At 45.9% G+C, this 288,358-nt stretch overlaps 1 protein-coding gene and 1 long non-coding RNA gene across 2 annotated transcripts in view; one reads left to right on the top strand and one right to left on the bottom strand.

The window, feature by feature from the left end:
- Window positions 1–64,717, bottom strand: part of LOC147710714 (uncharacterized) — a 230,154-nt gene extending 165,437 nt beyond the window's left edge. The window contains exon 1 of the long non-coding RNA XR_015295875.1: window positions 64,587–64,717. This is a non-coding gene — a long non-coding RNA (uncharacterized LOC147710714). The remainder of the gene's footprint in view (window positions 1–64,586) is intronic.
- A 28,603-nt stretch (window positions 64,718–93,320) lies between these two features.
- On the top strand, window positions 93,321–271,405 carry MXRA8 (matrix remodeling associated 8). The gene is made up of 10 exons (XM_086921439.1): window positions 93,321–93,605; window positions 189,941–190,237; window positions 201,926–202,027; window positions 220,579–221,037; window positions 245,940–246,098; window positions 249,535–249,565; window positions 251,336–251,412; window positions 253,806–253,883; window positions 266,584–269,161; window positions 269,422–271,405. Exons 1-9 carry the CDS (start codon window positions 93,557–93,559, stop codon window positions 266,607–266,609), a joined length of 1,278 nt encoding a protein of 425 aa, XP_086777565.1. The 5' UTR covers window positions 93,321–93,556; the 3' UTR covers window positions 266,610–269,161; window positions 269,422–271,405.
- Window positions 271,406–288,358: the final 16,953 nt, after the last annotated feature.

Below are 288,358 nucleotides of genomic sequence, written 5' to 3'. Positions count from 1 at the left end.
CATACCTTTATTGTCTCGCCATCCTCGATTCCCCCTTCTTCCTACAAGTCGACACGTTCCCCTGTTCTCTACTCACTGGCAGCAGAGAGGGGGGGCCTGTCCAGGTTCGACCATTCCTGGAGGACGAGACTGACCTGCAGCTGTGGTACTGGATCTAAGGGTGCCTCATCAACCTCCACTCTGGGCAGGCATTGGAGGCGCAGAGTAATGGCTCTGCTGTGCTTGCTCTCCTGCCCTGCCCCCTCGCTGTGCTTGCTCCTGTGTCCCCTCGCTGTGCTTGTTCCCCTGCCGCCTCGCTGTGCTTGCTCCCCTGCCCCCTCGTTGTGCTTGCTCCCCTGCCCCCTCGCTGTGCTTGCTCCCCTGCCCCCTCGGTGTGCTTGCTCTCCTGCCCCCTGGCTGTGCTTGCTCTCCTGCCCCCTGGCTGTGCTTGCTCTCCTGCCCCCTGGCTGTGCTTGCTCTCCTGCCCCCTGGCTGTGCTTGCTCTCCTGCCACCTGGCTGTGCTTGCTCTCCTGCCCTCTGGTTGTGCTTGCTCCCCTGCCCCCTCACTGTGCTTGCTCCCCTGCCCCTCGCTGTGCTTGCTCCCCTGCCCCCTGGTTGTGCTTGCTCCCCTGCCCCCTGGTTGTGCTTTCTCTCCTGCCCCCTGGCTGTGCTTTCTCTCCTGCCCCCTCGTTGCTGTGCTTGCTCTCCTGCCCCTGCCCCCTCGTTGCTTGTGCTTGCTCTCCTGCCCCCTTGTTGCTTGTGCTTGCTCTCCTGCCCCTGCCCCCTCGTTGCTTGCGCTTGCTCTCCTGCCCCTGCCCCTCGTTGCTTGGGCTTGCTCTCCTGCCACTGCCCCCTTGTTGCTTGTGCTTGCTCTCCTGCCCCCTCGTTGCTTGTGCTTGCTCTCCTGCCCCTGCCCCCTCGTTGCTTGCGCTTGCTCTCTTGCCCCTGCCCCTCGGTGCTTGGGCTTGCTCTCCTGCCACTGCCCCCTTGCTGTGCCTGCACAAAAACAATCTCCCCATGGCACAGGCATCCTTGCACCATGGTGCAAGGGTGCATGCGCCGGCGCATGGCAGCTGTTTGTGCACCAGCGCAGGGGAGAGCACAGGAATGCAACATATTTCGGTAAATATGTTGCGTTCCTGTGCTCTGAAAGTGCCGCAGCGTGGCACAGCCAAAGGACTTGTGGTGCCACGCTGCGGCACTTTCTTGAGGAACTGCCCCAGAATACCTAGGTGACCCTTCAGAACTGACTCCAATATTTAATGCAAAACATCCAGTAATGGGTACACAATCGCAGGCATTGCCTCTAAAATTGGCCACAATATTGAAGTTGATCCTTCCAGTTCTGACAATAATATACAAGGTTAGTTCTCAAAAACTAAACACAATTTTCAAAGTGAGCACTTCAAAAACAGCTATATTGTTCCAAGTAAGCTCGCTGGAAATGAATGCAACATTTCAGGTAGCCCTTTAAGAAGAAATCCAATACTTCTGATGCAGGTTCACTAGTGTTTAAAATAGTGGTAACACAACTTCCTCTCTTTTTGTGGTTATTCCCTCTCCACTGGCTCTCAACCTGATTCGTCACAATGTTTTGAAACATTGTTGTCCTGGGACAAAATGACAGCCATCTTCATAGGCATGGTCTCCAATGAAGCCGACTAGTCTTGTAATGTGCCCCAGTGCTCTGCACAAGCAGATGACTCTGGACTTAAAATTGTTTGGAAATGTGATTCTTGAGCTGCAATCCTTTGTAAAAGATACAACAGGTGGCACGAAAAAGAAGGGCAAAGGACTTTGGTAGTGAATAGATGAGATGAAGGTAATGTGCTTTATTTCCGCACAGCTCAGTATGGCTCTCTGAAATTATCTTGAGCCACCATCTCGAATCTCAATGGTAATCCTCGTCTATTTAGGCCTGGGCTCTGTTCGCGGAGTTTGTGGAGTTTTTCAGACTCCACGTAGAGCTTTGAGTTCTGAAAAACTCTGCGGAGTCGCGATGAGTTTTTCCTCTATTACCGCTCGCCAACTTTAAGTTGGTGAGCAAAAAAAATCCAACTCTAGACCACCTCACGGCGAGATTTCTCAATGCGGGTGGTTGTGGCAGGACACTACCGATCACATTGAGAAACCTGCAGCTCGTGTTGAGGAAGCTGCTGCTCGAGTAGAAAATCTACTTGAGCGACAGAAAGTAGCTGCGCCCTGTTAAGCTGGGCGTGGTGCCATGTGCGCTAATTTTAGAGTGAGAGACATACGCCCAACGCTAAAAATCAGTGTGAGCAGCGCGACTTACCTTACTCCGTCACTTACAGAACCCCGCGGAGGAGGTTTTACTCCACGGACTTCGCTCAGGCCTACTATCAATGTCCACTGCATACTTTCTACTGGAGGGCTGACATGGACTCTTGCCTTACTATTACTCCAATGTGTCAGCATCACTTTTCACTTTTTAAACAACTGTTTTCAGCAGAGTTAGCTGTTTCACTCATGGAAAATGTATATAATATATATATATATTCGTGGCGGTGAGGAGGAAAAAGGCATTGTACGGAGGGCGGTGTAATTGTATCGTCCTCGCGGCACTACATAAACGAAAGCATTTACGCTTAAGCAACAGAGACTGAACTCGAGATGTCGGATGACACAGTTAAGGGGCGGGAGGCGGCTTCGCTAATTTTATTCACCAACTTGCCGAAAATTCCTCAAAGAGGAGCTTCTAATATACCTGGCATAACGGGGGCTGCACAATTACAACCCCCATCGGATGAAATGAAAATAAAGGCATTAATGAAACGCCTGGAAAAAGTGATGAAGAATGAAGTCACCAAATGGTGGGAACACAAATCATTGACTATGTATATAGCAGAGGAACGTGTTCCACGAGGCTTACGCATATTATTGGCACCTAATTATGAGAAACCCCACCCAGAAATGCTAAAAAAATGAAAAAAAAAAAAAAAATGGGGGAAAAGCAACTTGGAGGCTTCAAAAAATTTAATTCTTATACTAATAGAATATGCTGAGATAGACCGTGATATTCTGCTTAAAGAGTTGGCAACCATTAATGAGGAATTACTCAAGTTTGAACCAAATGATTTAATCACCTCATTAAGAAAGGATATTCAGGAGAGAGTAAATGGACATGAGGAAAAAATCAAAACCCGTAAAGCGTGGAAATTTGCACGTGATAAAGATGATTACGAGCATGGAAAAATCTACACGTTTGCACGCAAGTTTGAGGATGCCAAACGCTTGAAAATCAATCAAAACAAGGCATTACGGCAAACTGACGGTGGAGCATCCTCAAGCCAACTAGGTACAAGAGAGCAACAAAGAGAGCATGTGCCTAGCACAAGTGATTCCAACTCTAATTTGAGCAGTTTTGATAGCGAGAATTCAATAACTGGTGAAGATGGGGATGAGCCTGTATTGGTTCTTGATGTGGGCGAAGAAATTGATTTTTTAGTCAACGCCCGACTGCAAACCTTGCGTCCACGCAATCAGCAACAAAAACAGCAGAAAAAAGGGCCAGAATCAATCGACGCAGGAAAGAGCGACGCCGAAAAAATAGATGCAAGAAACAACAACAAAAAGAAAAAATTCTGGAACAAGAAGAAAAATCAAACGCAAAAACAATAATCAATCTCTCATCCCAAACATTAACGATAGCGGAACAGCAATTACTCAGTCTTGGGTTAACATACTGTCCCTTGACGGACTTCAATTACTCAACCACGAGAATAGATATATTCCGCTATATTCGAAAGCTCAAGCTGTCTAAATTCTTCAAAATCAAGCAGAATTCAAGCACAATGGAACCAGACTCAGCGATGTCAACCACTTCTAATCTCCAAGCAAGTGACGTAAGAGGATTACTCACTCTGTGCCAGTTGGACCAAGATACAAATGACATGGATGATAATATATCGACTCAGGAAGAACTAAGATCTGCTGAAATCCCACAGATAGGAGCAGGATCGAGCCCATTCAAACCGTCATCCACATTTATGCCCATCATGCCTAAGGATGCAATAGATTCATTTCATGATGTGGTAATATCAGATTTGAAGAAATTACACCACCAGGTGAAACATCGTGGCAGGATTAAACATGACAAGGAAAAACAATACTGGGACTTTGTATCTAAACTAAAAAACGACCATCGCAACATAGTGTGCAGTTCCGACAAGGGCGGCAATATTGTTATATGGCCACAGGAACAGTATATTGCTGAAGCAATCAAACAGCTTTCGGATCCGTCATGCTACACAAAAGCAGATGTCAAAATGTACGACAAAGCAAGGGATAAATTGAGAAAACTTCTCCTTCAATACAAAAGGGAGGGTTTAATCTCTATTCAAGAATTCAAATTCCTGCATGTCGAATTACCCTGCATGGCTCGTTTTTATTTAATACCAAAAGTTCACAAGGAAGTAACACCCGTACCGGGAAGGCCAATCATCTCAGCTATAGACAGTATGGGTGAACACCTTGCTCAGTATATTGACTATTTCCTGCAACCTTTGGTGGTGAAACTGCCCACATATATCAAAGATACGGGACATTTTTTGAACAGAATCCATAACACCACCTGGACAGATAACTCTCTGCTAATTACGCTAGACATTGAGGCTCTATATACGAGCATAGAACATCAGAAAGGTTTGAAGGCCATGGAGTTTTTTTTGGGGACCAGGCCGGTTGATTGTTATAACCATAGCAAAATGCTCGTTGCATTAACAGCATGGAGCCTCAACAATAATTTCTTCATGTTTGGCAAAGAAATATATCTTCAGCAGAGAGGGGTGGCGATGGGGGCCTGCTTCTCCCCGAGCTACGCGTGTCTTCACGTGGGGTTTTGGGAGAGGCAGGTCCTCATGGGAACTTTACAAGAGATTTTTAAAGAACATGTCCAGATGTGGGTAAGATTCATAGATGACGTGTTTTTAATTTGGAGGGGAGATGTTTCCAGTGCACTTGCGTTCATTGATCAACTTAATGACAATGATTATAATCTAAAATTCACTCACCACATCAGTGAACAATCAGTTGATTTTTTAGATGTAAGGGTATATCACAAACTGGGCAAAATTGCAACCACCCTTCATAGAAAGATCACTGCAGGCAACGCAACTCTGCATGCCAGCAGTTCTCATCCGCAGCACACTATAGAAAACATCCCCTATGGAGAACTGCTCCGTCTAAAAAGAATTTGCAGCAGTGAGGATGAACTAGAGAGATGCACTAATGAAGCACTTAGCAGATTCAGGAGGAGAGGGTATCATGCAGACACCTTAAAGAGGGCAGTTCAAAAGGTCAATAGTAAATCTAGGGAATGCCTTCTTCAGCAGAACAGTGATAAACCAACCACCGAAACGAATTCTGCAGAATCTGAATTAAGATTCATCACACCGTACAGTTGCCAGAATAGGAAAATTAGATCAATCCTTACTAAGAGCTGGCCGATACTACAAACTGACAATGTGATAGCATTTGACCTCCCTGATAATCCTAAAATCACTTTCAGGAGAGGACCAACCCTCCGAAATCATGTTACCAATGCGTTTCCCGAAATCCTCAAACCGAAAAATTGGTTCCCGCAGGGCTTTTTTAAATGCTCTAGTTGCCGGGCATGCAAGTTTGGTGTAAACACCAGTACTTACATGACTCCCTTCAGTCCCACGCCTGTCAAAATCAAAGGCAAATATGATTGCAGAACGGAGTTTGCTGTGTATGTCCTGACGTGTACTTGCGGCCTGCGGTACGTTGGAAGTACTCGGCTTGCGGTGCACGCCAGGATTTTACAGCATCTCCGGGCAATTGTAAATAATGATAATGCCTACCCAGTGGCGAGACATTTCAAGAGTGTCCACAATAATAATTTGGAAAGTCTCAGCTACTTTGTCCTTACCTCTGTGCCTCGTCCTCGTAGAGGAGGAGACAGAGACAAACTACTCCGCCAACTGGAATCCAGAATGATATTAGAGTTAGACACTAAGGTCCCAAATGGGTTGAACACCACTGAGGACCTATATCATTTCCTATAAAGTCACTATACCTTATATACACAAGCCTCAACATAACATCTGGTATCAGGAGGCGTTGTGTATCTTTTTGCCCAAAGATTTATTAATGAAGTCCGCCTCCCCATGCAGACCACTATAATTAATTCACTAAAGTTAATTAATAATTGTATATACACCCCTTTTTCTGTTTTTTAGTAAGTTGTCTTACTTTCCTTCACCTCGCCCCTTGTATATATTTCACGTTTGAACTTTGAATCAAATTTACCATCACTGTATGGTGAAATATGATGCATGTACAACTACCATATTCAAAGTCAAACAATAATTCATGATTTTGTTTATTTATCTTTATATGTTGTTACTCACTAGATGTTGGGGACACAATCCCAGTAATTTTGTTGGGATAATTATACTATCAGACGTAGGAAAACTGTTTGGGAAAATAGAGGCTGCCATCAGTAGTTTGATGTCCTCTTAGCCAGCACAGTTAGGTGGGGTTGCCATCTTTTTCTAACGATGTCCCCATCTACTTATAAACAGGGTATGAATTATTTGATTTTTAGGTAGTTTTGTATATATTTGTACAGTATTTATTGAGTATCAAAATATGGTCCACTGCACATAGTTTCCCCAACACAGATGTACATATGAAATATGGTCGTTTGTATATAGAGTAAACTGACGACAATTATTTGTACATATATGAGTGACAATAATCTTTATAGGTGTATATGTATATTCCTGTACAGATTTTGAGTAATCAATAGTGTCAACATATTTAATTTAAAATTTGGGTTAGTTCGTGACATAATTATGATATTTGCTTTATTCAATCTATTTCTTTACTGTTGATATATATAAATGATAGAATCTGTACTACTTTTTTCCTTGAAAACTTTGAGAAATTTGTGACATTAGGCATTTATGCGGTTAGAATCTATGTCATTATTTTACTTAAAATGAATTTATTCAGAAATCAAATTTTTACTGTGTGTCAGGCAATTTTAAGTCACATTAATTTCATGTGTCTCCGTTTCCCTCTTTTCCCGAACAATTGCCAGAATATATGTAGTGATAGTATGTTGTCCATGTCTATAGGTGTCACATGGTTTGCACACGCAGTTTAAAAAGTTCAGGTGTGAGGGGTTTTAATTGACTGTGATCAAGGGCATCCCGCCCGAAACGCGTCAGTTTTCTTTCTCTGTTAAGCGTTGCTTAATAAAACTCTTGCCTGAATACTGGATTCGTGGAGTTGTCTGCTTTCCTGGGGATCCGGGACGGCAGTCTTGCTTCTTGTTTTCGAGATATATATATATATATACATATATATATTTCTCCCCACCACCGCTGGTTAGGAGAAGAGCTGACGTGGGCGGTCCCGTTGCAGCCACCAGCTGGCTGAGTCAATTCGCTCCAAAACGCATCAAAGATATTGATGAGAACGGGACACCCAGGGCTGCAGTTTACAAAAGTTTTATTAGGCAGATGAGAAAAGTTCCACGACGCGTTTCGCCATTACGGAGCATGACCAAGCCGTAATGGCGAAACGCGTCGTGGAACTTTTCTCATCTGCCTAATAAAACTTTTGTAAACTGCAGCCCTGGGTGTCCCGTTCTCATCAATATCTTTGATGCATTTTGGAGCGAATATATATATATATATATATGAAGAGAACTCCGTTTCACTCCACCCGTTCGTCGTCGGTTAGAAAAAGACACGGACCCAGTCAGGTACTTTGCTTTTAGTTTATTGCGTGTACAACAGAATCGCCGCCATGGCGCGTTTCGGGCCCTTGAGCCCTTGATCACATGACGCGAATGAAAAACCCCACCTTGTTATATTGTGCATGTGCTAGTCACCTGACTCCGGGCCTAAGGACATGAAAAAAAGCCTACCATTTCAGTCTTTCTATGCTTTTTTTCTCCATTCCATTTGTCTTGCACTAGTGCAAATATACAATCAATACAATATCAATTTTTAAAGATGCCTCAATTAATCCTTGCTTGACATGTTTAAATATTTACGTGCAAAATTCCGCTAATATTAACATTTATAAAGATTGCGGTAAAAAACATAAATATAAACAGTTACTTTTATGTACAAATTGTATAAATAAGTATAAATACATTTTGTTTAAAACCATTCAAAACTCCCCTCTTTATGCAGCATCAAGATGTGTGCAAAATCGCAACTTATTATAGTGCAATACAGAGTTTTACTTTAGTGCAAAGGTTGTGCATCAACAAGCTGTTTTGAAACATGTCGCATAAGCATTTGGCATACATAATACCGCCCCAGTGGGCAACTTTGATTGATTTGGCATTGTTGTTATAACCACAATTGGCATTGTTTCGACATATGGACTAATCATGACCCAATTGCCCCTACCTTAGGGCCAACTGGTGCTATGAATTCAAATGAATACCAATAAAAAGAAAAAGAAACAATAAATAAAAGAAAAAGGAACCAAAACCTTAGTGTGTAATCCCCTACGTGATAAAATGTTAACCAATCTACAAGGGCCTTCCTTACAGATGTTATTCTTTTTGTTTGTTTTCTTTTACCCTTCAAAAGAAGCTTTGTTTCAGATTCAACGAACATATCAGATTCAGTAACAGTAGCTATTCTCCCCTATACTATTGGGTCCCCTAGTTGTTACTTGGGTGCAGAAACTCTCTATATCAGCACTTATCCCAGGCAGGTATACATATCTTCCCCCATATTGAGCCCATTGGGGGTCTTAGTATTGAGTTCGATGATATAACGTGTTTCTAACGCTCTCAGCTGGGCTTCCCTGTCCCCTCCTCTGCGTGGTGGCAATATGGTGTCTATGGCATAATAAGATAGACAACTGATGTCGCTGTTGTCACAGGAGTTGATATGCCTCGCCACTGGATAAGACTCATCCCTATTGACAACCGCCCGCATGTGCTGGAGTATGCGTTTGTGGACCTGCAATTTCGTGCTACCCACGTATCGCAGGCCACACACACACTCCAGCACATATACAACAAAATCTGTTTTGCAGGTTATCTTTTTAGTTATTGGAATTGGGATATCACTGAAGGGGGTCAAATAAGATGTTTTATTTTTCCCTTGCTTACATGCCTTGCACACAGTGCATTTCTTGAAGCCTTTAGTGGTATTGAGCCATTGGGTTTTATTAACCACCTCTGGGCTACTCCTCACCAACATGTCGCTCATTGAGCGTGCTCGGCTAAATGTGATTTCCGGTTTGTTAGACAGGGTCATGCCGATGATAGGATCCCCCTTAACAATTGGCCAATTTCTACGGAAGATATTGTGTAGTTGTTTGTGTTGCCTGCTGTATGCCGTGATGAGTCTAGGCTGATCTGGGACTGTGAGCTGACTAGATTGACTTATCACCTTGCTCATCCCCTCCTGCATATACATATATATATATATATATATATATATATATATATATATATATATATATATATATATATATATATTATATAATTTAGGAGCCGACTAAAAACACACCTGTTTACTATGTAATGCCAAGCAGAAATTAGGGGCTTTCCTCAGTCTATGGGTAGGTCGATGCACTCCACAGCGCGGGGACACGCCGGGATGGCGTTACCATGCGCTCTACAAGCTTCTTTATTATTATTATTATTATAACATTGATTAAAACCTAAACTGTATGTTTCTCTTGCTTTGCCTAGCGTGCACCAACACCTGGGTTCCTCCTGTTGCATCTTTTCAGGCATCTAAGTTAAATTCTGCAGCCATATCTTTCGTGCACCAGCAGTTTCTTTTTTAAGGTGATGAGGAATGGTTCCGTTTTAATAAATTGAAGGAAAAAATGATTTTCAACGTGCAGTAGTCCGATATTAGTAATTAGAATCATCAGCATTTTCATTATTGTACCCATCTTAAGGATATAACTAATAATATTTTTATTGTCAAACGTTTCACAATTCTTTGTAAGGACTGACGTGGTGTATCAACTGTGAGAGAACCATGCTAAGGAGATATAGATTACTCAGTCTGCAGTTGGAGTCCTCACCCTCCATGACTCTATGGGTAGACATGAACATGCAGTCAAAACTTAGCTCCAATATTTGATGTGAGAGTGGGTCCAGGTATAGCACAACACAGTTGCAAAAAATATTGGAATGTCCAAACATAAGTATGTGTGATAGGATTTGTTGGTTCTTTAAAATGTAAATTTCTTGCATCATGAGGGTCCTAACATCCGTGGATCAGCAGTTACACACTTGTGGAACTAACCTTGGCGCTGAAGGGGGACAGGTGGCTCTCTGACCCACACTGAGAAATGAGGGGTGGCTCATGTCCTTCTTAGGTTTGCTCGATCCGGTTAGCTCACAGGCCATCTTGGGGCCTTGCACCTGCACAAAAGGGCATGGCGTGGGAGCACACATCACATTGCGTGGAGAGTGGCACACATTTGCATTACACCACTTTGGAGGGTGAATTGTTGTTTATTCTGCTAATTTCTTAACTTGGAACTAGTTAAAAGTTTTCAAAGTGAGGAGTCAGTGCTGCATTTCTTGAAGACTGCGATTATGCAGCTGGTCTAATTCTGGGCTCTATAGCACAGAACATTTCTTGGTGGGATTTCCCTGCCGATAACAGTTATCATTTCTACACAGCTACTCCTATGACAAGACTGTTGGAACGGCAGGTGTGCATCAAAAGTGACTAAAAGGTCCTGTATCTTGTGAGAAGAGTCAGAGGATGAACCATGGTTGATGGTCAAGTCTAATGTAGACAATTGAGATTTTCTAGATACTAGAGGAGAGCCTTTATCTCCACCGGTTTCTGTAGTTGGAGAAGGCAGTCAATATTGTTTAAGCAGGTGAGGTGGATCTAGATATGTGTTCTAAATATGGTAACACACAGTATAGATAGGGTTTTTTGAAGCTGCACTTCGTAAAATTGTGTGAAAAGGTTCTCTAATATTATCAAATTTGTGAGTATTTAAAAAAATGATAAGTGGAGAAGAAAATCAGCAAGAATAAAGTTGGAAAGGAAAAAAAGAGCAAATTGTCTTTTTGTAGCTCTTTTCATGAAGATGTGCGAAACACCCTCAAACGTGTTTTACTCGTTATTCTGGGGAAAAATCACCACATGTATAATAGAGGTATAACAGGCTAAAATAGCAAGACATTGTTTACTCTAAAGCTGTGAATTTTGCTCAGTGTGGCCAATGGAATGAGAGTTTTGCACACTATGGATTATAACTGTTGAACATGTTTGCTAGAAGTCCCATACAGATGTTAAAATGGATTGCCGATGAGGATGATCATTGTAGCATGGCATACGTTTTGTGGCTTGTGGGATTACCCGCAACATATAAAAATGTGTCAGATGGATATTGTTCAAGAGAGAAGAGACTCTGTCACAGGGATAAGCTGCCGCCTATATTTATCTTGATTTATACTGTTAATTATTTGGGAAGAATCCAAGTGATATAACCTATAGACCATGGGCGTGTTCGAGATGCCAGTGTGTGCAATAAATTCCTTTAATCCTAGCGTGATTGTCTGAAAATGACACTATTTTTTGCCAGCAAACTGACCAAAATCTGTCGAAATAAACAGAAAATGGTGCAAGACGGTATTGTACAAGGTCAGTAATCAGAGCATATTATCAGCATTGATGTGACATACCTATGCCATACTGCACATTTTATACCCCAGATTCCCAAGCGGGTTCTAGTTATGAATCCTTTTGCAGGAGTGCTCATTTGTTTAACAACTGCATTGCTGTGAAGACCTGCTAGTGTCCTGAGACCACCATATTTAGTGCCTGGTGCTAAATTCTGAGGAAGACCCAAATACCTTACCACACCTAGGCAAGGGGTGTAATAATACTCTTAAATGTAAGCAATACACCAAGAAACTGAAAGTGCAGTGAACATGCAGTAATGCTGCAGTGGTATCAACTCATATTTAAAAAAAAACATTAATTTGCTATTTCTATGATAAACTATGCTGACATTCAATGATAACAATGGCAAACCACCATGCCACTGCAGTGCCCAGATAACTAGAAGCTTAGTGGGAGGCTTTGCTGAGGCCTCCTTTTGGGACACTAGGTTATAAGAGTAACCAAAAACACTGTAGAGTATGGTCATCCATCTATACTACTATTATAAAGAGAGAACTTGCACCTTTAGGCAAGGTAAACTCGGAAACCACAGCGCCAATCACAACACCCAATACAGCGTTGGAAAGGGCAGATGCTGCAGAAGGACATCTATACTACTATTATAAAGAGAGAACTTGCACCTTTAGGCAAGGTAAACTCGGAAACCACAGCGCCAATCACAACACCCAATACAGCGTTGGAAAGGGCAGATGCTGGAGAAGGACATAGGCTATACAGACGCTCACCATATACATTTAAAAGGTAAAAGAACCGTGCCAGCAAAGTAGTCCCTTGTGGGCGTGTCTGCGTTGTGCTGTGGGTGTGTGCTGGAGGCGTGTGCTGGGGGCGTGACAAACACTGGGGGCGTGTGGCCATGCCTCATATTGTGTGCTAATCCCACCCTGCTCCCTTTAAATACCCCTGCACCCCATGATCATAACCCACCTTTACTCTTAAAATACCCCAACACCCTTAAACACTAATCCATCTTAACCCTATAAATACACAGTGTACCCCAAAACCCAAACCTATCCCTAAACCCTAGAAATACCCCTATACCCCAAAACCCAAACCTACCCCTGAACCCTAAAAATACCCCTGTACCCCAAAACCCAAACCTAGCCCTGAACCCTAAAAATACTACAGTACCCCAAAACCCAAACCTACCCCTGAACCCTAAAATACCCCTGTACCTCAAAACACAAACCTAGCCCTGAACCCTTAAAATACCCCTGTACCCCAAAACCCAAACCTACCCCTGAACCCTAAAAATACCCCTGTACCCCAAAACCCAAACCTAGCCCTGAACCCTAAAAATACTACTGTACCCAAAAACCCAAACCTACCCATGAACCCTAAAATACCCCTGAACCCCAAAACCCAAACCTAGCCCTGAACCCTTAAAATACCCCTGTACCCCAAAACCCAAACCTACCCCTGAACCCTAAAAATACCCCTGTACCCCAAACCTAGCCCTGAACCCTAAAAATACCCCTGTACCCCAAAACCCAAACCTAGCCCTGAACCCTAAAAATGCCCCTGTACCCCAAAACCCAAACCTAGCCCTGAACCCTAAAAATGCCCCTGTACCCCAAAACCCAAACCTAGCCCTGAACGCTAAAAATACCCCTGTACCCCAAAACCCAAACCTAGCCCTGAACCCTAAAATACCTCTGTACCCCAAAACTCAAACCTAGCCCTGAACCCTAAAAATACCCCTGTACCCCAAAACCCAAACCTACCCCTGAACCCTAAAAATGCCCCTGTACCCCAAAACCCAAACCTACCCCTGAACCCTAAAATACCTCTGTACCCCAAACCTAGCCCTGAAACCTAAAAATACCCCTGAACCCCAAAACCCAAACCTAGCCCTGAACCCTTAAAATACCCCTGTACCCCAAAACCCAAACCTACCCCTGAACCCTAAAAATACCCCTGTACCCCAAACCTAGCCCTGAACCCTAAAAATACCCCTGTACCCCAAAACCCAAACCTAGCCCTGAACCCTAAAAATACCCCTGTACCCCAAAACCCAAACCTACCCCTGAACCCTTAAAATACCCCTGTACCCCAAAACCCAAACATACCCCTGAACCCTAAAATACCTCTGTACCACAAAACTCAAACCTAGCCCTGAACCCTAAAATACCTCTGTACCCCAAAACTCAAACCTAGCCCTGAACCCTAAAAATACCCCTGTACCCCAAAACCCAAACCTACCCCTGAACCCTAAAAATACCCCTGTACCCCAAAACACAAACCTAGCCCTGAACCCTAAAAATACCCCTATACCCCAAAACCAGCCCTGAACCCTATAAATACCCCTGTACCTCAAAACACAAACCTACCCCTGAACCTTAAAAATACACCTGTACCCCAAAACCTAAACCTAGCCCTGAACCCTAAAAATACCACTGTACCCCAAAACCCAAACCTACCCCTGAACCCTAAAATACCCCATAACCCTAAAAAAATCCTGTACCCCCAAACCCAAACCTAGCCCTGAACCCTTAAAATACCCCTGTACCCCAAAACCCAAACCTAGCCCTGAACCCTAAAAATACCCCTGTACCCCAAAACCCAAACCTACCCCTGAACCCTAAAAATACCCCTGTACCCCAAAACCCAAACCTAGCCCTGAACCCTTAAAATACCCATGTACCCCAAAACCCAAACCTAGCCCTGAACCCTAAAAATACCCCTGTACCCCAAAACCCAAACCTAGCTCTGAACCCTAAAAAAAACCCCTGTACCCCAAAACCCAAACCTACCCCTGAACCCTAAAATACCTCTGTACCCCAAACCTAGCCCTGAAACCTAAAAATACCCCTGTACCCCAAAACCCAAACCTAGCCCTGAACCCTTAAAATACCCCTGTACCCCAAAACCCAAACCTACCCCTGAACCCTTAAAATACCCCTGTACCCCAAAACCCAAACCTACCCCTGAACCCTAAAAATACCCCTATACCCCAAAACTATATCTGAACCCTTAAAATACCCCTGTACCCCAAAACCCACACCTACCCCTGAACCCTAAAAATACCGCTATACCCCAAAACTATATCTGAACCCTTAAAATACCCCTGTACCCCAAAACCCAAACCTAGCCCTGAACCCTAAAAATACCCCTGTATCCCCAAACCTAGCCCTGAACCCTTAAAATACCCCTGTACCCCAAAACCCAAACCTACCCCTGAACCCTAAAAATACCCCTATACCCCAAAACCCAATCCTAGCCCTAAACCCTAAAAATACCCCTGTACCCCAAAACCCAAACCTAGCCCTGAACCCTAAAAATACCCTTGCACTACAAACCCCAAACCTACCCCTGAACCCAAAAATACCCCAGTACCCAAAAATACCCCTGTACCCCAAAACCCAAACCTAGCCCTGAACCCTTAAAATACCCCTGTGCCCCAAAACCCAAACCTACCCCTGAACCCCAAAAATACCCCTGTACCCCAAAACTATCCCTGAACCATAAAAATAACCCTGTACCCCAAAACCCAAACCTACCCCTGAACCCTAAAATACCCCTCTACCCCAAAACCCAAACCTAGCCCTGAACCCTAAAAATACCCCTGTACCCCAACACCCAAACCTAGCCCTGAACCCTTAAAATACCCCTGTACCCCAAAACCCAAACCTACATCTGAGCCAAAAAAATACCCCTATACCCCAAAACCCAAACCTAGCACTGAACCCTAAAAATACCCCTTTACCCCAAAACCCATACCTATCCCTAAACCCTAAAACTACCCCTGTACCCCATTACCCAAAACTATATCTGAACCCTTAAAATACCCAAACACCCCAAAACATATACCTCAGTACCCCAAAACATATACCCCTTTACCCATACTTACCTTATCCAAACATTAAAAAAATCATGCTTTTACCATTCATGCATTTACAACGATTTTTGTCGTAAATGTATGCGTGGTAAAAGCATATAAAATGTAATGCCATTTGGCATTGCGGAGTCATGGTACTTTCGTAATGAAAGTATGTGGAGTGATGGTATGCAGAAGGATAGTTGCGGAATAATTGGTGTTTACCCTCCCCGGTAAGTACATCGGTGACACGGCGGCCCACATCTCGAGCAACATACTCATATTTTTTCACCACCGATTTGAAAAATGCACAGGTCTCTCTCATTGATGGACAGCACCGACATACACTTTTAGACACACCTCCCGCCACACGTTCTAGAATTGCGAACTTTAGAGCTGGGGAGCTACATTCGAATCTCGGCATCAGCTCAACATCCTGTGATTCCAGGCAAATCACTTTGTCTCCCCGTGCCTACCACAAATGAATGTGTTCTTCTGTAATGTAAATTGTGCTCCTGCCATGTTGTCGAGTTTGCGCTATATAATATTGCAAGGAAAAATAAAGTAGGGAAACTCGAGTTCACACACTTGAACGCGCACTCTTAAGTGCATCAGCAGTGCACTGTGAATCGGAGCGTTTCACAAGCCTGTCACAGATGAGAAATGCTATCAAAACGAAATCCTACAAAACAATATACTACTGGCCGGCAGCAATTCATACCCGGACAACGTCGGGACGGGCTGCTAGTAGGCTATACAGACGCTCACCATATACATTTAAAAGGTAAAAGAACCGTGCCAGCAAAGTAGTCCCTTGTGGGCGTGTCTGCGTTGTGCTGTGGGTGTGTGCTGGAGGCGTGTGCTGGGGGCGTGACAAACACTGGGGGCGTGTGGCCATGCCTCATATTGTGTGCTAATCCCACCCTGCTCCCTTTAAATACCCCTGCACCCCATGATCATAACCCACCTTTACTCTTAAAATACCCCAACACCCTTAAACACTAATCCATCTTAACCCTATAAATACACAGTGTACCCCAAAACCCAAACCTATCCCTAAACCCTAGAAATACCCCTATACCCCAAAACCCAAACCTACCCCTGAACCCTAAAAATACCCCTGTACCCCAAAACCCAAACCTAGCCCTGAACCCTAAAAATACTACAGTACCCCAAAACCCAAACCTACCCCTGAACCCTAAAATACCCCTGTACCTCAAAACACAAACCTAGCCCTGAACCCTTAAAATACCCCTGTACCCCAAAACCCAAACCTACCCCTGAACCCTAAAAATACCCCTGTACCCCAAAACCCAAACCTAGCCCTGAACCCTAAAAATACTACTGTACCCAAAAACCCAAACCTACCCATGAACCCTAAAATACCCCTGAACCCCAAAACCCAAACCTAGCCCTGAACCCTTAAAATACCCCTGTACCCCAAAACCCAAACCTACCCCTGAACCCTAAAAATACCCCTGTACCCCAAACCTAGCCCTGAACCCTAAAAATACCCCTGTACCCCAAAACCCAAACCTAGCCCTGAACCCTAAAAATGCCCCTGTACCCCAAAACCCAAACCTAGCCCTGAACCCTAAAAATGCCCCTGTACCCCAAAACCCAAACCTAGCCCTGAACGCTAAAAATACCCCTGTACCCCAAAACCCAAACCTAGCCCTGAACCCTAAAATACCTCTGTACCCCAAAACTCAAACCTAGCCCTGAACCCTAAAAATACCCCTGTACCCCAAAACCCAAACCTACCCCTGAACCCTAAAAATGCCCCTGTACCCCAAAACCCAAACCTACCCCTGAACCCTAAAATACCTCTGTACCCCAAACCTAGCCCTGAAACCTAAAAATACCCCTGAACCCCAAAACCCAAACCTAGCCCTGAACCCTTAAAATACCCCTGTACCCCAAAACCCAAACCTACCCCTGAACCCTAAAAATACCCCTGTACCCCAAACCTAGCCCTGAACCCTAAAAATACCCCTGTACCCCAAAACCCAAACCTAGCCCTGAACCCTAAAAATACCCCTGTACGCCAAAATCCAAACCTACCCCTGAACCCTTAAAATACCCCTGTACCCCAAAACCCAAACATACCCCTGAACCCTAAAATACCTCTGTACCACAAAACTCAAACCTAGCCCTGAACCCTAAAATACCTCTGTACCCCAAAACTCAAACCTAGCCCTGAACCCTAAAAATACCCCTGTACCCCAAAACCCAAACCTACCCCTGAACCCTAAAAATACCCCTGTACCCCAAAACACAAACCTAGCCCTGAACCCTAAAAATACCCCTATACCCCAAAACCAGCCCTGAACCCTATAAATACCCCTGTACCTCAAAACACAAACCTACCCCTGAACCTTAAAAATACACCTGTACCCCAAAACCTAAACCTAGCCCTGAACCCTAAAAATACCACTGTACCCCAAAACCCAAACCTACCCCTGAACCCTAAAATACCCCATAACCCTAAAAAAATCCTGTACCCCCAAACCCAAACCTAGCCCTGAACCCTTAAAATACCCCTGTACCCCAAAACCCAAACCTAGCCCTGAACCCTAAAAATACCCCTGTACCCCAAAACCCAAACCTACCCCTGAACCCTAAAAATACCCCTGTACCCCAAAACCCAAACCTAGCCCTGAACCCTTAAAATACCCATGTACCCCAAAACCCAAACCTAGCCCTGAACCCTAAAAATACCCCTGTACCCCAAAACCCAAACCTAGCTCTGAACCCTAAAAAAAACCCCTGTACCCCAAAACCCAAACCTACCCCTGAACCCTAAAATACCTCTGTACCCCAAACCTAGCCCTGAAACCTAAAAATACCCCTGTACCCCAAAACCCAAACCTAGCCCTGAACCCTTAAAATACCCCTGTACCCCAAAACCCAAACCTACCCCTGAACCCTTAAAATACCCCTGTACCCCAAAACCCAAACCTACCCCTGAACCCTAAAAATACCCCTATACCCCAAAACTATATCTGAACCCTTAAAATACCCCTGTACCCCAAAACCCACACCTACCCCTGAACCCTAAAAATACCGCTATACCCCAAAACTATATCTGAACCCTTAAAATACCCCTGTACCCCAAAACCCAAACCTAGCCCTGAACCCTAAAAATACCCCTGTATCCCCAAACCTAGCCCTGAACCCTTAAAATACCCCTGTACCCCAAAACCCAAACCTACCCCTGAACCCTAAAAATACCCCTATACCCCAAAACCCAATCCTAGCCCTAAACCCTAAAAATACCCCTGTACCCCAAAACCCAAACCTAGCCCTGAACCCTAAAAATACCCTTGCACTACAAACCCCAAACCTACCCCTGAACCCAAAAATACCCCAGTACCCAAAAATACCCCTGTACCCCAAAACCCAAACCTAGCCCTGAACCCTTAAAATACCCCTGTGCCCCAAAACCCAAACCTACCCCTGAACCCCAAAAATACCCCTGTACCCCAAAACTATCCCTGAACCATAAAAATAACCCTGTACCCCAAAACCCAAACCTACCCCTGAACCCTAAAATACCCCTCTACCCCAAAACCCAAACCTAGCCCTGAACCCTAAAAATACCCCTGTACCCCAACACCCAAACCTAGCCCTGAACCCTTAAAATACCCCTGTACCCCAAAACCCAAACCTACATCTGAGCCAAAAAAATACCCCTATACCCCAAAACCCAAACCTAGCACTGAACCCTAAAAATACCCCTTTACCCCAAAACCCATACCTATCCCTAAACCCTAAAACTACCCCTGTACCCCATTACCCAAAACTATATCTGAACCCTTAAAATACCCAAACACCCCAAAACATATACCTCAGTACCCCAAAACATATACCCCTTTACCCATACTTACCTTATCCAAACATTAAAAAAAACATGCTTTTACCATTCATGCATTTACAACGATTTTTGTCGTAAATGTATGCGTGGTAAAAGCATATAAAATGTAATGCCATTTGGCATTGCGGAGTCATGGTACTTTCGTAATGAAAGTATGTGGAGTGATGGTATGCAGAAGGATAGTTGCGGAATAATTGGTGTTTACCCTCCCCGGTAAGTACATCGGTGACACGGCGGCCCACATCTCGAGCAACATACTCATATTTTTTCACCACCGATTTGAAAAATGCACAGGTCTCTCTCATTGATGGACAGCACCGACATACACTTTTAGACACACCTCCCGCCACACGTTCTAGAATTGCGAACTTTAGAGCTGGGGAGCTACATTCGAATCTCGGCATCAGCTCAACATCCTGTGATTCCAGGCAAATCACTTTGTCTCCCCGTGCCTACCACAAATGAATGTGTTCTTCTGTAATGTAAATTGTGCTCCTGCCATGTTGTCGAGTTTGCGCTATATAATATTGCAAGGAAAAATAAAGTAGGGAAACTCGAGTTCACACACTTGAACGCGCACTCTTAAGTGCATCAGCAGTGCACTGTGAATCGGAGCGTTTCACAAGCCTGTCACAGATGAGAAATGCTATCAAAACGAAATCCTACAAAACAATATACTACTGGCCGGCAGCAATTCATACCCGGACAACGTCGGGACGGGCTGCTAGTACTAATATAATAAAGAGAGAGCCCAAACCTTTGAGGCAGGTAATCTCAGGAACCACAGCACCAATCACAACACCCAATACAGCGTTGGAAAGGGCAGTTGCAGCAGAAGGACATAGGCTATGCAGACGCCCACCATATACATTTCAAAGGTAAAAGAACCGTGCCAGCAAAGTAGTTCCTTGTGGGAGTGTCTGCGTTGTGCTGTGGGCGTGTGCTGGGGGCGTGACAAACGCTGGGGGCGTGTGGTACGTTCCGCCCTTCATGCCATGTCTCATATTGTATTGTATTGTATTGTATTGTAATTGCATTTATATAGCGCTTACTACCCCTGACGAGGCGTCGAAGCGCTTTTTCGGCGGGTAGCACGCTACTCCGGGACCCACAGAGGATTAGTTTTGAATTAGTATAGTGAAACATGCAAGTACATTTTAAGTGGTGGATAGGTTAGTCAGTTATTTGGATTTGGAATGATAGCAGAAGGATAGAGTAGGACAAAGGTTAGCATTTATTTATCGCTCGCTTGTTGACGCATGCTATTCAGGGAGCCTATAAAGGATTAGTGGTGAATTAATATGGTGAAATATGAGGTAATTTCAGTGGTGGATATTAGTGTGTTACTTGGCGTGAGAAGGATAGAGGATGGATAAAAGGGAAGAAAGATTTGCATTCATATAGCACTTGTTACCCCCGATGGGTGTTGAAGCGCTTTTTTGGCGAGTAGCACGCCACTCCGGAACCCATAAAGGATTAGTGTTGAAAATTAGTTAGTATGAATATGAAGTAATTTGAGTAGTAGATATGTTATTCAGTTATTTGGGCAGTATATTAGTATAGTTGAATATGGAACATGGAATTTGAGAAGTGAACATGTTAGTCTGTGTGCTAATCCCACTCTGCTCCCTTTAAATACCCCTGCACCCCTTAATCATAACCCACCCTCACTCCTTAAAATACCCCAACACCCTTAAACACTAACCCATCTTAACCCTATAAATATACCCTGTACCCCAAAACCCAAACCTATCCCTACACCGTGTGCTGGGGGCGTGATAAACGCTGGAGTCGTGTGGTACGTTCCGCCCTTCATGCCATGTCTCATATCGTGTGCTAATCACACCCTGCTCCCTTTAAATACCCCTGCACCCCATAATCATAACCCACCCTTACTCCTTAAAATACACCAACACTCTTAAACACTAAGCCATCTTAACCCTATAAATATACCCTGTACCCCAAAACCCAAACCTATCCCTAAACCCTAAAAATACCCCTGTACCCCAAAACCCAAACCTAGCCCTGAACCCTATAAATACCCCAGTACCTCAAAATCCAAACCTACCCCTGAACCCTAAAAACACCCCTGTACCCCAAAACCCAAACCTAGCCCTGAACCCTAAAAATACCACTGTACCCCAAAACCCAAACCTACCCCTGAACCCTAAAATACCCCTGTACCCCCAAACCTAGCCCTGAACCCTTAAAATACTTTTGTACCCCAAAACCCAAACCTACCCCTAAACCCTAAAAATACCCCTGTACCCCAAAACCCAAACCTAGCTCTGAACCCTTAAAATACCCCTGTACCCCAAAACCCAAACCTACCCCTGAACCCTTAAAATACCCCTATACTCCAAAATCCAAACCTAGCCCTGAACCCTAAAAATACCCCTGTACCCCAAAACCCATACCTATCCCTAAACCCTAAAACTACCCCTGTACCCCACAACCCCAAAACTATATCTGAACCCTTAAAATACCCAAACACCTCAAAACATATACCTTAGTACCCCAAAATATATACCCCTATGCCCATACTTACCTTATCCAAACATAAAAAAACATGCTTTTACCATTCGTGCATTTACAACGAATTTCGTTGTAAATGTATGCCTGGTAAAAGCATATAAAATGTAATGCCATGCCTTATAATGGCATTGCGGAGTCATGGTACTTTCGTAATGAAAGTATGGGGAGTGATGGTATGCGGAAAGAAAGTTGCGGAATAATGGGTGTTTACCCTCCCCCGGTAAGTACATTGGTAGCACGGCGGCCCACATCTCCAGCAACATACTCATATTTTTTCACCACACACTTGAAAAATGCACAGGTCTCTCTCATTGATGGCCAGCACAACATACACTTTTAGACACACCTCCCGCCACAAGTTCTCGAATTGCGAACTTTAGAGCTGGGGGGCTACGTTCGAATCTCGGCATCAGCTCAACATCCTGTGATTCCAGGTAAATCGCCTTGTCTCCCCGTGCCTACCACAAATGAATGTGTTCTTCTGTAATGTAAATTGTGCTCATGCTATGCTGTTGAATTCGCGCTATATAATATTGCAAGGAAAAATAAAGTAGGGAAACTCGAGTTCACACACTACTGAACGCGCACTCTTAACCTCTTAAGTGCTGCGCCCATACCAACGGCCGACGGCACCACTACCTTGGGAGTGCTGCCGTCGGCCGTTGGACGTTCCAGCTGCACCTGCACAATGGAACGTTCAGCACTGGAGCTGGACGTTCCAAAGCAGCTAAGGTGTTAAGTGCATCAACAGTGCACTGTGAATCGGAGCGTTTCACAGGCCTGTCACAGATAAGAAATGCTATCAAAACGAAACCCTACAAAACAATATACTACTGGCCGGCAATAATTCATACCCGGACACCGTCGGGACGGGCTGCTAGTATTGCCATAAAAGAAAATGACACTAATAGATGCGTAAACAAGAACAGCAAAAGATTAAGGGCCTCATTTACGAGGTTTTGCCGTAGGGCAGTGCCACAGGCCTTCCTGCGGTGCTGCTGTACGGCAAAAGAAAAGGGCAGGAATGCGCTCTATCTATCAGATCTGATGCATTGCTGTCCTTTTCCCCTGCGCCGCTGTACCATGGGCTGTTGTGCGCCAATGTAGGCAACTTTGTACCATGATGCAAGAGTGCCTGCATTGCAGGGATGATTATTTTTGTGCAGGAAGGGAAAATTTCCTGCACAAAAACAGTCACAATAGGATTGGTCCTCTTTCGATGTGGGCTGCATTCTACAGCAAACATAGAAAAAAAGGAAAATCGAGCAAAAATAAAGATATTTCTCCTCGTTTTTCCTCCCTTGCGCAATCACCCACCCCCACCCCGGGGAGGTGTACGTTTTTGGTGCTGCCTCAGAGTTCCAATTTCTCGTAAATATGGGTCAGTGTCAAAAAGCCATGGATGTTGCTGAGAACACCCCCAGCAACACCCATTGCACGCCCCTTTGACTCAGACAACTGCGTTAAAGGGGACAATGTTCACGAGGCAGCATTAAGCCAAAAGAAGTGGCTTAGTGCTGCCTTGTAAATATGGAGCAGGCTTCTGTCCCACGGAAAGTCACTAAAAGTGACATTCTGGCGGCGCAAAGCGTCTCATAAATGAGGCCCTAAGTTACGTTGAATGTCAGTAGAATATTATTTTGAGTGATTTGGCTATTCTTGTTGACTTAACTGGTGGTGGCAAGTGCCTATCACATGGGAATTACTTAAGGCAGGTTAATATTGCTTGGAGCATCACAAGGGGCATAACAAAAGCCCCAAAGCCCCCATAGTGCGAGGGGCCTTCAGATTTCACAATCCGATAGGAGGCCCTCAGCCTGGTCTGCTGTTTTAATAGAATATGCCATGGTAAAAATACAATTAACAGATGCTGCCGAAAATAAATCTCTCTGCAGTGCTGGACTCCTACTCAAATATGGAAAGAAATAAAACAACATTTTTTTACTTTCATTTTCTGGAATCCTTGGTTTGTGTGTGGGAGTAGGCTCTTTGGGAGTAGGCTCTTTGGCAGACTTGGTGAGACACCTCATGAAATTGGTTTTTTTTCATAGAAATATGCTGCAATTGTGATTAAAATAAAGCGAGTGCCTAGTATTTTGTGCTTCACATTATTGAACTTCCTCTATTCCTTGCTCTCTTCCACGTCACAATCTTTCCGGCTCTTTCTCTGTATCTCCCCCCAGCTCTCATTTCCTTTCCTCAGCTCCTCTCTCTATCCATTTCCCTCTATCTGGATATCTCGCCACCTCTCCAATTTTTTTCTTTGCCTTCTCTGTCTCTTTTTTTTCTTACAGTTCTCTCTAAAACTTTCTACCTTTTCAGAAGTACTCTCTTACTTTTTTCTGCATGTATTCTTTCCTCTTTAATTCTTCCTTTATCACAGCTTGCTGTTTGTTGTCTGTCTATCCCAGATACATCTGTCCATCTATCTGAGCACCCATCAACCCATCCATCCAGCCAGCAATTCATCCACTTATTAATTCATCTGAAGTTAACTTTCATCACTGATACAAGAGGTAAAGGACAACTGCAGTGCATCTGGTGATGGTACGACAGGGCCGCTCCTCAATTTTTTATCACATACACAAGAACTCTTCCTGGGATGTAGTTCTCAATAGCATGGCACACACAGGCAGAAGCATGGGAGACCTCTTCACCCCAATGATGCTGGTAATAAGCACTAACCAATGGTGGGTAAAAATGTGATTTTCCTAACAGCATTAGGCCCCATGATTCACTTACTACACCTCTGCTTAGACCTCACAGCCTTAGGGGTGTCTTCCCCCAGCTCTGTGTGGGCCTTCCTCCATTTTTCTGTACCAATTTGTGCTGGCTCTAGAACTCTGCACACTTTAGCACTTCTAATCAGTGCTAAAGTGCTTGTGCTCTCTTCCCTAAAACAGGGTAACATTGGATCGTCCCCAATTGGCTTATTTAATTTGCTTATAATTCCCTAGTAATGTGCACTACAGGTGCCCATGGCCTGTAAATTAAATGCTACCAGTGAGCCAGCAACACCCCTAAGGATGGCCCTTGGCAACACAAAGGACAGGGTGCTATGTAAGCAAAGGAAAGAGCATGTGCTTGTTTGCTTTACATGTCCTGGTAGTGAAAAACAGCCCATTTCGTTTTTCACTACGGTGAGACCTACTCCCCTCACCGACAACCCTTGCTTATTCCCTTATGTGCTTCTAAGTGGAAATTCCTGATCCCAGGGGCTTTATCATGTTTGGTATGGGTGGAATAGTAGTGATAAACGCGCTTTGCTGGTAGGGTTGGTATTTAACACTACTAGTGCAGAAATGCCACTTTAATACAATGGACATTTTTCTGCTTTTAACTCTGCTCTATGTGGCCTTCAGCCTGTCTCCAATACAGATCTGAGCGGGGTGACGGTTCTTATTCGTGCATTCTTCCCCTACAGCCAAAAACCCAGGGAAGCCAGGGGTGGCTGAACACGCCTCTGCATCACGGCTGGACTGGCCCCTTGGAACAAAAGCGCACACAACAGCAGTGTTCCTAACCAGCCCCCAACTTCATCCCCCACGGGCCGGTTGGACCTAATTGCCAGGACAGGTTTGCGATCCCAGTTCGGCCCTGCTCCGCATAAATCTGCATTCCGATGGCCGGCCTGAGCAGATGGGAGGAAATGGGGCTCCCACCAGGTCATCAATGTGTAATGACCTGACCCCACCAAATGGCTGGTGATCCTCCTAGTTAACCTGCCAGACAGGACTAGCTTGAAAGGCTTGTGCACTTCAAAACCACTCTTTGAAGTTTCTCCTACATCAAAGGCATATTTGGGTACTGGGTCGGTGACCCTCACAAATCAGACAATTGTGGACCTACACCAAATCTCTGTCAGAAGAACTGGGGTGCTGCTCAAATGACTCAGCTGGACTGTTTCTGCTGCTCTCTGACTCTGCCTTCCCTCCAAACTGATCTCCAAGGGCTTGTTAGCTTGCCTCCTGTTTCTGAAGTCTCAGGGACACAAAATAATGTGTGCCGTTCCGCTCGTGCTGCTAGACTCTGCCTTCGGAAAGACATATCCGTGCCTGAGGTGCTCTCTCCAAGTTCTGGGCCTTAGAAGTGGGTTCTGCAGCTAAGTTTCTGCCAAATCTGACGTGAAGCAACGCGAAGCTTTGCAAAGCCTCACCACAAAGCTGGCAGCTCTCAGAATCGACGACGCAAAGCCTCACCGTGCAGATTGCGCCCTAGGATCCAAGGTATTGTCTTCAGCAGGCCCATAGTGGGTCCCTGTAGCCGTCCCCTGCTCCATCACGATCGACCTGAACTCTGGATTTGCGCTGGTCCCTCGTGACTGGAAGCAATCTTTTTAGTGCTACCTGCTTCTAAGTGCTTTATTGCATGTTATTATTTAACATTCAATATCTCGCCTTCTACTTGACGGATTTTTATCGTTTTGGTATTGTTTTACTCAAATCAATATTCCCTATTTTTCTAATCTTTTGTGGAGTCTTTTTGCAGTGTATTTACTGTGTTGTTGTATGAGTTATTGCATAAATACTTTACACATTTCCTTCTAAGTGAAGCCTGCCTGCTCGGTGCCAAGCTACCAGGGGGTGAACACAGGACAATTTGGGATTGTGTTGTGATTTACCCTGATTAGGGTTGTGGTCCCTACTTGGACATTGTGCATACCTCTGCCAACTAGAGACTCGATTCCTAACTGCCACTAAATAATAACAACTTGCATTTTACATAACTCTACATGTTACCAGGGCTTTCTATAGACTAGGTCTCTCCGGGTCTGAGACCAGTAGTAATTGAAAACGGACATTGAAACAGGTCCCTGTCAGGCTCAATATTCATGTCCTTAACCTTACTGCCAATAACACTGATAAATAGCTGAACAATGAACGTAAAAAAAAACGTTAAAGTAATCCATGTCAGCAGTTAGCTTCTGGATATATTTCACATGTTTAATTCTATAAGAGAAGGTAAGATCAAGTAAGCTATTACCGGGAAGTTGTGTTTCTGTATTTTTAGTGAAGCATGTATATTGCATACTTTGAACTAGTTCGCCTCCAAGTATTCATGATGACCATGACTGCTGTGGAGTGAGTTTCTTTCTTAGAGTACCTGCAGGCAGCCGCGGCAGAGCAGTGTTGGCGGTGGGGCCAGGTGAGGGGGGATTTTGAGAGACGACCATGAGGGGAAATTAAATAAATAATTAATTTTCCCACATGGTCGTCTCTCCAAATCCCCCACACCTGACCCCACTGCCCCACCGCTTTTTACCTGCAGAGTGGCTGCCTGTAGGGTGGGTTAAAAACAGGTGTTCAGCATACATGGCCATCCAGTCCTTGGCCTCTCGGCAGAGCGCACTGAGCAATGGTTACGTATTCCAGTTGTAGTGTGTTCCTCTGCAAACAATGCAGAAGGGGGTACACTGATGTTAAATATTGCAAGGTTAAAGTAAAAGATAATGTAGGGCTTACAGGTGAGAGTGTGGGTTGTATTTGTTAGGGGGGTGAAGTGAAGGTAATACTAGGAAGTGCATTGAGGACGGAGTGAAAAGAGGGTGCTGAAGAGGAAAGAGATGAGGTTAAGGATATGCAGATGGACGAGATGTGGAGAGAAAAAAGGTGTTAGTGTCTAACTGAACGAACATAACGAGAGAGATTGAGACCACTATCCAGGGGCAGTCCCTCCATTAGGGCGGAGGAGCATCGTCCCACTGCTTTCTCGCAGTGCGAGAAGCGGAAACATAAAATGGTATTTTAAATACCATTTTATGTTTCTGCTTCTCACACTGTGAGAAAGCAGAAGGGTATTCATGGTTGGGGGCGGGTTTTAGGAGTAGCTTGCCCAATGCTGTGGGCCCTGACTGTTTGGTTGGCCCTCTGGGGCCGACCAAACCAGTCATGCGCACTCTGGATTTTCTCTATATAGGCTGGGCACTGTCCTCACCAATCACAACGCTGCCATTGCAGCATTGTGATTGGCTTAGGTGAGGGAAGGGAGGCTGCCTTCTTCCGGTTCCTGCCGTAGGTAGGAGAGTTGGAAAGCAACCGGAAACCCAAGACCCGGCCAGGAGCGGAGGTGGCGCGGGACCCGATAAAGCAAGTTTTCATTTATTTTTATATCCCCCGGCGCGAAACCCCGCGCGAACCCCCACCCGGGAGTCATGCTGACCGCGACTGCCACTATCCCTTCCACAGGCCTCAGTAATGTTTAATTCACAGCCTCATATTTCTGAAACTAAACATGTTTAATATTATTCATAAAAAAGAATTGTACTCGTTCATCTTAAACAGTTGACAATCACTGACAAAGCCAGTAGTCCTGGCTAGTTTGAGATGCATGCCAGTAGTCTATTTCTAGATGCAAAAGCAAAAGCTCAGAGAGGCACCAAAATACCGTTTGGGGGTACACTTTGGGAATCTCTGAAATTGATTACCTGTTTAAAAAGCCACACCATTGATAACACATGCCCCACCCTTTTTGGTGGGCCTCCAAACTTCTTTTCAGACCATTTAAAGCCCTGCTAGTAACAACTTCTTTTAAGCGGGTATTTATGGTGCTACTCAATCGACCGACTTGAAAGAAAGAGTGGCTAAGTCTGCCTTGTAAGGATTCGAACTCATGACCTCTGCAGTCCACGTTTATTGTCAGAAGGCTTTCAGGTCACTCAGTCATCATCTTGGGTCGTCGTCATGCTACCTTTCGCACGTGATTTCACCGGATTTCACGTTGACCACCGTGCGCTGAGTGGGAGCCAGTGCGACTACAAACCATCTCCTTTCACGACCTTCATTTAAGGATAAAAGCCGCAGCCTGTCACTTCCGCTGCCCGCCCCTCTCCCGCAGCTCCGGAGAACGTTTGAAAGAACCTGCTGTGACGGCGAAAATGAAGGATATTTTCAGAAAGCAGATCTTTTTCCTCAACAGTCTGTCTCATACCATAATCCATCTTCTCCTTGCTTTGCCTCGGGCAAAATTCATAATTGTGAAGTGACAACTTGTCGCCTCAGGGGATGCGCGAGCGCAGTTGGCAGCACATAAAAGGGCGCCTTTTACGGCGTTCCACCGCTGACAGCGCTGACGCGCCGCGCTCTTCACACATGGAATTATACACGCTGGAGAGCAAGAAGGCGGCGAGGTAATTCAAGTTTAATTGTCATGTCTGTTTAAATAACACTTCCGTGCGCTTGTCTCGGCTGCTAGGAGGCCAGCAGGCAGCAGCATGCATTCTACGCACGGTGGTCACATTCTCAGTCTGGTGGCAGGGCATGGCACAGGAACCTGGCAAGTTGTGATCGCATTACAGCGAGGCACGTCCCTTTCTCACCCTATTCCGTGGTCATGCAGCACTCAGGCAGGAGTGAGTAGGTACAGACGAGTCCGCTTTCTACACTGTGAGTGATCATGTATACCCAGGCTGGTAGCATAACACTACAGCCCACTCCTCTCCCTACGTTATGCTGTGATTCCCACCCATGCTGGTTCTTCTAGGCCAACCTCCCTTATTGATTTGCCACAGTCCCTTTCTCCAGGCCACAGTAAGCTTCTAGGTGATGGTAGACCACCTTTCTTGCGACTGTAGGCCACAGTTCTCTTGCTGGTGAGATTACTCCACATTTCTTTTCCTTCTAGCAGGAGGCCACAGTCCGCTTCCTGGTGACAGTAGTCCACACTTCCTTTTCAGATGACAGTAAGCGGCAGTTCCCATACAATTGTGTGTAGTCTACAGTTCCAATCCCACCAACCTTACGCCCCAGTTCCTTTCCCGGTGATACTACACCACAGACCACAAGACCACTGACTCATTGTCAGTGAAATTGCTCTCCCTCCCTCGCAGCTCCACCATTGAGTGAGCCCTTCCCCGAGCCCCTGCACTCTCAAGTGTTGGTGTTCGAGGCCCTCCTCCACCCGCAGGTTTCACCTGCGCCTCATCCCTGGTGGTCCAGTGGACCTCTGTCTCCATTCTCTTGCTCCGCTTTTTCTCTCCTTTTTTACTCGTTTTTTCCCTCAATTCTATCTCTCCCCTTCACTCTCCTTCTGGGTCTTAACCTCCATTTTCTGTCGTTTTCCCCTCATTTCAAGCTCCCCCCCTTCATTCTCCTGTGTCATTCCTCTGTTTTTCACTCGTTGTTTACCCTCATCTCAATCTCCCCCTTTCACTCTCCAGTGCCCTCTGTGTCTTTCCTCCACTCTTTCTTGTACTTTTGCTGTCTTATTTGCACTTTTCTCTCTCTTTTTGCCTTTTTAGCCCTTTTTTCCCGGCCGCTGCTTCCCCTGTGGCCCCTCCCCCAGCACGACCAGTGCAACCGGCCTAATCCAGCTCCCCTCCCCACTCCCACCTCCCAGCTGTCCAGCCCTCCCCTACCCCTATTTAATGGCGGCCACTGCGAGGACAGGCGAGCAAGACCACGGACTCATTGTCAGTGAAATTGCTCTCCCTCCCTCGCAGCTCCACCATTAAGTGAGGCCTTCCCCCGAGCCCCTGCACTCTTGAGTGTTGGAGTTCGAGGCCTTCCTCCACCCGCAGGTTTCACCTGCGCCTCATCCCTGGTGGTCCAGTGGACCTCTGTCTCCATTCTCTTGCTCCTCTTTTTCTCCCCCTTTTTCTCGTGTTTTACCCTCACTTCTATTTCCCCCCTTCACTCTCCTTCTGGATCTTAACCTCCATTTTCTGTCGTTTTCCCCTCATTTCAAGCTCCCCCTTCACTCCTGTGTCTTTTCTCCATTTTTCACTCGTTTTTTACCCTCATCTCAATCTCCCCCTTTCACTCTCATGTGTCCTCTGTGTCTTTCCTCCACTTTTTCTTACATTTTTGCTGCCTTATTTGCACTTTTCTCTCTCTTTTTGCCTTTTTCCTTTTGCCTTTTTTAGCCTGTTTTTCCCCGCCGCTGCTGTCCACGTGGCCCCTCGCCCCCAGCACAACCAGTGCGACGGGCCCAATCCAGCTCCCCTCTCCGCTCCCGCCTCCCAGCTGTCCAGCCCTCCCCGACCCCTACTTAATGGCGGCCACTGTGGGGACAGGCGAGCAAGACCCTTCACTCATTGTCAGTGAAATTGCTCTCCCTCCCTTGCAGCTCCACCATTAAGTGAGCCCTTCCCCCGAGCCCCTGTACTCTCGAGTGTTGGTGTTCGAGGCCCTGGCCCTCCTTCACCTGCGCCTCATCCATGGTGGTCCAGTGGACCTCTGTCTCCATTCTCTTGCGCTGGTTTTTCTCTCCTTTTTTACCCGTTTTTTCCATCACTTCTATCTCCCCCTTCACTCTCCTTCTGGGTCTTAACCTCCTTTTTCTGTCCTTTACCCCTCATTTCAAGTTCCCCCTTTTACTCTCCTGTGTCTTTCCTCTGTTTTTCACTTGTTTTTTACCCTCATCTCAATCTGCCCCTTTCACTCTCCTCCCTTTCACTCTCCTGTGTCCTCTGTGTCTTTTCTCCACTCTTTCTTGGACTTTGCTGCCTTATTTGCACTTTTCTCTCTCTTTGTCTTTTTCCTGTTGCCTTTTTTAGCCTGTTTTCCCCCTCTGCTGCTGCCCCCGCGGCCCCTCCCTCCCAGCACGACCAGTGCGACGGGCCCAATCCAGCTCCCCTCCCCGCTCCCGTCTCCCAGCTGTCCAGCCCTCCCCGACCCCTACTTAATGGCGGCCACTGCGGGGACAGGCGAGCAAGACCACTGACTCATTGTCAGTGAAATTGCTCTCCCTCCCTCGCATGTCCACCATTAAGTGAGGCCTTCTCCCAAGCCTCTGCACTCTCACTCTCCTTCTGGGTCTTAACCTCCATTTTCTGTCGTTTTCCCCTCATTTCAAGCTCCCCCCTTCACTCTCCTGTGTCTTTTCTCTGTTTTTCACTCGTTTTTTACCCTCATATCAATCTCCCCCTTTCACTCATCTGTGTCCTCTGTGTCTTTCCTCCACTCTTTCTTGCACTTTGCTGCCTTATTTGCACTTTTCTCTCTCTTTTTGCCTTTTTCCTTTTGTCTTTTTTAGCCCATTTTTTCCCACCACTGCCCCCGCGGCCCCTCCCTCCCAGCACGACCAGTGCGACGGGCCCAATTCAGCTCCCCTCCCCGCTCCCGCCTCCCAGCTGTCCAGCTCTCCCCAACCCCTACTTAATGGCGGCCAATGTGCGGCCGCCAAAGGGAAGCCCGTCTGCGCCCGTCCGCGACCAGCGCCAGGAACCCTTGATCTCTGCACTGCCAACGCTATGACCCAGCGGCACTCCACGCTCTCAACCCAGGCCTCAACAACAACCGCAAGCTAGCATCACCAGCTGACACCCACGGACCCTTCAGCTGTCACCGCTGCCGGCCTACCTGCAGCCCCGCCAAGACCAATGACCCAGTGCAATCCGCCCGCAAGAACACAACCGAACTGAAGACCCTGCAATGCATCCTCCTCAACGTCCGATCCCTCCACAAACACACCACCGAAATCTGGGACCACCTCGACAGCACTACCCCAGACGTAGAATTCTTTACCGAAACCTGGACCAACACCACCTCGGGACCGGCCATCGCCATCGCCATTCCCCAAGGATACAAGATCTCCAGGAAGGACCGACCCACCCGCCCTGGAGGAGGAATCGCCATCGTCCACAAATCGACCCTCCACCTGAGCACACTCCCCGACGAGCCCACAGACCTGATGGAACACCTTCACTTCAAGATACTGACCAGCCCTACCTTCACCCTCCGTGGAACCCTCATCTACCGACCCCCTGGACCTTGCAGACTTTTCGCCAACTCCATCACGGACATCATCTCCCCGCATGCCATCGTGCCCACCAACTACACCCTACTGGGAGACCTCAACTTCCACCTCGACAACCAACTGGACCCCAGCATCACATCCCTCCTGGACAACCACCACAACATTGGACTCCGCCAGATCGTGACTGAACCCGCGTTCTCAGCAGGACACACCCTCGACCCCCTCTTCACAACAGGAAACTCCATCACCTTCAGCCACACCACCGAACTCCCATGGACTGACCATCGATGGGTCCACTTCACCTTCAGAACACCCACCATCCACAGACACCAGCACCTGCTCCCACGAAGAAACTGGACCAGAATCACCGGCAACCAGCTAACCTCATCACTCAGCAACTCTGACCCAACTATCGCGGAAAACGACGACGCCAACACCGCAGCCCGAACCCTACACAGATGGATCTCCGACAGCGCCAACACCATAGCCCCCCTTAAGAAAAACAACAACACCCACGCCAAGAAAGCTAGATGGCTCACCACCGAACTTCGAGAGTCCAGACGCACTTGCAGCCGCCTCAAAAAGGCCTGGAGAAACACTAAATCCACAGAAGCCCACAACAACTTCAGAACCGCCTCCAACGCCCACCACCAACTCATCAGAAAAACGAGGAAAAAAGTGTTTGAAGACAGAATCTCCACTCATGCACACAACAGCAAAGAACTCTTCAACATCATCAAGGAGTTCGCCCAACCCACCAGCGAGTACACCGACATCCCTCCCTCACAAGACCTCTGCGACAAGCTCAGCACCTTTTTTCACCACAAAATCAAGAGCATCTAAGACAACTTCGACGAAGACAACCAACACACTGAACCTTCACCAACCACCCCTGACACCCTGAAGCCAGCGATCGACAACTAGACAGCCCTCACCACCGAAGACACACTGAAGACAATGAAGTCAATCCACTCCATGGCCCCCACGGACCGCTGCCCCCACCACATTTTCAACAGAGCCGCCAACACCATCGCACCCATGCTCTGCCACACCATCAACCACTCCCTGGCAACCGCCTCGTTCCCTCATGACTGGAAACACGCTGAGATCAACCCCCTCCTGAAGAAACCCTGGGCGGACCCCACCGACCTCAAAAACTACAGACCCATCTCCCTGCTTCAGTTCCCAGCGAAAGTCATTGAGAAAACCATCAACAGCCAACTCGCCACATTCATGGAAGAGCACAACATCCTCGACTCCTCCCAATCCGGCTTTAGAAAAAACCATAGTACGGAAACCGCCATGCTTGCCGCAACAGACGACATCCGTACCTTACTGGACAAAGGAGAAACAGCAGCCCTCATCCTCCTCGACCTCTCATCGGCGTTCGACACAGTCTCTCACCGCACCCTAATACGCAGACTCCACAACGCAGGGATCCAAGACAAGGCCCTCGACTGCATCCGCTCCTTCCTCTTCGGCAGAACGCAGCGGGTCAGACTCCCCCCTTTCCTCTCAGACCCTACACCTACCACCTGCAGAGTCCCCCAGGGATCCTACCTCAGCCCTACGCTCTTCAACGTCTACATGGCTCCGCTCGCCCCCATCGTCAGAAGCTACGGACTCAACATTGTGTCATACGCAGACGACACCCAACTCATCCTCTCCCTATCCAACGAACCCAACACCGCCAGACACAACTTTCGAGAAGGCATGGAAGCCGTCGCTAAATGGATGAAAAACAGCTGCCTACAACTAAACACAAACAAAACGGAAGTACTCATCATGGGCCCAAACCCAGACGCCTGGAACGACACCTGGTGACCCGCCGCCCTCGGAAGCCTGCCCACTTCCACGGACCACATACGCAACTTGGGAGTCATCCTGGACTCAGAGCTCAAAATGGACCGCCAGATCAACTCCGTCTCGTCCTCCTGCTTCCACACCCTCCACCTCCTTTGTAAGACCTTCAAATGGATCCCCCTCGAATACAGAAAGACTGTCACTCACGCCCTGGTCACCAGCAGTCTCGACAACGGCAATGTACTCTATGCCGGAATAAACAAAAACCTCACCCGCAAGCTACAGAACATCCTAAACACCGCCGCAAGACTGGTCCTCTACCTGCCAAGCCACTGCCACATCTCCCAGCACCTGCGCACACTCCACTGGCTCCCCATCGAAGCTAGAGTCACCTTCAAGATGCTCACAAGGCCCTCCACGACACCGGACCAGCATACCTGAACAACCGACTCAAATTCCACGCACCCCAAAGGACCCTACGATCAGCCCAGCTCTCCTACACTGTGGTCTCTCGCACCAGAAAGACCAGATCGGGAGAACACTCCTTCTCCTTCCGCGCGGCCAGTGCCTAGAACGACCTTCCGCTCCACCTCAATTCAGATAACAACACTCCCCATCTTTGCAAGAAACCTCAAAACCTGGCTCTTCGACAGACCCCTTCTTGAACCGGCAAAACCCCCCACACCCCCAGCGCCTTAAGACCCTTACGGGTGAGTAGTCGCGCTTAACAAACACCTGCTTTGATTTGATCTCCTATCCTTCTGGGAGTAGGCTACAGTTCCTGTCCTTCTGACAGTACACTACAGTTGGCTTTGTGGTGACTGGAGACCCATACATGCCAACATTTTTGAAAAGGTAAGTGGGAGATTTTAATAAAATAGTCAGAAGAATGTATTTTTCCCATTGACTTCTTTTGAAGCCGGAATCGGGTCTATCTCATGTATGGGGCTTGCAAGTGTGCTGCTGCAGGATCGGCTAACTGAAATGCAAACATACGTCTTTTACCCTACCTGTCAGGAGCACAGAGAAAGCGCTATGGCAGGCAGAGAGAGCGTGACAACCATGTTGTGCACTGGCCTGCAGGAGCAGGTTCCTGACACTGCATCCTCCGAATCACACAAGACCAGTCCTTGTCGGCTGAAGACCACATAGGAATCAAGATTTTGCATGCAGTAATCAGGAGGTTGGAGACTAGCCTTGAAATTGGTAGTCTCCCGTCTGAATTGGGAGGGTTGGCATGTATTGGCATGTATGCTAGACCACAGTCCAATTCATTTTGGTAGTAGGGCACAGTTCTCTTCCCGGGGGCACTAGTCCACAGGCCCCTTTCAGGTAATAGTAGACCACAAATCTATAGTGGTGTCTGTGGGTTACAGTTCCCTTCCTGGTGACATGAGGCCAGAGTTCCCTCTCCTCCTACACTGTGATTGTGAGCACACAAGGCAGGTTCTGCATTGGGATCATAGGATGATACACAAGCTACTTGTATGATGATCATGCAGCACGAGAGCACCCCTTCCTGCTCTCTGCTGTTTCCACATACTACAGTGCCAAGCTTGGGCTCTGACCTTAGGACAACCAATGCATGGAAGTGAGATGTATCCAACTTCATGTGATATCACATCCATGCCAGTGACAGAGTGGCACAGCTAAATTGATGAAGTGTAATGTGACACCCACGATGGTGACAATAAGCCAGAGCATGTATTTCTCTGTGTGATGTAAATTCATATTAAGAGCAGCAGGCCAGTCTGCAAATCTGAAGTGTGAGGTAATATTCATGCTAGGTGCAGTAGGCCACTGCCTGTAATCCCTAAATGTGTTTTAACAATCATACTGTTGCAGTAGGCCACCATCTAGCATGATCTAATATTCAAAAAAGAGGCAATTGAGCCACCACCTGTAATCTTGAAATGTGATGTAATAAGAATGCTGGTGGCAGTAAGCCACAGCATAAAATCCTGAAGTGGTGATCTAATATTCATGCAAGGGGCATTGTATCACAACCTATATACCTGAAGTGCTATGTCACCCATTATGGAGACAGTAAACTATAGCCTATATTTCTAAAGTGTAAGGTAATATTCCTGCTACATGTACTAAGTTACAGTCTGTAATCCTGAAGTGTGATATAATAGCCATGATAGGGGCTTTTGTCACAGCCTTTATTCCTTTAATGTGATGAACATTTCATGCTAAGCCTCAGCTTGTAATCCTCAGCTGTAATAGTCAAGTTTAATTTATAGTCAGTTGGATTTTTGACAAACATGATAAAAAAATCATCCTCATATTACAAACTGGTAAATGCAATTTAAAAATAAAACAATAGCTATTAACCATTCAATTGTTTAAAAGCTTTCAAAACAAAATCCATATATTTTGTTATTCTGCACACCATCCTTACTTTATTACCACTCAGAGCACACATTATGACTTCTTTAAATGTTCTAACTCTACTCAATGAACAATTGTTTCACCAATGTTTCCACTGTTAGGACGTTTAAACAAATGCAAATAACGTGAAGTAACGTTCCTTAGCTATTTTACACAGTCTCCATCTCCGGTCATGTGATGCACTCATTGCCCAACTGCATCTTGGCACGTCCTCTAGGGCGCTGGGTCATTGGCCCCCTAATATTCTGGCCCCGGGCTCGCAACTAAAAGTAAGTAGTATTTCAATTATAGAGGAAATACACAGTCTTTCAGCTGCCGCAAGGCAGGTCCTGAAGAAGCAGGGCAACCGGGCCTAAGCGGGCGGAGTTTATATTGACAGACAGTATTAGTCAAATACAGGGGCCGTGCGCTGCGCAGACCTGGCCCCAAGTGCGCATATCAGGTTGGACGGCTGCCATTCGCCGGCCAGCTCAACATTTGCACCAGAGGCGTCTTCTCCTGCACATTATGAGCCGGGAGTGACAGAAAGCGGCATCTACAGGCTCAGTAGTGAGTCGTGAGGCCGCCTGTCCGGGCCGATGCTCATGCTGGAGTTGCTGTAACAGCAGGAGCAGCGCCGGGATTGGCTCAGAGAGAGACTCCGTGCAGGGGAGGCTCTAGGCTCATGGCGGCCCTGGGCAGGGAGCGTAGGTAGGGGGCCCCGGAAGAGGGGGTCCGGACGGGGCGGAGTGCAGAGGCCAGTGAAGGGGGGGTGGGGGGGGGTCAGGGTGTTTGGAAGTGGAACAGAGCCGGAGGCCGCCAAATCCCTGCCAGGGGCCACCACGCAAATATGTATCCATCCTCAGAGGATTATTATATAAAGGATATATATTGGCGTGGTGGCTCCTGGGGTTTGGTGGCCCTGTGCAGGTGCACAGCTTGCACATGCCTAAGGCCGCCCCTGCTCTGTGGTTTGATTTGGGGCCTCCTGGCGGTGTGTGCTCATCAGCGTCACATGAGGCAGTGCAGGGTATCAGGAGAGGCTCTCTCTGTTTCCCCCATTTTGGTGTGACTACAGGAGGATTCAAGAGATAGTCATAGTTGGTTGATAAGACCCTACAGCACAGCATGCATAAGACTGAGCCGCCCCTGCCTTAAGTTCTACAGCCTGGTGGTAAGTAAATAAGTTTGATTGGTGAGTTTGTCGTTCTGTGGATTCAAGTGGCTATCAATTATTGCACTGTAGGAGTGAGCCAGTGTAGCAGGCTTGCTGCTTTCGGCTGCCTGTCACGGTATCTATGCTATCTAAGTCTAAGCATAGGCTTATTTAATATTCCTGCTACCCGATGCTTATAAAACAGAAGGTGCATCTGTGCCTGAGGAGCGCATCCCGGTACTCCTTGCGTGACAGCACGCCTGGGACCAAGAAAGGCACTTCTGACTAACCATATTTAAATGATGCTGTGACAGGGCATAAAGTCAGAGTGACAAATGGCGCAATAAAAATTTAAGGTACATCATTGCTGCCATGTTGAATACTGTTCGATGAGCTATTTAGGCCACGGAAAAGAGAGAGGCCTCCTTTCATAGCTCGAAACAACCTTCCTCCAGGTGGCGAGGAGCTGGCTCGGCTCCAGTAAAGAGTAGCTTTTTTTAGGTCTCGCCTATTCCATCCCGTGGGGAAGGAATGGGCGAGATTATAGTGAGCGGTCCGAAAAGTCTACCTAGCTGCGGATCGCGTGCAGTTCATGTGAGCCAGGTGCGTGCACATCATCGCCAACCACATCACACATCACCATTTGTCTGTGCCTCGGCATCAGACTTAAAAGGCTGCCGCTCCTCCGCCCCCGTGTCAGACTTGAAAGGAATGCACGCTACCGCCACAGCAATGCCGAGAGCTTTTTTTTAGGTCGAGCTAAAACAACGCTTCTGCTTTTCCTGCATTCCTTTGTTGCCATCTGATTTTCCTGCCTCTCACAATTGCCCCCCCCACTCCCCCACCAAAGAGCAGCCTCAGGCTCAAAGTACGTCGCACACTGTGCTCGTAACCAGCAGACGTTTTGTGTATTCCCGATAAACAGACACATGGTTTACTGGGCTGTTTTGCAAGACCCTTCTCCTGGTGACAGATTTCCTACTGGCTTTGTTTTCACCCTCTCACCTATCGTTAATCTTTCCCTTTGCCTCTTTGTTTCCTCGTTTCTCTCTTAAAACGCCACAATATCATTTTCACCCTCCTTTTGAAGCCCTGCTCCCGCGATACTGATTTTCCGTCTCCTTCTTCTTCCACTCTTTCCCCTCTTTTGTTGCCTCCTATTCTCTGTCTCTTTTTCGCCCTGTCTCTTTTGTTCCCCTGCTTCCCGTCTCTCTCAGCCTTCTCACGTGTGCACATTTTCTGACAGTGACTGCAAGGAGGCTGCATGTTCTTTCTAGTAGCCTGGGTTGTTTGTGCATCAGTAATGTTTCTAAAACAGCGCTTCTGCTTTTCCTGTATTCCTTTGTGGCCATCTGCTTTTCCTGCCTCTCACACCTGCCACTCCCTCTTCCCCGCCACAGAGCAGCCTCAGGCTCAAAGTACATTGCATGCTATGCTCGTACCCAGCAGACATTTTGTGTATTCCAGATAAACAAACACATGGTTTACTGGGCTGTTTTGCGAGACCCTTCTCCTGGCGACAGATTTCCTACTGGCTTTGTTTTCACCCTCTCACCTACCGTTAATCTTTCCCTTTGCCTCCACCCATATTTTTTGTTTCCTCGTTTCTCTTTTAAAACACCACTATATCATTTTCACCCTCCTTTTGAAGCCCTGCTCCCGCGATACTGATTTTCCGTCTCCTTCTTCTTCCACTTTTTCCCCTCTTTCGTTGCCTCCTTTTCTCTGTCTTTTTTTCTCCCTGTCTCTTTTGTTCCCCTGCTTCCCTTCTCTCTCAGCCTTCTCATGTGTGCACATTTTCTGACAGTGACTGCAAGGATGCTGCATGTTCTTTGTAGTAGCCTCGGTTGTTTGTGCATCAGTAATGTTTGTCCTTTATGGCTCTTCGCTGTGCGAGTGAGTGATGCACATTATATGTGACGTCGTGGGCTCTGCATTGTAAATGCGTGTCCTGCCTGCCTGCATTGCTGTGCCTTGGAGATGTGTATTTTCATCAGCCGCCTAAGGGTGGGTAGTATAGAAATATGTTATTTGTTTCTGGCAGCGTGACCTTTGATGTGTGTGATCATTGGACGCCGGTTACATCGCAGACAGTATATCGGAGACCTATGATCTCCGGCAGCGCGAACTTGCACCAGAGATGGGTGCGCTGCGCTGTAACGACAGGTTTTCTTCTGCCACAGTGGCCATGTAATTCTCTGTCCATAGGGTCCCAACTCCTTGTGAGATCTGGTGGTGGTCGGGAGGTGACGTCACTCTTGACTTGAGCACCGCCAGAATTTGTTGTGTACTTCAAGCAGCGGCACATCGATTCTTTTTTACCATGCCGTCCCTGGTGCAGATTGCAGCTTACCCTCACACCCCCTCACCCTCACTCCCCCTCGCCCTCACACACCTTCACCCTCACACCCCCTCACACACCCCCTCACCCTCACACACCCTCACCTTCACACACCCTCACCCTCACACCCCCTCACCCTCACACTCCCTCACCCTCACATCCCCTCACTCTCACACACCCTCACACACCCTCACTTACCCTCATACCCTCACCCCCTCTCACCCTCACAATCCTCTCACCCTCACACATCCTCACACCCCCTCACCCTCACACCCCCTCACCCCCACACCCCTCACCCCCTCACCCCCACCCACCTTCACACTCCCTCACATACCCTCACACACCCTCACCCTCACTCACCCTCACACCCCCTCGCCCTCACACCCCCTCGCCCTCACACCCCCTCGCCCTCACACTCCCTCACCCACCCTCACTCACCCTCACTCACCCTCACACTCCCTCACCAGCATAGCATAACAAAACATAGCATAGGATAACAAGACAGAGCATAGCATAACAAAAAAGCATAGGATAGCAAAACATAGCATAGCATAACGAAACAAAACATAGCATAGAAAAACACATCAAAGCATAGCATAGCATAACAAAACACAACAGAACATAGCATAGCATAACAAAACATAGCATAACAAAACAAAGCATAGCAAAACATAACAAAGCAGAGCAAAACAAAACATAGCATAGTACAACAAAACATAGCATAGCATAACAAAACATAGCAGAACAAAACATAGCATAACCTAACAAAGCATAGCATAACATAACAAAACATAGCATAGCATAACAAAACATAGCATAACAAAACATAGCAAAACAAAACATAGCAAAACACAACAAAGCATAGCATAACAAAACACACCAAAACATAGAATACATAACGAAACATAGCATAGCAAAACATAGCATAGCATAACAAAACACAACAAAACATTGCATAGCATAACAAAGCATAGCATAGCAAAACACTTTAAAACATAGCATAGCATAACAAAACACAACAAAACATAGCATAGCATAACAAAACGTAGCATAACATAACAAAACATAGCATAACAAAAAACAACAACACATAGCATAACAAAACATAGCAAAACACAACAAAACATAGCATAGCTTAAAAAAACACAACAAAACATAGCATAGCAAAACAAAACATATAATAGCATAGCAAAACATAGCATAGCATACCAAACACAACAAAACATAGCATAGCATAGCATAACAAAACATAGCATAGCAAAACAAAGCATAGCATAATAAAACACAACAAAACATAGCATAACATAACAAAACATAGCATAGCATAACAAAGCATAGCATAGCAAAACATAGCATAGCAAAACAAAGCATAGCATGATAAAACACAACAAAACATAGCATAGCATAACAAAACATAGCATAGCAAAGCATAGCATAGCAAAACATAGCATAGCATAACAAAACATAGCATAGCATAACAAAACACAGCATAGCATAACAAATCAAAACATAGGATAGCAAAACATAGCATAGGATAACAAAACAAAACATAGGATAGCAAAACAAAACATAGCATAGCACACAGCATCACTCAGCACCACCACAGCATCACTCAGGGGCACCACAACATCACTCAGCGCCACCACAGCATCAATCTGTGCAACCATTCAACAACAACTGGTTCAAATATGTTCTCTCAATGTTTCAAGCTTTATTACAAATGTAACAACAAGATGTTAATATTTCACTTCTGTTCTTGGATTTTCGTTACAATAAAATACACTGAACATAATTTTCACAAAAGTTATTTACAAAAGTTTAAGCTATTGCCATTATAAATTACAATAACTTTTCTTTAAGTAATAATTATTAAAAGAAATTAAAAGCCATTGTTATTTGTAATATCAATACATGTAAGTCACGTAAATACAACACATATTGCATTACAAATGCTATAGGTGTCACATTTGCAAAAGTTATAACTATTGGCATTGTAAATGGCAAAGCTATTAATTTCGCTATTTTCAAAAACAAAACATAAATAAAAAATGTGTCATTTACAATACCAATAGCTCAAACTTTCCTAATGCGAGCCCTATTGCATTGCAAATGCTGTTTTTGTCCAAGGAGTTGTACTAAAATAGGTTTGCCAGGTCCGTCTAGTGGTGGAGAGTTTGTCTCTGCTGCGTGTGCCTATCTAGAAAGGAGTCACATGCAAACGATCACCAGAAACACTAATCTGAGAGGGGGGCATAAATGTTAAATTTTAAAAATGGCGATATTCTTGCAAATGCATGCGTGCAGCTCTTCAAATTCTGATGGGAAGCCTACAGACTTTTTTCGGGCGGACCTTTATTTAGTGCAGCAGGTGTGTTAGGGATCTACTATGCTACAAATGACAGAGACTATGCAGATGACAGAACAGTATTTTATGTGTATAGCTCTGTGGGATACTGCTTTTGTCACAGAGATTCTTTTGTTACTGTTCCGTTCATAAGTTGCAATCATAATCTAGGACAGTGAGCTATGAACTGCCATCAAAGAGCTGCATGCAAATCTCTTTATTGATGTCATAACTAAACTTCCACAATTGCATTATCACCTTCTTTCTTCAAATGTCTTGCAACTGCGCCATGTGCCCACTCTTTTTTCAAAAGTTTCTCGGGAGGAACACTTGCACTCCACAGGACACTTATCTCAAACATTTATGCCTCACCACTTTCAAATATCACCAGCTGCCACTGCTCAACTAATAAATGGAAAACAGAGTCGCAAGAACTTTCTCATATATTACCAAATGGACTAACTAAATATGGAAGGATGTCCCTATGACATGTTCATTAACTTCTCAGAGGAAATTTGGAAGTATCTTCCCCCCAAACTCAATTCTATCCGTTCCACAAGAGGTGAGAATGAATCGTCACAGATTATGGCAGAATGTTATCCATTGTGTCAAATTTGAAGTAAAAGCCAGTTTTATAATTGTAGTTGTAATTGGATTTTTATAGAGCTTACTAACCCTGAAGAGGCTTTGAAGCGGATTACAGCGAGTAGCACGCTATTCTGGAGCTCAAGGTTAGTGGTTCATCTAGTAGTTATTGTTGGTTATTGCAATTAGTCATGTGCTCTCAAGAAAAATTGCATACATTTATTCGAGTTACTTTGTGATATATTAATGTTAGTTACTTGGGATCATTAGTGGGGGCTATGTGGTTTCAGGAGAATGGTTGATGAGACAGGCTGGCAGAGATTAGGCAATGTTAGATTACAGGGAGAGGGTTTTAAAGATGATCTATTAAATTACGTATCAGCCTATTTCAGAATTATAAGAAGAAGTATTGAGCCAGGCTGGCATGAGTCTGAGATGAGGCTATACTCAGAAATAAAAGGCATGCAGAGATTGGAAGGTAAGATGGAAGGTAAGAAGAGGGTCACTCTAAAGAAAGAAAGTAGGTGAAGGTCAATTTTTCATGCTTGGTTTTAGGAGAAAAATTGGAGACAGCCTTCTGAGATAGCAAGTAATCATAGAATGTAAGCTGGAGAAAGAAACAATATTATACTTAGTGCACGATATCTGAGTCAGACCGCTTAAACATGTGATTCCAAGTGTACATATCATTTAAACATGAAGAGCCCTAGCCTCTTTTGTGCAAATCCTACAAGGGAGGTGGTGCAGAAAAAACAAAGGTCTCTTTTAAATATCTTCCCTCACTAATCTGAAAATTAAAGGCTTTTTTCCTCACTCACTTAAAATGATTTATTTGGCATTGGTTGAGATTGTCTCACCAAAGCATTGTCAGATGTATACCCTGTTTTGCAACCTAATCCCTTCCAAGTGTACGTTGTGCATTTGTGTATGTGGCTATTGTAGTATATGTGTGTATCTTTAGGCGAAACAGAGTGATGAAGGTCTGTAGGTTCCATTTTGGAAGTTACGGACCTGTTCCTGTCCTCAATTTGGAGGATTTGTTTTCCCAAACAGTTGTGGTGTATCAGAATGCATGAGGGAGGGGACCTAGACAATGAAATGAGGACCAAGGAGTCAATGATCCTATAGAAATTCCATTAGGTCATTCCTGTGGCACTGTCACTTAGTAGATGATGGGGATAAATGGGGCTGCAGTCTTATGTTTAGAGTAAGAGGGTCTATAGGTAAAATCACCCTTTAATCTCTTTCCTGATCACTGTCTTTGAGGGTTTTGATAGCCAGGAGCAGATAGATAGGTGACACCTCTTTGTGTCTCTGTTGCAGGTGCTCCAGGCTGGCAGGTGACCCTGCTGTGAGGAGCATCACCCCACACAAAGGCTGAGTCTGCAGAACTGCAGAGAGGTACTTGAAAATCAAGCCACCCCAAACCAGTTCTCCTGTCTGCAGTTCTTTTCATCGTAGGGAAGAAAACAAATCACACCAACAAGACTAAAAAGCAAAGCAGAGAATGTCAGGCCCACTCAACCCAACACTGCAAAGCATGAGAACCAAGGGACATGCACTCCAATAGGAAAATGAGGGCAAAATGCCCACTCGTAGCCACTCATCAGCATTCTCACCCCCTGCAACAAAATAACCTCACAAGGGACAGTTGTGCACAGTTTACAGCAAAAACACCATGCTAGGGGTCGAGCATCCCTCCACCTATAGAGCTGCAAAGTTTGAGCCTGCCGCGCTCTGCTGCGCTCATATCAGGGGTAGTAAGCGCTATATGAATACAATTACAGTTACACACGAACAACTACTACTTCCCTGTAAGTGTATGATGTGTATTATTTGGCTTTTAATTTTATATTTTGAAAATAAGTGTGTTTTTAACTTTTCATGTAAAGCATCACTAGGTGCATGAATTAGGATTGCAGATGATGATGATTAAGGTTCTCAAAATATTTGATGAGTAAACTTTAATATCATGGTTTTGGTCATTGATCAACCTAAAAAAAAATCCCTCTGGCTATCTCTATCTTTCAGACCTGCAATCGTGAATCTCGGCAAGGCTGTTGACAGACAGTGCTTCAGCTGGGAAAGGATGTAGATGGACATGCCTGAAACATGGATGGGTTGAAGCTGGGCACTGTAAGTGCCAGACAGGTTGGCTAGCAGCATGCTGGGGATGCATTTGGTGAGAGCTGGGAAAGGCTGGAATTTGGCAATGCTGGAGCTGGGCAGGACTAAAACTGGGCACTACTGGAGTTAGGGCACACTAGAAAGGGTAGGGCAAGGGATGGGGTGCAAGTAACTTTGGATCTTTGCAAAACAGGAGGGAAAGTGGGCAAGGGTTGGCTTGGGCAATTATGAAGCTAGGCAAGAGGGGTGCTGGGCTAGGCTGTAGCTGGGGCCGAGCAGGGCGCCTGGAGCTGTACGAAGCAATGGTGGCTGCCAGCTATGGAGGGGGACGGGCAACTGGGGACACAATATATAAACTACATTAATGCCCCCATACATTACATTATCATTTTAAAGTTAAAATGTTTAACTTTAAAACGGTAAGGTAATGCATGTTGGCAATTTAGGGCATAATAGGAGTAAAATAAATTTAAAAAAATGAAATAAAACACATCGCTATATCCTAGTCTTCTTCTCTCCTCGGGCCAGCAAATCCCCTAACCATTCTTGCGGCTCTCATGCTGTTACCCAGCATGAGAGCAGTTCCAGGATTGGATGGAGCGGGCTCTCGGAGGCTTTTGCTCGGTCTCTACCCAGCTGTCCAAGATAGCTGGGTTGAAAGATTAAAAGTGTGTATGTCTGGCTGGCCACAACAAGATGGCCGGCCAAAAAGAAATGCACAGTTTAAAGTGCCCAGCCCATTACTACGCTCTGCTGCTGCCGGTCAGCAGGGGCCCCACCCCTGTCCTGAGACTCAGCTCGGGATGGGGTTTTGCAGAGTTAATGAAAAATAAAATGGAAATAATGTCTATTACCATTCATCTGGGGCCATTTTAACTAGTGGGGCGATGCTCCTCTGCCTTAATAAGGGAGCCACCCTGGTAAGAAGTGTTATCAAGACAAAGCAAACACTGAACAGGGAGGGGCTGGACAGGACTTACACTGGCAGAGCTGTAGCTGGGCCACAGCAGAGCTAGTTGAGTCCAGAGCGGCCATTGATGAAGTATGACTGGGACAGAAATGGACAGAGCTGGGCTGGGGAAATGGCACCACTGAGGGGTGCACTGAGGAGCTCATACTCTATGCAGCGATGAAGCAGACATAGATCCAGTACTATGAACCAAGCAGCTATGAAGTCGGTCAGGAGTAGGTGCATAGGCAAGGAGGCTGTCACCATGCCAGCAGCGTGATACTCACCAAGGAAAATAGAGTGTGAGGGTAATTGTCTCAAGAAACATCCCCTTTTGTCCTCTTAATCAAACCTAGGGTACCTATCAATAAGGGTTTATAAATGTAGGTTTACCCCAGATTTTTATCTGGATTCCTGCTATTACCCAGGAATTATAATTTATCAAGAACTCCCTCATACTTATGAGGTAGAGTCTGCCCTGGTAGTACCATCTTACCAGGGTGAGGTGAGGACGCCTACGGTGAAGAAGGCCACTTTACATGAGTGAGGCTTCCTCATTCAGAAAAATTAGGTCTGGCTTTAAACCAAGAATACTGAATACTAAACACAAATGACTTCCATTTTTATTTTTGGTGCCCCGTGCCGATGGGGTTTAGAAGTGTGCATAAATGAATATGAGTTGGTGGGTGCTTCAGTAAAGTTGCTGTTGGTCGTTATTAGAGAAATATTTATGAGGTGTTTTTGAGTTGTACGTATTGCACAAATTCCATATTTACAGTAAGACATCATTGAATTTTTTTGCCAGATCCTCTAATGATTGGATTTAAATGTTACCCCCAAGACCATATTCTGCTTATATTTGATATTGATTATTGAACAGGCTATCATATTTTCCCATAAAATGAGAGTACATTTTAGAAGTTTTACGCCCTCATGGGTGCCTCAGTTTTCAAACTGAAGTTTTTAGATCTGGTTGTTGCAACAACCGAAAAGAAAACATTGTTCAGTTGTTTAACTTCCACTTCTATATTTTCATTCCAGTCAAAGAGCACATTTTTTCAATTACTCATTTGAACTGGGCCACCAACATTCAGCAGCCTGAGATACATCACTGATAAATGCAGACAAACCCTGGCCTGGTCTGAATATCCTCGATGAGTGGTTGACCTCAGTTTCAGATTTCAAGTAGTCTGCAGTTATCCGAAGCCACCTTCCAGACGAGAAGCCCTAACAAAATAAGTCAACCCACATAGTATTACATTAACTATTATTAATTTTAGCTGGGATATATGTATATATATATATATATATATATATATATATATATATATATATATATATATATATATATATATATATATATTATTTATATATATATATATATATATATATATATATTTATATATATATATATATATATATATATACATATATATATATATATATATATATATACTAGCAGCCCGTCCCGACGTTGTCTGGGTATGAATTGCTGCCGGCCAGTAGTATATTGTTTTGTAGGGTTTCGTTTTGATAGCATTTCTTATCTGTGACAGGCCTGTGAAACGCTCCGATTCACAGTGCACAGCTGATGCACTTTAGAGTGCGCGTTCAGTAGTGTGTGAACTCGAGTTTCCCTACTTTATTTTTCCTTGCAATATTATATAGCGCAAACTCGACAACATGGCATGAGCACAATTTACATTACAGAAGAACACATTCATTTGTGGTAGGCACGGGGAGACAAAGTGATTTGCCTGGAATCACAGGATGTTGAGCTGATGCCGAGATTTGAACGTAGCCCCCCAGCTCGTTCGCAATTCGAGAACTTGTGGCGGGAGGTGTGTCTAAAAGTGTATGTCGTGCTGGCCATCAATGAGAGAGACCTGTGCATTTTTCAAATGGGTGGTGAAAAAATATGAGTATGTTGCTGGAGATGTGGGCCGCAACTTTCTTTCCGCATACCATCACTCCGCATACTTTCATTACGAAAGTACCATGACTCCGCAATGCCATTATAACACATGGCATTACATTTTATATGCTTTTACCACGCATACATTTACAACGAAATTCGTTGTAAATGTATGAATGGTAAAAGCATGTTTTTTTTTATCTTTGGATAAGGTAAGTATGGGTATAGGGGTATATGTTTTGGGGTACTGAGGTATATGTTTTGGGGTGTTTGGGTATTTTAAGGGTTCAGATATAGTTTTGGGTTATGGGGTACAGGGGTAGTTTTAGGGTTTAGGGATAGGTATGGGTTTTGGGGTACAGGGGTATTTTTAGGGTTCAGGGCTAGGTTTGGGTTTTGGGGTATAAGGGTATTTTTAGGGTTCAGGGGTAGGTTTGGGTTTTGGGATACAGGGGTATTTTAAGGGTTCAGGGCTAGGTTTGGGTTTTGGGGTGCAGGGGTATTTTTAGGGTTCAGGGCTAGGTTTGGGTTTTGGGTAGAGGGGTATTTTAGGGTTCAGGGGTAGGTTTGGGTTTTGGGCTACAGGGTTATTTTTATGGTTCAGGGCTAGGTTTGGGTTTTGGGGTACAGGGGTATTTTTAGGGTTCAGGGCTAGGTTTGGGTTTTGGGGTGCAGGGGTATTTTTAGGGTTCAGGGCTAGGTTTGGGTTTTGGGTAGAGGGGTATTTTAGGGTTCAGGGGTAGGTTTGGGTTTTGGGCTACAGGGTTATTTTTATGGTTCAGGGCTAGGTTTGGGTTTTGGGGTACAGGGGTATTTTTAGGGTTCAGGGGTAGGTTTGGGTTTTGGGGTACAGGGGTATTTTAAGGGGTCAGGGCTAGGTTTGGGTTTTGGGGTACAGGGGTATTTTAGGGTTCATGGGTAGGTTTGGGTTTTGGGGTACAGTGGTATTTTAGGGTTCAGGGCTAGGTTTGGGTTTTGGGGTACAGGGATATTTTTAGGGTTTAGGGATAGGTTTGGGTCCTGGGGTACAGGGTATATTTATAGGGTTAAGATGGGTTAGTGTTTAAGGGTGTTGGAGTATTTTAAGGAGTAAGGGTGGGTTATGATTATGGGGTGCAGGGGTATTTAAAGGGAGCAGGGTGGGATTAGCACACAATATGAGACATGGCATGAAGTGCGGAACGTACCACATGCCCCCAGTGTTTGTCATGCCCCCAGCACACGCCCACAGCACAACGCAGACACGCCCACAAGGGACTACTTTGCTGGCACGGTTCTTTTACCTTTTAAATGTATATGGTGGGCGTCTGCATAGCCTATGTCCTTCTGGTGCAACTGCCCTTTCCAACGCTGTATTGGGTGTTGTGATTTGAGCTGTGGTTCCTGAGATTACCCGCCTCAAAGGTTTGGGCTCTCTCTTTATTATATTAGTATGGATATATACATATATATATATTTTTATCTCTGTACCACCATTTTCACATGCTGTTTATGTTCTTCTAAGCCACCTGATAACAGCCAAAAGAAACGCAATTACATCAAGCTAATCTCTGAAAATAAAATGCAACGGGTTGAAATGTCCTGGAGCATTAAATTGGCGATATGGCAACTTGCTCATCTTTATAATACATAGCCAGTTATATTCTGCATCTAGATCTAATTTGGATAGTCTCCAGCTCCTTTCATTTGTTCAACAATTCCAAAGTAATTTGTAGTATTCGTTCACGGAAATGCCATTTAATTATCTTTTTTTTTATCTAAAGGGGTACACATTACGGATTTTTGACTTCATGAAAGTAAGTGACGCTGCAGCTTGAGAAAATTGAAGTTTTGTGCACTCTTTGTTCAAACCTTTTCAGTGTCAATTTTTAGGTCTTCATGTTCACTTCAAATTAATCTTTGCCAAGAAAAACTCTCTCACTGGCATTAGCTCAAAGGCCCAGTCAGTTGATGATGATGAGGAAGCTCAAATATAAACTTGCCTCTTCCGCAAGGGCCCGAACCTTATGTCCTTTCATTGGCCCAGCTCTCCTTACACCATTCAGTGAATAATAAATAAATAACAAATATGAGAAAAACTTTTAGAAAATCATTGACCGACCCCATTCAGGGGGGCACACTGCAGACACGACTTTTGACTGGTGTTCTGGACACCACTCGACTATGGCTTTGCAGACTGGCCAAGTCACCGTTTCTGCACTTGACTCTCAAGGTTGCGAGAACAAGCAGTCTAAGGCTTCTCGGGAGATAGTGTAGGGTTCAGACTCAGAAGTCAAACATTCAATCAAAAGGCATGAAAACTTACTGTCCAGTTCTTGACTTACTAAACAAAATCGTACTTTACTATCACAGCAAAAACAGAGTACTACATAAAAAACTGGGGATACAGCTACAGTGATCTATAATCACATCTAAAGGGATCTAGCCATGTACAACACTCCTAATACCAGCTACAGTGGGCTAACTCAGCTCCTGTGGCAACAACATCTACAGTACTTTAGCAGCGATAAAAGTCATAGGCAAGAACCTGGCACAGATGCGATCTCCATCCTACGTAGTCCATAGATCAGTTTGTTCAGACCTTGAGCAGAAGAGTTCATGCTGGCAATCATTAGTCTCCTAAAAGCCAGACTCATCTAACCTTGTTTTTCAGGCCCTGTGTTACATACTGGCTGGGATGCCCCTTGGACTGAATATTGATGATAAGCTCATTGTTGTGGTACTGTGAATGTTTTCGTCAGTGAGTGAAGGTTTAGAGGCATCTGATCAGATCTTGCCACTGGGAATGAACAGTAAGGCAGTCTATAGCAGCGGGAGCTCGTCGTCCGCAGTGGCAGCCTCCAGGCCATTGGGAAGGTTATCCAGAGTGGCAGTGATGTTGCTGATCCTTGCAGGTCATGCATCATGTTGAGGTAACAGCAAGCAGGTACCTCTAGTCATGCTGGAAGGATGCTGAATGCCATACTGTGGTTAATCAATACTTCACTGAGTATGCGTAGCCACACAAACTAAACATGGAGGCAACGTCGCAACGTGGGTTGCGAGCGCCCTGGGCAAGGGCAGTATTACGCTCCTGAACCCGTGGGCTGTTAGCACTTCCTGAGTCCCTGCCACCACAAATGTTTCTTCTTTTAAAATTGTTCGCCCCTCAGGAATGTTACGCCTGGGGCAACCACCCCTGTGGCCCCGCCCCCACACTACACCACTGCATTGAGGCAAACTGAGCCCTCAGAGCTCAAGTCAACAACAGTACATTCCCTGTACAAGTTGATTCTTTTTGGTACTCCACACACTGGGAACATGGTATGTGACCTCTTTATAATATTCTTAAATGAAGCTGTTACAGATTTAACATTTGATATTATGCATACATAATGAATACTTTTATTGCCCTTGTGCGCCATACAGTAATCAAGTGAGTGCATTAACCAAGCACGCTGATACGCTCATGTAAGATTGGAACATTTGGTTTCAGCGTAAGAACAGAAAGTAATTCACCTGACATGTGTTTAAGTTCAGACACTTTGGCTGTCATCCAAGGTCACTGAAGCTGTGAAAGTCTGAGACTACAGTCAATGTTTTTGAAGACATACTTTCAAAAACAGGCGCTGAACGAGGAGCTTTAGTACAAAGAGCTTGGTCCGATTCTGGATGAACTCCAATTGTGTATATCATTAAGTTGTGAGATGAAGCCAAAATCCACCAGAACAGGAAAGGTATAATTGGCCATTCAGATTGAACTGGTTCCTGACCTGAGGATGAGCTTAGAAAGAAGTCTCTATCTGTTAGAGATACATTTGCAGACACATGTAGTTGGGATGCTCAGATCTGATTTGTTGAAATCTGAGTGTGATGACATTCAGTCGAATCATGTTCAAGTAGATGTTCATTTCAAACAGAGAGAGGCTCTTGGTTTTGGAGCCAGAGCAGAAAGATCGGAGGGCTACATGGGATGCCTGAAGATGCTTTTGGACTGATGCCAGAGGAAGATGAGAAAGGCAGCGTCCATCCCTGGCACATCTCTTTAGATCATTTGAGTGCCTTATCCAGCGGCAAGGATAAAGAGCGGGCAGTATACTGGAGAAGCGGGGGTGGGGGGAGGCGGGAGGTGAGAGGCACTAAGGGTCATGGGCGGGGTGAGGGGGAATACATTTTTATTTTTACCTTCAGACATCCGCGTCCCGTGCCGCGCTCCTCTTCAGGAAGGCACAGGCTCCCAGAATGCCCTGCGGCCAATCCTGACGCTGCTCTTGTACAGCCCCCTCCTTACACACTCCAGGACAGACTGTGAGTCTGCTCTGTCCAACCCAGCTGTGTTGCTGGGTTTTACTGCGCATCATGGTTTGGTCGGCTTGAGACGGCAGGCCAAACCATCATGCGCAGTGATGGGAGTGCACTACTACTCCCCTCAGTGCCTGTCACTGCCAGGCCCCACCCCATGATTCGCCAGTTAAGGAAAAATAAAACGTGTGTTGTTTTATTTTTCCTTTCCTGCCGTTTTTGGGGGGCGACGCTCTTCTGCCATAGCAGAGGAGCCGCCCCTGCAAATACTTGAAAGAACATGTGACATTTCCGGAGAGCAGTCATGGTCATCTCAAGAAAGCAGTCATGCTTCTCTCAACAGAGTCGAAAGATCTGGAATGCTAAACCTCAGACAGTCCTATCTGTACACCTGCAATTTCCAAGGAATGTGTAGGTGTGGGTGTCTGTTTAATAGTACTTCTTTTTTGTAAGCTGTGGGTAACATTACTAACTATTTAGAAATAGGAGAGGTCTAGTTAGAATAGGGATATAGTGTTTTGAGACACAAGGCAGACCAACAGCTTATCCAGCAAGTTAAGTAGACTTCAGATGACGCCCCCTCACTCCTGGAAGATTGGCTGCTATCAGTGCTTATATGGTAAAACAAAATAAATGCCAGTGCCCTCATCCAGAGGCCACTGCAGTTGCACCATCCGCTGCCCCTTTCAGTGTTACCAATACAGTATCAACACAACTACTAACCATCACACTCCTATAAGTGTGACAATTCAGACTATTCCAGGCCCCCAATGTTATAAGAATTGCTTGGGCGGCAGGTATTAGTCATTTGTAATGTCTATTGAATTAATAAGCAACTCTTGCTGTGCTCATCTCTAAATTAGACAGGCAGGGCCACCATGTGGCAGACTGCCATAAGTGCCAGTGTTGACAATTAAGTGGTGCTGGTGCTGGTGCTGGTGTAGAGCACCTGGAAACCCCCAATTTAAACTAAGCGCTGGGGGGCATATTTACAACTAAGTGGCGGAGTGCAGCCTTAGACTCCTTGGCTTTATGCTGCACTCCGCCACTTCAAAAACGCAGGCCTGCACCATATTTACAATATGGTGCAGCCCTGCATTTCCCCCTGCGCTGACGCTAAACTTAGCAGCCTAGTTCCAACGCAGGTACCCTTGCACCATAGTACAAGGGTGTCTGCGTTGAGGGGAAGACTGTTTATGTGCAGGAAGGTCTACCTTCCTACACATAAACAATCTGTAAATGACGTTTTGCAACTTTTATGTGTGCTGCTTAATGCAGCACACATAGAAGTAGCAAAACGTCATTTTTGTTTTGATTGTTATGTGCAGGAAAGTTTACCTTTCTGCACATAAACAATCAATGGCGATTTGCTGTTTCTATGTATGCTGCACAACGGGAGAGTAGCAGCCCACACGGTCCCAGCGTGAAGAGGGGACCCAATGATGAATCATGTCACCTTAACATAATAGTGCTCCCCAGTCCCTCCTTTTCTTCCTTTTTTTGATCACCCACCTACATAGTGTGAGTTTCTATTGCATTGGAACGCCCACCGCAACACCCATTGCCCTCCCCTCTCATGCTACGTACAGCATGAAAGGGTGCCTTATATACAAGGCAGCATTAAGCCACATTAAGTGGCTTAATATTGCTTTGTAAACAAGACAAATCCCACATCGCTAAAAGTGACGCTGTGGTGTCAATAGGGCAGAGTTCTTCAATCTGTGGGGCATGCCCCCCTGGGGGGTGCGACACCGTCTCAGGGGGGGCCGCACTCCTCCGTAAATCTCACCTTTGTCTTCTACTGATTGAAGAAACAAATGGCTGAGTGGAGCTGCAGGGGCCGAAGAAGGGGTGAAAACAATTAAAGCCTCATTAACAAGGAAAAGATCTTTTAAAGACCTGTGAAATACTTGCGGCTGTGTGCATGGGAAGCTGTCTCATCCAGGCTGCCACACACTGGGTTTGTGGGGGGAGGAGAGGTGGGGGGGGGGGGGGGCGGCTCTCCTGGTTAATTCCTACAGCTGAAATGCTTTAGCTGCAGTGGGAGGCAAGGAGCCCCCTTTTTAGGTTTTGCCTAGCAGAAGCTGCGCTCTGCGCAGCTTTTTCGCGCAGGCGAAATCCTGTTGAAAACTGTAGGGTGCTTTGGTTCGGCCCTCGTCGTTGATTGGCTGGCTCCGTAAACGGAGCCTTGCCATTGGACGAGGGGCCTGTCCGTCAATGCCGGACCAGACACGGGGGGCGTTCCCGACATTCTTTGGCTTTTGCCGACGTCACGGGACGCCGGGAACGCCCCCGTGTCTGGTCCGGCATTGCCGGCACTTCTGCGTCTCTCCTAACCCCGTGACTGGCCGGCCGGCCAATCCTAGCGAAAGTATCCTAGCGGAAGTGCCCGCCCCCCGCAGCCCGGGGGAAGAAGGAGAAGAAGACAGCAGCAGTATGGCGGCGCCCGCGGGGCTCCCGTGGCCTGGAGGGAACCCCGGGAGATGCGGAGGACGTTGCCTCAAAGGATCCCTGGAGGTAGTGTGTGGCTGCCTTCAATTGAAATCCCTGTTTCCTAAACCGGTTTTACCAGGAAAGCTGCCTGGTTAGCGGCAAACCAAAACAAATGAGGGATCCAGCAGGGCTGCGCAGTGTCACCATGCGAGTGTCCGGGCAGGGCGCTTTGCTGTCCACCGCCTCGCAGCATAGATGCGCCGGAGATTTCATGGAGAGTGGCAGAGCGCTGGTAAGATGGCGGCGGCTGGTGGGTCCTCCCGAGTGTAAGGGTCTTCGGCTGGAGTACTGCATGGCTGCGTAGTTAGCCGTGGTAGGCTGAGCCGTTCTGTGCGTCAGCAGGTTTATCTCTCGCCTGGGCCTCGACGGGAGTGGGTTGGGAAGGGCTATCTTAACTACCATCTTATATAATGATGACGGCTCCACTTGGGTTCTTAACTGTAAAGACCATGGTCTACTCGTATCAATTCATGTGAGTGACTGTCGGTTACGTAGTGGAGGGTCGCGTGACTAACGGCTCAGGGGTAGGGTGGTTACGGGAGGCTGTGTGTCGGGCGTGTATGGCTCGCGGGTATGGTGGGTCGTTTAACCGTGATTAAGCGGGGCAGAGGGCCGTACGACTGGCGGCTCCGTGGTATTTAGCGGTACGGAGAATCTTGTGACTACGGGTAGGGCTGGAACGGCAAGTGATGTGACTGGCGGGTTCGGAGGGTAGTGTGGGTATTGAAAGCCATGACTGGCTGCTCCGGAGTAGGGCGGGTACGGAGTCGTGTGGCTAGAGGCTCCGAAGTAGGGCCAGTAGGGAGGGTCGTGTGGCTGGAGGCTCCGGGGGATTGCGTCGGGTGCGGGGTCGTGTGACCGGGAGTGGAGTTGGAACGGAGGATGGTGAGCCCGGTGGGTATGGGGGTAATGTGACAGGGATGGGGCGAGTACGGGGGTGGTGTGACTGGCGGCTCCGGGGTTTTGCGGCCCGTCCGGTTAGTCGTGTGAATGGCGGGGGGGTAGGGCGGGTGATCATGATGTGGGCGGTGTTGTAAGATGGCGCCGCCGCCATCTTGTGCAGCCCTGGCTCGAAAGGAAGTGACTGGTACACCAGGGCGTTGAGTGTAGGCCGGGGCAACAATCCGAGCACGGACCGTCCGACCTCTGCCTTGGACCAGCGAACACACATGGAGACCGCACTGCAGACTGGATCCTTCTCAAGAGCCTCAAAGGCTCATTAGAACTCGTCGCTGATACCCTGGGCTGACAGAGCCCCTCTCCACCCCCGCCTTGACCCATGTGACTGATGGTGATGGACATGTTCAGGGAGGCCGCCCTTGAGGGTATTGTGGCACGTGTACTGATTCCATCAAATTCCGCCATTGACACTGAAAGGTTGGGTATCGCTCTCGAGAAATATGTTCACTTAACATTTGCCGTTTGCAGGACTCTTAACGTGATCAGGCAATGTTGGGAACTGACTGCATCATCGTAGTAGAAGGTTGCCGATAAGCACAGTGGTGAATCCCAGGCTAGCTACTAAAAAGTACAATTAAAACCAATGACGTGTTCGTTGCCTTCAGAGTCCGGATCCGATAAAACTCTTAAACAAGTTAAGTTCTCTTATGTAGCTTTCAGCACCCACAAAGCATGAATCTTTTCGAAAAATGCAATGTTTAGACGCAGTGTCTCACTTAGTTTGCCTTCCCTTTTGGCTATCTAGGGCGATTAAAGGGAATAGAAACAACGGATATGACTAAAGGTTACTCAATCTGCCATGTTGTATAAAATGTGCACACGCCTTTACTAATTTTTCATGTTTTAAGGACTGATTCTTTAACAATAAAGAAATAAAAACAAATTGGATTCTTGACCTATTAACTGTTTGCGTGTATTATGTAGCTGAATGTGGCTGTCAATGCCAGTTTAATAACAATTTTTTCTTTCTTGGTTCCAGCAGCTCTTGTTTTTCAGGTGTACCTGAAAAGCAGCGTGTAACAGGTCAGGTTGGACGCCATTTGAATCCTGTTGTGCACATAGGGGCAGGGGATTCTTCTGGGAGTATTTTCCATATGGATTATTAAAGGTAAAGCACTCTGCTTTCTCCCCCACTCCATCTCATTAGCACCGGCTCAAGTGTTAATTGCAACTTTTTTCTTTTTTGGTTTAATTAGTTGGAATGTATCGATCCACCATGAGTCGGTGCACAGGTGTGCCGTCATTAAACTACCACTCTGGTAATCTCGTTGAATAATTTAGTAGAAGTTGTCGAGTGCTATTGGAGACACCTTCCATGATTAACGAATTGAGACAGGTAAAAAGAAATCCTCTTTGACCATTCATACTACTGTACAAAAAAAGCTACTGCAAGCTTGCACTTTTCCCCCCCATTGTTTTTAGGCTTCAGTTCTTAAAAAGCAACATGTAAGGTAAGCACGCCCTTCAAAGGCTACATTTATCTGTAGATTAAATAAGCTGCTGGAAGCACGACAGGCTTGAATTAAAACTCCCGAAACCAGCTGAATGATTGAAACCTGCACAACCCCCTCAATTGAAACGATTACTGTCAAATTATGCAGGAATGCGTTCATCTCAGTTTATTATCATTTAAAAATGTCGGCTTTGGATGATCAACTGCATCTTATTTGATATTTTCACAATAAGTTTTTGCCAATTACCTGGCTGTAGAATTACCAATTTTTTCCCGTATAATTGATACTTATTTTAACCATAAAGTTTGTAGATCATAAGGAAAATTTCACCTGGTTATTCAGCCAAACGCTTTATTCGAAAATTAGCAGGTCTCCTTTAGGTCCTTACTAATTTTTTTAGGATATTAAACTGCCACGATGCGATTAACCCCTTTCCCGGACAAGTATGGGTTACATTTTATGAAGTTAGGCACGTCGTACATTTATCTTTTTATTACCATAACCCCTTGAATTGTGCCGCCCCCCTTCCATAATATCATTGGCAGTGCCAGTGTGCATATAGTATTAGGGCTGCCGTGTTTACCACTACTCCATGACCTGTAGTTAATGGTTTTCTAGCCCGGTCAAGTTGAACTCTCAGTTTAAGCTTTCATTTTGATGGTTGGATGGTCCCACAGTTACCTAGACCTAAATGGTAAGTGGTAATTTCAGTAGTGGGAAAGGCACCCAGTGGTAGGTGTCCGTTTGCAAAGAGCTGCCTGAAGTTACTGCCGATGGTAACCGTTCGAGGTCGGAATGACTTGTCAGGAGTTCATCAACAATATCATTGCTTCACACCAAATCCGCTTGCAAGTGGTAATCATTCTTTGTCAACAAGAAGCCCTGCTTCTAGAAACGTTCAAAGATGGGAGGGAAACCGGCCTGTTTTTGTAATTAACTTCTTCCTTTAAACTATGCAAATACAATGCAACCGCTCTAAACTCAAACCGAGATGCTTAACCATAAATCTTTTATGTGCATCAGCATGAAATAAGCGGTGCTTGACTTTTTGAAAAAATGTAGGTAATTTGACTAGTCCAAGTGAGGAAGTTTTAAAGCATCCACAAACACTGCTTGCGTTCAGTGCAGAAATCAAGACGGCATACGTGGCTATTTGAGGCGCTGGTATGATAATAAAGTAATCATTATACAGATCAATTTCCACAAAAATATAGCTGTTAATTAGGGGGATCTTTCAGTCAATACCGTACCTTTAACTAGCCACATGCATTTTGATCGAATTTAAAGATATTGGTATGGCATCAATGAACGATTAAACTCCAATTACTATCTGATAGCTGTGTTCTGGTACTGTGGCAGCAATTAATAAAAAATGCACATTTGTGAGCTTCAAAGGGACAAACCTCAAGCGCATGCAGGTTTGAATGTAATCATTTGCCTTGGACTATTCAAAACTGAAGCCATTCAATTGCAGCTGTCACGTCGTATTGGTCTTATCGGGGGGATTGAGTTGAATTTGAAAGTGCCTAGTTTTATAGATATTTTTGGGTTACTTGTATGATGCTCTACGCATACCGTTGCATCCAATCATGGCTGCTCCTGTTTTTTAACATCAGTGAACCAAGATGATGATGTTAGGTAGTGGAAACTGTCCAAACTGGGGTGCAGACAGCCCCTCTCACCTTTCAGCCTGGTACCACTGCACCAGCCGCACTACTTCCCTACTGACCGTTCTCCACTTCAGCCCCGTCTAAATTACAATTCCTGCTTGTGACCCTTTTGCCTGCTTGTGCATGTTTTCGTGACCCTGTTGCCTGCTTGTGCCTCCGTGTGCCCCTATTGCCTGCTTGTGCCTCCGTTTTCGTGCCCCTGTTGCCTGCTTGTGCTGTGTGGGTGTGTGTGGAAGGCTCTGTGTGGGTGTGTGGAGGGCTCTGTGTGGGGAGCTTTGTGTGGCTGTGTGTGTGGGGGGCTCTGTGTGGCTGTGTGTGTGGGGGGCTCTGTGTGGGTGTGTGTGGGGGGGCTCTGTGTGTGTTTGTGTGTGTCATTTGCGAGAGATAAAGCTAGTGGCATTGTAAATGACAATGCCATTTATTTATGTTAAAAAAAACATAAATAAAAATAATGTCAAGAGCAATGTCAATAGCTCTAACTTTAACAAAGGCAAAACCATTGCATTGTAAATGCTTGTCTAAAACTGAAAGCAACTATTTCAGAGCAGAGGATACTCCTTGCCTCACACTGCAGATGAAATGAATGTCTGTTACTTGCTTTCAGTTTTAGCAGAGAAGGCTTCCTTCCACCCACTGCAGCTGAAGCATTTCAGCTCTAGGAATTTAACCCCGTCCAGGGAGGGACAGCTCTTCCCAGAAAGGCGACAATGTTGCTTTTTAAATTACACTGGCAGGAGCACAGTGATCACAGGGTTAAAAGGGCCGTAAATTGCCAAAAGACAAATCCCAGATAGGTGTTTAAACAGCCTGCAAATTGCTTCTCTTGACACTAAATATGGGTTATTAAGAAGTATGTATTCATTTATGATGTGACTTTTCTGTCTTTATTCCCTTTTATTATCAGTCATATCATTCAGGCAGCCCTAAGACACAATTTAAAGTGCTCTCTATTTATATTTGCTGTTCAGAGTATGCACAGATAAGTGCTGAAAATAGAGCTTTAAGTGACTGCTTATTTTTGTACCACCTGGGACATCAAAATAATGAGCTGGCAACCTTAATCATAAAACTGGAAATTTGTTGCAAGATCAGCCCAGTATTTATTTCCTCCACCCTCGATCCCTGGTTAATGCCATAATACAATAGCAATAGTTTCACATATCTAAAACCCTGCGCTGCCGTCAATAGCCTGCTGAGTTACTGCAAGTGTCTGGTAATGCACCCTGCATTCAGACAACTTGCTCCTCATTCTCGCCCTTCACTTTCGTGCTCACCCTGAACTCACAGCGATCACAATTCCCTCATACTGACCCCCTGCACTCACACCATTCACTCTGCACTCACTGATCACTCTGCTCTCACAATGCACTTCCGCGGTTTTCCCTGTACCTCAACCTGTAGCCACACAAGCACACTATACACCCTGCACTCATGTGACACTTCACTCACCTGTCCCCCTCACTGCTCAATCTGCAATCTCACTTAAACAAGCCCATCACTAACCATGCATTTATTAGTCCTACTCTGCACTAACATGCACACCCAAATTCATATGGTCACCGCAGTCACTCCACTTGCCCTACTGTCACACTGTCGCATACCTCACTGTGCACTCACATGAGCACTCCTGCCACCCTCACAGCACAGAGGGTTAATGTGCCTGCAACAAAGAAGGTGTACCATGCAGATCAAAGAACTGAGGGGCATATTTTCAAGGAAGTTGCGGAGTGAGGCGTTAGCAGTCATGGGTTAAAACCTCTCTCCGCCACTTCAGAAACGGAAGGCTACACCATATTTACAACAATATGGTGCAGCCTTGTGTTTCCCCTGCGCTGGTGCTACACTTAGCAGTGTAGCGCCAATGCAGACACCATTGCGCCATAGTGCAAGGGTGTCTGGGTGCAGGGAAAATATTGTTTATGTTCAGGAGGGGGACCTTCCAGTACATAAACAATCTTTAAATGCCATTTGTCTCACTTCCATGGGTGCTGCTTAATGCAGCACACACAGAAATCACAAAATGGATTTTTTTTTAAAGAGTACAAATACAAGGTATTTTGCTTTTTCCATGTGTGCAGCACAAGCCTGCACACATGGATGAATCAAAAATGAGGAGAAATAATGCATTTCTCCTAGTTTCGCCAGCTTAAGACCAGGTTTTCCCTGTTCCTAATTTTAACGCTGCCTCACTGTTACGCTGCCCTTGTAAATAGGGTGCAACATCAAAATCAGTGCCTGTTGCAGTGGAATGCCCACTGCAACACCCACTGCCCACCCTTTCACGCTAAGCATAGTATGAAAGAAGGCCTTATTTACAAGGCAGCGTTAAGCATAGTTCAGTGGCTTAACCCTGCCGTGTAAATACGGCAATGCCCCTAGTGACGGTGTGGTGTCTATAGGGGCTTGTACATATGCCCCTGAGTATGATGAAACAATTAGTAGCACTATAAAAAAATATATATGTTTGCCAGAAAGGTGCTATAGAGAGATTAGGTGCATTGTTGGTGAGTGGTAGTGAGGGAATTCATGGAGAAGGAGGAAACACTCATTGTTTTGAACTTTATTTGTCGGATATGGCCAGGGATATGCGGGTGCCGGTCGTTTATGTAGTGTACCAGATTCCGGAAATTTCTGTCAGGTGGTGGGGGGGCCCGACATTTAAAAAAATTAAGCTGGGGGGCTCAACCTTCAAAAGTTTGAAGACCTCTGCAATAGGGACTTGTAAATATGCCTCTGGGTGTCATGCTCACTTAATCTATGGATCATAGTAGCTCTTTGAGTGCTCTGCCGAGCAATCCTTTCAATTTTTTCAAGAAGAATTGGAACTGGAACAAAGTGGGACGTTCTGAGTTCCACCTTTACTCTTTTTCTAGACAGGAAATGTTGACCCACTGTCTAAAGTCCACCAACTGGTTTATGGTGATTCTCTTTCAAATAAAATGTTCTGGCTCCCGTGCTGATACAGGGCTTGGGCAAGGTGACAGCTCTCGCAGCAAGGAGCAATGATGCTTGCTGTAAGAAGGAGTATCCATAATATGGGCACAGCCAAGTATGAAACCTCCGATCCAACATCAGCCTTTCAGAAGTAGCGATCAGGAAAAGAGCAGAGAAGAGTGACTACAAATCTCCTCACACTTAATAACAGAATCAGCCAACTCATTTGTTGTCATCTATCAAATATTAGCACCCAGAAAGGACTAAACAGCAATCCCCCTTTAAAAAATGCTCACAGAATTTAAAAGGGTATCCCTGTCTCTATTCTCCTACACTTCAGGATCGAGTGCTCCTCACTTCAGCTACAGGAATGCATGCAACACACATCCACTGTCTGGAGAATCTGTATTTCATCCTCCTTATTCCATGTTAAACCCGGAGATAACCAAAATGGATGCTGCAGGTCAGCTCAATCATATTCTCACCACAGTATGAAGTCTTGGGATGCTTTCAGGCTGTCCTGGGGCTCACTGTAGGACATGTCACCCCAGACTGCACCTTTTTGGAGAGAGGGTTACTACTAAAGGTGACCGCTAACCCTCTAATTAACACCATGGGCAATGGCTGGGCCAAGACGGGCCCGCCTGAGTCTGTCAGATCCCAAGAGATGCCGGCGTCGGCCATTCCTCTTTTATTTGTTATCTTGTTGGGAAATTGATTACGAGATGGGAAACAGAAAAGCAGCCATGACAACATTGGGAAAGGACTTGATTGCTTCTTCCACTATTGCATCTTTCCTAACTAATGCTAATGGGCCTAGCAATAAGGACATAAGCAATGTGGAGGAGACGCTAGTAACCACTCACTGGGCTGACTCTGAAACATGCTACTTCTGTGCTCTTCTCTCTTACCAAGATCATAGCACAAGTTCAACACCATCAAGCAACAGCTCCTCAGGAGTAACTAATTCATGTGTTTTAAAAAATACCCCAGAAGATTGAACCTATCTCACCAGCCGACCACACGGTGTTACCCAGAAAAGAAGCAAAAATCAGTGCCATAAGCTACATGATAAAACTGTTAAGCACAAGCACATGTTGCTGAGAAACCTAAATGTATCTGTAGGGCCGTAAACATCATTGTAGAAAAAAGGAGACATCAATTTCAATGAGATCCTTATTTGTACAACTGGACAATAATTACCGGTCCTTGGGGCATCTCATTAAAGAGATGTTTAATGTGGTCAAGAATAGGCTGGAATCATTAGAAACCACAGTTACCAACTACTTAAAGCTAGTGAAACCTACTCAGATTGGGTCAGCAAGAGATAATATAACTGTGCTGCCCAACAATCATGGGTCCATTTTGGGTAAGCACCTCTAGCCTTCTTATGACTCATGATGCGAATGTCCAGGTCCTAATATACCTCACATACTACACGCTCCAACAAAAGACAGCGGGAATAGTGGCTCTGCCCATGTACTTTCATCTATGGTCCTGCTACCCCTTTGCCCTGGTGATCTAAACATGGAACTTTTATCAACTATATTCAATTACCTTCCAAATCCACCCTGTTTGTAATTGTGCTAATGGACGTCCCTCCTCTAAGTATTAACCAGAAAGAGGGATGGAGAGAGTTTAGAAACAAGGTTACATATTGGCTGGGAACTAGGGTGGGTAGGGCAACTGATTTTTTGGATGTTATTAATATGGTACAAAGAGCACCTTGGGTGGGAGAGGGATTAAACCCAGTAATGCTGATTGCGAAGTTGTAAACATTAGACCAGGTCAGTTGCAGAGAGAGTTTGGTTTCTTCTGAATAATTGACTCTTGTCTTAGAGCAAAATAACTGCATTCCCCTTTAGTCACTTTTATAACCCAAATGACTATAGGACAGCCGGCCCATTTGGTATTTATGGTAATCTGGGTCACGCAGTAATCATATTACCAGGCATGTTCCTCCACCACAGATTTTTTATGTTCACACCTATAATCACATTTCACAGTTAGGTTCACTCAGTGTACAGGACTGACAAGGCTGTGCTGTGCTGGGTGGTCAACAGCAAAAAGAACAGTTGATTGACAGAATGTTGAACAATGCCAAACATTCAACTCAGTACAGAGATCTGGGCCATCGTTTTGTTGATCCCTATTCCATTCCAGTTTGAACCCAGCCATATTCAAATCAGTCTTGACCCTGCTTCCAATGGGAACAGTCCAGCCCGAACTGCCAGGCCAGGTCCTCCCTGGACTGGAAACAAGCATCCTAGGACCGGTTTAAGGGTTTCACACCTCATTCGCCAGGATTTTGTGCGTCTCCACACCTTCCATGAGAGCAGCAGTCGGGGGTATAGAAAAACACGTTAGCGCCAGTATTTGTAAGCTTCCCTTTCACCTCCGGGAGGCATAAACATACGGTGGTCGAGGGAATTTAAACCAGATAGATGTTCTTTTAAGACCTATTAGCCCGGTCCCTGCCCCCGCCCGGCCCGTCCTCTGCCTGCCCCGACCCCCGCCTGCCCCTGCAGCAGCCCGGCCCCCGCCCGGCACCCACCCGGGCCGTCCCCCGCCTGCCCTGACCCCCGCCTGCTCCGACATGGGTCCCCTTACCTCAGCCGCCGCTCCTCAGTTTACCGCTCCTCGCCGCTTCACCTGACCGTCGCTGGCCTGTCCGCTGCTCCTCACGTCACCGCTCCTCCCCCGCGCCATGTCCGCCGCTCCTCATCTGGCTCCTGGACGCTTCTCCTCCCCGCGCTCCTGGCGTGAGCATGCACGTCGCGGCCGGCGCTACTTTTTTTTACTATTTTTTTTTTTACTGTAAATTTTTGAAATAACGTTTTTAAAAAAAATTGATATAGCCTATAACCATCTACACACCCTGACGATTCCAACGGTCTATCGGGTGTGTGGATTGGCGCTGTGGTTCCCGAGTTTACCCGCCTCAAAGGCTGAAAGTTCTTCCTTTATTATAGTAGTATAGATGACAGGACAGCTGTCCCATTTGGTAATTATGGTAATCTGGGTCACGCCCGTAATCATATTACCAGGCATGTTTCCCCACCACAGATTTGTAATGTGCAGACCTATAATCACATTTCATCGTTAGGTTCACTAAATGTGCAGGATTGACAAGAGTCGGCTATTACTTCTGGTCAGGTACAACCTCTGGAGGACGGCTGTGCTGGGTAGTCAACAAGCCTTGTTTATTCTCCTTCCCCACCATCGCGGCCGCGCCTACCACAATTACTGAGCTTTAAAATTACATGTCTGTAACATAATACCTGTTTTGTCTCTCATTCTAAAGACTTTGTGACTGCTTTATTATGGAACTTAGCTGGTGTAGGTCTAAACTGGTACACCTAGCCCGGGTGTGTCTCAAATACAAGCATTATGTTAGACCTGTCAGCCCTAGGGTGGTCTTACCCCATTTTTTTGTTCTTTTCGCCTTGTTTATGCCACCATCTTTTGTTGGACCTAGGTCTCTGGGCGCCTTACCACTGCCAAACAGTGATGAGGTGCAGGTGCTCTCTCCCAATAACATGGCTGCCACAGGCCACTGCTACTGCGGAGTGGCCATTGAATACACGCATACATGCATAACTGGGTCTGTATGCAGATGATATTATTATTTACTCTTCTAATCTGCAGCATTCTCTGGAGAATTTGGTTAAAATAACGAAGGAATTTGGCAAGGTTTCAGGTTATCAGATAAATCAGGGTAAGACTGAGATAATGGCCTGGAATCTAAATACGGAGGGGGTAAATAACAAATCAGAAATGAGATATTTGGGAGTTAGGATAAAAATATTAAAGATCTGGCTAAAACTAATTTTGATAGGATTAAAAAAGAAGTGGTGGCCACTTTAAAAGGATGGATGAATCTCCCCCTCTCATTATATGGTCGGACTAACCTTGTGAATGGTGATTGTGCAAAAATCACGTTTTTGTTTGAAACTATCCCACTTGGATTTAGAAAAGAATGGCTGGTTAAACTACAGAGTGAGATAACATCATTTATTTGGGCATCTAAGGGCTCACGGATATCGTGGAAAAAGTTAAGGAGAAGAATCAATAAAGGTGGTCTGGCTACTCCAGATTTACAAATTTATGCATGGGCTTTTTGTTTAAAAAACTGCAGGATGTTGTTCCGTACCCTATCTAAATCTACGATTGGAGAAATATTTGGTGTATTGCTGAAAAGTTCTGGATATGATGATTTTGGTTTTTTATATAAGTTTGCAGATCCTAAATTTTTTTAAAAGGTGAGATTTAAGATTTTACGGGATTTGGCTGAGATATGGTACAAAATAAGAAGACTACTAAAATTGCCTTATTTTAGTGATATGGCCCCAATATGGGACTCTCCTGGTGCCCCACTCTGGACAAAAGATGCGTTGGCTCAGCATTTGAAAAAAGAAGATGCTCTGCAGAGATGGAAAGACTTGTTTCAGGATGGTAAACTTTTGCCTTGGGGCTTTTGCCAACAACTATGGGGTCAGGTCTTTTCGAGATACAAGTATTTACAGATTCAGAGTTGGGCAAATGACTTGGAAAATGTAATTGGGACTCAGAATGATTTTGAGTTGAAGCTTGGAATAGGGATCTTTAAGAAGGAAGTGGCTACATGGTATTGGACGATACTGGAAATGGAAGACGGACCATTTGTGCTACCGGAGGCCCTGTGGATGGAATGCTTGCCAAAGATCGCGACAGAGAACCAATGGCGAATAACAATGTCTATTCTTTATAGTATTGTTTAACCTGCAAATTTAAGGTGAAATCTTTTGTTTACAATCCATAGGGCATATTGGTCCCCCAGCAGACTATCCAAATTCAAAGCCGGCGGAGTTGTGGGGTGTCCGAAATGTAAGGCCCCAAATGTGGATGACCTTCATATGTTCGTCTCTTGTCCAAACATAAGGCAATTCTGGCTGGATGTAAGTAATTGTCTATCCAAATCTCTGAATCTGCGCATTGAGATAAGCCCTGAATTAACTATAACAGGAAGATATGATTTAGAAAACAAAAGCATGAATAATAATGTTAGACTTACCTTTTATGCTATGTTGTTAGCTCGTAGAGAGATATGCAAGTTATGGGTCTCACCACTTAGTCCTAATTTAATGGATTGGATTTCAGCCATGAGGTATATGGCCAAGCTCGATACTTCAGATCATACTAAGAGAAATCAAGGATTTTGGGTACCCTTCCTTATATGTTTTGGTTGAGTAATACTGACTATGATTTCCGATGATTAAGCCTGTGCCTATCTCGCTGGTATCCATTATATGGGACTCTAGGACGGAAAATAGAGTAAGAGGAGGACACACTTGATGAGTCAGATGGCCAATAAGGATAATTTAAAGAATGGCCAGACTCAAAATAGGTGGAGTCTATGCCTCACTACTCTAACTAGCTTATGAGATATAAAAGCCCAGTGGTGGATTAAGATAGAAGTTGTGGGTGGCGAGACGGCAAATGAGGAATAATTATTTTAAAAAAAAAGAGTCGGCTATTACTTCTGGTCCGGTACAACCTCTGGAGGACGGCTGTGCTGGGTAGTCAACAAGCATTGTTTATTCTCCTTCCCCACCATCGCGGCCGCGCCTACCACAATTAGTGAGCTGTAAAATTACATGTCTGTAACATAATACCTGTTTTGTCTCTCATTCTAAAGACTCTGTGACTGCTTTATTATGGAACTTAGCTGGTGTAGGTCTAAACTGGTACACCTAGCCCGGGTGTGTCTCAAATACAAGCATTATGTTAGACCTGTCAGCCCTAGGGTGGTCTTACCCCATTTTTTTGTTCTTTTCGCCTTTTTTTTGCCACCATCTTTTGTTGGACCTAGGTCTCTGGGCGCCTTACCACTGCCAAACAGTGATGAGGTGCAGGTGCTCTCTCCCAATAACATGGCTGCCACAGGCCACTGCTACTGCGGAGTGGCCATTGAATACACGCACTAGTAGTTAGGAGCAGGCTGGGACATCCTGATCCTGTATCAAGAACTGGGCCCCCTGCGCTGTGCTACTTCAGCGCTGTGTTATTCAAGCGCTATATCGCCTAGATTACCGCCGCAGTCCAGGACTTGGTTGCACTGCTGCTGGGCCCCTGCCTGCTGTGATTTGCTAAGCGCTGGAGTAGCACGTTATTACTGACCCCAGTATCTGCTCTCTAGTGCTGTGTCCTTAAAGCGCTCATCTGCCGAGGATCACCGCTGCGGCCCGGGGGCTGTGAGATCCGAGGAGCTGCCTGGGTCTCCAGCGTGTGTGTGTGCCTTGGTTGGGCGCTGCTGCGGAGTGCGCCTTGGGCCCGAGAATAACCGCCGCGGCCCCGGCGCCTGCTGACACGAAACTGCCTGCCACCCGAGTTCACGGCTGCGGCCCCCGAAGCCTGGGACCGGCTGCCGCTGTATTGCAAAAGGCCGAGCTAGGCCTGTGAGGGCAGAGAGGGCGTCATCACGTGGCTGGGGCACCGGCCACATCATCGGTCGCGTCCCCTGCCAGAAGCGCCCTCATTGGCTCTTGGCGCCGCGCCCCCTCAAGCCGCGTCCTCATTGGTCCCCGGGCCGGAGGAAGCATCTGAAGGCCTGGGACCGACTCTGAACACCGGCAGTGGGGCTCCCTGGAGAGCGAGAGCCCTCCGATCTGCCCCAGACCAGGACTGAGCAGTGAGGGCCTCGCCGAGGCCAAGAACAAAGGTAACACCCTCCCCCCCCAGGGAGGGCGAAGGTATCAGGGGATAGCGGGGCTGCCGAGGAGCCTCGCCACATCGGAGTGGCAGCCCCGTGACCACCCCTCCCCTCAGGAGACTACAACTGGGCCCTAAAGGCCCCGTTTAACTCTCTCTTGGACCTGCTGTGCCCGAGGCCTAAAGTAATCGCAGAACTGCCCGGATGGGTGTGTCGGGTTGCCCAGGGGAGCTCACCTTACATCGGAAGGGTATCCTGAATTAACCCTGGCCCAGGGACTGTTTGTTGTGCCTGTTACCCTGATGCCTTCCATGCCTGAGAAGTGGTACTATTAAGTGGTACTGATGCTGAAGTTATGCCTACAAAGTTCACTACTGTTACCTTGATGTCAACTGTTGTGGTACCATGTACTTGATCTCATAAGTGTTGCCTCTTTGCAGGAGTGTAGAGGGGAACGTTACTGATACCCCTGTTTGCATAGGAAATGTTGTTGCCTAGAATGCCCCTAAACAACAGCGAGTTATTTGCATTGAATTAGTATTTGAAAGATGTTGACCCCATTTGCCTGATACAAGAAGAGTTACTTACCTGCACTAAAGAGTCTAGATCAGGGGTCTTCAAAGTGTGGGGCGCGACCCCCGGGGGGGGGTGGAGTGATGGAAAGGGGGTCGCGCATTCCCGGTCACACTGCTGCCCAGCCCCACAGAACTACAGGGGATTCAGCCCCCCTCCTCCCCCATAGTGTGTCTCAGCTCGAGCTGCTGTGGGCTCCGCTGCGTCTGCAGTCTTATCTGAGTTGTTCACAGGTCATTAAAGATCATTTGCATGTCGTGGTCCAGGGCCGGCTTCAGACGGAGGGTTTGCTTTTAAAAATATGCTTCTCTGTACAGAGTCCTCCACTCCCGAGGATCGCAGTGGGCTGGCGAGAGACTGTTAATGAAACGAGCTCAACTCTAGCAGTATATGTCAACTCTAGTGAAATGAGTTATGTGTGTGGGGCAGCTGCGAGCACTGCAGAGAGAGCTGAAATGTGTCAACCTCTCAGGAGTTCCCTGAGGGGGTAGGAGGGTCAGCTGCAAGCCAGGGGCATAAGGCAAAATGGTAATCCCCCCTCCCCCCCTCGCCCGTCTTCAATATCTTACAGATATTCCTTGGCCTTGGGCTCAATGGGGGCATCGTGAAGGGTTGGGCCCCCTGCACTTACTGCATGATTTTAATGTTTGGTAATATATATATGGAGGGATCAAGCCAAATATCCAATTATGGTTTTCATTTGTACTGTGGCAGACATGCTAATAAATTCTCTTTGTGTGATGGAGGTCATAGGCGTACATAGTTCCTATATGGAACCTATGCAATGTGGATGGTCACCTATATCAGTAAGTGGCTGGAGAAAAAACGTTGCTGTGATTCGATTGTGGGGGCCTGATCAGTACAGGGGCTGAGATGATGTCTTCTGGCATCAAGGGATCTTCACCTGGCGGAACAGCTGAACTTGGCCTCTACACAGCTGGGAAGGCATGGGGGAGTTTAGGTACTGGACTCAATGAACTACTTCCCTTCCCAGTGCATCTATGAGAAGTGGCAGATGGAGGCTCTGAAAGTACTTGACCAATATGATTATAGAAGCATCTGGAGGCTGCATACTCTCTTCAGGGACTAACAAAAGAAGAAAACCACACTATACATCATTGGTTGCACATTTTACCGCTGGATGGCCACACAACACTGACATAAAGGGACAAACTTATGCTGTGAGATGTAACTATCTTTCATGCTACTTAAAGCGACCTGTGTCTTGTACATGGTTGAGTTCTTCTGATCAACTTACTTGATGAGTGTTTTTGCACTTTGGTGTGACAGAACGTTCACAATTCAGAGGCCAAGCGGTTGTATTCCATAGATACTCAAAACATTCATCATATACAGGTGTACTGGCAATAGGTCTCACCTTTTATTAAGTTAAAGCCATTTGCTTTGCTATACAATACCATTAGCAAAGCAAATGGCTTTAACTTAATTAAAGGCGCGACCTATTGCATTTTCAATGCTTGTTATTCTAGTTCCAGTACCCCCTGGGCCCCCACTCTGCCTATTCCTTACATTTATAATTTACATTGACTGCAGTCCTGTGAGAATGCTTTAAATGAAAAATAAATATAAAGTAGGGTTGCCATAAGAAAAATACCATCCATTTGATGTTTAAAGAGCCTCCTCTTGACACTAAATAGGATTGTAAATAAAATCATATGAATTTATTCCTAATGAGACTTTTCTGTCTTGTCCCCTTTAATTATCAGTCATGGATCATTGAGGCAGCCCTACAACACGATTAAAAGTGGCTTCTATTTATATTTGCTGTTCGAAGTATGCACAGATGAGTGCTGAAATATACAGCTTTAGGTGAATGTTTATTTTTGTACCGTCTGGGCCATCAAAATAATGAGCAAGCAACCCTAACCCTAGGACTGGAAGTGTGTTGCAGGATCAGCACATTATTTATTTTCTTCACCCTCGGTCCCTGATTAATGCCATAATAGCAATAGTTTAACTTATATCTGAAAACCTTCGCCCCGTCAATATTATGCTGAGTTACTTCATGTGTCTGGGAATACACCCAGCATTCAGACTACTCGCCCTTCACTTGCACACTCACCCTGCACTCATAATGCACTCACGCTGATCACCATGCACTCACACCATTCACCCGCTCACCCTGCACTCACAGCGATCACTCTGTACTCACAATGCACTTATGCTGTTCACCATGTACCTCAGCCTGCAGTCACACAAGCACACTACTCACCCTGCACTCATGTGACACTTCACCCACCTGTCCCCCTCACTGCTCCATCTGCAATCTCACTCAAACAAGCCCATCACTAACCATGCATTCATTCGTCCTATTCTGCACTTACATCTGCACCGAAATTAATATGGTCACCTCACTCACCCTGTAGTCACTCCTCATTCCCTACTCTCGTACTGTTGCATCACTCACTGTGCACTCACATGGGCACTCTTGTCATCCACAGAGTGCAGAGGGTTAATGTGCCTGCTACAAAGAATATGTACCATGCAGATCACAGAAATGGGTGTGAGTAAACTATGAGTAGCGCTATAAAAAAATGAAATGTTTGTCAGAAAGGTGTTATAGAGAGATGAAGTGCATTGTTGGTGAGTGGTTGTGAGGGAATTTATGGAGGAGGAGGAAACTGGGGAGGGGACACGAAAAAAGACTGTTGCACCATGTGTGACCAGTGCTAGGGCCAGCCCTGCCTGGGAGTGTAGGCCCCCCACGAAGTTTGGGTTTCGTGGCTCCCCTGTTTCTGCCTATTACTATTATTATTTACATTTGTAGTGCACTACTGTTTCCAAAAGATGTCCTGGGGCTAATAGCCATCTGCTGCCTGAAGGCAAATGAGAAAAAACGGTGATGGATCAAGCCCTGATCTCTTGACTGGGTAGGAGTATTCTGCATTATTCAGAAACTCTGTCCATCACCTTTTCCAAAATTGATTTTATCCACACTAAGTGTGGGAGGGTATACTCAGACGTGAGTCCCTAGCTCATTGCACCATCAAGATTCAATCAAGCCGGGCCGACAACGGCTGAAATGCCAGAAACCGGTATAAGAATTGGCTTGGTAGTTTGGTTTTCCCTGTTCCCATCATGCACTGGGACAGGAACAGACTAATTTGCATGTAGCCAGGTTCTGAGCTAGGATGGTGCAGTGAGCTAAAAAACGGTGATGGATCAAGCCCTGATCTCTTGACTGGGTAGGAGTATTCTGCATCATTCAGAAACTCTGTCCATCACCTTTTCCAAAATTGGCAAATGAGAAACACACAGAAGGGAGAGGAGAACCAGCCAAATGGGGTAACCTCCAGAGCATAGAGCCAGGTTTTGTGCAAAAAAATTCAAAATAATGAAGCAATTCTATCCCAAAATAACACAGCATTGCATAACATTATTTAAATGTTCTTCACACACAATTTAGTCAAGACTGTCTTGTAATTTGGTCCTCACCTGCCTCATGATTCCAGTAGCCCTGCCTACAGGTTTAGAAATGTTTGTCAGGAGGGGGTCCTTATGACTGAAATTTTTGACAGGGGGGTCTCAGCACCCAAAAGTTTGAAGACCTCTGGTCTAGATAAAGAGTCTTGAATTGAACAGCAACCTGGTGTGGTGTTGTTTTATTGAGTGTGCCTTCTTGAATCAGTGTGAGTGTGTGCTGCACCATTGCTTTACACATTGCCTTTGGGTGCCTTCCTGCCTCGTGCCAAGCTACCGTGTTGGAATTGGTGACCCCAGTTCTAACACATTATAATTTATATTTTCAATAAACATGGGTCACCAGTAGACCTTTGTGAAAAAAAATGTTTGCATAATTATATAGCGCAAACTCGACCCGAAGGTATTGGAGCGCTTTACCCGAGCGCAGAATTTACATTACACATTCAGGCACGGGAGATTACGTGATTTGCCCAGAGTCACAGGATGTGGACGCGAACCCGAGGCTCGAACTCTGGTTTCCAGCTCCAAAGTCGACAATCTAGCCCACGGACCAATTTGAATTACGCTGGAGTAATTTTGGTAATTTTGCATTACTCATTTGACACGAAATTATGCGATGATGACCATTCAAGTAACTATGAGTAATTTGGTACAAAAATCGTACCACAGAAGCACAGAACAATGAAATTTAGCGAGTGCGAGTGACTGTTGGCTGCTGCTGTTCATGTTCTGTTGCATTTTGCACTATTTTCTTAGTGCAAAATTCATTGTTGGGTCATTTTGGACGAGGCAGAGCTTTTTTTTGTTAGGAAAATAGCAGTACATGCTGGGTAATGCTCCTCACATAATTCTGCATAATCTTGTGTAATTTTACACTAATTATGCAAATTACGCTACCGCAAATTACACAAGTTACTCTCACCAGTACTTAAAAGCTCCTTGCATCTGGATGGTTATTCATCTTATTGCTCGCATGCAATTCCTTTAGATTTGGTAGTGCAAAGTTTGGCTTAGCGACTTTGATTTCAACAACCTTTCAAGTTACTTAAAAATATCTCAACTTCCCATATTAACGATTTTTGATCTTAGAGTTCAGAGGTGGCTGGGATCTCCTCATAATAAGTTCTTATAAAAAATGTACTTGATTACTTCAGTGCAAATGTTATCCTAGCTAGGTAAAGAGTTCTGATTTATTTTGCCCAAAAACCTGGAAAAGATTTATATACTATCTTGCTATGTGTATTTAACTCCCACACATGCATGTTAACAGGAAAGGATGTATGTGGTATGGTGAACTGAAATTACAAGGTTTTGTCTCACTTTATTCACAACTAGTAGCCCGTCCCGACGTTGTCCGGGTATGAATTGCTGCCGGCCAGTAGTATATTGTTTTGTAGGATTTCGTTTTGATAGCATTTCTTATCTGTGACAGGCCTGTGAAACGCTCCGATTCACAGTGCACTGCTGATGCACTTAAGAGTGCGCGTTCAGTAGTGTGTGAACTCGAGTTTCCCTACTTTATTTTTCCTTGCAATATTATATAGCGCAAACTCGACAACATGGCATGAGCACAATTTACATTACAGAAGAACACATTCATTTGTGGTAGGCACAGGGAGACAAAGCGATTTGCCTGGGATCACAGGATGTTGAGCTGATGCCGAGATTCGAACGTAGCTCCCCAGCTCTAAAGTTCGCAATTCTAGAACTTGTGGCGGGAGGTGTGTCTAAAAGTGTATGTCGGTGCTGGCCATTCATGAGAGAGACCTGTGCATTTTTTAAATGGGTGGTGAAAAAATATGAGTATGTTGCTGGAGATGTGGGCTGCCGTGCCACCAATGTACTTACCGGGGGAGGGTAATCACCCATTATTCCACAACTTTCTTTCCGCATACCATCACTCCGCATACTTTCATTACGAAAGTACCATGACTCCGCAATGCCATTCTAACACATGGCATTACATTTTATATGATTTTACCACGCATACATTTACAACGAAATTCGTTGTAAATGCATGAATGGTAAAAGCATGTTTCTTTTTTAATGTTTGGATAAGGTAAGTTTGGGTATAGGGGTATATGTTTTGGGGTACTGAGGTATATGTTTTGGGGTGTTTGGGTATTTTAAGGGTTCAGATATAGTTTTGGGTTATGGGGTACAGGGGTAGTTTTAGGGTTTAGGGATAGGTATTGGTTTTGGGGTACAGGGGCATTTTTAGAGTTCAGGGCTAGGTTTGGGTTTTGGGGTATAAGGGTATTTTTAGGGTTCAGGGGTAGGTTTGGGTTTTGGGATACAGGGGTATTTTAAGGGTTCAGGGCTAGGTTTGGGTTTTGGGGTACAGAGGTATTTTTAGGGTTCAGGGCTAGGTTTGGGTTTTGGGGTACAGGGGTATTTTAGGGTTCAGGGGTAGGTTTGGGGTACAGGGTTATTTTTATGGTTCAGGGCTAGGTTTGGGTTTTGGGGTACAGGGGTATTTTTAGGGTTCAGGGGTAGGTTTGGGTTTTGGTGTACAGGGGTATTTTAACGGTTCAGGGCTAGGTTTGAGTTTTGGGGTACAGGGGTATTTTAGGGTTCAGGGGTAGGTTTGGGTTTTGGGGTACAGTGGTATTTTAGGGTTCGGGTTAGGTTTGGGTTTTGGGGTATAGGGGTATTTTTAGGGTTGAGGGATAGGTTTGGGTTTTGAGGTACAGGGGTATTTATAGGGTTCAGGGCTAGGTTTGGGTTTTGGGGTACAGGGGTATTTTTAGGGTTTAGGGATAGGTTTGGGTTTTGGGGTACAGGGTATATTTATAGGGTTAAGATTGGTTAGTGTTTAAGGGTGTTCGGGTATTTTAAGGAGTAAGGGTGGGTTATGATTATGGGGTGCAGGGGTATTTAAAGGGAGCAGGGTGGGATTAGCACACAATATGAGACATGGCATGAAGGGCGGAACGTACCACAAGCCCCCAACGTTTGTCACGCCCCCAGCACACGCCCACAGCACAACGCAGACACGCCCACAAGGGACTACTTTGCTGGCACGGTTCTTTTACCTTTTAAATGTATATGGTGGGCGTCTGCATAGCCTATGTCCTTCTGCTGCAACTGCCCTTTCCAACGTTGTATTGGGTGTTGTGATTGGAGCTGTGGTTCCTGAGATTACCCGCCTCAAAGGTTTGGGCTCTCTCTTTATTATATTAGTATGGATGCACATGGTGAGCCTTAAAAAACTCTTGTTTAATTTTTTTTTAGGCCACCGATGTCTGTCCAGTCACAGCCAAGCAGTTATCTGCCTTTTCTGAGGTGTCCACTGTAGTACAATTGATTATATTCATGTGACTGAGAATTGAATATAGTAGTGGACAACTTTTTGATGTACCCAATATGCATGAGCGACCATTATCTCCTAACAATTGATATTAAGGCCCTCATTATGATGTCGGATGGTCGGAGGCTTTCCGCATAACAAAGTAGGTTTAAAATCCGACCGCCGTATTAGGATGATGGCGGTCGGAGTTAAACCTGCCGGGGGATTCCGTCGTGGTTCAGATGGGCTCAAGGAGCCCGTCGGTATGTCGGAAAGACAGCATAATCCCTCAATGACGGCGATTTCTGACAGCCATTCCATGTTGGCCTTACCGATATGGAATGGCTGTCGGAAAGTGACATTGGAGGGTCCTAGCAGGGCCACTTTACCCCCAGGCCCTCCACAATGGGGTCTGGGGGGCACTTATGGTGCCCCCCTAACCATCTCGTGTTCAAAGGAGAAAAGGACCACCCTACTCACATGGAACCAGGGTACATATTACAATACAGAACAAGCATTGGAAATGCAATAGGTCTCGCATTAGGAAAGTTTGAGCTATTGGTATTGTAAATGACACTTTTTTTATTTATGTGTTGGTTTTGAAAGTAGCAAAATTAATAGCTTTGTCAGTTACAATGTCAATGGTTTTAACTTTTGCAAATGTGACACCTATAGCATTTGTAATATAATGTGTGTTGTATTTACGTGACTTAGATGTATTGATATTACAAATAACAATGGCTTTTAATTTTGTAAATAATTAATACTTAAATAAAAGTTATTGTAATTTATAATGGCAATAGCTTAAACGTTTGTAAATAACTTTTGTGAAGATTATGTTCAGTGTATTTTATTGTGACGAAAATCCAAGAACATTGCATTTGCACCTAAACACACACAGAGCCACACACATAAAGATGTGGTGGTGGTGGATCTGGGGGATATGGTGGTGGTGGATGTGGTGGTGGATGTGGTGGTGGTGATGGTGGATGTGGGGGTGGATGTGGTGGTGGATGTGGTGGTGGTGGAGGTGGTGGATGTGGTGGTGATGTGGTGGATGTGGTGGTGGTGGATGTGGTGATGTGGTGGTGGTTGTGGATGTGGTGAAAGTGGTGGTGGATGTGGTGGTGGTGGTTGTGGATGTGGTGAAAGTAGTGGTGGATGTGGTGGTGGAAGTGATGGTGGTGGGTATGGTGGATGTGGTGGTGGTGGATGCGGTGGTGGATGAGGTGGTGAATGAGGTGGTGGATGTGGTGGTGGTGGTGAATGAGGTGGTGGATGTGGTGGTGGTGGTGGATGTGGTGGTGGATGTGGTGGTGGTGGATGCGGTGGAAGTGGTGGATGTGGTGGTGGTGGATGCAGTGGAAGTGGTGGATGCGGTGGAAGTGGTGGATGTGGATGCGGTGATGGTGGAAGTGGTGGTGGATGTGGTGGTGGTGGATGTGGTGGTGGTGGTGGATGTGGCGGTGGTGGATGTGGTGGTGGTGGATGTGGTGGTGGATGTGGCGGTGGATCTCATGGTGGATGTGGAGGTGATGGTGGATGTGGAGGTGGATGTGGTGGTGGTGGTGGATGTGATGATGGATGTGATGGTGGACGTGGTGGTGATGGTGGATGTGGTGGTGATGGTGGATGTGGTGGTGGATGTGGTGGTGGATGTGGTGGATGTGGTGGTGGTGGATGCGGTGGATGTGGTGGATGCGGAGGTGGTGGTGGATGCGGTGGTGGTGGTAGTGGTGGATGGGGTGGTGGTTGTATTGGATGTGGCGGTGGATGTAGTGGTGGTGGGTGTGGTGGTGGTGGTGGATGCGGTGGTGGTGGATGCGGTGGTGGTGGATGTGGTGGTGGTGGATGTCATGGTGGATGTGGAGGTGATGGTGGATGTGGTGGTGGTGGTGGTGGATGTGATGGTGGATGTGGTGGTGATGGTGGATGTGGTGGTGGATGCGGTGGTGGTGGATGCGGTGGATGTGGTGGTGGATGCGGTGGTGGTGGTGGATGAGGTGGTGATGGTGGATGTGGTGGTGGATGCGGTGGTGGTTGTGGTGGATGTGGTTGGATGTGGTGGTGGTGGTGGATGTGGCGGTGGTGGATGTGATGGTGGTGGATATGGTGGTGGATGTGGCGGTGGATGTCATGGTGGATGTGGAGGTGATGGTGGATGTGGTGGTGGATGTGGTGGTGGTGGTGGATGTGATGGTGGATGTGGTGGTGATGGTGGATGTGGTGGTGTATGCGGTGGATGTGGTGGTGGATGCGGTGGATGTGGTGGATGCGGTGGTGGATGCGGTGGTGGTGGTAGTGGTGGATGGGGTGGTGGTGGTAGTGGATGTGGTGGTGGATGTAGTGGTGGTGGGTGTGGTGGGGGTGGTGGATGCGGTGGTGGTGGATGTGGTGGTGGTGGATGTCATGGTGGATGTGGAGGTGATGGTGGATGTGGTGGTGGTGGATGTGATGGTGGATGTGGTGGTGATGGTGGATGTGGTGGTGGATGCGGTGGTGGTGGATGCGGTGGATGTGGTGATGGTGGATGCGGTGGTGGATGGGGTGGTTGTGCATATTGTCTAGAAGCCTTGTATCAGCAGAGCTGGGCATTATTGACATAACAGCAGAGGCACACAGGTGGGTAACATGCACGTGACCTGGTGACCCTGGAGGCGTGAGTGGTAGGACATTGTTACACCCCTACAGTGTGCGCCTGTGTGGTGTGTCCTGGTGCGTGTCTGTCCGTTTTCACGTGCATTTATTCTGGGAAGGTCTGTGTTTCTCTGTCAGTCTTTGTTAGAAAATGGTTGAAGGGACATCTGTTGTAGAAGTGTTTGTGTGTTTGCGACTGTTTCCATGTGAATGCGTGACTGCGGGTGTTTATCATCATCTGTGGGAGTCTCTTTGCAAAACGACATGTACGTTCGTGTGTATGTGTGCTCGCACGTGCCTGCGTTAATGTGAATGTGCGTGCTATTGTGTGTAGTGTGTGTGTCTATATGCGTGCGAGTGTGTTTCTCTGTATGTGTCTGTGCGCGCGCGTTTGCACCATTGTGTGCGTGTCCGTGGGCGTGTGTGCGCAGGTAACGGCTTGCTGTGCACACGGTACACACTAGAACAAGTGTTCCCCTGGAGTGTAAAATAAATATGTGTACACTCTTCTCAAATATCCGTCCCGTTTGTCCAAATGAAGCCCGCTATTCGGGTGTATTTTGGGAAAAGGCCGTTTCCTGGACACAGTCTGCAGACGTCTCCCAACAATAGCCCCTTTGCTTTAAAAGAAGACGATGACAGACGCAGGGCTCCCGGACACTTGAGGGCATTGCTGTGGGGAGGGGGAGGAGAAATGCGACACGGCGGGCAGGGGAGGGGGCGGAGCAGGGAGAGGGTGTGAAAGCAGCAGGGGCCTTTGAAGTGAAGCTAAGCTTCACTTCAAAGGTGTGGGAGGAGTGCGGCTGAGGGAACAGACGGCTATTTGGTGATGTGCACGCGCATTTTAGGTCAATGCGCTTGCGCATTGACCTAAAAGCCACGGGCACAGCACCAAATCGCCCAGCCCAAACACCCCTGCTTCCTTACCCTACATTGATTTTAAGCCTGCACTTCAGACAGAATTTTTCTAAAGTATGCACATTAGCCCACTGAGCTACATTTTTATCCACTGCATTGATGGGTCATGCTCAGGCAACTTGATGACTCACTGAGCAGTTTATGGTAAACTACTACTCGGCAAAGATGCATTCATGCCACTGATTAGGCTATGTACGAACTGAGTTGCAATCCGCCGCTTTAAGTTAACACATTCAGCTTTGTTCTTCTGAAGGACACGTGTTTAACTATCATCTTCCACAAACTCGGTTAACCAAGATAAAAACAAGAGATTAAAGCAGTTTGGCAGAACGTGAAAAGAGCAGCAGAGCTAAAACAACCGAACATCATCTGAATGAACACTTGCCGGTTGAATGGGCCTCTTGTTGTTTGGGTCTCTGCAAATGACTTCCTCCTTTCCTGGCACTTATTGTTTGCAATTATATATTTCACTTGTGACAGCAGCTCCTGTTGCTTCACCTGTGGCAGCAGCTCCTGTTCTAGAGACCGCCTCCAAATTGTCCAGGGTTGCCACTTTAGTGGTGGAAGAATGTTTTTCTGGGTTGCACATTTGCCAGAAACAGATAAAACAACAGGCTTTGGAGTTGTGCAGAGCAACAATGCTTTGATATTCACTTGTATTTTCAATAGGCGATGGTGATGCACATAACATGGACCCTCTTGACTGGTGCGTCTACAGTGAAGTGTTTAGAGAGAATTACTTCGCGAACGTTCTGTTCAAGCTCGGAACTCGTATTTCAAAAAATAGAAATACATTTTTGCTCGACAGAAAACCGTGTGCATTGTTTGCGAGTTGGTGCGGGTTGATTTCTGGGGGTGGGGCTGGTGCATGTAATTAAAGCTACATGGCACGGCACACTTGAAGTATTTAAGGCATGTCCTGTTCGCGCTCGGAACTTGTATTAGTGGGGTCAAAGTTATTTCAACATTTATTAGATAAGTGAAATGTTCACTCGGGAATCATGAAAACAATTAAAGGAAAATAATATAAAAATATACTCGTGGCTATGTACGTTGGCTATCACTATTATAAAAGCGTGTTAGTAACTTAAGACTTTGTGTCCATGTGGTCGCATGCCACGGCAATGCCACCATGACCATTTCTAAAATGTACATTTTGACGCTACAAGTCACAGAATGGAACATACGGTTTGGGGAAGAGGTCATGAAAGAGCCTGACGCAAGGTGAGGCCCATAACATGGGGCCTCTTGACCGGTGTGTTTACAGTGAAGTGTTTAGAGACAATTGAAAGAGTTCTCCATCACCAGCCTCGGCCAGACCCACACGGGAGGAGGAATGAGGGGCCATCACATGCCGGAATAGAAAGAAGCGCGAACGCCGATATGATAGCCCACAAAAATATTCAGTGAGTGAAATCACCTGGGAGAGAACCAGGTACCGAAAGGAGGGGCATTTACAACAAGCGCAGCAGCGAAGCCCCAAAAGTGAAACCATTTGTAACCTGACACAACACAGATGGCAGGCTGCGTGCGCTGCTGACTTAGGAGCTGGAGAACAGGGTTCCGATCCTCGGCGTGGGCTGCATTATTTACTTATTAAACAAGGATTGCCTTACAAGTAAAGGGACATGATAAAAACAAGCCAGCACTGGAAGGAAGGAGAAATGCGAGTCACGGCCGGAGGCCGGCCGTGAAAACAATGAGAATTTATATATGATAACGCGCATGCTTTGAAGTGAAGCTTCACTTGTGTGTGAGAGGTGTGGGAGGAGTGCGGCTCGGCTGAGCCAGAGCGCACGCTGGGGGAAGCTTGTGGGGCGGAGCTGCTGGGGAACAGATGGCAGATGGCTGGCGATTTGATGCTGTGCACGAGCATTTCACGGGCACAGCACCAAATCGCCAGCTAGTTAAACCTCTGTTTAAGCCCCTTTATATCTCGCTCCCGCTCAATGCGCATGCGCATTGAGATAGGTCGCTCGACCTAAAAACAATGGTACCTGTGGAATTGGTATGAAAATAAACTTTGTATTTATAATAATGATACAAATTAAGCACAATGGCAATAATCTAGGAGAAGGTTTTCGGATTTTCAAAAAAGCACAAATAAAGCCCTGTAGTTAAAATGCATTGTCATTTGTATTATGTTAAAAAAGTCCTAACAAGGGGTTTCAGAGAACCGTGTTCAGTGTCCCAAGTGAAAGGTGAAACCTATAAACTAATGTGACAAATAGTGACATAAATGAAGATTTCAAGAAGATACAGACAAGCAAAAAGCGACCAACTAATCAATTTACAATAAACATTCATAGGCTCCTGTAACAATGACGGGGGCTGTGTACAATAGTTCACTTTGCAATAGTGTTGACGATGTTTCAACCTCTTAAGTATTATGAGGTTTCATCAGGACCTATGATTTTGGGGGGACACCTGAAATCAAATTAGAAAAGGGGTGAATGAGTGACTTAAGTAAAAAAAATTGATGGATGTCCCCCATATTTTCTAAGAGACCTTGAACTGATGAAAAGATGTAGGCTTCTTTATAAAAACACCTTATCCAGGCAGGAAAAGATGATCAAAGAGGCAGCATGTGACGCATTCATCGAAGCTAGAAAGCAGACAGTCAATACCGCCTTTTGGAAAGTTATAAATGCCCCGACATTAGAGAGGCAACATGCTCTACTGATGAAGCTTTGATTCCTCCACACACTTGGGTTAACCGCTTTACCCATATGTATGCACTTCCCTCTGTTGAGGTTTTCTGTACCCTAATGGAAACGAGGCAGGGTGAGGCGACTGCATCCCCAACTCCTCTTGGGTTTGACTTTTCGGAGGTGAGTACAGCTAAGAGTAGGAAATGGAAAGCACCGGGCTCTGATGGGATTCCATTGGACATGTTTACTGAAAGATAGATATCTGGGTCCCAATACTGACAAATGTGCTGAGAGCAGTCTCTAGAAGTGGTCTGCTTTCTAAGCCGACTCATTCAGTGAATGTTATGATTTTTGAAAAAGGGGGTATATCAGGTCCAGTATGATACAGGCCCAGGATCCCTTCTAAATTCAATGTTTGAAGTGTAGGGGGAATACTGTAATCTAGATTGGAAATGTTGGTGGACGAGAATTATATTTTCACCATGTGCAATTTAGCTTTCTTAAAGGGTTTTGCAGCAACAAACAATGTCTGAATTTAAACCTTTTAATCAGTAAATACACATCGACAAAAAGGCCCAATTAATGTGGCCTTCCAGGACCTCTTGGGTGCCTTCAACTTTATTAGTCACATGGGGATCAATAATTCTATTGTCCAGTTCCATAGACAGCTGTACATGATAAAACAGCCAGTGTCCGTTATAGCTGAAATGGGGAATGTAGTGGACAGCTTAAAATTTGTAGGGGAGTAAGGCTGTTGTGTCTTGGCCCCTTTCCCTTTTACATTATACTTTAATAACATCGTGCAGTTTTTAGAGGCTAGAAGCAAGGCAGGGACAGGCTGCTAATAGGTTCACACCTTGTATCTGTTCTGCTATACGCAGATTATGCTGTTCTGCTTGGGCGTAGAGATTAGTCTGCAAAACTTTTTAAATAACTTTACAATTTGTATGGGTAATATTAGACCTTGTACCCATTTTATATACGGCACAAGCATAATTAATACTAACACCTTCTCCTATTTAGGTCTGTGTTTTGACTCTTCGTGTAATTGACGTCCTCTGAAGGAAATATGAAGTTACATTTTAAGAAATATATTGCTGTCATTTTTAGATTTGCAATTAGCTTGGCCTAAAACCACTATAAAATGGTAATTAAAGGATTTTATTACCATTTTTTTCGGCTTTCTGCCGAACCTAGGGGACAGGGCAGGGCCAATGCATCATTGCTGCTGATTGGCAGCCATAGCGAGTCACCCTTTCAGTGTGAATTAGACAAGTTGGTTTGGCCGGCTACATTATTATGGCCAAACAGACATGCGCAATTCAACCTCTCCAACCCGGGTGTCTACGACAGCCGGGTTGGAGAGCTAGCACAGGCCTTCAGTGCTCTTCGGAGCACCGAAGCAGCCTGCTCTAGCCAATCCAGACACTTTTTTCATGCAGCATGAGAGCAGTGTCTGGATTGGATAAGGTTTTTATTTTTACCAAAAAGGTGGTCCCTATGGGGAAAGTGTAGACCTTGACTTCCAATGAAAAGTGTCAAGAAGAGGATGCAAAAACCACTAACCCAAAAAACTTAGCATTAAATATTTATCTTTTTATTTTATTTTAGCAACTTTTTCTTTGATTGTTGACAGTGAGATGTACCGTAAAACTTATATTTGCTCTGTCGAACATAAGGTGCTCCAAGAAGGGGGGTGATGGTGCAGTGAAAGTGATACCGAAAGTGCATACGTGCTACATACATATATACATGTGACTGATAGGGATAATAGAATGTTAGAGATCAAGCCCCGCTAAGCGAGTGTTGATAGCCACCATCAGTTTCTTGAAAAACAGTCCACATATAATGTTTTTGTTGACGTTTCGACCCCTGAACTTAGATTATTTAAAACAGGTCATCATAAGGACACAGAAATATATAGGAGACACCGATAAGTAAGCTAACTAATTACATTAGTCACTCATTCGGGTGAGCATTCATCATAAAATTGTAGTGACTGAAAAAGTATGTGTCTGATACATACCAAATGATTGGTGCAATTAGTCCACCAGTCAAGAGAATCTTTAAACATCAGTCTTCAGTTTTCAAAATAGGTATTCATACATGCTGAAATAAGATAGCATAGGTAGCCATTAGGATGATGTGGTCAGCCTAACCAATAAAAACTCTCTTGAATAGAGCAGCATTTCTTATTAAACACTGAGGGGCAGATTTACAAGCCCCTCGTGCCACTTTTGCGTCACTTTTCCCATGTTAAAAGTGACGCAAAAGTGGCGCAAGGGGCTTGTAAATCTGCCCCTCAATACAACTTTTCAAATTGCTTCCAAAACAAGTATTTATCTTTGTTAATATAGCATAGGTAACATTGAGATAATATGGTCAGCCTAAGATGCCTTGCTAATGAAAACTTGCATGAATAGAAAAGCATTCTGTACTAACACTAAACACTGGTCTTCAAATTGCTTTCAAAGTAAGGCTTCTTCTATGTTGCGCCTAATGTGTTCTGTTGATGACAAAACATCCACATGTAGAATAGCATTTGTTGCTAGGCAAGTAAGATCAAAAAAATGGGAGGCAGATTAAACGCTAACCTATTTTAGATAGAATGTATATAGGCACTGTGAATTCATTTGTACATCACTGGGTCAGTGTGAAATGGACCTCAGTGAGGTTGCTCAAGTCAACAAACTCCCTGCAGAAAAGTGCACTATTGTACTGTATGGTAAAAAGTAAAAGAAACAAAGTTTTTTGAGAGGCAAAAGAATATCTTTTTGCCGAATCACTTAAAAACAAGTATTATTCAGTTATTTTGCTTAGATAATTATGAACAGGGCCTTTAAATTCAATCTGTGACTGGTAAGAAATACAGCTGAAACTCACTGTGAACGGAGGAGCTAAAGTTTGGAAAGGAGGCCTTTCGTCATCAAAATTAAATCTGTTTTCAAATGCACTTAAGTCTTGCACTGCAACTGGAAACAAAAATGATTCGTAGTTGCAGCTCCGAATGGCAAATGACAGATTAATGTCTTACGGTGCTGTGTTACTTACTTTCTGTTTCCTAACTCTCCAGAGTTGTCGGTGATTGTCTTAAGCTGGATGGTGTAGTAGATATGATACTTTGGATATAACATATTAAGAACATGTGCCACAATCTAGGTTTCCAGCACATTTTGAAGACCCAGGGGCTTATTTTCAAGCACTTCGTGCCACTTGTGGGTCACTTTTTGTGACGCACTGGCGGCGCAGCCTCCAGCCCCATATTTACAAGGACACGTAAAGCCACCCTGCATGGCTTTTTGTGTCCTCTTAAATATGGCCCCTTTACATGCAACATTTTGTGTGAAAGGGGCGTGCCATGGGTGTTGCTGTGGGTGTTCCCACGCAACACCCACGGCTTCTGCCTTAATTCCAAATTTACGAGAAACCGTAAACCTGGAAATGCGTAAGAATGCTACGCCTCACCAGGAAGCGTAGGGAGGCGTAATGGTAAGATACGTTTTTATTTCTCCTCGTTGGGTTTCGCCTGGCGTCGGAGCTCCTAGCTCCGCCCAGGAGAAATCCTATGTCCCTACAGTGTAGGGCTTAGTCCCGCCCGCTGTTCCATTGGCTAGCTCCATAAATGGAGGCTAGCCATTGGAACAGAGATCTGTCCGTCAAGGCCGGGCCAGATTCGGGGGCGTTCCCGCAATTTTTTCCCTCTCCACCCACTTCTGTTCGTCATCACAGCGGTGGGTGGGTGTTATTTTTTTTTTTCGAGTGGGCCTGTTTTGTTCCTTTTCAAAGTGTCTGTTGTTGGAGTTGGCTGCAAGATTCGAGTTCCCACGAGGTGATCAGGTAAGGAGCATTTTGTTTAGAAATGTGCGTGCTCCGTGATCCTTCCCCCCCTCCCGCTGTCCGTGCGCCGTTTCTGCCCCCCCTCACTGTCCTGTGCACGTTCCCGCCCCCCTCCCGCTGTCCGTTCCTTTCCCGCCTCCCTCCCGCCGTCCGTGTCCTCTCCCGCCGTTCGTGTCCTCTCCCGCCTCCCTCCCTATGCATGCTGCATTCTGCAGCACACATAGAACGAGGAAATCGTCTTTTGTGATTGTTCATGTGCAGGAAGGTGTCCATTCCTGCACATAAACAATCATTCCTCTAATGCAGGCACCCTTGCAGTATGATGCAAACGTGCCTGCGTCAGTGCTTGGCAGCAATTTGAGCGCCAGTGCAGGGGAGAGCATAGGGATCCCATATCGTTGTAGATGTGACGCATCCCTGTGCTTCGGAATTAACGCAGTGCGGCACAGCCAAATGGTGTGCGTCACCGCGCTGCGTTAATTCCTAGTAAATGAGGCCCAAAGAATCTTTGATGAGAGTGAGCAAAAGGGATCTTAAAATGCTTTTTTCTAGAGAAAATATAATGAGAAAGGATGGGCAAAAAGTCACAGTCATGTCACGTCACACTCACTGTTTTAACACATGATAGCATCCAACCATATATCACAGTGGTTGCAAAGGCACAACTTAGATTTGTTCTTACAGATTTTGCTTAATTACTGCACATTTATTGGTTGCTTTCTCTAAACAAGCATTTACAATGCAACGGTCTTGCCTTTGCAAAAATTAGAGCTATTGGCATTTTAAATGACAACATTTTTATTTATGTGTTGGTTTTGAAAACAGGTAAATAAATGGCATTGACATTTACAATGCCAATAGCTTAATCTCTCGCAAATGTGAGACCTATTGCATTTGCACCCACACACACACACACACATACAGCCACACACACACATAGAGCCACACACACACACACAGAGCCACACACACACAGAGCCACACAAACAGAGCCACACACACAGAGCCACACACACAGAGCCACACACACACACAGAGCCACACACACACACAGAGCCACACACACATACACAGAGCCACATAAACACAAAGCCACACACACAGAGCCACACTGTACAACATGGCTAAAACAATCACATTAACAAAGCCAATAGCTCTTATGTCGGTGAGGCCTACTGGCTTTGCCAATATTTTTTTCTGCTGGGACAAGAGGGTGGGGTGTTGCAAAAATGTGAGAGGAGTTGAGGAAACAATGCTAGAGGGTGGGATCGGGCAAGGCAACAACACGGAGGGACTTGCAAGCAACAACACAGAGGCTGCTTGCTGCCCTCCTGACTTTTACATGTGGCCCCAGGGCGGCAGTTTACGTTACTTGGTACTGACATTCAGAAAGCGGTTACATGGACCAGTATGTAAGTATTTATTTACACATTAACTAAAAGAAAAGAAAAAGAAAAGGTGTACTGTATCACTTTTCTTTAGAAACACTTTCATTTTAAAAAGCTAAACTACAATTCCCAGAATCCAAAGTGCTATTAGCCAAAAGTCAAGACTGGATGAAGGTGCCCAAGGTGAGACTTGTAATTAATTGTGAGTAGTATTTGTATAGCGCTTGCTGCCCTTGGCGAGGCTTTGAAGCGCTTTGCGTGATGTTGTCAGTTGAAAAAAAGTCAATTTTTGGACACTTAATTGTGTTTAAACTGGAGGAACGCATGTCGGTAATTGTTTTTGATAATTTGATATAAAGGAGGGTGGGGGGTACAGACGAAAATGGGTTTTAGGCGAGTGTGAAGTTTAAGATATGTACTGCACAAAACCAAAGGAGGAGGCTCGATTGTGGAAGAAAATGCGACGTTGGCACCTTTAGAACCATTCCATTGATGGTCTCCGAAGGGGTCAAACTCGCACGCACTTCCCTTTACAGCAAATAGTGAGGGGACTGGCGGGATGCGCGTGACGTCACTGATCTAACCTCTCATGGGTAGCACGGGGCGCAGCCTGGAGCTGAGCTCACGAGACATATGGTTCGTATTTGAAGCAAAAATGCAAAGAATTTAAAGAAGTCGGATTGTTCTATGGCACATCTTGCGCTTATGTTTTCAACTTCACTGAGTCAAGTCCGGATCTTTTTTTCTGTTTAATGATTTTAAAGTGGAGAGTTGCGTAGAGGTTGTCCTGTCTGCACGTGATACCAGCTCAACTCCTGAACTGTTTCCTCATGTCCCTGAATGGGGCTCTGATTGATATGACGTGAGCAGTGTGAGAAAAATCCCTCAGAGCCACGCGGCGCCAGTGAAGGAGGTAAAGGGAGGGAAAGTAGGCAAGATCAGTGAAAACATTCATATCTATTAATACAAAGCCAAATTAACTCAAACAGCGCAAGTTGACTATGTGTGAGGTGAGATCCTAACGCTAACTGAAACCAGACGCCATTTACAGGCAAGCAGAATGGTATGTGATAATCACTCATGTATGATGTGTGTTTGCGGCAAAGTTAGACATTTAATGCAAAAAAAAATGGCGCTACACAGCTCCCCTTAGCGCCTCAGCTCTGTACACGAGATGAGGAAGTAGGATTTGCGAAATGCCCCCTGTAAGCCGGCCCCGATACCAGACGCCTGTAATGGCGTGCAAGTGAGCTGGCCAACCCAGCTCCCAAATCAGCAGGACACGGCCCGCCGGCACCACTTCCCTCCGTAATGGTCTCAGGCGCCGATTCCGATTGCTTGATCTGACCGTTACCTGGGGTCACGAGGCTGGCATTGGAGTCCGGTGTTGGTGACTCGTAGGGGGAAGCTTTTCTCTCCGTAGATCTCTCCTGTCCTCTGGCGCAGCTCGGCTTAAACGGAGATGGGACTTCCATTCCTCTGCATATTGATGACGCGGTGGTGGGCGTCCTGGTTGCTAGGCAACCCTCCGGCTCTGCTGCAATGCGGCTCCTCTTTACAGCGAACCTGGCCTCAGGCAGTCAGCGTGGAATTTAAAGCATGCCCACCGCACTTCTGGAGATTGGGGGCCGGTGACAATACAATACCGGCCCTCAGGGCCTCACTTTGATCACGGGCCGGCCTTAATGTAAGACACCTCTAACTCACCCTTGCGCCATAGCGCAGCCCTTAGCATCGTGCTAAAACACCTTTTTTTGCACGAGAGCTGCTGACATCATGGGCATGTGATCCTAGTCACGGGTGCTTAAGAAGAAAAAAAAACTTCCCTGTGACAGTAAACAAGCGCTCGGAACAAGCGCCTGACTTCCTGCTAGCATAAAAGGTTCCTTATCTTCTTTATGGGGCCATCTGGACCCATAAAGAAGATAAGAAACCTTTTACGCCAGCAGTAAGTCAAGTAAGCCAGTCTGAAAAGGACGGGGCTTAAAAAGAAAGAAGAACGTCACTAGGACCTCTTCTCCAATGGCTGGCCACGGTTTTGAACGGTGACGCCAGCCAATGGAAAAGAGGGGCAGGGCTTAACTTTGCTAGTGAAAATCCCTCTGTCATTGAATCTCGCCAGCTTGACTGCGAATGTGCGCAGTCTTTCGCAGGCCAAGACCTAAAAAGAAGGCGTAAAAGAAAATCTCCCCCTGTGTATTTTTGATGAGTTTTCCACACAAAGCACCTTGCATTTCCAATTTTGTGAGGATTTTATATTGTTCCAAAGAAACGCGATACTATCCCGCTGCGAAAGAATTTCAATTTTAACCAATTCAGACCTGCTTTTATTTGTCTACAACAACTACCCACTCCATTTATTGGTTTATCTGTGGCTAACGTTATCAGTCAGGCGAGAAAGATTAGAAGGCCCTTAAATGCGGTATAGATCTATTTGTAAGTTATGTGTTTATCTGTAATTGACATTGTTTTATATTGGTGAGAAGGATGTATGCACTGATTTGACGTTTTCCCCATGTATTACTGTGTATCATGAATAATATAATTGATTGTTTTTACCAAATGTATCTATTGTGTTTTTATTCTGTCTTGGTTGGTTCCTTTGTGAACCGAATAAAGGTGATTGACTGACTGAGTCTTGCCACCATCTGTACTTTACATATGCACACTTGACACTCACGCAGGATGTCAGCTGAAAAGACAGGATGTCACATCTAAACACACTCCTGAACTAGGAGAAAGTTCTGTTTGGTATTAATAATCTACCAATATCAGTATGAAGCCACTACCTCTTCATGTCAACAACCCAAGACCTCTTCAGCGCAGCGTGAATTTTCGCGCTGTGCTGAAGATTCGATAAACGGGTGTGGTCATGACTGAACGGTTCCGTCATCAGCACAGCCCAACCGACGCTGATGACGGAACCGTTCCGTCATAAGCATCGCAGGGGTTAACACATAGGTGAGTCCTTCTAGGCCACACAATAGATTCTGAACATTGTAATCACAGTAGGCTGACCAAGTCCTCGATGCACTTGCGAGAGTGTTGAAGAAGTGCTTACAAGTGTGAGGAACCTTGTGGTGTGAGAGGTAGATGGTTACGAATCTGGTCCTTAGGTTAACTACTGCTTCTGCATGGTGGCTCCATAACGGAGGACAGGGTTTGCCTGTGCTTTTTGCTGGGTCTGAGGTCTTTGAGACGGGAGAGCACCTCATCTGGTGTCATTTGTTTGAAAATAAACGTGTTATTCTGTCCTCTGCAGAGAGTGTGAGGGAGTGGGATGTCTTCACTTTGTTGTTGATTTCTATCTCGATTTTTTGAAACTTTAATAATCAGGAATATGGTTCGTGAGTAACGGTTTCTGGGTTTGACCTAGAAATGAAAATAAGCCTGTTCTTCGCGAAAGTTATTGATTGTTTTCACTAACTTGACAAATTGCCGCGGCCTGTTCACTGACTCAATTATGTTGTTGGAGAAGTAGATTTTCTTTTCCTTAAAAATGGTTTTCTGTCATTTGGTGCATGCTATCTTAAGATGCACTAGTGAGTCTAAGGTTTTTTGTTCGTGGCATGCCATGTCATGTTTTAAACAGCTTTATATTGAAGATTTCTGTTTGTGATCAGTGAATCATGTTTTAGAAAGGAGCCTATTTTTCCATTTGAACAAAGGGGCGCATTTTTCCATGGCTTGATCTACTAGAAGATTATTGTGGAGTATGATTGAGTGATCGTGTGTAGGTTTTACCTCTAGTTTGGTTCTTCAGGCATTGGAGAGGAGAGGTTTGAAGCAAAAAAGGGATTGGAGGGCGTTGGGTTTGTTTGTGGGACTAACAGTTGGAAGAGTGATGTTAAATGGTACGGTAGAATGGCCAGACTATGGTTATTGGTGGACGGTAGGTTAGTTTGTGGGACTAACAGTGGAAAGAGTGATGTTAAGTGGTAAGTTAAAATGGCCATACCACGGTGATTGGTGGTCGGTAGGTTTGTTTGTGGAACTAACAGTGGGAAGAATGGTGTTAAATGGTAGGGTTGAATGACCAGACCATGGGTATTGGTGGGCAGTAGGTTTGTTTGTGGCACTAACAGTTGTAAGAGTGATGTTAAGTGGTAAGGTAGAATGGTCAGACCTCTGTGATTGCTCGGCGGTAGGTTTGTTTGTGGGACTAACAGTCCGAAGAGTGAAGTTAAATGGTAAAGTGGAATAGCCAGACCACGTGCTGGGTGGGATTAGCTGTCCATTTTGAAGTACAGCACCTTGACACTGGCCTCCTTGTGGAGTAGTAGTGTACAGACTGTTTCCAGCTGTAGACTTACACAGGGGTCGATGGACTATTTTGATGAGTGACATTTCCCTGAACAATGCTGATCTCTTTCCTTCAATAGCATGGGAGGGTGCGGGAGATTGCAGGAGGCTCTACCATGCGTGTTAGATGTCAGCATCAGAGGCGCAACTAGAGCCAAATTTCGGGGGGGGGGGGGGGGGGGCTGAACCTTTAATCAGTTTGCAGAGTGGAGCTGCAGGGGCTCGCAGAAGGGATGAAACAACTGCAAGGCCTAATTAACATTCAAATGGTCTTTTAAAGACCTGTGAAACGTTCGGGTGAGGCTCTGTGTGTGCCCGGGATCTGTCTCATCCATGCTGCCACACACGAGGGGGTGGGGGGGGGGGGGGGGGTGGGGGCTGAAGCCCGGTGAGTCCAATGGGTGTTTCGCGCCTGGTCAGTATCACGTACAGATGATGCCTGCAGACTTCAGTCTTCCTGCAGTGACATAGCACACCCAGGTTCTGACAGTAGCATAGACGCATCCGCCCCGGCACACACCTGGAGACCCAGTGATTCACCGTGCTCACATTTCCTGTGTATATCGCTAATTTGTACAGATGCAATGTGCCGCAAAGGTTCTGTAGTGTCTTCTTTGCTGTGAATTAAACTTGCTACGTCCTCGCCCAAGAAGTGAGTCTGTTGCGTTTGTGGTGAAGCTGCAGCTTGTAAGTGTATGCCATCACCACTGCAAGATCAGGGCCAGACTGGAAACTTAAAAAGCCCTGGCAAAAATGATAAATTCAGCCCCCGTGTGCAGATGGGCTAATGCGTGCTAGAACCAGAGCAACTCTTGTAAATTGCTCTTTGGATTGCGTAACTTGCACCACCACTCCTGGAGCTCGAAACTGGCCTCCACGTGTCAAAACCGGCCTGTTGGATCTCCAGCCTCCCGGGGAATTGCTCGCTTGGCCGGCTGGCCAGTCCGGCCATGTGCAAGATTGAAGGCACTCTGTGGCATCATCACACACAGGTAATGCCACTTCCCTCTTTCTGCACTGATCTGATGTAGCACACCGATGCTGTGACAGTAGCACACATGCATCCTGCCTGGTTCAAGCCACGAGACACAGTGGTCATTGCTGTCTCACTACCAGGCCATTTGAAGCTGTGCAAGTGGTGTGTGGTGCCCTTGTTTCAGTTCTTCACTGTGTCTTCCCAGAAGGCGGATGAATGTTTGGCCAGCTAAGCAAACCCTGCAGAGAAGAGCCCAAAGCAGCCCCTCCGCCCTCCCTTGAGTTGCAAAACAAACCCCAAGCAGGACCAGAAAACAGATTATAAACCCCTCCCCGTACCCAGTGTGTGTGTTTTGGTACATGTCCCAAGAGTTGACGACGACTTTACAGCTCGAGACAAATACACTGCGGGGACACACAGTCCCACATCTTGAGAGGCGCCTAAACAGAACCATGCGAGGAGGAAACGATCAAAGAAAGATAAAAGGCCAGAGAGAAAGAATGCACAGTTGGATGAGTGACAGCAGGGCCAGCAACAGCTGGATTAAGTAGAAAAGTGCTGGGACTCTGGTTGCCTGTAAAGAGAGGGGAGAGAGGGAGGGAGGGGCAGGCGGGGAGGGGGGTGTTTTTCGGAGCTCAGTGCTGCCGGAGGGCTTGACAGCCGGGCTCACAGGAGGCAGAGAGAGGGGAGCTCGGCACCACAGCAGGTCCAGGGGAACGCAGGAGCAGGAGGACGGCACACGGGAGGCGGAATCCGCGCGCACACGGCTGAGGGCTCTCTGTTCTGCATCTACAGCCGGCCGGGCCTCGCTGGCCTGAAACCAGCCACGCTCAACTTGTTTTCCAAAGAAGTGAGAACAGGACAGACCAGAGTCATGGAGAGAGCGGCGATGGTGCTCCTGTGGCCGCTGTTGCTCTTGCAAGGTGAGGGATGATGCTCGGCTGTCCGCCTGGTGTTCATGTCACGGTTTGGAAGCAGGTTCGAGGCTGTTCGATGCACAACGGCATATTCATGGCGCTGTATTGTATTGTATTGTAGTTGCATCTATGGAGCACTTCAGCGGCGTGACGTACAAAGATGCCTCCGACACCCGTGCAGCGTGTGATGAGGGGGGCTGGAGTCTCCCACAGCTCACAGATGTATTGGCCGTGGGCGCAATGCCCCCCCCCCCCCGCCACACAGGTTTGGCATGCCCTGGGGGTATGGGGGGGGGGGGGGCACTGCGGCTGCTGGGGTCTGAGTTACGCACCCCTGTCTCATACACCCCTACTGACCCCCGATTCGAAGCGCAGTCTTGCACAGGTAGCACTACGCCTCGGAAGCGTGCCAGGTTGGAAAGCTGTGCTTGCTCCGAGTCTGTGTCTGGGGTGTGTTTGATGCTGCCTGTGAGTGACTGGTGGGGAACCTTGTTTATTTACCCTTCTTCATCTAAGGGGCAGACAGGACATTTCCTTGCTAATATCTGAAAAATCCCAAAAGGTATATCTCACTGAAACATCATAAAAGCCTACAATCTCAATTGACTTGCATTGATCTACGGTATTTTTTTCAGAAAGTGTAAACATCTATTTAGAGAAAAACGCAGGGACACCTGAAAGAAACCACCCACCCCTAAGCACCTGGGAGAGCTCAGGAGAATGGGTAGGCTGGATGTTTGAGGAGCCTATAGTTGTATCTTTAATTCAGCCTTGCACTGTAATGCATGGAATTGTTTCTTTTAATCTGCACGCTGCCATGCCATTTTACACTTTTCGTGTAGTGCATCATAGACAAAGCCTTCTTGGCCTCTTGGTGCTACAAACATTGGTGGCATCTATGCATTCATGAATGCTTTCGACAAGTAAACCAAACAAAAGTATGGTACAGAAATGTTCTGTATTAATAATGACCACTTCGATAGCTCACAATTTGCCATCAATATGGCATCCCAGCGCATTTTGGCAGACCGCTGTTTGGCAGTCCAGATGTTTCCATCACAGAGCAGACTCGGATTCAGTTTTGCGGTGGTGAGCGGGGTCAGTGCATCAGATTCAATGCCTTGTAGGTTTTTGGTGGGTGCGACCGGAGGGCTGAACCAACATTGTTTCTCAGTTGATGCGGAAACCCCTTAGCTGCCAAAAGCTTATTATACCTTTGTAAACTTGCTGACTGTAGTACATGCTGTTAAAAAAAATGTACGTGGCCACACATATGTCCCTAGGAATCTGGATACATATATTATAAACGGGTCCTCTATAATTATGCAGCAACAGAAGATCAAAGAATGCAGAAAGGGTTGAATAAATTATGCTGAAAAAAATGAAGAATATGCAGCAAAAATGCAATACATTTTTTGGCTGTATTATTTCACTATTTTGTCATTTTAATCCACATTAATATTGCTTAGGCTAACGATTTGCCTCATTAGTCCTAATTTAACGCCAGACTGCAGCAGTCTGCTATTGAAAGGTGACCACTGACCAGTAGCTTTTCAAGGGCTCTGCCAATGTGCAGCTCCACAAGTGCATTTTTCGAGTAACATTTGATTGGTTGGAGCTAGAAACCTTTTTTTTTTGTTAAAATGTGCAAGCGATGCAAAAGATGGGTTCTGTGGCAAGCACAGTTAACCCACAAGTATGCAGAAAACACCACGCCAGCAGAATTGCATACATCCTGCGGATTTAATTATGATGTTGTTATTTAACAACTTTTAGCAGGTCATCAAGATTTGGTAAGGCCCTCTGTGATCGCTAAAATGCCTGTGTGGTATAAATAGTAGGTGATAAGAAAAGCAGATTTGAATTCATATATAAGGTTTTATTGCATATTGATCAGTGCATAGGCTTAGATTACGAATACAGTTTCAGCAACTTCCTGAAAGTTAGAAGTCACTGAAAGATGTAGAGAGGTAGTTTTACAAACGAACGACCCACATAGAAACCCTTTCATCACCTGCCAATCAAATCAGAAATATATAGGCATATTTAGCAAGTTTTCCGTAGTGCAAGTCAGCCTAACTCCTCAAATATTCATAATTTGGGCATCTGCAATTTACACGTGATACACAACGCTACAAATGTTTAAAAAATAAGCAAAGGAATGCATGACATCACACGAAGTGGTATAGCCCATTGCTCATGCAAATCGTCCCTGCACCCCAGGGCACAAGTCCTAAAAAAAGAAGTGGGGGGACGTTCCTAGTTAGGTGGTGTCACCGAAAGTGACGTCTCGACAGGAAGTGACGTCACGAAATTTGCCGGTCTCCGTCTGAAAATGCGTGAATACATACAAGATACAAGTAGAGGGATAATACTGCAATAAGTAGCAGTCACAGGCCCGGCTCCAGGAATTTTTGTTTGGGTGGGCCAAGGGCGCATTTGGGTGGGCCACTGCGGGCTCAATGTGTCGCTTCTGGAGGTAGCCTACAAATAAAAAAAACTGTACTCCTGCGTGTGATAGAAGGGGATAACAGGAGATTCAGGGCCCTCCATTATTTTCCAAATCTCTTTCTAATCGTTAACACTCTCAAAAAGTGTTTTGATCCCATGTAAGGACCTTTTGATGGGCAGAGGAGGTTTCTGAGGTGGGAGTATCAGGCAAGTAACACTACTCAGCCTGCCTCGTTGCCAGCCTTCAGAGAGAATCTCTCTTCATTATTATCTCCATCTGACCCCAGACTCTGCAGTACACTCCCTTCCAAGCCTGATCATCAATTTTCTACAATCTCTCTACCGTGCACCTTAACTCACAGCTAACCTTGGTCCCCAGCCCCATATCAGGCACCACCTGGTTTCATTCTCCATAATCCCACTAAAAAGATTTGTAAAATCACCTTCAAACTGAAAACCCTGAATATAAGAGTAAATATAATTAGCACACACTTTAAACTATGTTACACAGTGTCCCTAATGACCCAACTGCTAATTAAATAAGCAAAAACATTACAGGGTCTATTATAGCGCCGGTGCAAAAGTATTTATTGGTGTCCCACCACTGACCTCTTACTCGATAGACAACTTTACTACCACCCTCCAACAGTGCACGTCATCTCTCCTTAGCCCCTTTCAGTCATGACCTCCTCATCAGACTCCCTCCCTACCTGCCCCCCACCAGTGTCCCTCATCACTCCAAAGCCCCTCCCCATGACCACCTCCTCAGACTCCCACACAAATACCCTCCACCAGTGCCCCTCATCGCTCCATAACCCGTCCCCCCATTGACCTCCTCCTGAGTCCCTCACTGCCACCCTCCACCAGTGTCCCTCATCGCTCCAAAGCACCTCCCCCATGACCTCATCGGATTCCCTCATTGCCACCCTCCTCCCAGACTCCCCCACTACCACCCTCCACCAGTGCCCCTCATCTCTCCGTAGCTCCTCCCCATGACCTCCCCCTCCTCGGATTCCCTCATTGCCATCCTCCAACACTGACCTTCATCTCTCTGTAGCCTCTTCCCCTCATGACCTCCTCCTCAGACTCCCTCCCTACTACCCTCCACCAGTGCCCCTCAGCGCTCCATAGCCCCTCTCCATTACCTCCTCCTCAGACTCCCTCCCTACCACCCTTCACCAGTGCCCCTCATGACCTCCTCCTCAGACTCCCTCCCTACCACCCTCCACCAGTGCCCATCCCTCAAAAGCAACCCCCCTCATGACCGCCTCCTCGGAGTCCTTCCCTACCACCCTCCACCAGTGCCCCTCATCACTCCAAAGCAACTCCCCCTTATGACCTCCTCCTCAGAATCCCTTCCTACCACCCTCCACCAGTGCCTCTCATCACTCCAAAGCCCCTCCCCGATGACCTCTTTAGACTCCCTCACAAACAACCTCCACCAGTGCCTTCCATCTCTCCGTATCTCCACCCCTCATGATGCCCCCCTCGGATTCCCTCATTGCCACCCTCCAACAGAGCCCATCATCACTCCATAGCCCCTCTCTCATATGCATTTTATTTCTTGTATAGCGCTACTCGTAGTGTAAGGTATCACAGTACTGTACATCACACACACATTATGCAGACACAATGATTCATAAAAGTATCCAAATCAGCCTATAGGGAATGTCACATAAGCTAATGAAGATTACCAGGTGTAGGAATCACATCTCATCCATGCTGCTGGTGGCAATATGTATTAAGAGGGTTGGGTCTGGAGAACCACAAACACAGGATTTAAAGCATACCCCAGTGGTTGGCTGTACTGATTAGAAATTATATCTGCCCAAACTCTGTATTGCAACATTAGAATAATGAAATACTGGGAAAATTCGAACTAACTAGCAATACAAAAAAATCTAATTATACCATTCTGGTTTGTATACACGTCTTTGATCACACTGTCCTATGTATCAAAGGAGCTCTGTGACAAAAACAGTAACCCACTGAGCTATCCACGTTAACTACAGTTCTATTGCATTTAAATACTACAAACCAAAAAAAAGAACGCTCTCCAGCAAGATCAACAATCCCCAAGGTTATTTGGACATTTAGTTGTCGTGCATCCTTGCAGAAACACTCATGAATGATACGATTTAAACACACGATGTAAATGAAAATGAAATAAACACGGCGTTCTAAGTATGTCTTTCTCACAGATTTAAAAAACACAATAGCCACACATTCTCTTACCTGCTCCTTATGAACTCTGTCACAGCCAGATCGGGTAAACAAACAGCTCAAGGGGTCAGGAAGGTCAGGAAAACGAAACGCAAAACAAACTTCTTTTCCAGCAGAAAAGAATGAATTATCCACAAATCCAGTTCCAACGAAAGGCTTTGTCCCCTTCGCAGTGCCCCTAATGTACCTGCACGAGTCGGCGGGGACACAGCCCACCTGCCTAATAGGAGATGCGTGATTGGGGGTGCGAGCCCAGGCCCAATCACGCAACTACTAAAGAAAAATAACGTTCGAAGAACGTTTTAACTTGCAGTGGCCATATTCTGCTGGCCTTGCTGACGTCACTGCCAGGGCCAAGGGTTATGTTTGGGTGGGCCAGGCCAAAGTTTGGGTGGGCCCGGCCCACCCGGCCCACCCTCTAGAACCGGGCCTGAGCAGTCACTCGAAACCCAACACATTATACACAGAACCCATTCCTCGGATTACACGGTTATTACAGACTAGAGTCGGGCCGTAGGCACTACGGACATTGTCGGGGTCCCTGGAAGTGACATGCTCGCCGTGTGACAACGTAGCTCCTTGAAGCCTTGGTGCCTCGGCTGTGCTCTGAGAAAGGCTGGCAAGGGGAGGGCGCGAGGTGGAAGGGGAGATTAGTCTGAGCCTCTGATGCATGTGAAAGGCTAGCATTCGCGCGCAGGTGCAGACTCGGGTACCGGCTCCATCTTTTGGGCAGGGGGGACGGCGTCCAGCTGGTAAAAACCTGGTAAAATAAGTGGGGAACGCCGTCCTCCCCGACTCGAGTCCTGCTACACCCCCTGCTCCTGCTGCAATAGAATGGTTCATTATTTACCCAGGACAAGGACGAGAGACAATCAGAAAATACACTGACATGCTATTTGGTATTCTTTCCGGAGGTAGCTTTGATATACTTAAGGAGCAAGACGTAACACCTGTCAAACTAAAACATACATGTATTCATATACAGCAGAATAGCATAAAAAGATGCATCATTTGCAAATTTACATGGTTTCCCAGGCATGTACGAAGCACCACGGGTTACCTTGAAACTGTAAATGTTGACATTTTCCACAGCTCATCATCATGATATAAGATGCAGAATGAGAACCATGTTACCAAGATCCCAGGAACCACTACAGGGCTCAATCTTGCCTATAATGTCCATACCTCATAAGGAACAAAATCTTGAGTGTAAATCGAGGTTGAGCTTGGAGGGTCTGGACCACAATTGGATCAGCCCCCTCTAACCAGACCAGTGCCCAGCCTCAGCTAGGCGATCCCAACCACAAGCAGGTCAGACCCATGCTCAGCCTCAGCGAGAGTATCGGGACCCCCAACAAATCTGTCCTTCCCCAGACCTGTGCTCAGCCTCAGTGAGAGTATCTAGCCCACCTGCAGGTCTGTCCGTCCCTAGACCTGTGCTCAACCTCAGCTGGGCCATCTGGACCAACAGCAGGTCAGTCCTTCACAAGACCCGTGTTCAGCCTCAACTAGAGGATCTGTTCAGTCATTCCCAAGACCCATGCCCGGGCTTTGCAACAGTATCTGGACCAGCAGCAGGTCAGTCCTTCCCCAGACCTGTCCCCAGCCTCAGTTAGAGGTTCATGACCAGCAGCAGCTCAGCCCTTCCCCAGACCTGTCCCCAGCCTCAGTTAGAGGTTCATGACCAGCAGCAGCTCAGCCCTTCCCCAGACCTGTCCCCAGCCTCAGTTAGAGGTTCATGACCAGAAGCAGCTCAGCCCTTCCCCAGACCTGTCCCCAGCCTCAGTTAGAGGTTCATGACCAGCAGCAGCTCAGCCCTTCCCCAGACCTGTCCCCAGCCTCAGTTAGAGGTTCATGACCAGCAGCAGCTCAGCCCTTCCCCAGACCTGTCCCCAGCCTCAGTTAGAGGTTCATGACCAGCAGCAGCTCAGCCCTTCCCCAGACCTGTCCCCAGCCTCAGTTAGAGGTTCATGACCAGCAGCAGCTCAGCCCTTCCCCAGACCTGTCCCCAGCCTCAGTTAGAGGTTCATGACCAGAAGCAGGTCAGCCCTTCCCCATCTGGTGCATCTAAAGACCATGGGGGATATTTACTAAGGAATGGCTCTGTGAACAATTTTGCAGCACAGCGCTGCGTCATTTCAATATTGCCGGGATGCGTCGTATTTACAAGCGCATGGCGCACCCCTGTGTTTCCCCTTGCACTGGAGCTAAAAATAGCTACCTAGCGCCAACGCAGACACTCTTGTGCTAAAGTGCAGGGGTGCCTGCATTGCAGGGGAGATTTCCTGCAACACAGACACCCTTGCACCGTGGTGCAAGGGTGTCTGTGTAGTAGGGAATGATTGTTTATGTGCAGGAAGGTGCACCTTCCTGCACATATACAGTCTTTAAAGGCGAGTCGCTCTTTCTATCTGTGCTGCCCCACACAGAATGTGCAAAAACGGGTAGAAATAAAAGTATTTATTCTCGCTGTGCCAATCTAACACCTGCTTTTGGATGGGGTTACTTTCTGGCGCTGTATTAGATTTACACATCTTTGTAAATCTGGGGCAGAGTCAAAAAGCAATGTGTGTTGTTGTGGAAAGCAAACAAAACACCCACTGTATGCCCCTTTCACACAGTTATCTAAGTGAAAGGGGACAATATTAATAAAGCGGCATTAAGCCACACAAAATAGCTTAATGCAGCTTTGTAAATATGGAGCTGAGCATTGCACCACCGGAACGTCGGAAAAAGTGATGTTCCGGTGGCGCAATCAATCCCCTTGTAAATATGCCCTCATGTCCCTACTCCCATGCAGACAATAGCTGTACATAATGAAGAAGTATCTAGGTCAATAGACGTAATGCTCTGAATATTCCCGTTGGATGTCACTAGCAGTAAGTATGTAAAGGGGTTCGGGGAAGTGGTTGTTGGAATCTGGTGCCTCACAGCCAACAGACGTGCCATGAAGGAGGCAGAAAGGAGCTACAAGCAGGGAGGCTCTCAGTAGTCCGGGGTTTATAAACCCACTGCTCGCCCTAATACATAATGATGAATACATTTGTGGTCAAGGTCAATGTGATCGCCCCTAAGTCCCTGCTTCCTCACTCCATCTCTCCTTGTACCAGTTTATAAGTCGCTTGGGCGTGGCTATCAGCAGTCCAGCAGGTGCATTGGCACCGGGGCCCATGGACTTGACTGGCCCAGGTCAGCTCAGTTAATATCTGTTCTTTGCAAACAACCAGGGGATGGGGCAGTACTTCCTTGGGAATCGGAACAATCAAACAGAATTACTTAAACAACGACCACAATGGTGAGCTTAGTCGTTGTGGATAAAGCCTTGCCTTCGCTGATGCAGGCTTGTGGTTCCATTCATGTATGTGCCGGAAGATGCGGCGGGCAGGCACGACTCCTGCCTTCTAATTACCCAGACATGTGGTTTCACTGGTGGCCCACACCGGACGGTGGGATGAGAAAGCCTCGATCTAAGTGCTCTGCAGATCTGTGGTTCCAATCAGGACACATCAAGGTGGCATCCTTGCACCTCCCAGTAATTTGAACTAGTTGAACTAATGGTTGAGGGCGTAACATCAACACTGCTGCACTTTGTACCTTTACAATCGCCATAGGGTGGAATTGCAGATGGTTAAGGGGTTTGTACTTTTAAGGACAGAAGTATCCAAAGGTCCAATCAATCATACGTGAATTTACTCTAGAGGAAGTACGGAGAGGGTGAAGGTTACAGTAATAGAATTTCTGTTTTACGTAACCAAATATGTTTTTGATGGGCTCACTAAGGGGCCGATTCACAGAACTAACTTAAGACAAAATCCTAAACTTACTACTTTTGGTATTCATAGAAGGCATTTAGTAGTAGTAAAGTTAGGATTTTGTCTTAAGTTTGCCTTAAGATAAACTTAAGACAAACTTAAGACAAACTTAAGACAAACTTAAGACAGACTTAAGACAGACTTAAGACAGACTTAAGACCAAATCCTAACTTAAGTTTGTCTTAAGTCTGTCTTAAGTTTGTCTTAAGTCAATCCTAACTTTACTACTACTAAATGGCTTCTATGAATACCAACAGTAGTAAGTTTAGGATTTTGTCTTATGATAGTTCTGTGAATCAGGCCCTAAAACTTTCACCATTTTTGAACTATACTGATTTTCAGTGGCATTTCACGAGATCACGTTTAACATATAGATTTATTTTTTCTAGGACCAGACTAAACGAGTTGTGTCTCAGAGTTTAAAGTTAACACGTCAAATCTAGTTTTCAAATAAAGTTAGTAGAGCAGGAGACGGGTGCTGGGTGGCCGGGGTACTTCTCAAGAAGACGCATTGCAGTGACTCGGGTGCTACAATCTGCCAGCTCGAGGTTAAGATGTGCACAACCCACGTAATTAGCTTTTTCGTAATTACGTAAAATTCCAGAAAAAATCAGAACATTTCGCAAAATGTAACACCAGCATTTGTACCTCTATTTTGGAAGTGAGGATTCATTTCATGTGTAATAGAATAGTGCAAAAACACAAGTCCTGTGAAAATCAACTTCTTGCATTCTGGTAGTTTGCCTTGTTCCAATGTTACTGTGCTTAAAGTCACCCCACGTGTGCAACTGCGTAATTTTGGGAATTTTGGGTGACAAGCATAAGGCACAATCTGGTAAATTACACAAGATTACTCTGGTGTAAAATAAATTTCACCAGGGCCTACTTGTGGTTCCAATGAAGGCATTTGCCTGATGATGTAAGTGAGAAGTACAAATCTGGGAGTTTTACTCTGCAGCTCTGTGCTTCCAGGGGTACTTAATTTGTAAAAAAAGAAGAGCCGGCCCGCTCGTCAGGGGGCCACTGCAGGTTACACCACCCATTGCCACTGCTAGTGCTGCCAACGACAGTACTAACACAACTACTGCCATCAGGCCCGGACTGGCCGTAGCGGTTACTGGGCAATCCCCCGGTCCGCCACGCGGGTGGGGGCCGGTTTTGGGCCCCCGGGGGTTGTTTTTATTACAGGGCTATTTTTTCAGCATAGCTGCAAAATCGGCCCTGTACCAAAATCGTCCGAAAACCGGCCCTGGCAGAGAGCTCGGCGGCACCTCCAACCAGCCCCCTTAGTGGGGAGGGGGGGCCGGCCGAGCCATTTGCCAGGGCAGGTTGTGGTTCCCAGTCTGGCCCTGACTGCCATCGCACACCTACAATTGTGACAATGCAGATTATTCCAGGTCCCCAAACCTGTAAGAACGGCTTGGGCAGCAGGTATAAGTCATTTTTAATGCACAGTGAATTAAATAACAACTGTTGGTGTGCCAATCTCTAAATCAGACACACAAAGCCACCATATGGCCAACTGTCATAAGTGCCGGTGTTGACAATTAAGTGACGGTCCCTAACACCAGAAACCACCGGCTCAAATTAAGCACTGACAGAACAGATTCTCATGGTGATGAATTCAACCCAGGAGTTTTTCTAAGCTGACATCAAGTTCCAATCGGAAGGCATGTGCTTGCTGATGCTGTAGGACAGTGCTGGTCAAGGCTTACACACAGGAGAGTGTTGAGTGGGGACATGCGTATGGGATGATGTGAGGAGTCAATAATGCATGTATTATCGTATGCAGACTTGTGGTTTCAATCAGGGGGTTGGTGATGAGGGGGCAAGGAAGCAATTATCCAGCCTCATCCATATAGTCTTTTGGTCGCAGGGGGGGGCACAGTCTTGATGGCGCTCTGCGGAAACACTTTTCTAAGATTTTCTCCCCTGCAGACTTGTGGTTGTAATCACAGCCTTATGGAGAGGAGGAGGGGTCTGGGCCTCATTTCATGCAGACATGTTGTTAAAGTCAGAGGCTCGTGATGGTGGGTGGACCAGGCGTTTCATTCTGCCTGCTTTCCCTGCCATTTGAAAGCGCAGGCCCTCCAGTAATGACAGGTACAGACCAGGAGCCATTTGTGGCACTGTATCGCTTTCAGTAGGAGTGAACCTACTAATTGGGGGCATGTTTCACCCATGAAATATCCTATCCACTACTCACCTCAGTGAGTTCTCATACTTCAGCGAAGTCTCTAAATACATAGATGTAGGGTTTAGAACAGTAAATCTACACTTCTTCTATATGCGCTTAACTTTCGATAGTTTGGCCCTCGATATTCTTTCCATGATATTAGCAGTAGTGGCTTCCCGTTATGGCGGAGGAGCATTGCCCCGCCTGCTGTGAGCGCAGCAGGCACACACATTAATAAATTGGTAATAAATGCAATTTTATTTTGGCTGCAGGCTCGTTCTGTTACAGCATGTGGGTAGGGGGCAGGGCTCATTCCTGCAATTGCACTATTACTGCAGCCCCTGCCAGTGCGCATGTCAGATTGGTCGGTTGCCTACAGCCGGCCAATCTAATATGCACACTTCAGCATTCACAATCCTAGGTCTGAGAAACAGCAGAGGGTTTGCAGCCACAGGCCCCCAGCCTCAAAATGAGCATTGCGTTAGCCTACTCCAACCAATCCTGGAGCTGCAGAGCGGTTGGAACCATGTTGCACAAGGGAGGAAGTCCTTCCATTTCCTGCTGCCTGCTGGAGTCACAGCTGAGGAGAGAGACACCGGATGTGGCTCCATGCAACATATATGGTGAGTTTTTTGGGACTCGTGCCTCACCATATTTTTATGTTGTCAGCCACCACTAGATGTTAGAGTATCGCGATATTCCTTGCCTCGTATGCCGTAGTGCTGTGGACTCGAAAGGACCTTCCTATTTCCTCTTGTTGATCGTTTTTTCAACACTGTGGCAATATTGACACTCTTGTATCATGTTCACAAATAACAAATGTGGAGAATATAAAGCCAGTAACAACAATCAGTATCAATTCTTTGATCATGACAGATTTGGGGCAGAGCACTAGAATGGATTAAAAGTTATAAAGGGGTCCTAAAGCTTGTCACGGTTGCAGTTAATATAGCTTTTCTGTTATTCGGTACCTCTTCTTGGTTTGAACTACTCTGTGCAGCTCTTTTGAGATGTAAGACAAAAATATCACTGTCTTGTACCCATGCTCCAATGCATATATCCATCAATGTTTATGATCACCCTCCCTTTGGATAAGGTGAGGGTTCAAGCAATACCACCTGCCATTGGCCAAAGGAGGGTTATGCTTAGCATGAGCAGCATCAATGTTTTTCACCGATACTGAAGTTGTCTTGAAAGCAGAACATTTTCATTACAACGTTTATATAATTTTTCGAACACGTTTGTGTCACCGTGCTATTTAATTTTGCTCCTCAGTCTCCTGATCATTGCAAATGCTAGTTGCTGGATGATACAAGAAGATGAAAGGAAACCCAATCAGAGGTGAAATGGGATCCATGGGTGAAAAATGCACATATCCAAAGTATATCCTGAAATGAGTGGGGCCTGCACCCATAAACAGAGTACTTCATTTTCTACAGTAGCCACAATTTGTTTCATTAGGGAAGAGTGACAGCTGGTTAGGAACAGTGGCGGGGGGCGGGGGAATGTAGAGGGGGGTTCAGAAAAAAAAAACTTACCTTGACGTGGCCGGTCGCCAGCCGCCGCCTCTCCTACGACGCGGACACAGGAACAGGAAGCGCCCAGTCTCCCAAACTCCCTTAGCCAATCACGATGCTGCCTTACATTAGATTCATGATTGGTCTGAGCGCTGTGGCAAGGCGCTCTGACGGGGACTGAGAGCCTGGGCAGGTTTCCCACCTAGGCCGTACAATAAAGCCGGTGGAGAACACCCAATTCGGCCGGCCAGGCCGTCATGCGCACTTAAGGTGCAGCAGCAACCACTCCTTCTCCCTCAACCCCGGTGAGACAAGCCCAGCTCCACCTCGCTCCAACCTGGCTGCCTACTTACAGAAGAAGAAAATAATAATAACGTAACGTTAACAATGTTGCGTTATTTTAATTTTCTTTTTCTTTTTAAGCTTAGTGGAGCGACGCTCCACCGCCTTAGCGGAGGAGCCTCCCCTGTTAGGGAAGAACAGACTGACTGAACTACAATCCAAAGGTTGATATCATCTACTAAATTTACTTCGTTACATAATCATGAGTTTGGCACCATTCTTTAATAGCTTCTGCATCAGGCAGACCTAAAACTTGGCGAACCAGCTTTTTGTAATGGAAAGGAGTGAGATCACCACCCTCGATTCAATTTCAAAAACAAGAGTTTCTAAAAAGTGTGCAACCATCAGCATGACTGACTGTACATTGTCTTGGTTTTTCAGCTGGGGATACCTCCACAAGTAGGGTGACATGCCAACATCCTTTCAGGTGGTATTTCCAGTGCATGTGTGAGCCTAGGCTGACCTATGCGCGTATGACCACTAGGAAGTTATACCACATTGACCATTGTGCCCATTCTGTATGCAGAAAGCTTGCATTGAGCACACATTTATGATTACACTCCATGGGCCTGATTCACAAAGGTAAATTTACACTTTTGTGCAAGCTTGCTATTTGTTATTATTTTGGGGGAAACGTCCTGAATAACGCAGACAGAGCCACACGTGCCATTTAAACGCAAGCACAACCACACTTGCCTTAACCATGCATATGCCTGAGCCATGCATAAGCGTGGTTAAGGCAATTCGCAGTCTAGATGCTAAGATGAGCGGACCCAGGAGCAGGAAGGATCGAGAGTGGACGCAGTGAGGTAAGTGGGGCTGAGACCCAGTTTTGGTGAGTGGGGGGCAGTTTTTAAGGGTTGGGGTAGTTTTTATGGCTTAGGGGGATCTGGGTAGTTTGTAGGCCTCAGGGGGATCAGGGTAGTTTTTAGGGCTCGAGGGGTGGGTAGGGGTAGTTTTAAGGGCTCAGGGTAGTTTTGGGGGCTTTGGGGGTTTAGGGTAGATTTTAGGGCCCAGGGGGGTCTGGGAAGTTTTTTTAGGGCTCAGTTTGGGACAGGGGTACTTTTTAGAGCTCTGGGTAGTTGTTAGGGCTTAGGGGGGGTTTGGGATAATTTTAGGGCTTGGAGAGATCAGAGACGTTTTAGGGCTCGGGGTCGGAGAAGTTTTAAGAACTCATGGTGGGGTTGAGGTACATTTTAGGCCTGGGGGGAGGGGTACTTGTTAGGGCCAAGGGCAGGTGACATACGGTGTGATCTTTACCACACATCTTTACACCAGTCATGTCTTTACCACGAAATTGCGTTGTAAAGGCATGTGTGGTAGAGGAATGTGTTGTTCAGATGCATTCGTGATTTAGGCACAGAGTAGAGGCATGCGTTGTTTAACCTTGCGTGCCTCTGTCATACAACCTTTTTTTTGGTACTCACAAAGTAAGAATTTTATCATACCACTATTCACTTTACGACAGTGGAGACTCTGCACTGTGGCGGACACTGCATATAAAAAGTCTCTCCAGTCGTAAACCTACTATTAGTAAAATTTGCAGTCGTAAACTTACTATTAGTAAAATTAAACTCACAGTTTGTGAATACCAAACAAAAATAAGCTTAAACAAAAGTGCAAGTTTTCCTTTGAGAATCAGGCCTCACGTCATCAGAGACAACTCGTTCAACTTCCTTTTACAAATCGTGTTTTTTAGGTTTCTAAGTCCATTCGCTTCAGTTGAAATGAACTGAATCTACATCTCCCAGAATGCAATACGTTGTTAAAGGAATGACCAGGACTGGAAAATGGTGCCGTTGATATACTGGAGAAACCTGGTAACCGTATGCAAGTATGTGCACTGTGGCTGCCCGCTTTGTGGACTCCCCTTAAGCATCACTTTGAGGGGGTATCTCAGAGGGCAGCTGTTTTAATTATTTGCTTGAACTGTAGCTAAAGTCGTTGGACATAAGAATACTCACTGTTTGGGAATTTTAATAGTATACACTAGATGCTGGTATTGGAACTAAAGCACAGACAGTCATTTGGAAATAAATATTGCCCTGATTTTCAATACTTCGAGTTAACTTGAATGTTGTCTTCTTGGGTGCTCCCCTGCTGTGCATCATTATGCAGTGTCTTGCGTCAGGCACCTCCCTCGTGTAGACACACCACTTGTATTACGTTAATTACCCACCTCGCTGGTGCTTGTCTCCTAACCAGAAGGAAACAAGCTTTGGCAAAGCCAATATGTCTGACTGTAATTTATCAGCAAATTTAAACACAGACAAGTGGAACCCTTAGGGTCATCTTAGAAATTATGAGTAACTGAGAGAATCAGTCATTTGATTCACAATTCTGCCCGGTATTTTACAGTGAGGCTCCCACTGCTTTCAACTGGCAGAGTGCCCGAGTTACTGTTAAGGAATTTTAAGGGGTTTGTTTGGTTCAGGGAAGGGTAGCCTTAAGGGATTTGTAGGGTTCAGGGGAGGGTAGCGTTAAGTGTTAGGAAGAGGATTTTAGGGTTCAGTCAAATTTAGCTTAAAGGGGTAGTAATGACTTTTAAGGGCCATGCAAGGGTAGAATTAATGGGTAATAAGGGCTTTTTGGGGAACAGGAAAAGGTAGTGTTAAGTGGTAGTAAGGCGTTTTTAGCGGCAGGGAAGGGTTGCATTAAGAAATAGGTGGAACTTTTTAGGGTTCAAGGATGGGTTGCGCTAAGGAGTGGTAAGGAGCTTTTAGGGGTCAGGGATTGGTGGTGTTAATGGGTAACAAGTTTTTTTCTGTCAGGTAGGGTAGCGCTTAGAAGTAGCATGGAGTTTTTACGGTTTGGGGACGAGTAGCTGTAAGGGTTAGCAAGGGATTTTTTGGGTTCAGTAAAGTGAATTGTTAATGGGTAGTAGGGCTTTTAGGTTTCAGGGAAGGCTGGAGTTAAGGGGTAGTAGAGTTTTAAGGTGCAGTGATGGGTATCATTAAGGGGTAGTAAGGAGTTTGCAGGGTCCAATAAAGAGTTGCATCATGAGGTATTTAGGGTTAAAGTTCAGAGATGGGTGGTGTTAATGAGCAGTAAAGGGTTTGTATGCTTCAGGGAAATGTACTGTGAAGGGGTTTGTAGGGTTCAGGGAAGATTAACACTAAGCCGTAGCAAAGGGATTTTAGGGTTCAAGGAAGTGCAGGCAGTAGGGAGTTTTTAGCGTTCACTAAAGGTAGTGTTAAGGGGCATTAAGGTATAATTAGGATGCAGAGAAGGGTTAAGTTTGCGCTAATTAAAACTCCGTAAAAAAGAACAAAAGGGTAGCTTTAAGTGGCAGCAATCGCTTTTTATGGTTCAGGGAAGGGTAGCTTTAAGAGCTGGTTATTGATTATTTTGTTACAGAGATGGATTGCCTTAAGTGGCAGTAAAGGGGTTTCACGGTTCAGGGTATGGTATTGTTACTGGGTGATAAGGATGTTTTAGCATTCAGAGATGAGCAGCATTAAGTGGTCCACAGATTTGTAGCAAGGTGTTCTTAGCATTCTGGGAAGGGTGGCATTAATGGGTAGTAATGGTTTTTAAGGTTCAGGGATGCATACTGTTAAGGGTCATGGGTTCTCAGAGTTCAGGGAAGGTAGCATTAAGGGATAATGAGGGTTTTTGGGGTTCAAAGATTGATAGCATAAATGGATGGTAAGGGATGTGTAGGGTTCAGGTAAGGCTAGCATTAAAGAGTTTATAGGGTTCAGGGAAGGGTAGCTTAAATGGGTAGGAAAGGTTTTTAGGTTTCATAGAAAGGTAGCTTAAATGCAACAGGACACATACCTTGCATGCATTGTGGAGAGCGGAAAAATTATCCGAGAGATGGATACGAAGGCAGCGACAAACAGCACAGCTTCTAAACCGGCAGAGATTAGTCGGGCACGCGGGGGAATCGCGGTGCAGAAATCGCCAAATCAAGCGGAGCAGGCACCCGGTCGAGGGCGGCGCCTGCAGGTGCAGGCTCCCGGCAATGCACCTTCAGCAGTTAGGAAAGCAAGAGGCGGTGGTTCAGGGAAACAACCACCGGCCGGTCAGTTAGTGGTAGATCTGCTTCAACGCCCAAAGGAAGCACAGCTCGGAGCAGATAGCTGCAAGGGTAAGAAACAGCCGGAGCAGAGCCAGGATGAGAGACGTGGCATCCCTCCGATACAGCCAGCAGGGGAGGACATACCTGAAGTGGTCAATGAAGGTAGGCACCTGCAAATTGTAAACACTTAGTCCATTCCTGCAGAAGTTAAGAGTAAGGACACGGGCATCCGCAGAAATTTTTCGAGAGGGGGGGGGGAAATGTTAACGTCATCACCATCCTCCGACATGATGTGTGCCAGGTGGGGCACAAGAAACACTAGGGCACAGGAGGAGCCATGGGGGACAGGAAGCAGGCTGCATATGATCTCATACACCATAGGGTTGTTGTGCCACAGCCATCTCTTTCTTTTGTGGACTTTGGAAGCTATCATTCACAACTTCTAGCAGTTGGCAAAGAAAAAAGCAGAGCTCAGCTGCTGACAGGAGCGGCTCTTGGCCAAACGTGAAAAAGCACAGGCATGCAAAGGGTTTAGAAACCTGATGCAAACTAATAATGGAAGGATCAAGCTGCCATTGTCTGATTAGCAATTTCTAATCTGTTTTTATGTCACCTCTATTGAATATACCACATTATTCATACACACATGATCAAGGCAGTGAAGGCACTATAACTGCATTATAAAAAAAACATGTAAAGTCAGTCTGCATTTGGTGTTAACATGCACAAACAAATGAGAATTAAAAGGTATGACAAGTGTATTTATTTTGAAAATGTATTAACTTAAATACATTAAAATAAATAAAATCAAATATATTACCATAAATAAAATAACAGCTGTTCTCTTCCAAATTGGAAAAAAAACATATAAACAACGTGGAAAACTGTTACAGGAACTGCAAACATGTAGAGTCTTGCTGAAATGTAACAGTCACACTTCTCAATGAGTAGTAGTTTTATACAGTTTTTGTTCACGTGTACTGATCTCAAAAAAGGAACTGTAAATGTCTGTAGTCTTGTGCAAATGTATCAATTTCTTGATCGATCAGCTGTTGTTTGTTTCCATCAATTTTTGCTCGATGTATGCTCATCATGCACAAACCTGATAAGGGATCATCTGCCACTGTCGAACTCAACCAGGTTTTCACCCTTTTCATTGTGCTTATAGACATTTCCACTGTGCAAGTGGTCACTGGTAATGTGAGAGCAATGAGAATTGCTTGCTGGACTGATGCAAATAAATCTGTGTGGTTTAGCAAATCCAGAAATTCATTGTCTAACTGCTCATCCTTCGTTGACCAGATCTGAAACCATGTGACTGCTTCGGCTTCTAGGTTTTCAATGTCATAAATTTCTCTGATGTTTGTAATATGGCATTTGTATTGCTCAAGTGTCATTTTTGCCATATGTTTTGGGTAAAGTGAAAACAAACTCAAATTTTTCTTGTTTTCTTTGCCAAACCGGCTTTCTAATGATGCGATGATAGAGTCCATGTATGGCACATAGATAGTCTGGCGATAGTATTCTTCCACAGAAGAGGAACCAAAATTAGAACGAAATACTTGCCGGCCACACTGTCTGGGAAGACAAAGTTCGATGTTCAGTTTTTCTGCCAGTGTTTGAACGTTTGTAAAAATGTTCTTAAATTGCTCTTCTGCTTCTTGTCTGTGATCACGGAACACATTCAGAAGGTCTTGCACATGATTACACACCTCGAGGATATCAAGGTGAACCGCTTGGAGAGCCTGGCTTACAGATTCCAATCTTGATGAGTAATCTGAAATTATGGACTAGCAAAAGAGAAAGCTCACTGTGCTGGAGGAACATTGCAATTGATATGCATCCTGACGTGTTTTCCCTGATGCTGTTGAGACCAGTAAGCATAATTCATTAAAAATCTCTTCAAAGTGTGAGCTAAAAATTCGAATGCTCTTGTATTTAGCTGTCCATCGTGTTTCACTCAGCAATGTCAGATTAGGAATGAGAGATCTTCTTTTCGGACTCTCATGGAAAAACTTGATGATGGCTTTCACTGTGCCAATACAATTCCGTATCTCAGGAACCGCATTCAGGTCATTAAAAACCAAATTAAGTTTATGTGCAGCACAGTGAGCAAAAGCAGCTTTAGGATATTTTATCTTTATTATGGCTTGAACGCCACCTTCCTTTCCTGCCATTGTAGAGCATCCATCATATCCTTGGCCATGGAGTTTTTATAAGTTTAATCCAAATTTAGAACATGTATCCATAATCATATTTGCAATTGAGATAGCATCCGTTTCTTTTAAGGTTGCAAATCCAAGGAATTCTTCTCTGATGCCAGCTACGGTACTACTTGTCGTGTCTACAAAACGTACTCCAAGTGATATCTGTTCTTTTCCAGATATGTCAGCACTTTCATCAGCAATGATTGAAAATACATTTGACCTATTGACTAAGGATACTAGATCTTCTCTTAATGTTTCTTCACATAATCTAATCAATTCATGTTCAACTCGAACAGATGTATAACGTGCATTAACTGGTGCATTTTCCAGATGGTTCTTTAAGGTGACATTTCCTGCTTCAATGCGAAATTGGTACAGACTTTGTACATTTCCGGATGTACTTTTTTTCCCCACGTAATGCAATGTCATGTGTGCCACAAAATAAGATAGATGACAAAATTGGAAATACATTTTTCCGATTTTCTTCAACACGCCTTTTCACAGCGTTGTCTATTTGGCAAACAATACTTGCTTCCGGTTTCTTTCTAATTGCCAAAAAGTGAGTTGCATCCACGTGTGCGTTTTTATGCCAAGACGATAAGACATGCTTGCGTGCACTTTCATGGAAGTCTTCATATTTAATGAAAGGCTTAGTTTTAGATGCTCCTTATATCCCACGATGAACGGGCTGTGGAAAAACTGTGCAAAACTTGCAAATTGTACCTTTCAGTTGTGGAGAGTAGCTAAGCCATGGTGAATATTGTTTAATCCACACATGTCCGAAACAGCGTGTTCCACCTGAATCTTTCTTGAAGTCATACGTTTCCGGTGGAGTACACTTATTTTTTAGAAGATTGCATTTGACATTGTCTGTTAGTTTGTTTGCTAAATTAAAATACAATCCAATATCATTTACCGAAGCATCAACATCATGGCTAGATTCTGTTGGATCTGAAAGTGGACCTGCAGAACTGCTTGTGCTTAGTTCGTCTGCCTCCTCCTGTTCACCATGTCTAGATCTTTTTCTTGCTTCTGTAATATCAGATTCTACATCATCCAATTTTTGTTTTGAAAAAAAGTTTTGGATGTCCATTCCTAAAAAGAAATGGGAACCATTAACTACTCTGCTCCTCACCAGGCAGGCTGCATTGAATAAAGTGGGTTTTAGATGGCCCCTGCCCCCTTAGAACTCATACATTCCCTGAACCCTAAAATGACCCCCTGGTACCCCAAAACCCATTTACCCCCTGGCACCCCAAAACCCATACCACCCCTGAACCCTAAAATGATCCCTGTCACCCCAAAACCAATACCCACCCTGAACCCTAAGATTACCCCTGGCACACCAAAACCCATATCCACCCTGAACCCTAACACTACCCCTGACACCCGAAAACCCCTACCTACCCTGAACCCTAAAATTACCCCCGGCACCCCAAAACCCATTCCCACCCTGAGCCCTAAAATGACCCCTGCACACCAAAACTCATTACCACCCTGCACCCTAAAATTACCCCTGGCACCCCAAAACCCATATCCACCCTGAACCCTAAGATTACCCCTGGCACACCAAAACCCATATCCACCCTGAACCCTAAAATTACTCCTGACACCCCAAAACCCATATCCACCCTGAACCCTAAAATTACCCCTGGCACACCAAAACCCATATCCACCCTGAACCCTAAAATAACCCCTGGCACCCCAAAACCCATATCCACCCTGAACCCTAAAATTGCCCCTGGCACCCCAAAACCCATATCCACCCTGAACCCTAACATTACCCCTGGCACCCCAAAACCCATACCTACCCTAAACCCCAAAATTACCCCTGGCACCCCAAAACCCATATCCACCCTGAACCCTAAAATCACCCCTGGCACCCCAAAACCCATATCCACCCTGAACCCTAACATTACCCCTGGCACCCCAAAACCCATACCTACCCTGAACCCTAACAATACCCATGGAACCCCAAAACCATACCTACCCTGAACCCTAAAATTACCCCCTGGCACCCCAAAACCCATTCCCACCCTGAACCCCAACATTACCCCTGGCACACCAAAACCCATATCCACCCTGAACGCTAACATTAACCCTGGCACCCGAATACCCCTGCCTACCCTGAACCCTAAAATTACCCCGGCCCCCCAAAACCTATTCCCACCCTGAACCCTAAAATTACCCCTGCACACCAAAACCCATATCCACCCTAAACCCTAAGATTACCCCTGGCACACCAAAACCCATATCCATCCTGAACCCTAAAATTACCCCTGGCACCCCAAAGCCCATACCCATCCTGAACCCTAAAATTACCCCTGGCACACCAAAACCCATATCCACCATGAACCCTAAAATTACTCCTGGCACCCCAAAACCCATACCTACCATGAACCCTAAAATTATCCCTGGCACCCCAAAACCCATATCCACCCTGAACCCTAACATTGCCCTTGGCACCCCAAAACCCATACCTACCCTGAACCCTAAAAGTACCCCTGGCATCCCAAAACCATTATCCACCCTGAACCCTAAAATTACCCCTGGCACCCCAAAAGCCATATCCACCCTGAACCCTAACATTGCCCCTGGCACCCCAAAACCCATACCTACCCTGAAACCTAAAATTACCCCTGGCACCCCAAAACCCATACCTACCCTGAACCCTAACATTAACCCTGGCACCCCAAAACCCATACCTGCGCTGAACCCTAAAATTACCCCCTGGCATCCCAAAACCCATATCCACCCTGAACCTTAAAATTACCCCTGGCACACCAAAACCCATATCCACCCTGTACCCCAAAATTACCCCTGGCACCCCAAAGCCAATATGAACCCTGAACCCTAACATTACCTCTGGCACCCCAAAACCCATACCCACCCTGAAAAGTTACTGGAACTTACTTCAAAACTGCTGCCTGCTCTTCTGATACTATTCAGTGGAGTCAGGCTGGTCAGCAGCACTGTCGTCCTGGAATTCAGCCCTCCCGAAGGTCTCACTGTGTAGATCGATGTGGGTCAATTGTCCCCTGGTTTCTCCTTGCCTGGGCCTCCTCTGCTTCTTTGTGGGTGCCCTTGGAGGCAAAAAGAGACAGATCCATGGCCCTGTTCACCATTTATCTGGTGTGCAGTGCCGTGAATTTGTATTCCATACAAGTGCACAGAAAGCAGGGGGAAAGGGATGGCAGTGCAGGTGACCTTTTCCTTTCTAAAGTAATTCCTGCTGGCGTCATAGCCCAGGGTTTGCTTTCTGTGCACCTGTATGGAATACACGTCTATACAAGTGCACAGACAGCAAACCCTGGGCTATGATGCCAGCAGAAATTCCTATACTAAAGAAAAGCGTCACCTGTTTTGGCCATCCCTTTCCCCCTGCTGTGCACATCTTAACACTCCCACCCCATGAGGAGGCAGCTAGAAGTGGTATTTATTATTCTGAGGGGTGTGAATGTTATCAGAATGTGTGTGCCCGGCTAAGACAGCTTCCCGGGGCACACACACAGCAGCACCAGAGTACTTCACACAGGTCTTTAAAAGACCATTTACTTGGTAATGAGGCTTTGTTTTGTTTTCACCCCTACTTGGAGCCTCTGCATCTCCACTATGAATATGTCTTTGGCTGGATGAATTAGCCTCCCCCACACACACACATTTTTAGCAGCCCCGTGCAAGTCTGTCAAAGTAGATTTCTCCCAACTTCAGGAGCTGAGCTAACCGAGTTCTTTTCCCAGCACTGGCCTCTTCCTTCATGTGGTGGTGATAAGTGGGCTGCAGGGCGTCTGCACTTGTCATCTCTGTGTCATCTCATCGGTTCCATCTCAACGCGATGATCAGCCCCCACACCCCCCCAAACCATCAGCACCTGGAGGGGTTGCTGTGATGTCCTGCCGGAGGACGAGCCCCGGCGCCAGGACTCCCTGCGGGGCTATTTCAACATAATTACACTCTTTACAAAAACAAATCTTCAGCCTACACATGGGCGTGCTTAGGGGGGGGGGAGGAGGGGTGCTCCACGGGGGGGGGGCAAGCGCCCCTCCTTGCCCCCCCTGCGGACGCCCATGAGTAAGGATGACAAGCTGGAGGCCCCACCAGATGGGGGCAAGGAGAGGCAAGCCCTGTTAAAAGGAAAAGAAAAGTAGGTATTTTTTTCGCTGGAACTGTCAGGACAGCAACAGGTAGCAAACCTGGAACTGGTGTGTTTGGGCCCGCATTTTGCTGTTGATTTTGAAGGGGTACATAGTAGAGAACTATTATAGTGCCCAGAGGAGGAGACTCGGCGAGGCCCTGCCGTATCAAGTATGGGGGAGGTGCATGGTGTAAATAAGATAGACCTTGACAGAGAGCATAGTGACTGCTTCTTCTCAGTCTTGGAAGGTGCAGAATGGCCAGAGGAAGCTTTTAGTTCCTCTTCTGAGACAAGTAATGCAGAGTCTGATCTTGATGAAGGCAATATGGTGCAACTCCTCACGGCTAAAAAACGCAGTCACCGCACATCGACGCAACGCCGGGAAAGAAAAGATCTTAAATGGGACTATACTTATGTGACTCAGCTGGCAGGATTAGCATCTGGGGCAAGTGTAGCCGATGCTAGCTCGTCCCCCCGACGCTGGAAACAATTCACCAGGCGATATTGGCACACAGAGAGGAGACACAACAAGATAGTCGGAAAGCCCAGGCAGCAATGTGGAAAATGCAGGGAGTCGTGAGGAAATTATCCAAATCCTGCATTAATATAGGGGAAAGGGTGACAGACCTTGAAGCAAGAATTGTGACTACAGAAGCAGATGCTGCGGATGCCGTAAAGTTAGTAAAGGAGCATGACGCTTAAATCAAAGACATCCACTGGAAGTTGGAGAATGCTGAAAATCGGCAAAGGAGAAACAATCTGAGGGTCCTAGGGATTCCGGAAGTGGCCGATCCCAGTGCATATGTGGTGGAACTGTTGAAGTCAGCATTTCCAGAGCTGGCAGAATGGAATTGGGCCTTAGAAGTGCAGAGAGCCCATCGTACTCCCATAAAACCTAGGCCCCAGGCGAAAGCAGGTACTCTGCCTCGTGCAATGCTGGTTTATTTTGGGAACTTTTTATTGCAGCAAGCAATCTCGGAGAAGGCCAGACCAGACGAGATTCTAGAAGGTCAAGTGGATAGGTCTCTTTTTTCGTACAGCTTGATTTTTGCCACTCAACTGTAGAAAGACGCTGGAGACTAAGACAGCTGAAAAACAACAAAATATACCTGATTAGTCCAACACAGTTGAAAGTGATTCATAATGGGCAGATAAGATTCTTTCCTTTTGAAATTAAAGCAAGGAATTCCTGGATGGTGTGGATCGGGGGGATAAAGAGAAATAAATAACATTGTCATAATTTGTTAATAGTTGGGGCCAGGGGAAAGAAGGACAGGGTTAAGACAGGTAGATGTGAGTATAAAGTACAGCTGCAAGTTAGTCTTAGAATCTGTTATTATAGAACTAGGAAGTAATAGGATGTGTAGAGAATTGTTTAGTGATAATTCAGTGATTATACAGGGGAAAGCATATTTAAGTTAGTTTAAGTCCGGCTTGTTAGTTTAATGTGTGGGCTCTCAAGATTTGTGTGATAAGATTTCGACCTTCTTTCACACGAAAATTGTGGACATCTACACCTCCCTTGAATCTCTTAAATGTGAACTGGGTCCTCTCTCCCTACATGTTCTGTCCTCCGTAGACCGTCAGGCGAATGAACCCCATACTAGCCTTCTCAACTTTCCCCTTCTCACCGCTCAGCAGCTGGATCTGCTGGTGGACAAAATAAAATCCGGATCTACTCTAGATCCCTGTCCCCTCAAGATCCTTAAGGACTGCAGGAAGGCCCTGTTGCCTCCCCTCTTAAAGGTGATGAATTGCGCAATCACAGAAGGCATTTTTCCATCCTCCTGGAAAATGGCGGTGGTTAAACCTTTGTTGAAAAAGCCCACCCTGGACCCTGAGATATTGAAGAACTTCCGTCCGATATCCATGCTGCCTTCCCCAGCAAAAATGCTTGAGGTTCATCTTAACCAACATCTGACTGCCTACTTAGATGCCTTTAGCCTGTTGGATCCTTCTCAACATGGCTTCCGTAGGGCTCATAGTACTGAGTCTGCCCTTACAGTGGTCACAAATAACATCCCCTGGAAGATCGACAGGGGCCAGACCTTCCTTCTGGTCCTGCTCGACCTGACAGCTGCCTTCAACACCCTGTCTCCCTCAGTCCTGGTAACACGCCTTAGGGAGATGGGGGTGGAGGGCCCAGCGCTCAGCCTCCTGACCTCCTTTCTCAATCAGAGAGAACAGAGGGTCAAGCTGGGAGAGTTTCTGTCCCCCTCCAAACCTGTGCAGTGTGGGGTCCCCAGGGATCGGCTCTGAGCCCCACACTTTTTAACATCTATGTGGCCCCACTTGCCAGGTTAGTAAGATCTTTCGGGCTGGAGGTGTTGTCATATGCTGACAACACCCAAATCATGGCTTCCTTCTCCTACTTGGTGAGTTCCTCCGCCCTCAATTTCAGGAACTGCATGGAGGCAGTTTCACAGTGGATGAATCTGAATTCACTAAAGTTGAATGGAGACAAAACCGAGGTCCTGATCTTCGGAGGAGATCATGAGATTTGGTCTAGCGACTGGTGGCCTCCATCCCTCGGAGTGTGCCCCCTGCCCTCTCAATCCGCCCGAAATTTGGGGATGATGATAGACACTACGCTTTCTCTGGACCATCAGGTTAATAGGACGGTATCCACTTGCTGTGGTGTCATCAGGATTCTGAGAAGGATAGCACACTATATTTCTCTAGAAGCTCGAAAGCAGATCGTGGTGGCCCTTGTCTCTTCGAGACTAGAATATTGTAACGCGCTCTACTCAGGCATAAACAAAAAGCTCATCCAGCGCCTGCAGATTGTACAGAACGCAGCGGCGAGATTTGTTTTGTATGGCCCTAGACTTTCTTCTGCCACATTAGCCAGGAAGAGCTTGCACTGGCTACCCATCCAGGCTAGGATCTCTTTTAAGATCCTCTGCCTTGTTCATGGGGCCCTGTATGGAGTAAGCTCTGAAGGCATATGATCTCTGCTAGTTCCCTATTTCCCTAGCAGAGCCCTTCGCTCCTCCAACAAAAATCTTTTGTCTGTCCCCGGGTTTTTAGAGCCAGGTGGGGAGGGTGCACTTTCTCCTCTCTCGCCCTAATACTGTGGAACACTCTTCCTCCGGAATTAAAAGGGCAACCATCTGCCACGCTCTTCCGGAAATCTTTAAAAACCTGGCTCTTTGCAAAGGCTTATCTGTAATCTGGCATCGGCTCATACCACAAACTATACCCTCCTCTGGGCGCCTTGATGCCCTTCGGGGTTAAGTTGCGCATTATAAGACTGTATTCATCCATTCATTCATGTCAGCCTTGTCACAAATGCTGCGCTCATTACATGCTCAGGCCAAGGTCTGAGCGCTTCACGTGGGTGGTGGCTGGGTAGGGGATGGGTAGGGGGATGGAGGGAGGGGAGGTGAGGGGAGGAGGTGAGGGGGAGGGAGGGGGTATGCGGGGAGAAAGAGGTCAAGGGGGATGGAAGGGGGGAATAAAAAGAAAAAAGATAATATCCTGAACCATGTAGATGATAGTGAGAATTGTAATTAATATTTGTATGTGGAAATAGGTGGCCCCGTGAAGTAATAAAGAATGTGGAAACTTAAGTTTTGTACATTAAATGTAGGAGGCTTGAATGACTGGAGGAAGAGGCAACGTCTGGGCGAATTTGTAAGAACGAACCATTTTGATGTGGTGAGCATCCAGGAGACGCATATCCCTTGGGGGAGAAGAAACCTTCTGAATCTGAGAGGATTTAATATGCTGGACTGCTCAACCCAAACCTCCAATATCATGGGGGTTGCTATCTTTGCTACATCAGCATTAGGAGGGGTTAAACGTAGTTTAACAGACATGCTGGGTAGATGAGTGGTGGTGGAACTAGAAATAGGGGTCACGGTGTGTGCATTATATGGCTCCAATCAAGATGACCCTGAGATGTTTGAGGTCCTAGAAGTAGAGCTTGCAGCGTGGTCGTGTCCCCTTATTATGTGCGGCTATTTGTTATATAGCAACTGACCTATGTAGGAAGAGTACGTATACAGGGCGGAAACCTAAGGTATATAGAGCCCTGAATTCACTTATCATCAGTCATGGGCTTGTTGATGTTTGGGGGAGTAAGGAGCCTAATAAAGCAGAATATACATATTAGTCTTGCCCGCACCAAAAATATTCAAAATTCGATTATTTCTTGGTAGCGTCCATTTTGATCTGTAATGTGGCCATGGAAATACTTTCAAAAGTGATCTCGGATCACAATCTACTAGTATTATATATCGAAGTTAACACCCCCAAAAGAATTTATTCTAAGTGGACATTTGACAGAAAGCTGGTGTTGAATGGGGCGTATATAAAACATCTGAAGAATTGGGCTCAAGACTTTCTTAATAATAATTGTTATAGCACCAGTCGAAACTCGTTATGGGATGCATTTAAGGCAGCCGTGAGAGGGGAAATGATTAGTTTTGTGGCAAGGCAAAGAAGAGAGGACAGGAGTAATAACGATAGACTAGTAGGGGAACTGTCTAAGGCTGAAGAACAGCATATAACAGCTATATCCCAGGGAAGGGAATCAGGGGAGCTACAGCTGAAGATTGTGACCTTAAAAGCAGAGTTAAATAGGTGGCTATCACAGAAAGCTGCGGATGACTATCAAGTACAGCGCGGGAATTCATATGAATCTGGGGAACGAGCAGGGAAATTATTAGCGCTTCGAATGAGACAGAATGCTCTAGAAATGTAATCCTAGCAATACAGAAGGATGACCGAAAGTATACAGAGCAGAAAGATATATTGGGGGTGTTTAAGGAGTATTATCAACTACTTTATAAGGAGGAACAGCAAATAGAAGGTCCCAAGCTGGGAGAGCTAAATTAGGGCCAATGCTAGATGGTCAGGCGAATCAAGACCTGGAGAAAGATTTCTCATTAGAAGAAGTAGTGGCAGCCTTACACGAACTCCCAGCAGGAAAAGCAGCTGGTCCAGACAATATCCATGAGGAAGTTTTTAGGTGTATGCAAAATATAATAGCCCCTATTTTATTAGATCTATTTCTCGGAATACAACACAATGGCCAAACTCCTGAGTCTTGGAAATAAGCAAATATTGTGGTATTCCACAAACAAGGGAAATCAATAGATAATCTTGCGTCGTATAGACCAATCTCCCTTATAAACGCGGACACAAAGGTGTATGCAAAGGTGTTAGCCAAAAGGTTGGGGAGGGTTGCAGGTGATTTGGTCTTGCCGTGGCAGCACAGGTTTATTCCCGGTCGCGGGGCGACAGAACATATTAGACAGACCATTACGTTGTTCAATATCCATGCTGCCACAGGGTCAGATGGCCATGATCCTCCTCGACACCGAAAAGGCTTTTGACCGGTTTGCCTGGAGGTATTTATGGGGAATTTAAGAACAGAAGGGGTTTGGACAGCAGAGCAATTAAGGCGATGTATGCTGAGCCCAAGGCACGAATAAAGTTGATGGGAGGGAGCTCAGATACAATATATATCTCAAGAGGCACGAGACAGGGGTGCCCCTGCTCACCATTACTGTTTGCCTAGTATATAAATCCATTGATAGAGAGATTGTTATGGTGTCAAGAAATAAAACCCATTATCACTAATGGTTTTAAGACTAAACTGCTAGCATATGCAGATGACCTAGCTATAGTAACGCCGGATCCTGAAAGCTCAATTAAATCTGCTACAGAGATCGCTAGGGATTTTGGAAGGTACTCGGGATACTTGCTGAATGAGAGTAAGACCCTTATAGTCTGTAAAGATAACATTAATATTAGAGATCCTAGGTGTGCAGAGAGTGCTATATATCTGGGAGCCCAAATCAGTGCAGCAGTCGAGACAATAGTAAGGATTAACTTTGACCCCATAGTAGAAAAGATCTCTTCTGAGCTTAAAAGGATAGACAGCTTGTATATATCCATTATCGGGAGGGGAAATGTCTTAAAATGACTATGCTCCCAAAAAGTATGTATTTTTTTCGGTCTATCCCTCTTATGATTGACGAACGTCTCTTGAAAACTTTGGAGGCTACTTTTGTAAACTTTATTTGGCAGTACGGTAAAAATAAGCGTTCCTTAAAGTTCTTGACACTCCCAAAGGAAAGGGGTGGCTTAGCCCTTCAAAATATTATATTATATCATTGGGCATGTTTAATTTGTCAAATGAAGGTATTATTTGCGCCAGTAAGCAGGGTAGATAGGGAAATTTGTGTGGATGCGCGCCCTTCGATTTTTGAGCTTATGATGGGTGGGGACGAGGGTTGCAGCTGCGCAAAATAGATGGGACTTATTATAAGAGGGTGTGGTTCAAGGTTATGCAGTTTGCGTGGGTGTTATGGGAGAAAGTTCAAAAAACCATGCTAATACCGAAATTAAATTACTATAGTCCACTCTGGCAATCGCATGCCCTGCCTCATGATATGATGGGTAGGTGTTGGGAACAACTAGGTGTAAGAAAGATTGGAGATTTATTTGCGGCAGGTCAGCTAATTTATTTTGAAGCTCTGCTGCAGAATTGTGGGATTCCAGTTGGCCAGTATTATAAATATGTGCAAATACAGAAATGTTTGGAGAGATGTAGGCCATTGGAATCACCTGGGTGTAAGATACCATTAATAGAGCAAGTGATGGGGAGTGCCAGAACGATAAAGAACATATATCAGACGCTGTTACATAGTGGACAGGACGACCTGGATAAACTTGAATCAATGTGGGTACTGAAATTAAATGATCCAGAAGTCGATGTGTATAAGGCGCTGCAACTAGCGGACACAATTGTCAGCTCCTCATGCTTAAAGGCGCAACATTATAAAACTTTATTCAATGTTTATTTCTCTCCTGCTAAACTGTTTAAGTGGGGGTCAAAGGGAGGACGACAATTCCCCAAAGTGTGGTTGAGGAACTGCTACATTGCTGCATATGCTATGTGAATATGATAAGTTATCAATAGTTAAAAAATAAATTTTTGGGAGGGGCTGCTAGGTCAGGTGTTCAACCTATCCCCTACCCTGATGATATTGGATTATGATCATAGATTGGCTTTGGATAGCGAGGAAGAATATTTTCTGTTTATTTGCGTCGCAGTTTTTAGGTTACTTTTGACATTAAGATGGAAGGATGCACATCCCCCCACCTTTCAGTTGTGGTTAACACGCCTATTAGGCATCCATAACCAGGAGACAGCACTATATTCAGGTCGCGGAAGGGTGATGAGAAAGTTGGGGTTGGCAATTTGGGTACTCCTAACTAACTGGAGAGAGGGTATTCAATCCCCAGCTATTAGCAGGAGAAGTGGAGTAGATTAGTGTGTTCAAATTATTTGATAAGATATGTATGTGGGGATACAAATATTACAGATATTAATGAATTCATTGTCTTGTAAAAGTATTACATGATGTTTTAATCCAAATGACATGATGTTGATATGATGTGTTTATATAAGGATGAACTGAGAACAATTTTTGTATCATTGTTATACGGGTATTAATAACAATTTAAAAAAAGGTAGCTTAAATGCATAGTAAGTGTTTTTAGGTTTCACAGAATAGGAGGGGTAAGGGTTAGTAAAGAGTTTTTAGGATTCAGGGAAGAGTATTGTTAAAGAGTAGAATAGCGCAGAGACGCCTAAGGGCATTTGTTTGCGCTCTATAAATTTCAATAAATAAATAAATAAATATAGTTTTTACGGTGCGGGATGGGTAACTGTAAGAGGTAGTAACGGTTGTTTGGGGTTCAGGAATGGGTAACGTGCAGGGGGCAGTAAGGCATTGTTAGGGTTCAAGGAAGAGTAGCATTAAGTGGTAGCAAGGGGTTTTAGGTTTTAGGGAACGGTAGCTTTGAGGGATAAAAGGGTTTTTAGGGTTCAAATATGGGTGCCAATAAGGGGTAGCAAGTAGTTTTTAGCGTTCATGGTAGGGTAGTGTTAAAGGGTTTTCAAGGTTAGGGATGGACAACATTAAGGGTGAGTAAGGAGTCCTTCGGGTTCAGGGAAGGGTAGCTTTAAAATGTTTAGGTTTCCTGTGTTGTAATACTGTGATTTGCTGTGTGATGTAGGGCGTGTTACATTGTGTCGAAATGCTGTGAAATGTTGAATTGTTCAATTGTATTGTCACCCCTACAGTAGGCCTGACAGCCCTAAGGCAGGGTGCTGAATATTACATGTGAGGGCATACCGGCATTAGCAGATATGCCCCTGTGCTGGTCAGTCCTATTGCTGCCAGTACAAGTGACCAGGGAAGCCATTTTAAAACATGTGCTGGGCACTGGTGAAACCGAGTTCCCGGGCTACGTGATGGCTTCACTGAAAATAAGGATGTTTGGTAACAAGCATCTTGTATTGGATAACCCACACTGATGCCAGTGTTGGTTTTACTAATACATGCACCCAGAGGGCACCTTAGCGGTGTGACCTGATAACCTACCAGCCTCTCGTGTGCTCGCTGACTGGTTTCTGCCAGCCTGCCACCCAAGAAGCTATTCTGGCCTCTTAGGGTGAGAGCCTTTGTTCTCAGGAGACCCAGAACAAAAGCCTGTCCAGGAAGATGGTGTAACATCCCCTCACACAGTATAACCTGCTGATTAGCCCCATTGGGCCAGCAAGCTTCAAAGAAGCTGCTGCCTTTGGAATGTGAAACTGGCTTCCCTCAAAGAAGAGGAACGCCCCCCCCCCCCCCCCCCCCCCCCCCAATCCAGATAGACATGCCAGCTCCAGGCTAGTCTCACCCCTAAGGTGGGCTACTGTGAGGTGGACACCATTTTTCAGAAGTAGCCATCTTTGTGATGCAAAAGCTGAGAAGAGAGAAGAAGCAGCTAACCTGGTACCAACCCAGCTCGACTGTCTGCATCCCTCATCGAAAACAGTGCCAAAGTTGATTCGTCCTGCAGCTGTGACTGGAGGAGGACTGCCTGCCTTCATAAAAGACTCAAGACCTCCTGTGAACAGCAGACCTGTTCTAAAGAATCTCCAAAAGAGAAGATTCTGAGGCTTCCGGACCGCCAAAACCCGACACCCGAACCCACCGCTGCACCGTTCGCCTCAGGCCTGAGTTGAAGTGGACCACCAGTGTCAACATGGTTCCCCAGAGCTCACGTCCATTGTGGTGTCACCCCTCCTAGACAGCCTGACATTGCCTGCAGCCTCTGCACGCAGGCCCCCTCAACCAAGACAGCTCCAGTAAGGAAAAACCTGACGCCTAAGTACACCCTTGCACCCGTCAACACTGGGCCTCAGAGAAGAGGACCAAAAGTGTCCCCCATCTCCGGGCATCGCAAAGCCTGAGCCCTCTTGCTGGTTCATCACAACTGGCTTCCTAGCCAGAGCCTGCAGCCTCTTTTAACAGAGACTGATTCCCATCAAAACACATTGGGCACCCAACGCTGATTTGCACCCTGCACTTGGCTGCCCTAGTGCTGCTGGTGGTGTACTGTTGGTGGTGCCTTGGACCTTGCCCACCACTCACATTAAGTCCTGGAGATTGTTCCTATTAGTCGATGTTCTGTAACTGTTTGCAGAACTTGTTCTTCCTTCCATAGGATAACATCAGAACTCAGAAATTGAACTTTTTTAAAGTGAAAAGAACGATTTTTCTCTCATGCCAAATCATATACAAAGATGCTAGCTATTTATATAAATTGATGTGGATCTCCTTCTTGAGTCGTGTTGTCATGTATTAACCATTGTGTATTTTGGCAAATGTCTAAGGCTGCTCGACCACACTACCCCCTAAATAGAGCACTATGGGATTGCATAGCAAACCCCTGTCCACTCATAAGGACTGGACTCTTTACAGGGAAACAACCTTTACAACGCAGCCATTACATCGCACTACATTTACAACGCAGTCATTACATCACAGCATCCTTTACAAAGCATGTCACTACAACGCAGCCTTTACACTGCATGTCAGTACAACACATGACACTACAACGCATGTCACTACAACGCAGGCATTACATCGCATGTCATTACAACACATACCATTACAACGCATAGTACCCCTACACTATCCTAACGCAACCATTATGCAACTACTAATCAACGCATACAATTACATTGCATTTGAGGTGAGTGTTGGATAGTGTAGGGGTAAAAATTACTATTCCCACTCCAGGGAGTACAACAGTAGGGCAAGTGTTGGATAGTGTTGGGGTAAAAAATAATTTCCCCATGTACCCCAAAACCCATACCCACGCATTAATTACCTTATAAGGCGTTGTAATGGTAAGCGTTGCAATGGTATGCGTTGTAATGGCATGCCTTGTAATGGTATGCATTGTAATGGAATGCGTTGTAGTGACATGCGTGGTAATGGCAAGCATTGTAATGGCATGCAAAGTAAAGGCAGTTGCGTTGTAACAGCTGCGTTGAAAAGGTAGTGGATTGTAATGACTGTGTTGTAATGGTTGTTTCTCACGGCTTTAGGGCGATGCGACCCATGCAGCCTCACTTGATGCTGACCAGTAGGGGAGTACTGACCTCAGGGGGGTGCTGTGTTTAGCAATAACTTGTGATTTAAAAGCACCTGCTGCAGAGTTCCTTGTGCATCCAGCTTTCAGGCAGCAATAAAAATGTCTAGATATCTCTTGTAATGAATGTTCCTGCTAGATTGTGAGAAGGAGTTTTGTCTAGTGGCAATTTTAAACTTGTCATAATGTAGCGCAGAGGGTTAATATGCCTCCTACAAAGAAAAGGTCTGTATGCTTTATGTGAATAGCTGAGTGGATTAGTAAAACCAGCCTTTACCAGTGCTTTAAAACAAATGAAATGTATGTGAGAAAGGTGTTAAGGAGAGATGAGGGGGACCTTTGGCAAGTACTAGTGGGGGAATCCGAGTAGCAGGTCACGGGGTGCCAAAAAAGACCGTGCAACAACAGTGCTAAAGCCGACCCTGACTGTAAGCTAATAAAAAGCCACACTGGCTTAAATGGTCACCCATGGCATTCAGCCATTTGGAGGTTACTTATGTTCAGCACTTTACGGCAGATACTTTAAATAAATAAATAGAGTTGCCACAATTCCTGGTATGGCGGCCTGGAACAAGTATCTTGAAGAAAAACATATTATTGAGAACAGCAAGCAAACTTTGTGCAAACACAGCACATTTCCCAGAAGGGCCTGTGGAAGTGGGAGGAGGGAAGCTCTGAGACCAGATGCCTCTCCCAGCTCCACTTTACACTTACTCACTGCCTAGCACAAGGGTGCAACATCTCATCTGGCAGAAGGGTGTCAGGTTGTGCAAAAGAATTAAAAATCATGGGCAGTCTTTGTCACAGCAAGAAAGGTCGCCAAGATCACCTTTAAACCTTTACTGCTAAGCATCAAAGTTCTGTGTTAACTACGGTCAGGGATCTTTTTCAGGAATCATGGAGTCCCTGAAGGAGCCATTATGTGAAGGTTTGTTAAAGTTTTGCTCGATTAAACATGGAAACCAGGCATGGTCTCGCTATTACAAAGAGATAATGGAACTGGATCAACTTATGGGCTGGGGAATCCCTTTTAGTAAGCTTATCTTACTCTTTGACAATACTCACAGAAAATGCTTTGTGAATCAGGCCCGGATATTCAGGAGTAAATCACATTTAAGATCAGCCACGGGGGCCCGGTCAGGGGGGATTTCAACGGACGAAGACGAGAGTAAATTAAATACATTTTGCAAGACCAGTGTGTCCTGTTATGTTATGTTATGTTATGTTATGTTAATGCTATTTGTATTGCGCACGGCTGCTCCAGCGAAGGAGCGTCCCGGTGCACCGACAAGGTGGCGAACACAACACAACAGGAAACAGAAAATATTATTAAAAAAGGGGGAGTTGAGGTTTTAACATAGCTCAGAAAATAGATGAGTTTTAGCGGCCTTGCGGAAAGAAAGCAAGTCGCCAAGGGTCCGGAGTTTCAAGGGGAGAGCGTTCCAAAGTGCGGCTGCCCGCACCCTAAAAGAGCGACCCCAGCACGACTGAGTTTGAACCGAGGGGCTACCGCTAATTCTTGGTCCAGCGAGCGCAAAGTGCGGCCCGGGATATAAGGGCACAAGAGTTGGCGCAGTAAGGGAGGTGATAGGCCCTTCAGAATCTTGAAAGAAATGCACAGTACTTTAAAGTGGATCCGCTGCCTAACGGTTAACCAATGCAAGGCTCGCAAAGTTGGACCGGCCGAGCAGAACCTAGGAAGACCTACGATTGCTCTGGCCGCTGCGTTCTGCACTCTTTGAAGTCGGGTTAGCTCGGCCTGGTTTAACCCTATAAAAAGGGAGCTGGCATAGTCCAGCCGAGCCAGAACCGTTGCTTGTACCACCAGTTGACGAGTTGCGGCATCAAAATATTTAAGGGCAGGTCGCAGATTGCGCAAGATGCCAAAGCAGCACGCCGCCATCCTTTTGGTGTGGCCAACAAAGTTGAGGGAAGGGTCCAGCCAAACACCAAGATTTTTGATCTCCGCAACCGGAGTGGGGGTCGGCCCCAATTCAGGGGGCCACCAAGTATCTCCCCATAGGTCCGTCCGCTTCCCAAAGATCATCACCTCCGTTTTTTTGGCGTTTAGTTGGAGACAGTTGGACGTCATCCAACCAGCCACCGCCCTAAGTCCTTCTCTGAATCTTGGGGCATCCACGCCAGAGTCCCCGCTGATCGTGACCGCTAGCTGGGTGTCATCTGCGTACGACACCATGGTCATACCACAGAGCTTCAAAACCTCAGCCAGCGGCCTCACGTAGATGTTGAACAACGTGGGACTCAGCGAGGAACCCTGCGGGACCCCAAGAGACAGAGGATGACGTTTGGACTGATAGGGCGGGGACGCCACACAGAAGGAACGATCCCTGAGAAACGAACGAAACCACTGGTGTGCAGTGCCGCTCACCCCTATCTCCTCAAGACGCTGCAGGAGAATATCATGGGAGACCGTGTCAAAGGCGGCGCTTAGGTCTAACAAAACAAGCGCCGCCGTTTGACCTGCATCCAGAACTACCCGCAGGTGCTCGACCATAGATAGCAATGCTGTCTCCGTACTGTGGCCAGCCCGAAAACCATTCTGGGTGTCGTCCAGAATGTTGGCACGCGACAGATGATCAGTGAGGGCGGTGTTAACATGCGCCTCCGCGAGTTTGGCTGGCCACGGGAGAAGCGAAATCGGGCGGTAGTTCTCCGATTTTGTAGGGTCGAGAGATGTTTTTTTCAAAATGGGCATTACTACCGCATGCTTCCATTTCAAAGGCACCTGACCAGATGATAGCGACATGTTGATTAAGTCGCAAACCGGGCGAGCAAAGGTCTGGTCTCTGAACATTGGTGGCTTGAGCGGGTCGACCGGCGACCCAGACTTAACTCGGAGAGCCAGGGCCGTGTAAGACTCCAGAGAGAGATAGGGGAGAGAGTCTAGCACCACCTGATCCAGCAGGATGGGTGGCTCCATACAGGTTTGTGCAGTGGTGGGGAAGGCCCTATATATGATCTGGACCTTCTCCAGGAAGAAAGCCGCCAGCGCTTCACAATGGGTATTGGAGCTGATGGAATTACCGGCAGGCTTCCTTGCCACAAGGTCTTTAAGGGCCTTAAAGATAGTTTTAACAGGATTCCCTCTGCTGCGAAACTCCAGAGCGTAATATGCAGCCCGGGTTCTACAAACCGCGCGGTGATAAGACTTGACCGCAGCCATATACAGGGTTTTTTTGCTGCTGTCATACCTCTTCCTCCAGTTCTCTCTGCACGTCTGCAGACACTTTTCAGAGCCCTCAGATTGCCATCATACCAGGGGCTAGGGGCGCGGAGGCCACACTTACTAGAAACCATCGGGATAAGGGAATCGAGGGCCCTGGTTACCCATCCGCAAAAATGGTCATAACCAGATTCCACGTTCTCCACTGCCCCCAGTGGATCGTCAGTAAGAAGGCAATGGAGATCCTCCGCCTTTAGCTTGCTCCAGCGCCGTCTGGGCATGGCTCGCAGTGGCGCCTTAAGTGGGGATTCTTTAAGAGGACAGTAAATAGTCACAAGCGAGTGGTCTGACCAGGTCAGGGGAAGGGGGGGGGGGCCACTGTAGCCCCCTCTAAGTTAGAAAAAAAGGGGTCCAGAATGTGGCCACCACTATGAGTGGGGTCCGAGACCAGCTGGAACAGTTGAAGGGCCTCGAGGTCCGCCACCATCCCTCCCACTGAAGAAAGACACAGAGTGTCAAAATGGAGATTCAAGTCTCCGATGATAGAAAAATTGGCAGACCCTACTGCTAGTGAACTGACTGCCTCAGGAAGAGCCTCCCGAAATGCCACTGAACTACCAGGTGGGCGATAAATCAGCAATCCTGACAAGGTGAAATGCGATGTAACAGCAACCTTGAACAGGGCGCTTTCGCAGCCCGTGATGTTCTGCACTCTCCAGGCGCAAGGATAACAAGATTTAACTGCAAGAGCGACTCCGCCCCCTCTCGAAGAGCGGTTGAGCGTGTAGATGGAATACTCAGCGGTGAGCGCCAGACTCAGTACAGTAGAATCGGTATCCTGCAGCCATGTCTCTGTCAGACAAAAGATGTCAGGGGGGTCATTGTCCATAAGATCAGCAATATCCTGATAATGCTTGACCGCCGATCTAACGTTCAGATTCCAGATGGTGAGATGTCGCGAGGAGACATTACTGCTTATGGCAGGCTGCACTATACAGGACCCCACGCAAGATGGAGCTTCGAGTAGCCAGCCGCCACATGCACAGCGATGGGGCCACACAAAGGATAAACACGGGCTCCGACGCAGGGAGGCAGACAGTTGTTAATCGCCAGGAGAGTTTCCCTGGTATACGTAAGCATAGTTAGAGATGCACTGATGTTAAAGTCACCGCGAGACCAGCGCAACCGAGCGCGGACGGGCGCAGACGGGCAGGACTCTGGCACGACTCCGGCCACGCGAGGACGCGCCCGCTGCGCGATCCCGCTGCGCTAGGGGAGGAGCATTAAATAGGTGTTCCCAGGCGGCACATGCGCACTCAAGCGCTAGCAGATGGAAACGCCTCACTCCACTCACCCCACTCCAAGATGGCCGCCAAAAACGAGCAGGGCACCCACCCCAGGACCAGACCCGCCCAAACGGCGGTGAAGGGGCACAATTTATGGTGCAAGTAAGGGGCAATTTTAAAAAAGGGTCAAAAAGACCAAACCAGCAGAAATAATAGAATAACGTTTTTAAAACAGCAGTTTTACTGCAAAAACGCGCGAAGCGCTCTCGCAGCAGCAGCTACCTTGTCAGGGGCTGAGAACAGGAGGGACTCGCCCTAAATAGGTGTTCCCAGGCGGCACATGCGCACTCAAGCGCTAGCAGATGGAAACGCCTCACTCCACTCACCCCACTCCAAGATGGCCACCAAAAACGAGCAGGGCACCCACCCCAGGACCAGACCCGCCCAAACGGCGGTGAAGGGGCACAATTTATGGTGCAAGTAAGGGGCAATTTTTAAAAAGGGTCAAAAAGACTAAACCAGCAGAAATAATAGAATAACGTTTTTAAAACAGCAGTTTTACTGCAAAAACGCGCGAAGCGCTCTCGCAGCAGCAGCTACCTTGTCAGGGGCTGAGAACAGGAGGGACTCGCCCTAAATAGGTGTTCCCAGGCGGCACATGCGCACTCAAGCGCTAGCAGATGGAAACGCCTCACTCCAATCACCCCACTCCAAGATGGCCGCCAAAAACGAGCAGGGCACCCACCCCAGGATCAGACCCGCCCAAACGGCGGTGAAGGGGCACAATTTATGGTGCAAGTAAGGGGCAATTTTAAAAAAGGGTCAAAAAGACCAAACCAGCAGAAATAATAGAATAACGTTTTTAAAACAGCAGTTTTACTGCAAAAACGCGCGAAGCGCTCTCGCAGCAGCAGCTACCTTGTCAGGGGCTGAGAACAGGAGGGACTTGCCCTAAATAGGTGTTCCCAGCCGGCACATGCGCACTCAAGCGCTAGCAGATGGAAACGCCTCACTCCACTCACCCACTCCAAGATGGCCGCCAAAAACGAGCAGGGCACCCACCCCAGGACCAGACCCGCCCAAACGGCGGTGAAGGGGCACAATTTATGGTGCAAGTAAGGGGCAATTTTAAAAAAGGGTCAAAAAGACCAAACCAGCAGAAATAATAGAATAACGTTCCTGTGAGGAAGAGTTGAGTGCTTGGAGGGATCAAGGTCCGTGGGGAATCCTGGTGATCAGGTCATTGCCAATGTGCAGATTCAAGTTAATGACCCCGTATGCCAGAGGGAGTAGTGTTGAAGTTAGCCGTGGTTGCAACGATTGGGCCATCGCACATGTGCAGAGAAAAGTTGGGGACCCCGTATGCCAGAGGGGACTACTATGAAGATTACAAGAATACTGTGCCAATAGTACTGTAGCCCGTGAGTGGAGTGAAGTAGGCAACCCAGTATGCCAGAGGGGGCCAACGTAACAAGGAAGTTACTGCAATGCTGATCGGGCTTTCACCCAGGTGCGGAGCAAGGTTTGTGACCCCATATGCCAGAGCGGCCACCATGAAGAACATTGGCCCGTCCTGCTGTTGTCGAGAGGAGAAGATGCTGTGGCAACCTGTGCATGTCCCAGACTCAACTGAGGATTGGAACCCAAGCGATCGTCACCCCCACTTGTGAAAAGGATCAGAGGAATTTACCATCTCACGGAAAAAGCGTCATGGAGTCCCAGCCGCTGCCCCTGGAGCCATGAGTGCAACTCACTGTCAGAAGTGGGTAAGACTGATCGCAGGTCCTGAAGGTCCCAGGGTAAGTTGTTCTGCCACTTAGAGCTTAAGGCACTGGAATACTTGTGACTTTGGAAGAGTCAGAGTGGGACTCCTGAGATGTGGACTACTAGTGTGGCTTAAGCTGAATATGAACTATAGTGAAGAGGGAATAATGGGGAATAACCCCTACCAATAGTTAGAGGGAAAGCCACTCAGAGACCTGCTTATCGAACACTAGAGCATTGACTTCAGTTATCTGTGTGCAGGGTTTTGTATGCATTACTTTACTTTGTGTTTGCATATAAATACTTTTTTTTCTCGTAAAAGCAAGTATTTGATGGAGCATCACTTATTGATGCTATTGAACATATTTTCCGTTATCGGCCTGTGTTCACCGCCCTGCAGCTACCTCCTCCCAGAAGCCTTTTACTGTCAACTTACACTACTACTAAGGCTCAAGAGCTGAAGAGGTATTTGGTCCAGTTTATCAGGACCCATAGTAAGTAGGGTCCCAGTACATCAGGAGCAGAAGGTCTCAGTGCCCACGGTTGGGCCCAGTAGCCCCTGCTTGCCCCTTGGCCCTCAGTGTTCTGACAATGCATTTCTTAAACTCTTGTCGGAATATGGACATACTCACCTTCACAGCATTACCAATCATATCATACATGCACTCCTACCAATAATGAGTCCTTGCCTGTGCTCCCTGTCAAATGCATGTTTGGGCACCTACCGAATGCTGCTTTTCTGCAATGTACATTGTGTTTTAAAGCATGCACCAAAAAACTATAAAACAAAGAGCAACAATCACCATAACTCTATTGATTGATGGGCTATTCCCTTCATCAAAGGACATCAGGACCTCTGCACTAAATGCTCTAGAGAAAACTCCCTGCTGGTTTAGGTCTATTGCACTTGTCTCTTGATCAGTAGAGCGCTGCTTCTCATAGCACCTTTGTACTCCAAGCCCTGCCCTAAGCCTCCCATGTGAACAAATGCAGCCTGCTCAAAAGACACCCATTTTAAATTCACCTTGTCAATGTTGCACAAGAATTATCATGCATTGTAACAGTTGAACTTGTCACTAAGAGTGTGAAATGCACTTGAGCTCACACCATTCTCTGCCAATAATCAACTTTCAGAGATTTGTTTTTTAGGAAAAGTCAGCACTACGAACATTAAAATTGAGTCCTGGTTTTCTTTTCACTAACAATGTACTTTTTCCTAAAAAGTAATTTTTATGTCAAGCCTACCAGACAGAACAAGCTGTCTGGTTGCAAAAGACATATTATGGGTTTGCCAAGAAGATACACAGGTTTGTAGCCCGCCCATTGCTTACCATTGGAAGGCTTTACTATCAATCGTATTTGCTTGCTTCCCACTGGATGGCTTTCATTGTTTCAGCCTGTCCTTCTTGTGTTTGGCTGTCCCATGGATCAAAGCCTCTTTACTGCCTCTTTGACTCTGCTCACTTCTAGGGAATTACTTCTTTATTTTTGTTTAAGCACTCAGTGAGAGGGCATATGTTTTCAAGCTGCCTCCCTCATGTGTTCTGCTCCCTTCCTGTTGCACTCTGTTGCCCATGTGCTCCTCTCTCCATCCACACTTATGTTCCTGTCTTCTCCCCACCGTGATCCATGTCATTCTTCCCAATGTTCTCCCCATGCTGTGTTACGTCACACCTCTACCCACTTCCCAACACGCTCATTCATTTAATGTTTTTTAAAAAAGAAGCGCTTTGCATTACTTTGTTTAAATCAAAAAGTGTCCTTTTGTTGGTGCTCACATGTGTTCATCTACAAAATGACATAGTGGCTCATCATTGCATTTAAAAATATTGACAATGCCAATAGGTCTTCAGGGTGAGACCTACTGGCTTTGCCAATGATTGGTTTGTACTTTGCTTAGAGTGGAGTTGCACACTGGTGTGCTTCCTGGGTCAGAGGTGCCTTGAAGGGCCAGATTTACAAAGGCTTTGTTTTGAATTTGTGTTACTTTTATAACGAGACCTGACGCAAAATCATTTTCAAATTTACAAACCAATGCAAATTGCTATTTGTGTTGCTTTGTAAGAAAAAGTAACGCATACCAACATAAAGCTCTGAATCAGCTTCAAGGGAGTGTTCCATAGATGCTACATGGATGTTCCTGCTTAACCAGCCATGTTTTTGGGTGAAAAGCCCTATCTATTAACAATAGCAGACAGGGTTTTGGTCCACAAATTAAAGTCACTTGAAAGCAGGCGTTAACAAGTATTGGCATAGCCAATAGGTCTCGCCTTTGGGACCTTATAAGTGTTTAGCAATGCAACAGTTGTTGTTGTAGCGCCAAGGATATTGTGCTGCACACTAAGTACTTATAAGGTCCCAAAAGCGAAACCTATTGGCTATGCAAGTGCTTGTTTTATTTATAACACTTTTTAGTGTCAAGACGAGGTCCTTACGGGATCTATGAACAACACATCGCTGGTATTTTTCTTTTGGCAAACCTACTTTATACTCCTTTTCATTAAATGCATTCTCACACTAAGGCAGTAAATGTAAAATACAAATGTGAGGAATAGGCAGAGTGGGGCCCCAGGGGGTACTGGAACCTGAATAAACAACTTTTGCAATGCAACAGGCCTCGCATTTCCACGAGTTTGAGCTATTGGCATTGTAAATGACAATGCCTTTTATTTATGTTTTGGTTTTTGAAACATAAATAAAACGCATTGTGTTTTACAATGCCAATAGCTTAAACTTGCGTAAATGCAAGACCTATTGCATTGCAAATGCTGGTTAGCTTTAGCAACCGCTGGGGTTTTACTCTTCCTGTTTACCGAGCAGAACAATTGCACAAGGCTCGGAAGATCAATCACCCTCAGACTCATGGTGTCTACTAAGGTGAAATTGGGCGTTAATTCAAACACGGCCAATGTTAGATGAACCTAGTAAGTTCTTGCATTCCAAGTGTACCCCAAAGACAATTAGTATCCCCGAGTGACCACATATATATTTTTTATGCAGGGTAGATGCCGGGTAGAGGCCAGAAAAAGAGTGGGTATCTATGACATTATGCTCATGACACCTCGCTCAATTTTATGCTGATAAGCCAATTTGAAGCTTCTCTCGAAGACAATTTGTACTCACGGCAACCCACAGTGAGAGAAGTCCTTTTCTCCCAGATTCCTCACATTCCAACACGCATGTTGAGGCTTTGTCTCCGCTGTCACAGGTGAGGCTCAATTATCCCATCCTTTGTCGCCAGTGTTAGATCCAGCTTCAACCACAGGAGACGTAAGTAGATGTGAAGAGATGTTATTGTAAGTACAACAGTGTCCGCCTCGGTCACAGCGTCACCTCCTCGTCTCTCAGTCAGACTCACGCAGGAGCCTCACAGAGCACTCACGACCACCGACAATCTATCTACATCAGAAGGTGCGAGGGCAAAGGTGGGGAGATGAACCCACCTGTCATGGGGGGCAGAAAGTGGTGATAAGGGAGAGGGGTTCCCCTTGAATGGAAGATACCACAGAAGGGCTGGAAACCAAGCCGGCTCTTATAAGGCAGTCACTTATAATAAACCACTGGTTCTGGACAGCCAGTAATGCTGGGGATGGGAGGCAGGTGGCATCTCACAGAGGCTGGTACATCAGAACAAACTCAGTCAACTGTGAGCAGAACACAGCTTCTCACGGGGCAAGCGACAGAAAAACGAAGGCATAAGTTATGGGAAACACCAGGTTTATAATATTCACTGTCAACACAGACAAGCCGTGCAAAACAAATAATGTACATTTTTTGGAAACAAACTACGAAGGCATCACCAACTTCTCCGAAATAAACAAATAAAAGCTTTAGTAACAAGACGACATAAGAAGAAAACGGAACATGTAGGTGGCGGAATAAATCACACGTTATGAATTGTGCTTCTGATGGGCTGATAAGGAGGGGCAGACTATCCAAGAAACAAAGACATACATTAAAGGAAAAACAGTTCCTTTACCATAGGCCTTAATCATGAGCGCAGTACCCGGAAAACATTCCTTCCACATGACCACGCGCATCGCACTTCCTGGCTCGTGTTTTCAGTTCTTCTCTGTTTCTCGTCTTTGGCAGAACGCTTCACTTAAAGGGGCAGTACACGCACCACTATCCAGCGAACGGATCTACGGGTTTGACACTGGTATGACGCTGCCGTTGGTGTTAAGCTGGTGTAACTAACCAATCGTCCCAACAGTGCTCCGAGGTTATATTCCGACCAGGCTGGCTAAGCACATATCATATACTGCTGCCTGTATAGTAGGCAGCGCTGGTCATGGGACAAGCACACAAGTGGTGCATGCGCGCGCCACAGCGACCCATGTGTTTTGAATTATCGCGCATGTGTCTGGGCACCATAATTCAAAACACATGGCACCCGTGCGGGCAACCGCAAGCAATAGACCACATACGCACAAGCGAGTGGTGAGCTTTCTGAAGCCGCTTACAAGAAGTCACACATAGCAGCGCATGCGGGCTGCTCTAGGCTCGACCTAAAAAGGAGAAATGTTTTTATTTCTTCTAACTTTTCCCACTATGTATGTGTGCTGCACTATACAACACACTGCAAAGTAGAAAAAGTTTTAAAGTTAGTCTAAGCCTAGTATTATGTACTTGAGGGTACCGTTTCAGTACACAACCTATGCTAGACTCACAACCATCATTGCACCAAGGTGCAAACGTGTGTACGTGGAGCTGTGCAGTTTGATAGCACCAGCTCTAGGGAGAGAGGAGGCAATTACCCATTATCTACACATATGGTGCTTTCCTGCTCTCTTCCTGTCACGCAGCGCAGCAACTTTAGGTGTGGCGCTGTGTGTGTGAGTGGTACGCAAATCTGGGCCAAACTGTTCTAAATCTCAGTGCAGCCACATGTGGAGACTCAGAGCACCCGCAGCGGCACAGCCCCCTCTTACTTCTACAAAACCACCACCCGTCCTTTGCATCAACTTCATGTGATTTCCATTCTGGTTCAGCTGCCGTGCCGAAGTCACCACCGCCTTCTTTACAAAGCCTCTTTCTGCATCTCGGGTGGCTGCGCGCATGGTTTCCATTAGCAGCGCTCCGAGTTCCATTTATTGAAGTTCCCTTTATTGAAATACATAATAGTATGTAGAAATGAGTGTTTGGATTGTAAATGTCAAGCAATGAATGCCTGCCTAATTCCTTTTGTTAGGAAATAAAAATATGTGCAACAGTTCAAAATGAAGCGTGAATTTTAAAGTGCAGTCAGGGGTGTATTTTAGTGTAATACGTGGTGTGTGAATCTCAAATTTCCCAACTAACAAAGCAATGGGCTGCAGGGTGGTGGGGTGAGATGACCAAAGTTTACCGCGCTCCACATGAAGCCAGACAGATTACAGTGCACTGTATGAGGCCAGAGAGATTACAGCACCCTTCATGAAGCCAGAGAAATGACAGTGCTGCAGATTAAACCAGATAGATTACAGTGCTCCATTTGTAGCCAGAGACACTGCACCTCTCCACGTGAAGCCAGAGAGATTACAGTGTTCCACATGAGGCCAGAGACATTACTGTGCTCCGCATGAGACCAGAGAGATTACAGTGTTCCACATGAGGCCAGAGAGTACAGTGCACTGCATGATGCTAGTGACATTACAGTGCTCCGCATGAGGCCAGAGACATTACAGTGCTCCGCATGAGACGAGAGACATTACTGTGCTCCGCATGAGACCAGAGAGATTACAGTGTTCCACATGAGGCCAGAGAGATTACAGTGCACTGCATGATGCTAGTGACATTACAGTGCTCCGCATGAGGCCAGAGACATTACAGTGCTCCGCATGAGACCAGAGACATTACAGTGCTCCGCATGAGACCGGAGAGATTACAGTGTTCCACATGAGGCCAGAGAGATTACAGTGCTCCTCGTAAGGCCAGATATATTACAGTGCTCCTCATGAGGCAGAGCGATTACAGTGCTCTGCATGAAGCCAGAGAAATTACAGTGCACTACAGGAGGCCAGAAAGATTAGAGTGCTCCGCATGAAGCCAGACAGATTACAGTGCACTGCATGAGGCCAGAGAGATTACAGTGCACTGCATGAGGCCAGAGACATTACAGTCTCCGCAAGAGGCCAGAGAGATTACAGCTCCCTGCATGAAGCGGAGAAATTACAGTGCTGCACATGAAGCCAGATAGATTACCCTGCTCCTCATGAGGCAGAGAGATTACAGGGCCCTGAATGAAGCCAGAGAAATCATTGTGGTCCACATGAAGCCAGAGAGATTACAGTGTCCTGCGTGAAGCCAGAGAAATGACAGTGCTCCATTGTAACCTGAGACACTGCACTGCTCTACATGAAGCCAGAGACATTACAGTGTTCCACATGATGCCGGAGAGATTACAGTGCTCCGCATGAGGCCAGGGAGATTAGAGTGCACAGTGCTCCACATGAGGCCTGAGATATTAGAGTGTTCCGCATGAGACAGAGAGATTACACTGTTACACATGACGTCAGAGACATTACTGTGCTCCCCATGAGACCAGAGAGATTACAGTGCACTGCATGAGGCCAGAGAGATTACAGTGCACTGCATGAGGCCAGAGACATTACAGTGCTCCACATGAGGCAGAGAAATTATAGTCCACTGCATGAGGCCAGAGATATTACAGTGCTCCGCATGAGGCCAGAGAGATTATAGTCCACTGCATGAGGCCAGTGATATTACAGTGCTCCGCATGAGGCCGGAGACATTACAGTGCTCCACAAGAGGCCAGAGAGATTACAGCGCCCTGCATGAAGCCAGAGAAATTACAGTGCTGCACATGAAGCCAGATAGATTACCCTGCTCGGCATGAGGCCAGAGAGATTACAGTGCTCCTCATGAGGCAGAGAGATTACAGTGTCCTGCATGAAGCCAGAGAAATTACAGTGCACCGAATGAGGCCAGAAAGATTACAGTGCTCCTCATGAGGCGAGAGATATTACAGTGCTCCTCATGAGGCATAGAGATTACAGGGCCCTGAATGAAGCCAGAGAAATGACTGCACACATGAGGCAGAGAGATTATAGTCCACTGCATGAGGCCAGTGATATTACAGTGCTCCTTATGAGGCCAGAGATATTACAGTGCTCCTCATGAGGCCAGAGAGATTACAGTGCACTGCATGAGGCCAGATACATTACAGTGCTCTACATGAGGCAGAGAGATTATAGTCCACTGCATGAGGCCAGAGATATTACAGTGCTCCGCATGAGGCCAGAGAGATTATAGTCCACTGCATGAGGCCAGTGATATTACAGTGCTCCGCATGAGGCCAGAGACATTACAGTGCTCCACAAGAGGCCAGAGAGATTACAGCGCCCTGCATGAAGCCAGAGAAATTACAGTGCTGCACATGAAGCCAGATAGATTACCCTGCTCGGCATGAGGCCAGAGAGATTACAGTGCTCCTCATGAGGCAGAGAGATTACAGTGTCCTGCATGAAGCCAGAGAAATTACAGTGCACCGAATGAGGCCAGAAAGATTACAGTGCTCCTCATGAGGCGAGAGATATTACAGTGCTCCTCCTGAGGCATAGAGATTACAGGGCCCTGAATGAAGCCAGAGAAATGACTGCACACATGAGGCAGAGAGATTATAATCCACTGCATGAGGCCAGTGATATTACAGTGCTCCTCATGAGGCCAGAGATATTACAGTGCTCCTCATGAGGCCAGAGAGATTACAGTGCACTGCATGAGGCCAGATACATTACAGTGCTCCACATGAGGCAGAGAGATTATAGTCCACTGCATGAGGCCAGAGATATTACAGTGCTCCGCATGAGGCCAGAGACATTACAGTGCTCCACAAGAGGCCAGAGACATTACAGTGCTCCACAAGAGGCCAGAGAGATTACAGTGCTGCACATGAAGCCAGATAGATTACCCTGCTCTGCATGAGGCCAGAGAGATTACAGTGCTCCTCATGAGGCAGAGAGATTACAGTGTCCTGCATGAAGCCAGAGAAATTACAGTGCACCGCATGAGGCCAGAAAGATTACAGCGCTCCTCATGAGGCCAGATATATTACAGTGCTCCTCATGAGGCATAGAGATTACAGGGCCCTGAATGAAGCCAGAGAAATGACTGCGCACCACATGAAGCCAGAAAGATTACAGTGTCCTGCATGAAGCCAGAGAAATGACAGTGCTCCATTGTATACATATAAACAGGGGGAAGAGGGCCCAAGGGGATGTTTAAGGACCACTCACTGCTACATCCCCTAAACAGACAGTACACCAAAAAAGAGTAGCAGTGGGTCAATAAATGAGTTAGTTAACTCCGATTATATATCTGAAACAAGGGGACGCCCAACGAAGGAAAGTAAAATGAGTGACACTATCTCAGAGTGAGTATCTTTCCTGTGTTGAAAAGTACCCATCAGTTGGGTTCTAAACAGTGGAACCCAACTTATTAAATACGGTATTTAATGATTAGTGGTTATTTATTTATTTATTTATTTATAGTCTTGTATCGCGCCTGAAACAGCCCCGAAGGGGTATCTCTGCGCGTAGCTTCTGCATGAGTTGGGCAAACTGTAATGAGGGGGGTGACAGAGATAATGGCCATAATTATGCGTATGCGAACAGGTGAGTTTTTAGTTTTTTTCTAAAGGAAAAGAGGTTAGAGATTTGCCTCAGCTGTTATAGGTTCAAGCCACTATTGTCGCACGCATTTTATTGACTTGGGAGTTTTAAGGTGTTTAATAAAGTCTGTTATCCTTTCTACTACCCAATTTTAGTGTACATATCACTTTTCACATTTTTTCACTGTTTCACTTGCACTGCTCTACAGTTGCCTCCTCACACCCTAGTATCTGTTAACATCTGTTGGGTTCCACTGTTTAGACATAAACTCTTGTTATATACAGTGGATATTTTCTAAAGAACTTACCTTAACATCCAAATGATGAACAGGGCGTTCAGGATCGACAACTGATGGGTACTTTTCAACACAGGAAAGATACTCACTCTGAGATAGTGTCACTCATTTTATTTTCCTTCGTTGGGCGTCCCCTTGTTTCAGATATATAATCGGAGTTAACAAACTCATTTATTGACCCACTGCTACTCTTTTTTGGTGTTCAGTGCTCCATTGTAGCCAGAGACACTGCACTGCTCTAAATGAAGCCAGAGCCATTACAGTGTACCACATGATGCTGGAGAGATTACATCCTCTTAAGGCCCGAGAGGATAGAGTGCACAGTGCTCAACATGAGGCCTGAGAGATTAGAGTGCTCCACATGAGACAGAGAGATTACACTGTTACACATGACGTCAGAGAAATGATAGTGCTCCGCATGAGGCCAGAGAGATTGCAGTGCACAATGCTCCGCATGAGGCCAGAGACATTACTGTGCTCTGCATGAGGCCAGAAAGATTACAGTGCACTGCATGAGGCCAGAGACATTACAGTGATCTGCATGAGGCCAGATACATTACAGAGCTCTGAATGAGGCAGAGGGATTAAAGTGCACTGCATGAGACCAGAGACACTACTGTGCCCCGCATGAGACCAGAGAGATTACAGTGCACTGCATGAGAGCTGAGAGATTACAGTGCTCCGCATGAGGCCAGAAAGATTACAGTGCACTGCATGAAGCCAGAGACATTACAGTGCTCGCCATGAGGCCAGAGACGTTACAGAGCTCCGCATGAGGCAGAGCAATTACAGTGCACTGCATGAGGCCAGTGACATTACAGTGCTCCGCATGATGCTAGAGAGATTACAATGCACTGCATGAGACCAGAGACATTACTGTGCCCCGCATGAGACGTGAGAGATTACAGTGCACTGCATGAGGCCAGAGAGATTACAGTGCTCCGCATGAGGCCAGAAAGATTACAGTGCACTGCATGAGCCCAGAGACATTACAGAGCTCTGCATGAGGCAGAGAGATTACAGTGCACTGCATGAGGCTAGTGACATTACAGTGCTCTGCATGAGGCCAGAGACATTACAGTGCTCCGCATGAGACCAGAGACATTACTGTGCTCCGCATGAGACCAGAGAGATTACAGTGCACTGCATGAGGCCGGAGAGATTACAGTGCTCCGCATGAGGCCAGAAAGATTACAGTGCACTGCATGAGGCCAGAGACATTACAGAGCTCTGCATGAGGCAGAGAGATTACAGTGCACTGCATGAGGCTAGTGACATTACAGTGCTCCGCATGAGGCCAGAGACATTACTGTGTTCTGCATGAGACCAGAGAGATTACAGTGCACTGCATGAGGCCAGAGAGATTACAGTGCTCTGCATGAGGCCAGAGAGATTGCAGTGAACAGCATGAGGCCAGAGACGTTACAGTGCAGTGCATGAGGCACAGAGATTACAGTGCACTGCATGAGGCCAGAGACATTACAGTGCTCCGCATGAGGCCAGAGAGATTACAGTGCAGTGCATGAGGCCAGAGACATTACAGTGCTCCGCATGAGACAAGAGACATTACTGTGCTCCGGATGAGGCCAAAGAGATTACAGTGTTCTGCATTGTGCCAGAGAGATTACAGTGCACTGCATGATGCTAGTGACATTACAGTGCTCCGCATGAGGCCAGAGACATTACAGTGCTCCGCATGAGACCAGAGACATTACAGTGCTCCGCATGAGACCAGAGAGATTACAGTGCACTGCATAAGGCCAGAGAGATTACAGTGAACAGCATGATGCCAGAGACGTTACAGTGCTCTGCATGAGGCACAGAGATTACAGTGCACTGCATGAGGCCAGAGACATTACAGTGCTCCGCATGAGGCCAGAGACATTACAGTGCAGTGCATGAGGCCAGAGACATTACAGTGCTCTGCATGAGACAAGAGACATTACGGTGCTCCGGATGAGGCCAAAGAGATTACAGTGTTCTGCATCGTGCCAGAGAGATTACAGTGTTCCACGGGGCCCGGTATTGAATGTGTAGCAATAGTTGCAGTGGTTACACATGCTGACAGTTGCGGGACTCAAAAAGTGATGCAGCTGCTTGCTTTGCATTAAGGGGGTGTTGCATTTTCTTTGTACCCACGAGCGCAGACGCCCCTCTACAAATAGAAAGGGGACTTTGTCCACTCCACGTGTGTCCTTGTCCGGAGAGATTACAGTGTTCCACATGAGGCCAGAGAGATTACAGTGCTCCTCATAAAGCCAGATATATTACAGTGCTCCTCATGAGGCAGAGCGATTACAGTGCTCTGCATGAAGCCAGAGAAATTACAGTGCACTACAGGAGGCCAGAAAGATTAGAGTGCTCCGCATGAAGCCAGACAGATTACAGTGCACTGCATGAGGCCAGAGACATTACAGTCTCCGCAAGAGGCCAGATAGATTACAGCTCCCTGCATGAAGCGGAGAAATTACAGTGCTGCACATGAAGCCAGATAGATTACCCTGCTCCTCATGAGGCAGAGAGATTACAGGGCCCTGAATGAAGCCAGAGAAATCATTGTGGTCCACATGAAGCCAGAGAGATTACAGTGTCCTGCGTGAAGCCAGAGAAATGACAGTGCTCCATTGTAACCTGAGACACTGCACTGCTCTACATGAAGCCAGAGACATTACAGTGTTCCACATGATGCCGGAGAGATTACAGTGCTCCGCATGAGGCCAGGGAGATTAGAGTGCACAGTGCTCCACATGAGGCCTGAGATATTAGAGTGTTCCGCATGAGACAGAGAGATTACACTGTTACACATGACGTCAGAGACATTACTGTGCTCCCCATGAGACCAGAGAGATTACAGTGCACTGCATGAGGCCAGAGAGATTACAGTGCACTGCATGAGGCCAGAGACATTACAGTGCTCCACATGAGGCAGAGAAATTATAGTCCACTGCATGAGGCCAGTGATATTACAGTGCTCTGCATGAGGCCAGAGACATTACAGTGCTCCACAAGAGGCCAGAGAGATTACAGCGCCCTGCATGAAGCCAGAGAAATTACAGTGCTGCACATGAAGCCAGATAGATTACCCTGCTCGGCATGAGGCCAGAGAGATTACAGTGCTCCTCATGAGGCAGAGAGATTACAGTGTCCTGCATGAAGCCAGAGAAATTACAGTGCACCGAATGAGGCCAGAAAGATTACAGTGCTCCTCATGAGGCGAGAGATATTACAGTGCTCCTCATGAGGCATAGAGATTACAGGGCCCTGAATGAAGCCAGAGAAATGACTGCACACATGCGGCAGAGAGATTATAGTCCACTGCATGAGGCCAGTGATATTACAGTGCTCCTCATGAGGCCAGAGACATTACTGTGCTCCGCATGAGACCAGAGAGATTACAGTGTTCCACATGAGGCCAGAGAGTACAGTGCACTGCATGATGCTAGTGACATTACAGTGCTCCGCATGAGGCCAGAGACATTACAGTGCTCCGCATGAGACGAGAGACATTACTGTGCTCCGCATGAGACCAGAGAGATTACAGTGTTCCACATGAGGCCAGAGAGATTACAGTGCACTGCATGATGCTAGTGACATTACAGTGCTCTGCATGAGGCCAGAGACATTACAGTGCTCCGCATGAGACCAGAGACATTACAGTGCTCCGCATGAGACCGGAGAGATTACAGTGTTCCACATGAGGCCAGAGAGATTACAGTGCTCCTCGTAAGGCCAGATATATTACAGTGCTCCTCATGAGGCAGAGCGATTACAGTGCTCTGCATGAAGCCAGAGAAATTACAGTGCACTACAGGAGGCCAGAAAGATTAGAGTGCTCCGCATGAAGCCAGACAGATTACAGTGCACTGCATGAGGCCAGAGAGATTACAGTGCACTGCATGAGGCCAGAGACATTACAGTCTCCGCAAGAGGCCAGAGAGATTACAGCTCCCTGCATGAAGCGGAGAAATTACAGTGCTGCACATGAAGCCAGATAGATTACCCTGCTCCTCATGAGGCAGAGAGATTACAGGGCCCTGAATGAAGCCAGAGAAATCATTGTGGTCCACATGAAGCCAGAGAGATTACAGTGTCCTGCGTGAAGCCAGAGAAATGACAGTGCTCCATTGTAACCTGAGACACTGCACTGCTCTACATGAAGCCAGAGACATTACAGTGTTCCACATGATGCCGGAGAGATTACAGTGCTCCGCATGAGGCCAGGGAGATTAGAGTGCACAGTGCTCCACATGAGGCCTGAGATATTAGAGTGTTCCGCATGAGACAGAGAGATTACACTGTTACACATGACGTCAGAGACATTACTGTGCTCCCCATGAGACCAGAGAGATTACAGTGCACTGCATGAGGCCAGAGAGATTACAGTGCACTGCATGAGGCCAGAGACATTACAGTGCTCCACATGAGGCAGAGAAATTATAGTCCACTGCATGAGGCCAGAGATATTACAGTGCTCCGCATGAGGCCAGAGAGATTATAGTCCACTGCATGAGGCCAGTGATATTACAGTGCTCCGCATGAGGCCAGAGACATTACAGTGCTCCACAAGAGGCCAGAGAGATTACAGCGCCCTGCATGAAGCCAGAGAAATTACAGTGCTGCACATGAAGCCAGATAGATTACCCTGCTCAGCATGAGGCCAGAGAGATTACAGTGCTCCTCATGAGGCAGAGAGATTACAGTGTCCTGCATGAAGCCAGAGAAATTACAGTGCACCGAATGAGGCCAGAAAGATTACAGTGCTCCTCATGAGGCGAGAGATATTACAGTGCTCCTCATGAGGCATAGAGATTACAGGGCCCTGAATGAAGCCAGAGAAATGACTGCACACATGAGGCAGAGAGATTATAGTCCACTGCATGAGGCCAGTGATATTACAGTGCTCCTTATGAGGCCAGAGATATTACAGTGCTCCTCATGAGGCCAGAGAGATTACAGTGCACTGCATGAGGCCAGATACATTACAGTGCTCTACATGAGGCAGAGAGATTATAGTCCACTGCATGAGGCCAGAGATATTACAGTGCTCCGCATGAGGCCAGAGAGATTATAGTCCACTGCATGAGGCCAGTGATATTACAGTGCTCCGCATGAGGCCAGAGACATTACAGTGCTCCACAAGAGGCCAGAGAGATTACAGCGCCCTGCATGAAGCCAGAGAAATTACAGTGCTGCACATGAAGCCAGATAGATTACCCTGCTCGGCATGAGGCCAGAGAGATTACAGTGCTCCTCATGAGGCAGAGAGATTACAGTGTCCTGCATGAAGCCAGAGAAATTACAGTGCACCGAATGAGGCCAGAAAGATTACAGTGCTCCTCATGAGGCGAGAGATATTACAGTGCTCCTCCTGAGGCATAGAGATTACAGGGCCCTGAATGAAGCCAGAGAAATGACTGCACACATGAGGCAGAGAGATTATAATCCACTGCATGAGGCCAGTGATATTACAGTGCTCCTCATGAGGCCAGAGATATTACAGTGCTCCTCATGAGGCCAGAGAGATTACAGTGCACTGCATGAGGCCAGATACATTACAGTGCTCCACATGAGGCAGAGAGATTATAGTCCACTGCATGAGGCCAGAGATATTACAGTGCTCCGCATGAGGCCAGAGACATTACAGTGCTCCACAAGAGGCCAGAGACATTACAGTGCTCCACAAGAGGCCAGAGAGATTACAGTGCTGCACATGAAGCCAGATAGATTACCCTGCTCTGCATGAGGCCAGAGAGATTACAGTGCTCCTCATGAGGCAGAGAGATTACAGTGTCCTGCATGAAGCCAGAGAAATTACAGTGCACCGCATGAGGCCAGAAAGATTACAGCGCTCCTCATGAGGCCAGATATATTACAGTGCTCCTCATGAGGCATAGAGATTACAGGGCCCTGAATGAAGCCAGAGAAATGACTGCGCACCACATGAAGCCAGAAAGATTACAGTGTCCTGCATGAAGCCAGAGAAATGACAGTGCTCCATTGTATACATATAAACAGGGGGAAGAGGGCCCAAGGGGATGTTTAAGGACCACTCACTGCTACATCCCCTAAACAGACAGTACACCAAAAAAGAGTAGCAGTGGGTCAATAAATGAGTTAGTTAACTCCGATTATATATCTGAAACAAGGGGACGCCCAACGAAGGAAAGTAAAATGAGTGACACTATCTCAGAGTGAGTATCTTTCCTGTGTTGAAAAGTACCCATCAGTTGGGTTCTAAACAGTGGAACCCAACTTATTAAATACGGTATTTAATGATTAGTGGTTATTTATTTATTTATTTATTTATAGTCTTGTATCGCGCCTGAAACAGCCCCGAAGGGGTATCTCTGCGCGTAGCTTCTGCATGAGTTGGGCAAACTGTAATGAGGGGGGTGACAGAGATAATGGCCATAATTATGCGTATGCGAACAGGTGAGTTTTTAGTTTTTTTCTAAAGGAAAAGAGGTTAGAGATTTGCCTCAGCTGTTATAGGTTCAAGCCACTATTGTCGCACGCATTTTATTGACTTGGGAGTTTTAAGGTGTTTAATAAAGTCTGTTATCCTTTCTACTACCCAATTTTAGTGTACATATCACTTTTCACATTTTTTCACTGTTTCACTTGCACTGCTCTACAGTTGCCTCCTCACACCCTAGTATCTGTTAACATCTGTTGGGTTCCACTGTTTAGACATAAACTCTTGTTATATACAGTGGATATTTTCTAAAGAACTTACCTTAACATCCAAATGATGAACAGGGCGTTCAGGATCGACAACTGATGGGTACTTTTCAACACAGGAAAGATACTCACTCTGAGATAGTGTCACTCATTTTATTTTCCTTCGTTGGGCGTCCCCTTGTTTCAGATATATAATCGGAGTTAACAAACTCATTTATTGACCCACTGCTACTCTTTTTTGGTGTTCAGTGCTCCATTGTAGCCAGAGACACTGCACTGCTCTAAATGAAGCCAGAGCCATTACAGTGTACCACATGATGCTGGAGAGATTACATCCTCTTAAGGCCCGAGAGGATAGAGTGCACAGTGCTCAACATGAGGCCTGAGAGATTAGAGTGCTCCACATGAGACAGAGAGATTACACTGTTACACATGACGTCAGAGAAATGATAGTGCTCCGCATGAGGCCAGAGAGATTGCAGTGCACAATGCTCCGCATGAGGCCAGAGACATTACTGTGCTCTGCATGAGGCCAGAAAGATTACAGTGCACTGCATGAGGCCAGAGACATTACAGTGATCTGCATGAGGCCAGATACATTACAGAGCTCTGAATGAGGCAGAGGGATTAAAGTGCACTGCATGAGACCAGAGACACTACTGTGCCCCGCATGAGACCAGAGAGATTACAGTGCACTGCATGAGAGCTGAGAGATTACAGTGCTCCGCATGAGGCCAGAAAGATTACAGTGCACTGCATGAAGCCAGAGACATTACAGTGCTCGCCATGAGGCCAGAGACGTTACAGAGCTCCGCATGAGGCAGAGCAATTACAGTGCACTGCATGAGGCCAGTGACATTACAGTGCTCCGCATGATGCTAGAGAGATTACAATGCACTGCATGAGACCAGAGACATTACTGTGCCCCGCATGAGACGTGAGAGATTACAGTGCACTGCATGAGGCCAGAGAGATTACAGTGCTCCGCATGAGGCCAGAAAGATTACAGTGCACTGCATGAGCCCAGAGACATTACAGAGCTCTGCATGAGGCAGAGAGATTACAGTGCACTGCATGAGGCTAGTGACATTACAGTGCTCTGCATGAGGCCAGAGACATTACAGTGCTCCGCATGAGACCAGAGACATTACTGTGCTCCGCATGAGACCAGAGAGATTACAGTGCACTGCATGAGGCCGGAGAGATTACAGTGCTCCGCATGAGGCCAGAAAGATTACAGTGCACTGCATGAGGCCAGAGACATTACAGAGCTCTGCATGAGGCAGAGAGATTACAGTGCACTGCATGAGGCTAGTGACATTACAGTGCTCCGCATGAGGCCAGAGACATTACTGTGTTCTGCATGAGACCAGAGAGATTACAGTGCACTGCATGAGGCCAGAGAGATTACAGTGCTCTGCATGAGGCCAGAGAGATTGCAGTGAACAGCATGAGGCCAGAGACGTTACAGTGCAGTGCATGAGGCACAGAGATTACAGTGCACTGCATGAGGCCAGAGACATTACAGTGCTCCGCATGAGGCCAGAGAGATTACAGTGCAGTGCATGAGGCCAGAGACATTACAGTGCTCCGCATGAGACAAGAGACATTACTGTGCTCCGGATGAGGCCAAAGAGATTACAGTGTTCTGCATTGTGCCAGAGAGATTACAGTGCACTGCATGATGCTAGTGACATTACAGTGCTCCGCATGAGGCCAGAGACATTACAGTGCTCCGCATGAGACCAGAGACATTACAGTGCTCCGCATGAGACCAGAGAGATTACAGTGCACTGCATAAGGCCAGAGAGATTACAGTGAACAGCATGATGCCAGAGACGTTACAGTGCTCTGCATGAGGCACAGAGATTACAGTGCACTGCATGAGGCCAGAGACATTACAGTGCTCCGCATGAGGCCAGAGACATTACAGTGCAGTGCATGAGGCCAGAGACATTACAGTGCTCTGCATGAGACAAGAGACATTACGGTGCTCCGGATGAGGCCAAAGAGATTACAGTGTTCTGCATCGTGCCAGAGAGATTACAGTGTTCCACGGGGCCCGGTATTGAATGTGTAGCAATAGTTGCAGTGGTTACACATGCTGACAGTTGCGGGACTCAAAAAGTGATGCAGCTGCTTGCTTTGCATTAAGGGGGTGTTGCATTTTCTTTGTACCCACGAGCGCAGACGCCCCTCTACAAATAGAAAGGGGACTTTGTCCACTCCACGTGTGTCCTTGTCCGGAGAGATTACAGTGTTCCACATGAGGCCAGAGAGATTACAGTGCTCCTCATAAAGCCAGATATATTACAGTGCTCCTCATGAGGCAGAGCGATTACAGTGCTCTGCATGAAGCCAGAGAAATTACAGTGCACTACAGGAGGCCAGAAAGATTAGAGTGCTCCGCATGAAGCCAGACAGATTACAGTGCACTGCATGAGGCCAGAGACATTACAGTCTCCGCAAGAGGCCAGATAGATTACAGCTCCCTGCATGAAGCGGAGAAATTACAGTGCTGCACATGAAGCCAGATAGATTACCCTGCTCCTCATGAGGCAGAGAGATTACAGGACCCTGAATGAAGCCAGAGAAATCATTGTGGTCCACATGAAGCCAGAGAGATTACAGTGTCCTGCGTGAAGCCAGAGAAATGACAGTGCTCCATTGTAACCTGAGACACTGCACTGCTCTACATGAAGCCAGAGACATTACAGTGTTCCACATGATGCCGGAGAGATTACAGTGCTCCGCATGAGGCCAGGGAGATTAGAGTGCACAGTGCTCCACATGAGGCCTGAGATATTAGAGTGTTCCGCATGAGACAGAGAGATTACACTGTTACACATGACGTCAGAGACATTACTGTGCTCCCCATGAGACCAGAGAGATTACAGTGCACTGCATGAGGCCAGAGAGATTACAGTGCACTGCATGAGGACAGAGACATTACAGTGCTCCACATGAGGCAGAGAAATTATAGTCCACTGCATGAGGCCAGTGATATTACAGTGCTCTGCATGAGGCCAGAGACATTACAGTGCTCCACAAGAGGCCAGAGAGATTACAGCGCCCTGCATGAAGCCAGAGAAATTACAGTGCTGCACATGAAGCCAGATAGATTACCCTGCTCGGCATGAGGCCAGAGAGATTACAGTGCTCCTCATGAGGCAGAGAGATTACAGTGTCCTGCATGAAGCCAGAGAAATTACAGTGCACCGAATGAGGCCAGAAAGATTACAGTGCTCCTCATGAGGCGAGAGATATTACAGTGCTCCTCATGAGGCATAGAGATTACAGGGCCCTGAATGAAGCCAGAGAAATGACTGCACACATGCGGCAGAGAGATTATAGTCCACTGCATGAGGCCAGTGATATTACAGTGCTCCTCATGAGGCCAGAGATATTACAGTGCTCCTCATGAGGCCAGAGAGATTACAGTGCACTGCATGAGGCCAGATACATTACAGTGCTCCACATGAGGCAGAGAGATTATAGTCCACTGCATGAGGCCAGAGATATTACAGTGCTCCGCATGAGGCCAGAGAGATTATAGTCCACTGCATGAGGCCAGTGATATTACAGTGCTCCGCATGAGGCCAGAGACATTACAGTGCTCCACAAGAGGCCAGAGAGATTACAGCGCCCTGCATGAAGCCAGAGAAATTACAGTGCTGCACATGAAGCCAGATAGATTACCCTGCTCGGCATGAGGCCAGAGAGATTACAGTGCTCCTCATGAGGCAGAGAGATTACAGTGTCCTGCATGAAGCCAGAGAAATTACAGTGCACCGAATGAGGCCAGAAAGATTACAGTGCTCCTCATGAGGCGAGAGATATTACAGTGCTCCTCATGAGGCATAGAGATTACAGGGCCCTGGATGAAGCCAGAGAAATGACTGCACACATGAGGCAGAGAGATTATAATCCACTGCATGAGGCCAGTAATATTACAGTGCTCCTCATGAGGCCAGAGATATTACAGTGCTCCTCATGAGGCCAGAGAGATTACAGTGCACTGCATGAGGCCAGATACATTACAGTGCTCTACATGAGGCAGAGAGATTATAGTCCACTGCATGAGGCCAGAGACATTACTGTGCCTCGCATGAGACCAGAGAGATTACAGTGCACGGCATGAGGCCAGAGAGATTACAGTGCTCTTTATGAGTCAAAGACTACAGTGCTCCGCATGAGGCCAGAGACATTACAGCGCTCCGCATGAGGCAGAGCAATTACAGTGCACTGCATGAGACCAGTGACATTTCAGTGCTCCGCATGAGGCCAGAGACATTACAGTGCTCCGCAGGAGACCAGAGACATTACAGTCCTCCGCATGATGCCAGAGAGATTACAGTGCACTACATGAGACCAGAGAGATTACAGTGCTCCGCATGAGGCCAGAAAGATTGCAGTGCACTGCATGAGGCCAGAAACATTACAGTGCACTGCATGAGGTCAGAGACATTACAGATCTCCGCATGAGGCAGAGAGATTACAGTGCACTGCATGAGGCCAGTGACATTACAGTGCTCCGCATGAGGCCAGAGAGATTACAGTGCAGTGCATGAGGCCAGAGACATTACAGTGCTCCGCATGAGACGAGAGACATTACTGTGCTCCGGATGAGGCCAAAGAGATTACAGTGTTCTGCATCGTGCCAGAGAGATTACAGTGCACTGCATGATGCTAGTGACATTACAGTGCTCCGCATGAGGCCAGAGACATTACAGTGCTCCGCATGAGACCAGAGACATTACTGTGCTCCGCATGAGACCAGAGAGATTACAGTGCACTGCATAAGGCCAGAGAGATTACAGTGAACAGCATGATGCCAGAGACGTTACAGTGCTCTGCATGAGGCACAGAGATTACAGTGCAGTGCATGAGGCCAGAGACATTACAGTGCTCTGCATGAGACAAGAGACATTACTGTGCTCCGGATGAGGCCAAAGAGATTACAGTGTTCTGCATCGTGCCAGAGAGATTACAGTGTTCCACGGGGCCCGGTATTGAATGTGTAGCAATAGTTGCAGTGGTTACACATGCTGACAGTTGCGGGACTCAAAAAGTGATGCAGCTGCTTGCTTTGCATTAAGGGGGTGTTGCATTTTCTTTGTACCCACGAGCGCAGACGCCCCTCTACAAATAGAAAGGGGACTTTGTCCACTCCACGTGTGTCCTTGTTTGATTCATCAGAGCTGCAGGTAACAGTTTGCTAAGAACAAGAAGACGAGTCAGGCACTCTCGCAGTGGCGACCGGCATCTACGGTGAGGTGGGGCGCACGCAGAAAATATTTTTAAAAAATTTAAAAAACATACCTGACGTAATGTCCTTGCTCTTTACCTCTTCTTTAATGGAACCGGATGCTGGATCTCCCTTGCCCAATCCTGGCGCTGCTCACATGCAGCATGTGATGTGAGCAGCACCAGGATTGAAAGGAGCAGCCTCACTCGGCGCTCTACAGCACACTGAAGGCCTGCACTTACTGGCAACCTAGCTGTCTTAAGACAGCTGGTTTGAGAGGTTTAAAGTGCACATGTGTGGCTGGCCGTCAGAAGACGGCCGGCCAAAAAGACATGCGCACTTTAAACAGTGCATTAGCCAGCCAACCCTCCTCCCTGCTGCTGTGACTCAGCATCAGCACCGCCCATGTCCTGACGCTGAGTTCGGAACGGGGAATGAAAAATAAAATGGTAATAAATTACCATTTTATTTTTAATCTCTGGGGCTTTCGGTGGGGCGGGGGGGGGGGGGGTATTTTAAGAGGGGCAATGCTCTTCCACTCCAACGGAGGAGCAACCCCTGCACTCTTGCCTGGAATATTTCATGTTGAGATCTCTGAATTTGCTTCCAACCCAATTCGCACTTTTCAACAGATACGTATTAGAATGACAAGAGCCTGATGCAAAATAAAATATATTCTTAAATACCATACCACTGCTTTACAAATAAGTGAGACCAATTAGCTTTGCCAATGCTTGTTGTCTATAGTGTCAACCTGATTCAGATTGAGGCTTATTAATTAAATATAGTGTACTAACTGTGATCACAAGAGAATGGAACTCAAAGCGTTGTCCTTTCTGGTTGAGTTCGAGATAGAAGGACCCATCAAACATAAGGCTACATTTCAAAGCGTGTTACCAGCAGCAACCCGGCCCAAATCCCAGCTTCCTTTCTTGACTCATTTGTGTGATCCCAGGCAAATCAGGAAATGTAATAGTGCCTCATTTTACGTGGGAGACCCACTTGAGACCGCTAGCAAGGAGTTTAGTTCAGGTTGTGTGTACAAAAATGTCACCCCTGTATGGTTTAATATGGAACAATCTAGTTTAACATTTAACAACATTGGCCATACATGCATGTCACATGACTCTCTTATATCTTTCCTGGTTGCGTTATAGCAACATCCTCACGGCTTAGAAGTATTTGTTAATTTTTCTTAATTCATGTTTAGAAACATACATTCCATAATCCTCACCAATGCAGTGGTGTAATGTATTACATTGAAACCAAAGTTGAAGAAATAAATGTTTGTTTTCAAATTTAAATAATCTCTCACAGATTTTGAGATCTTTGTTGGGTGTCTTGCATGCCAAATATATTGATGACTTAGCACATGTTTTGACTCTTAAGGCCATGTCAGACCACTGTCTCATCTATCTGTGAATTTGCTGTCTTGCCCACCTCTAATGCTTACAAATACATAACAAAAGCTCATAATTGTGCCTAGTTGCCCTGCATGAATCTTCATAGAAGATGGAGAGCACCGTGGTGTAGCCTGCGCTTTTGCCACCCGGGGAGATCCCATAGTTTGCGGGCCGGTAAAGCTAAGAGGACGGGGTTGTGACAGACACTGATGTGCTGGAGTGGGCAGATGCAGACGAACAGGGGTAGACGAGTGAGAGAAAAATTACCTGCCCCAACCAAAAAAGTGCCACCCGGGGTCGACCTGTTTCTCCCAGATAATATTTTTGAGCTATTTTGACAATGTTCAACCTCCAGGTATCTGAAAGGGAAATTATATCTCCTCTCAATATGAGTATGGCATCACCACGTAAGGCAATTCACCCTTACCATTATAAAATTGGTGCTAAATATTGGATAATGATCCTTCTCTTGGCCACTTTAAAGCATTCTTTTTCGACATCCTTTGTAATTTTGTCGCTGCATATGGAGCTCACCCAATCCCCCTCTGTAATGCATTCAGACATGGAACTAATGACATCAAACACAGTATTGACCACACCATCTTCATTAGCAAGATTTTACCTCTCCCTCTCTAAGGGAATTAGTATCTTGGACAAACAAATCTGCTATATAATTGTACTTCCAAGCTATGTCTTTACACTAATGTTGAATTCAAAGAACTTGGCCAGAATTTTGTCTAAACTAGACATGGCCCTTCTTTTGGTATTTCCCTGCCAACAGAAAAATCTATGTTTTGTCATCAGTCCTAATAGTGACATTTCTGCCCCATGGAAAGGTCTTGAAATCTTAAACCGCCCACTCCCCGTGGTTGAGCATTGTCCTTCTGCAGAATGCAGCGTTCTGGGGGCAAAGGCAGTGGTACAAATTGAATTGCTTATTAACTGGGTACATACAGCACCAATACCCACCACACTACTGGCATCTACAGTTATGGGGCACTCTACAGTCTCGCTAAACATAGCGCTGTGGCTTTAATTACCTTGTTTTTCAGCCTTATGAAATCATCAGCTATTTGCTTGAACCACACAAATTACATATTTTTTCAGCAGATATCTTAGAGTCTTTATCAAAGTGGAAAATGCCTCCACAAAACTAACATTATTTATAGAAACTCAACACAAGACCACTAGTCTCTTTTTTAGGTTCAGGGACATTTTTGATGGCTTTCGGTAGCGATACATATGTTCAATAACTCAGTCTTACATGCAGTATCTCAAGTATTCAACTCCCTGCATTGAAACTTGCACATATTCATCTGAAGGGTAATTCCACTCTCCTCTAATTTCCAGAGAACCGTACCCCACCAAGATGCTTACTCGTTTGTGGTAGAAGTTGAAATACGTAAGTAATCTTGGAATGTTGCCACGCCTACATGTTCCCAAACAGAGTATCCATTAGCCTTTGAAAACACAGATATGGCACAAACACCACCAAACAGCAGGAATAACAAGCTAGACCTTTTATGCCAAAAAAAGTATTCGTTTTTTCTTTATCTTCAGTTTTGTCTTCTGCCATTTCAGAAGATACTCTCCTTCAAATAAAACAAACACCTCCATAATTTTGTCTATAGTCAGCAATTTCTTTAACAACACCTATGGAGACTTTGACACTCTTGTCAATGTCAATGGTTTATTTAGCTTTGGCTACCTGTGTTGCAGCAGTTGTTCTTGAATTTTCTTTTTATAGCATCAAACCACTATTTGGTCTTTTTTTTGTATATGAGTCAATTGCGCCATCAATATCACATTGAGAGACTAATATTCTTATAGCTTCTAAATGGGATTTAATTGGTTCATTAGGCTGGTGAGCTCTAAAACCGAACGTGTGTCTCTCCATCACCAGGTGAGGGTCAGTTTTAACATGAAGCTTTAAATGGTCAGTAGCTTCATCAAAATTAACATAGTCTCCTGCAGCTGTGGCAGGAGGTGGAGAGCGTCTAGATAGCTGCTTGTAAAGATGCTGAGGCTGGCAAGCAAATTCTGTTATGAAGCATTTTTTCTGTCAAAACTAATAGAAATCGTTAACAGTCATTCAATAGTTTTAAAATAAATTGTACCAAACTTCCCACTTGGTAGTAAGCTTGTTTAAGTTAAAAAAAAATAGTGAGGGTTGTTTGTGGGTCTGCATAGCTAAAAAAATCAAGGTTGAGTGGAAACACTAGCATAGAAATCCAAAGAACAAATGCAAAATAGTGAGGATACGGGGAGCAATGAGATGGTTTTCCAAAAGGCGGTGGAGCTTGAAATGCCAAAAGAAGCTGAGAATTTGGCCTGGGCGGAGTTCGCAGAGTTCTGCTTCGCGGGACTCCGCCAAGTGCGCTCTTCGGAGTTCCGCAAGGAGCAGAGTGAGGTAAGTCATGCTCAGGCCCGGACTGGTAAGGTCGGGCACCGGGCAATCCCCCGGTAGGCTGGAGGGGGGTGGGGGCCGGTTTTGTGAGAGGGGGCCGGTTCTATTGCTGGGGCCGATTTGGCCGTTTGGAACCGATCCCTGCATGAGTCAGAGAGAGACAGTGAGTCATGAGTCATTACGAACAGCCAGGCATTACCTTCTCTTTCCTCCTTTCGTTGTTTTTGCTTCTCTGTGAAATGGATCCAAAAACGAAATACACAGTCTTGCCAAGTTTCACGCATTAGGCGTATGCGTATTTCACCACGCATGCGCAATCGCACGTCTTTCTGAGCTCCCAAACACAGCCACCGCGCTTTTTACCCTACGCTCACAACAGCGTGATTAATCATGGGAGCGGCGCCGCAACAGAGTTCTGTGCCGTGGGTATTTATCTCCGTCAAACACTTGAGGGTCCTGACCGGCGGCGGCCACTGGAGTTGTTCCTCTGCACTGCAGCCTTAGAAGCACAGAACCTCACAAAGTAAGTTGCGCCTCTCAGGGCCGGCCATGCAAGCTGGGTGTGGACGGGGACAGGGGCATGCGACCTTACTTAGCACCGAAAAGCCCCTGTCACTTCCCTTGCGTGCTTGTGGCTCTCCTAACTCCCCCAGGCAAGCCTTCACGAGACTCGAAGAACACCCCCACTTAACAAGAAAAATACACTAGATCCACCCCACCTGTCTCATGCTGCTATGTAGTCATTTTGAAGACTGTCTTTGAGAGACATCAATTTGATTTAACCCCGGGTCATTGGCCTGTCAAAACTCCCTAGAATGAGGGTTGAGAGCAGTTCCTATGGAGCTTTCCCAGTGCAAAGGGCGCATAATGTTCATGAAAAAGAGTGGAATTATGCTTATTAGGCAAAATGTGCTTGGACAGTATCTTGCGTGAAAACTATAAGAGGGCAAGGCTTCTGTACATAATTCTCGTAAGACATCTCTGCCTTTTCTTACTCAAGCATAACGTTTCTCATGACTGTAGCACACATCACTTTAACAGTTCCTGGGAGACACTTTTTTTTTAACTGGGATAAGCCTCCCACAGGATTATATTACACACACAAAATAATTGCTTAAATAAACAAGCATATGCAATGCAGTAGGTCTGCATTGCTGAAACGTTGAGCTATTGGTGCTCCATTATTAATTGCAATGCCAATAGCTGAAACTTTCAGTAATGCAAGACCTATTGCTTTGCAAATGCTTTTTTTAATTGCAGCTTGTAATATTTTTCCTCTGTTGTGGGTGCATGCATTTTAAGCTATATGCCTATGGGTTGGAGTAGCTTGTATGTGCATGCTGCAAAATATCTGTTGTTCAAGGCTGGCCTTTTCTCTTTCATTATATGCAGTGCTTTAAAAGGAAAAAAATAAGTGCAGGTACTCACCAAAAGAGCAGTGGGCGGAGTTTAGGGCGGGGCTAAGGGGGAACAAGGGGCAGGGTTAACCTTTTGACCGTGCCAAGGTTGTATGCACGAAATCTGCATGCATTTTATCAACAGCCTAAGGATTACATGCTGCTTCAGCCTGCCTTAAATCGAACCGGTGGCCTACAGCCCACTGAGCCATCTGTCCAGTACTGGTACTCTTTTGTAACATGCACACGTCACTTTTCTTTTGTAACATACTGTTTGCTACCTCTTACATTTTGTTTGCTTTAGATACTTGCGCTAGTGCCACCATTGCTTCATGTAACGTTTGTTCTTGTGCTGGAGTCTGCCATTTATTGCAGTACTATACCTCTACTTGTACTTTGTATGCTTTTGTAACCTGCACACATATCACTTTCTCCTCCTGTAATGTACCGATTGCTACCTCTTGTATTTTGTTTGCTCACAATTGTCACTTTTGTCTCATGTAACTTAACGTTTGCTTTTGTAATTTGTTCACTTGTAATTTTCTCCGCATGTATCATTACTGTTCCTATTGTGAAGCCTCTGACACCTTCGGGTAAAGTCTGCGCTATATAAAAACGCATAAAATAAATAAACAAGTCTCTCCTGGAACATTTGTAAACCGGAGTTAGGACCAGAGCTGACAACGTCTGTACTGGGAACCAGGTGCCAATCTCCACATTTTTGACTGGTCTTAAGGTCTGTCCAAGGTCGATGAAATAGGAATCAGCGAGTGTGGAAGTGGAAGTGTGCAAGAAAGCAATTCAGATGCGTGGCGACTGTAAAAGCCTTCCCATACGTTCTTTTGTTATGTCCTGAATAGGGCCTCCCAACGCCACCCATTAGATTTTACAGCCCCCTCTTAGCGCCCACTGTGAAAGATCTTTGGATAAGCAAATGACTCACCAGACACACCCCTGCTCTGATTTACAAAGCAGCTCACGCTGGGCCCTGGTGACGAGCTCCATTGGTTGATTCTGTGCAGTGCTTGAAAGGTGCTGCCGTAGTATAACTTGAGGGATAAAGGGAGCGCGCTGCCTCGGATAAAGTCAGATCCCCATGAGTACCGGTACTCTCTATCTTCTAGAACAAAGTGCCGGTACTCAAGGGGAGAAAATGAAGAAGTGCCGGTACTCAGTACAGGCGAGTACCCGCCCATTTAAAGCACTCATTATATGCATGCGACTCCTTATGCCACTGTTTCACTCTCAAAGCATGCAGTTTTATTATGTACCCATTATGCCAAAACACACAAGCAACAGAGCTACATGCAACAGGGGACAAGGCTGCGTCACACCACCAAATGTGTGCAAGATCAAAAAAGCTTGCTTGTAACAGAGCATGAACAGTAGCATGAAACTGACGTGATGCCACTTCCTTTCCTTTTGTCTCAGATAGCTAAATAGGAGCTGGAATGAGCAGGAAGGGAGCAAGTAAATACTGCGCAAGTGAAATGCACTTCTAAAAGAATTTTTTTTTTTTTTAAAAGGGCCGAAAATGAAGGTGGTAAAGCAAAGCTATAGGCAGTGGAAGAGAGAGGCGTGGGAGGGGGGTGGAAGTGCTCACTGTGACGTAGGAGAGGGTGAAACCGGGGCTGTCTACAGTCTGAGGCCCCGGCCCGTGTGATTTTACCTGCTGGATTTTCATCAGGTCTCCTTTTCCCGCACACAAGACATCTGAGAACTGGAAAACCTGGCCAGTTATGAAAAGACAGAGTGATAATGCTCCAGGGAATATCTGTCTGTCAGACTTGTAATCAGGGCCTTAGTATTAATGTATGCAAGGCCACAGCTTTCATGAGTGCAGCAGGAGCAGTGGCACCGGGATTCAGGCGTGTGAGGAGTCTATTACTCCTGGTTATGACTGCCTCCGTCTACCTTGCCATGGACTGAAAAATGCACCAGGCTAGTTGGATTTCTTACCATCGTGGGTGCATTATGCCGTCCAATTTAAAAAAACGAACTTCATGACTAGGGATTTGGACTTAAGAGTGGAAACAGCTTTTTGGTGCACCCAAATACCTCTTTGTTACACAAAAAGTTTGTGAGCCAGACCCTGAATGGAAGGATATGTAATTCACCTCATCATTTCAAGGAAACAGTTTAGGCACAGAAGAAAGCTAAACAGTGGATTATTTTTCATATATCATTATAGTATGAAGTATTGACATTTAGAATATTTCTGTAATGTCATATCCCACACTATAGAAGAGAATAGGACAGGACAGTTGGACTAATGTGACATAAGCTTTCCTAATGCCCTGTGATGCAGATGTGGCGGCAACTTTGTCGAATAGCAACATGGCCGTCTGAGCCAACGATCGTTTGGATGCATTCTTGGCGATTTTAACTAATGACATTTGAATATCAGCTATTCATTAATTAACAGTTTTTGACAACCTTAGAATGGCACTTTTTGCTATGACACACAAAAGGAAGGGAGATGCCTTCAGAATAGAAACGAATCATGACTGCCAGCAAGAAGAACAATAGTGACCAGAAGAGCAGAAGAATGATGGTGGACAAAGTCCCGCCAAATGAGCGAATCAAAGAGAGAGTGAATAATGCCTCATGAGAGTGTGAACGATGCAGTGAGGGTTGTCGCTAGACAATAAACGTCAACGACAAAGGAGAAAATAGTCACCTCAAACTGCTGACAAGCTATCTCAGAATCCAGCACCATGGGATTTTGTAAGGGGACATTTAAAGCCTACTTGTCACATGCATAGTACAGGGCCATATTTCCCTCTGCATTCTGGGACTTGTAGTCCCGATGTAAGACTAGGATAAATGCTAATACAAGTACCAGCATGCACAGGAATGCCTTGGACCCGGAAGGGCCCTCACACACCCACTCTCCTCAGTGGCCTTTGAAGAGGATTCTCATTACACATAGGTTTTTAGTAATAACATCTTTTAGGCATGGGCTTACTGACCAGTGCCTAAATAGTTGTCTTGCACAGTTTCATAATGAAACATTTCAGTTTAGAATTGGGTGGATTGGGTCAGCGGGAGATGGAATTGTGCAGGGCTGGGATAGTAGGTGGTGCTGTGGAATTGGAGTCGGTCAGCGGGAGGTGGTATTGTGCGGGGCTGGGACAGTAGGTGGTGTGTGGAATTGGAGTCGGTCAGCAGGAGGTGGTATTGTGCTGGCTGGATCAGTAGGTGGTGTGTCGAATTGAAGTGGGTCAGTGGGAGGTTGTATTGTGCAGGGCTGGGACTGTAGGTGGCGTTGTAGAATCATATGTTTTCTCTGCACCCCAAAGATGGCTGTATTTTTCTAACCACTTGGTGGCAGCTGCTGGCTGGGGCCATTCCTTGCTTGAAAGCCCGCGAGGCAATTGCTACGCCGCTGCTTGTGGTACATCAAGGACTCGGACATTCTATTTTTAGCAGACTTTATTGCTGAAACACTTTGGTGGGCTGCGAACAATGATGAAGGATTCACTTTACTGTAAAAAAAGACTGGATTAGTGACATGTGTGTTAACATCCCCTTTACCCCACAGGAACTGTCTATGACATTCGGAAAAAAATCTTTTTTATCAGCCAATAGTTCTGTATTCAAGGAATTTCAATAGATATTGGGCTGGAAAACATTTTCTCACCCTCAACAAGTTGGCACCTGGATTTATGACAGAAAGGAAAATGATGCTGCACCACCATAGGCTAACAAAATAACGAAAGGGGCCCCCGTGAGCAGACTCAACACCAGGCTCCATTTTTAAAAAGCGTGATACTGGCACTGGAGTGCTGAAACACATTGTACAAACCAATAATATATGACTGGCCTCGGAGCGAGAACACATCTATTGACATTTTCTACAAAATATCCTGCCAGGTGAATTTGTTTTCAACACGTTTCTATAACATGCTGGCTCCTGTGTCATGGTTATAAGAGGAAACAATACTGAATGGCTGGACCTCACCAATTAAAAGTTATTCGATTTACATGGAAAATTACTCAGCGCAATATATAAATATATAATTTCTAAGAATGGCACTTGTCCTTCACTTGTCATCAAAGAAAGCTAAAGAAATAAGCTCTGTTCTCAGTCCCGTTGCTGTAGCGCTCCATGCAGCTCGAGGCAAAGTTGGGACTGTCGCGTGATTTCGGATTCCGGACGCCGATGGGAAATCATTTTCAAACCAGGCTGTTTATGCAGTTCAGAAGGAACATATCAGCAAGATTCATTGGAACTTAAATGTGTTTCATATGGTGAAATCCTGAGAAACAGAAGGCTGGAGATGTAGAATTTGATTTTCTGGATGTTCCCCCGGTGAAACGTTTAACGATTCTAAGAAGCAACGTTATTTGGACTACTTTTCTAGCCGCCCTTATGTCTATCGAGCCCTTATGCTTTCCAAGGCAAGATAGATTATACATTCAGCATCAAGCATTATCTACGTCATAGGCTTTCAAAGGATGTTTAGAGCTTCCTTCCTTCACAAAAACAATAAATTACAACATTTACCTTTGCTCTTTCCTTTTCATAATTGTCACACAGGAAGTTTATTTGCTCGAAGTCGAAGGTTCAACGTTTGCCCCATGTACCTGTTTCCATGATTCGTGCATGTCCACCTGTGAGTGTGGGACTCTCAATGCTGGGAGAGTTGGGCGAGTGGAGCAGAGTGGTGCTCCAGATGTGTTTGGCGTCTCTGGTCGTTTCACTGGTTGAGAGACATAGGGCCGAGCTGGCCCCCGGATCTCTCACAATCGTGTTGGGCCTCAATGAGCCATTATTGGGTGTGCTGCTTGCAGGTGCATGTCAGGTCAAGCTGCTCTGGGCTGCCCTCTAGTCTTTCATGCCAGTTGGAGCATTGCCCCGCATACCGCAACTGCCCCTGGTTCAGACTCCGAGCACATACGTGTGGATATCCCTGCACCTCGCACGCACTACTTTGTATGGGCCTGGCCCGAACTGACCCTTGTGCCCCGGTCTCGTGCCTCTGCAGAAAATCTTAGGCCTCGTCTAGCCCCGACGTCCCATTCTGGGACCAACAATTGCCTTCAAAATCCTGGCACCCTCTCTATCTGGACACACTACGATTAACTTGAGACCTCACCAGAGACTACTGCCCGGCCCTGCACACAAGCAGATTCACTCTGCTTATTGCACGGTATGACTTAATCCTCCCAGCGTCTCACATGTGCTCCACAGACTGTGGTACTAGCATTTAACAAGGGACGCCAGATGCTTGACTTCAACTGTTAAATCATTATAGCAGCCATTTAGCACCGTTGTGTAACCTTCTACCTGTCTGTTCCTCTTCAGAAGGTTGTAGGGTCATTTTTACACCTATAGGTAAGATTTTAACATTGGCATATGTATTTTGTACCACCGGGTGCTACTACTTGTGATTATTTTTCACACGACCTGTATCATAGCCTTCCAACTGAACAATGTTTCCTTCAAGTGTGTAAATCCTTAGCTCCTCGTCGATCTTCACAGGCAGCCCTCTGCTTTTAGTCTATGGTGCCATATTGACTGTTTGTGTACCACCCCATTATTTAGGACCTCCCTCGTTTTCAATGAGATCCATGAAAGTTGTTCCCGAGGGTTGAAATGCATAAATAAATAAATAAATGCAATCCACTGACTTCCACTCTCCCACACCGAGGAAGATCCCTACAAACAGTACCAAGGAAACACTGGGAACAGAAAATGAATACTGAACAATAAATTAGCCAACTTTGAACCTACACCTGTCTTCTAGGGATCGACTGACCAGACTTACTATATCATACACCAAGTACTCAAAGGACCACGGTGCAGTCTGGAAGTCTGAGCTTGTGTATGGCCATTACGAACCCATGGTACTAGCGTCTGTATCCCGTGTCCCTCTGCTCTTTCAATAATCTCAGTCTAAAGGGGGTGGTGGCCTTATAGTCCAGTTTTGTGTCACTGATGTCGATGCGGTCAATCTTACAGAAGTAATGAGAAGAGTTGTTGGCGTGTGTACGCCACGCCCGGACCTAAAGCAAATGTGCATTCCGTTGGCGGATGGCATGGTGGTGGAAAGTCATGCCCCTCGGCCGATGGTGCACTTTTGCCCTACAGTTAGCCCAGTCCAAGCTGTGCTCTGCTGTTGTGTGCGGATGCTCTGTTGCAGAACCATGAGCAAGCTCCCCACCATCAGACTGCCGGCTTCAACCCCCACAGGACCAATGAGTTGCTGTTGCTAAGGGGAACAACCCCACACCATGTGGCTTCCCTGTGAATGTGCTAGTAAGTTTGCATAACATGATGTAGGTAACGCTATACTTGCTGGTTTGAAGAGGGATGTGGCTCTGTAGAGGGACGGGTGTTAGATATCGTGGATAAGAAATGAGGAAGGATCATTGGGTAAGGAGTGTCCTAAACTGCATAGAGACAAGGAGGGATGCGCTGTTGCAAGTTAGTGGTTATCGCCCGTCTATAGTAACCGAGGTCCCTTCCATGCATCAAGTGGTGAGAGGTTTCTCCAGTGAGTCAGTGTACAAGCAAACTCACACCCTTAGTGTGATGAGGTGAGGTTGGTTGAAGGAAATGCCTTAAAATATTGCAACATCCAAAGTAGCTTGCATCAAAGGGAGAGTTTATACTAGTGCTCAAAATGGAAATATAGAACCGTAGGTACTCCTCGTCTCAGACTGCCTGTTTGCTGCTGAGATGTGCTGGTACTCTTCCATTAAAAGAATTGGGGGCAGTGCAGAGAAGTGCCTGTACTATTCCTTCATAATTAAAGTGCAGGCAGAAAGCACCTGGTAGTCCCTTCACAATTAAAGCACTCTTGTTTAGGTCTAGCTACAGAAACAGTCCCAGCGCCATTAGCACATGCAAAATGTTTTTTAGATACATATTGTTCATAATGACTGCTGAGACAAGGTTAGATAAGTGCCTGTTGGCCTCTCATTACATCAAAAAGGCAATTTTTGTTGGCTCTTAGGGCTCAGTGCACTTTACCACCACTAACCAGTGCTAAAGTGCTTGCGCTCTTTCCTTTCAAACATGGTAAAATTGGCTTACACCGAATTGACAATTTTAATTTACTTGTAAGTCCCTAGAAATGTGGTTCTACATGTACCCAGGGACTGTACATTAAATGCTGCTAGTAGGCCTGCAACACTTATTGTGCCACCCACTTAAGTAGGCTATTTAAAGATGTGTCATGTCAAGGCCAGGGTCTTTGTGTTAATTGTTCATGCTTTCTGGCCAGGGTGCAATTTGAGACATTTCCATGCCTTCTATCAGCCTGGGTGCTTATGTGTGGCGTTTCCATGCTTTCTGGCCTGGGTGCTTAATTATGTGTGCTATTTCCATAGTTTCTGGCCTCAGTGACCTGGAGCTGGTGGCTCATGTGTGACATTGCCATGCTTACTGTCCTGGGTGCTTATGTGTGACGTTTGCATGCTTACTGGCCTGGTGGTGTGACCAGGCCTGGGTCAGTGCCTAGGTGCTTATGTGTGACATTTCCACAGTATTCTGGCATCAGTCAGTGGCCTGTGTGCTCATGTGTGACAACATGAGGGACAAGTTACTAAGCTTTAAAAGGTAATATAATCTAATATGTAATGGAAAATGCTTTATTTTGGCCTCTCTGTCTCTCAAATTTTCTTCGGGGGGGACAAGTTCAACCCCCTAAACTCCCCATAGTAGTGGTTGCTCACTGCGCTCGCTCACTACACACCATGTGGCGGGCTGGTCTCACTTTTACTTTGTTCTCTCTGATTCACTACTTGTGTCTATTTTTGGTGCTCTCTGAAAGAATGTCTATGGGTACATATGACTGGGTGGGTAACCTGGTGCTCTTTAAGGTCATCATCTACTATTTACTGTGCTTTGAAAGTTGATACAATTGAATATATAATGAAAAAAGTGCTGTAAAATTCACCATTTTGGTCTGTTGTTTTCCAAAATTTTCTCGGGGGGAGAACCCCCCCAAACCCCCCAGTAATGGGGTCGGGCTCGCTCGCTGCGCTCGCTCGCTACGCGCCACCCGGGGGCTGGTCTGCAGAAATTTGCCAGGGCTGCTTTCAGTTCCCAGTCCGGCCCTGGTCATGCTGCTTGCGCTGATTTTTAGTGCCAGGCATTTGTTCCGCGCGGTAAAATCAGCAGGAACTGCACCACGCACACCACAAGAGGGCACAGATTTTTCTGCCTCTCAAGTAGGTGTTCTACTCTAGCTGCTGCTTCCTCAAAGTGAGCAGCAGGTTCCTCAATGCTAGCAGTAGCCACCTGTCGTGACAGCCCATGTTGAGAAATCTCACCGGGAGGTGGTGTGGCATTAGATTTTCCTTGCTAGCCAACTTAACATTGGTGAGAGAGGGAAAACTCTGCACCGCCCCACTGCTGAATTTTTCAAAAACTTCCCCCCTCCCGCGGAAGTGGAAAAACTCTGCAAACTCCACGAACGGAGCTGAGTTTACTACCCCGGCCTACAGAGAACAAGGGTGGTGCTAAATGAAAGATTTTTTCTGTAGGTGGACCAATTTATACTGAGAGAAAACTTCACTTGTTAAGTCCCGAGACGGAGCAATGAAAGGTGCACAAGGAGGGTCCACTTCTGAATTAGGAAAGAGCGTTGAGCACAGCACCCGCGGTGAAGATCGCAAAAGTAGGTGTCAGTAACAGTGGATCTAGGTTCATACTGGAGGACGCAGTGAAATGGAATGACACGTAGACAAGGTGACGCGGAGAGAGTGGATCGCTGAGCAGAGAAGAATGCCAAAGCGGTGACATCAGAACTGCCAACTTCAAAATGAAAGAAGGGAGAGTGGCATTGAAGGGGGCAGCCAGGGCTTGATACCGAGAACTGCCTGAGAGGTTATTCTGCCCTTGTCCTCTCTGCTACCTCGTCGAAGGCATTCCACCTCCAAAAAAAACCCAAAAAGCTATTGAGACCGCAGTCGATGCCCAGAGGGGGTTTCACATCCCTTGATGGACATCGGTCCAAAGATGAGCTGGAAATGCAAACCCACTGAATGCAGGAGTTTCCAGCGGTCCTTCCCTGCTGCCTTGTGACATTGACTCTTCATCAGGCGACCATGTGAAGAGAACCGATATCGTGTGACACACGGTGGCACCGGGTGAGTTGGCAGGTCTGTGACATAATAACTGAGGTGGAAGTAAATCACTGTTCATGAGGAGCAAAACTTTGAAGTGGCCCGATCACTCGAAGAGGCTCTCCCTTCAGAGAGTATGTGAGCCCTGGGATGTGTTCGAGCTCTGCCAGTCGGAGTACAGGCAGATTTATTCTGTGTGTCCAGTGATGGTGGGCAGAAAGTTGAATGTGTGAGTGAGCAGTCATCAGATACGATCTTTAAGTTTGGGACTCATTATCGTAGTGTGAGGAGACTTGGGCACAAGGGCATTGTAGGAAGCTTCAGGCACATGGGCAGAAACTGATTATTAGCCTGTGATAATTGACCTTCTGCGTGTGAGGGGCATTTTTTGCCTGGGCCTTTACCCCTACATATGTGAGGGGCAGGGGGCACACAGATCTAGACTGTAAGAAGCATGAAGAAGCGTGAATCATATTAACGCTCCATGGCTCTTGCTCAGGGGTATATGTGAAAAGGTACAAATGCAATAAAAACATTTCAAACAAACCAAATTTTGCTTTTTGTTGAGTTTTTGTGATGGGCAGATACCGCTTGTACATTCATTTTTTTTCAAAGAGGCACTTCCCTATTTCCTCAGTCTCCTTTGCCATATGTCATCCATAATCATTTTCCAATCTAACACTATTACTCTTGTTACCTCAAGAATTCATAATTTTCTTCAGTTTTCTGGCCTACTGTGGTGGAGTTTTTGAACTTATAGCCACAGAAGGCCAACATAATACCCTCAACAGACATTGTGAAGAGATTTGTTGCCCATCAGCAGACAATGTGTTATATATGAGGGAATAGGACAGAAGCTGTGGAAAGCTTTGGCGAACATGGACCAGCTGTGGGGTATATCTATGGCACACAGACAAATATTTTAAGAAGCTTTGTGACTCTTTAGCAGACAGTGTGGCACATTTGGGGTCCATGGACCAATGTTGTGAGAAGCTATCAGGCCAGTGGACAAACCATGTGAGGAATAGACAAAATGATTAATAATCCCTAATTGGGATAATTTGACAACTACACGCAGGGAGAGTGGAGGGTATATGGTTATGTCACTTAGCTAAATAGCCCTGCGTTCTAATCCTAGCTTAGTCTAGTGTACTCTTGACCACGACTAGTAATCTCTGTGCGGTTCCCTACCCTGACAAAAGTACAAGTGTTTAGAAACAGGTAAACCTGGGAGTTAGGGCTTACTTAACAAACATGGCGTTGATATTTCCAGAAGTACCAATGTTAAAGTCCAAGTTCTCTTTTCTCTGCATTTTTGTCAATTTCCTGCAACTATGGGGTGCTTTGTGTTCTGGGGTTGATAGCAGGGTCAGGAACACTGGAGTTCAAGGTGCTGTGGTCTGTCCTGGACAAACATACACAATACAGAGTTCCTTCTCCTGGATTTAATAAATCTTATTTGAAGTACATCCCTAAGAGGACGTTCTCATGGAGAACAAGGGATTTGCAGTGTTATACGGGTTACCAAATTTACAATTGAAACAAAAGTTTATGTAAAATGTCATTCATTTATTTTGTAAAAGTTAAAAATTCATAATAACACAAGATACGTTATATGAACCAACAAGCAATACACTTTAAATTTTTGCAAAAATATACACTATCTTGTGTTATTATGAATTTTTAACTTTTACAAAATAAATGAATGACGTTTTACATAAACTTTTGTCCCTGTGCATGAGGTTTTTATAGTACTTGTGGGTCCGATAGATTGTTTCAGTTGTAAATTTGGTAACCCGTATAACACTGCAAATCCCTTGTCCATGGGCATGTACTGTTACTGATGGGGCACCTACACATGTTTAACATGCAATGAAAAACTAGCTTTGCAACTTGGACTGTACCATGTTTCTTCTTTGCTAGTGAGTGCTACATGATGACCACTGTAAGCAGTTCTCATGGCACAAGTGGCCACACAACGGTGCCCTATTGGCAACAAAAAGTCTTGAAGATGGCTCTGTGCTTACGGCAAGAGAGTAACCAGGTGACAAGATCAGCACAAGTAGAAAAGTGGGAGAATATGCACCTATGTTTGGAGAAATGTCTGTCAGCAAAGATGTCATAATCACACATGGATCTCTACTAATTTCCAGTACTAACCAGCTCTCGACAGACAGAATGATCAGTCTGCCTATTACCCCTTTTCTTTCTGAGCATTGTTGAGCACAGACCTTTCTCCAGAAAGCATCTGGGTGCTTCACAGATGACTCTGAATAATGGAACACGACCTAGAGGTGGTTGGGATGTTTTAATATAATTTTTTTCTAAGTGTGTCAATAGAGTTGGGTGACGGCGGCATGCACTGGTTACAAACATTTGTGACGGTAAAGTGGCGGCATGGTTGTAGTGATTTGATTTACTCCAGTTTAATTTAGTTAAGAGACTTTGTTGAACGTGGGAAGCATTTGGGTTTCCCTTGAAAACCATCAGGATAGGGGCTAAGCAGGCATGGTGGGCTGGGAATTCCAAAGTACCGAAACGGACAGAGAACACTTCTTTCTGATTCTATACCTACTAGCCTAGAGTGGGGGAGCTTCTGGCTTGGAGCTTCTGCAACTTCTCAAGATGATGCTTCTCTCCCAGAAATGCTATTTTGTCTTGAGACCAGAGTGGTTTTGATAAGGCAGGATGTGTTGTTGTTAATGCAGGCTTGAACTGGCATCCATTTGAAGGCGATGATGATTGGGTGATGTGTATCAACTTTCTCTTACCAGTTATGGTTATTGCTCAGCATTGGCCAGTGAGAGAATTTTCCATTTGTCCATATCGGAGAGGACGCATTATTGTCCTGTGGCTTGGTTAGTGGCCAGTTGTACAAAGGTTTTGATTTTGTAGATGAGACATAAGTGGTACCCAGCAGCCTGAGCTTTTTTGGCATTGTGCGATGTGGATGATAACAGTGTGCTGTTGTGGTAGCCAAGAAACTATACATAGTGGTTGCGGTTAGCGAGACGTCATCTAGTGCTATGTTGTCAAGCCAGAGACCAGTGTGGTTTTTTTCTGCTACTTGTGAAGGTTATGATTTCTCTGTCTTCGTTGAGTTTCATTTTAGAGAGTCTGGTGATGCGCAAGTCTCAATAGTTCAGTAGTTTAGGCGTTGAGAGCACCGGGAGCTGGAGTTAGGTGACATCAGCATATAGGTAGATCTCACTATCCAGTGAAAGGGATGCCCAGGAATCATAGGACAGAAGAATACAATAACTGAAAAGGAACATGTCGGAGAGGGAATTTTGTTGATTACATTTAGATGAATTAGTGGCAACTGCGGAGGAGAAAGGCAGTCAATGTTAAGACTTCCCCTACCATGCCTACACCAAGTGATTGCTTGTATAGCAAGACATTGTGGTCGACCACTTGGATGAAACTGTTTCAGTGCTGCAGTGAATTCTGGAAGCAGATAGTGGGGGTAATATTTACCTGTGTGACTCAGGGTTCTGTTCGCAAGGACTGTTTATAATATTTTGACATGGAGTGGGAGGTATGCCTTGGACCATTCATGGCTTCATTCTTCAAAGCCTAGGTTAGCAACCTTTAAAAGGAGAAGAGAGGGGTCTTGACTACTTCTTGGTGTGTAAGGAGGGCTAATTGATGATGTCGAGGAGTGGTATGAGGGTCACGGGATAAAGGAATTTTACTATGTCTGGTGTAAGAATAAGAACCTTGGAGGAACTGATTTGAAGAGAGCTGATTTATTTGGTGATGTGAACCACATTGAATATTTGGAGAGTGAACCATGTCTTTTACAAGTATGTGGTGGTCTTATTTTTTGGATCAATTCTAAGTCTGATCTCTGGAAAGTTTGTTGATGGCCTTTAATTTTTGTAAATATTGTGTACTTGTGGGAGGAAACGTGGTTGATACAATTACCAACACGGGGTTTGAATGGGGAAATCTCAATAATAACAGAACCGTCATTGTGACGGATGAATGTAGCGTTGGAGTGGTTCTATTTCCTCTCCTAGGAGAGCTTCCGGTGCCACATCACCAGAGCGTGCGAGGGCCTGCTTGTTGCTGTCGGCTACATGTAAAGGCCGCGTGCCAGCAGCCAGCGGTGCAAATATAGAGCAGATGGGACACAAACTCAACTTCTGTCTGTGACTCACTCAAAAGCAGCTTTTGTGGGGGAAGTGTAATCGCACCTGGCTACAAAAGGGAAAGTTGTTTTTGTCTTGGTGGGGATTATGCAGGTCTGCACTGGGCTTCATAAACAGCAGCCCAGAGGCACAGGGCCAGCATGAGTCATGCATGACTTACTCCTCTAGACTTTTCAGCGGTGGCCTGTTTTTGAGGCTTCCTTGTGAAATCATGTGTAAACACACTGGTGAAAAGTTCAAAACTCTGAGGTGGGCTGCGTCGTCGGACAGGCCTTTTATTCCACCGGGCATTTCCCTGTGGCCATGGCCTTCTGAGGCCGGATATGAGACCCCAGGGCCCTCCAGGTGCCTCTATGGGGAGACTTTAAGAGAGAGTGAGCTAGAGGGGTGGAAGGCAGAGAGAAAGCGAGGAGTGAGGGCGGGGAGGGGAGGGGAGGGGAAGGTGGGGAGAGAGAGAGAGAAAAAGAAAGAAAGAAAGAAAGAAAGAAAGAAACAAACAAACAAACAAACAAACAAACAAACAAAGAAAGAAAGAAAGAAAAAAAGCAAGGTTGATTTGAGCATTTTTGCCAGCACAGCTTTTGGTTCCCCAGTCCGGCCCTGTTAGCAGATGTGAAAAGAGGCTGATATCCAAATGTCCAAATGTGAAACTATCGCACATGAAAGCTGGTGCCACGATGGACATTAGAAATCACTGGTGCAGTCTTTGTATAGCGCCTTAAGACCCATGGCTGCTCAGATGGTAGTTACATTTAGTTCGTGCCTATAGCTCTGCCCAATGAAGAATACTATGACGAGGTTAGGTCAAATGTATGAGAAGTACTTAATTTGCAAAAATAAATAAATAATGCAGAGACCCAAAGTTTGTCTTAAGAGTTCGTCGCTGGTGCTGCACAAATCCAGGGTTAGCCCCATACCAAGGATGCGTAGTCTTGATTCCACCACCTGCCTCTTTCTTCAACTATCCTACAAATCCTGTCTCATTATCTCACTCTTGCTGGTTCTTTATCCCTTTTTTGCTCCTTTGGTTACATATTTCCTACTTTTTCTGTTTTCTGTTTTCTGCCTTTTTTCTCTCTTGCTCTGGGTCAAAGTCTGATGTTGAAAAATGAGTGCCAGCCTCCAAAACCGAGGGCAAGTGTCCGTCACCAGCAGACACCTGCACACATTAAGCATGTAAAATGTCAAACTCTTCTCAGGCAGAAGATGACAGTGAGAGCTTCCATGAACAGAGGTTTGCAAAATGTGTCTCCTCAGGAGACAATACTTACACCTTACAAGCTCTCTCACAATGAGCCACCAGCCAGATTCAAAATTCTGAAAGTTATCAATAGGCTGCTTTGCTTCTGATGCATATTATGATGTTATTATTTGTATTTTAAAACCTTTATGCAAATGAAGAATCCTACAGGCACTGACTGCTAGACTGCTTTGCATTTATATGTAATGGGAGGAGTGCGTTACTAAACTGAGCCAACAGGGCATGCTACATATGATATTTGGCATTACTGGCTGGTTTGGGGCAATGTTTATGACAATCTCTTTACACATTCTAAAGTGGTCCCTGCTACAGTGAACAGCATGAAACACTGATTCTTTTTTTGTGGGAATGAGCAATGAAACCCTTGCTAATGGGTGAAAGGAGAGGGGCTTAGGACGAGGGCTTCAGGGTAAGCTGGGAGCAGTAGGTTTTTGGGGAAAGCTTCCAATGCATTCTGTCTCCTTCTGGCATGGACACATGCCACACAAATGAACTTCAGAGCAGGCAGAAGTCTCCCCTCTCTGCCAGGCCAACAGAGGGTTTGTACTGCAGCCCAGTGTGCTTATTTCACAGGCCGGGCATGCAGAGCAGTGGGTCAGGTTAGTGTCTGCCAGCCAGGCACTTCCTCTGCCATCCAGACAGACAGGCTGAGATTTGCTTTGCTGAACAGTGAATTATTTAACTCACCACCGAGCATGTCATATACTTTTGTGGTGCCGGGCAAAAACCTCTGCATGGCCCTTCTTTTGTTTACAAGGAGCAACTTTATAATTAAGAAAACGTAGATCTGGCAAAGGGTAAACACAGTGTTTGACTCCGCCTAGTGGAGTTGCCATGTTAGTCGCAACACAAAGCAATATGTTAGGCCAGCCTTTTTATTACATAAATACATGTTGTAACAGGAGTAGGGAGGCCAAAAAACTAGGGACACTAGACAAAAAACCTCGGCTATCTCCCCCTTGTGATGACCCGGATAACACCCAATGCTACTCTGGAACTGCCTGCACTTAGTTGACATGTTGAATGGGTGGCAGTCAGAGACGTTTTAAGGCATGAACCTTCTATCTATTTGACCTGTCTATTCTGTTTTTCTATCTAAACCTCTCACGCGTTCTGCCTATCTCTACCTCTGACTCTGTCTGTCTAGACGGTGTCATCTTTTAGATAACCATATTTTCGTACTCTTTGGCATCACGTGGGCTTGAATTAGCAGGAAATGGATAATACAATTTGAAGTTCTCGTATTGGGACGCCAAAATATTTTTTTCCAAGGGCCCCCAGCATCCTTAAGACGACACTGGTGGCAGGGTCTCGGCACTCGTCAGTGCTGCCCCCTCTCCTCCACCACCCGAATTCAGGGCACATTCAATGCCACTGCTTGTGCAGTAATTCTTCTGTTTGTTAGGGAAGCTTCAGAAATCTGATTCACTCTACAGAATCCAAATCTGTTGGCCGTTTAAAGATAAAATACTCAGGGACATCCTAAGGATTTTGGGAGCCCAGGGGCAAGCAGATTTTGGGAGCCCCTGCTCAGCAAAGCTTTGAATTTATGTTCTAATGTCCTCTTTGGCCAGGCCAATGAAAGTGCACTGGGGCACTAATCCATGTAAATGTATTTACATCTAATATTCAGGGATAATGACTTGTGTTTTCAATATCGCAACACAGCAGTAGCTCACTTATATTACTGCAAATAATCTCTGTGACGCCCTACCATTTGTCATACGTGAGGTCCTGTTTTGATCCAAAATAATCTTTTTTATGAATGTTGCATGAAACAAAAACACATTTCTCTCCAAAATGCCTGCAATAGACTCTCACACATCACCTACATATAAAAAATGAATTAAAAGAAAACGGTATTTTAAACAGTTTGTTCAGGAATTATTCAAGGTCATCAGGGCAAGACTCTCTGCAGAACAGAGCTGGCACTCTAAGGGGGCCCCATAAAAGGCTGGGGGCCTGAGCCATCCCCACTTTGCCCATGTCTTAAAATCGTCTCTGAAGATAGTTGTGACAGAGTCTGGTGAGCAGAAATGGTCCACTTCATTGTACAGGGTTTGCTGAAGAGAAACTGCAACTTCACTAGGAAACTATGTTGACCCTAGAGTACACAGGCTATCATCCTCCAACAGGCATTTAGAAAAAAAACATTGGACCAGTAACATTGGGCAACATCTGGTAGGATACAACAATTACTTTACCTGATAAGACGAATTGGCATTTCTCTCGCAAATGACATATATTAAAGCCCATTTGGCAAGCAAAACTGACAGATTTAAAAGAAACTTTCACAAAGAATTTTCTTCGCAAAGCTCAAACAAAATATTTTATTGTATAGTAAATGAGGGCAGGAACATTAGTGAAAAAAGGGAAAGGTTTTTAAGAAACTTAACATGAATGCCTGCAGCGTATCCATAATACCCCAGTAAAGTGGATATGTGCACATTTCCATGTTCCCAGTAAACCATGAATTGCACTCTTGAAAGTATTAGTACAAAATACTGTTGGCTTCCATGTACACAGGGACAGATATTTACAGGCACATACATCAACCTTTTTTGCAAGCGCAAACGGTGCCATTCACAAAAATAGGCCGTTTGAGCCCGCAAAAAGGGCTTCTGCGATGCATGAAACTGTCAGGCTCTTGCAATTTTAGAAATCACAATTTATTGTGATTTCTTAAATTGCAATTGCATTTAAGGACTCGCAAATTGCGATTCCTTGGATGCAATGCATGATGAAATGGCAAATAGCGATTTCGCTAATAGGGGCCGCAAATTACCATCAATTTGAACTTGATGGTTATTTGCAAAAACTTTGACAAATGCACTAGACTGCATTTTTCAAAGTTGTAGGTTACACACACACATGCCCTTGGGGCATGTGTGTGTGCAACATGTGTGAACAGATCAATTTCAGGGGTGCAACAGGGTGTCCTTTTAACACCCTTGCACCCTTGAAATTGCATGCACAATTTGCGAGTACCTGTTGGGTACTCACAAATTGCGCATGCAATTTTCCTTTCATTCCTACGGGCTTGTAGGCCCATAGGAATGAATGTGAAGGTGATGACTGTGAAGGCGATCACACAGAATGTGAAGCAGATCATACAGTAGCAAAATAGGGTGCGGCTTTTCGTTGGCTAACTGGCCCATGAAGGCCCTGGTTCCATTTGTGTTCCTTTAGTAGCAGTTTAGCTAGCATGTGATACTTTCCCACTTGGAAGGAGTAAATCCCATTCAACCTGAATTTATCATGTGCATTGTAAGGTAGGGGTCTCTTGAAGTGGTACACATGGTGCGCTCTATGACAGAAATCCTGATGTAGACAGGCAAGCATCCTCTATGTGAAAGGCAAATTCTGAGTGGTATATGATTAGCTGCCTTCAGGAGACCCCATCCACTAGCTGGGGCTGGTTCATCACTAAGACATTTGTTGGGGCCAGTAATGTCATCTATGAGCACTCTGCCACTCCTTATGGATTCAAAGGTCACTTTCCTGGCGGTCGCCATTTGTACTGTAGGGCTGCAGAAGTCCCACATCCAGTGCTTAACTTGAGCCCGTGGTTTCCGGTGCTCGGCACCAGCATGTAATTGTTAACACTGGCGCTTATTACAGTTTGCTACCTGGTGGCGCTGGTTATTTAAGTTAGGGATGAGCATAACAACAGTTGTTTATTGGTTAAATATACAGTAAAATAACTAAAAGCTGCTGCCCAAGCCATTCATTTAGATTTAGGGGCCTGGAATAATCTGTGCTGTCACACTTATAGGAGTGTGATGGTTAGTAGCTGTGGGCCATAATATCAAGAAAGGGCGATACATTATCGCCGCTTTTATTGGCAGGAAACTGCCGCTAAAGCCGTGATAATGGGCTTTATTATATGCCCTTGTAAATTCCCATAGAAGCCCAGGTTCTGGTGTTAACTTGGGCTTCTATGGGAATTTACCAGGGCATATTATCAAGCCCATTATCGCCACTTTAGCGGCAATTTCCTGTCGATAAAAGAGGCTATAATGTATCGCCCTTTCTTGATAATATGGCCGTGTGTTTGTTTTTTCATTGGCAACACTGGCATGGGCAATGGGTGGTGCAAGCGGTAGTGGCCTCCTGAGAAGGGCCCTGGCGCTTATTTTTGATTTACAAATTAAGCACTAAAGATGTCCCTGCCTTGAACATGTTGGAGACACCTGTGGGCTGCTGAGGTGAGGTTGCTTGGTTTCACAGTCCAATATGGCACACCCAGGATTTGCAGTCTGTGCAAAAGCACACAGGACTTTCAGAGAGATGATATTAAATGGTGGGATCAGCAGGCGGCTGTTTATAAAGCTGGCAGCTATTCATTTCCTGCATTTCTTTATCAACAGGAAATTACTAACAGTTTAGCACTTTTTTTAATTGGTTTATATAGCGCTCTTGGCAGAATGAGTGAAACTACTATGGACAATAACATGAATGGAGGTCCATTCTGAGTTTAGGAGTAGGCGGTCTTGGCAGACGATAGGGCGCGATGGCCATTGCTTTGCCACTGGTACCCTTTCTGATGCTCTTGCCTCTGAATGTAAAGAAGAATCAAAGCTTCTGTGTGTATTTGGAAAGAACAGTACCCGTGGGTGGGGTTCATGCCGTGCCACTACAAGGATCTTTAGCGTGCCCAAGTCTGACTCAACAGCGAGGAGGGACGGAATTGTAAGAAGGGCCTTTGTTGAACTGGCATCGAGCCAGGGCTCGTGTAAGGTGGTAGAGGAGGGACGAGAGAATCTATAATTGTACTGTCATGGATTTGGGTCTTACTCATGAGACTTGCACAGAGCACTGTGTGGTTGTCAAAAAGGCCTTTACACACACACACACACACACACACATGTGCGCACACACACACACACACTCGCTCACTCACACACTCATACACTCACTCTCTCTCTCTCTCTCTACGCTCCTTGTTATCCACATGCATAGGCACCCCATCACTATATATATTGATGGCAATAATTACACTTGCAACATAAAGAAGATATATGTACATAAACCTACCCCTCATCAAATCAACTCCGCCCCAATGTGAATTCATATATTGAGCATAGCCGCAAACTAGTTTTCTACGTCACTCACTAAGAACATTCTACTTCCCTAACCTTTGAGAATACCTGTGAGTATTCTAGCTTGTATGTTAGTGTTCCACTCTTGTCAGTTGACGGGTCTGGTCAGCTGGCGAGGTGTGCGCTCAGCTGTGCTCTACAATAAACCTACCTGTAACCTAACTAGAAGTGTCCTAAGATCTATCTACAACAGTCTTCTATCAAACTACGCAAGAAATACTCTCCTGAAAATGGCAGGTATATACAAATGTACAATATGAGATTCCACAAAAATGGGACTGCCACCCTCATTCTGCTCAATGAGTTATCCGTGTTTGACACTTTCAACACCCCACCCTCTTCTTTGGCTTTTACGACATTGGCATTCAAGAAAACCAGAACGTTTTGACCTGACCTCAGAACATCTCCTCTCCACCTTTATGTCTTTTGGGGTGCCCTTTGACTCTGAGTGTACCATAAATCTGTTTTTCCTCATTTAATGTCTAGCTCAGGTCACTTCCTTACCGAATTCAGTTATATAATTTGAATTGTTGCAGCTATACAGAAGATACCTAGGTCATACTAAAAATTGTACAACATGACTCTTCTTTCCTGAGATCATGTCTCGTTATGGTCCTTGACTAGCTGGCCTGAAACCAACTGAAGCCGAATGTCCACAAGACCAAAATATTGTCTAATAGATCTTCTTCAGAATTGCCGCCTTCTTCTTGGTGTCCTCCTGCACGTGAAACCCAGCCAACTCCCTGTATCTCATTAAAAAGACTTGGGGGCATAATTATCATTGAGTTGCATCGAACTTGCACCATGCAATGGGGCGCAAGGGCGATGGAACTCTACCCTACAGAAAACTCAGAATTGGCTAGGATCCAATCACCTCAAAATAATTTTTAAAAAACTGAATTCCTCTTATTTGCCCCACCCAACCAGTCACCTCTCATTGAAGAATGGCTGAAACATCTAACAGCCTTCATCATTCCACAAGTCATTGACTCAGCGAGATCAGTGGGATTAACTCTTGACAAGAAACTCAACATGCAGAAACACATTGGTGCCAACACCAAAGGAGGAAATCACAAAATGAACATTCTAAGAACATTAAAACCCTTCCTCCCCCCAATAACTTCAAGCATGCTCTCCTAAGGGTCTCGTTCAACTCTGCTGCAAGGCTCATCCCCAGCACAAAAAGAAACAACCACATCACCCCTGATCTGAAATCCTTTAACTGGCTCTCTTACGAAGCAAGAATCCAGCAAAAAATTGCCTGCATGACACATAAAACCCTCCACTTCAAAACCCCATAGTATCTTGCTCAGAAGCTCAAACTCTCCGGTGGCTCCAGATCATCCAGAAGCGCCAACACCTTACTTCTGAAACCACAGCAATCCCACAAGAAGAAAACTTACAACTGATTTTTCTCTGGAATTTCCCTGAGAATTTGGAACTCATTGCCCCCTGAAGTCAGAATGAATCCTTCAATTATATTTTTCAAGAAAAAGGTAAAGTACTCATTATGAGCAAATTTCTTCCCCATACCCTAAGATACCCATCCCTATTCCTCAGTCACACTCCTGACCAGTGTTCCATCTAACGTGCGCACCTGCGCTCCCACCCACTTTTAAGGCACCGAGCGCGCATGGTCCAATGTTCTCGTCGCCGCCACCCGCTTTTAAAGCGCAAGCGGCGAAAAACGGCAATAGTCCTGGTTGTCTGAGGCCTTTGGGAAAGTATTCCTGTTAATCACAGCGCCCGTCATGCGCTGCAATCATGCGCTGCAATTTACAGGAATATTTTCACAATGGCCCACAATCAGCACACAGCGGCGCTGTGTTTCGAAAATAAACTAAGCAAGTCTGAAAGCATGACGTGTAAAGCACATGTTGTGCTCAGGGCCGGACTGGTAATGCCGGGCACCGGGCAATCCCCCGGTAGGCCGGAAGGGTGAGGGGGCGGTTTTGTCACAGGGGGACGTTTTTTTTAGCAAAATCAGCCCCCAGTTACAAAATCAGAAGGCCACATTCCGTGACAGTCTATTTCTCCGCACTCTGGCCTCTTCAGTTCGAATTGTATCGATCTAACTTGTGACATGGCTGCACATCACCTTACCAATCAGCAAGTGATGAGTGACCCTGACCTTGCGCTTTTCACTCTCTGGTTCAGGCCTCAGGGACAAGCAAAGAGTCATCTGTTGTCAGGCAGGTAAAAAGTGCCTGAGCCCTCCTAGTACCACAACTGCGTGGATCGCTTCAGCAGCACACGCTCGCCAAAGGTTGCCAAGTCAACTTTAAAAAAAATTGTTTTCCACCCACTTGGATGTCGATAATATCAGATTGAGCTACTTCATGAAAATCCTATGCTTTATAAGAGACAGCCGGGAGCGGTGATGGTGTAGCCTGCTCCTTTGACAAACAAATCTGCCAGGTCTAGGCACACAGATAGAAAACAGAGTGAAGCTGTTCTTGTGACTCGCACACACGCAGCCTGCATGCCATCCCGTTTGTCTACTTTCAGAATAAAGTTGCAGAGACAATTTTAGGGAAAGAAAACACGCAGATATTGTGTATAAACAAGTGACATTCATCTGGATAGGGTGAAGTAAAGTAGCATATCAGGCCGTGACAAATAAAATGGAAATATTTTGCCCCAAGTTGTGACTGTCCATGAAACAAGCATTGGCATACTGAGCATGTTTGGCTTGCTCTTGGAGTCCTAAACCAGTGCTTTAAATGGGCAGCACTGTCCGGTACCGAGTACCTGCGCTTTTTTAATTTGAGAGGGAGAGTACCGGCACTTTTCAGAAGTGCTGCAATACATTTAATTGGGGAGTACTGGCACCCCTCAGGAGCAAGCAGGTACACTAAATAGTAAGTCCCTGCACTTTTCTAGTTCCTTTCAATGCACTGTCTGCAAACTTTTATGATAAAAGTAAGGGGCTGCTGTCTCTTCTGGTGCTTCATCTTTCACGGAAGAGGCATCGAATTCAGGAAAGGAAGGCACACCCAGAGGTCTTGTCAAAAGCAGGTAAATCATCGGAAGGGGGCGAGGGGGTGGGGTGCTATCTATTTGATGTCACACTTCTGCTTACTTATAAGATTATGTGCAGGTTCCTGCTCCAGTATTTGAAATACTTGAAACTGTTTGTGGTAGTGGCACGCATGCGACAATCACTTTTACACTATTTGGCTAGGCAGGCAGACCCCGATCAGACGGACATACACACAGACAATCAAAGCAGCAGAAAGTGTCCTAAGTACGAAGGTAGATTAGACAGACATTCCTAGGAGACAGGCGGCCACGATGCAAGCAGGCAGAAACAGAAAATGAGAGAGAAAGGGACGGACACATAGCATTAATACACAGGCATAGAGAAGCCAGCAGGGACAAAAGCCCGGAAGACAAACATAGACAACACACTTAACGATGTATTGACTGACAAACAGTTGTACACCGATGTAACTCGATAGACAGTGATAAAAAAACATACATTGGCAAATACAGAAAAAGTTGAAAGAAAAATATAAATGCATACAGCTTGTGTATAGTTTATGTACAGGTTGAATGACAATATCTAGTTAAAAAGATAGACATGCTGCCAAAAAGACAAAGGGGAGGATGGAAGGATAGAGAAAATATACAGAAGGAACCCACATTGGCAGACGTAAATGGTCTGCACACACATATTTGACTGCATTCTCTCTGCAGCTAGACTGACAGACAGACGGACAGACAGACAGACAGACAGATTTATTTTAATTTGAGATGTGCTGATGGATGGACGCATGAATGGACGGGTTCTGGGGTTGGGAGCTGGCTGGGTTTGAGTGGGTGATTGAGCTGTAAGGATGGATGAGCTTAAGGGGTAGCTGGATGGGTTTGAGTGTGTAGATACGGTGGGTGTAAGTTTATGTGGATGGATGAATGAATGGATGGATGGATTTATTTTACTTGGATGCTAGATGAGTGACACTATGGGTTGGATGGATGGGCTTATGGGGTAGCTGGATGGGTTCGAGTGTGTGGATAGCGTGTATGTAAGTATATGTGGATGATGAATGGATGGATGGATTTAATTTACTTGGATGCTAGATGAGTGACACTATGGGTTGGATGGATGGATGGCTAGGGGATGGATGGGTGGATGGATGGAGGGAATGACGGGGGTTTGTATACAGACATAGTCAATGGAAGAATGTATAGACGAAAAGGGAAATGTTCAAATGCTTAGTAAATGTGTTTAGAACAATATTTTAGCAGAGCCTGTCTGCCCTGCAGACTGCATCCAGCACAGCAGGTAGGCTCCTCTAAGCTGAATTCTATTTGCGCACAGCCGTTCTTCATACATGAGAAGTGCAGGGAGAGTGTGTGGGTGATGTTTGCAGTTTTCCTCCCATGCACATGTATTTGCGTCTCGCAGCGAGAGCCGGAGCTGTCGGAGGCTGTCCCCATCTGCCTGACCGCCATGAGCCATCCGAGGAGCCCCTTGCAGATGGCGCTGCTGCTCTGTATGCTGACGGCCGGAGGCTGTAAAGAGAGAACCGAGCCGGTCGAGCTCCGAGACAGCGCTGTCCTCAACCTCATTATGGATATCATACAGGACTTGAGAAACTACCACTTGGCCAAGGAAAACGGGGTGCAGTTTTACTCCAAATTCTCAGACTACAAACTGGACAACAAAGATGCCCCCGAGTACGGGCACTATCAGGACGAGCAGAGAGTCAGCGAGTCTCCCATTTTCGCCCCTCCCATTAGTTAACATCCGCACTATTCTGTTAATAAGAAGGTGAAACCGGGCCGAGCCCGAGCATGCTATTTTGGCTGGGCTTGTTGTGTTGAGAGGTAGGCAGGGCTTGGGTCAGGTGGGTGGTCTCTTTGGACTGGGATGATGTAAGATTGGGGAAAATCTGTAGCACTATATGCTAAAATAGAATTGTATCGAATTTACATATCCTCTAAGGAGATCTGTTGTTACCACCTTAAAATGAATATATTGTGCGGCACAGTTAGTGCAGTAAATTATATTAGAAACAAAGTGTTTGGCTACAGATATTGCACAATAACTTCTAAACTATCTATTCGTGTCCATTAGTGCCATCGAGGGTGCTCTGGTCAAAGAATTATAAGTCACAAGGCAAAACAAGCATTGGCCGCGTGGCCATAAAAGTAACGGCCGCAAGTATTTTCTTCCCACTCAAAGCCCTGGTCTACATGCGTGGTCAGGTTCTTGGTGCACATAGCCTTGGCTGCAGCGCACAGAGACCTTACTCTGCCGCACACAGGGGAAAATAATTAGAGGGAACATTGCTCATGACTACTTCTCAACTGTCACTTTAGTGCTTTCAACTTATCAGTCCTGGCATTAGCCTCCCTATTCTCGGCATTGCCTGATCAAGCAGTTTTATTGACTATGATATTTTAGTTTTTTATTGGTTTATCTTCACTGCTCTCTGTACATTGTAAGCTTACCCTCCCTTTTTTTGGTACTACTTTACCCTGTATCTCTTCTTGAATATATTATAATTCTAATTATTGCTCTGCTCTCTGTAAGTTTGCAAGGCACTCTGATACCCACAGGGTCATGTTCATGCTACAAAAAATGTTCAAAATAGATTGCTGCATTGCGTTACTCTGCCCCAGGGAGGCGTTCCATAGGTGGAGTGTGGCTCTTCCCATGCATCCACCCATGGATTTTGGTGCATTCCAAGATTTACCGACATTGGTAGACCTGGGAATGCGTCAAAATGCTACGCCTCCCCTGATGAGGTGTAGCAAGAAGAAATATCTTTATTTCTACTCATTTTTTCCTCTTTCGAAGTGTGCTGCATTCTGTAGCACACATAGAAAGAGGAAATGCCGCAGAGGATTGTTTTTGTGCAGGAAGGTGCTTATAGCGCAGTCACCCTTGAACTAAGGTGCAAGCGTGCCTGCGTTGGCACCAGGCAGCCACGAGTTCCCTAGCACAAGGAAAAGACAAGAATGCCATGTGTAATGTTAAATACTGTACATTTCTGCCCTTTCATGAAGAGCAGCAAGGTGGCTTACTGCCCTTCATGATTTCTTGGTAAATGTGCCCCTTGTAGTCATGTTTGATGATGCCTTTACTCTTTGACATTAAGTCAAGTCAACTAGATTATCAAGACTTGCTTCCTTCATGTAAGACTGCTCAGTTGTATTTATTCCTTTCATGGTTTTTAATACTTCGTTCAAGTCACCATTGCCTTTGTGCATTCATGCCCCTACCACACCAAGCAACACACTTTATGTGCTCCAGAGTACCTGCTTTGAAGGCTCAAAGGGGACAGAACTTAAAGGCAAGACTCATACTCCCTCTGTGGCCCTGGAATCATGTCACCACACCCCTGCATGCAATCCTCTCGCTTTCTTTCACCAGGAGAGTTTACTTCAAGGCATTATGCATTGTCCTTTTGGTCCTACATGGTATTGGACCTACATTTCAACAAATAAGACTATGTCCCGCCTAGCCCAGTCACATTCTTTGTTCCAAATTAAAATCTCATCAAATCACAACTAGGCGGATCCCCCTTTTCCACATAACCAGCCAAACTCGGCACTCTCTTCTGCTTCTTGTTAGCAATATTCACAGTAAGTCTGCCTTGCTGTTGGCAGTCAAGACTTGGCTGTTCCCCCATACCTAATTCTAAATTCGTCACCTCTCAAAGAAAAACAACCAAGTGCACCCAAAACATTACAACATGACTCAACGTCCATCCTCAGTCTCTGGTTAAAGATTCCACTACGAATAGACATCTTGCTTGTGTGATGCTGGCAGGGGCGGCTCTAGGCTCATGGCGGCCCTGGGCAGGGAGCATAGGTAGGGGGCCCCGGATGAGGGGGTCAGGGTGGGGCGGAGCGGGGAGGCCAGTGAAGAGGGGGGGGGGGGGTCAGGGTGTTTGGAAGTGGAACAGAGCCGGAGGCCGACAAATCCCTGCCATGGGCCGCCACGCAAATATGTACCCATCCTCAGAGGATTATTATATTAAGGATATATATTGGTGTGGTGGCCCTTTTGTTTGGTGGCCCTGTGCAGGTGCACAGCTTGCACATGCCTAAGGCCGCCCCTGATGCTGGTCTCAGAAGCACTGCCCGTAGTCCCCTTGCATCTTATCCAATTTCCGATGCACCTCCATGCCTCATGAGGCACAAAAATGCTGAAACCTCTGCCAGTTGGCAATCCAAACAGCCATAGAGCTCTGCCAACAGCGTCCTGAGCCCTGGCACTTACCACGGCTTGACACACTCTTCCAGATTAACCCTTTGTTCTAAGAAGTAGCACAGAATTCAAAAACTATTATATTGTGCTTCAAATATGCACCCAATGCAATGGACAATAGGTGGTACTTTAAGTTATACTCCAGTGCTGGCACATATAACTCTTCTTCCACTATAGCCGCTGTGTCTTTCACACTGTACAAAAATTTAGAGCCTATCTCTTGCCCTTGCATATAAAACTACTCACACAATCTCCGTTCTTGGCGGTTTTGCACTTAAGAGATACCAGCCTTCATCGTGCACTTCTTATTTGTCATTACTGTTCCTTTCAGCACCTTTTCTCAGCCATTCCTGCTACCATATGCTACTTCTGGACCAATGCGCCACAACACATCCTCGATCCACATCTACGTTGCACTCAATCGGCAAATCAACACCCTTATTTCTGTTTATGTGTGCCCCTGTGTGTGCGTTGCTGACGTTTCTGACTCAGTGCCCACATCACTGGGCACTAGTGAAGCATCCAACCTTTTTGAAGAGCTTTACTTACTTGAATGGAAAATTTATGAGCTACTTGCATTTTCCATAAAGTGGAAACAGGTCCTAAAAGCGAACACAGGTAGTGATGGAAACCTGCCATCCCTCTGATGGGCTTATGTTTCAGACCAGACTCTTATACAGCAGATTCAGAGAACATAAAAGATTTTAGAGTCATTGTTAGTATAAGTGTGTATCATAGAACATGCATGTTTGAGGGCATGTTGACCTGCATGTGTTGATCATGTGGAACTCATGCAGTTATTATATCGGCAATATATGGTTGCCGCGATATCCCGTAAGATTGTGAAGGCATTACAGACTAAGGACAGTGGTTTACACTCAGACCTAGCCATTACTACAGTCCACCAGCAGAGGCCCCACAATGTTAGAGTCACAAGGTCAGATCACAGGCTAGCAGTAAGTTTCCCCGCCATGTTTCCCGGAGCTTGGAGGGAGACAGTCTACTGCCCCGTCTAATCTAACATGAGTGCATCCTCAGAGTTGCAGAGAATTCCTTCGCAACAGGGGTTCCAGTCACTGATACACTTTGTCTTGCACTTTGATATGTTCTTTAAAAATACTTACACGTCTTGGACTTTTCCCCCAGGGACTCCAGGATTTGCCTACAATCTTCTCCGAGTAGCTCATGAGCTACTGGTAGCTCGCCGGCTACCTATCAGCTGTTATTTATTACCCATGTAGAACCCTTCCACATTGACAAAGCCTTTTTAGGTCTCCTCCTACGCAACGCACATGCGTTGCATAGGAGGGGACCTAATGCCATCAGCAGAGCTTTTTCAGCAAAGAAGTGCACGCGTTTCATTTCTTGCAATGCAACGCGCGCACATCTTGGCGATTTCCTTTCGGGAGCTTGCAGCGCCATATGGTGGCGCCATATGGTCGCACGCTCCCGAAAGGAAATCGTCCATGCCCCCTCCCCCTGCTGCCACTTTCACTGCCGCGTGGCTTTACTGCTGCGCGGCCAATGCTTGTTTTTTAGGTCGCATCTATCTACCACAATGTGAGGCTCACTCTATCAGTAGCATGTCTGTTTCCCACCTCACATAGGTTGTGCTGTTTACAAAGTTATTCTCCGGTCACTGCTGGCTTTGTCAACTGGGAATGAGACATTGTCAACATTTTACGGAACAACCAGCGGTACATGCCTGGTGTGTATTGTGTCCATTCATTAACCTCCTACCACTGATACCTCGATTCTTGCGAAGCTGTGAATGTCACATTTATTGGACTGACATTATACTAAATCACGCAGTGGGTTTAGAACCATGCGCCTTACTTGTGCCCTTACCCTTGCAGACATGCTGATATTCAGTCTTGCCAGTGGTAAGGGGAACGGTGGTATCAGTCACACAGTCCCGGCCGGTCCTGCATCCCCTGCTTCCCTTTTCACAAAGTCAGCCTCACAGCTGTTTGGATCTCCTCAATCTGCTATCAAGAATTTTAAATGCCAATGTCTGCCATCATATGTTTAGTGAAAATATCTATGTAGATGTCGAAGTGGTTAATAACGTGTTAAACTATTTTGGCCTACATGATTTTTAGATCGATTTTCTCCAGTGTTCTATTGAAAACATCTTACTTGTTGTTTGTTCCTCACCTTCACATATTTTATGCTTTCTGCTACCTCTTTAGCGCTATTTGGCCAGAGGTAAAACACAAGTTGAAAGGATTTGTTCAGCATACATAGATAACCCCAAGAACCTCGGGACACTGAACGAATTTATACTTTCACCACGATCAGCACACTCGCACCCTGTACCAAATAGACATAACACCTGCACAATCTACAAGCTGCCTCCTCCAGCTCTCCCTCCACAAAGTAGCAACCCAGATTTCATACGTTTTATCCAGTGTCACCTTACTTTAACATTCTGAATATTTTAGTGTTGAAAACCCCTCCTGGGCTGACCAGTGCTAGAAAATGGCACGAAAAACTTTTATGTGTGGTTTTCTTTGAGCACTTCAATGACTGATGAGTAGGAAAGGGTAATTGGGAGAAAAGGCTAAGGCGAGACCTATTGGCTTTGCCAATGCTTGTTTTACATTATTTCTGGCAACCCTGCCTGATGAACTGAGGGCATCGCAAGGTGGCCACAAATAAAATCTTCCCCTGATGCCATCACCATTACAACAGCAAGAACATTCGTATCTCAGGATGATTTTCATTGAACATAAGTAGCTCTTATTGCAGAAAAGGTTTGAGACCCCTGGCCTCCGGTCTCAATCATAAACATGGGTGATCTGAGCTCACTGATTAGCAAACATACTCCAGAAAACATCATTTTTCCCACGCCCTGCAGCTTTATTGCCTCTTCTCTGCTTTGAAATTTCAGCAATTAAGAGTTTGAGGGTCCGATCTGAAATGTTTTTGCACATCTGACTTATGTGTATAAAAAATACATTTCCCCCATTGAAATCACACATCCAGATTCACGGAGCCTGGAATAGTGGATGTTTTTTTAAGTAAAATTACCTTTGCCCTGGTGAAATATATGCCACCACGGGGATGTTTATTTGGCTTACATTTAGCATTAGGGAAGGGGGGATTACAGGTGGTTCCTTTAGAAAATGCAGAGGAAACCCATAACTTGTAAGTTTGGAGATAATTTCCCTCCCTCAAAATGCACTTAAAAGCAATCATATTCTTGGAGGAGGTTTCTTTCCAGTACGGAAAGAGAAGAAAAGATCCCTATAGTCCTTCGTCTAGCTCTAGCAGGGCAATGGGATACTGCACGTGGCAAATATTTTCCCTGTAGAGAAAAACAACAATAATAAAGTTTAAGGTCTAAATCCACATTTCCGCAAGATTTACTCTGGCAGATTTTCCACCTAGTGAAATCGCTGAATGAGTAAATGTTTCCATAAATTTCTAGGATTCTTTTTAGGATTTTTTGTTGAACCGCCAAAAACTCAATCTACTCTAAATGTAGAAGGAAATCTACTCCCGTAGATTTCACTCTTTTTAATATCCCTGCTGGTAAATCTGGGTTAACATTTGTAAGTCTCAGTCCCAGCTTAAGTTACTGTGAGAGATTGTTCCTTTCGTTTCTTATCATCAAAAGATTGAACCACGCAATGTCAGACAAACTTAACTTACTGCATTTATAACAATACCTGCTAGTGCCATAGAGTGGATATGGGTATATTCCATCAAATGTTATATTGGTGCTGGGTTCCACCCCCTTTGAACTTTCCTGACTCTGTCCCAGTGCAGTGTTCTTAAATGGAGCATTTTTGCTTAGTTAAAACTATTTGGGAAGAGACACTGTTAGCATGAAAAGTTAATCCATAACCTCCCTTATTCAAGTAACAGTTAATATCCCCATTTTCTCCCATTCTCCACAGTTTTTGCAGATGAGGTGAACCCAGTGGTAGAGACGTCTGACATCACTGCGCCCGTGGGCTCCCAGACGCGGCTGCAGTGCCAGAGCCACCGGATGGTGTGGACACAGGACAGCCTGAAGGACCGGCAGCGGGTGGTGCACTGGGACCTCTACAGCATGGGTGGGGTCTACAAGGCTGAGCGGCTGGTGGATATGTACTCGGCTGGAGAGCAGAGGATCTACAGCCCCTACAACCAGGAGAGGATCTTCATGTCTGAAGCGGCTTTCTCAGACGGAAACTTCTCTCTGATAATAAGAGGTAGGCTCAGTGGGAATATCTGAAGAAGCAACGCTGCTCAAAAGGCGGGCGCCTCCACCAAGTGTCCATCCTGCTGTAGTATTTCTTGTTTCTTGTACATAGTGTAGTGTCCTGGCAATCACTTAGACAAACACTACAGGTGAAATATAACAGTGCTTTATTTTTACACGTCTGGTTCCTTTCAGGTCCCTACTCTAACTGTGTCCTTCCTGTGTCCACTCCTCCTCTTCCTCCAGCCCCCTAGCTCCGCCCACACCCAGCTACTAGACTGCACTCCAACATTACATCTCCCCCCTTGTTAACGAAATGAACTTAGCGTATAACCTATTTAGAGTTCCTGGGTCAGCCATACGAGTCCGCGGGCTGTTCGCTTGAGATACATGGACGCATCTCAGCTTGAGTTGTGTGGCCTTCTGCCTCCTCGACGAGAGCATCTTTTATTACGAGAGTACATCTTTGCACTTGCGCGACTTCTCGCGTGATGTGCATATGCTCAGCTTCATGATGGTTTTTACTCAACTTCTGAGTGATCCACTCACCTTCAGTGTCTGAGGTGCCTATGGAGAGCTCAGTTTGATATCGGCAGTCTGTCCTCCTTTGTGACTCTTGCTTATGTGACGCTCGGCCTCTTTTCTGAGGGGACGTTGTTCTGGTTCCCTTCCGAGTGCCTGCATGTATTTTTACTTCCTTTTGCCTTGTCAGGTCAAGAACAACACTGTTTTCCGGTTTCAAGTCCGGGATGCCAGCCAGTGGGGTAAGAACTGTGGAGATCATCTTGGTATGGCTTGGAGACTGATTTGCTGTCTCTGGTTGTCTCTCCCACTCCTGCTCGCACCTAGAACAGGTGAACCCTGGAACCGGCTGGGTATTTGTGTGTTTCGTTCTCATCCGATGATGACTTGTCTCTCTTGACATGTCCGGCTTCTTTTGCAGATCGACTGGTTGGTCCGTTTGTATCTGGGTGCTAATGGCCACGATGTCTGTTTTCCTTTTATAGGACCTTCGAGTCAACCTCGCTGCCCCTATCTGGGGTGACGGTGTAGTATTTGTGTCGTGATGCACCTGTGATTGATATGACAGGTTATCTGGTGGAGTGATCAAGTGTGCATTGACGTTGGTGTGAGACCTGTCGCTCTTGACGGGAAGAGTGTCCCGTGGTTCTCTGATGTGTTCGGGTGCTTGGCGCCATGGCCGTTGTCGGGCCCACGACTCTGTCGACTCAAAGGATCGGACCGAAATGCTATCTGAATCAGAGGGGTTCTCTGTCACTTCCCTCTGAGAATGTTCCTTTGAGAATGTTGCGCGTGGCCGTTGTCGGGACCACGATTCTGTCGACTCAAAGGATCGGACCGACGTGCTTTCTGAATCAGAGGGGTTCTCCGTCAGTTCCCTCTGTGAGTGTTCCTTTGGGAATGTCTCAACAGGTGGTCTTCGGAACCGGGTAGTCCGTGACGAGCTGCTTTTCACCTTGGAATTGTCTTTGAGATGCTTCTCCATGTGCCTTCGTTGGAACATCTTCAATGTTGTCTCCTTTGAGAGGTTGTTTGATGATCCTGTGCTTGTTCCTTGTGCTTGATCCCAAGCTTGTGCCTCTTCGTCCTTCTCGCCTGAGGTTAACCATCTCCGCTCTGTTTCTTCGTTGTCGCGGGGCCCATGGATGCATGGATCTTTTCTTGTTCGTTGTTGTGGAGGACCAGTCCGTCTTGTGCGATCTGTTTCTCCTTCCCGATTGTTTGGTGCTCTAACATCTCTGATCTGAGGGTGCTGTGTTCTCCTGCCAGCTGTTTCCTCAGACTCGTCTTCACTCCTTGGCGATTGATGTTCCAGCATTGATTTCCGGTGTTGACCATTGCCACCCCTTCTTCTATGGTTTGTCTTTCTCCCCCACTTGTTGTGCAGAATGCCATCTTGTCCAGGAGTGCAATCTGTCCCACTGGACGCTCCCTCTTCGTCAGAGTAGCGTGCGTCATACTTTGAATGACTCCTTGAGGGACTCCTGGGGGATGAATAACTCCTGGGAGTTGTTATTTGGATGGTTGACTCTGCGTAATCTTTGGTTGATTCTGAGTAGTCGGACGCTGAGTAATCTGACTCTGAGTACTCCTTGTCACTTTCCTTGTCACTGTGTCTCTCCCGTGTCTTTTCGCTGGTCTGCCTTCTCTCTCTCTCCTTTTGTGTTTGTTTGATTTCTGAGTTCTCTCTTCCCAGGTATCTCGAAGTTTTGCACTCAGGTGCACATCCATCAATTTGTCTCTTGATTGGACTTGCATTCCAATTTCGGCTTTCTTGATAATTTCCTTTAACGACCAATGCCCTCTCAGTATTTTGTGCTTTGTTTCGGGGTTTTCACAGCCTTCAATTATTCGGAGCCGAACAGCATCCTCATTTGTAAACGTGTTGAAATGACAGCCTTGTACCAGACTTTGCAACCGAGTGATGAAATGTGGCAATGGTTCGCCTGGTTCCTGCCGTGCTGTGTTGAAAGCCATGCGATCATGATCCACATCTGCCTGTGCATTGAGATGGGCACAGAGCTCCTCTTGGAGTCTATCATAGATGTCCGCTTCTTCTTTAGAAAATGTTCTAATTGGGCATCGGCCCCCAGGACCCACCAGATGGAGGAGTAGCACCAGACATTTTCTTTCTCTTTGCTCACCGTTGGCTTTCAAGAAATCGTCCAATGCTTCCAGCCACCAGTGGCGTTTGAGGCCCTTGATCCAATCGTCAATCTGCGCCGCTGGGGGCGATACTTCAATGTGTGGAGTGAACCATTTAGCTACGTCTCCTCCCGCCATGACAGAGGGAGATTCTGATCTGTTATAGACGCGGGGCATTGTGCTGTTCACTTTTCTTCGGGTTTTCCTTTCGACTGTTGCAAATCCTCCAGTCACATTATCTATGATATAGCCTAGTGTTTGTTGTGCTCGTTTCGGGTTTCAGTTGCTTCTGCTTGTTCAACTATGTGGTTGTCTCTGCTTGTGTTTTAGCTTGAGCTTGTTTGTCAGTTCTTCCTTCGGTTCACTCGTGTTTGGTCAACATTGCACCCTTGAATGTATCCATGGTTAGTGATAATGTTGGGTTTCACTTGCTTGTTGTGTGTGTTTATTGGCTACTTCACACTTGCTTTGGCTCGTGCTCGTTGCTGATTCCGTTGTAATTATTTATGCGTTGACTTTATTTATGTTTGCTTGTTGCTTCCTTTATGTTTGATTATCGATTGACCATCACCTTTACTCATGCTTATTCGTCTGTTACTTGTGGTGATTCAGCTTCTTGCATCTGTCAATGTTTGTTGATCTGATACTTGTTTTGCCTTGGCCACTGTTTGTTTACTATCTTTGTCAGTTCTTGTTTGCTGGATTTTCCAATGCTTGTTTATTTTCCTTTGCCAATGCTCGTTGATTTGCATGTACCAATGTTTGTTTCTCTTTGCATGTATCAACGCTTGTTTCTGTCCATGTACCAATGCTTGTATGCTCTTTGCCAATGCTTGTTTATTTGATTTTGTCAGTGCTTGTTTGAATCGTCTTGCCAATGCTTGTTTAGTTGTTCTTATCAATGTTTGTTCTGTAGTTGCTCTTCTCTCTTGCATTCGCCTGTGCTCATTTCCTCATCACGCCTCTTGCGTTTGCTTGGGCTTGTTCTCTTATTATGCTACTTGCATTTGCTCGTGCTTATTGGTGTCCACGTGTTGCTTCCATCTATCTCTTGCATGCGTCTATGCTTGTTTCTTACCTTTGCCAGTGTTTGTTTACCTCTTTGGGGCAGTCTGGCCTGTCTTCCTTGTGTTCGTGTGCTCAATCAGGCACTTCCCATTTGCCGCTGCTTGTTGTTTAGATCTCTTCTCGTTTTCTTTGCACTTGCCAGTGCTTGTTGATCTCTTTGGGGGCTGTCTGCCACTTATATTCCAAGACTTGACTTGTGCTGCTGATCACCCTCGCATTATCCATTGGAGCCACATGATGCCTGATTTAACAAGCATTAGAAATGCAATAGGTCTCGCAGCATTAGAGTTAGTGCTTTTAGAATTGTTTATGGGTTTTTTTGTAAATCTTTAGCATGAGGTTGAGGGTGAGTGAGGGTGAGGGGTTGAGGGTGAGTGAGGGTGAGGCTGAGGTGTTGAGGGTGAGGGTGAGTGAGGGTGAGTGAGGGGTTGAGGGTGAGGGGTTGAGGGTGAGTGAGGGTGAGGGGTTGAGGGTGGGTGAGGCGTTGAGGGTGAGTGAGGTGAGGGGTTGAGGGTGAGTGAGGGTGAGGGTGAGTGAGGGTGAGTGAGGGTGAGGGTGAGTGAGGGTGGGTGAGTGAGTGTGAGTGAGTGTGAGTGAGGGTGAGTGGGGGTGAGTGTGGGTGAGTGTGGGTGAGGGTGAGGGGTTGAGGGTGAGTGAGGGTGAGGGGTTGAGGGTGAGTGAGGGTGAGTGAGGGTGAGGGGTTGAGGGTGAGTGAGGGTGAGTTAGGGTGAGGGGTTGAGGGTGGGTGAGGGTGAGTGAGGGTGAGGGGTTGAGGGTGGGTGAGGGTGAGTGAGGATGAGTGAGAGTGAGGGTGAGTGAGGGTGAGGGGTTGAGGGTGAGTGAGGGTGAGTTAGGGTGAGGGGTTGAGGGTGGGTGAGGGTGAGTGAGGATGAGTGAGAGTGAGGGTGAGTGAGGGTGAGGGTGAGTGAGGGTGAGGGTGAGTGAGGGTGAGTGAGGGTGAGGGTGAGGGTGAGTGAGGGTGAGTGAGGGTGAGGGTGAGTGAGGGTGAGTGGTTGAGGGTGAGTGAGGGTGAGTGAGGGTGAGGGTGAGGGTGAGTGAGGGTGAGGGTGAGTGCGGGTGAGTGAGGGTGAGGGTGAGTGAGAGTGAGGGTGAGGGTGAGGTGTTGAGGGTGAGTGAGGGTGAGCGTGAGGGTGAGTGAGGGTGAGGTGTTGAGGGTGAGTGAGGGTGAGTGAGGGTGAGGTGTTGAGGGTGAGTGAGAGTGAGGGTGAGTGAGAGTGAGGGTGTGTAATATCAATACATCTAAGTCACGTACATACAACACATATGGCATTACAAATGCTATAGGTGTCACATTTGCGAAAGCTAAAACTATTGGCATTGCAAATGACAAAGCTATTAATTTAGCTATTTTCAAAACCAATACATAAATACAACATTTTTCATTTACAATACCAATAGCTCAAACGTTCCTAATGCGAGACCTATTGCATTGCAAATGCTTGTTGTGATCCTTGTAATGTTAACACCGGACCAGTATTTTGGTGCAAGATTAAGTGAAACGTGTGAAATTTAAACATGAACTAAATCGCTGACTTGGATTACCTTAACGTCTTTTACATTCATTGTTCAAAAATCAATCAGTATTATGTGTCAGTAAAATTAAGGACATTAATATAGGAACTCGATTCAATGTCTGTTTTTAATTACTAATAGGTCTGAGACCCGGAGGAACCCAGCCCACTGACAGGGGAAGGTGATACTGGTATGGAAACATGGACGAGAGAAGGGTCACAAGATAAAACTGGGAAGGCGACAGTAACATGCACACTGGACCATGAAAAGTCTGTCACTGGGACAGGCCAGAGAGGGACACGTGTACTATGAGACACTGGACCGCACACAAACACCCCTGATACAAAACCTCAAAAATAGGGGAAACCCACGAGCAGCAGAGAAAAATCTGCAAAATAAATTACCAAACAGCACCAAGATGGCTTGCAAATGGCGAGCACTGTGCTACGATAAAAAAAACGTGCAACATTATAACTTTCTCTCCCAAACACACGAGCACTTGTAGTAAGTACAGCTGGAACATTGCTGGCTTGCACTAGAAATGGAACATGGCTCACTTGCAACAGAAGAGCTACCTTACTCACTGGCAGTCTGGCACCAGAAAGGATAAACTGATCGCTGGCACCAGAAATGTAACATTATTTACATACACCAGAAATTGTGTATGTGCTCACGTGCATCAGAAACTACACAATACAGTGCAGCCTTGATGATATATTCACCCGTGGGAAGCACGACTAGCTCAACTGCTCACACACAGCCACCAATAGGGGGACGTACAAAGATTACATATTTTACTCACCCACACTCGCCTCCCCAATTGTGTAGGTCTTGCCAGAACCCGTTTGACCGTAAGCGATCACGGTGGCATTGTAGCCCTGAAAGAAAGACTGCACCAGTGGTTGCACGCAGGTCGAGTACACGGCCTCCTGGTTTGGGGTCTCAGCCCCAAAGACTTGGTGGAAACGGAAAGTGCGGTCCCGTCCCAGAGTGAGCTCCTGCGGTCCCACCCGCAGACAAGGCTGGTGTCCACGGAGCACCTCTACGGGCAGCAGCGGCCGCACACGCACAGACACCCGCACTGGACTGTCATCTGCTGGAAGCTTCAGACCCATGGCGGCGTAGTCAATAACCAAGAGGAAGAACTTTTAACATCCCCAACTAGAAGAGAGATGCCGGCCCTAGTCCCAAACAACACAGTCGATGAACTACCAATCCAGCCCCGTAGACATGGAAGACAGACTAAACCAAGAGGACGACAAACAAGGCGAACACAGTAGAAGAGAGACTATTTATGGCTTTCGAAGCTAGACTAACTAAGGCTCAGGACAGCTGATGAACCACGCCATCGCTGCAAAATACAGTTGCAAGTTTTGGCCATTTGAATTTTAAATAATTTAAATGTTGTACTTTAAATCTGTTGACACGTTTTGCGCAATATAAAGATGCTATCACATCACAGGAATAACGGATGCCTATTTCTATCAACATTCAGAGAAGTTTGTATTCATTCCCTGTGCTTAAATTGGAAACAAGCCTTTCACCGTAACACGGCGGGCAGGGGAGGGGGCGGGCAGGGGAGGGGGCGGAGAGGGGAGAGGTGCGACACGGCAGGCAGGGGAGGAGAGTAGGAGGAGGAGGGGGGAGGAGAGTAGGGGAGGCACGGCCTAGCGGCAGGCAGGCAGGGGAGGAGAGGAGGAGGGGGGAGGAGAGTAGGGGAGGCACGGCCTAGCGGCCGTGCAATCAAGTAGTGAGGGGGCGGAGCTGGGGGAGGCTGTGAGAGAGAGTAGGCAAGGCAGGCGGCTGGGGGCATGTGCACGCGCATTTAAGCTCAATGCGCATGCGCATTGAGCTTAAATTTCTCGTGCACTGCAAGGAATCGCCACGATTCCTTGCAGTGTGGATAAAGAGCGGATAAGTGCCAATACTCTCGCCTTGCTCGATGCGCATGCGCATCGACAGGCGAGACCTAAAAATGGCCGCTCCTTCACTTCACAGGGGATGTCTCCTTGAGTTGTCTGACTCTAAAATGGCCGCCCGCATCCCACGAGGTCTGGCTGTCCCTGGCCCTTCTCTCCCTTCAGGGCTCCATTAAGGACTCACCCACGGTCGCGGTCAGCTTCAGCAGCGTCGCTGTTGTGTTTCCGGCACCCCACCGTCAGGTAGGCTCGGGATCCGCTCCCGACTCGTTTTTCTCCGCGCCCTGGCTATTCCTCACGCATCGGGCGAGAATTTGCTGCTCGACGAGCCAGTCTTCCTCTTGCCAGCATCCACACGATCTCGGCTCTGCCTCCCGCTTCACTCGGGCACTCACGCCGCACCGCAGACTCGGGATTGGGCTCCCGATCTCTCTGTCGCTCTATCGTAGCCCCGGGACCACTCGAGGCGCATCTTGAGATTTTGGCGCGAACCGCGCTCCGTTTCAAATCTGCTTCTTCCCGCGCTCGACCAGGCTGCGCTCAATCAGGCTGCGGGACTCCACGCGAACCATGTATCGCGGAGCACTCACCACTACAGCTGGTCGCTTTCCTGCGACGGCGATGTATTTCCTTTGGGGCTCGTGTGTCGCAGCTGCGAATCTCCTCGCACGACGCCCAGGGACTGGACACTCCTCGTTGGGGTCCGGGGAGAGCCCACAGCTCATCCCACCCTCGTCGCCAGTTGTAGTGTCCTGTCAATCACTTAGACAAACACTACAGGTGAAATATAACAGTGCTTTATTTTTACACGTCTGGTTCCTTTCAGGTCCCTACTCTAACTGTGTCCTTCCTGTGTCCATTCCTCCTCTTCCTCCACCCCCCTAGCTCCGCCCACACCCAGCTACTGGACTGCACTCCAACATTACACATAGCAGGAAAGTCCTCCTCTTAATGCCATTTTCCCTGAGACTGCTATTTGCCCTTTTATTTTTTTCATACCTGAGGTTAGAGGATTCACGTGAATTATGAAATCTTAAGCATGTGATGGGGGAATGAACTGGTGTTGCAAAATGAGTATCTAGACACTTGAGATGCTGAAAGAGGGCCCAGGTAATTCAAATCAAAGGTGATTGCAGGCCGCTGTGGAGCCAAATTCCAGTACTTGTATAGCGCAGGAATCACCCACGAAGGGGTATCTCGGCCCTGGGGGCCGTTGGGAAGATTAAGTGAGCTATTGCCCATGGTGCTGGACAGACCCCTGCCACAGGAGCCAGGGATCGAACCATGATCCCCAGCATCCAGCATCAGTCGCCCTGGCCACGGCGCCACACCTCTCCCCGAGCTAAGTTTAATAGATGACTGTATGTCATCATAAACACCATGTATTGGGCTTCTACAGCTATATAGATTGGGAGATTCGTTGGCATGGTTCACCTGAATTGTAGATGGAAACTCTGCACTGGGCTCTGGTGTTCCTGTGACATGGATTCATGCTATAACCTTCTCCAGACCACACTGACTGTCTGCCTTCATTTGCCAGTGCACCTTACATGCACCTTACATGCATATATGATGCTTTCTTCTGGATCCCAAACATCAAACGTGCTCACCAAGGAACAGGGTCCATGGGATTCATGCATCTTTGTGATCTACTCGAACATACCCTGATGTGTAAACGCACAGGAATTCCTCATTCTTGTAACAGACTGTTTGCAAATAGCTACAGCTTTGGAACTTGTTATCCATAGTATTTGGTTCTGCTTTCTCCAAGGCTTGTCTTTTTAACCTAACTGCTCTCAGTGTGTGCTCTAACCATTACAAAGCCTGTTCGAAGGTACCTGGTGTAAATCATACTGGCATCTTTGATAACCCACTGGGCTTTGAGTTGCAACAAACGCAGAGAGCGCAATGCTAGTTGGAAGCATGCACCGCATAATAGCAGCATCTTGACACAGGTAGAGAGGCGCTAGAAGCCAGAGCACATATCTGAGTGAGAAGAGTAGCAGACAGAAGCACAGACTTTACCAGAAACCAAGGACCACCATGTCCTCCGGTCTGTAGTGATATAAAGTACTAAATCCTGATAACTTTCTCTGAAGCACATTTTTCAGAGCAAAAAATAAAAAAACGAGTTGTCCTTTGTACATTGTTGTCCTAGAGTCGATACTTCATTGTTACACGTCTCCTGTCCATGTTCTCCACCTATTGTGCCTAAACACATTTATTGTAATGTACGCAGTGTCACACTATCAGCTTCCGAGAGACGCAAGCTGTCACGCATTCAATTAATACGGGTAATGGGAATGTTTCATAACATAACATATTCCCTGGTTTTGAAAAAACATAATTTTGCTTATCTACTGCCTAGCCACAATATAGCCTGCACCCTGGAGCTGGCAGCACACATGATTTTGTAGGTATATGACAACAAAAGTACAACAGAAGGTGATGCAGCTGACTGTACACCGTAACTCGAGGAAAGGGCAATGCTTAATTTGTAAAAAATAATAAGTGCCAGGGCTCTCGTCAGGAGGCCACTGCAACTTGCATCACACAATTCCCCTGCAATGCTGCCAATGAGAGTAACAGCACAATTACTAACCATCCCACTCCTACAAGTGTGCCAATTCGGACTATTTCAGGCCCACAAAGCTATAAGAATGGCTTGGACGGCAAGTAATAGTCATTTCAAATGTATATTGAATGAATACTTGTTGTTATGATCACCTCTAAATTAGCCAGACACCTCCACCTTCTGGCAGACTGTCACAAGTGCCGGTGTTGACAATTAAATGCAGGTGCTGGGCGTCGGAAACCACCTGCACAAATTAAGCACTGGTCAAGAGGGAAGCTGTAGTGCTAAAGAGGCAGAGCAACACGTTGCTTTCTTTCCTCTTTTCAGTGAATTGTTAACATGTGCTCGGCACTGCAGTCACCAAGCGATGTCTTGACAACCCACCAATGACCCCAGATGCAGAAGTACAGCACATGCTAACTCACATGCGTGGACCATATATGGAGGGGTGCTCAAGCCAAAGAACATGTGGTTTAGAGAGGGATGTAACCTTCTGAATGAGGAGGCTGACTGAAAAGGTGGTGGTTAGAGAAAACAGACAGTGTCTAGTAAGAGGAAATACGGTCTAATGATACGATTTCAGGTTTCAGGAAGGCCATGCAGTCTAATGGGAGTCATCTTTGATGAGAAAGTGTGGTGGATTAATAGGAAGTGAGGTTGTAAGCTGAGCTGGAGGTACGTTTTCACGTGATGAAATTTGTTTGAGCGAAGAAGGTTGTGGACTAGCAATGACTTGTCTCTGTGGCTGCTGAACCTTTGCAGAAAGAGCAGTGAGTTACTATGTGAAGGGGTGGAGCTAGAAGGGATGCTGTCAAGCAAGAATTGTGAGATCGAGTGGAAAGGTGATATGTTGTGAGAAAGGTAAATCTATTGAGAATAAATGGGGCCTTGTGGACATAGGTAGGCTGTATCATCTTAGTAGAAAGAACTGTGGTGTATCTAGCAGGCTTACGAAATAAGATGTGGTGTGGAATGAGGCTTTGTAGTAGTTTTTTGAAACAGAGTAAATCCATCTATCAATCAATCAGAGATTTATAAAGTGCGCTACTCACCCGTGAGTGTCTCAAGGAGCTGTCTTGCAGCCATCTATGCAGAGGGGATATTTTTGTGGAAAGAGGTGTGGTGATGCAGTCTGGTGGAAAGAGGTCCTGTGTGACATTCATGGAAAAAGGCGTGATGTGATAACAACATTTTAAAAGTGTGGTTCGACAGTCGTGTAGAAAGAGGTGCATTGTGGCAGTTTTGTGGAAAGAGGTTTTGTTGGAGTTCAGTGGAACGAGATGTTGAAGACTATGCCGGTGGGCATTCTTGTGGAAAGAGGAATGATATGTCAGTCTTGTGGAAAGATGTGTGGTGTGGCATTCTTGTGAAAAGATGAGTGGCGTGGCAGATTTGAGTAAAGATGTGTGCTGTGGATGTCTTGTGGAAAGCGGTGTGCTGTGGCAGTCTTATGGAAATAGGTGTGGTAGCCGTCATGTAGAAAGAGGTGTGCCATGGCAGTCTTGTGTACAGAGTTGGTGTGGCGGTCATGTGGAAAGAGGAATGGTGTGACATTCTTGTGGAAAGAGGTGTGTGGTGTGGCAGTCTTGTGGAAAGGGGTGTGGCATGGCAGTCATGTGGAAAGAGATGTGCTGTGGCAGTCCTGTGTACAGAGGTGTGGTGGTGGTCGAGTGGAAAGAGGTGTGGTGGGACATTCTTGTGTACAAATGTGTGGTATGTCAGTCTTATGAAAGTAGGTGCGGTTTGGCCATCATGCGGAAAGAGGCGTGGTTGTTTCATGAAAGTTCAATTCTTAAGGCTGTCAAACTACTTATAGGCTTTTGAATCCTGTGAGTTTGGACCCAAATAATTAACATAATTGGTTGAGAAATATTGTTTTCCACCCATAAGGTCTAAATTCAGTACTCACCCAACGTCTTATTTTGCTTTTTTTAAGATGTCGCCCAGAGTGATCAAGGATACTACCACTGCAGCTTACACCACCACTACTGCCACGTGTATGAAACAGTGATTGTTCAGCTCAACGTCACTAAGTCTGGTAAGTTAGCACTCAGTGGGCCAATGACACAGTGGGGAGGGGAGATGTATTCACGGTCGGAGTTGGTGTGGTCAGCAAGGCTTACCTTGATTGTTGCAGGAAACCCACAGTTGAGACATGAAAGGGCAGGTGTCTCTTGTGCTCCTAGTATTCAAGGAATGACAGCCATCTTAACTCGGATGATGTCAGAGCGATAAGGCTACCTTGTCTTCCGGGTTTTTACCATGGCCAAATATATGATTTCAAAACTGAAAAAATGGAAACTCTTAAAACACCATGGGGCATATTATCAAGAAGGGCGTTGAAATAATCATTGCTTTAGCGACAGGAAACTGCCGGTAAAGCGGTGATAATGGGCTTGATAATATGCCCTTGAGAATTCCAATAGAAGCCCATGTTCACATCAGAACATGGGCTTCTATGGGAATTCACAAGGGCATATTATCAAGCCCATTATCGCAGGTTCCTGCCGCCCAAGCGGCGATCATTTTGACGTCTTTTCTTGATAATATGGCCCCATATGAGTACGCACCCTCAAGCCACTGGGGAAAACGATCTTCTGAGGCCCATCCAAGTGCTTCCAAGGAAACGCATCCTGCTTGTTATTCTAAACCCACTCAGGTGGATTGGATCATCCATACATTAGCGATAGATTATTGTCATCTAAATGGCACGGCAGCCAATCTTTACTGCTTGTCGGTCTCCTTGGATCCACCTTCAGTGCTTTGAAGAGGCCACAGAGTGGCATAAGTATCACCCAAGTAACAATAGTGATCAAATATCCTTCTACTTCTCACTTATGGCTTTATGATATTTTTCCCTTTACTCATTTACTCCTTCCCTTCCCTGAGCTCCTTTTCACTGTACTGTGCATAAGCAGCCATGTAGCAGTGTAAGTGTCGTGCTGAAAATCGTCATGATGTAGCATCACATGTCCTCCTCATTGTCATCTATGACTCTTTTCCTGTTTTCTTTTCCCTCATCCCTTCTTTCCTCACCTCTCTTGTTTCCTCCTGTCCACCCTCTCTTTCTTTTCTCCTCTCGTGTAGTGCCTGGAAGCAGTCACAGGGTGGATGGTGTAGGTACCATTCATGCAACCGATGTAGCATCACAGTCTCTTTTTTCTCCTCTGTGCTTACTTGCCCCTTTTCCTTTTTTTTCACCTCTTACTTCCTGCCACTTCCACACTTTCTCCCTTTTGGTCTTATGTTTCTTATAGAGCCTATAAGAGAGCCCAGGGTGGTGTAAAGGTGTTTAAACAAACAAGCATTGGAAATGCAATAGGTCTCGCATTAGGAAAGTTTGAGCTATTGGTCTTATAAATGATTTTTTTTTTATTTATGTTTTTTTTTAAAAATAGCTAAATTAATAGCTTTGTCATTTACAATGCCAATCGTTATAACTTTCGCAAATGTGACACCTAGCATTTGTAATGCAACATGTTTTGTATTTACGTGACTTAGATGTATTGATATTACAAATAACAATGGCTTTTAATTTTTTTAAATAATTAATACTTAAATAATTTATTTAATTTGTAATGGCACTAGCTTAAACTTTTGTAAATAACTTTTGTGAAGATTATGTTCAGTGTTTTTTATTGTGACGAAAATCGTGACACCTATAGCATTTGTAATGCAACATGTTTTGTAGTTACGTGACTTAGATGTATTGATATTACAAATAACAATGGCTTTTAATTTTTTAAAAATAATTAATACTTAAATAATTGATTTAATTTGTAATGGCAATAACTTAAACTTTTGTAAATAACTTTTGTGAAGATTATGTTCAGTGTTTTTTATTGTGACGAAAATCCCAGAACAGAAGTGAAATATTAACATCTTTTTGTGATTTGTAATAAAGCGTGAAAGCTTGAAAACAGCTTGAAACATTGAAAGAACATATTTGAACCAGTGATGCTGTGGTTGCTCTGAGTGATGCTGTGGTTGCGCTGAGTGGCGTGTGCATCGGTGGAGCTTAGTGGGTGCATTGGTAGAGCTTAGTTTGAGCATCGGTGGAGCTGTGTGGTTGGTGCATCGGTGGAGCTGTGTGGTGGGTGCCTAGGCGGAGCTGTGTGGTGGGTGCATCGGCGGAGCTGTGTGGTGGGTGCATCGGTGGAGCTGTGTGGTGGGTGCATCGGCGGAGCTGTGTGGTGGGTGCATCGGCGGAGCTGTGTGGTGGGTGCATCTGCGGAGCTGTGTGGTGGGTGCATCGGTGGAGCTGTGTGGTGGGTGCTTCGGTGGAGCTGTGTGGTGGGTGCATCTGTGGAGCTGTGTGGTGGGTGCATCTGTGGAGCTGTGTGGTGGGTGCATCTGTGGAGCTGTGTGATGGGTGCTCATGACTTACAGTCTGCATGCAGTTTCTTAATGCTGATACATAGGTCACTGTCACTGTGCTATAATAGAAGACTTGCCACTTACGAGCAGTAAGTTACAACATTATCTCAGCTTCAAAAGCACGGGTCTGCTTACTTCTCTAAACAAAATAATTATCTGTGACGTCACCTGCATGGTACACTAGGTGCAGGAACATTAACCCTATATGCTACTGTATGAGTCAAAATTGTGACGGAGTCGAACAGACCTCTCTAACCATTAGAGTTATATTTTAATTTTAAAACTGCGCTCGTCCAGCAAAGTTCTCTAGCATTAATGTCAGTAATGGAAATCAACTAGCTGAAGTTTTATGGCTAAGCCCCTCGCGAGGCGGCGAGGGCCATGGAATGTTCCAGAGCCTGGTTGCGCGTTCTGTGGCCGGTCTCACGCTCCACTTCCGCCGGTGGCGCTTGTCCAGCAGACGCATGGTGCTCAGCCTTGGGCCTGGGATGGACAAACACGTCTTTTGTTTCAAGAACAGCTCTGTCACCGCGCTCCCAGGAAGCAGTTGAAACATTGTGCTGATGGGAAGCTGGAAGAGAGGAGACCCGGGGCAGTGATGTAGGGAAGTCACGTGTTAGACAATACGACCCTGCCCTCGACAAGGCCTCGCACCAATGGCTGCAATAGTGACTGCCAGGTAAATATCACATTTACAAGCAAGCACAAAGAAAGCCACTCTGACAGTGCTGGCTTTTATAGAGCTGCATCCCTGGCGGATATTCCGAAAATAAGCAAACCAAGATCGAATGTTGTACGTGGAGGGAGTCATTTGGTTTCTCGCACTAGCTTCTTGCACTGCTGTGCTGAAAGTATGTGTTAGTTATGTAATCACCTTTAAGATATATGAATTGTGCTTTATTGGAGTAGGTCCTATCGACACCTGTAAGTAAAATGTAGTAAACTCAATTCCAGGAACTGGGTAATTAGTATCAATGAAATCAGGCGGGCAACTAGAACCAAATTTCGGGGGGGGACAGAAACTAACGAACAGCCATAGAAAGATCTCAACAGCAACAGACTGAGGCAAAGACAGAGACAGGTAGTAACAGAGAGTTGGCAGAGACGTACAGAGTCAGAGAAAGAAAGAGACTGGCAGGGGCATGGAGGCAGAGTTTAGAAGGAGGTAGACAACAAGACGGAGGGCATTGCTGTGGGGAGGGGGGAGAAGAAATGCGACACAGCCGCAGCAGGGGGCGGAGCGGGGAGAGCGGCGATGAGGGTGTGAAGCAGCAGGGGCCTTTGAAGTGAAGCTAAGCTTCACTTCAAAGGCGAGGCAGGCAGGCAGGCGGCTGGTGGCATGTGCACGCGCTTTGTAGGGCTTGCGCTTGTGCAATGACCTAAAAAGCACATGCACTGCAAGGAATCGCCAGTGGAATCGCGTGCTTGGTTAAACGCTGTTTAAGCCCCTATAGTCTCGCTCCGCTCAATGAGCATGCGCATGAGAGGCGAGACCTAAAAACACAACATTTAAGTTATTGTGCAGTCTCGGTGTGAGACCATCCGGCCCATCTTTCAAAGGCTATCCTAAACAATAAAGGTTTTGGTTCAAGACAAACTTTACAGATATCATAATTCAGGAAAACTCCTGTTAAAATGTAATCTGTGCAACTGGTGATAAATTTCATGGGACGTTTGCCATGAATTACTGAAATAAGACCAACAAGGACTGATGAGGCATCCGCCCCAGACCTGGTTACGGCAGTTCCGCCTGGTTACACTGTCCATAGGCAGGTTAGGGTGAAAAACAGAGGTGGAGGTCTGGCCAGCATAATTAAAGATCAATTTGAAATTCGTACCTCCCCCATCCCAGCCTTGTCATGTGAAGCCCTACATTTTATTATAAAATTCACTCCTTCCTTCAGTTTTAAGGGAGTGCTTCTATACCGACCTCCGGGGTCCAGAGCAGCCTTCCTGACTAATCTGGGGACGATAACTGAATCTATAGCCACAGATGAGTCCATCACTGTCATGGGCGATTTTAACTTCTATCTCGAACAAAACTACGATAAGGACACTATCTCCCTCACATCAGACCTAGAATTAATAGGTCTCAGGCAATTGGTTGACGCCCCAACCCATCAAGCAGGACATACGTTAGATGGCATATTCACTAACATCGAAAATCTACATGTGACCGACATTCTCCCGATGACATGGACGGACCACTCGGCCATATTCATTAGCATGACCATTAAAGACTCGCTGAGTAAAAAGACCCCTCACCTTAAGCCTGGTCCTTTCAAAGCTTGGAAGGATTTAAATTACGATAGCTTAAACATACTATTAACTAAACTCAAACCGGATCTATCCAACGATCCCAGTGCTGCTACACATCAATTCCACGAATGGCTGAGTGTCGCCACTTCGCAATTAGTACCCACTAAGTCCCATTCTAGAAACAGGAGTACCCCGACTGCCCAATGGTACACAAAAGAATTAAAAACACAAAAACAACTAACGAGGAACAGGGAAAGGCATTGGCGACGAGCTTATGATAGCGAAAGTAAGGATAAATACAAAGATGCCCTAGCCACTTATAAATCTATGATAACAGCAGCAAAAAAGCTCTTCTTCTCTAAACATATAGAACTAGCCAAAAACTCCAGTAAACAGCTATATAATATAGCTAAAACATTATCGGGTAACACACCAGATTTAACCCCTCCACCCTCGCAATCATTATGCGATGCTCTATCTGAGTTCTTCTTTGCGAAGGTAAATAACATATACCAAGCTTTCACCTCAGAACCAATTACCACCCTCACCCCCCCCTCTGACCACCCTGAGCAATCCCCTGACGAGCTTTACTCCCCTAACCACCGATCAAACTAAGACCATACTGAGTTCGGTTAAATCTGGATCAGCCTTGGACCCTTGCCCCACGTCGGTGTTGACCTCGGTCTCAGACACCATTATTCCTGTTATCACCCATGTCTGCAACTCAATACTGTGCTCCGGGTCCTACCCGGATTCCCTGAAAAATACACTGATTAAGCCCTTACTAAAAAAAGCCAATCTAGACAGACAAGAGCTGAAAAATTATCAGCCTATAGCAAGTCTCCCTTTTTTAGCTAAAATCACAGAGAAAGCTATGAACCAACAGCTATCTGACCACATAGAGAGAAATAACCTGCTTGATGACACCCAGTTTGGGTTCCGCAAATATCACGGGACGGAAACCGCTCTCATTAAAGCAGCGGATGATATTAGAGCCATCCGGGACCAGGGAGGGACAGCCCTGCTGGTACTCCTAGATCTCTCCGCAGCATTCGACACGGTTGACCACAAGACCTTGGTCAACCGTGTCGAAAAAATGGGCATCCAGTCCACTGCGAAAAATCTGCTGACCTCCTTCTTGGCTAACAGAACCCAGGCGGTCACACTAGGCCCATTCCAATCTGCCAGTCGGTCGTTACCGTGTGGGGTTCCCCAAGGCTCATCCCTAAGTCCGACACTCTTCAACATCTACGTGTCGGACCTTGCTAGTGTCATCAAAGCACATGGGATGAGCCTAACCTCATACGCCGACGACACGCAGCTGGTGCTGGCCATTAAGGGTGACGGTCAGGAGGTGGCCGAACGGTTCCAAGCTGGCATGACAGCGATAGGTAAGTGGATGGCAGGTAACTGCCTAAAGCTAAACTCCGACAAAACGGAGGTGGTCATCTTTGGCAATCTCTCGCCATCTTGGCCCACATCCTGGTGGCCATCAACTTTTGGCACCCCACCTTGTCCCTCCTCCAAGGTCAGAAATCTGGGAGTCATGTTTGATGACCAACTCAACTTTATGACCCATGCCAATAAGGTAGCTTCCACGGCCCATTATAAACTTAGGATGATTAGGAAAATCCTGCCTTTTCTACCTGACACGGCCGCTAAGACCCTGGTCACATCATTGGTTCTTACCTCCCTAGACTATTGTAACGGCCTCCTTCTCAATGCACAAAAAAGAGTCACAAAAAAGCTTCAGACGGTACAAAACGCGGCCGCACGCCTGCTATCCAAAAAACCCAAATTCGCCCCCATCTCAGACACTCTGAGAACCTATCACTGGCTTTCTATCCAAAACAGGATAAAGTTTAAAGCCATGTGTATAGTTTACAAGGTAATGCAGGACCAGGGGCCTCGCTTCCTCAAAGATCAATTAAAACCCTACAATCCAGTCAGAACACTCCGTTCCTCTACACTTAATCAACTAATCACTCCACATAGTAGAACAGTTACATGGGGCGACCGTCGCTTCCTTGCTGCAGCCTCCAAGACCTGGAACACCCTACCTTACTACTTTAATCCCAGCTCATCACTCCTACAGTTTAGGAAAAAACTAAAAACGTGTTTATTTGACCAGTAACTCACACACTCAGCCCACCGTACCTACTTCTAAGGATAGACATTACTGCAGTCTAGCGCCGAGACACCCAAGGGTATTTGGTTGCGCTCTACAAATGCCAGTAATAAATAAATAAATAAATAAGGTATTTTTCCACAAAAGAAGAACTTAGATTTGATCCTCTCTAAGTTTTTGTCACAATGAGTCGTCATGTGGCAAAGCAGGACATAATTATGAGACAGGGCTGAGTAAATTAGGCAGCTGGGAAACTGCAGACTATTCACTCTCATTGGCTGGCTTTATCGTCACTCTTAATTGCTTGCTTCTTATTCGATGGCTTTCCTTGTCTATCTTGTGTTTGTTTCTCCCTAGGAGCATAGTCTCTTTATCATTGTTTTGCTTGGCTAACTTGTACTTTTTCAATGCTCACTTTTAGGGAACTACCTTTTCCTTTTTGGTTGAGCACTCGGTGAGAGTGCATATCTTTTCAAGATGATTCTCCCTTGTGCCCTGTTCCCCTCTTTAAATGCTGTCCCAACACCCCTGTATACTCTGGTGTTGCTGTCATCCTCATGCGCTTTCATCCTGCTGCCATTTGGCTTGCCTGTGTGCCTCTCCCCATACCCCGTGTTGCTATCTCCATCGTGTGCTGCTTGTCCCTCACATCCCTAATTTTATTTTTAAACTCTCCCTGCATACTCACCGTTGCTTCCTTCCCATCTTCTCCACCAACCTCCACCTCTGCTGACTCCCCTCAGCTTAATAAAATAATATAGAAAAAAAATTCTATGGGCAGAGGGTAAATTGCTGCCGGCCCTCCAGAAAAGCATTTTCACAAACTTAAAACTTCTTTTTTTATTTAGCAATCTAAATGGTGCATGCAATTGTAGGCCGGACAACAAAACATAAAAGAAAATGGTGCTCGTGTAATTTTGTATGCCTGATGTCACATGCGCTTGTCTATGGAACGGTATGACTGCCAACAGTGGCTGTATCATTGCGCCTTTATTCCCCTGATGATAAATAGCAATGGCAAAAATCATTGCGCTTAGACCAAGGCAATTCATCATCACCAAAAAACAAGTCAAGACCTCTTGTCTTTGCCTATGCTTGTCTAAGAAAAGAACCTAAACACTTTCTGAAGATGCTATTTAAAATGGTATTTTCCAGAAATTAATCCATTTGTCTTTCATGTACTATTTTTTTTAAATAGTCTTTTACCTCCCATAGTAAAATTGTTTGTATAAAACATACAAAATATTTCCTCCCACGGGGCTCAGACATAACTGCCGAATCCTGTGGAGTTACGTGAGGATGCGCTAAAACGGACAGGAGATAAACACCCCGGGATAATTGAATAATCCTGAAGTATTAAAAAGGGTACTTGAGTCTACTTGATACCATTAATTAGATTCCCTGCTATCAAGGGAGGAAGAAAACACGTGGCAACCGGTGATTAAATTATATGAATATACAGCATAAAAGGAATGACGCCAACTGCTGATAATAATAGAGAATGAGAAGTCCCACATTGAACTTCAGTATATCTGGAAACAAAGAAGGTTGTTAAGCAGACTGCTACCTCCCTAGATTCTTCGTAGGGATCTTGCAGTTTTTTTTAAAGATTATTGTGTTTTTAAAATTGTCCTGAGGAAGGTGGTGCATAAAAAGCAGGATCCACCGAAACGCGTCGACATATAAGAAAAATCCTTTTGGGTTTTGGTATTGGACATGTACACAAGAATGTGTTTTAAAAAAAATCTTTTTGGGTATTTTAAATGTGGATTGGAAATAGTTTTTTGACTTGAACAGCAATTGTGATATATCATTGTAGGACTGAACAAGTTAGATTAATTGTGCATCATTTGTTTTTACGTGCAAAGGATAAAATTCACACATGGTTTTAATAAAGGAGAATGTAAACGCAATTAACATTGTCAGGTTAAATTTTGTATATAAACGGTGCCTTTGGGGTTCTATTTTCGAAGGGCGGGTAGAAAAAATGTTGTTTGAAGCATGAATGTGATGATTACTGAATATATAAAGATTTAGTAACAGAGACTGTAAGGAATATAGTCCATCTGATAATCTTGAGTACTAGGAAAATTACGCCAAGAGAACATTTTTTGTTTAAGAACTGTAAACACTCATAAACTAAAAAGTGCACATCTTTTATTCTGCACAGTCCAACTGGGTGCTGCTCAGGACTGGACTTTTCCTATGAGTACAGAGTGGGGGCTCGGGGAAGCACCCATTATTAACGGGAAAAAGCCCTGCATAGAACACATTGTGAATTATACACTTACCATATAGTTCTGTCACCTCAGATGCTTAAATATTCTAGACCTTAAAGATGCACAATTTTTAGGCTGCGAGCGCCCTGGTAAAATATATTACCTCACTGTCCCCTCCCTCGCTTCCCTTCATTACAACATGAAGACATTCCTGCCTCACCAGACAAAGCCAGGGAAGAGGATTCATAGTGATGCAATTACCGGTTAGTAATAGGAACATGCTGCTTTTAGACACTACCATGTACACTTGAATTGGCATCAACACAGTAATACTCACATGCAACGCTCGAGTAACCTTATATCTCTGTATCTCTGTAAATTAGAAACAAATGTATGTTTGATGAAATCCACAAATTTTACAGCTGGATAATTTTCCTGTTTTGCACCAGAGAGTAGGACATATTCTTGCCAATTTTGGGGCATATTTGCAAGGGTATTGCGGCACCGGAACATCTCTTTTTTGACGTTTGGTGGAGCAATGCCCTGCACCATATTTACAAAGTGGTTGTTTATTTACAAATATCTGCAAATCTGCGGCTGCACCAAAATCTAATGCCATACAAAAGCAGGCGTTAGATTGGTGCAACTAGGACAAATACTTTTATTTCTCCTCGTTTTTGCTTTTTCTATGTGTGCTGCATTCTGCAAAAATAACAGAAAGAGCAAAACACCATTAATTATTGTTTTCATGCATGAAGGTGTCCCTGTATGCTCAAAAACAATCATTAAATAATGGCGATTTTCTACTTCTATTTTTGATTGTTGATGTGCAGGAATAGACACCTTCCTGCACATAAACAATCATCCCAGCAACACAGTCACCATAGCACTATGGCGCAAGAGTATCTGTGTTGGCGCTAGGCAGCTATTTTTAGCGTCAGCGCTAGAGAAAATACAGGAGTGCGCTGTATTCTTGTAAATACTGTCACCCCTTCCTTTTGGAAATGGCACAGTGCTACACCATTCCCTTGTACATATGCCCCTGAATGTTTTGCACCAGTGCTTAGGATCTTTGTCGGACAATAAAAAAGTCTCCCACTAAAATATATCACAATAAGACTTAACAGTTATTCTCCTACCCCCAGACTCTCATTTTGGATGACTTTGGTTGTGAGGTGCGGTATTGAAGATTATCGCATATGGTGGCACCAGTACTGGCATCCTTTGATCCCTCCTGCTGTTCCTGCTGGTTGGAGGAGTTGAATGTTTGATGATTTGTTTAGATGAGGGGTGATACCTCTTTGCTATACCCTTGCTCCTTCCTTCTATGGCATATTGCTTCCATCCTTCTAACCACACCAGATGAAACTCTACAGTTCTTTTTCTTGACCTGTAATTATTCTGTCCATGGGTTAGGCAAGCATTTCCTGCAAGCCGGCCAAGGCAGAGACAGCAAGAAGAAAGAGAGGCGGGCTCAGGCAGCTTTAGAAATTACCACTCTCAACTGAGCCACACTGGATTCTTGATCCCAAATACTAAGGACTCATGCCTTCTGGTTGATAATTAGAAGAACAACCACCAAGGCAAGTTAGTGCAGTAAAACACCCAAACAAGCAATAACTAAGTGGTGACTATTCTTGTCCATCAAGGTTGTTCTCAGTTAGGGTGCAAATAGGAATCCCATTTAGTTTTGCTTTGTGTACGACGTAGCACCGATAACGTACAATCTAAATAGTAATTGACAGGCGGTGGTTTAAATTGGGGTGATGAGTAGTCCTTGTACATGATCTTTTGGTCCCTCAATCTCAGTTACCCACTTGCCCAACAAGAAGCCACTCTGAGGCTTGGAGCTGGCAAGTTGTGGGAAGAGAAAACCAGCAAGTAAAGGGTGCATTGTTCCTGTAAATATTTAAGTGTATTTTATCCCCATTAAATGACGACTGGGCAATACACTGTAAATAAACACATCATCAAATTCGTTATAGTATGCAACCCTCACGCACGGCACTCATACCTTTAGCGCCTGGCAGAGATCAGCATGCCAAAGAGGTCTCTAAATACCCTGATACATCAGTGAAACACTTCAGTAAAGCAGAGGCCATATTTTTACAGAAGGTGTCAACTGCAGCCCTTGCAGCACAAGGCAAATGATCGTCTTATGAAAATAACTTCTATGAGCGTCTAAAGCCACCATAAGATGCCCAGTCCGCATACTTAGCTACAGAAACCCCAAAGGCATTTGTAGATTTTTGGGGTAAAGTTGACGCCCTGTTTGAACAGGAGATGGAAGAATTTCTGACTTTTGTAAATAGCTCAAGACCAGCTGTTAGTGGGTGCAGTACCGACAATTGAAAGACAGCTTGCAGCATTTGCTTGCTGACCAGACTCCAGCTTAGGGCACTTGCTCCTAGAGGACCCTCAAACTTAAGCTCACCCTAATTTGAATGTGCTCCTCCTCCGAAGCAGTTTGCATACAAATGCATCTTTAACATTTGGGGCCTTTCGAGATCTTCAGGAGTAAGTCACGGGTCCTCAGTTTTGAAAGAATCACATCCCAGCATGTACCCCTTGATCAAGATGCCCCCAGGGACTGTTGCTGCTTTGCCTTGGAGTTTCTGTATGCTTATAGTGCTCCAGACTTCTTTAATGCAACAGAAAGGCGGCATGTTCGCGTGATATAAGGCACTGATGCAAGCAAAATCATAACATCAAGGAATCTTGCAAAAGTGAATATAATTTAGAAGAATTGGATATTTAAGAAAACATCCTTACACATCCTCTGAAAATCCTGCACACCTGAATCGGATTTGTCCTCATTTGAATTAATTCGACAATGGGCGTAGATTGGTGCAAAATGACCCAATCATAGAGGGATCGACATCAAGGAAAAGGTCTTATTAAACTGTTGTTTCCATTTCTGTGATCAGAACTTGCTGACCGTTGACGGCTTAAATATGAGGGGACAGCACACCTTATGTAGTAGGCAACAATTAAAAATGGCCCAACTATCAAAATACTTGGGAAAACGTGTGCCCCTGAGCTAATCATCACTCAGAGGACAAGACTCAGCAACAGAAGAGTGGAAAGGACCATATATGAACTGCTCGGCTACTAATCTGTGTAGTTATTTATTTGAAAAGTTTAATAAAGCCCGAACAAGCCTCTTACGGGTATCAGATTTCTGTACAGGTTTGGCGAAAACATGGGTAACCAAAGCACAATGGGACAGAGGGTGTCGTTAAAACAAAGGGGGGAAACAGATCTGGTCGTGGGTTGGGGTGTTGGCTCGACCAGAACAGTATCAGAAGTGCCTTAGAGCACAATAACAGTTTAACAGACAAGCATACAATAAATCGCACCAACGTAGTACATTAAGAATCAAAATCTTTGACAAAGCATGAGCATGAGAACAAGTTGATGCTGTTAAAGTTCATTCAGGAATAGCCGTTTGACAAGTTTCTTGAAAGATGCAGTGGATATCTTGAGAGGCAGGGCATTCCAGATTCTTGGAGCAAGACCGGTGAAAGCACGATTGTAAGATCTTTTCTTTTTGAATCTGGGCGGTTTCAAGAGTAGGGTGGATGTACTTCTTAGGTACCAGCCCGAGCCCGAAAGTTCAAGCTTATTTGCCAGGTAGATCGGGGTGTTGTAATGTATGGCTTTATGGGTCAAGCAGGCTATCTTGAAGCGGATCCTGACTTCGATAGATAGCCAATTTAGTTGCAGAAGGTCGGGAGATGTGGTCATGCTTGCTAGAGCCCGTGATGAGTTTGGCCGATGCGTTCAGGGTAGCTCTGTACTGGGTCAAGCTAGCTTTGGGAAGTTCAGTAAGGGTCACCAGACCATAATCCAGTCTAGAGATAAGCAACCAGGGATTGAACCGCTGGCCGGATGTCTTCCGGGGGGGGGGGGGGGGGGGGCGAGGAAAGGTTTGATTTTCTTAAGGGTGTTAAGTTGAAAGTTGGCTTCCCGAATAGCTGCACTGATGTGCACTTGCATGCTTAAGTGTTTGTCTGAGGTGATGCCTAAAGATTTAACAGAGTCTACCAAATGAGGGTAGCAATGAGTTGTTTAAGCCAGTCCATGGTAGATGCCGAATGATTGGGCAATCAGAAGAAATTCCGTTTTCAATCAATCAATCAATCATTTGTAAAGCGCACTACATACCCGCAAGGGTCTCAAGGCGCTGGGAGGGGGGGTGCTGCTGATCGACCAGCCAGGTCTTGAGTACCCTCCTGAAGGTCAGCAGGTCTTGGGTCTGTCGTAGGCTCAGTGGGAGGGTGTTCCATGTCTTGGTGGCGAGGTGGGAAAAGGATCTCCCCCACTAGTGGTTGTTCTTCGGATGCGCGGGCCGGTGACGAGTGAGAGGTCGGCGGAGCGTAGCTGGCGGTTGGGGATGTAGAAGGAGAGCCATCTGTTGAGGTAGGCTGGGCCAGAATTGTGGAGTGCCTTGTGTGCGTGGGTGAGGAGCTTGAAAGATATCCTCTTGTTGACGGGGAGCCAGTGCAGGTTTCTCAGGTGGGGGGTGTGGCCGTGGCGTGGTACGTTGAGGATCAGTCATGTCGAGGCGTTTGGATGCGTTGTAGTCCTTTGATGAGCTTGGTCGGGCCTCCCGCATAGAGGGCGATTCCATAGTCGAGTCTGCTGCTGAAGAGGGCCTGGGTGACTGTCTTTCTTGTATCTGTCGGGATACATCTGTAGATCTTGCGGAGCATGCGGAGGATGTTGAACCAGGAGGAGGAGACGGCTTTGACTTGCTTGGTCATTAAGAGCGTTGAGTCGAGGATAATTCCCAGGTTGCGTGTGTGGTCGGTGGGTGTCGGGGCTGCTCCCAGTGCCTTCGGCCACCAGGAGTAATCCCAGGCTGAAGGGTTGGAGCTGAGGATGAGGACCTTGGTCTTGTCCGAGTTCATCTTCAGACGGCTCAGCGACGGCCTTCATTCCTTCGTGGAGGTTGGCTTTGGCGGTGATGGGGTCCTTGGTGAGGGAGAGGATCAGCTGAGTGTCGTCTGTGATTATGTTGAGGTCGTGCTGTCGGGCTACGTGTGCAAACTGGGCCATGTAAATGTTGAACAGTCTCGGGCTGAAGGAGGATCCCTGGGGTACGCCGCAGATGATCTCGGAGGCTTTGGAACGGAATTGGGGTAGGCGGATGCTCTGGGTTCTGCCGGAGAGGAAGGAGGTGGTCCAATCCAGAGCCTTGTCTCGGATCCCTGCGGCGTGGAGCCGTGCGCATAGTGTGCGGTGGCAGACGGTGTCGTAGGCGGCGGAGAGGTCTAGGAGGATGAATGCTGCGGTCTCGCCGTTGTCCAGCAGGGTCCTGATGTCGTTGGTGGCAGCGATGAGGGCAGTCTCTGTGCTGTGGTTGCTGTGGAACCCTGACTGTGAAGGGTTCAGGATTCTGTTTTCCTCGAGGTATCGGGTTAGCTGTCTGTTGACGGTTTTCTTGATGACCTTGGCTGGGAAGGGGAGCAGAGAGATGGGCCGGAAGTTCTTGAGGTCTCTTGGGTCTGCCTTAGGTTTTTTGAGTAGGGCGTTGATCTCGGATTGTTTCCAGATCCCTGGGAAGGTCGCGGCCTTGAGGGAGGGATTGATGACGTTGCGCAGGTGGAGTGCGATGGAGCTGCTTGCTCTGTTGAAGATGTGGTGCTAGAATGGGTCTGACGGAGAGCCGGAGTGGATTGAGTGCATGGTCTTGATGGTGTCATCAATGCTCACGCTGGCCCATGTTAGCAGGGGGTCGTGGTCGATGGTGTACGGAGGGTCTGTTGTGTTGCTGTCTGTTGGGGCTGTCTGGGTGTTGAAGCTGTCGTGGTTGTCTTATATCTTGCGGTGGAAGAAGGTGGCGAGGAAGTCGCACAGGGCTTGCGACGGCGGGATGTCGTTGGTGTTGGAGCTGGGGTTGGAGAGTTCCTTCACGATGTTGAAGAGCTCCTCACTATTGTGTGCGTTGTTGCCGAGGTGGTCTTTGAAGTAGGTCCTCTTGGCCGCCCTGATGAGGTGGTGGTGGTTGCGGGTGGAGTCCTTGTGTGCTGGGTGGCTGTCTGGAGTTTGTTCACTGGGAAACCAATTTCTGACTGAACCCGAGAGACCCATCTTGTGCTGAAGAAGACCAATCAGGTTTTCATGTTTGATGGTGTCAAAGGCTGAGGACAGGCCCAGAAAGATCAGGAGACAAGGACATTCTGGCGTCATCTGCAATGTGAGTTAGTGCCGTTTCAGTACTGTGCCCTGAAACCTGACTGATAGGGGTCAAGGAGTTGATATTTCTCTATGTGGTTGCATAGCTGCGAGTGGACGCATTTTTCGAGCAATTTAGCTAGTGTCAAGATGCTGTTGATAGATCGGAAGTTGTTAGGATCCAAAAGATCCGTGTTGGGCTTCTAAGGAATGGGAGTAACTTGCCCCACCTTGAGGCAATCAGGGATTTTTCCCTGTAAGAGGGATTCATGAATGATCCTGGACAAAGAGGGAGAATGGCTGAATGGAGCTCTTTAAAAAACGTATACGTGTGTAGAAGCTCAGTGATAGCAGGGAGGAGTAAGGATTTCCAAGGGCATTCTATTTGAGAGAACAGCCAAAGGGCTAGGATATTACAGAGGGTTCCGCCAGCTCAGCTGATAATGGGGAGTGGTTCGGAGGCCTCTGAGTTGAGGTGACAGGTAGTAGATCCAGCTCGATTTTTCTTGTTTTTTCAGAGAAGTGAACTGTGAAATCATCCCCACTAGGGAGCAAGGACATGGGAGTAGAGATCAAGTTGGAAGAATGGTTAGCTTGTTGCGTGATGATTTCAAAGAGCTTCTTGTGTCTATTTTTGGCTCTATCCAGCTGAGCCCTGAAGAGGTCTATTTTAGCCATTCGGATGTGTCTGTTGTAAGTACTTCTCACTTTCCTTAGTTGAGTGAGACTTGTGGTGAAGGGCGTGTTTCTCCAGAGTCTCTCTGTGAGTCTAAGATTGCACTGCCCATTATTTAAGGCACAATTAAACCACGGTTTGTATTGTTTGACTGGAATCCTTTTGAGGTGCTTCGGTGCAATAATATCAAGAATGTTGGACACAGTGCTAATGTAGTGATCAGAGAGATCGTCAAGGTTGGTCATGTTGGGAGGGGGCTGAAGTCTATTTCTGGTGATTTAAGTTAGTAAATTGATGTTAAGGTCTATCATATTGTGCGTCAGTTGTTTAGCTTTAAGGGGTTGGTCCTGTCTACACGAGACCTTTTCCAAGATGTGGAAGGGAATATGATCCGATCAGTCACAGGGTATGATGTCGCCTAATTGTATACTATTGTCTTTGGCAATGATAAGGTCGAGAGTGGTGCCCTTATTGTGGGTAGGACCCTTACAGAGCTGTGAGAAGTTAAGGTCCGAGAGGAAAGCCTTAAAGGAACAGACTAAAGGATCATTTGAGTCATTCCAATGTAGGTTAAAGTCTCCGAGGAAGATGTGGCAGAGCTAATGACCTCCATGATTTTCTCTATGAAGTCCAGATTGTCACCTGGAGGATGATAAATCGAGTGAAGCACACAAACCTTCTTGCCCTTATTCCATATTTCGGTGACCATGTGTTCACGTGAGGACAGCTCAGAACATAGCGATTGTTTTACGGTGAGGATGGAGCGATTGATGCTTGCAATGCCCCCTCCCCCCTGGTTTTAACAAGTCGATTGCATCTGATAATGGCATAGTCAGGGGGATTAAGAAGTCAGGGGAAGAGGTATCATTGAGCCAGGATTCACTGAGAATCAGTAAGTCTATGTCTTGCGAAATGATGAGTTCTGAAATATCTGCTGCATGTTTCACAGCTGATCTACTAGAGTTGAGTAGCATCGATTTGATGTGATAGTTGGAGGAGATCACTTCATGATGAGAGGTGGTTATTTGAAGTAGTTTTCCTTTGTTAACCGATCTGTGTTTGACACCCGGTTCCCTGTCAGGGTCAGAGGTGATGGAGGGGAAGTTGAGAGTAGGGTAGAAGGAGGAGAAAGTTCTCGAGCCAGTGTACGAGAATAGAAGGGTGAGAATGTCCTCCTCAGAGAGTTTAGGCAGGAGTCTATGGGGCCTAGAAAGATGGTTAGGTAGAGTCCTAGAACTCCAGCTGGAACTAAGAGGGGAATGAAAAGAGGAATGATTGTTAACCGTGTAGAAAATATCCTGTGTATTGTATTTATCGGTCCTCTGAAAGAGGTGAGTAATCCAGAGCGTCTCCATCTTCAACGAGAACTGTAGTATGCTCTGCATGATCTCTTTGACAACAAGGAGATCCTGCTTAAGGTCAGCAATCTTCTCCTCCAGGCGGGGCCTACATAATGTGTATATATTGTAACTCTACATCATAGTGTCATATTGAAAATGAGAACTCACAAATTTGCACAGTCATAGGGGTCTGTGTAGATTCACAATATGTATTGGTTGTTGACACAGATGGTGCTACCGAATTTTTGGATGGCACAATGCACCTCAAGGTACCTAAATAGTGCTTTTACCTTGATACTTCTAGCAGAAGGCAGACAATATAGAGTTTCGTTGTGGTCTCCTGTTCTGCACCTAGGTGAAAGCCCCAAGAACTCATGCAGCAGCATTTTAAACACATTCAGCTTTCCTTTTACCACCTCTTAGCATTGCTTGCCTGGCATTTTCACATATCCGAGTCATAAAACAGGCATGGAAGACGAGGTCATACATTTCTATTTTTGCCTTCTGAGATGAAACAAACAATTTAGGGCCTCATTTAGGGAAACTGTTGTATTACTGGAACAAAACAGTGATGCAACTGTTTTCACTACGCCCTCTTTGTGACGCGATGGATGCGCCGTATTTAATGTACCCTCCATGTCGCAAGGAATGACAGCTATGTCAGGAATCCTGAAGTATCTGTCAGCGCAAACACCACCCATTGCTGGAGTTGTGTCACAAGCATGATGCAACTCCAGCAATGCATGAGGCAGACCTATAAATATAGCCCTGCTTCACCCTTATTCCTGCTATGAGGCAGGCGTAAAGTTTTGATGCAGTGGCGTCCTAGGAGTGGTGCAGTAAAATCTGATAGATTTCACTGCGCCACTCCTACGAGGCTTTGTTGCGTGGGAACGCCCACCCTACATTCATTATACCCGACGCAGGTATAATGTGGCGCAGGACTTTACAAGGTGACGTATCTGCCTTGATGAGTCATCTTGTAAATATGGCGCAACTTTGCACATTTTTGACACCACCGCTGCATCCTGAAAATCGACACAACAGCTGCGCAAAAGTGTTGCAAGGCCTTTATAAATAAGGCCCTTAGTGTCATCTTATCAGTATGGCTCATATTTGCATGGTATCAGGGTGACTCAGATCTTAATAATAAAAACCTCTTCAACAATGTTGAGGCTTAAACTACTGGATGTGCCCACAACAATGCACTTACATCTTGTTAGGGTTTAGTTTGATAGAGTTTCTAACCATCCATCTTTTAGTTACTAGCAGGCAGGAAAAAACGACATGGCTGGTCTAATTCAACTTAATCAACATTTTATCGCCAGTGTTCATAATTTATAATCACCCTACAAAGTTTGCACATATGAACAAATCATTTTCATTTTGTGTTTTGGCTTTACATTACAGAGAGAAAAGCGAAGATGTACTGGGATGGAGTGAAAGTTGTGATAGTTGCCTTCATCGGTACCACAGTGACACTGCCCTGTGAAAACCGAGACCACCTCTGGACGGAGAGGCACCGGGAGGAGGACCAGCAAGTAGTGCACTGGGACCGGCAGCCTCCCGGTGTCCCCCAAGACCGCGCAGACCGCCTTATTGACCTCTACGCCTCTGGTGAGCGCCGGTCATATGGCCCCCTTTTCATTAGGAGGAAGATGGGCATCAGCGACCTGGCCTTCACAGAAGGAGACTTCTCTCTGACCATATCAGAGCTGGGGCATGGAGATGAAGGCACCTATTCCTGCCACCTTCATCACCACTACTGCGGGCTAGACGAGAGGAGGATCTTCAGGCTGTCAGTGGTGGAACCAGTAAAGGAGAAGGAATCTCTGAACAAGACGTACCAGCCCATCACTCCCTCTAGAGGTACAAATGTTCACCATTATTGGGGTTTTCTCTGAGATAGGATCCTGGTACATTGAAAACACACTCGCAAGCACACACTCACACACTCACTCAATCACACACTCACTCGCTCACACACACACACTGCTGTAGCAAAACTCCACACCTGTTAATTCATACTACTATTATTTGTTTAACTTCAACCACAAATGCCAAGGTTTTATTCATTAATCACATATTATTTATAATATTGGTTAGATACATGTGAAAAATGATCAAAAAAATGTGACATTGGGAAAAAAAGATGCAATAAATGGCGCCGCAACATACAACGTATTATCACCCTCCAAAATCGAACCACGTCATAGGTGAGAGAATTTAAATTGTCACCTAGGAAGGTCCACTTGCGCACTGTCAAGTCTGGCTGGCCTTAGACTTTAGGTTCTGAGACCAACGAAAGAAGTGCATGCATAATTTCACAGCCCTGCTAACCAATCAGAGCCCAACACATCTATCTCCATCATTAAATATAAGAATGGTCCTGAATAGGAGACCTCGAATTATAATTGAGTTAATAAGATGTTTTTTCCTTTCCCCCTGTTTCAAATTCATTCTCATTGGTGTCTTTAATTGGTCATTTAGAGCTTGCTATTTTTGCCCGATCAAGAAATTTACAAATGAGGTCTCTTTCATGTTGAGAGGTGTGGTTAGAGAGAGCACTTCTTGCATTTAGAAAAATAAAATGCAAACTGTGATTAGAGAAAGCAGCGCCTACCACACCATGAATGTGCAATCAGTAAAATTGAAGGTTTTTCCAGGAGGACTTAAATCTACCTACTATTTAACAGATTACAGACAAGTTAAGAGGAGAGAAGGAACTAGCAAACAATACTTATTCCCAGAGTCTGCCAAGTGCTTTGCTGAAAGTGTTTTGGAACAAGTGAGTCATGTTTTTCGTGATGTGGATCCAACCTACCGAGTGCTGAAATGAGTGGTGGTGTGTGTTAGAAAAAGCGGGGGCGGTTCCAATTTGTTATAAAAAAAAAAGAACTGTGCAGTATCTCTGCCAGCAGTGTCAGATGGGGTCTGGGAAGGAAGAGAATAAACGGAATGGGTCCTTTTGGATCATTATAGTCCCTCTTCAGTTTCTCATTCAATAGCTCTAGAGGAGAATTGTCACAAAATGCTGCCTGGGCCAGTACCCATGCAATGGACCATGGCACATTCAAAGTGTATGCCAACCTACCCAGGAACTTCCGGAAGACTAACTGATCCTCCGGGACACTGAGATGAGAGACTGAAAGGTGTTTTAAAGATGGTATCCAAAATAGCCCTTTCTGAGGGAACACATTTAATAGTTCAGTGGCTCAAAGTTTCCTCAGATACAATGGAAGAGTTGCCCAGAAATGGACTGCATGCTCACCGAGCCATGGGACTCAAGCTGCATCTCACTGATGAGACCCAATGCGGGACAAACAGGTCTGGAGTGGAGAAGACTTCTCACAAAATGCTGCCAGTGCCTGTACCATTGTAATGAACCATGGTATATACAGAGTGCATGCCACCCCGCCAAGACACTCCTTGAAAACTAGCTGGTCCTCTGGTGAACAGAAACGAGAGAAGGAAAGTTGTCTCAAAATGTTATCCAAAATATGCCCTTCTAAGGGATCAAATGTAATACTGAGTTCAGAGACTCAAAGGTTCCTCAGAGACAATGCAAGAGTTGCCCAGAAATGGACCCCATGTTCACTGAGCCATGGGACTCAAGCTGCAACTCACTGCTGAGACTCAACATGAGACAAACAGGTCTGGGATCCCTGTTGTTGTTATATAAAAGGCATGCCACATGGCACTTCCGGCTGGGATGATGTTATTGGATTAGGATCTAGGCTGATCAGCATGAGGCTGATTCGTGTCTAGATTAGTGCGTTGAGCCAAAAGGAGATAGTTGGAATGTTGCCCTAGCAATTGTCGGCGGCTGGAATTCATACACATCTTCCACCCATCTCTTTTTTTGGTTCCTCATAGGATGATACTTAAAGTCTCCCATCCCAAGGATCAAATATATATTTGAGATGGAAAACTAAAACACTTCTCACAAAAAAGTGTCTGAATCATTTTCTACTTGGAATGCTCTCCCACTGGCCCTTAGGCAGATTTCCGACCTGCTGCCCTTTAGAAGGGTGCTGAAAACTTGGCTATTCACACACTAATTCCACTCCGTCACGCACCCTAGTGGTCATCAGCGCCAGGACACCGTTCCGGTAACAGTGCGCTTAACAAATGTGCAAAATAAATAAATAAAATACAGAGAGATCTCTTCCTCCTCCGCTTCTTCTTGATGGCGAGCTTCAAAGACCTCTGAATAACGGGTGGTCTCTAAGAAGATGGTAACCAAGAAAGAAACAGTCACCTAGGCATGGCACATGTTTTCGAGTAGTACAATACCTTTGATCCCCGGTATCACATAAGGTGGCAGAATCTGTTTAGTTTGGAGAGACTATCAGCTCTCGGCCCCTGGAAGCTGCCTCCTCAGTATTGTGTGGGCATTCCACTATGGTAAAAGAATGTATCATGACATACAAACTGCATTGTGTCATGGCAGCCGCTGTTATTTATTAACCAATTGAAAGAATATTAATTTATTGATACTGAAATGATAAACAAATGACACTTCCCTATCGGCTATTACACCTGTGATCTACATGTTACACTGATATTAGTTGTGTAGATGACTTTGCCCAATGCATTGTCTTATCAACTCAGTGAGAACAATGCAGTGAGAGCTTCAGGACTAAAGGCTAAGCTCTGTCATTGGCCTATTATAGCTTCATACGGAAAGCAGTATTATATCAGAAATGAGCACAGTATTTGCCCCGGATTTCAGGGATGAGAGACAATGGCCTGCAATTTCAGATGAACTCCAATGGCATGAATCCATCTAATGAACCCCACCACAAATGACGACAACACCCCAGCCATGGAACACCTCCACATCCGACTCCAAATAGACAGCAAAAACACCATCAGGGGCACCCAAGCCTACCATCCTTCAGGGCCATGCCCAGCCATCTGCAACTTCATCGCCCCTCTTGCCATAGACTCCAACAACTCAATTTTCCTCGGCGACCTTAACTTCCATCTTGATGACCACAATGAAATCAATACTACCAACCTCCTCGACAGCATGAACAACATTGGACTCGCCCAACTCGTCCATGACCCCACACCACCGCAGGCCACAGTTTAGACCCCATCTTCACCTCCAGCGATTGCATCGGGTACAGCCACACCACAAAACTTACCAGGACCAACCACTTCATTGTTCACTTCACCATCACCAGCTCACGACCCCTGTCTCAGTCTGCCTAATGTCGTCCATCGCAGTTGGAGCAAAGCCTAAAAGTACACACTGATCAACGCAATTAACATCCTAGACCAGAATGTCAGAAACTTCAACAACTGGATCACCAACTGCACCAACAGTGTCACTCCTGTCAGCAGCAACATCCACAGAAGGTTTGCCAAGCAGGATAGCTGGTACACTGAAGACCTAAGAACAATTAAACAACACTGTAAACAACTAGAAAGGAGATGGCGCACTACCATGGACACCACCGACAAGACCACCTTCAAGACAGCCCTCAACCTCTACCACAGGCAGTTGAGAGAATCAAAGAAAACAGGTCTTATCAGGAAGCATCGACTCAAGCTGCAACATCAGGAAAGAACTCTTCAACATCGTCAAAGGATTCTCCAAGCCCTCAGCTGAAACAACCAACATTACCCCCTCACATGAACTATGTGACAACCTTGCAAACTTCTTCCACGACAAGATCACCAACATCTACAGGCACTTCAAACTCCAGCCCAAGGCCACAAACTCCTTCAAGCACCACAACAGCCGCGCTACCACCACAGACACCAAACTAAACGAATGGAGCCAGCTCGCCCTATAGTATACCACCTCCATCATGAACCCAGTCTACTCAGGGGCCCCAAACAACCCATGCCCTCACCACTTCTTCCACCGAAGTGAAGCGAGAATCAGCCACGTACCCACCAATGTGTTTAATACCTCAATTGCCCCAACCACCTTCCCGAGGACTAAAAACACTCAGAAGTCAGCGTCCTACTAAAGAAACCATCGGCAGACCCCAGCAAACTCAACAACTATCTACCGATCTCCGTGCTCCCATTCCCGGCCGAAGTATTAGAAAAAGCAATCAACCAACAACTCTCCTCACATCTGCAATGGAACCTCCTACTCCACTCTGCCCAATCCGGATTCCGCAGCAACCACAGCAGTGAAACAGCCCTCATTGTGGCTACCGACGACATCCAAGTCCTACTTGACCGGGGCGAGAATGCAGCTCTGATTCTCCTAGATCACTCAGCAGCCTTTGATATGGTCTCCTACCACACACTCATTACAAGGCTGCAGTCTATAGGCATTCAAGCAGGGGCACTCACATGGATTGACTCTTTCCTCACTTGCAGAACACAAAAAGTCTGCTTCCCACCTTCATCTTTGAACCCAAGGAAATCATCTGTGGAGTACCCCACGGATCCTCACTCAGTCCCACCCTGTTCCAAAACTTATACAACACCTCTGGTCCCCTCTGCATCCTCGTGGCTCTCAGAACCTGAACCTATTCCTACCCTTACAGTTGTATGATAGAGACACGCATGGCTAAACCACGCATGCCTCTGCCACACTGCCTAAACCATGAATGCATCTTAACCACGCATTCCTTTACTATGCATGTCTTTAACAAGTAATTTCATGGTAAAGGCATGAATGGTAAAGGGGTATGCGTGGCTAGGGTCGTGACCCCCCCCTCCCCCTGCCCTAAGCTATAAACTCTCAACCTGCCCCCGCCTTGAGGTCCAAATACCCTGACCCACTCCCAACCCCTTCCACGGCCTGTAGCCTAAAACCCAAAATCCCTATTTTAAAAAACTACCCTGACCCCGCAGCCCTAAAAACAACCCAGCACTCCCCTGAGCCCTAAAAACTACACCAACTACCCATTCCTCTCCACCTGCCCTGAGGCCTGAAACCCTGTACCTTAACAAATACTACTCCAACCCCCTCCCACCCTGCGCTGTTCCTAAACCTACCCCAACCCCTTCCACTGCCCTGAGGCCTAATACTCTAATCCCTAATTAAAAAACTACCCAACCTTCAGCCCTGAAAACTACCTGACCCTCCTGCAGCCCTGTAAACTACCCCGACTCCCCACCCAGCCCTGAAAACTACCCTGACCCTCCAGCCCTGAAAACTACCCCTGAACTCTCCCAGCCCTGAAAACTACCCCCGAACCCACAGTGCTGAAGATTACCCCGACCCCCCGGCCCTGAAAATGACCCCTGAACCCCCAGCCCAGAAAACTACCCCAACACCTTAGACAAGGATACTACCCCTGACCCCGCCCAGAAAACAACCCCAACCTCCCAGCTCAGAAAACTACCCGACCCCCAGCCCAGAAAATGACCCCCGACCCCCCAGCCCAGAAAACTATTGCCGACCACCCTAGCCCAGAAAACTACTGCCGACCACCCCAGCCCAGAAAACTACTTAGCCCAGAAAACTACCCAGCCCAGCCCCACTTACCTGACTGCGGCTCTCTTCCTGGCGAGGTCTTCCTGCTTCCGTCCTTGCAGCAGCCAGCAGCTAGATCACACACACTGCCTTACCCACGCATATGCATGGTTAAGGCATATATGTGGTTAAGGCAAGCGTGGTTGTGCTTGCAATGTCAGAACACGCGTGGCTGAGGCAGAGGTGTTTTGACTGTTTCCCTACCTTTACTGACCACACTAGAAACCTAAGCATCATTCTGGACAACAAGCTCACAATGACGACTCAGGTCAACTCCATCCCCTCGTCCTGCTTCTTCACCCTACATGCTTTGTAAGATATTCAAATGACTACCCCAAAGCTCAAGACGCACCATCACCCAGGCACTCACCTCCAGGTGACTGGACTATACCTACGTTTTCAATGCAGGGATTGCAGCTCACCTCCTCCGACAACTACAGATTCTCTGTTCAGAAAAGATGCCAGATCAAGCCCCTAGTCCACTCATACAAGGCCCTACACAACTGGGGACCCTCCTACTAGAACCACTGCTTGAACTTCCAACAGCTCACAGACACCTCCGCTCCACGTCCCTTTCTCTAATCCTCACTCTGCATCCGGCATAGCAGATGCAGGAGTTGCTCCTTCAGCTACCTAGCAGCAAAGACATGGAATGATCTACCCTTTCATCTGTGGACCTCCTCATCTTTTTCAGAGTTCTGAAAGCCCCTGAAGACCTGGCTATTCTGCTAATCAAGTGGACCCTGCCAGTGCCTGGATACCCTCCCGGGTGACAAGAAGTACTCTACAAATCTACTGATTGATTGATTGATTGATTAAAATCTACTGATTGCTTGATGACATCCAAATCATCACTGATCTCTGCAGGGATTCAAGAGAGTGGCCAGAGGTGGTGACTACCTGGCTTCAGTGTAGCTGTGGAACATATGAATCAGTTCAGAAATAAAAAACAAAAGCCTTCTCCTGGCCTGCTGAGAATCAGAGGTTTTTTTACTACAGTGGTTCTTGGCCCTTGTCCTTATCTCGGCTCCAGTAACACTGGGTAAGATGCTGATGCTGAAATTGAACTCTGGCCTGCCCTTCTGCCCCAGTGTCATTGCAGTGACCAAATTAGCTTCATTTACATCAAATTATACTCTCAAATGTCACCCTCCTGGTTTGCTAGGCAACTGTTATCCAATTGTGCAAGAGGTTGTTCATCCCAATTTCAATATAGTACGACCATTTATATGGAGATTCCCAAAAATGTGTTGGTAAACAAAAATCAGTATAGAATTAGGCCATTAGGAACACAGTTGTCTTATGACCATTCAGATATGCTACAGAGGTAAGAAATGTATTCAATTTATGCTGGTGGTTGTATGAGTCGGTGCTGGCACTTATTTTTGGGGACTGAGACTTATTTTTCATAATCAGACTTTGACTCACTACAAGAGTGAAAAAGTCAAAAAGGTACGAAGAAGGCAGATGAGAAAAATAGGAAAACTGTGACAAAGGGAGAAAGTTGGGATGAAAAAGAGCACACAACGGTAAGAAATAAAGATGGATGTGTAAGGAGTGAAAGAAAGAGGCATAAAGTGAAATCAAGACCAGATAGCCTTGTATTCAGCAACCCTTCCATTTGGCCTCCCAGGATGCAGATTCTTCAGAAAAACTTAAATCTCCTGCACATTTTCAACAAGTTAAGCATTGGATTATTATTATTAAAGATTTGTAGGGTGTGCAGCTACCCCAAGGGGTTTCCCAGCACCAAGCCTGGTAGGACAGTACAGAGAAAAGGAAGAGCGAGGAAAGATTGAAGTTAAAACAGTCAGGTTTTCAGGCCCTTGTGAAAGGACAGAGAGAGGTCTCATTTCGCCTGGGGGCTGGTAAGGCGTTCCAAAAAGTTGGGCCTAAGTATGAGAAAGACCAGTCTCTCATGCGGGCAAGTCTGATTTTGGGAACAACAAACTAGGTATGTTGGGCGGAATGGAGGGGACGAGAGAGATGGTAGAGTTGGACCACGTCCTTCAGGTATTTAGGGGCTGTGCCTGTTATGATTCTTAACATGTAGCATAGGGCCTTGAATTTCACACAATTTGACACCATTAACCAATGTAAGTCCCAAAGAATCTTCGAGATGGAGGATGGCTTTGGTAGACGAAAAACAAATTGAGCTGCTGAGTTTTGCACCAGCTGTAGTCTCTGTATATTTAGTGTATCTGCTCCCAGATATAAGACATTTCCGTAATCCAATCTTGACGTGACCAGGGCATGGATCACAGTCCTTTGTGCTGGGTGAGGGATCAGCCACAAGATCTTCCTTAGCCATTTCAGGACTGCAAAACAGGTGGATAATACCTTGGCTACTTGTTGTTTCATTCACAGCTGTTCATCTACAAGGAAACCCAAGTTCCAAACTTTGTTCACCAGCACGGGTAAGGCTCACAATTCCGGGGTGCAATGTTTTGGACCCCAGAGGTCATGTCTGTTGCCCAGGATCATCACCTTGGCCTTATCCCCATTTAGTTTGAGCAGATTGTTTTGCATCCAGAGCGCAACATTGCTCAATCCTAACTTAAGGTCTGAAGGCTCATGCCTTTGTGACGACGAGAGGGAAGAATAATCTGGATGTCATCAGCGTATGAGAAAAGGGACAGTACTGCATTTTTTACAATCACAGCTAATGGGCGGTGCTGAGATCTAGTAGGAAGAGTACCACAGTTTCCCCTTCATCTAAACGGTGCCTTAGCATTTCCGTTACCCTCAAAAGAGTAGGGGGCATATTACCAAGCAATAGCGATAATTATCGCTATTGCTTGGTTAGAGACAAAAATTTACCGCTGAGCTGCGGCGATTTTCACCGCAAATAAACCTTGGTATTACCAAGGTTTATCGCAAATGCGATAAAAATCGCCGCAATGCATGAATATCGCTAAAAAGTCAGCGATATTCATGCATTACCGAGCTAATGCTCTTAGCCATGTTATCCACCTCCCATTGGATAACATGGCTAAGAACTGCTCAGGGCAGGTGTTAGCTTTTGGAGATATTCGCGCTTAGCGCGAATATCTCCAAAAGTTGGTAATCGGAGATAGCGATGTTAGCGACTGTTTCCAGTCGCTAACATCTTGGCACGCCCACTTTGCATGTCATTAGTGATAAATATCACTGAAATGCAAAGTGGGGCCCAAGATGGTCGCTATCTCCTACTAGCTGTCGCTAACTGGTGTTAGCGACAGCTAGGTAATAGGGCGATAATTTTATATCCGCTTTCTTGGCTTTTAAAGCCAAAAAAGCGGATATAAACCCCCTTGATAATATGCCCCTAGATTCAGTAGAGAAACAAGCTCTGAAACCCGATTGAGAGGTGTGAAGAAAGTTCCTGGAATCAACAAAGGAGGTAAGCTGACCAATGATGTGTTTCTCCAAATTTATAGAGAAGGTGGGGAGCAGGGATATAGGATGAAAGTTGGACCGAATGGCAGGGTCAGAATTGACTTTCTTTAGAAGAGGGAGGACCATGGCATGTTCCCATCTATGAGGGACTTCTCTCTATTGCTGGGAGGAATTTAGAAGATACATTATTGTCGATAATATGGAAGTGTCAAGCTGCTGACTTAACACATGTGGGCGCAGGGGGTCAAGGGGGAGCCAGATTAAATATTGCAAAGGAGGTGATTAAAGGGCTTAGAGTCCAAAGAAGATCTGATAATACTTGTATGAGCATTTACATCGGGATCCCATCTAACATTAGGGGAGTCCACAACTTCTGATAAGGTATACAAAGGCTTTTTGCTTCGCAGCACAGAGTGTATGTTTTCAACTTTATCAGTAAAAAAGAGAGCTAGTTCTTCACATTGGCTATGAGTAAGGGCAGAAGAGGTTGAGAGTTTCTCAGTGCTTGATAGCTCTTTTACCACGGTAAAAAGGGTTTTAGTGCCGTGTTGTGATTGTTGAATTTTTTTAGAAAAAAACTCTGCGTGAGCCGCTTTACAGAGAATATGATATTAACTTAAAGCCCTTTTATATATTGCTTTACTATCTTCATTATAGTGTTTCCTCCAACGTCTTTCCAGAGTTTTACACTTAGGGTCCTATTCACAGAACAAACTTAAGACAAAATCCTAAACTTACTACCATTTTGATATTCACGGAAGGCACTTACTCATTTTGGTATTCACAGAAGGCACTTACTCATTTCGGTATTCACAGAAGTTAGGAGTCCTAACTTTAGGACTCCTAAATGCCTTCTATGAACACCGAAAGTCTTAAAGTTAGGATTTTACTCAGTTTAGGAGTAGTAAAGTTAGGACTCCTAACTTTAGGACTCCTAAATGCCTTCTGTGAATACCGAAAGTCTTAAAGTTAGGATTTTTCTCAGTTTAAGAGTAGTACAGTTAGGACTCCTAACTTTAGGACTCCTAAATGACTTCTTTGAATACCGAAAGTCTTAAAGTTAGGATTTTTCTCAGTTTAGGAGTAGTAAAGTTAGGACTCCTGACTTTAGGACTCCTAAATGCCTTCTGTGAATACCAAAAGTCTTAAAGTTAGGATTTTTCTCAGTTTAGGAGTCCTAAAGTTAAGAGTCCTAACTTTACTACTCCTAAACTGAGAAAAATCCTAAGTTTAAGACTTTCGGTATTCACAGAAGGCATTTAGGAGTCCTAAAGTTAGGACTCCTAACTTCTGTGAATACTGAAATGAGTATGTGCCTTCTGTGAATACCAAAATGAGTAAGGGCCTTCTGTGAATACCAAAGTGGTAGTAGGTCTAGGATTTTGTCTTAAGTTAGTTCTGTGAATCGGGCCCAGTGTCTGTTCACCTTTTAGCCTATCAGTAAACCAAGGTGCCAGAGGCAAAAGTCTCTTTGAGTATTTGTTAGAGAAAGGGAGGCACGTTTCTACTGCTTCCATAATCCAATTGTGGATAAACGCATGATCTTTAACAGAGATTTGTTTGAAATCGGGTCTTCTTTCGATTAGAGTCTTAATAAGTTCCTGATAAAAATGGAATTTAAAATGGTTGAAAATGATGTGGCAGGTTCAAATGAAAATTATCTGTTTGTTTTGAATTAAAATTCTTTGCAGGGACTGCTACTTTGCTACTTTTCTGATTACCAGAAAAAAGTTTAAAAATGCTTTTTTAATGATTGATAGCTAGGCTACAGATTTTTAGAATTTTCTATCATGCTGCATTTTAACTCTATTAATTTTGGCCCCTACTGATATTTTTTTAAACACTATAATTAGTTAGTGGAATCGAGTGTTTCTCCTAGAAAGCTTCTGGGTATTGTGGGTTTTTATATTTATACAGTTTTAATGTCAAGTTTCTCTGTAAAACTGTTATGGTCCTGTTCTATTATCTAGAGGCACTCTCAAGCTCTATCTCGGTTTGACACTATTGCATTTGTATAACAGAATGGACTGAAATAGAGTAGAAGTCCCTACATGTTACTCCCCCTTTCAAAATTTTGACATCTTTAGGGCTACTGAGCTGATCAAGGAGTTCTGTTTCACCATTCTGATGTAGCCACAGCAACAATATGGAATATACTTGATGCAAAGGACTAGAAATGTTTCAATGCACCCACTGTGAGTAATAGAAAATGAGCACCATTTTGTTGATAGCCCATTTTAAGAAAATGAAAGACAAAGGAAGAGAGCATGATCCTGGCTGGAGAAGTGGCAGAGGCGACAAATCGGGAATGGGTGAATTAGTACTACGCAATTGTGAATATTGAGTGGAAAAGAGACAATTTTGTTCTGGAGACCCTGCTAGGATTTTTTAAAAGCCTAAGATACAGAAAAGATAATTCGTGTTTGTAGGTAGTTAGATTAAAGATGGAAACTAATTTAATATTTTATGTTAGGAATGTTTGGAAAATGAGTATGGGATCCATCTTGTGCGATCAAGCAAACCATTCCATGCATTCACTCCAACTTCTTTGCGGTAGAATAAAGTAATAGGAGATACATGTGATCTTTAGTAGGGAAATATGTGAATTCATGCAGATGTTTAGTGGGGTTAACATATGAGCTAGAGAAGATTAGGTAGCAATAGGCAGCAGGGGTATCACCTTCCAAAAATAGAGAGGTTGTGATATTTGAAATGAGTTGGGTCTAAATTGCAGATATACATTAGTTTATATTAATGCAAACAATTATGTAACTTAGAGAAGGTTGTTTTCAGAGAGAAGAGGCATGCAGAGAATGTAAATGGAAGGAGATAGCCATTTTAAAACGAAATGAGAAGAGACCACCAGAAGTTTAAGGCATAGATAATTTTTTGTTTTTGGTGACGGATTTTAGGAATATAGGGAATGTCTTTTGAGATAGCGGGCCATTTGAGGATACAAGGCTGTAGAAAGGAACACTATTATTTTCTTATGAAGATAGTGCTGTATTAGGTACTTTGAAATGTGCTATAGTATGGGAAACAACCTGTCCATGTTAGGTTACCAATAGTCCACATTCAGCAAGCAGGGGTGATCAGCTCAGGAGCACTGGCGTAACGAAATTTGAGGGGGCCCCCTTGCAAGGTACGTGGAGGGGCCACCTCTGGACTAAATCTGGAGCTCCGAACATTTCAAAACTAAATCTCACAAAAATAACAAAGCCTCTTCCAAACCATTCTTGCAGGTTTTGTTATATGGGTAGTGTTGTGGGCCCTAGGCCCACATGCTACTAAATGATCGACACAGACACCGTGGGTATACTTGTTAACTGGCCAAGAGCATGTGCATTTGCAGGCTCACGTCACTCGTGACGCCTGTGGTGGATGGGTGTAGGGTGCAAGTGTGTCCTGCCCTTGAGGGAGTGGCTGGCAAACTAAGTTGCTGCTAGAACGTATCCAGCATGACACTACATTCCTCCCAAACTTAATTAAAACCAAAACAAAGCCCAACCTTTGGAAATAAACTATGCCCATGGGACATCACACAGTCTCCCGGTCTTGAGAGGCAGTCCATGGGACAACGGTGGACAGGTGCAGTTGGGAGCACCCGGGCATCTCGGCACATGTCCATAATTTACCCACCTTTAACTGGGCACACGTGATACGTCGATGGATTCTGGATTCTTTGGCAGCCTGTCCGTCTGATCAATGTCCACTTATACACTGTTTGATGGACCTGTGTGCTCTGGTGGAGACACTGAGGTTGTGATATTTGAAATGAGTTGGGGCTAAATTGCAGATATACATTAGTTTATATTAATGCAAACAATTATGTAACTTAGAGAAGGTTGTTTTCAGAGAGAAGAGGCATGTAGAAAATATTTAAAAGGAAATGAGAAGTGGCCACCAGAAGTTTAAGGCATAGATCATTTTTTGATTTTGATGACGGATTTTAGGAATATAGGGAATGTCTTTTGAGATAGCAGGCCATTTGAGGATACAAGACTGTAGAAAGGAACACTATTGTTTTGCATATAAAGATAGTGCTGTATTAGGTACTTTGATATGTGCTATAGTATGGGAAACAGCCTGTCCACTGTTAGGTTACCAATAGTCCGCATTCAGCAAGCAGGGGTGATCAGCTCAGGAGCACTGGCGTAACGAAATATGAGGGGGCACCCCTGCAAGGTACGTGGAGGGGCCACCTCCGGGCTAAATCTGGAGCTCAGAACATTTCAAAACTCAACATCACAAAAATAACAAAACCTCTTCCAAACCATTCGTGCAGGTTTGGTTATATGGGTAGTGTTGTGGGCCCTAGGCCCTCATGCTACTAAATGATCGACAAAGACACCGTGGGTATACTTGTTAACTGGCCAAGAGAATGTGCATTTGCAGGCTCACGTCACTCGTGATGTCTGTGGTGGATGGGTGTAGGGTGCAAGTGTGCCCTGCCCTTGAGGGAGTGGCTGGCAAACTTAAGTTGCTGCTAGAATGTATCCAACTTGACACTACATTCCTCCCAAACTTTATTAAAAACAAAACAAAGCCCAACCTATGGAAATAAACTATGCACATGGGACACCACTCAGTCTCTTGTTCTTGTGAGGCAGTCCATGGGACAACGGTGGACAGATGCAGTTGGGAGCACCCGGGCATCTCGGCACATGTCCATAATTTAACCAGCAACAACTGGGCACGCATGATACGTCGATGGAGTCTGGATACTTTGGCAGCCTTTCCGTCTGATCAATGTCCACTTATACACTGTTGGATGGACCTGTGTACTCTGGTGGAGACACTGTTGGTGTCAGACAACTCAAACATGGTGCATCAGGAGCGTATGTGGAGTTCTGCAACAGTCTTCTATTGAGGACACTAGGATGACCAATCTGCCAGGACTGGACTGGCGTCAATGATGCTTAGGACATTATGCTTCAAAGTGCTGGTGCCTCCTGGTACCTTGTCAGTAGAGCCGCTTCCAGAACATATCTCGTGCCAGGATCCCTGGGTGCAGGAATGTCCTTGAGGCACTTATGTGGGGCTGCCATGAGACAGCATGGACTGTGCAGGCTGCTTGTTGGTCCCCTGGGGGCCGCTGCCAGATCAATGACAGTATACAATAACGTTGTTCGTGCAACCACCAGGTTAGTAACTTAATGGTCGTATGCTTGCCAACAGGGCCCAGGGGCCGATGGGATGTCAGATAGTCCCTGGACACTTGGTCGCTCACTTTGATAGGAGTGCCTCAGTCTCTTGGTGCTTTGCAGGTGCAAGGCTCCACCTTGGTGATGAATTGCTCCTCTGCTGGATTGGGAGATGCACATGGCAATGATGTTGTGGTTGCCATTAGACATGGACAACAGGTGGTGATGATTTGCCGGGTGAGAGGATGACTGGAGGGACTTCGCAGCCACTTAGCTCCTGTCTTTGCTGAGGCTGTTATTCACCCGTGACATCTGCGGTCACAAGCAGGGATGCTGTGTGTCCAGCCCTCGAGGGAGTGACTGGCAAACTAAGTGACTACTGAGACACTAGAACATGTCCAGCATGATACTACAATATGGAGAAGTTCTGATTGCTACACTTACTTTAGTGCAGTGGTTCGTAGTTAATGGTGACACCAGGGCTGAGTCGGGGTACCACGTGGGTGGACGGCGTCCCCCCACTTATTTTACCAGGTGGACGCCGTCCCCCCTGCCAAACAGCTGGACTTCACTCTTTGGCCTCTCTCGGACGAGATCGGAGCGCATCTTTCGTGACCTCACTTCCTGTTGTGACATCACTTCCGGTGACAGCGTCCCCCCACTTCTCTTTTTAGGACTCGTGCCCTGGGTGACACTGCGTTTGCCAGCCATGTAATGTGAGCAACCTGTAGTCTACTCCCATGAAATACTCTGGGCCCTGGCACTTAAGTTTTTTATTTACAAATGAATCACTGCTTTTTGCAACATTTTGAAGTGGCTGAAGAGAGGCTGAGAATTTCTGATGGGGGCAGAGGGAAAACAAAAAAGAAAGAAGGACCCTTTGTTTATTTGTTGGTGCAGAGAGAGACCTTAAGTTCCTTTGAAGGCGCAGTGGCTCCCTTCATTCCACTTTATTATATACATCCTAGCCCTGTCTAATGGCTTACTGGACTAATGCGTCCACTGTAGGGACCTGTCTTTGACTTCATGGTTACAGGTTCAAATCCCGGCAGGTCCACTCAGCCTTTCATCCTTCTGAGGTCAATAAAATGAGTACCATTGATTTGGGCAACAATAAACATCTGTTATTCTGCACCAAGATACTGCCTCAAGGTGAAAGTGTGCTTTATAAATTGACACATTGTTATCCTCCATTAGCCAAGAGCCGACTTCCCATGTGTGCAGCGAGATATGCCTGATGCTCTCAGCAGACTCAGCCAGAGACGTTTTATGGCATGGGCAAAGTGGGCTCTGGCCCAGGGTCCTAGCCTTTCTTAGGGGCCCTTGATGGACTCTGCTTTTTCTCCAAACAGTCCTGCCCTGATAACCTCCAATGATTCTTAAACATAGATCATCTTACATACGTTTTTTTTCTTTAATTAATTTAACACAGGTGATGTATGGGAGTCTATTACAGACATTTGGTAGAGAAATGTTGTGTTTAGGTTTTTCAGCACCATGCAACATACATAAGAAAAAGATGATTTTAGATCAAAACAGGACCTAACATATGAGAAATGGCAGTGGGTCACAGAGATTATTTGCAATGATATTTGTGAGCTGCTGCTGTATTACAATATGGAAAACATATATCACAATCCCTGAATATTAGATGGAAACACATTTATAATGTGGACCAGTTTGCCTGTTTAGTGTCAGTGACCTGGCCAAAGAGGGCATGGAAAAGCTTCCCTCGAACCTTAAATCAAAAGGTGTTCAGAACATGGGCCCCTACAGTACGTTTGGCCCAGACCCCCAACATTCTTGAAATGTCCCTGGACTCAGTGAGGTTTGCAGAGCTGGCCACGCAACAGTGGAAAAAGCCGAGCAGCTGAGGCCAGGTAGCGTCCAGACACGGCACCTGCCCCGCCGAAGGGGCGCCGTCTTGACTCTGACCTTGGCCGCCAGACTAGTCGGGAACCCATAATCCTGCCAGACGTCTGCCTAAACCAACAACATGTACGAAACGAGCAATTAAAAAAGGAAGCAGCTTTTAACATGCGCCTACTGTGGAAAAGGCCAGTTTCACTAGTTTAAAGCGAAAAACAAAAAAGGGACTCGAGAAACAAATCCTAAACTGTATTATGGCACAAGAACGCGAGCAAGACTGAAAAGTAGAGGTGGAGGCAAGGTTCCTTCGGTAGTTCTTTATTTAAGATTACATGTAAGAAACAGGTGGTGCCAGGAAGCACAGCAGTACAGCTAGCGAGTCAGGCTACAACTGACTCTCCCTGTAAGAACACACACGATGTCACAGTCATTCTAAACATGAGCTCGCACCAACACGAGCCTTAAAGAAATATCCCAACACAATGATAAAGTACGACATAACAAAGACTGACTGTTTCTCGCAGAAAACAATCTGATTTACTTACAATTTTTTACTAAACTCTGTGACATAGGTTAGATGGCTGGTGGCATGTTTAAAAAAAAAGTGTCCATTTGTTTTCAATTTCAGCTGCCTCTTCATCAGCCTGAAACAGCTAAAGTTAAACACACAATTAACATCCGCAGAAAATGACTTAAATTCTGTGTTGATATTTTGGATTAAATAGATGTTATGAAAGTGTGATAGCTTTTATTGGAGTTAGGCAAAGAATATGCACATGGTAAAAAGCCTGTGCTTGAGTCAGAGCCCAGGAGGTCTGTTCTCCATCTTCATAAAAGAGCCCTCAGTGGACCTGAAGGTTCTTATATAATTGTAACAGCTATAAAGTTGTGCTGGTCCAATGAAAAAAAATACCCCCTCTGCGTTTTGCGAATATTTTTCGCGGGGGGCCAGGAGGTATGGAAATACTGGTATAGCATATTTGATGAACGAGTGACGCACACTTTTCACATTTCCAAATATACATGCCTTTCGAAAAAAAACACGATTGGCAAACATCAAAAGAATGACTGAGTACAATTTTAGAAAACGAATAAGAATTAGACGTTAGGCTGGTTAATCATATTATGTAGTTGTTTGTCTAGGGAGGCCTGTGGATTTTTTGGAGGGGGCTTTCAAAAGTTATTGGTGAGATCTGTCAACAAGTCCTGAATCCCCCAGACCCAGCTGGTTTGTTCATCAAGCTTGCGAGAGGGGAATATTCATAAAAGTTCAGCAGTAGTTTCTGGATGCTGCGGACTTGGTTTGAAAGGGGGCCTGCAGGCATGCTGCAAAAAATATTTTAAAACTATTTTCAAAGTGAGTGAGAGAGAGAGAGATAGAGAGAGGGAGAGAGGTGGGTAAAGAGAGAGAGACACCTATTTGCTGTGATAGGGATGGAAATGAATACCAGCAGCAGGCTTGCTCTGCTGCTGTGGTATTTTACGTCTTTTGGTGAGAGATGCTTGCACTGCATTTGCCCATACTCTAACTCCATACTCTAACTCCAGTGAGGGTGGGTCTCCAGCTCCCTTTCTCCATGGTTAACCACTTAGTGAGAGATGTTTACAATGCTCATTGCTTCTAGTAAAGTATGTTGTATGAGCCAGACATCTACAGCTGCTGCACTAGTTTTCATCTTTCGTGTGAGAGAAACTTCCGCAGCTGCTGCCTTTGTTCGACTTGTTTTGCTCGGGAACCTTGCATTGCTGCTCACTGCGATGCCTAATTTGTTTTAGATTTACAATTGATTTACAAAGCAGCTCTTTTTACTGTGCTCCTTCCCTGTGTGAGGAAAGCTTCCACTGCTGCTGCTTGAGGTGTGTCTGTTCTTTGTGGGAAGAAAGATTGCACTGCTGCTCCCTCTGCCATGCCTGTTTTGCTCCAGGGAGCTTTCAGTCCACCTCTGGGTGTTATGCCTCTTCTGCATAAAGAAACTTTACATTGGTGCTAACAGTCTGGGGCGGCTCCTCCACAATGGCGGAGGAACGTTGCCCCACTGGCCCAGAGCCAGCAAGTGAAAAATAAAACGGTATACCATAATCGTTTCATTTTTCATTTGCCGGCTCTGAGCCAGGTTGTGCAGGGAGGGGTGGGGCCGGGGCATGGGAGGAGTGCCAAGTGCACTTCTAAGTGCGCTTGTGTGTTTGGCCGGCCATCTCAGGCAGGCCAAACACACATGCACACCTAGCTTTCTACAACCAGGCTGCATTGAACAGCTGGGCTGGAGAAACAGCACAGGCTCCCTGTCCTGAGCGGAAAACCTTTTCAGCCCGCTCAGGCCAATCCTGCGCGGATGTATGACGGTATGACGCGTACCGTCACAACACGTGCTTTTACAACGCAAGTCGTTACAACGACTTGCGTTGGGGGGCGCTGATAGTGAATAGTATAATTTACTATTCTAACACCAGTCCCAATGGATACTAGGAAAGGTGTTGGAATAGTAAATATACAATTTTTATCCTCTAGCGCCCTTCAGCGCAAGTCGTGGTTACGACTTGCGTTGTAACGGACGCGTTGTAAAAGTACTGTGGGGTAAAATCCGCGTCAAAAAGGATGTTCCCCATCCTGCGCTGCTTTCATAGAATGAGAGCAGTTTGTGGATTGCATAGGGAGTGCAATGCTGCCCGAGTGCCTGCTGGAACCAGGATATAGCACAGCAGAACACAGAGGTGCGAGGAGCGATGCGGCCGGCAGCTTCAGGTAAGTGTTTTTTTTAATGAAGTATTACCCCCCCCCCGTGCTCTGCCGCACCTTCTACACCCACCCTACCACCTCTTCATTGTGCCACCCGCCACTGCTAACAGTGTTGCACCTGTTCCCTTTGTTAGGGAATCATATACACTCCTGCCAATAACATACCTGTTTTGTGTGTATGTGAAGCTTACAGTGCTGCTGCCTGTTGTGGGTGTGTTGGGGGTGCTTCTACTTATGAGTTGCTTCGTGTGAGTGTAAGTATTTTTAACTTCTCCTGCCCGTGCTGCACATTTTTGTAGAAAGACTCTTGCTCTATTGCTCCCTTTGCTTTTGCTTTCTATTGCAAGAACTGTAGTGGACCCTTTTCTCCCTACCTGTGATCTCCGCACTTTGGCAAACTGTCTTAAGTGTCGTACTGAAGAGGCGGGCTTGACAGAACCGAGGGTGTGGTGACAGAGACAAACTAAGAAAATATGAGTGAAAAAGAAGGGACAGTAAAGCAAAGGAACAGTGAAAGACAATAAAAATTGGAGGACATAGAAAGGTAGGGTGTAAGAAAAAGGAAAGAAAAAGAGTGAGGCGAAAGAAAGAAAGGGAAGGGAAAATATCTAACAGCGAGAAAATATAAAGGGTGGAAAAAAACTAGAATAAGAGAGGGTGATAGAATGAAAAAGAAGAAAAAAATAACCAAGAATTCAAGACTGGGAAGATATACCAAGAAATGAATCAGCTGGGAAAATGCATACACAGAAAGGAAGTGACAGGAAAAGAATACAAGAGTTGAGAAAAGGAAGTGAGAGATAGAAGGATAGAAAGAGTAAGTTATAAGGATGAACAATGGCAAACAGAGCAAGAGCAGCAAACCATGCCCGAGATACAGTGCAAGAGTGGGAGGAAAAAAAAGAGAGAGGGAGGTCCATTCCAAAGGGGATAGTGAGTTTCGACTGTATGGTCGTGGATGAACCCAATGCGTGGTGCAATGGAAATGGAAAGAGAGATAGCACAGGTGAAAAACATAGAACTTACAATAGTGAGAACTGAGGGAAGAAACTGTAGATTGAGTTGAAAGAAAAATTCAATAAAGAATTTTATCCTGGTGCTGAGTAGGTGTGTGTCTAGTGATGCCAAGCCCCAAGTGGGACTACTCCAAAAGCCAGGTTTTCAGCTTATTGTGAGGATAAAGGTAAGAGGAAAATAGAAACTGGAAAATGCATGTGAGGAGCTAAGAGAAGTAGATGTGAATGAAACTGATGTGAAAGGAGTCTCACAGTAAGAAATGGGGTAAAGGGTGAGGTTGTTGGAAAACTGGGATTGCAGTAGAGAGAACATTACCGGGGTAGAGGTGGTGGTGAGGTACCATTGAGTGATGATCGTGAGGGAATAAGAGGAATGGGGCTGGAAGCAAGATATTAACTGAATGAATAGAGTTATTTAAAAGTCAAATATTTTTGGGATGTGAAAGGGAGAATGAATGGTACAGAAATTAGAGATCATATAGTGTAAAGGGGGAAAAGAAATTGAAGGATGGAGTGGAGAACTAGAGTTAAGGTCAAGTGAAACTGGGAGAGATAGCAGTGAGTGTGGAATAGGCAGCAATACACTTCAGAGAATGAAAGCTATAGAGTTGGAGGTTAGCAGCAAATTGTTACATACAGAGTGAACTATTGAGAGATGGGGTACAAAGTAATTGAGAGAAATAGAGGAGTGGGCAAAACTGTCTCAGAAACATTAGAAAACAGAAAGTGGAGTTGCGAGGGAACATGTTAAGGGCATGATAATTATAGGCATTAATTTGGATGTGAAGGGGAAGCAGGAAGATATGGATGTAATAGGAGTAGACAGGGAGTTAAGAAGGAAACTGAGAGAGGGATGAGATTAGGATAGGGAGGAAGCACAACTGGGAAATACAGAAATGAGAATGACAGAGTTACAGGACGTGAGTGCAGGTGAGAAAGGGCCTTGATACGTTCGTAAAGGGTAAAAGTAGCAGAAGAATGGGAGGTTGGGTCCATTGGTGCATTTCAAATTGATTTTGTTATAGTGCAAAGGTAGCAGTTTTTATCACTGTCATCTTTAATAGGATCCTATCACTATGTCTGTGCCCTGAGGCTGTCCATGTCACAAAGAATTTCTACTTTTTGAGCCACTAACCACACACCTCATTTTGTAAATAACACCAAAACTATTTTTGAAGTGCCCTGGTGTCTCTCTACCTGCAGAATATGGTGATTTATTTGAAGCTAACTGTAACCCTGCTCATATCTTAGGAGTAGGTTGCAAAGATGAGATGACAAAAACCAGCGGGTGGCGGAGTAATTGTTTGTGTAGGGCCTTGCAGGAGGTATCCCTATGTTTTTGTTACCTCACTGGGAAGCTCAAGCAGTTATGATGTGTTTTAATGTCTTGCAGCATGTTTCCTGCGAGTCTACGTGCCACTCGTATTGGGAGAGGTTTGCGTCCCTATGATATTGCATTGCATTGTCACAACAGGAAGTCCTGCCACACAAAACCAGAAGTATCCTCTTCTAGGATGTTAGCTTCCAGCAAAGAGTGCAATAACACTTTACTTTGCTTTTTGTGGTTGAGGGGTTAGAAGAGATATACAACACAAGTTCAATGGAGTTGCAGGAATCTAGCTGTACACAAAGAAAGATTTCTTCCTCAATTTGTCGTTAAATGGGATCTTCTTTATCAGGCATGCAACAGACGTTTGACAGAATAAACTATGCCCGTGTTTTTTTTAGTTTTTATTTCACTTCAGGCTAAGGTCCTCAAGTAGGCTACAATAATAAATCCAGCTGTACAGGGTACATTTCCCTCTAATTTAGCTTCTCTCTGGAAAACAAAGAAGGAATTTTAAGCCATATGCAAATAGTGGTTGCAAATTGTACACCAACGTTTTGGTAAACTGTTTCTGATTTTGTGAGCTGTTCTATGTGCTATTAAGTCAGTTTGCAAAATCAGCATTCAAAGTGGAGCGCAATTGGACCTGCCTAATCACTATTCATGAGGTAGGTCACAAAAAGTGACCCTCTCGGGTTGGATGCCATTGCATAAATGGCGGCCCGCTGGGGTCAGCAGAATACCATACCTGTGATTATATTTAAATGAAGTCTTTTTTTTTTACATGCAACAGGTTTTTAAGTTTAAAGATTTTCAAGTGGTTTTCTGGTTTTTACATTCGCAAAAGCAAATGCCTTCCTTTGGAGCGAAAATCTCATGCTAATATATCTTTGGAAATTTTTTGAAATGTGGCACCATTACCTTTGATTACCATTACCCTTGTTTCCGCTCAAGGTGAAGGGTCGTTTCCACTGTGTTATGACCATAAGAATCCTACACAAACATGGGCAAATAATCAAATGCAAATGAACATTTTAGCCAATAATGAGAGTTGTGAGTAGTTTTAAAGGGATTTATTTTCCAATCAAAATGTAAGATTCTCTGAGTCTTCATTCATTAGTCAGGTATCAATCAGGTTACAGAACAGATAATAGAAAAATAAGGTTAGTACAGAGTATATCATAAATTTCCATACAGCACGTTCCATAGAGAAAAGAAGCTCTATTCTAAGAAAGTGAAGCACAAATGATGTCAGTCAGAACTCATGAAGAGTTCAAGCATAGTAGCTAGAGTGAGCTTAGCATGACGCTAAATCAATAATTAATAATTGCAGAATCTCCCATAAAGAGAAATAAAGCATAGCACAAATAAGCCTTGGCAAAGCGAGCTAGTCAAAGCATAAAGCTTGGGGATTTTAACAAAAGTCAGCATGGAACAAAACCTGCATCTAATGTGCCTTTGTCTGCCTCCGTTCTGCTCTCTATCAAGGCCTGATCTCTCCTTCCCTGCATCTGCAAATTACATCTGCTCTCCTCCTTTCATTTCTGCATCGAAGACTGAAACTCCTAGGTAGCCTTCCGTCTCTAAATCTGTCTGCAAGGGTTCTGAAACTACTAAACCAGGAACGCGTTTATCAAAGATTAATGTTACAAAGCATGTAGTGTGACTTCGTCTTCATCCAACTGGAATCCAGGATTTTCCAAAAGGACACCTCCACCCCTTAGCAGACTGCATACGTCATCTTATCAGAAAGGCGAAATTTCATTCCACGGCACATTCTGCATCTTATTTATTATAACTTCATCTCCTAACCTTCCTTTAAAGAAACATTTTATTTCTAACTAAACACATAGCATGAGCTGCAAAAGTACTTTTTAAGTAAGCAAGAAACATTAAACATAACATGGTAATGCACTTTTAAAATATGTGGGTTTTCTATTCTCTCTAAAGCAAAGAATGAACAGAGGCTTTGTTTAAACATTTCCAGCAACTAAATAGGTAAGGCTCCCAGGTTACAATCTGTAAATAATGCCAAGAGTTCCTTTTTCACACGGAGTGAGAAATTCCCTTGCTTACCTCAAAGGCCAACTGAAACTCAAAGAGCAAGAGCTAAATCACAAGAGCTGTTTGTGTATTTCTACATTATAAAATGTTGTGTTAATTCTAATACAAGTTATATTCTGCTAATGCACATTTAACATTTTTGCAAGTTAAAATCACATGTCAATAGTGAGAACAAAAACTAAACTAAACACATTTAAGTCAAGCTATGAATTACTTGTACATGGGTTACATAATTTATTAAGCAGAAAGCTTCTGACTAAAGCCTGTGAATATCAAAGCCTCATGTTTTCACTTTGCAGCTCCAAATGTCTGCGTGTAACTGTTTTAAATGCAGTTTCATTTCTGAAGCCCAAGGCAGGTTCTCCATTAGTGATGCTAAATTGTAAAGGAGATTGTCATGCTCCTTCAGTTCCAAGGTGGTTCCTTCCTCGTAGTTAACTAGGTACCACCTCCTTTGAAGAGTCAGCAACCTGTCAATGGTTAGAAACAGAAATTCTGATCACAAATCATTGATACACAGCATTCTGAATAACATTTGAAAGCATGCTCTTTCCAAATTGCAATCCATTTCTAAACCCATATTGGGTTTCCGTTAGCATTTACCATATTGCAAAATGGAGTTAGAACATATGAAAAAGACACATAATGGTTGCAAACCCTGTGATTTACTGAATCCGCAGGGTTTGTAACCACTAAATTACTTTGTACATGTGGACCAACGTACATACAATTATCCTTTCTTGTGGCAATAGCACTCTTGTGATGCAATTTAAGTACACTAATTATGCAGTAATGCTTAAGGGGACAGCAGTCCCTACAAAGGTTCTCGGGTTCATGCGTGACTAGCTACTCTAGTCCGGGGTTTTTTCTTTGAATCCTGAGACTTGTAGTCTCGTTTATTCCATTATAAAACAAAGCTGCACGTCCCAGAATTCATTGAAAAAATAGTAGACTTGGGCAGCTCAAATTGTATGGATTTGGGAAGCTGGGCAAACATCAGACAAGCATTTTTACCACTGAAGTTAAAAAATATGCAATTCATAAAATGTAGGAAAATCAGGTTTGCTTGTGTTATGAGGTTATGCTTCATCATGAGGGTTGCATTATGATATAAAAGATCACATAAGTGCCTGTGAAAGGACATTGGAAGCAATTCTGCTGTGACAGAGCTAACCCCTTACCCATATAAAGCTCTCTGCTGTACTAGTCTCAACATCAAAAATAAGGGAATGTCGCACTGTGCAACCTGGAGTTCAAACAATGGCCAGAGAAGTAGAAACAAACCCCAGTCTATAATTCTTAGTGGGGCACAAGCTCTAAACAAGCAGCAACACGATGTATTCTCCTGCTTCCTTCCTCTCCCATTTGTTCTCTTTCCCTCTTCTGCATACCCTTCACTATCCCACTCACATTCTTGTTCTTCTTGTTGCTTTTAGGGCAGCCAACATGACAGAACACAATGTTCCCTCTTTCGCTTTCTCCTATTCCATCCTTCCCTCTTCTATTTCCTGCATTGCTTAGAAACAGCTTTGCAACAACATAAATGCTCTGCAGGCCAACATCATAGCATTTCGTTCGCTTCTTCTATCCCTCTGCATGCACTTCCCTATCCCGCCTGATCCTCCCTTCCTTATATTCCATCCCTTCCATGTGCCTCTTTCTTGATCCTGTTTCTTCGCAGCAGCGTACAATGTATCGCTTAGAAACATAATACTTAAATTCACACTACACACTTGACAAGAGCAAACATGAGCTGAGTTCTCTCCTACTTGTGTTCCTCTAGATTCGAGTGTTGGAAATGAGCATAAAGTGATCAACGTCATCATTCCGGAGCACCGCAGCCACTTCTTCCAACAGCTAGGCTACATCCTGGCAACGCTTCTCCTCTTCATCCTTCTCCTCACCATCGTGGTCCTCGTCACCCGGAAGCGACAGAAGAGAGGTGAGACTAGATGCACGCGCTGGCCTCATCTGGGAGCCCTAGCATCATTGGGTTTCACGGATGCTGGCCATCACCAAAATTGTTTTTGTACGGCTCGCTCTGGCTTGGTGTAGTGTGAGGGCAATTGTACCACCGTTTACTCAGGTGGTTCTGTAGAGGGGCACTGTCTGCTGAGGCTTCTGTCGAGTGACACACCCTGCTGGGCATCCTACAGTGGGCATGGCCAGCTGGGGCTTCTGTGTTGTGGCCCTCCATGCAGTGGCTGTTGTAGCGCGACAGACTCAGCTTGGTTACCTGTAGAGTGGCACTCGCAGCTGGCACTTATGTTGTGTGGCACTTTCTCTGAGGTCTCCTGTACTGTGTCTGTCTCTACTCTTCAGGGCTTTCTACAGAGTGGCACTCCCAGCTAGAACCTATGTAGTCTGGCCCTCACTTCAAGGTCTCCTGTACTGTGGCTGTCTCTTCTCTTCAGGGCTTTCTACAGAGTGGCACTCCCAGCTAGCACCTATGTAGCGTGGCACTCACTTCAAGGTCTCCTGTACTGTGTCTGTCTCTCCTCTTCAGGGCTTTCTACAGAGTGGCACTCCCAGCTAGCACCTATGTAGTGTGGCACTCACTTCAAGGTCTCCTGTACTGTGTCTGTCTCTTCTCTTCAGGGCTTTCTACAGAGTGGCACTCCCAGCTAGCACCTATGTGGTGTGGCACTCACTTCAAGGTCTCCTGTACTTTGTTTGTCTCTTCTCTTCAGGGCTTTCTACAGAGTGGCATTCCCAGCTAGCACCTATGTAGTGTGGCACTCACTTCAAGGTCTCCTGTACTGTGTCTGTCTCTTCTCTTCAGGGCTGTCTACAGAGTGGCGCTCCCAGCTAGCACCTATGTAGTGTGGCACTCACTTCAAGGTCTCCTGTACTGTGTCTGTCTCTCCTCTTCAGGGCTTTCTACAGAGTGGCACTCCCAGCTAGCACCTATGTAGTGTGGCACTCACTTCAAGGTCTCCTGTACTGTGTCTGTCTCTTCTCTTCAGGGCTTTCTACAGAGTGGCACTCCCAGCTAGGCACTCGCTTCAAGGTCTCCTGTACTGTGTTTGTCTCTTCTCTTCAGGGCTTTCTACAGAGTGGCACTCCCAGCTAGCACCTATGTAGTGTGGCACTCACTTCAAGGTCTCCTGTACTGTGTCTGTCTCTTCTCTTCAGGGCTGTCTACAGAGTGGCACTCCCAGCTGGCACTTGTGTAGTGTGGCACTCACTTCAAGGGCTCCTGCACTGTGGCTGTCTCTCCTCTTCAGGGCTTTCTACACAGTGGCACTCCCAGCTGGCACTTGTGTAGTGTGGCACTCACTTCAAGGGCTCCTGCACTGTGACTGTCTCTCCTCTTCAAGGCTTTCTACACAGTGGCACTCTCAGCTGAGGCTCCTGTAGCATGGCACTCCCAGCTAGGGCCTGTGTCATATGAAACTCTCACTGGGACTTCTGCAGTGTTGTGCTCTCTGCTGAGACTTCTGTAAATGTAAATGTAAATGTATTTGAGCTTGTAAAGCGCACTGCTACCCGTCCATAGGTCTCCTGGCGCTGTATAACTCTGGGAACCCATCCTGGCTTTCCCTGTAGGATGGTCCCTGCTGGGAGTCCCCAAGGTGGAGCCAGGCATCCCCGGAATTGATGGGGCCGTTGTGGAGATGAGGCAAGCTAATGCCCAGAGTTGCCGAGTGGAACCCCTGATTAGAGTAAGCACCGAAGCGAGAATTATCGAGTCCGATGACCAAGGCCCACGACCCTGCCGCGTCGGGAATTGAACCCTGGTCCCGGGCCGACTTCTGCTCTCGGGTCTGCCGCCTCTAACCAGTGAGGCACACTACTCCTCTGTGGTGTGACTCTCTCACTGTGGCTTCTGTAATGTGTCACTCTCCGCTGGGGCTTTACTTGCCTGGCATTTCAATCAGTCACTTATCTGAGCCTACGAACCATCTGTGATACTTTACATATGTCTTCATGTTTTGTTCATTCTACCATTCTCGCCTTCCTCGTTCTGCAGAACTTGCCGCTGGACTGTCTCGTGATACGACCACCCTTCAGACCTTCAGTCTTTAACATACTTTTTTTTTTTTCAGAGTTTTATATAGCGGGAACTTGACCCGAATCGGGTATCAGAGCGCTTTACATAGCACCAGTTACGTTACATGAGGACACACATTAATTTTTGTTAGGCACGGGGAGATTAAGTGATTTGCCCAGAATCACAGGATGTTTGGCGTCGTTTCTCTCTTCCAGACAGGTTACGCTCATGCATTCTGTCTTCCATGTCGCTTACTTGTTCTGCCTGCTCTTCCATCTCTCTTCTGATTATCACTACATTAGCTCTACTCGCATACGTGGTCTCTGTACTAAATATTTGATCGAGCAACAGATAGAGGACAACGAATAAGTGCAGTTTGGGGCACCAACTATTTAGAGGAGCACCAGCAGTGGATTGTGGGATAACACGACTTGTAAGCAGTGAATGTTGATGGGCTGATTGAGAAGTAATCCATAGGGAAATAAGCTAGTAGTCCCTGTCAAGGACTTAGTTATCAATAGTGGAGCAAGAGCAGTGGCACCACGGGTCAGGAATCTGAAGGGACTACTGCGCCCCAACTATGACAGTTTTTAAGATGGTAATCAGGGTGCGGGGGGACATATGCTTGTTTGCATGAGGGCCTGCTGCATCTTCACTACACTACTACCCAGGGCTCATGGTGACTTTTCAGCTAATGCTTCTATATCTGCAGGTTACTACATTGGCGTAACAAAACTTGAGTGGGCCTCCCTGCAAAGTTAGTGGAGGATTCAATTGGGAGCTCTACAGCCAGAATACCGTGCTGAGGGCCCCCCTGGCATTTGGGGGACCCCGCATTGCGGGGACCTGTGTTACACCACTGGGATATTACACAGAGATATCCCCATGGCCACTGGGTAGCCAAGCTTTGGGTCCAAAGGGTACAGAACAAGGTCCTGTGATGGACAGATTTTGAAAGGAGATCTTGAGTGGCTGAGGTTCAGGAAATCACAGCCAGTGCAACACTAACAAGTCCCAAAAAACTTAGGGGTTCCACCAGCTAGGCCTGTCCTGGATACAGTGGGGGGGGGCACATGCCTTCTTATCACCAGCGTACCATGTTTTACTCAGTAAACTATTGCAATCTGGAAATTGTAGTCTTGGTTTATGATAGAGCCAACTCGACTAGACTGACAGATTGAGCTGCTCATGGAAGGAACCCGCGGGGTCCCGGTGACGTGGTTCTTTCTTGCCAGCCTACTGCTCACAGAACACTCCCTGAGTTAGATCCCCACAGCTAAACCCACAGACGAGGAAGAGGAGGAAGGGATACAAAGGGATGAAGGCAACTTTTAGTTGAGGGGAATCCCTTTGACTAATTGTAATCTTTTTATTTCCCATCTAGGGGTTGGCTATAGTGTGAAGAAAGCAGATGAGTAAGTAAAAGTTATTGCCTTTCATTTATTCCTTATTTACTTTTTGATTTCAAGTAATTTTTATCTTATAAATTAATTTATAATGATACACTACAAAGACAGTAGTAAATTGCATAGATTGTCCACATAAGAAAGAGTCCCTGAAAACAATTGTTGGGAGATCACTAAGATGCGCACTCTAATAATCCTTTACTCATTAATTATGAAGTCATTTGTTATGCTGTAAGTCACTATGCAGTTGCCTCAGAGCGCTAACATAAGACTGTGTTTTGCACTGGTGGTTCGCCGAGGAAGTGCTGCGGGCAGTGGGGTGGGGCGGGGAGGGGCACTGGAGTCCGACATATGACGGACAGGAGTAAGGTAAGTAATTAAATAAATAAAACAATTTACCTTGCGCGCGCTGCATCGCCGAGTTAGCGATGCAGCGCACAAGGTAAATTGTATAATATTAACTGATACCCAGTTTATGTCTTTCTGCTTTGAAAGACATTTAGGGAGTGTGATAAATTTGCATAATTTACATTTGAGCATTTATGTGAAATTTCAGTTAAATGAATCAAAATTAGGCGTCATTATGTGAAATACAAAATCATCATTTTGCGCTATATTTAAGCCCGAAATACATCCTCACATCCATTTGCACATGAAGATGTATTGTCCGCAAAAAAAAGTACAAACCGCATAATCAGTAACTTTTTGCATTCTGGCCATTCATTCTGTTCCTGTGCATTTAAGCAAGATGTTGCCAGGAAAATTGCGTAATTACGTGGCATAATTGTTTAATTTTGGAAAATTTGCACCCCGCAGCACTCCCACGGCGAGCACCACTGTACAGGAGTGATCCCTACTACTGAAATTTAAACCCAGCTGACTCCTTACAACATTTCCCCCCCACATTGTACTCCCCTTCTCAAAAACGACCTTAACAGCGTGGTCAAAACACGGCAATACATTTACATCGCTGCTACTACAACGCTAGTCGTTATCACGACTTGCACTGGAGGGCGCTCTAGACTAAGGAATAGTGTGATTTACAATTCCAACACCTTCCCTACTGTACGTAGGCTGGAGTTGGAATAGTAACTCATACTATTCCTAAGGCCAGCGCCCGACAGCACTAGTCGTTTTAACTACTTGCGTTGTATAAACAGCGATGTAATGTACGCGATCTAAATGATCACGTTGTAACATCATACATCCGATCCCAAGCCTCAGTTTTGCAATACCATGCAGCCCAGAGGGTTTTACCCCAGCCCTTAGTCTTTGCATACCTAAGAACTATTGTTTCCAGTGTCAGTATTTCAACACTTATGCCCTTGTATTTTCTGATCCCAGGCTTGAATACCCTCTTACCAAGGGGCTCTCACATGCTTACATAGGCCCTTGCATGTTCTAATTCCAACCTTGAAGATTCCCACACTAAGGGCCTCTCATGTTCTAATTCTAAGCCTTAATGTTACCATATCCTGAGTATACTCATCTGCCCCTTGGATTCTACATCACATGGCAGAAAAACTGAAATAAATCAACATTTACAGTGCACAGAATCACTCTTGTTTACTGAGAACTTAGAAGCTACTTGAGGGATTATCTCATCTGTAGGAAGATACTGCATCACCCTTAGTCTGCAGTAGGCTGACTTTGATAGGAAAGAGCTTCACTGTACAGAATGAAACAGCATGCTTGCTTGGAAGTGCAGGGAATGGGTGCCAAAAGGAATTGAAAAGTGATTTAATCTGCTGCCCTAAATCTGTTTTTCTGTCCTTTCAGAAGAGAATTCCATCTTAACATGTCGGCTGCTGATGAATCGGAGCTGACCCCATGCAAAAGTGAGGAGATCCGGCTTGGTATGTCAATCTTCTCCAGTGTTCTACTCAATAAGTGCTTCATATCTGTAGCTAAGTAGGATAAGGCCTGGAAAACCCGCAGTTGCTTATGTACACTTGGCACTGGCACTGCATCCCTTACCAGATGAGTAGTTCACACTAGTAAAGTACAATTACAATGAGTGTAGCCTTCTTTCTCGAACTGAAGAGAAGGGGACAAAAGTCTCACTAAAGTGACCTGAATCGATAATTAGTGGAGACAATTTGCAGCTGTGACAAGAGATGCTTAGAGAGGCTCAAATAGAGGGACATCTTGTAGTGTAAACACGGACCAATCTATTTAGTGGTCATTGAAATCCTAAAAGTATGAGTGAGGCAAATTAACATTTTCTGCAAAGGCTCAAACTGGTGAAATAGCTTGAAGAGACTGCAACAATTAAAGATCCGATGGTAAGAGCTGTGTCCAGATAGAGCAGGTTCTAGACTCCAAATAATACAAAGATTTATGGTGAATGGAAGGAACCCACTCACTGGTTTACAAGACCACAGTACCTATCTCCTAGGTATAGTTAAATGTTATATTATAGCAGCATTATGGTCAAAATGAGTTCTATGCTAAAGACACCTTTTCCCATTACATGTCCAGGTAGGAGATCATTGCATTTAATGATGCTCCAAAACATAAATGTGGCTTAACTTAAAGTTGCCCTGTTTGTTTGTCTGTAGGATGCCTACGGTGTTAATGCCGTTTTCAAAGAATGAGCGAGATGTTCATGTTTTGTATGCATCAAATGTAAGAGGTTTTCAGATGTCTCGCCCGATCTAACCCTCCCGCCTCTGAAACATGCTCGATTACTGATTGCCAGGGACAATATGAAAACCACTGTAAATTCCCCTACTCTCATTTCGTGTGCAGGCTGCTATGGAATGAGCCTATGTGGGTAAACACTTTGATGTTATGCTATGCTATGGAGTTTGTAAAGTGTGCAAATACCGGAAAGGTGTCCTGGCGCTAGAGAACAGAGTACAACGATCCTACTCCCAAGCAGAAGGAGCAATCAAAAAGAAAAGCAAGAAGAGCCACGTCAGTGGGTGTAGAGTCAGGTCTTTAAGGTTTTTCTAAACTTGATCAGGATCGACGTCCTATGCAGAGATAGAGGCACAGAATTCCACAATTTAGCGGCAGCCAGAGAAAAGTTCTTCCCATCCGAGCTAACTTGTTTAACTCTGGGAGTACAAAGGAGGAAATATTCCTGATAAGGAAGAGAACGACTTGAAACATGAAGCTTAACATTTATTGTTCAAATAAATTGGACCACCTCTGATGTGATGCACCCTTCTAATCCTTTGGCGCACTCAAGTTTTCTCTTTTTTCAGCTTCCGCGGTAGACACTCTGGGTTCCTGCCAAGGTACCAGGACTGTTCCAGACATAATTATACATAGAACCAAATGACACAAAAGTTAAAAATGGTGTCAAAGTCATATTACAATTAAGGTCCTCATTTCCCAAAGAGTTTAGTCCCAGAAATTCTGCCTAGTGTCCCTATGTGAAACACTCCAGATCTGTTGTAACTGTGCAATGTTTGTGATCCGGAGGGGGGGGGGGGGGGTAGGGGGGGGGGGTCCTGTTTTCCCTTTACTCCTAATTTGATCATTTGCTGTCCAAACCATTATTATTAATTAGAATGTTTGAGATAAGATTACAGATACGAGTCCTACCTGCACCTTTATTCCTGATATGACGATGTATTTCCCAAACCATTATTATTAACAATCATATTGTACTGGTAGTAACATTATGGCCAGGGTATCTTTTTTGATATGTCCAACTGGCCAAATTTAGTGTTCATAGTAAAGTTGGGGGACTGGTGTGTGGGTTATTAATAGTAATGAAGGCACAATCCACCCACGAGTCCTGTTTCTACATTCCCTCTCAATGCAATATTTTATTGATCAAGGCGTTTAGCACTAACTTTCTAGGGGGTCTGGTACGGCTAGGAGTATTTCTTCCATGTTTGTTCCAAATTTGATGACAAATTGTTCAAATGATTTGTATAAATGGTTATGGAGAGGGCTTGAAGACCTCAGATTATGGCCAAGGGCCCTGTTTAAACGATTAGCACAGATAGTAACGTGATTCATGTTTCTTCCCGATTAGTTACTAGCATAATCCTTAGTAACATGAACGATGTGTGTAATATTAGGGAGCCCTTTTTCGTTGTCTGACTCCTAAAAAATAATATGAATTGATTTACTGCTTAAATGTTTTGTTTAGTCAACGTCTGCGGTGTGATTAAACTGCCTCTGTCAGTGATATAATGATGGCGTCACCTTTCGGTTTGAAGTCCTCTTTCTATGTTTCTTTTCGATGTGACGACAGAGCTGACCATATAAACACCCTTTCCTTGTACAGATTACAAGAATAACATTCTGAAGGAGAAGGCTGAGCTGGATAAGTTGCCGCCAGCAAAGAGCATCGACTTAAACAAAGGTAAGGGAACTGCTGAAGCGCCACTTTCTCTCCCCACTAAGTGGCTGCTCTCGCCAGCTCTGCTATTTTTAGGGGCATACTGGCATGTCAGCATAATGCACCCCAGAGGATGGCAACATGTGATGCTTGGTTTGTGGCCGAGAGGGGAGAGGGAGTGCTTTTAAGCCAGCCACGGATATCTGAAAGGGAGGTGGGTGGGCAGCAGATGGAAAGTATGTTTTCATAGAAAAGTTCTCCTTATATGTATATGGCATCTCTCCCTCTTCCAGAGCAATGTGAGTGAGTGGGGGTAGCGGGAGTGTGATTCTCCATTCCTGATTAATGAGAGCCCGCCCTGCAGAGTTGGAGGCCACCGGCAAAGAAGTGGAGAAATGTTGTGATGTTGTGTATATATATATGTGTGTGTATTAATGAGAGCCCGCCCTGCAGAGTTGGAGGCCACCGGCAAAGAAGTGGAGAAATGTTGTGATGTTGTGTATATATATATGTGTGTGTGTATATATATATATATATATATATATATATATATATATATATATATATATATATATATATATATATATATATATATATATATATATATATATATATATATATATATATATATATATATATATATATATATATATATATCTTATGTTTGAAAGAAATGCCCTCTAGCTGCAGCTTCTCACATATAGTTCCCTTGCGATATTTGAACATTTCAAAATTGTGACAAGATATTACTTGCAATGTGATTTGCCGCAGCTCAAACACTATCCCGCTTAGGAGGCTTGAGCAGCATAAAAAGGGATGGAAGACACAATCCGAGAGTTCAGCAGAGGATACAACCCTACTGGGCCTAGGGCAGACTTTTAATCGAGAGGGTGTAGCATGTGTGTCGTTTCCTCTTGTATAGATTCTTTGATGATGCTCCCTAAACCGGTGTCCAGTTCTTTTAATGCCTTTTAATGAGTACTGGTACTGAAAGGGTGTGAATATAGCCTGGACATGAAGAGTTGACGAGCCAAGGGTTGGGCTCGAGGTGTGAGAGCCAACATATATAATAGGGTGAACTGAAGCAGAGCCGAGCAAGGGTCTGGCCTGGCTCTTAGAGCCTTGCACAAGCCGAGCCATGAAAATGCTTGCCATGCAAATCAGAGCTTAACTTGTATAAACATAAGTGCCAGGGCCCGACATAGTTCTCAACAGGCCACCGCAGCTTCACCACTCACTGGCCCTGCCAGCATTGCCAAATGCCTGTACCAATGCTACCCATGAACCATCATACTCATATGGATGTCACAAGGGCCTGGGTGGTCTGGTATTATTATTTTTAAAGAATACTTACATTGTTAAACACCCTGCTGATGTGCTTTGCTGAAAGAAGGCAGACAGCACCACCAAGTGGTGGACTTTGAAAATTATGTGTGGGTGTTAAGAAATACGTGACAGTGCCAAGTACTGGCAAAAATTGGCCCAAATTAAGCACTGATGTAAATCGTGCAACATTGAGTTAAAACATGAACGTATCTTCAAAACTCCAAAAAGCGTATTTCTTTAACAAGTGGAAGCATTTCACCCTAATGCGTCAGATATCACTTGCATTAAGAGGCCTTTTTTTTAAAAGTGAAAGATTTTTAAACATTAACTTAGAAACATTCATGCCCCCAAACCCCAATAAATGTATAGGTGAACTAAGAGGCAAGTAAACTGTCATGTACACCCTGTATTTGGCCTACATTCTTATTATGCATGAAACAAGATTACGGCGGTGATTTTCAGTTCAGTTGAGAAAGTACTCCCATCGAAACGGAGTACCCTCTCCACCAAACTGAAGGTCCATCTCCTGATTTACAGAAGATGGGTGGGCCTTAAGTATGGCAGTGACGGAGAACTACTCTGTCTCCATTACTGACATACTCCTGGATGGCCTGACGGAGTAAGGGCGGACAGAGGCTTGGCCATTCGGCTGCCGCCTGATTAGAGGGTGTGATCGTATGACCAGTATTCACTCTCTCTTACCGCCATGAAAAACGTAGTTGTAGGAAACAGTAAAAACGTTTAAATGACCCTCACATCAGGGCAGAAAACTCCCACGTGTGAGGGTCATTTGTTTTTCAGAAACAAAATCCCGCTTTGAGATTTTTTCAAAAAACGAAATCGCGCTTTGTTATTTTTTTTTTGAAAAATTAAAAATATGTTAAAGGTTTGATGGATGGTACCATCATTTGACAGTGCCATCCATCAAACCTTATAGTTACCGCTGTGCACGGAAAACACAGCGGTTCCTGCTAATGTTTAGACTTGTCCACAGGGCCGGGGGACAACTCTAAATGTGGAGGGTGGAGGACCCTTGCTATGGTGGTAGTAGAGTACTCCGCTAAGCCACCAGACTTACCGCTGCCTGCCAAACCCTAAATCACCCACAAAGTGTACTAAATCATAGACAAGAGAGTTTTTTGTACAGCACATGTCCTCACTCACATATTTAAGGTGCTCCTCCATGTGAAATTTGAAAGGAAAGGAGGTACAGTGAAATACATTATTAGACTAAGATCAAACAGTTTGTTGAAGTGGTGAACCTGGTTTTGATCACATGTTCTCTGCTTTCCTATTATGCAATTTGGTCACCAAGCGAGTATCTCTTTTGCTCTTCTGTTTTCATTCAAATGTTAACGCTGTTTAATAATTTCTTGTTGCATGAGGTTAGAATGTGGATGCTAGGCAGAAGCCAAAGGAAATCTCAGCTCGTTTGGGCTTCATAGTCCAAGAGTACCTTGAGCTGAGTCAGAGCCAGGCTTCAGTCTTCAATGGTTTTCCCACCTCTGGGCAATGCATGTGACAGGTAAAAAGGCAACTAGAGCCAGCCGCTTCCAATAAAATTATCTTTCCTTTAATTGTGAGATATGGTTGAGATGAGATCGCAGCACTGGTGGATAAATGATCCCTAGTGAGGTACTCTACAAAATGGTGCTTCACAAATCCTATTCCACATGTTGTCACTGGCAAGAATGCACTAGCAAGGGCTAAACCGTGTAGTATAGACTCCTGTTATATCCAAGCAAACACCAAATTTACATGTATTCTTTATCACAAACACTGAGCCCTCTATTAAATAAATACATGTTTAATAGGGAAAATCTTATCATTCTTAATCGCTATACTTCCACAAAAAGAAACAGTATTTCCTTTGAGTAGGTTGTAATATCCCCATCAATGTAAATTATTATATCAAACAAAATGTAAACACACTAATAGACAATTGATCTGCAAGAGCCAGTTCACTCTCCTAGTGGTGCTATTATGCTACTGCGCCCACACCAAACAACAAGCATTTACCATGCAATGGTCTCGGCATTATTAAAGGTAGAACTATTGGCTTTGCTCATGACATATTTTTAAAATCATAAATAAATGGCATTGTCATTTACATTGCCAATAGCCTAATCGTTAAATAAATGGCATTGTCATTTACAATGCCAATAGCTTATTCGCTCGCTAATGCATGACCTATTGCATTTACACCCACACAGAGCCACACACACAAAGCCACCCACACACACATACAGAGCCACCCACACAGAGCCACCCACACACAGACAGAGCCACCCACACATAGAGCCACCTACAAAAAAAGCTATACACACATAGAGCCACCTACAAAAAAGCTATACACACATAGAGCCACCTACAAAAAAAGCTATCCACACAGAGCCACACACACAGAGCCACCCACCCACACACAGACAGAGCCACCCACACCTAGAGCCACCTACAAAAATAGCTATCCACACATAGAGCCATCTACAAAAAAAGCTATCCACACATAGAGCCACCTACAAAAAAAGCTATCCACACAGAGCCACACACACAGAGCCACACACCCAGAGCCACACACACACCCAGAGCCACACACACACCCAGAGCCACATACACACCCAGAGCCACATACACACACAGCAAGCCCAGCGAGGGGGCAGGAGAGCAAGTACAGCCAGGGGCCAGGAGAACAAGCTCAGCCAGGGGGCAGGAGAACAAGCACAGATCCCCCACCACCCCCCACCCCCGTACTGAATACTTGAAGCTACAGAGAAAAAAAACAATCTGTAATAATACGTATAACGAGATACTAACTTATATAAAGCCAAATACACACTTTCTTTTAAAATATCACAAGCCAGACAGGTCAAATTATGGGGCGTTTAAAGCATAACAGTTTTAATGCAGCAACATGACACTTTCTTCCCCCTCGACACCGCTTAATGATGCCCGGCCGTAACACACTGCCAACACTGTAAAACCTCGACAGCAGCAACACTTGAAAAAGAAATACAAAAGTTACAAAATAATTTGCACTTCTGTAAAACTGACTTTTTTTTTATAAAAAAACCAAATCATTCGGATGCCACAACCATTGCTTAAATAATAATAATGCGCTTAACACCCAAGTACACTCTGGGTATACACCACTTTTCTTCCGGCTGGGTTCTGTGCTACATCCGCACTCTTGTAGTCATAAGAATGCTCACGTTTTAGGTTCTGCCTACTGCTCGTACTCAAGATCAAAGAAACTTCAGATAACCTCAATCGCCAGGGGTGCTGCAATACTGGCAAACAGCTGTTGACCAAAAACAGCACATCCCAACACTCCCAAATCAGGCGGGAGATTCCCAATATGAGTCTTACCTCCGGATTCCGAACTTGCTGAAAAATCCAATTGGTTTTGCCTTTCTGCAGACTCTAACCAACTTCAGTAAATGAAGCTAAAAGGACATAATCGGAAAGCTTGTTTTATTATGATTGACAGGAGACTGGAAATTAAAAGGAAAGTCTTAGTGTCCATGTATCCTATGATTAGTTAGAAAAACTACCCGCCCCTAGAAAAGACAGCCCCCGTGTTGTCATCCACGCTTCTGGTAAGCGATAGTGAGCTCCTTTCATCCCACTTTTTAAAATAATTTAGTCAGTCGCTTGTTGAAGTTTTTTGGGCAACGTTAGTTCCAAAATCATCTTGTTACTGGATTATTTTAAAAAGCCCGATTCGTAGCAAAAGTTTGTGCCCGACAGCTGCTACTGAAAACTTAGCACTAGTCACCCAATAACAGGAGAGCTTTACTTGCTCGTGACCAATCATTGGCAAAGAGTACACAAAGGGGCGAACAGGATATTTTGATTTTATTGCAAGGTCGGAAAAAAACAGGTATTGGTGAGTGTCACGTGACCTGACATTGCCTTGACCGGTCACGTGACCTCTTCCTGATCTCAAAGGGCCTCATCTCAGACGTCCGCTTCCGGATTTAGAGGAAGTGGGGATCGCAATAACCAGTGGGGAAAAAAAGGACGCGTTAGAAAGTAAAATTTCCAGTCCTCCGCCTTCCCCCTAGCCTGCCAGTGAGGAACAATTGCTTATAAAGTTGCATAAGCCACGCAGTTACATAATTCAAGTCAAGTCAAGTCAGAATTTATATAGCGCACTACATACCCAGAGGGTCTCAAGGCGCTTGAGGAAGGGGGGGGGGAGGTTTACTTATCGAATATCCAGGTTTTAAGCTGTTTTCTGAAGGCTAGGTGGTTTTGAGTAAGGCGGAGGTGGATGGGAAGGGAATTCCAGGTTTTGGCCGCTAAGTAGGAGAAGGATCTTCCCCCCATGGTGGCTTTGTGGATGCGCGGAACAGCAGCGAGGGCTTGGTTGGACGAACACAGCTGGCGGGTGGGGGTGTAAAAGGAAAGGCGCGTGTTGAGACAATCAGGTCCAAGTTCGTATAGGGCTTTGTGTGCGTGGGTGAGGAGACGGAACATTATCCTCTTGTTGACGGGGAGCCAGTGAAGGTCTTTCAGGTGAACGGAAATGTGGTCTGTGCGGGGGATGTCTAGTATGAGTCTGGCTGAAGCATTTTGGATGCGTTGTAGTTTTTTCTGCAGTTTTGCGGTGGTACCGGCGTAAAGGGTGTTTCCGTAGTCCAGACGGCTTGTAACCAGTGCGTGGTTGACCGTTTTTCTTGTTTCGGTGGGGATCCAGCGAAATCTTTTTTTGAGCATGCGTAGGATGTTGAAGCATGATGATGAGACGGCGTTGACTTGTCTGGTCATGGAGAGTGAGGAGTCCAGGATGATGCCCAGGTTCCGTGCGTGGTCCGTCGGTATGGGGGCTTTTCCTAGGGCCGTTGGCCACCAAGAGTCGTCCCAGGCGGAAGGGGATGCACCTAAGATGAGGACTTCCATTTTGTCCGAGTTCAGTTTCAGACGGCTGTGCTTCATCCACTCGGCTACTTCTTTCAACCCTTCATGTAGGTTGGTTTTGGCGGTGATTGGGTCTTTGGTGAGTGAGAGGATCAGCTGAGTGTCATCAGCGTAGGAGATGATGTTGAGGTTGTGTTGACGTGCGATGGTTTCGAGGGGGCTCATGTAGACGTTAAAGAGGGTGGGGCTGAGTGATGGAGCTTGCGGGACGCCGCAGATGACTTCGGTGGCCTCTGACTTAAAAGGGGGGAGGCGGACTCTCTGAGTTCTTCCAGCGAGGAACGAGATGATCCAGTCCAATGCTTTCCCTTGAATTCCGATGTTTCTGAGGCGTTGTATCAGGGTGCTATGGCAGACTGTGTCGAAGGCTGCAGAGAGGTCAAGAAGGATGAGGCGACTGTGTCTCCGTTGTCCAGTAGTGTTCGAATGTCGTCTGTTGCTGCGATGAGGGCGGTCTTGGTGCTGTGTTTGGCTCGGAAGCCAGACTGTGAGGAGTCGAGTGATTTGTTGGTTTCGAGGAAGGCGGCGAGCTGATTGTTGATGGCTTTCTCAATGATTTTGGCAGGGAATGGGAGGAGCGAGATGGGGCGGTAGTTTTTGAGTTTGGTGGGGTCAGCTGTGGGTTTCTTCAGAAGGGCGCTGAGTTCGGCGTGTTTCCAGCTTTCTGGGAATGTGGCGGAGTTGAGGGAGCAGTTGATGACGTCTCGGAGATGGGGTGCGATAATGGAGTCTGCTTTGTTGAAGATGTGATGGGGGCATGGGTCTGTAGCGGATCCTGAGTGGATGGAGTTCATCAGGTGAATGGTGTCTTCTGTGGTGATTGGGTTCCAGTCGAAAAGGTTATTCGGAGGAGGTACAGGTTCGGAGGTGAGTGGGGTGGACTGGTTTACGGGTTGTTTGTCAAAGCTGTTATGAATGTCGGCGATTTTGTCATGGAAGAATGAGGCGAGGGAGTCGCAGAGGACTTGAGAGGGGGTGATGTCGTTTGAGCTGGCGGTGGGGTTGGTGAATTCTTTGATGATGTTGAAAAGTTCCTTGCTGTTGTGGGCGTTGTTGTCTAGTCGGTCTTTGAGTGCTGATCTCTTGGCTGTCCGGATTAGTTGGTGGTGTTTGGGGGTGGCGTTTTTGAAGGCGGCTTGGGTGATAGTGTTTGGGTCTTTTTTCCAAGTTTTCTCAAGGGAACAACAGAGCTTCTTGGATTTCTTAAGGTCATCGTTGAACCAGGGGGCGTTCTTGCTTCCTTGCTTGGTTTGATGTTTTTTCAAGGGTGCTAGTTTGTCGGCGGTTTGGGTTAACCATTGTGTGAGGTTGATGGCGGCTTGGTTAGGGTTCGTTGAATAGGCAGGGGGTTTTTGAAGAAGCAATGTGGAGATCTGGTCGATGGTGATTTTGTTCCAATTTCTTCGCAGAGTTAGTTGAGGGTGGTTGTGGATCGTGGTCTTATTGTAAATGAAGTGGATGCAACTGTGGTCCGTCCAGTGGAGGGGTGTGGTGTGAGTGAAGGAGATATGCTTGCTGGAAGTGAAGATAGGGTCGAGTGTGTGTCCTGCATAGTGTGTGGGGGTGTTAACAAGTTGTTTGAGTCCGAGATTGGCGAGATTGTCCAGAAGGGTGGTAGTGTTACTGTCGTTGCTCTTTTCCAGATGGAAATTGAGGTCTCCCAGTAGAATGTATTCTTCCGAGGGGAGGGCGTGTGGGGTGATGAAGTCAGTGATGTCTTCGCTGAATTTTGTACGGGGTCCTGGTGGCCTGTAGAGGAGGGTGCCTCTGAGTGTGGTCTTGGGGTCGGTGTGGATCTGGAAGTGAAGGTGTTCGGCGATAGCGAGGTTGTCTTCTGAGCTGGTTGAGACGCGGATGGTGTTCTTGTGGACGATAACGATGCCTCCTCCTGTTTGGATGGTGCGGTCCTTACGGATGATCTTGTAGCCGTCCGGGATGGCTATGGTGATGTCTGGAGCTGAAGAGGCATTCATCCAGGTTTCTGTTAGGAAGGCGATGTCCGGAGAAATGGTGTCGAGTAGATTCCAAAGGTCGATGGCGTGTTTGTGAACCGAGCGGGTGTTGAGAAGGATGCATTTAAGGTGGTTGGTGTTGGATCTCTGTTTGGTGTTTGTGGGTTTGGTGTGGGTCTTGATGCAGGTGAATTTGCAGGAGTGGCAGGTGAAGGATCCATGGGTGTGTCCTGGTGCTGCTTGTGCGCAGTTAGGGAGTCTGCCGGGGTTAAGTGCTAAGAGGGTGGAGGCGTCGTATGTAATGCGGGAGGGGTGGGTGATGTGGGGACCAGGGGGTCTGGCGCTGGGCGCGGTCCAGGCGTGGACGGGCGTAGACGGGCTTACCTTTGGCGCACCTTCGGCGCGACCGCTGCGCGTGGACGCTGCGCGTAGGTCCAACTGTCATAAATGGAGAGTGGAGGGGGCGGAGCGTGGGAGGGTCAGCTGGGAGGCGGGAGCGAGGTGGAGGAAGGGCCAGGGACAACAAACAAAATGGCAGCAACAACAACAAACGCTGATTGGGGGACAGGCAGTGGGAGCAATGGGGCGCTAAGAGGGCGAAATATAGTTAGGATAATGCAGCAGTGGAAGCGGATTGAAGCGCAGAGTCAAAGCGCTATGAAAATATGCAAAAACAATACAAATTACACAGCCAAAGATAATGCCCAGAAGTGCGCGCTAGCGATACAAATTACGAATGTGGAGTCAAGTGCTACGATATAAATAACGATTGTGGAGTCAAGCGCTACGATATAAATTGCAAATGCACAGTCAAGCGCTACAATACCACAAGTATCAGGAGAGGAGGAGGCGAGGGGAGCGACCGCTCGTGTGCAGGACAGGACGGTCACAGTTCAGTAAACCAGGTGCCCAGATTTAAAGTAACATCTCCCTCGGCGTTACCTCCCGCTCATACGGAACAATTTTTAGACTTACGTGAATTTTCGCTCCTTTGCTGCTTCATTTCTGGGTGGGTTGCTTCCACAGTAGGCCGTATTTGTTATTGTTTTATTCAGAGAGGTGGACAGAAGGAACAACAGAGCAGCGGGAGAGAGCATGAGGCTGTGGCACACATCGGTGAAGTGACTGCTACAGCGCGTTTTTTCCCCTTGGAGCAGCTAGGGTTACTGTCTCTTTTCGACTTAGAACAGCAAATGGTCTGCTGCTGCCTGGGTGAAGGTGCTAGGTGCTCTGTGCACTTGCTGTACAGCGACGGCCTGCCCAGGCTATGAGGGAGTGTGTTCACCTGCCTCCCTGACTGTGCAAGCGTGAGCACGGGAGGAGCTGGAGCCCACGCCCCCTCGGTCTGCCCTCCCTCACCCGGCACCTCTGAATAATAGCTGCCTGCCTCAACTGAGGGCTGGAAAACATCGCAGGTTCGTTCCGCATACGCTCGCCCCGCCATCAGTTAGATCCACAATAAAAAGTAAAACAAAAAAAAGTGGTTTGTTTTATGAAAACTACACTCGTATTGCGAAAGTAAAACGAAACAAGGGCTCAGCGTAGCGGCGAGGAGGAGCAGATTTTCGGCTGGATATTAGTCAGGGCCAGCGCGGCTGTTCCTACCAACAACCCCCCAAAAAAATGGCGGACGCAAGCTTCCGAAATTTTCGGTATTGGGGGCGTGTTTTGGCGTTCTGAGTGACGGATGACGTCACAGTCGAAAGAACTCAAAAAACACGCCCCCGAATCCGAAAGAGACGGGGCTTTAAAGGAGTGACGACCCTCTCCTCCAATGGCTGGCCTCCGTTTAGGAAGCCAGCCAATGGAGGAGAGAGGCAGGTTCAAGCCCCCATACTCCAAAACATCCTCCTGGAGACTGCGCAAGCGCAGCCTTCGGTCCTCGACCTAAAAAGTGTAACCATTTCTAGTCACCTGAAGCCACCCATGACAGTTTTACTTCATAATATGTGGGTATTGCAAGGGAAGCTGCTGATATACTTTTAAATACCCAAACCCGCGAGATTTTATTATGTCATGTTATTCACCAGAGATTTCGGGATTTTTTTCAAGCACTCATCAATTGTGATCCACGTGTAAAGAGAAAGTTGAAATCGTATATCCACAGTATATTTATCAGATGATGTTGTTTTTTTTGAAAGGTCATCAATAAACTAGGTGGAGGATGGAGAATTAATGAAGCCACGGGAACACCCTCCCAAACAATACATGAATATAAGAGGAACGCAGGCTATAGAGAAAAGAAGCTCAAAATGTCTAATGCAAGCCTTCTTAGAAATAGTAGATGATGTCCATACTCATGTTTTTCTGCCCATGTAATCACCCTTAATATGTGCATTGGGCTTTCTTCATGACCACATCTTCTCTGAAATGTTTGCTCAAATTATTTGATACTTAATATCAAATAAGTGTAATTAGAAATGTATACAAAACTGAACAATCCTAGAGTGGGTTACATTGCTCCATCCTTTAAGGACCTAATAGAGAAAGGTCAGATGATGAGGCAACACGAGTAAATGATACACAACATAACATAACATTTGTTGATAATGTTGTGACCTGAATGCTGTGTCGCTGAACACACACTTGTGAACTTGCTGTATTGTAAAAGCACACTCGCCAGTGAGTGTCGGCCATAGGCTTCTATTACATTCCTAACCCCATGTTCGGGTTATCAATGCCTCTACTCTTGCATGTCAGATAAGGGGAAGAGAACCCACAATAGGGCAGATCTCTCCAAAAGGTAAATGTATTCAAAAGGATCCCATATATGGAGGCCTAAAATGTACATCTTGTGCATTAACCAATGATATGTTTCATTGTGCATGCCTGCCGCATACCCTTTGAAAATATAAAAAACTGCTGCAGGTACTCTAGTACGTAATATTTTATCCTGGGATGCCTCAATGGTTAAAAGGTGACTTTTTGAAACAGATAGGGTGGTTAAATACCATGGGGCATATGTATGAGGAAGTGGCCGAGTGAGGCGTTAGCCATCATTGCTTAACCCCTCACTCCGCCACTTCAGAAAGGCAAGGCTGCACCATATTTACAAGGATATGGTGCAGGTTTGTGTTTCTCCCTGTGCTGCTGCAACACTTAGCAGTGTAGCGCCAATGCTGGCACCCTTGTACCGTAGTGCAAGGGTGCCTGCATGCAGGGAGGATTGTTTATGTGTAGGAAGGTCTCCCTTTCTGCACATAAATAATCCAGAAATGCCATTTTTTCACTTCTATGTGGGCTGCTTCATGCAGCACACATGGAAGTCAAAAAATGTACTTTTTTTAAGGATTGTTTATTTGCAGGAAGGGTCACCTTACTACATATAAACAATCCAAGGCATTTTTCTTTTTTCTTGTGTGCTGCACAAGGCAGCACAAATGGAAAAAGCAAAAACTAGGAGAAATAAAGCATTTCTCCTTGTTCGCCAAGTTAAGACCACGTTTTCCCTGGTCCTAATTTTGGCGCTGCCTTCTATTTACACTGCCCTTGTAAATAGGGGGCATCGTCAAAATCAATGGGTGTTGCGGTGGAACATCCTGCGAAACACCCACTGCCCACTCCTTTCACGCTAAGCATAACGTGAAAGGGGGCCTTATTTACAAGGCAGCGTTAAGCCATGTTAAGTGGCTTAACGCTGCCTTGTAAATAAGGCAAAGCCCCTATCGCCACCGAAATGTCACAAAAAGTGGCTATAGGGGCTTGTACATATGCCCCCTTATGTCTTGTCTGTGTGTCTAATCTGCAATAGGAGACAGAGTGCAGTGCAGCGGGAGAGACTTTGTTTATTACAGTAAATTGTGATGATGTGTCTGGTTATTTTATGTTGATGGGAGACATAGTTCCTACCAAAGTGGTCGTAGCCAGCCAATGTATTTGAGCACGTCCGATTGTGAGTGGTTAGCCTGTGCTGATGAGGAAGTAGTCCCCACCAAGAATGCTGGAGACTGCCAATGTATTTGAGACTTTCTTATATTTTCAAAGCCTTTCAGATGATTCCCATAAGCCTCTCACTGCAATCTCAATGTAACTATAAATATCAGCTCGATGGATCAATGAAAGAGGTTATATGATGTGATGTCCTATTTTTTGGTTTTCAACATTTATTCACCCTATGTTGCAGAATTTAATGTGGCAAATTGGCTTGGGTGGTCCTGTCAAGTAGTATTTCAATGTAAGATGACCACTACAAGAAAGTAGGCATAAGGCAGTATGGCTGCATACAGAGAATGAGCTGTGATGATGTCCCACAACAGGTGGGCGATGCACAGTCTTTCCTGGCTTTTTAGGTTTAGGTTTAATTGCCAGACCTGAGCACCCTCATTTCTAAAGGGAAAAGTAAAATCACAAGTACCAGAATGCAAAGCCAACTTGGCTACAAAACCGGGTCTCCGTGACCATCTCTCAGAGACTAAATGATGGCTGGAGATCTCTGTCTGTGACCACCCTTCAATCTCCGTCAATTGACCTGCTACCTCAGTTCTTGTGAAGCAACCACAACTTTAACCTCTTTTCTTTGTGCCTAGAATTCCGGAAAGAATACTGCAAATGAAGAACCACACGCACTCCAGGCTGCTGGCTGGCCCAGGGGCCTCTTATCTGATTATTCCAAGATTCACGCTGACTTCTTGAATCACTTTTCGCTTTCCCTCTGATCACTTTGGCGCTGAGGTGCACCAATGGACGGAGAAGGCTGAACTATTCAATTTTGTAGGACGTTCTGTTACAGATCTTTGATGACCAGCGGGGACGAGGTTGGGGATGCTCTGGGATCTGGAATCCAGCACTAAAAAACAGAAGAACCCACTTTAATCACCTAAAGGTTCTGTGTAATGGGAGTGATTCGACATGGTCCTGGAATGACGGTTGTGCCTGTGGGTTTCTCCGCACAGTAACAGACACAAACATTCGATTTTGTGACAGTCAGCCATTTTCTTTTCTTGTCCTTATGTCATTGCATCTTTTTAATACTCTTGTTCTAGCAGAGCACTTCTCTTCTGTTGCATTTTACAAATATCTGAAGCTGTACTGTTTAAGGTGTGAGATGCTCAGGTGCTTTTTACCACACTTTGGTTTGCATTCTGATATATTTTGTACTGCATTTGTAATAGCAAATTAACAACTAAAAGCAAAAGTGTGTTCTAAGGTTGGTGCAACATCTCATACTTAGCATTGAGCAGCATAACTGCTCTGGCTTTGCAGTTTGAATTGGTTGCACTTACAGTTGCCATCTTCTACGTGAGATAGAAGTCAGTCCTTGCTCTCACGCTTCTACTGTAATTTTTATTAATGAGAATAAACTGGATTACGTTTTCTAAAGTCCAGTTCTTCGAAAAATTAATTATTTAACTACTGTGGGCCTTGTTACGAGTTGAACCAGAAAATGAGATGGTAATGCGGGACCGGGGGCTACTAATATTCACTGGTATTACCACTCCATTTATCAGTCATTACAAGTTTGGGGTCCGGAATGGAAATATCTTGGGGATCCCAAAATTATTAAGATGCTTACTGCCTGTTTTTCCCGATTTTAGCAAGTGGACAATTTAGGGGGTAAACTTGTAATCGCGCGGGGTGTTGACTCCATAGAAAGCCTGCAAAATTTGCACTCTGAACAAGTAGTAATGAAGGTGTAGAATAGGTGTGAGACAGTCTAGTCCAGGAAGATACCGGAGGTCATTCATTGATTGCTGGTGGTTCAAGAGCTCATTTTTCGTTTTTTTTCCTCCTGATTCTAATGCCATTAGAGATGGGGTACCTCATTCTCATTCGATTGACTGTGTGTTTTTGCTTTAGGTAGCTCGCCTGAATTGGATCTGAAATCTTGTGGTGGACCAACTCTGAGATAAAGCTTGGGAATTGCAGGACCGGGTTCATTAAAACACCGATTAGTAAATCCACCTTGGTTTTCTGGATATGTGTAATTAATACGACTGAATGAAATATGCGCATAATGAATTTCCGTTGAAAGCTTTGGCATATTTGGTGGTATATCTAAAAAACAGACTGATTTTACTTATTTCAGTATTACAGCAAATGCCACTTATTAAATATGAAAGTCAAACAGCAGGCACACTTAGACCCTAGTACAATATAAGGGCTAAATTCTGTGCAAACAAGTGCTTGCATAGGGACTGGAATTAGGTCCTATATGAAAATTATAATACCTTATCAGTTTTCCCCTAATATATTCCAACAGGTCAAACCTGCCAACATTTATTAGGAGAAAAGACCAAGAAAAAGGCAAAACATGCAGAATTTGGTGTTCCAGAAGCCGGTACCACACGTAATGCCCTTTCTTTAGTTCAATACCCGGAATAGGAAGCTTTTAACACACGTAGTAAATACTAAACCCCAGCATAATGGCATTTACCACATGTGCTATACATCCCACCCTATTCCAAACAACTTGTAGTGAGGTCTTGACATAATATCTACCAATTCGGCTCTTGTGTCTTGGACTGGATCAGGTGAGCGCAGTGTCCCGTGATACGCAGTTTGACATCATCAAACCTAGCAGAATTTATTTCGAAGCCTGTGGACTCTATAAGAACCTGCACTTCCTTCTGTCTAGTTTGTTTCTGTTTTCAAGTTTAAATGCTTATTTGTTAAATAGACCATGTCAAATACAATCGGTCAGTGTGTAACTAATATGCTGATGGCACCATCATTGGGTAGGCCTTAGGTAATTACACTTCCAATCTAGGTCTTGGCTTTTGCAAACCATTATAGACTCTTCTCAGAGTTCACCAGGTTTCATTTTTAGTTCATCCAGTTCAGTTTTTTCTTTACATTCTAGTACTTATAATACTGATTTTATAATAGTATAAACAGGGCTGTAAGTCCCACTCATGCATGAGCAGTGGAAATTTAAGAATTTTGTCAAATTTCCAGGCTATCCACATGAGCTACAAGTAATAAAAATTAATCTAAATGTTAATCATTTGCATATAAGCAGTAATTACTGGGCATATCACATGGCACCAGCCCATGGGGACCAATGTTTCACAGTCCACAAATATATACACCAAGCTGTCCAATTCACACCATTTTCCAATGCCCAGTACTACAAGGGAATAGTTGTCAAAGACACCTGCCTTTGAGGTAATGTTCATGCTCTTTCCTGGCTGTTTTTCCTGCTAGACTGGTCTTATCAAATTGACGAATCTGCTTCAATGACACAGTTTCCAGCTGTAGGGGCTCCCTTTCTTGTTAGAATGATTGGCTACCTTTGAGTCACGTTTAACTGAAAAGATTGTTCTTCTGCTGTACAAAGTCATCATGCTTAGAAAAGATCTGTAAAAGGTAAACTTACTGAGAAAAGTCTGCATACATTTTCTAGATTGCTTGGATTTAATTTTGAGCAAAAGATATCTCCAAATATGCAGAAAAACTTTGCATATGCATAGATGGAGGTAAACTAGGAAAGTTTACAGGTTTCATGAAAGGTCAAATTTGGGATTTCGCCAAACTTTGATGATGATGATGAGAAATTTGCAAAGTGCAACAAATACCCTGGGGTGTCTAGGCGCTGCCTTTGATAAATACTGGTCAGAGTAAAACAAGAGGTGGGGTTATGCGGTGAACAGACACGTTTTAAGGCCCTTTCTGAATTTAAGGAGGTTGGATTCTTTCTTCAGCACAGTAGGTAGAGAGTTCCAAAGGCTGGTGGTTGTGGCCGAGAAGCTCTTACCTCCCCATCTAACTTTGTTAACTCTAGGAAGAATTAAATTTCCCAGTCCGGCAGATCTAAGGGCTCTAGTTGGAATGTATGCCTTTAGAAATTTTTTCAATGGTATGGGCCGGGCCCCATATTGTTAAGAGATTTGAACGCAATACATAATAGTTTAAGTTGAACCCTCTTGGCCACAGGTAGCCAGTAAAGATGAACCAGAGATGTAGAGACTGAGTCAAACTTAGAAATGCCCAACATTATTCTTACTGCTGCATTCTGAGCCGTTTGAAGTTTATAAATACTGCGCCTCAGAGCACTGGAGAAAAGGGTGTTGCAATAGTCCAGCCATGAGGAAATCAACACTGACACCCCCGTTTTCCTCACATCCGAGGGTATGGCAGGAAGAATCCTCCTCAATATTTTCATGGTAAAAAAGCAAGCAGAAGGGATCAAATTGTTTGTACCTCAAAGGACAACATGGTATTAAATATGACACCTAGGTTTTTTGCCTTGTGCACTGGGTTAAGTAAGGGGCCAAGTTCAACCGGCCACCAATTGTCTGTTCAAAAAGATGGGTTGTTCCCCATCAACAAGACTTCGGTCTTGAAGGAGTTCAATTTCAGACAATTATCTGTCATCCACCTTGCTATGTGGCCCATACAGTCACAGAACCTAGATGCTGTCTGGCTGGCAGAGATACTCACCGCGACGATGATCTGAGTGTCGTCCTTATATGACACAATGGCAGTAGCTTCTTACTAAGCTGGCAAGAGGAGTAACGTAGGGGTTAAATAACGTTGGGCACAAAGAAGAGCCCTGGGGAACCCCATACAGCAACGTGAAAGGGGATGATACAATGTTCCCCAGGGCAACTTCCCATAACCGCTCAGACAGAAAGGAACCTAGTTGGGACAGTACCGTGCCCTTGATACCGATGGAACTTAACTGGTACCACAACCGCCCATGATTAACTTTAGCAAAGGCTGCTGAGAGGCCCAGGAGGATCAGAGCTGCGTTCCCCCCACTGCCCAAAATCAGCCTGAGCTCCTCCGTAACAGTGATGAGAACCAACTCTGTGCTGTATTGAGCCCGAAATCCAAACTGAGAGGAATCCAGTATGGCATGATCATTGATAAAGGCTGATAGTTCAGCATTTATCGCCCTTTCGATTACTTTTGCAGGAAAAGGAAGTCTTGAGATCGGTCTATAGTTGAGGGGCTCCTTAGCATCCAAGTTTGGCTTCTTTAACAGAGGAAGTATTGATTCTTTCTGCCACTCTGTAGGAAAATGACCTGTGGGGAACACTAAATTAGAAATTGATAAGGGAAAAAAATCTGATACACCTCTACAAAAAGCCATCTCCACAATATGAACTTGAACATTTCCTGTCATGGATCCTGGAGTACACAACAGTTCCACCTTCGTGCCTTGCACCAGCTCACACTATATCCTCCTTTTTTACAAGTCTCGTTGACCGACACCCGCACTCCTTTAGGATTCGGGTATGTGGCTTTTTAAGTAACTCTGAAAAACAACTTGAAAATGATCTGTCTTTTGTTAATGCGCTTCTCAAGATTTGTATCAGTTTTTTGTATTGTCAAACACCTAGTTACTGATTAAAAGTGTAGTATAAATGTAAAAATTACAATAAAAATGTAAATAATTAAGTACAATGGAAATGTTACTGGTGTCTATTTACTTGGCATGTTTTGCATGGTAAGCTGAGGAATGTAGGCAGAGAGATGGAACTAAGAAATGCTGCAAACTCAGAGCCTGCACACTTAATCTTAATGAAATAAAAAATTATAGGATGGTGAGCCCACAAATTACCAGGAATAGCTAAGAGAGGCCCCAGACAAGGGTGCGTGCCTATGCATGAGTGGAGACATGAAAACGTTTGGCATGTAAATCATGTGAAAAGCCTACAAATATAAATATGACTCTGCAAAATTCAAAAAAGTGTATTTCGTTTAACACGTGGAAGCATTTCACCTTAGTAAATCAGATTATATCACGGCTTTGAGAAGCCTTCATTAAAAGAAATAGCTTCAAAAAGTGAATTTAGAAACATTCATGCTCCACTTCCTGATGATAATGCCATTAGTTTACCATGACGCGAGTCCGGTGTCACGTGCACCCTACATTCTTATTATACATGGAGCTGCATTGTAATCTATTAAATCAAACACAACAGATGTTTTTCTGCAGTGCTCATCCTGAACTCACATATTTCAAGTTGCTCTCATATGCAATAATGAAGAGAAAGGAGGAACAGAACATTTTAATATTTGACTAGGATCACAAAATTTGGTCAAGCATGGTAGTACATGAGTTTAGAGCAGACTGGCAGGCAGGAGTCACATAAAAGTTGGTTTTGTTTTTTTCGACTTGAACTTCCAAGAGGACATCGAGCTTAGTCAGAGCCAGGCGTTTGGCTCAAGCCTCCAGTCGCTCATCTACCTCTTCAAAAAATATGGTTGTTTTATTTACATTTCAACACAAAACACGTGGCCTGTGCAAGATTTCAGTTCCTCTGGGTCAGAAAAAAAGTGGAAGAAAGAGTGTCATCAGTGGTCGAAGTGGGCAGGATGTGAGGGACATGATGTATCCCTGGGGCCTCATTTATGAAAAGTGACGCATCGCTGCGTGAAAACAGCGATGCGTTACTTTTCACTGCACCCTCCTTGCGACACCAATGATGCGTCATATTTACAGTATGACGCATCATGGCGCAAGGAGTTACAGATACGTCAGTATTATTGACGTATCTGTATGGCGCAAAAGTGACGCATTGCTGGAGTGTGTCACAAAAGTGATGCAACTCCAGCAATATGTCCTTTCACATGGGGGCAAGCCCCATGTGAAAGGGCCTATGTCAGTCTTACACCTGCTGTGAGGCAGGTGTAAGAAATTGACGCATTTGTGTCCTAGAAGTGGCGCAGTGAAATCTTATAGATTTCACTGCGTCACTTCCATGACCCTTTCTTGCGTCAAAATGCCCCCTTGCATACATTATACCTGGCGCAGGTATAATGTGGCGCAGGGGTTTACAAAGTGATGCATCTACCTAGATGCGTCACTTTGTAAATATGGCGCAACAAGGCGCATTTTTTACGCCCCTGGTGCATCACAAAAAGTGACACACAGCCTCATAAATGAGGCCCATCATTTTTAAATTTAAGTTCCCCTACTTTCTGTGGTAAAACAACCGTCCCTGAATGGAGATTTGAAATGCTTCAGCTGAAGTGTAAGGCAGGGAGTTTCCTGTGCTGTGAAACCGAGGGAGGGGCAGACAGCTAAAAAAGCCTATCTGCCAGGGTGCCTGCTTTCCTGATAGAAATGTAAAAGTGCGCCACTGGTCATTCTGCAAATGTAAAGGGTGCTTGAAAGCCAGTATTAGCTTTAATTGGTTGAATCACTTGCAGCTTCCTAATTCATCTTTTTGAGTGGTGTTGCAAGGGAGTTACCGGCTGAGCTGTGAAGCATGTGCTTTCTAAAGGACAGTTACATACATGCCAACACTTTAGAAGAGGAAAGTGGGAGATTAAAAGAAATTATCAGCAGAATGTATTTCCCCCATCAATTTCTATTGAAGCGGAGGCACCATCAGGCGGGAGGGAGACAGCTAAAATGAAGCAATTGCTTGCTTCAAAATAGGAAGTCTCCCACCTGAATTGAGTCTATTACCATGTATGAAGTTATAGAAATTATTGCACTGTATACATTTTGGGTATTACTAAAAAGATATATTGTGGAAGCACTTTTTTCCTGTTAAACCTTTTGTGCATTTTGTGGCAGCCTATCTTATATTGTGTTTAATGTAAGTTTTAAATAATGGCTTACATATTGACAGTGTGTTGCAGACTGGGATTTCGTAGCCAGTCCCTATCTTCCTTTGCACCATCCAAGATTCTGTTTAGTGGCTCTGTGGTTACAGTCACAGACCTCTGCAGTGCATTATCTGACAGAGGTTTGATAATATACGATTGCGCATTTCCCACTTATTAACTTAAATCGCATTAATTTTTTCATTTAAGATATGACTTATTTTATTTGTAGCTACCTAAAAGATAAAAACTGAACATATTTACAGAATATTTGTTTTTCTTCGTCGTGCCTTTGACCCCCACCCCTACACTCACCTGGCCCCATTGCGCACAGCATCACCTTATTTTTTTTGAACGCACTACGACCACTGAGTGTCGTGGGCAGGGCCTTTGGGAAGAAAAGAAAATGCGTGTGTTGTTGAGGGCGCTCACTGTAGAAGTGCACAAGCTCCCTCCCAAATGATCACTCCGAGGCAGGTGTAGAGGGAAATGCTCTTTTATTATTACAATATATCTCTAGGGAAGAGCGCCGGGCGTCTGGTGAGGATCGCGCTCTGCCGGGTTCTGACTCGCGCGAACCGCCGTTCGCGCATGCGCAGTCCCGCGTTCTCTGCCGGGGCGTGTTACGTCACACGCAAGACGGCTGCATCTAGAACGCTAATACCACATATCTCCTCCTTTTACACAACGGACATTTGCAGTTCAATGTTCAACGTTCTCTCACTCAAAGTCTCTGAGGTGTGAAGGTCTGACTATCATTCTCCCAGCGTGCATGCGTCTTACCGGAGTGGAGGCTCTATGGACAACCTTAGGAGCGGGGCTCTCTACCTTTTCTCTCCCTTGACCATGTCCCAATCTCCCGGGTGTCGACTCTTCCTTTGCTGGTGTTTCCTTCACACTTGCCTCAACCAGTTCTTCACTTTCCATGCACGTATCTCCGCCTCCCAGACGTTCGTCAACTGACTCTCTTTCTTCAGTTCCTCCTTCTTGTCTTTGACCAGAAGTGCAGTTACTTTTCTCCTCCGGCCATTGCACAATCTTATTTATCTTAGCCATGCGATCCTGAGACCACACCTTTCCGTCGCTAAGGAGGGCTGCTCTGCTGTACACTTCGTCCACTTGTAGGGGTGGGCTGTATTTACTTTCTCCCTTCTTCCTCAGTACTGCTTGTTTAACTCTCACCCATTCCTCTTTTTCCAGCGTTGAGTCCTTCACTCTCTTTCTCCGATTGTAGTGGTCTGTGTTCACTCTTTGGGCCTTCTCCAAGTTGTGCTGGACTACGGCAGGCGACCACTTACTGGTGACCGTTTTTCTCTCCATGCTACATTGTCCTTCGTGAACGGATGCCTGCCTCTGAGGATCTGAAAGGGACTGTACCCTGTTGCAGTGGGAGTAATTCTATACGCCCACAGCATTCTTTGAATTTCTGCTTCCCAGTCTTTTCCTTGCATTATGGCAGCTTGAATTGACCCCATCTGAACTCGGTTAAACCTTTCCACCTGTCCATTGCTGGCTGGATGATACACTGAGGTGTTTGGACCTGATTCCGTTCCTCTCTGTGTATCTGTGCCACTTATCGGATGTGAATTGCGGGCCATTGTCTGTCAATATAGTCCTCGGGATGCCTTCACTTAGGAACACCGACGTGAGGAATTTTATGACTACATCCGAGTCCATTTCTTCCTGCACATGTACTTCTGGCCATTTGGAATACTTGTCCACCAGTACACACAAGTACTTGGCCGTTCCTTGTCCGTCTAGTATCGACCCTAGTATGTCGACAGCTAGATCTTCCCATGGATCACGGGGTTGTTCAAAACTGCCCAACGCCGGCCTCAAGGCTTTAAGCACCTTGTCTGATTCCTGGCATTGGTTGCAAACTCTGACATGTCTCTCGATCATGATGTCCATTTCTGGCCACCAGTACATCTGCTTCACCCTCGACTTGGTCTTCACAATGCCGAGGTGACCTTCATGCAGTTGGTTCAGCAATGTAGGGATCAGCTCTTCTGGGGGCACCACCTTCTCCCCGCGATACAGAAATGTTCCTGAGTCACTCATGGATAACTCCTCTCTCATTTCATACAGTTTCCTGGGCACCTCCTTTAGCCTTTTCTTTTCAGGCCACCCACGGACAAGGTACCTCTTGATCTCTTCCAAGATCTCATCTTTTCTATATGCGTGTGCCCATTCTTGTATGTTGATCGCTCTCCATGTCTTCCATTACTGCTACCATTTCTTCATTCTCCTCTGCAGGTGTGGGTGCATCCTCCATGGCTGAGGCGTTGCTGAGATAGTCCGCCACTTTGTTGCGTGTCCCCGGGATGTACTCTACATCGTACGTGTACTCTAATAGTTTAAGAGTCATCTTAGCAATCCGCGGGGTGGCCGTGGCATGCCCACTCGAGGTAAGCACCTTGACTAGTGGCTTGTGGTCAGTTTGTAGGCAAAACCTCGTGCCCCACAGGAACTGCCGGAACTTTCCCATGGCCCACACAACAGCTAGCATCTCTTTCTCTATTACGCTGAACTTCTGTTCAGTGTGTGACAGTGCTCTGGACGCAAAGCTGAGTGTTTCAACCATGTTGTTGTCTCTCTGTTGGGCGAGGACTGCACCCAGACCTTTTTCGCTGGCGTCAGTGGTGAGGATGGTGACTCCCGCTGGGTCATGTCCATGCAATGGTACGGCCTGGCTGATGTTCTCCTTCATCTTCTCGAACTCCCTCTGAGCCTCGTCATCCCACTGGAATGACGCCTTGTCTCTCATCAGTTGTCGTAATCTGTGCGTTTTTGTAGCAAAATGTTGGACGAATTTGCTGTAGTACTCGGCCATTCCTAGGAATGACCGTATTTCATCCTTGTTGTTAAGGGCTCTGGCCTCGCAGATTGCTCTCACATTGTCTTTCTTGGGCATGATCCCTTGTCCGCTTATTTCGTGCCCCAGGTAGGTGACGGACGTCATTCCGAATTTGCACTTCTCCCATTCCGCCGTGAGCACTTTTTCCTGTAGGACGCTCAGCACTTTGTCCAGCATGGTATTGTGGTCTTTACGATCCATCCCCATTACCAGGATGTCATCCTGGAAGTACTGGATGCCTTTGACATCTTTGAACAGGCGATGCATGAGCTTTTGGAATACCGCAGCGGCAGACGCCAGACCGAAGGGCATCCTGCGGAATTGATAACAACCATAGGGGGTGATGTAAGACGTCAGTTTCCTGCTGGACGGGTGTAGGTCGATCTGGTGGTATGCTGACGTGAGGTCAACTGTAGAGAACCATTTCACTCCCCTGGTTCCCGCCAACATTTCTTCTATCCCAGGAAGGGGAAACTTCTCCACCACCAAGCATTTATTCAGCTCGCGCAAGTCGACACATAGGCGCACCTTGCCATTGGGTTTCCTGGTGACCACCAAGGGAGCCAACCACTCAGTCGATCGGCTCAATGATCCCCTGCTCTTCGAGTCGAGACAGTTCTTGCTGGACCGCTTCTCTCACTGCAATGGGCACATTGCGGACCTTGTGGGATACTGTCCGGGAGTCTTCTCTGAGCACGATTTTATGCATGGACTTCTCCAGTTTGCCCACTTTGCCACCGAAGACGTTGGGAAATTCTCTTCTCACCCTTTCCAGGTCTGGCCATTGCTCACTATCTGTTAGCAGCACCTGTTCTTTGCCTCCTGGGTCTAGCTTGATCCCTAAGTCTCCCTGGTCTCTCCATCCCAGAACAGAGGGGCCCTTCTCAGCTACATATAGCTTACATGTGGCAGTTCTTCCCCTGAATTCGAACTTCAAGCTCCGGTATCCCACTATGGGGATCGAGTTGCTTGTGTACGACACTGGTCTGATGTCTGGCGGGTGTAGTTGTGGGCCCAGGCTCGGTCTGAATTCCCCTTCCCACACCGATCTCTGTACAATGGTGTACGGGGATCTAGAGTCAATCGCGATTCTGATTTTGACTCCTCCTATTAACATGTCTGCTCTCGGTTTGTCAGTACGCTGAGTGTCAATGCCCAGTACTTGCTCCTCGATGCACAACACTCTGTTGTCTTCGTCTGACTCCTCCTCGGTGCCTTCGTCCTGCTGTTGGTGCGCTATGTATTTCACCATCGTTTTCTTCTCTTTCTTCCGACACACTTTCCCGTAGTGGCCTATCAGGCCGCAGAACATGCACTTCGCACGAAAAGCGGGGCAGCGTTTATCGTGGGCTGCGTGGTTCGCACTTCCACACCTATAGCACGTTTATTTGGTGAATGAGGGCTGCTTCCCTGCTTGTCCCGGTCTTCCCGCCCATTAGCTGGTTCCGCGGTTGTCTCCCGGCGCCATTTTGTGTCTACTCGATGGTTCCGCGTCATCAATCTTGTTAACCATGACTCTTTGCACACTCTCTTTTTTCGCGGCTTCTGCGCATCGTTTGGAGAGTTCAGCTTTTTTTACCATTGCAATTACTTCTTTTAATGTTGCTTTGCCATGAGCCCATAGCTTGTCCTGCACATTCCTGTAGGTGGTGTGCATTACTATCTGGTCCTTGATAAAGTCTTCTTCCAGCGCCCCGTACTTGCACGTGACTGCTAGTCTCCTCAGGGCTGCCACATAGTCGTCAACTGACTCTCCGTCGCCTTGTTTCCTTTGCTGAAAGTTAAACCTATATATGGAGACGCAAACCGCCGGGCGGTAATGGGCGACTAGGTCATCTAGGGCCTGTTTGAAGACATCTGCGTCAACTGCTTGTAGCGGAGTTGTCGCAATGTTCGTGAACACCCTTATGCCCTCCGGGCCTAGGTTGTGCAGCAATATCCATCTCCGTCTTGCGGGAGTAAACTCGTCAAAGGGCAACTTAAGGAGGACCGACTTCTGGGAAGACTCAGCCTTCCAGGAACGCATCCAGATATGACATCGGGCAGCGATAGAAGCACCAGAAGCAGCCGCCGCCGCCCCAAATTGTCAACGGAAAGATCCGACAAGTACTGCACCTGAAACTCCATCATAGACAAAAGAGGTGTGGCATCCTCACCGTCCTGCAACAGAAGGGACAGGGACTGAAAATCCTTGAGGAGGGACTGGACCATGTAGTTAGAATAGGCAGTCGCACGGACAGAAATATTAGAAGCAGCTTAAGAACGCTTCACCACCCCCTCAACACGCCTATCCACAGCGTCCGGAGGAAGGGCGGCATCCGAGAGGACCAAACCTTGAGAGGAAAGACCGGCCATCAAATTGTCGATCTTCACAGCTTGAGGGAACTCAGCAGCAAAACCCTCCAGAGGGTAACGCCTGGACAAGAAACGAGGGAAGGCGGACTTATCCACCTCCTTCCACTCATGAGCCAGCACCTTGCGCACAGCCCCGTGCAATGGAAAGGAGTCAGCAGCAGGCTGGACATACTGCATAAAGAAGTCATCCTCGGAGGAGGAGCTTAGCGCACATCCAAGATGGTCGCGTGAGCACAGGGCTCCCCGGACCCTCGCCACCCTTCGCAATCTATCCTGAACTTATCCTGATTTCTTGGACGGATTCCTTGAGATGAACCTCGGCTGAGTTCATAACTCTTTTCAAATCTTAAATCGGACTTGGGCAACCGAAACTGTGTCGATCTGAACTTTTTGGGCCCACCGGGAGGCAAGACCGGGCGAATTGTGGATCCGGGACGGAATCGAACAACAACGGCAGTGGGGTCTCCTCAGTTGCCCCTTCATCACTTTCGGTTTCGTTTCTGGATCCCCACACGGTCTGATTGTGATGCTGTATCCCTCGGCTCGGGGCCATTCCAGCCTCTAGCTAATGCAACCACTGCCCTAACTCTCCAGTCGTGTGGATCACTTTTGTACTTTTGTTTTGGCATTACGAGCCGACTTTTGGGGTCTATTGGTGCCCGGCCTAACAGCGGCCATTTTCACCAGGTCTCGCGGGCCCCTCTGGGGCGCATCTTCCAACATGGCTGGTAAGGGTGACGCCGAGATGCGGAAGACGAAAGCACCTCTTCGTGGGGGACTGGTCCAGACAAATGTCATCGATCGCTACACCCAGCCCAAAGGATCCCCTGGCCTTTCCAGTCGTACCCCAGAAGATGCCAAGGAAGACTCTTCCGCCCCTGTTGATCTGTCTCTGCAGGACATCATGGGCGCCATCTCTAATATGAAGGAGACCATCGGTCAGCAGTACGAGGCACTGGCTCGTAAAATCGACACGGTCGCCATCGATGTCACCCTGATCAGGGCCGACCTGTCCAAGACCAATGAGAAAGTGAAGTCATTGGATCTGAAGACTTCCAGCCTCACGAACGATGTGTCCGAACTTCAGACGGAAGTTGGTAACTTGAAATCGGCCAATGATCTGATGTCCCATCGGCTTGAGGAGTTTGAGAACAGGGCGCGACGCAACAACATTCGCGTCATAGGAGTGGCAGAAAATCCTGAGCCTCACTCGGTGGATCTCCTGGTCGAGGATCGTGTCCTGAAGCACCATTCCCCCTCGGGACTCAGCAAGTTTTTCGCTGTGGAGCGTGCACATCGAGTGCCGGGTGGAAAGCCCAAACCGGGCGCCCCTCCGCGGCCCATTATTGCGAAACTCTTCCACTTCAGAGATCGGGACGCGAATCTACAGGCTTCGAGAGCACATGGCCTGGTAAACTTCGAGAACTCCTCTGTTAACTTCTTCCCGGACTTTACCCAACAGGTCCAGAGACAAAGAATGGCCTTCCAGGGGGTAAAACTACGGCTTCGGGACCTTGGTATGAAGTACGCTATGCTCTTTCCTACTAGGCTTCGGGTGGAGTATGAGGAGCGGACTTTTTTGATCGGCCGGACAATGTCAATGACTGGCTGGACACCCTGCCTGGCCGAGGTGATCAGACGGAACACCCTGGAGGTGCCGAAGGTGGTAAGCCTACACGGAAGCGACTTTTTCGGTCCCTGACCTCCGAACATTAGACCTTTTTCAGCTGGGTTCTGTTTCTTTCCTAATATGTTTCAGTGCGGTTCATGTCAGTCAGTCAGTCAAGTCAAAAGATTTGTATAGCGCGCTACATACCCAGAGGGTCTCAAGGCGCTTGAAGAAGGGTGGGGAATTATTTGTCGAATATCCAAGTTTTAAGTTGCTTTCTGAATGCTAGGTGGTTCTGCGTGAGACGAAGGTGAGTGGTAAGTGAGTTCCAGGTTTTAGCTGCCAGGTAGGAGAAGGATCTACCTTCCATGGTGGTTTTGTTGATGCGAGGTACGGTAGCAAGGGCTTGGTTGGAGGATCGTAGCTGGCGGGGGGGGTGTAGAAGGAGAGTCGTGTGTTGAGGCATTCGGGTCCAAGTTCGTAAAGTGCTTTGTGTGCGTGGGTTAGGAGGCGGAAAGTAATCCTCTTATTGACTGGAAGCCAGTGGAGGTTTTTCAGGTGACCGGAGATGTGGTCTTTACGTGGGATGTCTAGTATGAGTCTGGCTGATGCGTTCTGGATGCGTTGGAGTTTTTTCTGGAGTTTTGCGGTGGTACCGGCGTATAGGGTGTTTCCGTAGTCCAGGCGACTTGTAACCAGTGCATGGGTGACAGTTTTCCTAGTTTCGGTGGGGATCCAGCGAAATGTTTTTTTGAGCATACGAAGAATGTTGAAGCAAGATGATGAGACGGCGCTGACCTGTCTGTTCATAGAGAGAGAGGAGTCCAGGATGACGCCCAGGTTCCGTGCGTGGTCCGTCGGGATGGGTGCTTTTCCAAGGGCCTCCGGCCACCAGGAGTCATCCCATGCGGAGGGGGAGGTACCTAAGATTAGGACTTCTGTTTTGTCTGAGTTCAGTTTCAGACGGCTGTGCTTCATCCACTCGGCTACTTCTTTCATTCCTGCATGTAGGTTGGTTTTGGCGGTGTTAGGGTCTTTGGTGAATGAGAGGATCAGTTGAGTGTCGTCAGCGTAGGAGATGATGTTGAGGTTATGTTGGCGTGCGATGGCCGTGAGGGGGCTCATGTATACGTTGAAGAGGGTGGGGCTGAGTGAGGATCCTTGTGGTACGCCGCAGATGACTTCAGTGGCCTCTGACTTGAATGGTGGGAGGCGGACTCTCTGGGTTCTTCCGGTGAGGAACGAGGTGATCCATTCCAGTGCTTTTCCTTGGATTCCGATGTTTCTGAGGTGCTGTAGAAGGGTGCTATGGCAGACTGTGTCAAAGGCTGCGGGGAGGTCAAGGAGGATGAGGGCGACTGTGTCTCCATTGTCCAGTAGAGTTCGAATGTCGTCTGTTGCTGCGATGAGGGCGGTCTCCGTGCTGTGGGGCCTCTTTCCTCCTCCGGGGTCTTTTTGTAGAGTGGGGTTCTTAGGGCGACAGGCACACTGCATGTTGGGGTGGCATTTTGGTCTATTGCAGGTGTGCAGGGAGGGGGGAGTTGTAACGGGTGTTGGTTGGGGGGTGGTTTGGGAGTTTGTTTTTCCCTTTTAAGGCGACAAAGTGATCTTTTCCTTGCTTCAAGTGTCCGGCTCTTTGTGGGGTGACCCATGCTTTACTTGTGGGGATGGGGGGTAGTGGGTTGAGGTTGGTATCATGGAACGTCAATGGAAGGGGGATCGTATCAAACGAGGTGTTGTGTTGCAATATTTGCGTCGTTTGTCTCCTGATGTTGTACTCTTGCAGGAAACGCATTTGGTGGGAAATGTGTGTCATGCTTTAAATAGGTGGGGTTACCGACTGGTTGCGCACTCGGGGTTTACAACTGGTTCTAGAGGGGTTGGTATCTTGATACGGTCTTCCGTCCCCATCGAGATAGATAGTGTTACCCTTGATGATAGAGGGTGCTATGCCGCCATCACCGGTAGGTGGGAGGGTAAAACTCTTTCCTTGGTTACAGTATACATTCCCCCAGGTCTCCAGACCTCTACTTTCTCTGATGTTGGCCGGATGATGCTGGGCCTCCCTGACAGTCTCATTCTTATGGGTGGGGATTTTAATTCTGTGCTTTCTGGCGGGTTGGATCGCCACCCCCCCAGGACGCTTCCCACTTCCTAATCTTGGCTTGGTGAGTTCATAGACACTTTTGGCCTGGTGGACTGCTGGAGGTTAATGCACCCGGCGCAATGTCAGTATACCTTCCATTCCGGGGCTCATGGGAGTCTATCCAGGCTCGATTATGTCCTTATGCCTGCGGTCCAGTCTTCCTATGTCAGGGAGATCAGACATTTGGCCCGAGGTATTTCTGACCACTCTCCTTTGTGGCTTAGCTTTGACACGGGGTCATACGCCGCGGGGCGGATTGCCCCTATCAATCCATGGTATCTGCGCAACCCCAAGACCCGTAGTAGCCTGATAAAGTCCCTAGACTCTTACTTCTTGGAAAATGAGGAGTCTGTCTCGTCCTCTGTGTCCCTGTGGGAGGCATTCAAAAATGTCATTCGTGGTCAGGACCTATCCTTGATAGCCGAAGCCCAGAAGGCTCGAAATATGGAGGTTGAGAATCTGGAGGCAGAAATACTTGAATTAGAGGCCGACCTGGAATCAGGCGTTACCCGGGAGACACTCCACGCCCTTAGTTTGAAGCAGTTTGATTATAAATCCCATGTTACAGATGCCGCCAAGACAATGTTCAGGGAGCAGTAGGGTAGACTGTATGATGTGGGTGATAAGGCGGGCAAATTGATCGCATGGCTTGATAGAAAGGAAAGAGCGAATCGTGTGGTTCCCATGATACTGAATTCGTATGGTGTGTGCGTGACTAACCCTGGCGAGATTGTGGAATATTTTGCCGATTATTTTCGTGTGGTTTACTCCCCGGTGTCCGACAGAGATGAAGATGACTCTCGTTTGCTGCTGAGGGACATTGCTTTGCCTTGTCTGTCTGAGGAGGACCGAGAGCGCATGGAGGCTCCGTTGTCAGTTGATGAGATTGCTACCGCAATCCGTTCCCTCCGTTCTGGTAAGGCCATGGGCCCTAATGGCCTCCCTGTCGAACTGTATAAATTGCGCCGGACAAAGTTGCGCCCTACCTTCGCGCGATGTTCAGGGAGTCACATGAGCTCGGTGCCCTCCCCTATGATCAGCGTCTGGCTACTATAGTTGTGATTCCTAAGGAGGGCAAGCCCCGTGATCGCTGTGCGTCGTTTCGGCCTATTTCCCTACTAAATGCCGAGCCTAAGATCCTTGCCAAGGTCCTTGCCAATCGCTTGATCACTGTAATTTGTGACCTGATCCACCCGGATCAATCCGGATTCATCCCGCACCGGAACACTGCTCTCAACCTACGGCGCCTACACGGTGTTCTCGCTAGGGTGGAGTCTATATTGGAGCCGGCCATCTTGGCTTCCTTGGACGCCACGATGGCCTTTGATACGATCGAATGGCCGTATCTCTGGGCCACTCTGGCTAAATTCGGTTTTGGTGCAGGCTTTATTAGTTGGGTTAAGCTTTTGTATGCGGATCCGTTAGCTCAGGTCGTCGTCAATGGCAGAGTGTCCCGATCCTTTGCTCTCGGGAGGGGTACGCGGCAGGGATGCCCGCTGTCCCCCTTGTTGTTTGCTCTTGCTCTGGAACCGCTTGCAGCCTGGCTCCGTTGGGAGCCTTCAATAAAGGGCATCCAGTGGTCCCCCGATTTTGAAGATCGTGTTTCGTTGTATGCCGACGATATCCTTCTATACCTTACCTCCCCCCGTAAATCCCTTAACGTCCTGTTTGATGTTCTCACTTCTTTTGGTAAAAACTCTGGCCTGATTATCGACTGGTCCAAATCGTGTGTGTATGTCATCTCAGGCGGCCTTCCCCCCTTGCCGAGTAGCTTTCCCATTCAAATCTCGCAATCCGGCTTCAAGTACCTTGGAGTCTACATATCGTTGGATCCAGTCTCCCGCTACGAGCAAAATCTCCTCCCTCCGCTCCGACAACTAAAGGACGAGGTGGCACAAACTGCCGTTGTCGCCACTTGGTCGAGCGGCACTCTTTAAAATGATGTCGCTGCCTCGCTTTCTCTATGCGCTTCAAAATTCTTTTGACGCTATTCCGGCGGCGTACTTTCGGGAAGTGGAAGGTTTGCAGAGGAGGCTCATGTGGGACGGTCGTGCTCGCATTGCGCTTGCAAAACTCACTTTCTCCTGGTATGACGGGGGCATTGCGCTCCCGGACATCAGGAGGTATTATTGGGCTTCTCAGTTGTCCGCCATTAACCATGCTACGTATGAACCCGGTCCGGCACCTGCATTCGAGATGGACAAACATCAGTTGCCCGGCGGTAACTTCAATAGAGCACTCTACTCTCGGACCGCGGGGAGGAACCTCACGGGACCCACCAGGGTTGCGGTGCGCGTATGGAAAGATGCGAATGCGGCTATGGGATGGAATGATCGATTGACACAAGCGACCCCATTGTATGCATCGGAACGCTTGGGATGCCTCTGGACAACGAAAGGTTTTGAGAACTAGGACATGATTGGTATCAGCAGAGTGGGTGATCTTTGGGTGAAGGGAGCAGTGAAGACCTTTGAGTTGGGAGACCCAGAATTCTTCAGATATGTACAGGTTCGCCACGCCTTGCTGTCTGTCTTCACAGCTGGTGAATCAGTTCCTGAGTCATCCCCACTCGAGGACCGTATACTTGATGGTCATCTGCCCGATAGTACGATCTCCTTGATCTACAAGAAACTAATTAACAATCGGGCAGACCTTCTTGTGCGTCTCAGGGAGGTCTGGTCCGGAGACGGGTTGGAGTTGGATGACGAAGATTGGCAGGCCGCTCTGTCCTCCCCCAAAGAAGTCGCCATTCCGGCCCGTCTCCGGCTTGTCCAGCTCAAGATTTTCCACCGTGTATATGTTACAGGTCCTCGTTTTCGTTGCAATGGGTTTTTCCCTGGATGGGTTGTGTAAGCGTGGATGTGGTATGAGTGCCACCTTCCTTCACATCCTCTGGGAGTGTCGGAGGTGGCGGCGTATTGGCGGCGGGTGCATGCGGTCATGGAGAGTGTTACCGGGGTTGCTTTGCTGCCTGAGGCCCGTAGATGTCTGTTGAATGTGTGGGAGCCGAATGATTATAACATTGCCCAGGCCCGGTGGGCGGCACTGGGGAACATGATTGCGAAAAGAGATATTGCACAGCTGTGGGGTTCCCCGCGGCCTCCCACCGTGTCGGCATGGAAGGAGAACATGGACTGGTGTATGTTTAGAGAGAAGACGGTGTATGTGGCTAGGGGCAAGCCTAGGGCATGGAGGAAGATCTGGGGTCAGTGGAACGCCTACCGAGGGAACATTTGCACACCTCCCCTTGAAGACACTCTGGACATTCCATCCTCCCCCTGATCCGGAGGTTCCTGTAACGGTTTATTCTCCCTTTTTATTATTACCTACATAGATTGCTTTATATGTCCTAGCTGCCGGCCCCTGTGGTTGTAGGCCCATACTTGTAATGCTGTTTTTGCACAATAATGTTTTTTCCCAACAAAAAAAAAGAAGAAGTCATCCTCCAGAACTTCAGCAACAGGAGGAGAAAAACCCAAATTGTCCAGCACATGGGTGAACAGGTCAGAGAGCTCAGCACCCTGAACAAAGCGCCCACGGACACCCTCATCCTCTTCAGGACCTAACTCCTCATCAGGAGCAGTCTGCAGATCCACGGAACCACGAGGCACCTTGGGAGGAGGTCCAGTCGCATTCCTAGCCAGAAAAGCAGCAGCCACCGCCTCATTAATTAATAGGGCATCAAGAGGAGCAGCAGAGGAAGAGGCATCAGAAGCCATGACAGCAAACAAGCCAAGTCCCAAGAACCAAAAACAGGCACACACAGAGGACAAATGCATGAATGCAAGGACCCCTTTATAGAAGCAACATAGTCCCGAGGACCGGAGCTCCCTTGGGACCAGAGAAAAGGGGTCGTCATAAAAGCACAGCCGGCCGCCAGAATTTTGCCCTCATGAAGTAAAGAACACACGCGCTGCAAGGAACACCCCCGCAACCCCCATCCGCTAAAGCAGGGTGCAGCGGGACCTGGAAACACGGGAAAATGGCCGCTGTAGCAGGACGCGTCCCAACAGGTGAGGGCGCCAGGTAGAGGCGGCCGCTAGAGCGAACCGCGTGAAACACCGGCAAAGTAAGCAGCGCGGGAGCAAAGCAAAAACTATAAAGGCGGTCGCTAAGGCAGGCCGCCCCACACAAGAAAAAATCCAAGAAAACAAATAGGGAACTTACCCCCAGCTCAGCCGGGCTTCCAAGGCCTACCACGTAGGCAGAAAAAAAAAGAACAGGATGTTTCTGTCCGGCACTTCCCCCTTTATTGTCACGTGATAGTGACGCCATGTTGGGGGAAGTGCAAAAAGCTCAGACTAGCTGCTCACTGTTAAGGAATGGGATGGGGAGACAGGACGAGGAGGTAATGTGGATTTTCCTAATGTTAAAGACTCAGCAGCAAAATGTATCCCTCTATACTTGCCTTGAATAAAATAGCAGCCAACAATATATATATATATATATATATGAACATAGAAGAAACACAAAAGCTAAGGCTTTAGTGAGCCAATCAATTATATACCAAATTAAACAATGCAAATACATTTAACATGTCCCACAAATACTCAAGCAATGAGCAGTAAGACTTATATTCTTGAGACAATATACCTAACATTGCAGAACTGTCAGAACAAGAAGAAGAAATAACATAGACTAAGACAGGTGACTTTTTTCTCCTACAATGTACCAGAGTGGAAGTATTTACCAAAATGGAGGAACCATAAGCTCTGGAAAGGAAACCATTGTATTTGAGGGGGGAACACTTCTTCAAGAGGAAACGTTGAGGGTTAACACTTGTCTCTGTGTCTTTAATAAAAACATGCCATGGCAAAACCAGAGGTTCTTTTTATGGTTTTTTAATGCATGTCCATCATAATCATGGAAGCATGAGCCACTAGCTTGCAATAAAAGGCACTAAAATGTGAATCTATGGACCAATCACCAGCTTTCAGAATTTAATCTAATTTGGTACTGGAGAAAAAAGCATTAGATGTCATGGATCCTGCGGTAGAATGAGCCCCAAACGAGGAAATGTCAATCCCAGCTAGATCCATGATCCACCTCATCCATCTGCCCAGCGCAGGGCAAAAATGGATGTGTAGGTTTTAAGGAATGAAATGAGGAGTTGTGATGATAAAGGAGATTTGATAACAGCAATTCTAGTTTCAGATTCCTTTAAACATACGCCAACACAAAGTAGTGACTGGTTAGGGAAGAAAGGATAAAACATACTTAAGTTATCCACTTTAGTATGCCTACTCACCTGAAAATACTCGCCAAAAAGTAAGATTGTCAGGCATTAACGTAAAGTGCCTTTTTTTGCAGAGTTTTATATAGCGCAAACTAGACCCGAACCGAATCGGGTATCAGAGCGCTTTACATAGCACCAGTTACGTAGACATAGATTCATTTTAGGCACAGAGAGATAAAGTGATTTTCCCAGAATCACAGAATCACAGAAGGATTTGGCATCGTTACTGAGACTCGAACCCAGAACCCTCATTAACAATATTAAGCATAGAATTTTGGTAAGTTTTCAGGTAGCATTTTTTAATAAAAGAAATAAGTGAGCTAGCAAGCATGGAAAAAAAACTCTATGACAATAGAAATGTGACACAACAAAGAATACTTAGCATTTGGAGGATTACTGAATATGACTCTTTTGAGAAGTTTGGAAACTAACAGATGTTTGCCTATTGGTTTATCGTCTTCACAAAGAAATGAAATGAAAGAGATATTTATAAAGCGCAATACAATTACCCAAAGGTGTCAAGGCGCTAGCTCATCAGGTAAAAAAATGCCGTAGGGTATTAGTTCCGAATCAGAGATTGAAGAGCCAAGTCTTTA

The sequence above is a fragment of the Lissotriton vulgaris genome, chromosome 5 (genome assembly GCF_964263255.1).
Source record: "Lissotriton vulgaris chromosome 5, aLisVul1.2, whole genome shotgun sequence".
Taxonomy (NCBI): domain Eukaryota; kingdom Metazoa; phylum Chordata; class Amphibia; order Caudata; family Salamandridae; genus Lissotriton; species Lissotriton vulgaris.
This window is presented reverse-complemented; position numbering and strand designations above follow the sequence as displayed.

Coding starts and splice junctions, on each gene's coding strand:
- MXRA8 (XM_086921439.1), top strand. CDS start 93,557: ATGGAGAGAGCGGCGATGGTGCTCCTGTGGCCGCTGTTGCTCTTGCAA. Junction 93,606..189,940: donor GCCGCTGTTGCTCTTGCAAG/GTGAGGGATGAT, acceptor CATTCTCCACAG/TTTTTGCAGATGAGGTGAAC. Junction 190,238..201,925: donor CTTCTCTCTGATAATAAGAG/GTAGGCTCAGTG, acceptor GCTTTTTTTAAG/ATGTCGCCCAGAGTGATCAA.